This window comes from Argiope bruennichi, chromosome 8, assembly GCF_947563725.1.
Source record: "Argiope bruennichi chromosome 8, qqArgBrue1.1, whole genome shotgun sequence".
NCBI lineage: Eukaryota > Metazoa > Arthropoda > Arachnida > Araneae > Araneidae > Argiope > Argiope bruennichi.
The window spans coordinates 103,751,917-104,040,274 of NC_079158.1; the positions used below are offsets into that span (position 1 = coordinate 103,751,917).

Below are 288,358 nucleotides of genomic sequence, written 5' to 3' on the forward strand. Positions count from 1 at the left end.
ACGTTTAGCGTGCACCAGAGCCGCTTACACAAAGGTTCTTCGGCGGAATCGGATCTCGAACCTGAAGTTCCGAAGCCGAGACCTTACCACCAGGCCACCGTGGCCCTAAAGTCTATCCCACATATATATTAATGTAAGTAAATACTTCTGTTAAACTAATCTGCAATACTCATTGCACTTACCTATACTTTCTCTATTGTTCGTCAGTTTCACTTATTCATTTTCACTATCATCAGAATATACTTCATAGAACCATTTCTATAACATGATTAGAGTTTCATTCACCTAACCTCACAGAAACCCATCCACGATTATATAAGATAAGTATTCCATTTATAAATCTAAGGTGGAAACCGCTTTAAATTTTAGATTCTGAAGGTTTGGTACTACGCTTCTCAAATCCATATAATAGTAAGACAAGTTTCCCTCTCTCTGATAAAATAGCGCATGAACCGCTAGGAATGGGGATTATAATGTCTTTATCAAGATGACCATTTTAAATTTTATTTTGTGACGATTTGGTTATCCAGATTAGTTTGGGTTCCTTGGCAGGGCGAGAGTAGAACCTTATGATTATCTTTTTTCGATAATTAGCATTCGTATTGAGTAACTATGACTCTGCTGTATATAAAAATTTATCTATGAAAACAAAAAGACTACGTATATTTTACTCCAAAAATTAAATGATCTATCAAGAATGTAATCAAGATTTAAAAAATCTTTTCAATCTTTGGCGTTAATTTAACATTTTTAATAAAGGTGGCATGTGACAATTCGCGAGTAATCGCTAGAATGTAGTTAATACATGAGTACCAAAAAAACTGAATATGAATGTTAGATGTCCTTTTCCCGACCGATTTAAACCAAATTTTGACACAGAATTATAACTGTAGTCACAACATAGCTACCAAATTCGATTCAGTTTAACCATTTCATTTTTAAGTTACAGCGTTTACACGCGTGCGAAAATACAGACTGACAGACAGTCATTCCTGTGGGAGAATTTTTTCAAAATGTGACACTGATCTATATTTTAGATGCTTAATCTGTGTACCAAATTTTATCCATCAAGCTCTTTACATTTCATAGTCAACAGATTTACTTGTACTCAGAGAGATTTTCTCAAAATGGATTTCGTTCAACATTTGATAAAAATCTACAAATATAGTGTAAAGTATATGTACCAAATTTCACCCTCCTATCTCAAATAGTTGTTGACTCGCATTCACAAATAGACTAATTCCAAAAATTTGTTTTTAGGATGCATTAAGGTTTGAAAGATGAAGATTTGTCAAAGTCTAGAGTTAAATTTTTTGACAATTACAATATTTTCTCTTTATATGCTTCGTATACGAAAAAGAAATTGTAATATTTGCAACACAGTTTTCTTTATCTGCAGAAAAACAGTATTTTAACATATTATTATACTTTCAGCTATCCCTTTATTTCACTGGAAGTTCCCTTTATTTCATTGGAAGTTTGTTGCTGTGTTGAATCTACTATTTCTTCCTCTCCTAACAAAAAAGCTCTTTTGTTCTGACACCGCGTCATAAGTTCTTCGAGATTTCTAGTAATTCTTCCACAAGCTCAACGTTTCCATTGCCATCCACTTCTAGCCCCATAACTTTGGTCAAAAACACAATTTAATCAATTAAGGCTCCATAGGCTCTTGCTAAAATCCTCAGAGTCGCGTTGGACAACGCTATCCAGTTGAAACTTCCATGTGGATATGGATTCTCTTTAAACAAGCGCTCAATACAGATTGATACAGGCCAATCCTGCATATTACGTCACGGTGATTTTTCACTTCTCCTTCTACGAAACACTGCTCATTAGCAAGTCACTTTTATGCATTATGTTTTATTCGCTACACGAAATTTGAATAGAGGGGCAGTATGCGCGTTCACGTCTAAAAGCGTCTTCATACGGAAACACGCCTTGCTGAGCCTTCGCCGCCCAGTAACATGACCACAATACAAAAGCAATTGCTTGTGTAGCATAGTTGTTAACAGGCTTATAAGCTTTCACCACAGACTCTCCCTCCAGTGAGTCGGAGGTGAGACGAAAGATATGGCTGTTGAGTCTAATGTGCCTGTGCCCATTTGAGTAGCGCCAAGCGTTATGGCGAGCGCGTGTGGGTGAGTGGCTGCTGTTGCGTCATGTGAGACTGACGGCTTTGTGTTGCTGCGGCCTTTTTTGTGTTGTTGCGTCAAGTGAGTCTGACGACTTCGGTTTGCTGTGGGTAGATGGCGCCCCAACAGCTGTACGAAGGTTGAATGTTCATCGTCCGGGGTCACCAATGTGGCGATTTGTATGAGCAAGGATAGAACCTAGGACCTTGTGATTCGCTGTCCAGTAACATAACTATGATACAAAAGCAATTGCTCGTGTAGCATAGCTGTTAACAGGCTTATAAGCTTTCACCACAAGTCACTACATTCAGAAAGTGTGTGGCTCTTGCGATCTTCACTTTGCCATGTTTCACCCTTTCTATACCCTCATAAGATATAGAAAAAGAAAAGAAAAGAAAGTGCCAGAGGGTCTACGGGTAAAAAAAAAAAGGCAAGAGAAGAGCATCCGTCTGGTTAGGAAGTATTTTGCCAATTAAATATAAAATGGTCGAGATGCATCATTCTCTGATGCATGTGCACAAGAAATCTACGGCCGAAATGAGAACGTATTTAAAATAAAATTGATACTATGATTATCTTATCATCTGTAGCTGAAATTTTTGATAATTTTATTTAATAGAAATGTATTCATCATTGGAGAAAAAGCGGAATTTTTTATTGTTGGCTCATATCAATCTGAAAGTCACATTTCGTGAATGAAAAAGATATATCTCTCATTTTTCTAAAAGATTAAGAAATTTTAAAGAAATTGTTTACTTATTTTAAAAAGAAATTTTAAAATAAGTAAACAGTTTTAAGAAATAATATTTTTCAGTTTAATTTTTGTTTGTTTGTTTGTTTCTATCTGGTTGTGAGAAATTTTTGGTTTATAGAATCTAAATATGAGAAATCGTAGTTTATTTGAAACAGTCAATGTACAGTAATATATTCTACAGTTATCAATCATCCTGGCTCAGAAGATATTAAATATATTTAAGTAGATAATGCAACATTTGTTGGCAGAAGCTTATTCATAACAAAAGGGTAAAATATATAATACTTAGTTGAATATATCAGGGGTGTTTGTGGGACCCCAAAAAATCCCCTGAAACTTTTACGGACTTACTACCGACATTTTGGAGTTTCGAGAAGGGGGGGGGGAGAAATGAAAAATTACAATTATGAAGTATTGAATGACCTAATTATAAAAGTTCAATGAATTACTTTTTTTGCAAAATTAAGACCTTTGAACCCAGGTCACGTGATCGCACATCTGGTCGAACGAAGTCTCTCCCTTTTTTTTCTGCCGCGCCTACTTGCCGAAAAGAATCCAGAAGAGAATGTCCGAGAACCGGGGGAATGAGTCATAACTCGCAATAAGGAAAGAACAAAAAAGAAGTTTCTTCCCCCTTTTCACGCATTATCACTGCCTTTGGAGAAAGAAAGGAAAAGTTTTCACCACACACACTGACCTTGCGTTTTCTGCTTTCAAAGCAAACAAAATTACCCAGATCAAAATAAATAATTCATTATTATTCCTACTTCCTTTTGAACGACGATCCCCGGAATTTCCGGGTATCGAAGTTCAAAATCCCCGAAATTCCGGGGTTTCCCCGGAGCACAAACACCCCTGATATATGCAAATTACAGAAGTTGACAAACAAAACTATTGCAACCTCCTAGCATTTAACTCAAATAAAATATTTTCAAAAAATCTTCTGAAAAGAATCGCTTATGAGAAAATATAGCTCATGCATAAGCACAGCTGAACTGAACTCCCCAACTTTTTCAATGTATAATTATAATCGCTAATTTAACTTCGTTCGCCCTCCAAATAGAAATATCAACAATTTAATAACATTCATTTTACAGCTTTCAATATTAAGGGGAAATGCAAAGCGAGGGAAGAAAAAATGTACAAACATAAGATTTCTAGAACAGAGCATGGGCAGTAACAAAATACCTTTATTTTACTCCACAGTACGCGAAGGCAAGAAGGTATTGTCATGTCAGTACTTTCCTTCTGGTCATAGGTGGAAGCGAGGTTTTAACTTTCTTCTGCCATAGAAAATATTTTTGTGAATGTGCAAGTAAAATAAGAAAATAATAATTTTAAAATGAAAGATAATTTTTAATAAATAAAGATTAAGTCAGAAGAAAATTAATACAATTGATTTTTTTTTTTTTGCGAATGCATAAGAAACATTTATACATGAGTATTTATTATAAATTTATAGTTTCATGAAATTTTTAACATTTAGTCACAGTTGAATAATATTAAGAAGAAATGCAAGAAAAATAATAAAAAGCATTTCAAAAATTAATGTTTAAATAAATTTTAATTCTTTAATTACAGATTATTTGTTAACATTTAGTTATATAAGTGAAATATATAAGAATCAAATTGAACTACAACAGACAAAATTTAAGTTATGCCGAACGACATTATTGTGTCATTAAGGCTATGTTACCCTACCTTACAACCAGGGCCAAAGGAAATATTGATGTCCAGGGCATTATCGGGACAAATTATGGGGGCTTTTATATCATTTTCGAAAATCAAATACCATGAAGGGGAGAAAAATTATTTTATGCTTCGAGCGCCTATTACTCTCCCTATGCCATTAGTTTATGAATTGCTTCTGATCGAAAATATCATTAGAGAGAAGTATCATTGTAAATAAAATCGAATATATCAATAGAAGGTAAAATATTTGTTATTATAATACACATAGATAAAATTTATTGTGTATTAGAATAAAAAATAAATTTAATGTATCATACCATAATAATAAATCATACTTATATATCATATATAATGGTTATACTCAATATTTAAGATAAGATTATAATTATGCTAATTATTACTTTTTAAAAGATTAAAAATATTACAATAATCAGAATGTTTTTGAATTCAAGAAAATCAAAAAACATGAGTCTTCAACACAGAATTAAAAACGAACATTTATTGAGCATGATGGTATTTCTCAATGATAATTAAAATAAAATAATAATCTAATGACAAAGCTCTTTGTTGTGCTGTTACACATAAAAAAAACTATCATGAAGGGGAAAAAAATTATTTTAAATATCATGAAGGGGAGAAAAATTATTTTATGCTTCAAGCACCTATTACTTTCGCTATGCCATTAATTTATGAATCGCTTCTGATCGAATATATCATTAGAGAGAAATATCATTATAAATAAAATCCAATATATCAGTAGAAGGTAAAATATTTGTTATTATAATACACAATAAATAAAATTTATTGTGTATTAGAATAAAAAACAAACTTAATGTATCATACCATAATGAAAAATCATACTTAATATATCATATATAATGGTTATACTCAATATTTAAGATAAAATTATAATTATGCCAATTATTACTTTTTAAAAGATTAAAAATATTACAATAATGAAAATGTTTTTGAATTCAAGAAAATCAAAAAACATGAGTCTTCAACATAGAATTAAAAGCGAACATTTATTGAGCATGATGGTATTTCTCAATGATAATTAAAATAAAATAATAATCTATTGACAAAGCTCTTTGTTGTGCTGTTACACATAAAAAAACTGCTAACTTTGTTGACTCTCTTCCTTTTCTGTTAATTCCCAATACAACTTTACACGAGCTAACCATTCCTTCCAATAGCGCATCAAAACATTTTCATCCATAAAATGGGCAGATGCTCTGCTTCCATCTTCATAAGCTACAACAATCAAGCCTTTGTTTGCCTGCAAGAAATAATATGTGTTACAAGATTATGTGACTGATATGTTTTACAAGATTATGTAAATATGAATTCTTCAATTATGCAAATTTTTCTTTGGATCTTGAATGTTTTATTAATATCATATTAAAATATCATTTATAATTCAAATTTATCTTAAGGAGTATGTACACACTTGAAACTTCGAAAATCGTTCAAAATATCGAATATTTTTTTATTACTTAATAATGTTCTCTGGTCCTTTAGCTTTCAAACGATACCAAGATGTTGTCAATATTCGAAATATTTCTCGAGTTATAATTATTTTTCTTGAGGTTCTTTTCATTAAAAACTCTAGTTTCGGTGTTTTTAAAACTCATTTTATGAAGAATGATATTTTTTTCACTATGTTGCTTCATTCAAACAATCATAACTCAACAAGAAATGAACCAAATACAGTTATTTATATATCAAAATAATCTGTATGAAATAGCGGATGTTTTGTGCCTCAATCAAAGTTTTATTTATAGAAATAAATTTTTAATAGCTATTTAAAAGTTAAAATTACAGAAAAAAATCTCGCTTTTTCTATTCATCGTTGATGAAAAAATTGTTTAAAAAAAACTATATATTTTTATAACTTGATTGAGGCAGACAACATGAAGCCTAATATTAGACATAATTTCCAAGTAAAATTGTGTGTCTTTACAAATTAGAATTTAAGATATCATGTTTCAAAAAATAGCTAATTAGCTCATTAAATATTAATTAATTAATAAATAATTAGTGTAATATGGTTTTTTTCACTGAAATGAGTTTAAACATATATTAATGACCTACTGTGAAAAAACTGGATTTTTTAAGTTAAAATTTTTTTTTAAAAATCTTCTAGTGTGTACGTACACCTTAAATTATTTGAAATCAAAATTAAAAATGTTAATAAAGTGGGTTTACTGTGAGTCCTTATTGATTACAAAAACATATTATTACCTCCTTTCTTCATTCCAAGACTTTAATGAAGTACAATGTCTTGAATAATTTTTTTTTATCATTACTTTTTTAAAAACACATTGCATAAGAATATAGTTATTGTTTTACGATTATTTTGTAGCTTTGAAATTTACCTTTATCTTGAAGTTTCAATGCAAACTACAGGGTGGCTCACAAGGTATGCAGCGTCTAATATTTCAGACAGAACACATCAAGACGAGAATTTTGATGTATAACATGTGGGATCCCTGAATATAGCTTCATAGTCTAATTACACGATGAACGTTAATTAAAAATCCGACAATTTGTTTTCCAAATTATGATGCACACGACGACTGTACAACATAGAAGCTTTCCTAGGTGATTATGCAAATTTGTGGCAACCAATGAGATTGAAAGTGCGACTGCAAGTGAATATGAAAATTTCCGCCATGGCATATAAAGCTAGAAAACAGTTCTGAAGAGAATGAGTCGTGCGTTAGTCGCTAAGAAATTACTGTGTACTGTATGTAGTCGTTGTGATTCTGAAATGAGCAAATATTTGATTGTGCATCGTCTTTTTATCCTATTCTTGCATGATATAGATACGATAAACGATTGTTGGTTTATGAAAAATGGTCCTAGACCTCGCTGTATTCAGTGAAACACTTTAATTAGACTATGACGTTACATTCGGGGACCCCTATGTTATGTATCAAAATACACGACTTGACGTGTTCTATCCAAATCTGTAATACCTTATGCATACCGCTACATACCTTATGGGACACCATTAGATACTTTGATACTTTACTTTAGATACTTTGTTGTTTATTAAGACGAATAATTTTTTCAGATCAAGACTGAATCAATTCAAATTTACCTTATCAAATTAATTTCAAATTAGGCAGAGGTCCATTACACAAAAATGAATAAAACTGCAATTATTTTTGAAAATTTATTTTTTGTATATTATGTGTTTCAAACTATATAATATACCAATACATATCACAAACATATATATAATATTGGCATATTATATAGTTTAGCACATCTTCAGATGCCTGCTGATTTTCCCTAAAATAATGAAATTAAAATGCAAGGTGATTAAAATTAAAACACCCCTACTTTGAGCTCTTTATACAGCGAATTACTCAGTGTAAAGGCTCCAAAATTGGTGAACATACTATTCAAGACAAAAAAAATTAGTTCCAGAAACACCGACAGATGGCGCTGTAGAACAATAAAAAGGCTGAAAAGACTCAAAATACGCATTTGTAATACATTTTATTCGAACGTATCAAACATTCAATCACAAAGACCTTATCGATGCTTCCCTGCTTGTTCAACTGCGGATTCTAATTTGTGACAAATTAGATGTATATCAAATCTGCCAAGGTTACCGGACGTCCTCGATAAACATGATTTTTTAAGTATCCCCAATGCCAAAAATCGCAGAGATTAAGATGTGTAGAACGAGATGGTTAGGTTGCCGACAACGCACGACTAATTATTCTATCGTTAGTAAAATGTTGTAGAAGAAACTGCTGTACAGAGAGTCCAATGTGTGGAGACGTTTCATCTTGCAGAAAGGCAATTGAATCAAGACATTGTTGCTGTTGTATTTGGGGTACAGTAAAATTTTTGAGCACGTTTCCGTACCTGCTGGTCATTTGCGCAAATTCTAAAGTTGACGAAACTCTCGTAGTACAGCAGCAGCATTTCCTTTGTTTTCATAAAACAACTTCACAGGCAAAGCGCGAAGCCATTGTTGATAAGAATGGCTTTTTCCCAGCTTTATCTCTTTTATGCCTACAACAATAGCAGCAAAACAAGGATTTATGCTGATTTTTGTGCTTACAATGCGAAATTGCAGTTACGCTGACAGTTTCAGTTACTTCACTTTTTATCTTCTTTTTTGTGTGTGATTATTTGTATCTTTTTAGCATGTTTTCTGTTGTACAATGCCATTTATCACTGTTTCTGGAACTTTGTGTGTGTGTGTGTGTGTGTGTGTGTGTGTGTGTGTGTGTGTGTGTGTGTGTGTGTGTGTGTGTGTGTGTGTGTGTGTGTGTGTGCAATCCATCACCCCATGTCTTGAATAGTATGTTCAACAATTTTGGAGTTTTTACACTAAATAATTTACTATATAGTGAGCTCAGTGTAGAGGTATTTTAATTTTGATCACCTTTTATCAGAATTTGATCAGTTTTGAATACAAAAGAGTGGAATTTTTATTTATTCAAAATGTTAGTGTATCAAAAACACCAGAAAATGAAATGATATCATTTTTCTAGAAATGTGGAAGTTTATTTACAATTTTATGGAAAATGTATTGTTGAATTCAATATGAGAAAGAGAAAAAAATTAAAATATTTATAATATATACATACACACATGAAAAAAAAACACAGGATATTTCGCTAAAATTTTGTGTTATAACAAGATAATTTACTGAATAGTGGCAACTTTCAGTAAACTGCCATTTATTTTTTAAAACATCATACATAAAAATCCTACCGAACCAAAAATTGTTTAAATTTACTGCAAAATCAGGAAGTTGTTGTTTCTAATAGCACTTGTCATAAACAAGCCCGCTGACGAAGTCGGCGCTTTTTAGCCAAGGAATTGGGCGTTTCTTGTTTTTTAGTAGCGTCATCTAGGGACAAGAGTACGACTTAGCATCACAATCCTTTTTTAAGGTACGGACTTCATTCATACATTTCATTCACTCATCACAAATCGTAATTTAGACCTGAATCAAAGAACGATCCCCTCTGATCCAGTATCCCCATAGTATTGTCTCAACTTGAAGGACTTTGTGGTCATGACAGATTTATATGTGCACTAACTACCACATACACAGGGTGTCTTCGGCCGGCGGGATTCGACCTCACAACCGAGGGATGCGAATCCAACGCCCTACCAACCAGACTATTCTGGTCTAAATCAGGAAGTAATATAAGATGGCCTGGAAAGTTTTGTATTTTGAATAAGTAATAATTTAATAGTATTCTGAGTTAACTTTAATTAAAATAATAATTTTCTTTACTGCATTATACATATATTTATTTTTTTGCTGATTTCATTATTAAAACGCTTTCAATATGATATATAAACATAAGAGCATTTTCTATGTGCTAAAGATTTACAGGTTGGAGACAAAAGGATAAAAAGAGTAGAAGAAAATGTAAGCAATGAGAGAATTCCAGCAGAGAATCTTCAGAATGAGCAGATAGAACTATAGTATTAATAACAACAGATTAATAATAACAACAGTATTAATAATAACAGATTAATCAGTATTATTTCATCTATACTCCATTTCATATTCTAAACCTGATCCAACTATTAACTTTAACTATTAGAAATAGATGTATGTTTCAAAATGTAAGAAGGTTTTAAATTATGTAAATACTTATATGTTACAAAAATCAATAAATGAAATGTAAAAAAAAAAAAAGTATGCCAGCTAAAGCTCTATTTCATTTTCTGTTCCTATTGGTTATACCTATTAAAATAATTTTAACACACTAACATTTTTAATAAATAAAAAATTCATTCTTTTGAAAAGATAACTGGTTGAGTTAAGATATTTAGAATTTTATTATTTTATTAAAATTCTATAGGCACCTGAGGATGTGCCATCCGCTCATTAGATGGTCTTCTTTGAGGTATCATTGAAATAATTTAAAATAGAATAAAATAATATTATTCAGATTTGTTGAGTTTTTCATTGCTTAAAATGTTAGAGCATTAAATATGAGTAATAGACTGAGAAATATTTACACTTTGCAGTTTTTCAAAAACACATATATTAACTCAAGTAATAATAGAATTCTTGTATTATTTAAAGCATTTTTCTAACTACTTGTTTATCTCTAACAGTTTAAAATTAGTTATTGGGACTTGATTAGAGTGTACACACTGAATATCAAAATATTAGAAGCAGAGCATTTCTGTGACAGTCACATAACATGTTAAAAGACATTATGGAACTATGCTATGCTTTTCCTCAACCTTTTTTTTTAAAGATAAATTAGAATTTCCTTGCATCTTTTATAGTACAAACAATTTAGGCAAAATTTAATCAGTCACAAATTTATAAACCAAAATGCAGAAATAAAATACAATAGTAGAAAAGTAAATGGAATTATCATTAATTGATGTAAGAGATAAAGAGAAAAAGATACATGTGGTTTTAACATAGAAAAATAACAAGTAAAGTTTTTGATCACTAATGTATAAATAAATCAGTAAAACTGTTAAAATATAGTTTTAATGAATTAAAACTGGAATTATCTCTGAATTGATATCACAAATATAAATTGAATACAACTGAAAACTATGGGGCACAAAATAAACTGAAGTTAGTCTGTAGAACTAGCTCAGAAATGATATTATCATTAAGGATAAAAATTAACAAATTATTTCAAAATATTACTTTGAAATTAAAAAAGAACAATCTTATACAAAATTAAAGGAATAATCTATATTTTATGTTTTTAAAATATGTCAACAATGAACACATCTATGAGAACTTATCATTTGGCAAGTCATATATTACATAAAAGTTCACTTAAAAAATCTTCATTGGATAAATCAGTATTACTTTTCAAATACTAAAAGTAAATATTTTTTAAATTTTCAATCATATCTTACCAAATATTGATATTTAGGATCAAAATTTAGAGCTCCAACATAGGCAGCAATTTGTAGAGGATTATCAAATGTGCTTGAAAGAGTAAGTTTCTTTTTCTTTGATGTTTTCCAATCTATCACAACTAAGTTGTTCCTGAAAGATTTGTACCCCAAATTAATTCAATGAATAAAATTCCTTACAGATTACTTTCATGAAATTAAAATAATTATCATTAATATTTCATCAACTGCTACAAAAGCTTGCATACCTTTGCAACATTCTAAATTCTTTTAATATAATAAATATAATGAAATTATTTTTGATCGCATACTCCATTAAGTGCTCTTACACTTTTTTTTTTTTCATTTATAATCTTATTTCAGTTAAGAAAATATTCCAAGTCTTTGTCTTTGAAGGAAAAATATTGTTAGAATCCCAAATGTACACTTAAACATCTAAGATAATTAAATAAACTAATAAAACTTCAGTAAAGATTTGACAAGAAAATGTTAAATGAAGTTAGATATGAAAATTTAATGAAATGTTTCAAGTTGAGATACTTTCATGTTTAGTATTTATACCTGATGTTGATAAATCTAAGAAAAGAACGTTAAATGTCTCCATGACTTCAAAATTCATGTACAAATGATCACATTTAAGGTTAGGACTTTAAGAAACTATTTTTTTCAGTAATGATGTTTTGCAATTAGCACTGGCAACTTATTACAGCATACAGGTTGTAATAAGCACTTATTATGTATTTAAATAATTTTAAAATTAAAAAATCAATCTTGTTCTCTAATCTAGAATATTAAATCAGTAATCTATCCTTTACAACAATAATATAAATCTTTACACTGTTATGCTAGCTATAAAACTAAGTGTCTGACAAAATAACTATGATGCAAAATTCAAAGTAATTTCTTTATTCTCACATTAAACTATTACATTAAAAATAATTTCTATGTATACTGATTCAGTACTGTAAAATTATATTTAAAAAATTATATTTGGCAGATTTCTGAAAAATTCATTAATATATAAATATACTGAATTCATATTTTTAAATATAAAGATACACATCATTATATTTATAAAAAAAGACAATTAACACCTTTTCAATACAAATTCAAAAATTAAATTGGAAGCTTACTTGTATCGAGCAAAGCAGTCTACAACTCCTTTGTATCGCAAAAATGGATGAGTGATTCTTTCTTCTAGAAGTTTGATATCATTAATAGATGGAAATATTCCTTTTAAACTTTCCCAGTGACCAGCGATGGCTTTTTCTATCTCTACTTCAGATCTAGGAACTGATGCTAAGTAATTATTTATACAAGTATGAAGAGTTTGGCCCTTTAACAGGATTTCTAACAAAAGAAGGAAACAGAGCCTGATAAACAACAACACTCAAATTATTATTGAATAGCAAATTCAATTTATTTTTCAGCATAACATTTTTAATTAATTGTAAATATCTTCCATTTTATACATGATTTTCTTATATTTCAGCATATTTAAAGTTCATAAAGTAATACTTATACAAAACTTAACAACATACAGATATTAACATCATTTAAAAAAATTGATCCATGGAAGAATCAATAAAAAATGTAGTGCAAATACATTAAATTGCTTAATAGACAGATTTAGGTATTTTGTAACCTTAAGCTATGCACAATATAACCACTTCCTTTAACAAAAATTTATTTCATATTTATATGGATTCCTTATAACGAAATTACTTATTTAAACTTAGTAAAGAAATTAATGGTTTATTTTAGGCTGTATTTTTATTTTAATAACCTTATGTATTTTATAACCTTTATTTTAATAACCCTTATTATTTATTTCATTTCATGACTGTATAGCATCCACATCCCTACATAAGATTAGCAGATGTTTGATGTTTATAAATACTATAAAGACAACATTAAAGCAATGAAACAGATAAGAACCTGATCATCTACATTTGATAAAGTGTTAATATTACTTTTAAACTTTATAATTCAAACAATTTGTATTTTTTGCAAACTTATTTTTTCCGCAATTAAGCTAATAAAATTTTATTATTTTACCATAATTATTATTGTCCTTGGTTTGGCTGTTTGGTACAAAATCTGTCATCTGCTCAGTCTAAAGAAAAAGTTTTATAAAAAGTAAAACAAAAATTAGGTGCTCAGTCTATGATAAGACAATTAAATTAACAGTAAATTTGCCATCTTTATTTTAGTTTAAACAATGATAAGCAATTGAACAAATTTCATCACATTCAATTACTTAATTAGACTGAAAATGTTATCTCAATCAAACGACATTTGAATTTGTGACTTTCTGGTAACTATAATTAAACCAAAATTTTTCTAAATTACCAGTTTAAATTAAAACATAATCAAAGAGCTAAAACCACACCTATTAGGTGTCACTTCAAGCTAAATACTTCTAATGAATCGATTTTATTTTGTTTATCTATATATATTAAGTATTCTATTCAGGGTATTTGAATGTAATTAGAAAATTTTAGAGAGATTATTAATTAGTTAGGTTATTGTCCTGTTTTGAAGTTAAACAAAATTATTTTGGGAAAGACATAATTCTGAATCACAGCCAATATACTACGATAATAGAAAGGATTTTGATTAAGCAAACACATAAATTTGATTTATATGAATTTGTTTCATATCAGTTATTAAATTATATAAGTAATTTCTGATTTTCTATCATCAAGTGAAGAGATTTTAATTATTAACATTTTCAGATAGTCTAACTTTTATTAAAATGTCAGTTTAGTGTTAACGAAGTATTAAAAATGTATAAATACCTCAGTGATGAGTGATATAATCAGGTTCCTTCCATATATACTAATAATATAATTATACAATACTCTTTCTTTAAAAAATATCAAAGCAGGGCTATATTAAGCATCCTTAGGGACACTTACATAGTACACATCTCTGGGCTTCTTTCTTGCCCACAAATTTCAAAATCAGATATCTTTAATTGATTTTCATTTTGATCCCTATATAAGAAACTTTAACTCTATGAGTCTGGCAAGTATGAGAATTCCAGTTTTGAGCTGTTTTTTGTGGATAAAAATAGAATGGAATTGTCTGATCTTTCAGAGAAATTATAGCCAGCGACACCCACTACGCTGTAATTGAAATGTTTAATTTGTGGTTGCTGAATTTATACTCATGCATGTTTTAATGATTTTAGATACATTTTTTTTTTTTTTTTTTTTTTTTTGTATTTTACTGTTGCAATACAATAAAGAGAAAATTTTAAAAATAAAATAAAGAAAAATTCATTAAAAATAAAAAAATACTACAATCAAATCACCTTTGGATATTTTCAAAAGTGTGTTTTCTTACTTATCAAGCATGAAAACGTTAGTAATAAAAATAAAGTTGGTATTTTAAGTTGTTTTTTTTTAGAATCAAAAATACCATTAATATGGTATTTTTTTTATTGTTATTTTTTAAACCTTTATATAAAGCATATAAAAATTATCATGAAGTCTTCAATGAAGTAGTAACAAAATCTTGAGAATGCTAGCTTGTTTTTAATTATTAAAGTAAAATCAGGTATGCTTTTATTTGAATTTAAAACTTACCAATAATATTTTTATGAACTGTGTAGATATAGAGGAATATTAAATAAGGTGTTAGTGGCTTGAAAAACTGAAAGGAACCCTGTGAAAAGGTTAAAAAAATGTACCATTAAAATTTATTATTTTGCCAACATGTCTCTAATTTCCAAATAACAGCAATAATATTTGTAAATAAAATTTGTAAGAAAATCCCTTCTTTTCTGTATTGCATATTGAATTCCTTAAAACACTAATTTAGTAAAGATGACTTTGTAGAGTATCTTAATACAATTCAATCTTATTTTGCTTTTTCTTCAAAAAAAATTCTTTATATTAGCAGTTAAAGTACACCATTAGAGAGAAAAAAATGCTCTGGCGATATTTAGCAATATATATATATATATATATATATATATATATATATATATATATATATATATATATATATATATATATATATATATATATATATATATATATATATATATATATATGTTACGGCCAAAGCCCGAAATCGGCCAATTCGCGAACTGGCTAACGTTGCTGTAAACTTACCGGCCAATGCCCGATCTTTTCTTCATTTCGGGCTTTGGCCGGCCAATTCGCGAAGTGGCGTGGGACGATCGGCCAAAGTAGAAAGAAAGGAATCAAGAGCACACTATTAAAAAATTTTATCATCAAGAGCACATTATTATTTTACACACTATTAAAAATGAAGTATTTAAACATACTTCTGTGTACTGCTTTTTTTTAAGTACAATTGTTTCAGAAACGAGTTCAAATATAAGTGGCACCTCCGAGTTAAAAATTAGCTTGTAATATAAAAAAATATGATCTTGTGTTATTCTGTTCTCATATTAAAGCCATAATAGAAATTATTCAGTGAACATATATGCTGTAACAACGTGATAGTGTGAAGATTAGATTTGCGCCCTTCAAAATGAACGAATTATATCTTTAGCAAAGGTGTTGTGCTTCGTGTATGAATACAAAGTCAAATTGAGTAACTCAATTTTCAACTATCTTTAAGGGTGATCCTTACTCTTTTTCTGCTCCATGGACCTAATGTTAAAGATCCCAGGTCACATTGTCTCCCGAAAATATTTTTGCAAAGGCAAATAGCAAATATAAGGGCTAATTGAAACAAATATAAGGAAAAATAGTTTTGTTGTTAATATCATTTAAAGACATTTCTTTGTTGGCACCATCTGCAGAATTTCACCTACATGTCCTTATTTATATTTTATACATAAATGTCATTATATTTATTTACCACTAGTCGCCTTTGGCGACCAGCCGGTTCGCAGTATTAATGATTGCTAAAATTTTCAATTAATGTAACTTGTTTTCTTAGTAGCTTTTTCTGCAAAAGATTTTTGAGCTTCATATTTTGGTACTTATATGATTTAGTCATACTTTTATGTAGGCCTTAAACAGTTCTGTTCATTATACTACTTATCACTTCCTCTAATGTTCTGTCAGCATCCATAAAATTTCTACTTTAAATTAAAGCGGAAATGTTAAACTGCTATTCAATATAAAAGCTTTTCATACTGAAGCTAACCATGTCTTTTTTTAAATATGAAAAAGGAAATCAGAGTCGTTCGGCAGTGAATTTATATGTGCAGTGCAGAATAATTTATATAATATCTAAAAGAATTATTCAGCAAAAATTTCTCTGATTCATCGTAAAATTGATTTTCAAAAATTACTTTAAAATTACTTTCAAAAGGCTTAAATGATGCAAATAAAAATACTTTATTTTATTTCAGTCAATAAATGAACTTGTGAAAAAATTACGAATTTTAAATTTTACACAGTCCCAAGGAATCCTATTCTGCGAAATACTCTTGATACTTCAACTTTTAAATAAATAAATAAACGTCCCTATCTTCTGCGATAAATCTGACCGCTTTATGAAGTTTTTATGTATTAGTTTTAGAACAATCAACATTTTTATAATCACAGGCCAATCACTGTCGAGAAACCCTGACAGAAGATTAGCGTATCTTCATTGAGGCAGTCGGTGAAGTAGTCTAAAATCGCCAGTTTTTATAGAAGGGCGATATTCAAATTTAATAAATTATTCAGTCTTAATGAATGATTTTATTGATTGGAGTTCAACAATTTTTATTTAAGATATTGGTGTCTCAAGAATATTTTGTTAATTATGATTCAAAGGAGAGAGGACCTATGAAAAAATTGCCCCAAATTAGCTGATGGTCGCTGATTAGAATGATTATCCTAAGTATATTAAACCATGTTTGACAAATGAAATTGTTTTATTGAATTAGTGATATAAGTATTGTCAAAGCTCATAGAAAACGTTTCCTCCTTTTACTTTTCAGAAAATATCTTATTTCATTTTTTTTTTTTTTTTTTTTCATTTTATACAGACACTTGCCGAAAATTACAATTTTATTTATTAAATTTGCAATAATAGGTGATTTATCTTTTAATTTAAACTTCTATCAATGTCATGGCTACACGTTGATAAAAGATATTTTTTTTTTATTTGACGTGCTCATGCAGATTAAATTTCATTTTTATTTTGAGCGAAATATATTATTGAAAAATATGGTTAAAATATTTCTTTAAAAATTCGTTAAAAATCTAAGCATAATTTATAAATTAAAACATTGGTATCATTGAAAAGATAATATTTTGAGCTTTAATTTGATGCAAAAATCGATTTTGTGCTGTAATATTTTCTGAAGTTATAACGACAAAACGTCGAAATTACCACTTAATTTTTAATTATTTAAAATTCTAATTAAAAATTTAAAAAAATAGCTTCAAGGTGCACATTTCCGATCTCCAAGATATATATATGCCAAACACACACAATATGTCCATACACACACAGATTGAGCTTTATTTATAAGTACAGATTATCACATCGGGCTTTGGCCAAGGATTCCTGGCCACTTCGCGAAATGGCCAGCCAAAGTAGAGTATACAGTATTAATTGGAAGTACTTCGGACTTTGGCCAAACTTCTTGATTGGCCAGCCAATTCGCGAACTGGCCGTAACATATATATATGTATAGCCATCAATTGCTGAAATGATCATTTCATTCATTCTCATAAAAAATTCTATTACATAATTTTGTAAAATTCTTACAGCAATTGAAATTGGAATCTGAATTAGTAGCTTTTAAATATTTTCTATTTAATATCATAATTAAGACATAATAAATTTTATCCCAAACAGCAAGATTTTTGAATTTTTATAAAATTGGGGTTTTTGACAAATTAGATAATAAACATGATAATATTGTCTGTATTTTTCTTGCACATGTAAACATTTCTCAATCAATTCACAATTTTCCAACTATTTTCACAGAAGTTTCTTCAAAATTGAAACTGACTGCATCAAATTTTACTTTAGTTCTAAATTTTATGCAACAATTACTTTTAATTGATAGTCATCATATTTTTCTAAAATGTACTAATTGTGAAAAGTAGAGGAAAGAATCGATAATTGTCAAAAACTTTTATTTAATATCTAATTGGGAGTTTTCAGTAAAGCAATAAATTTAAAGAAAATGATTTGTAATTATATAAACTATCAGAAAAGAAAACACGAGCAAAAAGATTTCAATAACATATTTGAATAATTAGTGTCAATAAAAATAAATAAATAAAGGGAAAGGAAATAATTTTTTTTTAAATTTATAAATATATTAAACATTTTAATATGATATGCATAAAAAAAACTGAAAAATTTATGGAAATCATAATAAAATGTTAATAAAAGCTAACCATTGAGTTTAAGTTTTCTTTACTTGATAAATAATATTTCATTTCCTCAGTTACTGTCTGATGTGTCCTTTTCCTTTGCATACATAATGAAAAACTTGCATATCATAAATTTAAAAAGCTGCTCCTAAATCATTGTTAAGGGTGGCAGAACCCCCAGAAGGAGCATGTGGTTTGTTCATCACAAAATACCTTTCACCCCTTAAATTCACTTAAATATTCAAAAGCACCTGAGTCAGCTCATGTTGAATGGAGAAATTTCAAGCTCATGGGATTAAATAACAAATTTAGAGAAATTGAAATAACAAATTATTTCATTTTGAATCACTTTAAGAATTAGTTTTAACATCTAACCTTTAAAAAAAAAGTAATATTTTTTAAAAATTATAAATTTTTTATCATAATCTAATTATAATATCTTTAAATATAAGATCAAGCACATTTTAAATTAGGAAACTATTTTATAACTTTATAATTATAAAACAAAATTAAAAAAGTGGAATTTAATCATTTTATTAGAACAAACTCAAATAATTGAATGAAAAACCCAAAATTAAAATGCTTTTAAAATACTACAAGACCTTGAAAGACAAGAATACTACTAGAATATTACTATACGAATACTGCTAGAATATTACTATAAGAATACTACTAGACTATGGTGACTCCCAACGACTGAGAGTCCCTAGTTGTTGCTTATTTTATAATCCAGTCCTGATAAAAAGACGAAAAAATTTCTTATGCAAGTTTGATAGTATTAACTAACAAATGATACTAATTGTATGTGCATGAAGTTTATTTTTGAACCCTTTTGAGCTTATATGAACTTCTGTGAAAGTGGAGGAATACACATATTTTTATTGATTTCATTATATCAAATCAAAAGTATTAATAAGGCAGAATTTTATATATGGCATGAACACTCCATGCTCTGTTAGTAAGGGACATGCAATAAAGAGACAACTTCAGTAGGAGGATGGGAAATCAAAGCATCAATAAACAAATTCCATTCTATATAACTACAATCTAATTAATGGGGTAATTACTTGTGGTGAAAAGCTTATAAGCCAGATAACAACTAGAAAACATGAGCAATTGCTTTTGTATTGTGGTCTTGTTACTCAACTTTGAACTACAAGGTCCCAAGTTCTATCCTCGCTCGTAACAATCCGTCACATTAGCAACCTCAGGCGATGAACCTTCAACCTTCGTACAGCTGTTGTGGTGCCATCTACCCACAGCAATCCAAAGTCGTCAGACTTACTTGACGCAGCAACACAAAGCTGTCAGACTCACTTGGTGTAACAGCAACCACTTATCCACACACGCTCGCCATAATGTTTGGTGCTTAAATGGGTACAGGCACATTTGACTCAACAGCTAATACACCTCCACTCAACAGTCATATTGTTCGTCTCACCTCCAACTCACTGGAGGGAGAATACTGTGGTGAAAAGCTTATAAGCCAGATAACAGCTATGAAACACGGACAATTGCTTTTGTATTGTGTTGTTACTCGGCTGCAAACCACAAGGTCCCAGGTTCTAACCTCGCTCATAACAATTCGCAACGTAGTACCCACAATTGAGTATTGTCTTAGTACCTACAATTGAGATAATGGGTAATTTCCTTTTGAATGGACTTCTTATATGAAGTATTATATAAAGGATCTATTTTATAACAGCAAATCTGGTTTTTTTTGCCAAATAATGACTGATTCTTTATGGCTAGTTATTTAAGAGATGGAGTACTAGATTTTTCAATTTATTTTCCCATTGCTGATTTTCTATAATCTTAAAATCTAAAAACAGAAATAATTTCCATATAAAATATTTCCCACTGCATAGATTATTAAAAAGTACAAAAAAATTTAAACAACAAATTATAAACAAAAGTTTCATTCCATTATGTAAATTATATAATAAGTAAAAAGAAAAAAAAAAAAAAAACATTTTTTTAGAAGACAACACTTTTTCAAGTAGTTCCATTTTAAAAAGGATAAAAGACATTGCTTCTTTAACATTTTTTAATATTTTGACCTTTAATATTTTTGGAATAAATCAAAAAGCTGATATGATCTTATCAAGTGCAGATATCTCTAAATGAATTCTTCATCTTATAACATTAAAATCAAAGTTCGGCCATAGATTTATTATTTGCATTTCATTACACACATTTAGAAAAATATAAAATAAATTTATACCTTCCTGATATTTTTGAAATCCTTCTTCACCTAGTTGCTTAATCATATTTTCTTTCCAACGTCTTAAAATTTCTGCCTGTTCTTGCGGCATAGTTTTTTCAAGAATTCTAGAAACACTAGGTACATAAGTTTTGCTTTTTTCTTCTAATATTTTTCTCAGTAAATTGATTTCACTTATTTCTATATCAGAGCTTAGAGCACGAGACTGTTCATTCAAAAGGGGGAACTTTAATAAGGTTTGATGAAAGTCAAATTCATTACTATCTTTGTTGGCATCTATATCTACAGTCTGGGCTGACTTAGAGTCACCTTTAGGATCCAAAATTGGAAAAACTGTTTGATTTTGAATTATAGTGCTATTATTTTCAAGAATCTTTTTAATGGTGTTACTGCTTTTTGGTGATTGAAGAGGCCCATATAGCATTTTAAATTCTAAGTTTAAGTTTTTAACTACAGTGGATGCCTCTTTGGCTTCTACAATTATTGGTGAATCTCTTGAATCTTTAGGAAAATATTTTTTTGTAACACTCAATTTTCGTTTTTTTTTATTTTCTTCTTTTACAATCTTATCATCACCATAACCATTAGCATCAAACCTACAAGTTCGACGAAACAGCTTTAAAAAATTAAGAGAATTTTGAAAGTTAATTAATTTTCTTGGTAGTTCCATCTTGTAAATGAAAAAAAAAAAAAAAAAAACACGAGAGTAAAATTAAATTGAGCAATTACTATAATTTCATTTCGGACATTTGCAAAAACTAAAAAATATAATTATACACTTCAGGCGAACACTATTCAAAACTGGACAATAAAATAACATCTATTATAGACGAACGCGAACTGTCACTTTCATTTGATGGGGAGAAAAAAAAAATCCTTTGAAGGGCTATATCAGTCTATCAATGTTTATTAATTTTTCTTCTTTGTTTTACGTTATATTGTATTTAACAGCTAATATTGAAAAACAAATAGAAGCAGTTTTTGTGAAATTTAAGCTTCTTTTAAATTCATATTTAATAGTCACATATAAATTGTTTAATTATAGAGACAGAAAAAACAGTCATCTCATGAGCATACCTTATTTCACATTATTTACATTCACTACATCATGAATAGCGGATATTGCCACCATTAGAAAAAAATCTTGGTTGTCAAAAAAAAAGAAAAGAAAATTAGCACTACTTAAAAAAAAATTAAAGATTAGCTGTAGTTCGAAAAATTTGGAAATAAATAGGATACTTGATTAGAAATAATTCGTCTGTTAGTGATTTCTGTGCTTGAAAATATCCATTTTGTTCAAAAGTCTATTTATGTTTTAACAATAGTGGCAAAACCAACTCTTTAGCTCTTCACGTTCCGTTCGTCGAATTCAAAGCAAGGAATTTATTCCATGTGTTGTATACCTATTTTACCCATTTATCAAAAACATTGAATATCTTTATTTGAATTTAAACTTTTAATCTAATATGTCGATTCAAAACGAAGTAAATATGCATGCTGTAGAATTTAAGAATTTGTCACGAAGCGATGGGTCTGCTATTGTTTCCACAGGTAAAAACCATATTTTTCGAAATTGCTTGTTCCATTATTTTCTTTCAGTAAACACCAAATTTGGCTAGAATATTTTTCATCGTGACAAAAACCTAGTACCCGATTTTCCTGTCGTATTTGATTTGTTTTTGTCAGAAAAATATGAAATTACTATAAATTACCTGCAAAAAATGTACTTTTTTTTTTCAAACTCGGGCTTTATGAAAACAATTACTATCGAGAAAAATAATCTTTAAAAAAATTCTTAACATATATTTATTTACATATAGGAACTACATCTCAATTTCTTATTGTATTGTAACTCGAAAAGTAAAGGTACAAGAGTCAGTAGCAAAAAATAAATATAGTGCTATAGATAGCTTTCAATATATCTGCACTTCTGATTGTCCAAGTAATTACATGAAAAATACTTTAACATTTATAGATTTTAGTGAGTAAAAAATGCAAATATTTCTAACTTATAGTGGTTCCCAGTTTTCCCTCTGATTTTTCAGTTAAGACAACACAATGTTTTGGCAAGATTTCATAGTTATTATTTCTAAATTTTTCTTATGAGATTTATTACCAAGATAGTGCAAATCATAACAGTGAAATGTTTCTAAAGCACTGTATTTTTGGAGTAATCTTAAAATTAACACCAGAGCCACGAGATAAATCCTATAATTGGTCTTCATCTTAATTATAAAATTTGTGGCCTGTTATAATAAATTAAGGGATTTAGCTATTATTTATTCTTGATATGCCTCAGTCCCTGTCATACCAAACTTTTTGGAAATCATTTCAATAAAAGATTACTTCAGTGTGAAATAAGTGTAAAGATGATAATTTTTATAGGGAAAACATATTTTAATTTTTTTTTCGGTATCATTGTAAAAGTTAAATTAGGTTAATTATAATATGTAATAAATAATTATCTAATTAGCTTTGGAGGTCATAAATGTTTTCTATGAATGAGATTACCGAAGAATTCTTTTTAAAATGCACTTTAAAAAATCGTAAAATAATATTTTGATTCTGTATCATTTTCAATGTAAATTTGTGTTTAAAAATTAATTAGCCAGTTATCAATTTTTCTGGTAATTGACTTACTTCTTAATTATTTTGATTGTCTTTTATACTTGCAGCCATTCTCTTGTTTTGAATGCAGATAAAATGAAAATTTTAATCAGCCTAGCCTGTTATCTTAAATTATTGACTATTTCTAATTCTTCTTTATAAACCTTTAAATTTTCTCTTTCATGAACTGTAAAATCAAAGTTGACTAAGATTATAAAAGAAAATTATTAATTTATATTTATTTTATACTAATTACCTTTGATAACCAGCTGATTTGTTTTGAATATTGGATTAATTTAATTGAAATAAATTTCTTATGTGTAAATTGTTCCTCATAAAATCTCAACAAAGTGCTCACAATAAGATCATATACACATCACAAATATGAAACATATATTCATTTACACATACTCTTTTATTATCACTAGAAATTTAAGTTTACATCTGAAGTTACTTCTTATTTTATTGTATATCATTTAGTGATTATGTGGCTAATATCATGTACTATTTCAAATATCTAAGTATGCTATAATCAATAAGTAATGCTTTATTATTTATTTATTTCCTAGGAGAAACTGCTGTTCAGGCTTCTGTATATGGGCCTTTTGAAATCAAAGTTAGTAAGGAATTGTGTGATAAAGCAGTTGTGGAAGTCTCATTTATTAGTAAAGTTCATTCTATAGGTGAAATATTTTTATCTGTTTATGATTATTATTTTATAAAATTTGCTTCAAATTGTTTATTGAATATTAGATGGAATTAATAACATTTCTAATGTAAAAAAAAAAAAAAGTGAAGTATCCTGAATTTGTTAATATAATTTGTAAAACTCTACAATATGAATAATTTATAAAATTGATCTTATTAAACTTTTATTTATTTCATCATTTTCATTTTTGCAAAACATTTTGCCAAATCTTGTTAAATATTGATTATTAAACTTTCAATATATTTTTTTTAATTCGTTAAAAGGGAATACTAACGTATAGACTATTTTTTTTTTCAATAAAATAATATTGCAATTTTGTATTGTTTGCTTTCCAAAGAGATAAAATTAATGTGTTTATGATTAAATATAATTTTTATGAATAGCTTTTTTTTTATATAGTATGGTACCTTATTTTTTTAATACTGCATTATGTTTCAAATATTTTTATTTGTTGTAGTCATAATGATGTTTTTTTAGTTACTGACTTAATTTCTTCATATACTAATACATGATTAATTTGAGAGATTTCACCAATATTTTTATAAAATAAAATGTAATACGTAGATTTACTTAATAAATACTATTACGTCAGTTGCAGTGAAACAAACAGGAGGTGCATTTTGTTCTTTATTCCACCTAGAGCAGTTAGTAAGGATTCATACATAATCAGAGATAAATTTTCTGTTAATAGTAGAACCAGTAGTCTCCATCAGTTATGTTTGTTTATTAACTGCCTGCTTGGGCATAACAGTTAAATAATTGCCAAAGCTGTCATATTTATTAAAGTTTAGTGATTGCAATAGACATGACAGCTTTGTTTGATAGTCCACAGTTCATCAGTGCCATCATAAAGCTGATCAAATCTGCAGACTCCTTTGAAAATTTTTTAACTTATTTTGTTTGCCAAAATTCTGGTGGAAAAACATTCAATAAATTTGATTCAGTTCATAATGCTTATTTAATACTTAAAGGCAATCAGCACATCACTTGACAATTAATTTTCTTAATAAAACTTACTTGCACATAAATTGTAAAATGTAAGAAATATATAATTATTAATCAAGAAATGTCATGCGAGTATGATTTGTAATAAATCTTTATTTTAAAATTAAATTATAATTTTCAATATTATAGATATATTAGGTTTATAGTTAATTTCAAAGTTACTTTTAGATGAATTTGTATTAATAACATTACATTTCCACATTTAAAAGCTGTTTATTAAAATTTCAGTTATATTTCTTTTTATTATATATACATGTTTATATTAGTTCCTTGAAGAATATATAAAGGTTCTTTATTTTGTTATATACATATATGTACATATATATTGGTAAAGTTCTTTTAAACCCTTGAAATTCAAAATGGCATCTTCTACAGCCAGAAAATAACATGTACCTATAATAAAGAAACTATGTTGAATTTATTAAGGTAAGTTACAACACCTCTACCAGTGAAATAAGGAAATTATAAAAAAATAAAGTAAACATTCCAAAAGACCAATTAGAAAATTTTATACTATACCATAATAAAAAAAACAGGAAAAGGTTTCATGGAATTATGTGTAAAATTAGCAGATATATTTTGGATTAAAATTATGAATTTTCCATTCATTGAAAAGTGGTTCATTCTAAAATTGAACAATGTATTCTCCATTCATTATCATACAGCTATTCTGAGTTAAACAGCTGTGAAGTGAAACTTAAGTAGAAGAATAAATAAACAAAAGTAATAAAAAAAAATCTGAAACAATATATTTGATGGGGGTGTCTGTGATTATTGAGGGAATCTTTTTAGATAAACCCCCTTCTCAAGTAACAAAAGTTCATAATTTTAATCAGAAGTATTTCCGCTGATAACTTGCTTTCCTGCTTGATAACTCCATGAAACTTTTTCCTGAGTTTTTATTACAGAATGGCATTCCTTTTTCTAACTGAACTTTTTAGCAAATGCCCTTTGTTTCTTCAGTTTTTTTTTTTTTTTTTTTTTTGTAGCTTTTATATTTCTCCACTAGGGCCGCTATAACCTGTTTAAATAAGTATAAGTTCAGGATAGTCACTTTAATGCAAGTAAATGCCTCTTCCCTGACCATAAAAGATGCCGTATTGAATTTAAAGGGCTTAAAAAGACTATTGATCATCCTTTATGTATAAATGTCAAGAGTTATTATTTTCCTTTAAAGACAATGACATTTATTATTTAAGAAAACTTTAGCTTAGTCTTTACTTTATCTTTATAAAATTGAAAAAGTAAATTCTATACTTAAGGAAAAATAATTCTAGCTTGTAAATTCAAAATGTTTGAAAGTAACGTCATCTTGTTTATTTGATTATAAAAATTTAACTGCATGTATCAGGATTAAGGAATTATATTGAATTTTAATACTTAATTTCCTCTTCTATTAATCATTTTGTTTCATTTTAGACATCAATGAGAGATTTATTGAATATTTCATCCGAAATGCTGTGGAATCAGTTATCATTACATCAATGCATCCTCGTACATCAATAAGCATCACTATCCAGGAAATAACAAATTCAGGAAATGTATTGTATTAACCTTTGCTTTTTTAAATTATTTTGTAACAGGATACCCTGTATTTTTAATGAAAAATAGCACTTCTTTAATCACTTACATCAAATTAAACTTTGTTATTTTAAGACTAAATTGAATTCAATTTTACTTGATTTTTTTTATTTAAACCATTAAGAAATTATGCAGATTTAATACTACAATTTTGTTATACTATAATTATATTTTGTGACATTTGAAATTAGTTAACTTTTGGAAATCAGCATCATGTATAATAATAAAAAAATAACTAAATCATGAAGTTAACAATTTAATTTTGAATTTTAAACAGTTCTAAAATGTTGCCATTGAAATTTTTTGTAAAAGAATTTTAATCTCTTCCTCTCTCTGCTTTTTAATTGAATATTAAAATTATTTATTTGCATATTGTCCACATTTTAATAATATGTATAATTGTATAAAATTGGGCTTTTGCTTAGTTAATATCCAGCTTAATTTATTTCATCAAACTTATAGCTCTGTAATAAAAAAATATTAAGATAATTTAGATTCTTATTTCTTTTTCGAAAGGTGTTTAAAAAGTGCTTATCTTTATAGATAAAATTATTCTATGCACCCTGTAAAATGTAATTTAATTTTTTTTAATAAGTGCAATACTTATTTATATACCAATATAAATGTCCAAAACTATGCAATAGAGCAGGTTGTAATAATATCTTGGGACAAGTTGTGACACATGTTTTCCTCTTTTTTTTTATTTGTGTTGTTAGAATTCCTGCTTTAATTGGTACCATGCCAATTATTTTATTCTTGTTAAAATCATTCATAAACAATTGTTGATTGAAGGAAAGAAATATTAAATTATTATTTACAAAGACATGATAGAATAGAAAGGAAACACACACACACATATATATATACATATCAAGCAGATATTATCCAATCATATTAAAACATGGCAAAGAAAAGTACATAGATGCAGCAAACATTGGAGAAAATAGTAGAGGAAATAAAAAGGATTAGAGAACAAATTATAAATCTAAACAATTTTATCTACTTATTTTCTTAGTTTAGAATGGAAAATTATACAAGGAAATCAGATGTTATAACTTGCCCCAAAAGTGGGACAGGTTGTAACTACTGATTTGTTTTGAAAAAAAAATATTTATTGTGTTAAAATCATTAAAATTGCTGTTTTTTCTTCATGTGATGAATGAATAGTTGTACTATAAAAATAAAAGGTTATAAGTATGAAATCTTTAATATTTTTTTTTTTAAATAGAAACATTTTTCCAAATATTGTTACAACCAGCTCCCACTTTTCTAATGATAGTAATTTGTTGATTTAATATTTTGGGTGGAAGAAGCAGCCAATTAAATTTACATTGCAAAGGTAAGGAAGTTGAAATAGATTTATTTCAACACTGAACAGCATACAAGAAAAAGATTTAGCACTGATATGTATATAATTGATTAGCAGCTTAAATCTCTGTTTAATAAAATATAATACTGGTGGCAATTTGTTGGTTCAATATTTTAGCAAGATGGAGCAGAAAATTGAATTTAGATTGGCAAAGTTATGAAAGTTAAAATGGATGTACTTCAATATTGAAAAGCATTTAGGAAAAAGATTTAGCAATTATTTAAAGATAATTTACCCCATTAACAGTTTAAAAGGATCTTCCTATTAAAATTTGCTGTGCTTGAATTTATTTTAGAAAATGCCAGTTGCATTTTGTTTTAAATGTACTGCAGTCGAGAATATTTCAGTGCATAATGCCTCATTCTTTCAGTTTCTTATTGGAGTATCAGAAATATAAATCTGTTTATTTTGTACTTATATATTTTTTCTTTTAATTAAGTCATATTTTCATATAACTCTTTTTCTTGTATTTCATATCTTAAATTTTTAACACATTTAAATATTGCAAATATTAATGTAAATATCACTAATTTATTTTATTTAATTATAGTCACATTTCATTAATTTGTAACTAAATCAAATTATTTTATGTATATTTTTATTATTAAATATGATTTTATTATATTATGTATTGTAGCTTTGTATGATTTTCTTTTATGCAACAATTTTGCTGATTAAACAAAATTTCTACATTCTAGTTATTAGCCTGTTGTGTGAATGCAGCTTGTTTGGCTCTATTAGATGCTGGTATTCCTATGCGTGGTTTAGTAGCTGCAACTTCCATAGCCTTTGTAGATGATAAATTGGTTCAATTTCCCTCAGCAAAAGAAATAAAGGTAAAATAATTGTTTTCCTGTTTTCTCAAAAAAGTACATCACTAGAAGTGATTTTGTTTATTTTCCATTGTTAATTTTGTTCATTTCTCATAATGAGCAAAATGAAAATTATGAACAGAATGAAAAATAATAAACAAATGAATTCCATTAATATGTGATGTATATAGAATATGAAAGAATTTGTTCTATCTTGAAGCAATCGCCTTTTATAAGTGTGCAATTGTAACAGAAATTTATTTCATCAAACTGTTATTAACTATTATTATGAAATGTGAACTATTATTGGTTAATAAGATTTATTTACTATCCAATAAGACTTTGTTTGAAGACAATGCATCTCATTACATTGTTGGAATTAAACTGAGAAATGTTCAGTTAATTGATCATATCATTCTAAGTTAAAGGGGAGGAAAGCATATTTTTTTATTTGTTAACATTAACTTTTGCAAAATTGGCTTTTCTTAAACAATATTAAATACTAATCCTTATGTTTCTCAAAGTATACTAAGTCATTTTTCTAAAGGAAGTAGGTTTACATTTTGAAGTTACAAATTTTTATAATAATTTTTCTATAAATTGAAATATTTTATTTAAATAAATAATTTGACAAAACATTTCTTGCTGTAAGTATTTTAATTAATGCATTTACATGACTTTAATATTTTTGTAATCAACATTAAATACTAGAAAGATTTTTCAAAATACAAAAATAAATTTTTAAAAATTTAATTTAAAAAAAGTATGTAATATGACAGATAATAAAGAAACAAATGAACATTTAATTTTATTTAAGATTGATTCTGATACATAATAATTGTTTTTTCAAATAAAAAAAATCTTCTGTATTTACATAAAGTTGTTTGTTCTGTATTACATAAAGTTGCTTCTTACTTTTTTCCAAATATTTATATTTTATTTATATTGAAATAATGAGTAAATTTAGTTAATGTTTAGCATTATTAATATTTTAATAAAATGTATTAAAAAGTAAAAATGAACAAGATTACCCTGTCATTAAATACAATTTTTATGAATTAAAAATGTGTTAAATTCATTAATATTCTATAATTTTTTTTTAAAAAAATAATTGTTGTGGTGTTTGCTTTCTGAATAACTTAGTAGTCTTTTGTTGCATTTGTAAATAACTGTTTTCTATTTTCTAACTTTGTTTCTACATTCTTTTTTTTCAATTTCAGTCTGTTTTAATTCTTCCACAATTGCTTTTTTTTTTGTGTGTACATTGCTTTAATTACTGCTTTTTATTTTTATAATTCATTTAGTTATTTATTTATTGGTGAGAGAATAGGATATATAAAAAATTAATTCTCTTTATCATAATTAATCTTGTATCTATTTTGTAACTGAAAATTTATCATTTTTGCTATTGTGGAAGTGAATAAAAAATAATTCCAGTTTTCAATCATATGACTGACAAAGAGTATAATAATTCTCTTTGAAATATTCTCAAATTTATAAACATTAAAGCTTGTTATTGCATTTTATTATCTTAATTTTGTTAAACAATGTATCATTTTTTATTATCGAAATAGACGAAGTTCCTATATCAGAACCATTAACGATATCAAAAGCCATTAACAGTTTTTTTTCAGTTTTTACTAATTACATTTTAATTGGATCAAAGAGGGGCGATGTTTATTTTTGTGGTATTATTCTAATCAGATTATTTATTTAGTTTTCATGATTGCATATATATAATTTGGTGGTGGTACTTCCCCCCCCCCCCCTCTTTTAAGTCCTGAATCTATAGTTCTAATCACTTTTATTTAAATTGCATGATTTCCATAGCTAATCAATTGAAATAAATTAATTTTGCTTGTTTTAAATGATAAGTAATGATGCATTTGACTTTTCAATTGTATTATTGCAATATATAATTTCATTAATTCAGCTGTCTAATAATTTAACATTTGCCAGAAATTTGTGTTAAAATCCAAATTTTGCTTTTTAGGAGTAGGATTCTACTCCTAATAAAGAAGCACAATTGCAGTAGAAATATTTTTTTTTTCTTTAAACTTCAAAGAATAATAAATACAGTTTTATCCAAAATTGACAAATTTTTAAAACATTAAACAGATGAAGTGAAAAAAAAAAATGTTTGTAAAACATCCATGAAAATAAAGTTTTTAAACTAATATTTCGCAACATTTTTACATATAATAAATTTTGTATTTTATATTTTAGAATGCTCAGCGAATCAGCACTGTGTGTCTGGAAAGTTCTGGACAGAATATTGTTGGAATAAAGAACTCTTCTTTCATTTCCTCTGATGAGTTGAAGAAGACAATTGAAGTAGCACGAAAAAGTTGCGAAGATTTATTTCAATTTTACAGGAATGCTTGTTCCAAAAAGTATAAAAAAGTTGAAACAGAAACTTAAAACCAATAATAATTTTTATGTATATAATATATAAAAAAAGTTTTATCATATGTGAAATAAATAGTGTTTTTTTTTTTTCTTCGTGTAGAAAATTAAAGCTATGTATCTTTCAAATATCAAAGGGCTGTATTAATAACTTTGAGAATTGTTCTTTGTTCTCTACTTCATCAAAATCTGAAATTTAAATAATTTAAAATTCAAATTTTAGCTGTTAATTTTTTGTGTAATATATATATATATATATATAATTACAGTTTATTCAGAGATCCAACTTATCTCTTAAACAAACTCTTAATATTGAGTTGTATTCTTTTGCATGCCTCAGATAAGTTCCAAATATGCATATTTTTCACAATCATAGGAAAATGCCAGATTTTATTAAATACTGGCTGATATTTCCATTCTTGCTTGGAATAAAAGTATTTTAGTCTTTTACGGAAATGTTTCATATAAATGCAGATTTTTGTATCAGAATTAAATAGTTCTCACTAAAGCAATTAAAATGTTTTATATAATTTGTAACTATGTTTTATTAGAATGTAAACACCAGTTCTACCCTTCAATTTTAAAATTTTGTAGATTCTCAAAAAATTATATACTGCACCAAATTATTTTTAAAAGCTGCTAAAAATTTTTTAAAGTTATTAATATTTTGTAAAGAATAATACATAATTTAATTAAACATTGCATTTGGCAACTTACTGGAAAATATTCAATTTATTTAAAATATCATCTTTTCTTTCAGTAGGAATTGTAACATTAAAGATAGAAAAATATATATATATTTTTTTTTCCATATGCAAAATCATAATATTTAATTTGAAAAGTAGCTATTTAATTAATTGTCACGAAATCTTCAGATATTTTCTCTAAGAAATAAAAGTATATCTTGATAAATCCAATTTTTAAACATCACAACCTTGTGATGAAGTTAAATATTTTGCATTATGACTGTACATTATATTAATAATCTGTACTTTTGAAGATGATTATAAGTTGATGAATTGGTTTGACATCCTGCTATCAAACTTGGCATATAAATATTTTGGAGTATGGGAATGTGCACCTGGAGGTGTTTTCTTTTTTTAAAAAGTTTTTATAAGAATTTTTATTAATTAAAAATTAAGCAAAATTTTGGTATCTATCCATGATAACTTTCAAAAATATTACAGCACAAGAATGTTTTTTACATTATTTTAAAGTTTAAAAAAATTATCTATTCAATGATACTTATGTTTTTACCTATACATTAATTTTCTATTTTCATTTATATTTTTAAATATTTTAAACATACTTTCCAGCAATTTATTTTCCACAAAATAAAAATAAAACTCTACCATCACAACTATATTATGCATACATGGGGAAAAAATTAGTTTTTATCAACATGTATCTTGGCAAAATGGTTAGTCGCCAAAGGCTGCTAGTAAATAATAAAAGAATTGGAGCAGATAATTGCAAAATCAAATTAATGTCAATCATGTAATAGACATTACAAAGAAATAACTTTACTCTATTTTAGAATGAATTGCATGTATATATAGAAGAGAAAAAAAATCAAATTAATGGCATTTTAAAAAGTTTAATTACAATTTTGATTTTGGTATGACTTACTGGGGATCCTTATCAAAGAGTTGTTTTCTAGTGCACTACATTTGGCCCTAAATAGACATTACATTCGAGATAGAAATCAAATCGAGATAATGGTCAAAATATAACCCAATCTGCTCAAAAATATTAAAATGAATTAAATTACGAATGGGAGTTAAATTTTTTTAAAAAATGGAACGGGAGGAAAAATAGAACATTTTAAACATTGTCACTACATATAAACAAAACATGTTTTTTTCTTTAAATCTGTGCACCGTGTCTTCTTCCAAGTGCCTCTTTTCTTATCAAATCCCTATAGCTTTAATCTCATTTTCATTGCTTTCCTCTCTTCCATCTATAGAGAGTGGAAAAAGAAACCTTATTTAAAAATTGTCCCAACCAATAAAACTAAAATTAATGATATTGTTAAAACTATATGGGATAGTAATAAAACAACCAAAACACCATACTGCAGAAATAAATGTTGAAATTTATTTTCATGATACGCTCAAAAAACTAGTCTCAGGCAAATCATTTTGAAATTTTAACCAATGAAAGCGGAAAATGAACATTTACTGTTACTTGCAGTACTTGCATTCAGAATTTTAAAAAATGACAAATTTTTCAAGAATAAACTGTGAATCTTGTAGTCAATACATAGTCTGATTGAAAATGACTAGTTTGTTAACTGATATGAAGCAGTTAACAAGCTAGTCATTTTCAATACTAAATACAAAACTTTGAATTTTTTCTAATCACCAAAATATATAGCAAGTCATTTCTCTAATAAGTTTATAATAAGAAGGTAAGTCCATGATGCTGATTTAAAATTATAGAAAATTTTTGACGGCGAACTTCATTTTTTAATATAAAGAAAGAAAAGAAATTTTTCTCTCACATTCAGTCAAATACTGAAAAAAAAATTAGCATCTTATATCTTTATGTAAAAAGAGGAAAATACTGCTTTGTAGTGCTTGAAATGAATGACTTTGGGCCCAGTGCTACTAGATGGTATCAAAAGTCCCGATATCTAAAATGTTGTGGCTCTATCCCTATGAAAAAGGCTCTTTCTTTGAATGGATTGATATCTAATTTTCAGGTACTTTCTGATGAATCGCTTCTCGGCCTCTTGGACTCTGATCGAAAGTGTAGGTACTGGCTGCTACTGATACTCATTTACACCTGATACTCTTGTATCTGATACATCCGATAAATGTTACATTTGATATACTCTCCAGCCTATCCCTTTGTTGTCAATAAGTATTAAAACACTACCTGTTAAGAGATATCAATTTTAAATACTTCTACTCAAATCTCTCTTAATCTATAACATCAGCAATTAATTTTAATTTTGTACTTCGTTTAATTAAGTTAAAGGCCTGATAGTAGGATTAGGTTTTTATTTTTTAAGTATTTCGTCATACATTTATTTTTTAAAAAAATATTCAACTTGTAGCTTCTTAAATATAAATATTTTCTTTTTAAAATTATTTTTTTTTAATGCTTTATTCTGAAATTTTTATTCATATCCAAGGCTTAATTTTTGTCTTTCAATTAATCTATTAATAACATTTATGTTCTTTGAATTACCTGTTTGTTTCGAATAAAAAATTGTCTCAAGATAAATGTATTTATTTAGTCATCGAAAATCTTATATACTAACAAACATTGCAAGAAAAATAAACAAAAGCGTTAGAAATACTTTTATTCTAGATAATGGTATGAAATGATATATAGTTTTTTTTTTTTTTTTTTTTTGAAATGCATATAGTGCCGCCAAAGCAGAACGGTGGATTAAGGTTAGCCAATACTGTAACAATCTGAAATTTTGTGTCATATGTACTTTATCTAATCCTAGCCGAGACAGACAGCTAGTACTAATATAAATATGATTCCAAATTAGTATTTCAGTTCTTCGAAAGAGGCTCTTCGCTTGACGATGTGGTGTTTGCCTTTTTTTAACAGTGATTGACGGGTGGTGGGGAGGAAGAAAAATAAGATTGCTGATAATATGAAGATTCTTCAGTAATAGGTGCATCAGTACATAGAATAAAGGACAGGTATGGCTGGTGATGAAATATATATATAGTTACTAAAAAAATTCATCTTAGATGCTCATAGCATCGCCGAAGCAGAATGAGGAACTAGACTATATCGATCAGCAACTTTGTATCATAGTGAAGAAGCATCACTCGATTGAAAAAGAATGATATCGAAGAGATTATCAATCGAGTCCAAAAAATGATACTAAATACTTGATTATCATAGTTTGTATTAGATTTGCGTATCTGATATTGTTTTGTCCATTCTGAATTTGTTTAGTCCATTTCAGTAGCACATGTGAAAACTGTTCGTTCGAAAAATACTCATGAATGCAAAAGAGTCAGATATAAATAATATCCAGAATTTTATTTCTTTATTATATTTGCCGAAAAATAGCAATATTCTTTTTAGGAAAATATGAGTTAATATTTTAAAATCAGAATTTTGTATTTCCTTAACAGGAATCTAATATAAGTATCAATTTAATATCAATATTTTAGACTGAAATTTTGATATGTCTAATTTATTTGGGCTTACTGAATTGCACAGCAGTATTTGACATTTTAAATGGCCAAAAAATTTTGTTACTTCATAAAGATTTTCATCTTCTAATTCTAACAATTTTTTTTAAATATTATTTTTTGATTTCTGAACCAGATAAACATACAAGACGGAAATCAAATTATAAAATCCATTTCGAGTGCAAAATTCAAATTAGCGGAATTTCAGTTGAATTATCTTGAAAAGTACCAAAATATGGGAAAATGCTTAATATAGTTTTCTATCCAAAAAAAGGCATCTAAATTTGCACTCAGATATATAACTGGATAAGGGGGGGAGTAAAAATTGAAACATCATTGGGAGTTTAATTGGAAAGCTATTAATCTGACAGAAAAACTTTGAGCTAAATAAAATGTATTTATTGAAAAGATCTATAGAAACAGATGTCTGATGTTACGATTGTTTAATTATTTCATTAATAAATTTGGCAAAAACTTAAAAAAAAATATTTTCATTTAAAAAAAATTAGAGTGAAAATTTTCAAATTTCATTTAAGTACGGATTATATAGAAGGAAATAACTAATAAGATCTTTGTTTTTTTGAAAAAAATCGACTTTATTGAAAAAATTTAATAAATAAGTGCTTTTCTGTGAATCAGAATTCCTCATTCAGACCTATTCTAAAAGGATTATTCACGATTTCAAATATTACAATACTCAATTAAAAAAATAAAAGAGGGAAGGCAAAATAAAAATTAAATTTGAAGGAAAAGAAATGTCTTTGAGGCCACTGACTCTTGAAAAATGCTAAATCTTGATTGAACTAAACAGTCACCGGAAAAATTAATTCAAGTTGAATAATTGAGACTTGAATTGAACTGAATAATTGAGAATAAATATATATTTTCATTATATTTTAATGTAAATTGACTACTATCCCAGCATTCGAAAACGCAGAATAACATTTTTATAGTATGATTTCATTTTTTTTTTTTTTTCTGTTAGGAAATTAACTTTTGACTAATAGAAGAGTACTTCCATGTCTTTTTGGATTTTTTTTTTGTACAAAGAAATTGAATTTTTAAAAAATAATATAGCTATCGATCTGAAATTTTAACAAATTTTTCCTTTCTATATATATACTTTTATTATATACTTTCGTAACACGTAACACAATTTAAAACAAATAATTATCTAAATTTGAATTTTAATAAAATATATTTCTAATATAATTAAGCTATAAAAAGTTTCAACGGCTCATTTTATAAATCTTTTTACATTCTCTTATATGAAGTTTAGTAAAAATATTATAATCATCAACAATTCAAACTGAAGTTTTGACAAATTTCCATGTTTCAAAGCTTTCCACGTTTGAAAAACACATTTTTGGAATTATGTCTGTTTGTCTATGGACAAATTAACTCAAAAAATATTTTGAGCTACACCGGTGAAATTTGCCATAAGAACAAATTTCTGGATTCCTGTCAAATTTTGAACGAAATTCGTTAAGAAGAAATCTATCCGTTTGGTTGTTTTTATTGAAGCACACTTGACAACTACGGACTGTAAGGAGATAAATAAATAAAATTTATTATACAGGTTTTTGCATTTAAAATTTAGACTCGTATAAAATTTTGAACCATATCTGTCAAATGGTTGACCGTCTGTCAGTTTCTAAATTCTCATGGGTGTAAACGGAATGATTTAAACAAATGAAATTCAATATGTGATTTTGTAATTTTATTTTCAGTCGATCCGGGTAAATGCATCCAAAATATATATTTGTCTGATAGATTCAGTAAAAGTGTTATTCGCATCAAAGATCTATATTCTGTAACTATTGTTTGCTATTGTGAGGCAATGCATTTGCGACCTTACCCCCTCCCCACAGTTACAATTTTATGCGCTGGGGGATTGGTTACACCGTTATTTGAGATATGCGAGAAAGGTTTGGGAAGACCTCTACAGCAAGTTAATATTCTCATATTTTTTTAACTTAAAGATTTCCTCTCAAATTATTTGTTTTTCATTTAAACAAGACCTATTAGAGTGCAAATTTAGAGGCTTGTTTTGTGGAGCCGACGTAACATTTTAAAGCAACAAATTTGCAAATATGGACTTTTTTATATCAAAGTGCAATTTGAATGTATGAGTGGAATTGTTTTAATTTATAGTATAAATTCTTTTTCAGTTTAATTTCTAAAAGTGATAATTTCCTATTAGCACAAGATACTGTCTGAAATTTAAACGAAGTTTTTTGATATTCTTACTATTGTGAGGATATCACAAAAATGTTGTTAGGCATTTTGTGTCAATAGAGTTAATAATAATAATTAAAAAAATAATCTTTTAAGATTTAAATTAGAACAAGTGGGAATTATGAATTCTTATCTTAAGTTTGTGTAGAGTTAATAAAATACAATTATTGAATAAAGCGCGTATTTCACATATATATTCAGAGTTACAGAAGTAATATCAACTTATTATTTTTAAAATTACATGAAATCACAACAATTGAAAATTATATTACAATTTTCTGACCATCATTGCATAGATATTTGGAAAGTTGAAAGCTTCCTCTGATTAAACATTACTGGTAATCGAACTGGTTCATCAGAAATTTGATTTGTCATAAATTTCTAAAATAATTCAAGCATTAGCACGAAAGCTTATAAATTAAATCTGAAAAGAAAGAAAGACACAACAAACGTACTGTATAAAGATGTATCTAGTCAATCATCGCTATAAAAAAATAACCGGAACTCAAATGTAATCCAAACTAGATGTAATAATGTTGTCTTTTCTGACACATGAATGATTTTTCTTCCTTTATTTAAAATGGAGGATTTCAATGTCATTAAAACTTTCTATGTTTATTATGAATATGAATTCTTCTCTTTTTCAATAAGGTAGAAATTCATGATATCATTGAGCTACTAAAACTAAACTGTTCGAACAATATCCTTCTAAATGTCTGCTGTGCTGTCTTTCACGATACTGTACTGTAACTTCACTTTCTTATTTCTCCTGTAAATTGCACTAATAATAAACAAAACTTTTTTTTTCTCAGTTTCCAACATTGGAAGAAAATCACGCTGAAAGAATAAAAACAGCATGAATTTTATTGCAATAATGAAATGTATTGTTGGAAATTAGACAAACATGGAACAAACGAAAAAAAAAGTATTTAATAAATTTTCAAAATTTATGAAAAAAATTACACCGCAACTAAATTATTATCACCAAGAAGATAATTCATTTTAAAATATAAATATCATTTTATACAATTATAATTTCTGCCAACATTTCGCTAGATTTTTCATTAGTTAAAATTTTTGTTTGTTTTGAAATATATATTTCTGCCTTGTTATGTCCACTGATGCTAAATTTGTAACTTTAAGTGAAAAACCTAAAAGTATTCAGATTTTCTTTTATTATTACTAGAGAAAGAGCTAACATCGTGATTGCTCAGCAATCGTGGCGGCCAATATCGCAAGTATCGCGGTTGGAATTGTAACTTTCACTGTATACGTAACTGCAAAATTATTCGGTAAACTTCACCACCACGAGTGGGATTTAGGTTTGTGATATTTTGAATCCATTTCCATCATAAATTAATGAACATTTTATGAACTAAGATTACTCATTACGAATTTGTGTATTATTTTTATTTCAGAGGGTGCTGTTATATTCATTACAAAAAAGTTCAGGATGTCTGACATCGAAGTGTGAGTATTTGTGTTCCATTTTTATTAATTGTTTGCTCGAAATAGAACCATACTGATTTTATATAATAACTTTTAATAAAATATGTAGTGAATTAATGTATATTAGAAGATTTTTTACCGTTTATTGGTATACATCTCATATTTAGCGCTAATAATTATAATTTATTTATGACTAGCTAGTGTGTCAGTGATATCGTTTTGTATTATATGTATTGATTAAATTCTAATTTTATAATATTTTAGTGATGCTACTGGTGGTGGTGGTGATATGGATGTAAACACTGCTCTTCAAGAAGTTTTAAAAACTGCTCTAACACATGGCAAGTTGTCCCGTGGTCTTCACGAAGCTGCCAAATCTTTAGATAAACGACAAGCACTATTATGCGTTTTAGCTACAAATTGCGATGAAGCTATGTACGTCAGACTTGTTGAAGCACTCTGTGCTGAACATCAGATTAATCTTTTGAAGGTAAATGTAATGTTTTTGTATCATTGGGAATTGTAATATTAGTTTCATTTATTCAAGCTATTTTTATGTTTTAATTTATGAAAATCTGTATAGACTTTACAACATCTGTAGAGTATTTTTTTCTCTCCATCTCTGAACTCATCTGCATCTATCAGTAAGATGAAAAATTTCACACACATGCCATGATTCAGTTCAATACAAGAAGTGCTAAATTTTATTGGTTTTTGAATCAAACTAGAATATTTGAATTCTGTGTAATTTATATTCCATTCATATCAGTGTGTAAAAAATGTATTAAGAAAGCTATCTAGCTGTAATTAAAATTTTATGATTAAATAAGAGCATTGTCAGCATTATCAGAATGATCGTTGAAATTGCTCAATTTAAACCTATGGTATCTGATTCTTAATTTTCTTGAATTATATTTAGATTTGCTGTTTTAATTTATGTAATGACAGCATGCTTATTTCTAAATTAAATATTTCTTTTCCTGGTTAAATCCTAGTTAAGTGTGCCCATTACTTCTCCAAGAATGCTATTAGTGCAAGATGCCTGACCAGATTAACAATACTAAAAAACATTTATTGGAATTATGAGATTTATTGATCATGATTATTTTATATAAGAAGACTACTTTCTGAACTTTAATAGGCCAAAATTGCTAAATGCTCTTGAATTATTTTGTAAATTACTAATGCCAATACGATTTTTCTAACAATGTATCTTGTTCTGTAATTTATAAAATGACTGAGGCATAAAAAAGAACAAATTATTGAAAGACTTGAATTCCACAAAAATGTATTATAACATTATATGATTCTCAAGTATGAATTGTCAGGAGCTTGTTAAAAAAAATTCTGGATTACATAATGAATTTAGTAAAAAAATATTGTAGCAGAGAACAAGTAACTATGAAAAATAAATCATTCTGTGTTGTACTTTCATCTGAAAGGATTAAAGATGAAATAAAGGTCCTGTTCACATGGAGTTCATTGGTTTTGTACTCAAATCACATTTACTTGATTTCAGTCATTTTTATGTTAGGAAAATAAAATTGGAGAAGGTTTTTCAAATTCTTTAATTGAAGATCATAAATTAAAAATATAAATAGAATTTTGATAATTTTCATTATTTCTTGTGTACAAACATCTATCGAAAGGGAATTTATCATAGTTAGATATTAAAATGGGAAATTAAATGAAAAATAAGTTTCTCAACATGTAAGGATTCTAACAGAATTCACTCAGTAAATATTATTAAAAAGTTGAGAATGTTAGCAACATCAGTCCATTCAAGATATTGCCTTCTTTTGGGGAAGCAGATGGTTCAAGAAATAGTTGTCAATGGCATAAAAAAAGTCGGACTAATTTCTTGATTTCTTTAGGGAAAAAGAAATTTCTTAGAAAAGTACTGTAATTGAATATAAAGTTGTTCCTTTTGATTTTTACGATTCAACATATTTAAATCACTTTTGACTAATTTTAGTTCACCTGTTAACGTAAATTTTCTAGATGTCTGAAGTGTTATCATACTATCAGGGAAAGAGAGATTGTGAAAGATAAAATGATTCTAGTTATAAAAAAAATAAGTCATGTTTGTTTAATAAGGTTGATTTTTTCTCTGGTAAAATTTATTAAGATTTATGAAAACTTTTATCATAACTTCTTATATTATTTTATAACTTATGTGTAGGGAACATTATAAGTTTTTGCTTTATTCTATTTTCCATTTGTTTTAAGACTTGTGTGTTAAAAAATTATTACACTTCAAAATGATTATCGGAATTATAATGACTTCTTTCCTATTTCGACAGTTATTCCCAGTTTGAATTAAACAAAAGCTCCATTTTCTGAATGATTTTGATAATTACTTGAATATTTCGATGTTTAAAGGAATTATTGAAATAACTCAATACTTTTAGTCTCACAAAATTTGTTAAATGAATTGTTCCATTACAATAAACAAGGTTCTCTTCTGATAGAGTATGAAGATTGTGTTCAAATTATAAGTATTACAATTATATAAAATGTAAGTATTTCCAATTATTGATTATTCATTTCTGTTGACAGAAAAAATGCAAATACTAAATAAATGGTTGAATTCATAGTGCATTTGATTTCTCCATAACTTACCTAGTGAATTATTTTTGAAAGATAAAGGTTCTCACTTTTGAAAAGTGTGTGAAGAGTGGCTTTAATTTATGATTGTTTCATTTTACAATGATTGCATGTTTCTGCAATAAAAGAATTAATTCAAATATTTAATAGATGGTTGTTAGGATAGAATGAAATTAATTTTCTATCTGCTTGCTGTTATGCTCAATGATGAAAAACAAGGCTCCCTCTTCTGAATGGTGTGTGAGGAATGTCTTAATTTCTGAGTGCTTCGATTTTATAATATTCATTGCTGTTCTAAAAGAAACGATGCAAATATGGAATAGATGTTTGATGGAATAGTATAATTTTTTTTCACTTAATAATAATTATAAAAACTGATAAAAAACAAGGCTCCCTCTCTTGAATGGTTTGTGAGGAATGTCTTTAATTTCTGTTTTAATTTTATAATGTTTATTTTCCTGCTAAGAGAGAAAAAAAAATATAAGTGCAGAATAGATGGTTGATGGAATACTATACAATGTTTTGTGTCTGCTTGCTGTTATGTTCTATGATGAAAAACAAGGCTCCCTCTTCTGAATGGTGCGTGAGGAATGTCTTAAATTTCTGACTGTTTTGATTTTATAATGTTTATTTCAATGCTAAAAGAAATATATATATATATATAAGTACTGAATAGATGGTTGATGGAATACTATACAATGTTTTGTCTGCTTGCTGTTATGTTCTATGATGAAAAACAAGGCTCCCTCTTCTGAATGGTGCGTGAGGAATGTCTTAAATTTCTGACTGTTTTGATTTTATAATGTTTATTTCCCTGCTAAAAGAAAAAAATATATATAAGTACTGAATAGATAGTTGATGGAATACTATGCATTGTTTTGTGTCTGCTTGCTGTTATGTTCTATGATGAAAAACAAGGCTCCCTCTTCTGAATGGTGCGTGAGGAATGTCTTTTAAATTTCTGATTGTTTTGATTTTATAATGTTTATTTCCCTGCTAAAAGAAAAAAATATATATAAGTACTGAATAGATGGTTGATGGAATACTATGCATTGTTTTGTGTCTGCTTGCTGTTATGTTCTATGATGAAAAACAAGGCTCCCTCTTCTGAATGGTGCGTGAGGAATGTCTTTTTAATTTCTGACTGTTTTGGTTTTGTAATGTTTATTTCTCTGCTAAAAGAAAAGATGTTAAGTATGCAATAGATGGTTGATTGAATAGTATAAAATTTTTTTCTGTTAGAATTAGTAAAACTAGTGGTGAAAAACAAGCTTCCTTCTTCTGAATGATGCGTGAGAAATGTCAATTTCCAAGTGTTTTTTGCAGTGATTTAATATGTCTTTGCCAAATTTCTGAGTCTTTCTCTTCCTTTGTAATGATTTAATATTTGCCAAAGAAATCATTCAAAATTGTAGATTATTAAAATAATATATAATTTTTTTTTTTTGCAATGTGCAAAACTAGTGATGAAAAACGAGGCTCCCTCTTCTGAATGGTGCATGAGGAATGTCTTTTCTTTCTGAATAGTTTTGCTTTTGTTCAGGTTTTTAGAATATTTTGTCAATCACTGCTGAAATATTATTATACCGTTTACCTTGTCTGTGCTATGATTTGAACTTTTGTATTCTTTCTTGTCAGTAATGGAAGAATATTTCTGTAAATAATAAAGGAATAAAAACTTTTAATAGATGAATAGAAAAAATTAAAATTTACCTTTTGCATTTCATTTGTATCTAATCCATTCTAATTAACCTGCAAATAGTTAATTGAAAACAAATTTCAGTAGACTTCTTTAAAATTAGAAACTCGAAGATTAAGATAGCTGTGAAACAAAATCAAGTTCTGAAAAAGATTTTAAAAACTTAGCTGAAATTTTTAAATGAAATTAATCGAAAAATTATTTAAATTATAGTAATTTGAAAACAGATTACTTTAACATTTTTATGCTGCCTCAAAAGTGTTCGTTGAAAATTTTTTAGAAATATATGTGGAATTCAAAAAGAGAAATAATAGAATGCATTCAGATTAGCCCTAAATAAAATGCAGTTTTTATAATTAGGATACTATACATCAACTTATAATCAGTTTATAAAAATCACTATTTAGATGTGAGATTTTTAAACTATTTTGTACACTTTCCAAATGATCTATTTTTATATTGTGCCCTATAATATTTCAATGCTGTAATAATAAATGGGATAGTAAAAGTAAGATACAGAATTACAGGCTTTAATACTAAGTGGGTTGATAGATTTATATGCCATCATGTTATTCATGCAAATGCTATTTATGAATTTCTTGAACTTTAAGACTTATAAAATTATTTTCCTTTCAATTGTTATTTGAAATACTTCATTTAATGCCTCATATTGCAAAACTTTTCAAAATGTTGTAAATGATTCCATGTTTTAAGATTATAGTTATTATCTTAAGTAAATATTTAATTCCTATTTTGAATGCTGTTACTTAATTCCAATAAGAATTGATTTAAAGATTTTTTATTTTGCATGATGAACTGAAACTATTGTGCTGAAAACTAAATGCAGACATTTGACAGGCGCAATCAAATATATATTCCGATTAGATTAATTATTGTTCTTTTATGTAATAATTCTGCATTAAAAAAAATAATGCTCTTTCAAGAACTTATTGTGTAAATTTGGTTCTTCTATTGTTGAATTCTACTGGTTTTTGCTTCTTAATGTTTTTTTTTTTTTTTTTTTTTTTTTTTTGCATAATAATTTTTATAAGTTCAGCTTATTTGTTCTAAGCCTGTTATGTGTGTAAATATCAACTAATTTTTGAACATTTATATTTGAAAAAGCATTAAAAGATAATATGAAAATTAATACATATGTATACAAATGAAGAATACATGTTTGTTTTTTTTTACATTTGACAACTATCTTATTTGAAGTTTTTTATAGATATGTTTAAAATATTTTATTAAAATGTACTTTCTTACAATATACCATTAAACAAAGGAATGTTAAATTGGAAAACTAACATACTGCAGGTGCCTGAAATCTTGATTGTGCTTTTATCTAGCTAAACATATAATTAATATATTAAGATGGGCATGGTATAATAATGTATGAAATATTTCTAGAATTTTTGTTTCATATATTTTTAATCTTCAGACATTAGGTATAATTTCTTAAAAAGAAACAATCAAACAAAAAAAATTGTGGACCAAATGCAAATTTGGCGGAATTCTTCATTATTTGGTGATTTTTTTTTTGCTTGTTAACCAAACGCAAATTTGACAATTCCAAATTATTTGGCGATTTTAAGGATTAACGGAAAAGTACCAAAAAAACTTCAGGATGAAAAGAAAAAATCTTGATGTATTTTCATATTAGAAATATTAGTTTATAACCTTTGAAAATTATCCTTTTAGGTTGATAGCAATAAAAGATTAGGTGAGTGGGCTGGACTTTGTACAATTGACAAGGAAGGAAAAGCTAGAAAAGTTGTTGGCTGCAGCTGTGTTGTTGTGGTGGTAAGCATTTTGTACTTGCACATTTTCTCTGCACAGTTTCTTCAGTATACTTCATACATTTTGTATATAATTTTTCTTTTTCTTCATTTAGGATTATGGAAAAGAAACACAAGCCCATGATGTATTGAATGATTATTTCAAGTCTAAACGAGCGTGATGAAATTGTAATAAATTAGAAAAAAAGATTTTGTATTATGTAGTTTTTTTCTCATTTCTTTCCTTGCAAATTAGCATTCATTCCATCATAATCTCATAGACACCATTGATTTGTGTGTGTGTAAAGAATATTCCTTTATATCTTAGATATAACTTTTAATCATATATTTAAAAAGCCTAACATTTCTAAAAGAAGTTTACTTGTTATTTGTTATTCTGAATTTATTTTTAAAAGCACCAATTACTTTTTAGAAAAGTGAGCAATATTTCTTTTCCATTTAAACTTCTAAAAAAAATCACATACTTGTGGATATTTCGTTTTCTAACTACAATTCAAATATTTAAAGCTCAAAATAAAATTGTTATCCAAAATTTAATCAGGAACCTAAGAGGAAGAAAATCCTATAGTTCCTAAAATGTGTTCATGGTGCTTCATACGCTTGTGAAAGTTGACCTATTGAATAATGTGTTGGGTTGGGGGGAATGACTGAAAAAAAGTTTGTACAATTTGTTGTAAGAAACATGCTCTAAGACAGTGAGTTAGCTACTTTGGAGTTTTAACAGGTAAACATAAAGTGATATGAAACAGGGATATTTTAATTTTATGAGCATTTAATTTCAGCAATTCATGTTATTAATTTATGTAGTTAAAGAACAGAATTGGTGTTATTTCCAGAAGCATTTTTTATTTTATAAAATATATCTTGTCCATTATGCACTGAATGACTTATTCATTACTTAAGATTCTCAGGTATTTAACTTTTTCTATGATCAAGATTTGAAAAGGTTGAGAGACATGCAGATTTTCAGATCTTTTTAAATTTCATTTAAATGTGTATATATAAATCATTTTTCATGGAATTATATCTTGATGACTGTTTTGGCACTGAAATTTGTAATATAAAGAAGTACAATTTCATTAAAATTCATATATATTTTGAAAATTATTATTGACATTATTCATTTAAGATTTTTACTTTTGATGGAGTTTGATTTTTTGAATTATACTTTCTGTATATTGCTTGGAGAATTTTTTTAACTCGTGGGGTTGGGGAGAGAATTAGTGTAGATTAGTAAGCATTTAGCGTATAATTTGTCTAAATTATTTCCTAATTCATGCATGCTAATCTTGAAACATGACATAATACTAAAACAAATTTAACGTGCAAAAGAAGGGTGGGGGAAAGTGCAGACAAAATTGATTTTTGACTTTTTATATTCCTTTACTATTATTAATTTTCCCATCTAGGTGGAAATCATATTTGCTGTAGTTAAAATCAGCTTCTAGGGAATTATTGGCGTTGTACAGAAATGTTCAATTTATAACTGAAAATGTGTACTCGTGCTATTAATTGAATGACTTATCTTGATGCATGAGAATCTTGATGCATGAGTAAGTGCTGATTTCATATTTACAGAAAAAACAAATAAGTAGCTATTAAAGTAAAATTTGCCTTTAAGGCTCAAAATTTTTTCAATTCATTTTTTGAACAATATTTTTTCAATATTGGAAAGTGTATGAAATATCAGTCCAATTACACCAGCCTGCAAAAAAAAAATTTTTCTTGTTTGTAAAATTTTAATTCATTTATATCAGCAATGATGATGTCATTCCAAAATGCAAACTATTTTATGTAACACGTAAGGATTTTTTACAAATGACAAAAAAATTAACAAAATGCAGTATATTGCATACAGTTGCAACTGTAGTTACTATTAACTAAACAATAATGCTGTTCATTTACAATATTATGATAACTTTTGTGTTTTTCTTGAACACAAGAAGAAGCTTGTTTTTAGTTTATGGTCCACATCACTGTCTCTTTTTAAAGACCAACAGTAATTGGCCATCATGTTAACATCCCACCGTCCTTGATATCTGCGTTCCATCTCCTTTATATCCTGGTGGAATCTTTCACCTTGCTCGTCACTCATTTTTCCTAAATTGTCTGGGAAGTATTCCAAATGTGAGTGAAGGAAGTGAATTTTAATGCTCATATTGCACCCCAAAAGATGATAAGTACGTAATAACTCAGTTACAATTTCTTTGTAATTTTCTTTTCTCTCATTTCCCAAAAAACCTTCTACGACGTCTTTAAATGCAACCCAAGCCTGCTTCTCTCTATTTGTCATACATTGTTCAAAATTGGAATCTTTAACTATTTCTTTATTTGTGTTCCATCAAATACATCTTTAATTTTAGCGCTGGACAATTTTGGGAACTTCGATATAAGATACTCAAAACATTTTCCACCTTTATCCAAAGCTTTTACAAACTGCTTTATGAGCCCCAATTTTATGTGAAGTGAGGGCAATAAAATATTTGGTGGATCTATTAAATATTGATTTAAAATATTCTTACCAGGAATCCATTCTTGTCTCTTCGGCCATATCTTTTTTATCCAATGACTTTCTCTGTCCTTGCTATCCCATTCACAAATAAAGCACGGAAATTTAGTAAATCCACTTTGTTGACCGAGAAGCAGACGTATAACCTTTAAGTCGCCACATATTGCCCACTTGTGTTCAGTGTATTTTATTTCAGTGAGAAGCATCTCCATACTTTCATATGTTTCTTTCATGAAAATGGAATGTGCAACTGGAACTAATGCAAGTTTAGATTCGTTATGCAATAAAACTGCTTTTAGACTCCTCTTTGAGGAATCTATAAATAGTCGCCAATCATTCGGATTACAAGGAAATCTATAAAAATTATCTTCTAATTCATTTAACAAACCAGGTATGTCTGCACAATAAACCAAGAAATCAGATTTGAAATATGATAAAAATTGCTTATCTCGATTCCTGTACCAACTAAATGACGTATGTGTCGTTAATAAATTTTTCTCTTTTAACCGAGAGCCTAATAATTCTGCCTTTTCTTTAGTTAAACCTAAATCACAAATTAAGTCATTTAATTTGGCTTTATTAAAATTTTCAATTTCTTCATTTTTCACGGTGAAATCCAAATCTTTTTCATCACTTTCGCTTTCAGATATAAAAAATAAAAGGTTTTTTAAAATACAATTATAAGTATTTATTCAATATAAATGTATTAATTTCAGTGAAGTAAGAGGTTTTCAGAATTTATTTAAACAAATAAACATACAAACCTTATTAATTTATCCTATCCAAATCGCAAAAAAATTGTGTTATTTTTACTTATTTAAAAAATTTACTTTTCAAAAAAACTACGCGATACATAAAAACTGATATTATTTTTGAAATAAGCATGCGAAAGACAACTATTACTTTTAAAACTAAAAATTGTTGCAAGCTGGTGTTACTTATCTCAAATAACTTGAATGCCTTGAAAATTATGTATTATGTCAGCCATAAAAGTACAGCATGCAGTCCATATTAGTATTTTCATTGATAAGCTTTTGATGGAGAGTTATATGATTTCAATAATATATTCTTTGTTTAAAGTTGGATGTTTGTGTTTCAATTCACTTCAGAAAGCATTTGTGTTACTTTGTGATTGTAAAGATTATTACTATTAATTTTTCTTTTTGTAAACTTGTGTTAAATACTATAATGGGTTTAATCCATCCGAGAATATTGGACATTTAAAATATAATTTTTCTCCTACAGTAATGCCCTTTCCTTTCTGTTTCTTAAAGAAACTGGCTGTTGCTCTAGAAGATCAAATATGACAAAATGGCTTCTGTATTTTTCAAAATTCATTAGTACAGTTAACTATATCAGCATAATTTTTATATTTGCTTATGTATTGGTAAATAATTGCTAGCAGAGTTGATATTTTTAATCCAGATAGAATTTTGAGTCCCTCCTCCCTTGATTGATGCATTAATGTTCCATTTATGATATATGAATTATTCATTAAAACAGGACGTAAACATAATGTTCTTTAGCTGACATATTTTCTATCAATTATGCATACACTAAAAAGCTTAACATCCAAAATGTTGAATTTTACAGTGTATAATGCTGGATCTAGAGCTGCAAAATTTATATGTATATCATAGTTATTTCTTGGATAGCAAGTACTGAACAAGAAAGGGTTTTTCAAAATTTTAATTAAAAATTAGATGAAATTTCTATTTTTCTAACAGTCTTGGAACATATCGCTCAGTAAATGTTTTTACACAATCATAAGAATTCAAAAATGGTCTTTTGAAACACTAATTTTATTTCTTTTATTTTTTAAAATTTTAATAAATTTAAGATGAATTTTAAACAGTGTATAATGTTTTAATTGTTATAAAGAAATTGAATACCATTTCATTGCTCTATTAAATCTTTCACTTGCATACTTTTACCACTGTTAAATTACTATAGAAAAATGATTCTATTTGAATATTAATTACAAAGCAGAATTTTGGCTTTAAAAATAGTTTTAGGCTGCCATTCTTTTTGTTAATTGCTTAATGTAAAAATATTCACTATGAACAGAATGCTTTCAGCTTATAATTGTTATAATTTGATGGTTCTTGTTTTTTAGAATTCGATTTTCTGTTTTGTACCTAATTCTGATGAAGGATGAGAAATTAAATACTTTTGGCAATTCTAACTTGCGCATATGAGATTTCTCTTTTGATTATGATATATGTCTAGTTACATCAAAAAAAGTGATCTTAGGAACTGTTGTACATAAAAATACAACTGTTGTACAAAAAAAGTACATAAAAATGGTGTAAATGTTGCAAGCAATAACCAATCTGAGCAAAATATTTGACTCTAAAGTGTTCAGAATGAGCTGAACAGCTCAAAGGTAATATTCTTATTTGACATTGTTTGTTTACATGTTACAAGAATAATCACTGGTATCTACTAAACAGGAATTTTGCTGAAATGTATTGTCACCTCTGCTATATTCACCAAATATTGCTATTTATTTTGGCCCACATAGAGGATTATTGTAAAAAACATTTAGTTCTAATGCAGAATTGATTTAATGTGAATTCTATTCACATTAATTTGACAAGACTTGAAATCACAGAATTCATTCATTGCTTGACTGATTAATAAATATTGTAGTTTGCGGGGGTATTTTATAATTGAAATGAAATCGAATAGTTTATTCAAACAAGTGTACTGTCAATACTTGAAAAATGATGAACACAATCATCTAGTATTTTCAAAATATGGCAGGTTTATGAAGTTTTAGGCTTAAATGATAAATAATTTTTTTTAATTGTCAGATATCTTTTTTTATTGCTCTGACAAGAGTTGGAGAACTTAAATTGGAAAAAAGGAGCTTAAAAAATATAAACAATCGTAGGTTTTTCTTCTTTCTGGACCTTGCGCAATTGTTTAGAAGAAATTCAAAAAAAATTTTTCTTCCTCTTTCCCTATACTAGCAATGCAAATATCTATTTATATATATATAAATAAATAAAAGAATTCATCTTATTTTCTATGAGATCTAAAAATTGTATACTGTGGTGTAGTCCTTTAATAAAATGAAGCTAAATTTTTATTTTCCTATTCTAAATGTGATGTTCTACTCAGTTTCTAAAAAGAAAAAAGTTTTCTAAACTTCTCTTAGATCATTTCTTTCTTTCATATCTCACTGTCCCAATCTTCAAAATAAATATTATATTAATATAATAATTCTAGGTATTTAATTCTTAGTTTTTATAACATTACTGTTTAATAACGAAACTAATATCATAGGAATGTCGAATGAAATTTCAAAATTTTCTCATAATTTTAGTTTGCATCTAACCTTCGTATTATGCTATTCTGCAATTTACTTTTTTTGCTTAATTATTAAATTTTGCTAATTTTTGTTAATGAGGCAAACTTGAGTTTCAAATTTGTACATACAATTTTCAAAATTAACGCAAAGATTTTTTAAAACTTTTAATTGTATGCAATTGTTATCTAACAGTTGTAGACAAAATAAAAATATTTCTTCCCCCTCAGAAAAACTACAAATATAGAACTGACAAGTTTTGCAGAAATAAAGGATTTTGATTAAGAATTAGAGAGTGTATTAAATATTACTGTATGAAACATGTATGTGTTCTTCAATATTAGAAAAATACATTACCTTTATAAGTAATCTGCGTTTAAACATTTATTAGATATTGTTCCTAGTTTGAGGAAGCCCACAGTCTAATGTATACTACAACTTAAAAATTACTCACAGATTCTTCGTTTGTTTCTCTGATGTTTGCAGTTTTTTTTTTAGAAAAAAAAATCTGTTGACAAATATAAATTGGATTTGGAGATCTTTTGGATTAAAATATGTATATATTTCTGTGATCTTATATTTTTCTCTCAATTGTTTTTAGGTTCAGAAATATGCTTTATCAACATATCAGGAAGGGAATTTTAAATTATATTTTAATTTCAAACATATCATTTAGAAATTCAAACACTTATGATGATTATGCATAAAAGCCCTATGACTGGCCTATTTAAAAATTCATTCTTTTATTTAAAATGGAATTTTCTTAAGGTCACAAATTGAGCTTTAACCCCACTAAATTCTATGGTTGGATTCTTTACTAATAATAAGAAATTATATGGATTTCATCCTGATATGTTATTGAATCCTCAACCTCTTACTGTTTTGAAGCATCCAAAATATCTCGATCCTGAGATATTGAATAAAAACATACAGATCATCTTGCTAGAAGATGCCTCAACATACTAAAATATATCTCAGGACGTGACTGGGGAGCTAACATTACTACTGTCAGAAATACCTATATTTCTCTTATTCGGTCTGTTCTGGAATATGGATATCCAATTTGGTTCATAAAAGAGAACATCTGCTTTTCTCGGAGTTCGGAACAACAATCAAAGACTCAAAAGAAACGGTCCATTTAGTCAAGTACTCATTAGCAATATTGTCATAGTGCTGTGGAACAGCATCGCTTGACATAGCATTTCAATCTATCTGATGGTATTGATATATTTTGACCCATACCGACCTTCCTGTTCAAATGATCTACCAGTTTATCTAAGGCATTCCTGTCGATACTGCTTCATTCAGGGGTGGTCGGTTGTACACAAAAAGAAGTTTATCTAAGGCAAATGACATGTGAGGGAATTCATCATATTCCAAGGGAGGCAGTTCGGATGTATATGGATGGTAGCAAAGATGCTATTGTCTGTACTGCAGAGGAATCTACATCAAATCTCAAGATAATGAGTTAAAAATACAGATGAGAAATCCCATCTTCTGCTCTGCTTTTCATAGCGAGCTAGCTTATTGCTATCAATGAAGGATTGGAATTGCTCAAGGCACTCACTCATAAAAATGAAATCTGGATTCTGCCAGATATTAGAAAGTAAATTCAACACCTGGCCAACTGGCATATTATTAGGGGTAATATGGGAGATGAATATACTTAAAAACCTAAAACGTCTTTCCTTGTCTCATCAGATTAAGTTACAATGGATACCCTATCATGTTGGCATCAAGGATAATGAGAATGTGGACACTGGCTAAAACAGGAGTTTGTGATGCCTCTGTGTCTACTGAAATTCTTAACTACATGTAAATTTTTACAACAGCTGAAACCACTTGACGTGTCCCACCAGTACATCGGTGGTACGGTAGTCGTCGTCCAGGGGGCTGTCTGAATGTTGATTGTAGTAGGCAGAATCAGACTACTCTTACTCGCATTCTCAATGGACACCTTAGAACTATGAAATATTCTGAGGGTTCTAAGTGCTTTGAAGTCTGTACCAAGTATTTTATGAAAGAAACTTCATCTGATCACATTCTTATTTGTCTGGGTCTCTCCAGGCAGGATCTTATTGACAATCCATTGTTAGTATTGGAATTTTCAGGGTGAACAATTTCATAGACTTTATATAGTTCTGCTTTCTTGGGGATGTGCAATAACACAGGATTATTTCTACCAGTATTAAAAAAAAAAGCACAAAAAGCAGAATATCCACCAATGTATATCAATTTATGCCAAAAAAGTTCAAGATTTTGAAAGTACTTTAAAATATGGAAATGGATAGCTTTCAGGTACAGAGATAAATCGTTTTTACCGAACAATATGGAGTCACAAACAAAAAGGATATACAATGTAAAGCTTTAAAATGATACAAATATAAAAATAGCATTACAAGTCGTACTCAGGAGGACAGATATAAAGCAAGTACCAAAAATTAAACCTTTAGAATTTTTAAAGTATTCAAAGGAATATGCAATCTGAAATTATATGCTTTACCTATTGTTATTTAGCAATTGTGCCTGGGTAAATTTATATTCCTTAAAAACATATATTGCACCTTTTATATGTTGTATGATTTCTTTTTATTTACTTAAATCAATGATAAAAGTATATAGAGGTTACCTTTAGCTTTAGCAATTCCATGTTCTATTTAAAAAATGATTTGTTGGCCTGCATTTAAAATTTGCCAGTTTTTGGAACAGAACCTATACAGAATTTCAAAAGGTATAGATCACCAATTAGTTACAAATTAGGAAATGCATGAGCTGCAGATAAAATTAGTTAAAAACGTTTTATTTTAGAATGAATTTAGAAAAGTATCAGAATTTTCACTTAATTTCATTATATTAAGTTTCCTAGCAGTTTTAAATATATTATTTAAAATTCAAAATCACTAAAAAATGTTAATGTATTCAAAGTGGTCGATCTAAAATGTTTTCCATTACTATATAATTTTAAAAAACTTGCTTAATAAATCATTATTTCCTTTTATTCATCCTAAACAATCAGTTAGAAGGAAAAAAAAATGAATTATCAAGAACATAAAAAACACAGTCTTTGTAAAATAAAGTATTTAATGACTAAAATCGGATCAATGACTATGTACAAATAGCTGAATGCATTGATGTATCACTCAAATGTGTAGTCCAGCCTTGCAGGCTATCACTGTGACTGCTGCTGTTCTTCATCTGTGGATGAATGTTGATCTGCTGTAACTGCTTGAATTTGTACAGTAGCTGTACCACCTCCAGGTGTTTGGGTCAAAAATACTGGAGTACCAGATGTGGCTACCTGTCCAGATGCCTGTGCAACTTGCTGAATTTGATAGACAGCCTTCAAAAAGTAAAATTTATAATTTTATTAATGGATAACAAAGTGCAATGAGAATTAATATATAAAAGAGTTTTAACCTTCATTATCAAAGATATTCTAAGCAATTAGGACACAAAATTAGTTCAAGATAAAAGTTATATGTTTAATCACATGGTGTAAAAATGTTACATGTTATCAATAACAAGCATTTAGATGGGCAACACTTTCAGTGCAAATTAAGTTAAGACAACAGCTGGAGTTCAAGGTTGAAATAATTTCAACATGCAAAGACATTCATTAGAAATTTGCCATCACCAGCAAAACGAATAAAGATACCCCCATCGGTGCAAATTATAAACATGGGAAGAAATTTATAATGTATCTATGATATGGGTTTATACTTTGAAATATTTTGCACTAAATAAAATTATCCTTTGTGAGAATAATTTATCTTTATTGTAAGGGAAGTGAAAATGATTCATGAAAATATATTTTAAGTAATAACATTTTATAAAAAAAGTTAACCAATTTTCAAATGATTATATGATAATTTTAATCTCAAATATATTCAGAAAACACAATTATCACCGATCCCCCCCCCACCTTCAGCAAATACCTAGTAAAAAAAAAAAAAAAAAAAAGAAAATAAACAAGTCAACTATTCTTTTTTTTAAAAGTGCAACAAAAAAATATATAGAGAAGAAACTTTTTTTTTAAAAAAAAGCAAAATTAAATTTTTAAATAATATTTTAATATTGAAAATTCAAAAACTCATACAGTTAAAAAATGTAATTCAGCTATATATTCTTGCAAATACTGTCTGACTGACAATATCTTAACTAGCTTTTTTTTAATGAAATATTTAAAAAATTTCATATAGACAGTTTAACATGGATTAAAAAAACAAACAATAACAAGCACAACAGAAAAGGAACACACAAATACATTTAAAGCAACAATCAGAGCATTGAATCAAAATGAAAAAGGGGTGCTAAATATTAATTTCAAATGGGAAAAGCAATTTCAAATTCAGAAGCTATGGGGAATATTATTATATTAAGGGATAATGTGAAAACCAACCTGAGCCTGCTGTTGCTGAGTAAGCTGTTGGCTAGCTTGTTGAAACACAGTCCCCTGACAAAATAAAATACTATAAGCATGCACAACACAATGGGATTAAGCTGATAGAGGGTTAGACATAGCTCAAGACTACATTACAAAGCATAAACCAAATACAAATAGGAACATTGATTAAAACAAAGCAAATACATTGACATGCATACATAAAACAACACGTGTGATTTTTTTTTTGCAGATATAAACAAATATGTAATTATATATGAACTGAAAATTTCATTAAGTTCATATTCGTTAATATTTAGAACAGATATTATTATAAATATAATACTAATGTACTGTGTGTATCTAGTTACAAATATTTTAGTTGAAACTTAGAAGTACAACAACTCTACAAAAGAGATATCGTTCTTTATCAGTGCTCGCCACTAAAATTACACACCGAATGTGTTTTTCAAATATTGGAATTAAAACAATGGAAACAAAAAACATTTTGTGAATCTGATAAATTGAAATCATATTGCATTTGGACAGATAAAAACTTAGCTAATCAGATTTTTTAAAAAAATTATGAAGATTAGCATTTTATTTTTCTATATAAAATTTTATTCAGACAATAATAAATTGTTACAGCATATTATATATATGCTGAAAAATAAATTATTGATTATAGATATGGTTAGACTATGTATAATGTTCTACTTTAAGGGAGGACAAATTTATTTATTAACAAAATGATTAACTTTATTAACTACTGTCTAGAAATTTTTATATTATGACTATCTTTTTTTCTTTATTTAATCTACTTCCAATCATGAAATTAGTCTCCCAATAAAAATGTATGTTTTGAAGAAAATTTTGAAAATTACAGGTTCTGAAAAACAGATTCCTTTTACATTGAACTAATAATGAATTTTTGACAAGATCTCTGAAACTGTTGCATATTTCTCATTTTTTTTTTATACTAACAGTTTATTCACCAAATAATTGTTTTATCACTTTTTGCTAGTCTTGCGGATTAGAAAACACGCAAATTTTTTATATGACTGATCAGCACTGTAAGAAATGATATATGAGTGTTTAGGCTTAATGAAGGCCCCCCCCCCCAATTCAATTTGGATATTTCAATACATCAATTTATTATTTTTTTAAAGAAAGAAAGAAAGAAAGGGAAAATTATTTGTTATATGTGGTTTATCCTTTCAATAAAACTGCAATGTTTTAAATTCATGGTTGATTTCACATCAAGATATGCATTACACAAATTTTGAGACCCTCCAGCTTTTCCAAGTACCATGAGATTGCTTGTAGCACTATGTAAAAAATTGTTACTACATATCTCACTAAAAGTGATGGCACTTCAAAATTGACAATCAACATGAAAAACCAATCAGAATTTGCAAGATATAGACTGGAAGATTATATATCCAGCCTGTCCCAGTTCTCTCTAAATTCATTTCCACCATGCCATTTAGAATGGCTGTTTATTAAATGTAGGAATGTGGGAAAGATTTGGGAGCATGGAATGGGATGACTTGCTATGTACTTTAAAAATGCACTTTAGAATTCAGGATTTGATTTGATTTGCAAGGTTTTTTTGGCGCAAGAGCCACATTTGGCTAAGCTGCACCACTTTAGAATTCAGGAGTTGGGATGAAGTTGATCTAGGTATGATTATGGATTAGTGGCTTAAACATAAGATGGCAAACATGCAAAATCATTCAGTTCAAATGACAGTTCCAATTTCAAAATATTTTCAGCCGAATTATCAGTGATCTACTACAATATTATCGTTATATTGCATTTTTTGTAACTAAAAGTAATCTTGAAATAATTTTTTAACATAAATACTATACAGAAACCTTCTGTTGGTTAGTTAAGCCACAAAAAAGTTAAACCATTTCAAATATCATTTTCCAATACTGGATTATTCCATAATATTAATTCAAAAGAATCATAATTTAATATTGTCATAGTAAACAGATGATAAAAAAATTAACATATGGCTACAGCACAAACGACAACACTTAACATTCATGTGTTTGTGCATTAATTTAGTATGAGAAGGGAAGAAAAAAGAAAACATTTACAATACACATAGAGGTGGAATGAAACATTTTGGAAAGGACAAACAATTTATAGATATACACAAAACATGCTATTCAAAATTTTTATATATGCATATATAAAAATTTTGAAAACACAAAATAAGATGTTAAGTGAACTAAATACAGTCAAATCAAGTTAATATATAAAATTACAGAGTTGTTTTATTTATAGACAGAATTTTTGCATGCAATTGTGGAAGGGTGTTGGGCCACAACCTCAACCTAACTCACCTGAGGATATTGCTGGGTTTCATTTGAATTAACCCCATTCCAGAGGTTCTCTGCACTCACCTGAGTTGCAGTCTGCTGCACTTGGGAAGCATTCTGTTGAACAGGGGCTGCATGAATTATAATTGGCTGATTGGTATTCTGACCCTGCATTTGCATTCGTATTAGCTGCAATTGACTGGGGTTTAACTGAAACTAAAATAATAAGACAATAGAGCAATTTTTATAATATATATTGGAATCAGTAAAAGTAGCTGTATATGTTAAGAAGCAAAATTATCACAGAAATATTGTTAGTCAATTTCATCTTTAAAATACATTCTAATGTGATGTATTTAAAAATTTGGAGGAGGAAGGGGAGGGAAATGAAATTAATCCTTTAGAGGGCATAATTCCGAGCCATTGACAAATAAAATTTTTTAAGATTACATTATGATAAATTGACGATGTAAATATTAAAACATCAATAGTTCATTGATTTGTCATTTAATTTATGAAATAAGGGGTGGTAAATATGTATACCAGAGATCATTCAATGGAAATCGAAAGTGGTAAGCATACTTACCATTGAGTGTTAAGGGTAAAAAATATCATTGCATGTTCAATGGTAAATAGATATATTAAATTTTAATACAATTTTTTTAGTTATAAATCATGGGATTGTTTGGAATTCAAATTGAGAAATGTCTTACATTAAAATTTGAAGCTCATGTATTGCAATTGTTATTGAAGCTCATGTATCATTTCAATTGTTAGTCTGGCTGGGAGGATTGCTACATTTCATACAAATACAACTGCTCCAATCAGATGCAATTTTCAACAGTTTTTGTTCATTTTAAAAAAATTAATGTTGAATGTAAATAAATTCAATAACAAATAATGATGATTAAATATTAGAATATCTTAGCTATAAGGAACACAACACAGTGGTGGTGCATTTCTGAAAACTTTTACAGGAGTTAAAATTTAATGACAAATGTTAGAACTTAATGTCTCTATGAAAACCCTTACATCGTGAACTGGCAGCGGTAAGCATATTTTCCACTTTCGAAAATGATATTTCACTATAGATTTAATGTATTTCTGAGCTATTAAGGTAGCTCAATCGAATTTTAAATATCTGATTACCCTATTTATCAGTTTACAATACTTTTTTGAGTCCTCATAAAAAAAAAATCTTTTGCAGATGGTAAAAGCATATACCAGAGAACTATAAAGGGTTAAATAATACAGATATACTTTTAGTCAGAAAATGTAATCTCTTTTCCCAAAATGTGAGCATTCAAATTACATTAACAGATGTACTTAATATATTCTTTCTACTTCTTCAAATACAACTCTCAATATTTAAGAGTAAGGATGAAAAAGTGTCCATATATAAAACTTTATCAAAACTTACAGGTATTTGCTGAATTTCACCATTGCTGTTTAAAAACTGTTGAACAATTTGTATACCACCACCAGCTTGATTCACTTGGTTGGCTATTGGCTGCTGCAACTGTAATACCTGTTGAGCAGATGTCTAAAAGAGAAACAGATATTTAGATGTGTAATATAAACAGGAAACTATAACATAAAATCCAGAGAGGTTATAAAAGTAATTAACTGTAATATTTATTTACAGCAAAGTTAAATTAAAAAGAACAAGTTTATTTAGTAAAACTGATTCTATTAAAAGACTCAATAAAATCTTTTTATATTTGGTGATAAATTTATTCATAGTACAATTGACACATCATTTATTATAGCTTAATTTTTTTTAACCTAACATCTTGGAATTGGATTAAATATATTTCAATTTAACTCATATAATTTAACCATACATCAAAATGTATGATCTACCCATTTTTCCAAGTTGAAAGTTATCACATCAAAATAATTTATTGCACAAAAGGTTAAACAAGTTAACTATACAAAATCCATAGACGTTATAAAAGGAATCAGTTGCAAAATTTATTTGCGGCACAGTGAAATTAAAAAGAACAAGGCTTAGCATAAATTCCACCAAAGGCATTTTGCAAGTTATTATATATGATTAATAGAATTGAATTATGTCTAAATCAACAATTAAGTAATACATTTACTTACAACTTTAATTCTTCAAGCAACTTAGTTCCTAAACAGCAAATGCTTAAATATTTCAACATTCTCAAAATACAATGTAAGTGGATTAAATATATTTCATACAAAAATTCATCTACACATCAAAAAGTATGATATACCTATTTCCCCAAATTAAAAGTTATTACATCAAAACAATTTACAGCTGGGAAGGTTAAACATTCTAGCTGTCCATGTAAAATCATCAAAATTAAAGTTCAATAAAGAAATGTATAGAAAATTAAAGCATATATTATTATTGTTTCACACTCTCAAAAATTATCACAAAATCTAGAACAAATTTGGTACCTGTTGATTGTTCTGAACTTGGACTTGTTGAACTTGTACTTGAGCAGCTTGAGCTTGTTGTTGTGCAGCTTCAGTAGGAACCTATGGATAGCATTGTTATTATTGTTATTTTATACATACTTTGTTTATGATTAAAAATTTTATCAACCAATCAGACTTAATATTAAGCTTTATATAATATATAAATCTGTTTATTTTAAATAAGCTTAATATAAGTCTACTTTTATAATCAACATATTTATTGCATTAGGAACAAGTTATTTAACAAATTATTTATTTAGTAAAACTGATTCTATTAAAAGACTGTCTATAAAATATTTTTATATTTGGTGATACATTTATTCATAGTACAATTGACACATCATTTATTACAGCTTAATTTTTTTAACCTAATGTCCTGGAAACATTATGAGAGTATAGAAATAGTAGAAGTGATACAGATTTCGAAACAAACAAACAAACACTGAACTTCATAACATGATGAATTGCTTCATACATAAGCAGTAAGAATGTATGATTAACTGAACATTAAAATGAATAAATTTATATAAAAAGTGCTTGAGATATAAAAAAAATATTATGTAAGCAGAAAATTAATCAGTCCCAAGAATGATAAAAATTGTTTCTAAAAGTGTTGAAATAAGTATATTTGCAAAATTATCTCAGTAAGTATCTATATTTGATCTAATATTAAAATGATAACTAAGTTTTGATTTGGATAAAAAGTCTTTGGTATAAGTTGTTCTTTACTATAATGCTGGCATAAAAATGAAACTTACAGCTTGAACTTGTAAAACATTTGGCACAGAGAATGTAGGCGAGGCATTTTGGACTGATAAAGGCTGAGTAGTAGCAATCTGCTGTACTGCTGCAGATGCTGGAACTAACTGAATCTACAGAATTACAATGAATAAAATATGTGAAGAGATTCATTACATAATAAACAAATAGACAAATTCTAAGAATCTATTTCATATTTAACAAGAAAATTTCTCGAGTTATATATACAGGAATTATTTTATGTGTAAAATAATTCATAAATTCACAATAGAAAATGAAATAAAATCAACAGTTTTTAGAATGAAAGAAAGTGGCTAAATCTTTTTATAATTAATAGGCATAATTTACTTTGCATTTAAAACTAATTGTTAACTGCATCCCTTTATATGTTTAGTGCATAGTATCTTTAGCTACTAATTTAAATTAACTGATGAAATAACGTAAATTTAAATGTTAAGAAAATATCTTTTAAACTCATTTCTGCGAATATATGTATATTTCATTTAATATGATCTTCTGTAATTAAGTAGTAGATTAAATTAAAAAAAGGAAGAAACTGGGGCTTTCTTTCAGTCTGAAAAGAGCTATTTCATTCAGAAAAATTAAAACCATTTCTTTCATTACTTATGACCTCATTTTTTTAGTTCCAAAAAATTATTACATTATATATATAATATACAAGTTAAATCTTGGAATTTTTTCACAACAGACATATCAGCACCAATAGCGAATTTTGACATCATGGCACTTCTAAGAAATCTCTATCGATGATAAAATAAAGACATAATTTAAAATAAATTTATTCGTTTTTAAATTTTATATACATACAAAGTAGTCCTTCTATCCATATTAAATTAAGAATGGTGGCAATTACTGCCACAAACTTGGTATCCAAATATAGTAGAGTGGCAATGCACTACACGGCGAGATCGGTCATCGCCATCTCACGGCAAATACTGAATTTGGTATTATTATCATGAAAACGATATATATAAAAAAGTTACTTAAAAAATTGTAATCTTCAATTTAAAGCGAAAAGACATCTAGATCGCAATGCTAAGAACAAAATGCATAAAACACACATCTGTTTGTCACGATTTCTGATATTCTTAAGCTAGAATAGCTTTAGAAATAAAACAGAACAATTAATTGTCAGTAAATATTTTTACTTTTGGCCTATGCCTATGACACAGCCATCGATCTATTTATTTGTTCAAAAATATTATCTTATCTGTTGTCGCGAATTATTACATCACAGGCTTAGAGCTATATTACTATACCTAGACACTGTTGTATCTAAACAATTTGTGGCAATTATTGACATCGTTTTCAAATTAACGTGGAGTAAAAGGACTTCAGTGGATATCCTGCAAAAATTATCAGTTGAAAAATTGATTTGATGAAAAAATATAGATGAGCAGAAAAATTTGTTAAGAACATTTTTTCAATTTGGCTGTATATTGCCATATGCAACCTCTTTATATAGGCAAAAAGACCAAATTAAATCAAAGTAGCTTTGTTTTTTTATATTACCACCGCAAATATTGTTTTGAATAAAATAAAAAAAATTATATATTTGTTGCTTTTGATTATCAAATTGATATATACTTATTATATAATAAACATACCTCGTTGTCTTTCTATATTTAGCAATACAGGGGAAAAAGAAGAGCATTACCAAACTGTCCCCCCCACCAACAAAAAGTTTTAAAAACGACTAAAAATATTTATCTTATGTACAAAAGAAATCATTAATAACGTTTTTATTGTCTTTTTTTTCTCTTTTTTTTGAAAAAATGTTTTTTTTTAAAAAATGATTATATAAATCGTAAATTAAAATAGAGAGATTTAGTTTGAAATCTAAGACAACTAAACGAAACTGTACCTTAAATTATATTCATATTCTAAATTTAATTAATTTATTCAAGTTTCCTGGTAGAGAACGAAATACTAAATGAATATTCCCAAATCGCAATAAGAAAAATCAAAACACAAAATGATTATAAAAACACAAAAAAAATATTAAAGTTTGAAGGTAATATAAATAATGAGTGGTATTAAAATGTTATTTTTGAAATAATAACGAAAGAAATAACGGAAATAAATGATAATAACGCAAATCGGGAAATTTAATGCGGTAATGAAACACATCAATGCATTAAAATGCCACTTTTCTAGTAGAATTTATGTGTGTGCATTTCTTTTTATACGTAAACAGTTTTATTTTTGACATTTCTAACAATAAGAGCTAAAATGTGCTGGATCCTATCAATTCGGAAATAAAGCAAAATGAGTTTTCGAACCGAATCCGATCACTTTCCGCTCGGATTACTAATTGAAAATAAATAGAGCACACAGAGAAAATGTCGTTTGCAGATCCATTGCATCTGCAATCTATTTATGTACATCAGTGGGCGTTGCAGATTGAGTCCAGAAATAGCCGTTGCTAGGAGACGACACGGGCCGACTCGCCTCTACTTTGCTATCATTGTTTTCATAAAGAGCATATAAAATTTCCAAAACAACAATATTTGAATTGAAGCACCAAGTTGTTAAAATTTCTGCAATTGCATTGAAACTTTGGTTTAATATTTCGCGCATTTAATGTTTTTCCGCCAGTAACATTTTTCTTCATTGGTGCCACAGAATTTCCTATATTTGTGACGTTAAAAAGTCTGGAATTTAACTTTATCACTTTGAAAAATTTCTAGCATTTAAAGTTTTATAGGCGGAAAGAGTTATAGCACAATTTTCCTAAAATCGTCAGCAAATGTGACGGGAGGTGGGAAAAGAAGACGAAAAAAAAAAAAAAAAAAAAAAAAAAAAAAAAAGGGGAAAAAAAGATTTTCCTGCCATTTTTTTTTTTTTTTTTGCAGTATTCGGAATCCTCCGCATCCCCTTACTTTTGGTTAAATTATACCATCTTTTTTTTTTTAAACTTTTATATGATGACAAAGGACAGACTCTTAGAATCCTGACTGATCTATATCGCAATGTTTATTTACTGAAGTTACGTCCTTGAAAGCTCACATTCTTTCGAGCTTTTTGGTTAGTTCTGGGTGTTAAAATTATGGAGTCAAAAAAACCACCGATGTTTTTGTGGGTAAAATCAAAAAATAATTAAAAAAAAAAAAAAAAAAAAAAAAAAACCAAATTTGCAACGGCAGTAGAGTTGATTTTTCTAAATTAATTAGAATTCAATATTCACCTTTCCAAACGATTTTAAAGTAAGCAAATTAGAAAATAACGGAAAAATTGGTAAAAAACAACTTTGAAATTGTCACTGTTTGAGGAGTATGAAAATTTATTGTTTCAAAAACTCAATGTAGTTCATGCAACAAACAGAGGCGGCATTAATAGAGCAGGGGGGGATTGCTCGCCTATCGATAACTTCTTGCCCCCTCCCCGACGGAGAAAGATATTGAGAATTCCGTAAGCAAAAATCCTCACCCTTTAGTACGGTTATCGAGAACTGGGCATTAACATATATGATAATTTAATATGAAATAAACAATTGAAATATCCAAGTAACAATTGAAAATGATTATATTTGACAGAATAATCGTCAGGGCGACAAGTCAATAAGATGTCGTGTTTTGCCGATCGTTTTTTTTTTTTTTTTGGTTAATCGATTTTGAAATCAATGTGGTGGATGTCGACGATAGATTTTCAGACAGCTGATTTAAATGTCGTTCATTCAGTTTATAACTTGCTCTATATTTGTCAGAAAAACCGATAGGTTGGCAAATGAGTAAGATGTCGCATTTTTGTTGACTGTTCTTTGTCTTTCGGTTAAGATATTATTATGATGGATAAAATGTTTTTATATTCATCCATTATTTCGATCAACTGCCAGGGGAATTTACGAAAAATTAAAGCACTTATTTTATGCATAATTGGGAAATAAGGTTAATTTCCTTGTTGCGGTGTTTACTGAATAGTTCGGAAAAAAGTCGTCATTTTATTCTAATTCTTGCTGTCTCGACAATGAATTTTCACATTTTTAAAATTTATTACGCTTATTTCATTATGATAATTTTCTGATTAAAATCTGATCAAAGGTTAAAGTAAATTTAATAAAACATATGCAACTACTGTCGACATACTTTTTAATATGCATACCAATAAAAGTCGCTTTGATGTAGTCAAATTATGTAAATTCACTATAAATCACTAGAGTAAATAAACTGAGTATTTGTAAGTTAGGTTTATTTGACACAACCAAAAAGTTTCTTTTTTTTCCCCTAATCCAATTTATTAAGTTACAATTATTTCCCTCATAGAATGTTATCGATTGTAATTGTAAAAGATAAAATATATGTGATATGGTAGCTTTTCAGATACACTAAAATAGCTTATTTAAGTACTCACTAAATTTGATAAATAAACTAGAATCTAAATTTGTTAGATTCTACATTCAGTACTATAACTATACAATAAGAAAATGTAATTTTTTCCCCCTTCCAATTACTCTTTACGACAAAAATTACATAATTCCAAGCGCTTCTAAATTTTTAACAGATTTTGGACAAAAGTATCTTCATAAAATAAAGATCAAAATAGACGTTCATAGAATATTCACATAAATAATACTAAGACAAATTATCCATGCAATTAAAAAGAATTTTTTTCTCCAGAAAACAAATTTGCAATAACTCCTAGGGAAAAATTATTTAATTATAAGAAAACGTACGTAGAAATGAGGAAAGAAGAGTTCAAATTCAGGATCATATAAATTCTTATTAAATATTACATAATATTTATTCTTATTAAATCTATACTTATATAAAGTTCAATGTGTGTGTGTGTTGGCGCTCTACAGAAAAGACCATTTGACCTACAGCTACCAAATTTGGTACGTGTATTATTTTTATAAATTAGTTGTATGCTAGGTGTATTGTTTATAGGTTAGTTGTATGCTTTTGTAATTAAATTGTATTTCTGTTAGTTTAAGTTAATCGTTTTTTAAGTAATTTTTTTTACCTGTTTTCGACCGATTATTTTAAACGATTCTGTTTATTTTCTTAGCGTTTGATGCATTTAAAATCAAGCATTGTTAATTAATAGACCTGCTCATGATGAATCTGTAAAAATTTTGTTGACAAATTCTTGAGATATTACATAAATTATGAAAGATATTCTTTAGTGCCCATAAGGTTTAAACGCTCAGTGACTCTGTTTTCAGTAAACATATCACACACACACACACACACACACACACACACACACACACACACACACACACACACACACACACACACAAAAAAAAAAAAAAACTTTGTCTCAGTAAAAAATATTATTAGATTAATTGCAGATTAATCATTTCCACTTTAATTTAAAGCATAAATTCTACGGGAGCTAACAGAAAATTAGAGAGATACAGCTTACGTTATGACTGAAGGCCTATATAATATTATGAGTGAATTGAAATGTGAAGTTTTAAAATATTTTAATGAAGAAGCTATTAAAGCAGGAATTACTTTAATAATTAATTATTAAAATTTTAAGGAGCATTAAGATTGACGAACCGGCTGGTCGTCAAAGGCGGCTAGTATTACATAAGAGAATAAATTCGTTCATATATTTACAAAAAAAAAAAAAAAAAAAAAAAAAAAAACACCTCTAATCTTTTTATAAAAAAAACATCATCGTATATATGTATTTTTTTTTTTTTAAATAAGTGATTACGTCAAAGATCGATTTTTGGGGAAAATATTGATTTATTCGAAATAGATTTTCCACCATTTCTGGAAAATAAAAATAAATAAAATCAAGATGTTTTAAGAACTGAATTCCCCTCAAATAAAAATTCTCGGACGATAAAAACAATTTTTGAAAAATACCTTCGCTAATTGAACAGACAAATGCGCTCACAGAAACGTTAGATTCCTTTGGTTCTTAATCAATGCAGAGTCCATATTGTAGGTTTAAAGCTATAAAATATAAGATTAGAAATTTGATTTGCAGAATACGCTCGTTTTGCACTATCGAAGCCAAACTCTGGAAAATACTCTTCTACGTATAGAATATGGAGGCAAGAAAAGTCAGTAAATGTACAAGAAGTCCTTCAAATAATTTCTTCACACAGGAGAGAATCCGGAGTAAATGCATCTCAAGTTCCTTTGTGAAAGGCAATCAGAGGTGACAGATTTGAGAATAATAATTCTAATTCTGAGAGTTCTTTTTCATTTTTGGTGACTGATGATTCTGTACCAGAGATTTAATAAATAAAATTTAAAAAATTAAAAAATTAAAGATTTAAAATTTGCATCAGAGATTGATCTAATAAACGGAAATTCGAATAGTTCAGCTTTGATAATGAAGAACATAGAATTCCATCTGCGATAGAAGCCATTCAATCTTTGAAAATAATGACAGCGGTCGTTTCAAATGATGAGAAAAGTTCGCAGAAAATCGTATGTAGTAAGAATGCGATTTGCGATGTTTCGGATAAAATTAATAATAGAAATGCACGTGTTAAAATGGTCTAAACGAGTTAAATAATTACATCTTATGTAATCTGAGTCAATAAATGCTTTAATAAATTACGAATGTTTAGCTTTTATCTATACTCTGTTTCACTCTAACTTGGCAGTAGTGTATATTCTAGGCATGCCGAATCGCAGTCGTTATCAGGGGAACTGGGTTACTTTAAAGTACAAAGTTACTAGAAATGCAAATCACTGGCGAAACCTTATCTCGCAAATTTTTCGCCAAATAGTAAATATTTATTTACTTTATTATATTATCACTTTATCGGAGAATTAATTGTTTCCTTATTTTCATTATTTTTTTAATATTATTGATACATTATTTTAATAAATCATTAATGTTATTTCATTTCGTTTCATCGTTTCTGAAAAGAAAACCCTAAATCTTTCAATATTCGGTAAAGCGTAGTTCGGTTAATGTTTTTCGAAAAGATATCTGTATAATCATTCACATCTTTTAAAACTTTATCTAATGTTGGGATTTCATTTCTACGAAAATATGCATGGATTTTTCGTCAAATACAGAATAATGTAAAATCATCATATTTTACAAGACCTGAATGTTTGGCGGAGATGTAAAAGAAAAGTGCGCCAAATATTTGACCTTGAAGACCGGTTCTAGCCAAAGTGGAATTCATTATGTCAATCTTTTAGTTTTATTCGTTCGCTTTATTTACAAAATACTTAACATATAAGCACTTCTAACTTGAGAATAATTTTAAATACATATTGATAAAAAAAGGATTTCTGTAATTTATGATATTATTTGATAAATTTCTGCGCATTTTAAATATTTTAAAGTCGGAATTGATAGGGAACTCTTTCCCAACGCGGAGCGTCACATTTTCTACCTTTTACAATACTGCCAAGTTAGGGTGAAACAGAGTATAGAAATGCAGATCGCTGGCGAAATTTTATCTCTCAAATTTTTCGCCAAATAGTAAATATTTATTTACTTTATCATATTATCACTTTATCGAAGAATTAATTGTTTCCTTATTTTCATTATTTTTTCAATATTATTGACACATTATTTTAATAAATCATTAAAGTTATTTCATTTCGTTTCACCGTTTCTCAAAAGAAAACAATATATCTTTCAATATTCTGTAAAGCGTAGTTCGGCTAATGTTTTTCGAAAAGATATCTGTATCATCGCTCACAACTTTTAAAACTTTATCTAATGTTGGGATCTCATTTCTGCGAAAAAAATGCATAGATTTTTCGTCAAATGCAGAATAATGTAAAATCATCATATTTTACAAGACCTGAATATTTATCTACTGAGCCTGGTCGCTTCTTTCCAGGGGCAGTTAAAGGATGCCTTTATTTCTTTTTCCAAAAGGAAAACTGTTAATTGCGAAACATCTGTAAGATGCGAAACTTTATCAACGATTTGATTGATGGAATCTTAAGGGTTTTCTCGGAGTCGAGAATAAACATTTAATATGTTTTTACATGTTGCACTTTTTGTTGGTTTCACTCGTCTTGAAGGTGTGCACAGCGTAGTCGGTGAAAACACTGTCTCTTTTTCAAACGTTTTAGAAGTTAATAGAAATGACGAATCGAATAAATATTCACCAAACAAAACTAATAACTACTAATGCGATTAATAGTATCAAAAATATCAGCTGCTAAAAAAGCGAGAATAAAAAAGTAAGAAAGATGATAATGGTTGCGAACTGAATGAAGTTGAGTTGGCGGAGACGTAAAAGAAAAGCGCGCCAAATATTGACCTTGAAGACCGGTTCTAGCCAAAGTGGAATTCATTATGTCAATCTTTCAGTTTTATTCGTTCGCTTTATTTACAAAATACTTAACATATAAGCACTTCTAACTTGAGAATAATTTTAAATACGTATTGATAAAAAAAAAAGGATTTCTGTAATTTATGATATTATTTGATAAATTTCTGCGCATTTTAACTATTTTAAATTCGGATGGGGAACTCTTTCCCAACGCAGAGCGTCACATTTTCTACCTTTTACTATACTGCCAAGTTAGGGTGAAACAGAGTATAGATCCTATGCTTTCTGAATCACATTTAACAAAGTATTCTTGCGACACTAATATTTTAAATAAAAAGAGATACACTCCAATCAACTCAGTCAGTCATTGAAATTGACTGATTTAGGAAAATTAAAATAATATTATTTAATAAAAATGGGTCATTTTAGACCACTTCATCTACCATCTGATACCCCAATCAGCGTTCAGGGTTTCACAAGACTGATTGGCTGAAGATTATGAAAATGTTGATTGTTCTGAACTATTCTATTCAAAACTTCATAAATCGATCAAATTTGATATCAGAAGATCGAAACGTTCATTTATTTATTTAAAAGTTGAAAATTCAAGAATATGTTTCCTTAGAACCAAAGGACTTTATAAAATTTAGACTACATAATTCTTTTGATGTACAATTATGGACCAAAACAAAATAAATATTGATATTCCCGTCATTTAAATCCTTTTGGAAGTAAAATTAAAAACTGAATTTTATTATAAGTCAGAGAAATTTTTGTTGCATAATTCTTGAGATATTACGTAAATTATGAAAATTATTCTGTAGTGCATATATGTCTTAAATGCTAAATGATCTTGTTTTGAATAATCATATTAAAAAAAATATTACTTGGTTTCAGTTAATTGCAGTTCAATCATTTCCAATTTAATTTAAAGTTGAAATTTTACGGGCGTGGGGAGAAAATTAAAAAATACATAGTACATTATGGCTTAAGGAATATATAATATATCAGTCAAAACTTGAAGTTTAAAAATATTTTGATAAAGAAGCTGTTAAAAAAAATAACATAATTGAAAATTTTTATGAGCATTGAGATTGATGAACCGGCTGGTTGCCAAAGGCGGATAGTATAAAAATTCAATTAATTTCTAAAACAGAGTGCATTTTCAGAGGAGGCTCCGTTTACAAACACAGCGCTAACATTTCTAAGAAAGCAATTCAAAAACACGTATTAGATTTCTTCCACTATTGTTCTATGAAACGAATTACAACGAAAAAAACCCTCATTCCAGCCAAAAGAATCGACAAAAATATCGTTTTAAATAAATAAATTTAAAAAAAAGCGTTCTCAAATTGCACATTGCTTTTTCGCTGAATAACAGAAAAATCATTGATTGAATTTGCATTGAATAAAAATATGACCTTCTGAGTGAAATACCAAGTTCGATGTCACTTCGCATTTTTCCGTGCTATTCCCGCACTTTTTAAGTAATGAGAGCATCTGTTTTTATCAAATACTGCTCACATAATTTGTTTAATATGGCGAATATCTGTTTTCGCTCACTACTCAAGAATACTGATAAACGTTCAGGGCTCAATTTTCAAAGATTCGAGATTCAATTTGTGCATAGAGTAGAAATAGAATAGGGGATGCCAAGAGGCGATTATATTGTGATAATAAAATGAAAGAAGAACGAAATTCCTCATTTGGGTCTTGGAGGGCATTCAGTTTTTAATGCACCTCTTATTAGTATCTGTAACTGTAAAATATCTAAAAAAAAGTTTTAAAAAAATGCTTTGATGCATAAAGCACGATTTTTTTATATCCATTAAAATTTCATAATCTTGACATCGCGTTAATAAATTGTATACAAATTAATAGTTACAGATATTTTAACTTTTAAAATAAGAAGAATTAGCATTTTCTTACCTTCTGTCTTCTAAATAATATTGTTACAAATCTGTAATTTTGCTACCCGGCCCAAATAGTGTCATCGTAAGAAAGACAATTGTACGATCTGTCCTGTGCATGTTGAGTGGATGCCGCGTCAATAACCTCGGAGCTTGGCGACAAATTTGGCGAGCATTTGGCGGTTTGGCGATGAATTTGGCGACTACTGGAAAGTTCGAGAACTTTCACGATCCATCCACTAAGACCCAAGATACACTCAAATACGCCCTGATTGGTCAGAAGATTCTAGCCCCGCCTCCCGGAACTATAAAAGACGGGCACTCAGAAGCTACGAAGAAGTCACCAAGACAAGACCCAAAGCCCATTTCAACACCCAGGAATCAGAACACGGTGCCCACTTCAATGGCTAATGAAGAAATAACATCGTTCCAAGAAACCCTGCAAATCATAAGAGAACTCAAAGAAATACTCCAGGAATTCCCCAAACTAATGGAGGCAGTGAAACTTGCAAGAAAAACAAACGACAAAGAAGAGAAAAAGCTTATCATCCTTAACGCGCTGATCGGCTAAGTCCGCTCAGAATTCAAGAAATCCCACTACAATAACCCAGCTTTCTGATTGGTCCCCCAGGTACAATGGATTATCCGGCTCCGGCCCCACTTCAAGACCAAAAGTGCTCCTACTTCACCCTCTCCTACTCCCTTGACCGTCTGCTTTGCTATTGGCTGAGACATCTCACCCTCTCTCCCTCACCTGCCATGCGACTTTTCATCAGTCGATACTGCTCCATTTCTCCTTCAACCATCACTGGAGACGTCACAGTCTATGGAAATTTATGTCAAGCTAGGCCATCTCTATCTGCTATGTTGGAGGTAGCCCACATCGGGCGGGTACTCCACTAATCTTTGCTATTTCAGCTACGAAGAAGTCGTACGGCCACGGCAAAGTATAGACAGCAAAGCACTGTGAAGTCTCTCCTTACCGGGGATAAGCCCCTGCCGGGGCTAGGCGCCCCGTCAACCCAACCATCAAGCTACGAAGAAGTCGTGTGTATCGGCGGAAGTTGTGTGTGTGAGAGTGGTCGGAGTCGCCGACAGGTAAAGAAACTGGAGGATTAGACAGCAAGCAAGCTGCTAAACTTACAATTAAATGCGCTGAGTAATTACAATTGAGTGGCGGTATTTGTTGTAGAAGAAAAAATTTTGTAACAATATATATCTTTTTCTTTTAAACAAGGTTTATTTAAATCAAAAGATACGTCTTTATATGTAAAATCATACATAGAAGAGAAAGAAAATTTAATATTCGTAAGCTGTAAAGTTATTATCTTTTAGTAACTTATTTCATAGCTTACGAATAAAGTAAAATTCTTGTTGAAGAAAACTATTTAAAATATAATGATCTTTCATACTAAAAAAAACAAACAAATTATTTAAGGGTTTAATGAAAACATTGAAATATGATTTAAAATTCAAGTACGGAAATTATGAATTTTTCTACCCAGAAAATGTTTTACCCGTTTTTGAAACTTCACGAACGATTGAAATACATCAGAAATTTTTCTCACTAGAAAATGTTGCACCTTTTCTTAAATAATAGTCTATAATTGTAAAGTAATATTTATCTCCCCCCCCCCCACTCTGGCTTACGACTGATATTGAGTTACAAAAATCTATGTGAAGCAATTCCAACGGGTGTTTTGATCTAGCGAATCACGCCGATTCCAATGAAATTCTTTTTGTTTAGCTTGCTTAGAAAACAATTCGTTTCAACATCAATTAAATTTTTTATTCACACCAATATCTCTACTGGTTTTCATTACGCAATCCTTATTAACATGGCAAAAACGTTCGTATCATATTTCCATTGATCCGTTATTCGATTTGTTGGCTAATGTTGCTAACCGAGTTCATTAGTTTATTCCATTAGTAACCAGAGCAATATAAATCGTTGGTTTAAAGTAATATAGGTTTTTACGATATAAAGCAAAGAAGAGCTTCTTCAATGATTTTTACCTTCAGAACTTACAATGTGAGCACCTTTAATTTCCAGTTTGAACCCGTATAACAAATTCCTTCTTAACTTGAGATTATATTAAGATTCTGATAAAGCAATCTCATTGAAATAATCTTGATGTGTAGCTTAAAATTAGATATTTCCGATTCCTTCAACTAGACAGTCTTCATTCCCTATCGCTAACGGCATTTCTATGTCTGTAATAGATTAAGGTCTAAAAATATGCTTTTATCTTAACAGAAGTAAATTGCTGCAGCTGTATTTAAATAGCCAGATCCCTTTTTCAAAGCTGTCATCGGATGAGCTACAATTTTTCTGGATCAGCCTTTAATTCAATTAATCTACATTCTGTTTCATAAAACTTAAATTTGGTTGTGGGGGCTTTGATTACAGTTTTTAACCTTACAAGGAAGCTTTAAATAGTAGGATTCTGCTCCCTAAATTTCAAGATTCACGTTGTGATTCTTTTGTGATCATTACGTGCCCCAAATCGTTTCGTTCCCTTGCTATATAAATATTGCATTTCGATTAGTAATAGGAAATTATAAATACATCCATTACTAAAAGTAATGTTAAATTATTTAAATGCATGAGCTGCTAACATTAATTTTTTTTATCAATAATTAAAATTAAAATTTTTGTAGCAAGGAGGTATATGTAAATGTTAAAAACCAAAATTATATAATTTTAAGATGTTTAAAAAATCTTTGAATCTACCTCCTTTTCCTTTTTCTGATAGATATATTTCATCAAAATTGGTCATCATAATGTTAATAACATTGAGATAAACATCAAAGACGATAAGTATTAATAAAATTAATTTAATCATGTCAATCAGCTTTGATGAATATCGTATCACAAAAAGATGCCATATTATTTTAAATTACACTTAAACAATAATAATAGAGCATTCTGAGTATTTAACTATATTTCAAAGTGGCAAAATTTATTAATGATGTTCCTGTAATTTGGAAATTTCACTTCCTATGCAACAATGCTTTGCAATTCTATTTCGTTTCTTTTCATTTTCCATAATTTCTCGATTTATAATCGAAACTGTTTGACTTAAGCTATTACCCTATAACCAAAAATCATGTAAACAATCTGAACGTGCGAACTTTCAACACCATAAATACAACAATTAAGCACTACGGTATGTGTCAGTAGGGATTCTAAGAGTCCGCCCATTGTCATCATATAAAAGATTAAAAAAAAATTCCCATTTTAACACAAAGAAAGGGGTTGGGTAGGATTCTGGATACTGCATTGTGTCTATTGGCAAGAAAAGCTGTTTCTTTTTCCCACACACCTCATCAAATTTGCTGCAAATTTTTGATTTTCATCAATTGCTAACGATGTTTCATTCTACTTATGAAGAAATACCAGAGAATTATCATGGTCGGTAAAAATTACCGATTTATAAAAAAAATTCCAATTTTACAATAAATTTTACTGACCTTACCCTATTGCCCGGAATTCTCTGACGAATCCGGTTTTTCCGGTAGGCTGGTCACTCAGTATTATGAAAAACTATACAAAATTTAAAATCTTAAGATCTTTAACAACTATCTAGTATTAATGCTACTGAAAAATAAAAAAGGTTACCTGTTGAGGTTGAGCCTGTTGAATCTGAGTTTGTTGACCTTGCTGCGAGACTCCAGAAGTTTGTTGTTGTAGGGCAGCTTGGTGTTGTTGTGCAAGTTGGAAATAATACTGAACCTGATCAGGATGCATTGTAGCTGTACGAACATTCTCTTCAGTTCGCTTAGGTGGTTTTAATTCTTCGCGAGGAACAATGTCAATCAAAAAATCAAACTGGTCGTACTTTGTGATTGCCATGGCAATATCATTTCTCTGCCCAAGAAAATTAACCATCAGTAAATTTAAGAGAGGAAATTAAATTTCTTTAAAAAAATAATGCAGAGATAAAGTTATTTTTGAATATAAAATGCAATTAGAATGAAATAAATGCTCAACTATATAATTTACAAATGACTGTATTTCCATGAAGTAAGTGCAAAAAGGGAATTTTGACTTCCTGATTATAACAATTTTCTGAAACATTCTAACATAATATTCATAAATTTTTGTTAATAACATAAATTTCAAGATTCCTATTTACAAATAATTTATTAAGTTAGGAAAAAAAAACTATTCATCTTTATTCTGAAAATGCAGAATTGATGTTGAAATTATCTTTCATATTTTTAATTTATCATCAAACAACAACTTTTCAAAATCAAATAAAAAAAGATATATCAAAATTTGTCACATTCTTATGAAATACAATATACTAGGCTTTTTTTAAACTCTATTAAGATATGGTTTATTTAATTATTTCTTTGTCAGACCAAAGTCTGATATCCAAAATGATATGCTAGAAATTTCAAAATCTTATTATTTCATTATCATAAGCTGATATTTGTAATTCATAGAAAGATTTCCATTTCACATTCGTAGATGATAATCTATACTCATAAATGACTCTATGCATAAAGCTGAAAAGTTACTTAACTTATTTTTTTCTTTCTTTACTACAATAATTTCTTATTTTAAAAGGTAGTTGTGAAAATTGTGAAACCATAAAGTTTAACTGCTATGATAGGATGATTGTTTTAGGTAGGATCCAGAAATCCTCTTCCAGCATTATAGACTACTAAGCAGTTATACAAAATGATTTTAGATTATATGGAGACTCAGCATATTGCATTCAGTTTTTAAAAATATTATCTAATTTGATGATTAACATTAAATTGAATGCAATTTCATTCCTGCATCTGATGAGCTTTCATAAAAAGAAATTTATAAAGAAAATACACCATTACTGAATTTTAAATATTTAAATTTGAGAAATTCTGAGTTCAGAAGACAGGAAATATAAGGAAAAGTTTTTATGTAAAGCTCTCTTCTAAAATATCACAACAGTATACAATTCATGCTTAAATTTTAAAAAAGTAAACAATTTTCAAAGAAAAATGTTATTTCAAGTAATTAAAATGCACATATAAAAAATAAGCAGAGGAAGATATTATAAAATTTTGCTTCTGAAAAAACGTATCACGGACTTATTTTTTAACTGCCTAAGGATCAAATTCTTTTTTTATTGCTAGATGTATAAATACAAATGTAGAATAAACTAATTTAGAATATGTCCTTAAATTATTAAGGATTAAAACTTGGAATTTATGTTAATATGCAAAGTGAAACAGTCAATGATAAGCATACCTGCAATGTACGTCGTTTGTTATCTTCTGTGTGAACCCAGGCCCTTAGTGATAATTCAGTTATAAATAATTCTGCAGCTTTGGCAAATAAAACAGGAGCTTCAGCACTAATCATCTAGAAATTTTATTAAAAAAATATTTTCTAGTTTTTACAATACATACACCATACAAAGGAATAAATAATGAAGCTTTCTAACTTACATGCTAATTGATACATAAAATCAATTATTATAAGAATAAGTTCTGAATGAATAGGTTTTTAAAAGTAAATAAAATATCATATCTCATTATTCAGCCATTTAGAATTAATTGATAAAGTTCTCTATTGTAAGCAAATCATTGTTTCTGTTATATTTCTATTTATTACAAAAAAAAAAAAAAAGCAGTAGAGTTTATGAAAACATGCCATATAACTCAAAATGAATTTGATCGTTGAAGATTCCTCAAGCAAAAAGTTAAATTAATGATAAATTTAACAAGGGAATTTGGTGCTCTGCGAAATCAGACCTTCAAATTTAAACATATTGCAACATGGCTGATCTTTATTATTTTTTTGAATAGACATTACTATACTTTTATATGTCAATAAGTATTGTAAAAATTTCAATTAATCTAAATTACTTATATGCTTTTTCAAAAATTTTTAATTTAGCAATGAATGTTTCCAATCATAGCACCATGACTCAAAAAATTATATTACTCTTTATAAATGTATGATTAAATTCTATATCTTTAAATAAAAACCTATTCAAACTAAGATTCAAAAATCACAAAAGTTAAAAAAATAAAAAATAAATAGGATATTTACAAATTCACCTGAATTATGGGAAGAATCCATGTGAAAATATTAATTTTCCAATGCTTCTTTTAAGTAACAATGGATAAGTATTAAATATGATTTAATCTCAACCACTGATAATTTTTATATTTTTTTAGTGAATACAAATATAAAGCATTTAGAATGTCTCTTCAAAAATTAAATAACATTACTGAAATTTTTTTTCTTTCTTTCTTTGGTTGCTAAATATATTTTTATATTCTTACCTTAACATCTTCATCTAGTTTCATTATCTTTTTTATTCGAGCCAAGGGAAGTTCTTGACTTTTGAAATCATTCTGGAAAGAGGGAAAAAAATTATGAAACAAATTGAACAAATAAAAGTTAAATAAATTCATTTTTTACCTTATTTAACAATTCTGCATTTAAAAAAAATCTGTTACCTGTCCAAGATTTCGGATCTCATCCATTTCTCTTTCCCAGAAAACATCCAGAACTTGCTGGGCTTCATTGGTGGTACCATGAGAAGTATTGCTAGACTGACTAAAATTATCTTGTGACATTTCTTTGGATAAAGAAAGAATAAATTAAGGAGTGCCTACATGGTAATAAAAAAGAAATGAAACAACTCATTAAAAACAGAAAAATATCTGATCATAAGATAGATCATTAATAAATAAAAACATAACAAAACAAAATAAAAATTTAACCTTCCTTCCTGATTTACGAGTGAAGTTCACAGAACGAAGCGCAGTACTTTCAGATAATTCATATTGAAGGTATATTATTGTCAATACATCAAATATATATATTAATTGAAGAATTCAATACTTCTGCACTAATAATAAAAGAAAATGTGTGTGCGTGTTGGTTCTCTACAGAGTAGATCATTAGTATTTCCTAAAGCCTTCATAAATTTATTTCAAAAGGAAATTTATTAGTATCTACCAATGATCTAATAAGGGCAACTAAAATATTTTTTTAGAAATTTGAGGACAATCTAATTTTATGCTCAGTCCATCATGGTAAGGATTTTGTCATGTTTAAAAATTTGTTTTGCAGATTATTTCAATTCAATTTTTGTTCTTCAATTTCTTTTAACTGGCAAAGTAAATCACAAATTGACAGGTTTGACAAACTTTGTGCTTGAGTATTTAGAACGCATCAAAATTACATTGGTTTTTTTTTTTCTCTTTTATTTTTAGGAAATTTAATTCTTCATAAATAAGAGACAGCAACCAAACTTCTAGTAACAGAGCCACAACTAAATACTTATTCAATTTGTCATAATAGTAGTTTGTACTTAAAAATTGCTTTTTTAAGTATTAAATTAAAGTGAATTATAAAGTATCTGGTTTTAGATATTCAGAGAGCAGGCAAAAGGCACTCAAAAACTTCACAGCTTAAGAGCATTTACAAAGCTTAATTCAGTTCTGTAATTAAGTATTTGTATTAACATGTTTTACATCTTTTTTTTCTTAATAATTTTTTTTACAGAATCTGTTATAATTAATTACATTAATCAAATGTGTGTTTTTCAAATTATAATTCTGTTTCTTTTACCAATTTCATGTGCATACAGAAATTTTTAATTAATATTTAATTATATTGATTTGTAAGCAGATTGATTTCCATTTTGAATTTTGCAACAATATTAAGTTTGCATTTATCCAAGTTTGTTAAATTGAAATCATACAATTTAATGATTGAGATAATAGAGGATTAAGAATATTGAAGTTTTATTTAAATGTATAAATTCGTTTCGTTTCGAGGATTTTATTTAATAATACTAGAATCTTTTATAATATATAAATTAAGGCAGATAAATCAGGAAATCATTCGCTACATACACTTACTTCAGCTTCGAATTAAAATTTTTCTATTAAGTTTCTGAAATTAATTGACAACCAATCATAATATCTTAAACACTTCAAAGTATTTTTTTTCTTCTTTGTATCAGCATGATGTCAACTTTATTCAGAACTTTCCAAAATTTTGTGCTTTCCTCTCAATTCTATCTTCATAGAACATAGTTTCTGTAATCAAGCTATTCTGGTTCCTAAACAAAGTAGTTCTTTACACATACAAAATTGTCAAATGATTCCTTCCTTGCTGTGTTTTATATTGGAGGTAAGAATTAAAAATGTTCTAGAACACATCTCAACAAGATAAAAAAGTTTTTTCAAGCAAAAATGCATATAAAACAATCCAATGAAACTATAAAATTAACTATCATTAAACAAGATAAATTGATAATGATCTTGTTCAGAAATTTAAGTTATCAAATTTGGATTATTATATTTGCTTCAAATGCAATTAATAATGATATATATTCTATTCTCTTTAGATGATTACAAGGGTTTTTTCTTTTTATTGATGTTTTCATCATTCAGTACTGTATTCTAATGAATTTCTTAAAACATGGCTGCTTTTGGACAATTTCTGCATTAGTTATTTGCACCTTTAATTTGATAAAATACTGTGCAGACAGTTTGTAAATCTTTTACTGCAGTTTTATCCAAAATGCTTTAGTATCAAGATGATATGCTTATAGTTGCAATTTTATTATATTTGTGATATAGTAAAATTTATGCATTGCTGATCATTATTTAGAATAAAGTAAAACATTTTAATGAGTTCCATTTTATATTTATAAGCAACCCAGTCAGTAAAATGCTATGAATTATATTAATTTTCTTCTCAGCCCACATTTTGTTTTTATCTCTCAATATTCATATAAATTGGAAAATAAATGTAAAATAATTTAATAACAAAGTAACTGTGAAATAATTAAACAATCAAAATCATAATAACAAAATAAAACATATTTTTTCAATATCCAAGTAACATTTAAAGCTGATTATTTCTAACATTTGCAATCAGTATTATAGCATAATTTTTACATTATTTTAAAATGCTCATAATTTGAGAAGTTTGATTAAATAAACTTAGCTTGAAATTTAATTCATAAAATAAAAGGTTTATTAGGTTGTAAAATAATGACTATGATATGAAAATAATATATATAATTATGACATATATATTATTTGATTTATAAAATATAGCAACTAATCATCATTAAATCCACTGAATGATAGCCATCTCTTGCCAGGATTTCCAGTTTTTATCTGGAGTTCATATCATAATTTACTATGTGTAGAGGAAAAAAAGTTTACATCACGCAATTTTGTTTTCTTTTAATATTGTTTAATAAGCCATCATATGCATAAAAAAAAAAAAAGACTTATAAAACTGTGTGTTTCCAGAACACTATTGTATTTTCTTTGTTATACATAAACATTTCCATGACTTTCACAGTATTTCTTAATTTAAAAATTTTGACGTTAATCATTACTTATATTTGTATTTACTTTCAAGAACAATTGCGATTCCATTTTAAATATCAAAATGATGTTGCTAAACCAATGATTGTAAGTTATACATATATTACCTATCCTTTTACATTTAATATCTAATAAAAATAACTAAAAATTTATATTGATTGAACTTTTTCTTTCAGGGAAGAATTAAAGCTTGGAATCATATTTTATTAATTGTCAAAAGCTCAATCTGAATCAGAGAGAGATGTTGATATAGACAGTATCACTTTGTTCATTCTTGAAGCATTAGATATGATGTTCACTTACTGATACATAATTACAATGATTATTAGTGTAATTATAAAGATATTAGCTCATCTTTAGGTATTCATTGAATTTCCTAAAATATTTCTCAGTAATCTCTCAAGAAATATTTTTGATGGAAATAATTTGCATGCATTTTTATTTATGAGAACAATTAATCTTTAGCTCATTTTTTACGGATTGAATAAATTGTTTTTAAATGTTATGTTAATATTTTTTCGATCGCAATTGATTTTAAAAGTGAGCAATGATAAAAGCATTTAAAAAAAATTAATACATTACTTCAAAATTCTAGTCTTTTACTGTGTAATATAATTGGATATATAAAAATATATCACTATTTAAGCTTGCTTTATTATAATGTACTAAATTTTATGAATCAGTAAATAAAAATTCTCCAAAAGTTGTGAAGCGTATTTGTTATTACATTTCATAATGTTTTGATTCAACATGCAAGTTACTGGATTAGTTCAAATTTTATTATTTTCTCTTTTAGATTAAAGCTCAGATTTTAAAATAGAATTAGATAGAAGCAGATAATAATGAGGTGAATAGATGCAAGACTTTTATAATAGATGAAGTTACAATCTAACAAAAATGGAATTTTAAAGAGTAACTTCATTAAGGGAATTATTAAAATTATGCTATACATAAAGATTTTATTAAAATTTTTCACATGCAATAATCCTCTTGAACTAATTAGTGACCAAAGAAAGGAAGAAATATAATCCAGATAGAAAACGAATAAAGAATTTTATTATTCTTTCAAGTAAAACAATGCTCTACTATTTATTACAAGTCTGATACACTAATACATACAGTTATTTTCATTAACAAAAAAAAAAAAAAATCAACAATTTTTACAGTAAAGTATACAATATTGGTTTTATCTTTCACACGGACGGACCATATATTACATCTTTCCCATTATATATATATATATATTACTTTTCACTTTTATGGTTATGAATATTTTTTTTCTTCAAAAATGAAAGATTTATTAATAGTAAATATTAAGTGTTAGTAAATTTAGACTCCGAGGCTAATGAAAAACTTGGGAATTCCATTTCCATCCATAAAAGTGATAACTAAATACATGAGTTACAATAAAGCAATGAATTCATTTAATAAAATAAAATTAGGAAGTTAATGATCAGTAATGATGCTGACTAAATAATTTGCATACAAATATTTAATAAAATTATAATTTAATGTGCTAATTCAACATTAAGAAAAACGCAAGCAGAAATAATGTTATTAAAAGGACAATCCAATTTTGCATTTCTGTAAAACAAAAATTTTTTCTTACGTTCTACACAATCAGCAGAAAGCAATAAAACATAAAAAACTGTTTGTTAAGGAAATACAGAATAAGTATTACTTTAGAAAATTACGGACGGAGTGGTTTGTAAGAAAAGAACTAACCACTCTAATATGTATCCTAAATAAAATTATCTTTGCTGGATATTGCATTTTTTAGGTTACATTTCTACTGTACTTGCAAACTGATACTAAAAACTGTCTAAATCCATAGTAGTTATGAAAGATTTTCTTTCAGGATCCTGTTAAAATATTTTTAAAGAGATTTAAATAAAAAATTCCAGGTATTTTATAAAATCTTAAAAAGTATTTTTCTAAGATTAAAAAAAAAAAAAAAAAAATGCATTTTCTTTGTTTCAATGTTATATAAATAAATTCCTAAAATAATTTACAAAAACATCTGCACTAATATACATATTACTGAAACTTTGAGGCTAATTTAAACTATTAATAACAAGTATTTTATTAATCGGATAGTTATATTTTATTTTTTCAAAACTAAATCTCAATCTCCCAAATATTTTCCAACTGCCTTTATCATTAACTAGCCAATTTTGAAATCAAAGTATAATTTCATAGCTATTTTTACATAGATTTTTTTTTTGTATTTTCTTTTGTTTGGAGTTTTTACAGTAATGACAGAATTTTAAAGCAATTATTTAACATTTTAATGTTTTATATACCTATAAAGTTAAAAAAATATTTTTAAACCTATTTTTTGATAATTTTTCCATAAAAGGAATTTAAAATTTAATTATACTCCACAATTACCTTAATCCTGGTTTTCAAATATATATTTTGAAAAAATTTACTAAAATCTATGCTTTAAGTCAAATAATAGCAAGTTTAATTTCTCAAATATTTATCTGGTTATTATAAACCATTCCTCATTCTTGCCATTTCTAAAGCTAACATCAATCCTCATGTATATTAAAGATAATTAATGCCAAGGAATATTAATAAATAATATAAAACTAAATTTCCTCTGAGTATAGCTATTTTAAAAACTTAATATATTTCCCAAAAGAAGAAGGGGAAGGGACAACAACATTGTAACTTTAAGTAGACATATTATGGATACTACCAACTGTTGAATATTTAGAAAATCATATTTTAATTTAGAACAAGAAATTTAGCATGAGTCTTCTTAATCTAATATTAAAATTCAGAACCAAATCTTTTCAGAATTTATATATCTCATTTAATAAGTTTTCTAAATAAAGATAAATTTTATTCTTGATTTTAATATAAATAATTTTAAGATAAAAAGAACAAATTTAAAAAATATAAAAAGTAACATTTTCATTTTACAAATACTTTAATTTTCCACCTTTATTTTTCAAACTTAATATAACAGTTAATTATTAATTAATATAATAATTTCAAATACTACCAATTTTTTTCACTGATGGCAATTTTTTTTTCCCATATTATTGGTAGGAAACAAATTATTCATATATACAGAAGTTTATTTAAAGATCAACAGTGTTTATACAAATTTTTTCTTATTTATTTACCAGTAATATATATATATATATTATTTAAACTGCTGAAAGTAAATATATCATTTCCAATTCCCATTTTTCTGACCAAATTAACAGTATTTTGCAAAAATTTTCTATTCTATACCCTGAAAGCAACAATTTACTATTTCAAATAAAAAATATTATATTAGTACAGAATGTTTTGTTGGTCTTTCTCATTCAGAGAAAAGCTGTGTCTTTTATAAAAATGCGCCAATTTAAGAAAGAAAAGAAAATCTTTTAATATTTATGCTTATATACTTAAAATTTTTGTTTGTCTCTTGATGCAACTGACAGTCTAGAACAAACAATCTGTTATAAAAAAAAAAATGTTTTTAAACTATGAATTATAAGGAGAAGACACCTTAAAAAATCAGTTTAAGACAAAATATTGATATAATTTCTAACTACCATTATTCACCAAAATGAATAAATACTTTAAAAACAATCTGCAATATATTTTGCTTGCACATGCTATAATTCATTCAGATATAACATTATAGTTAAGTCACCAAAGATGATTTTTAATTGAAGTTTAGACAATACTATTCTACGACCAAGTACAATATTCTATGACCAAGTACAAATATTAATGTCAACAAATTGATGATTCTTGTTCAAGCTAACACAAATGCATGCATTCCTCATAGAGCTTGTTTTCAATCTCAAGAAACTTCAGAACAGTGGATTTATTACCAAAGTTATTATGCATATAATAATTTTGTACATAAATTATATTATGCACAAATTTCAAATTTTTTAAGTTTTCATTTCGGTTTTAAAAGTAGGTCAGACTAAATAAAAACATGTATGTGTAGCCACAGATATTAAAGATCACCAAGACACATCACATGTACAGTCAATTAAAATGTACTACTTTGTAATAACTGGCTTTTAAATAACTTAAGATACATTATATAACTAACATCCAGTATCATAATTTTTATATCAAAGGACAGATTGCCAAGATATAACAATAAGCTCGCAATACATACTCAGAATTTCTGAGCAATTAATATTCACAATTTTTTATATAACCAGAATACAGACAAAAATATCCGATTAACTTAAAGTATCAGTATAAAACTGAATACAAAATTTTGATTTGTTTAAGATTTCTGGTTTTTACACATCATGGCTAAAATTTAAAACATCCACACGTGGCTGATAATATAATAGAAGAGGTGGTTCTTTACATCTCCACCTTGTTACATAGATGAATTTCAATGTATGATCTTTTCCTAATATTTCATCATTGCACAAGATGTCCACAGTGCAATACTTTTCTAGGTCACAGAACAATTTCTTGGCGATTAGTTTTTTTACATGATTAACAGTTGTGCGCGAAGAGCAACATACAAATTTTTTTGCAAGAGGCTTCAGATCTTTTGTTTTTGATTCTAACTGTATACAAACTCGATCTTCACAAATCGCTCCAATAGTTTTACCTTGATATTTAGTATCGTCCATGCGGCTTTCTTTACTCGTCAGGGCATTGCTTTTTTCAAAAGGAATCTTTCTGTCCCGGCAAAATCGTTCTTCTCTTAGCATTTCATTATGCTGCAAGTTAGGAACCAATTTGTAAACAATGTCTTGCATTTTACGGTCCAATCTGATGCCTTGCAAAGGATTACTTCTGTGAATAACCACATCACATTTCGGGCAGGTATTGCCCTTTTTTGAATCCAGATGTTTAACTATGCAACTTTTGCAAAAAGTGTGCAAACACTCTGTAATTGCAGTAGCATCAATTAAATATCCATTGCAGATGAAGCAGGAAATATAAGGGTTCAGAGACCTCAGGGACACACGAGTATCCATTGGAAATTGTGTCACAGCTCCGGAAATCATGTAAATAAAAACAAATAATTCGATGAAACACAAGTATGCTCGCTTTGGAAATTTAAAACACACACAGATGATAGTAGATAGTACTGTCACATGTTGATCACCAACACATGCCCAAACTATCGAATACAATGCACTGACTGAAAGAATGTAAGTCTTTTTCAATCAAAACCATGACGCGAAGCAGAATCCTAACAAAAACAAAATATTTCGAAGCTACTGTAACTGATAATTAAACTATATAAACACAATATTATAGCCAATCTACAAAGCTTTCTGATAGAGTAAGGTACAATGACGACACAGACCAAAGTTTTCCAGCAATGGACGCCAATCGGATTGGATATTTCTGACCAACGAATGGCAAGGCACCCTCCGTATCCGACCAATGACGCTTAATCGTACAAACGCCGCTTAATCAGAACTCTACATATTAATGTAAAAACAATAAAAGAGTTTTCGTAATGAAAAAACGCATCAAAAACTTACTTGAATTACGGAATGCTTCAGGATTGGTTCCAATTTCAAGCTTTGAGACTTAAAACATTACGCAAATTCAGTATGGCGACGATAACAAATTTGTCGAGCATACTAAGCTACAGATACAGAATTGCTCGCTAGAAGAGGGAAAAATTTTATGCGTGTAGCGCCCTCTATGAAAACCTGAGCGTGAGCCACAAAGTATCTCCTTCTCTATGGTTCCCGACTTCTTTTGTTCATGATCGTCCATATGGACATCTTGTTTAGAAACACCATTTTTAATTAGATATTTATAAATTAATATATTTACATAATAATTTGTTTAGCAACGTAATTTTGCGGTATTATTCCGAAATTTCAGATTCTTTTACGATTTTGTAGCTATTTTTCTACATTTAAATGAGTAATTGTACACGGATTAAAATATTATATCATGATGTTGAAATTTTTATTCATATTTCCTGTTTGGTCTATTTCAATTCTTTTTCTGACACAGTATTATTAAGATATGACAAATTTAAATATTATTTATTCCAATAATTTTTAAGGTTATTTTATTTAAAAAAAATTATTTCCATTAATTTTAAAGTCTGTGTGGAAAAAAAAAGAAAGAAAAAAATCAGAAAACTTAACTTCAAATTATATTTTTTTTTATTGATCAAAGCAATAATTGAACAACAACATTTAATTACAATAAGACACATTTTGAAGAACACATATGATTAAGCATCATTGCACACTTATACAAATAAGAATTCTTTTATAAAAAAAATGAATTATTTACACAAAACTATTGACAGTATAGTGACAAATAAATCGAAAACAAAAAAATAATTTAATATTCAGTCATCCTTTGTTTGGCAAACAACAGTATATACACACATCTTTAAAAAAACTGAAATATTGATTGTACTAAGTTTTATTAAGAAAGTATTTTTACAAATATTTATATGTACATACCATATAATTGGAACAAGTTTAGAAACATTAAAATGTAGTTTACAAAGCATATATATTAAAAGGATTTAATATTCAATATTGGAATTAACTTAGCAAGATCAGAATTCTTTTATTATAAAAATGTAGGAAGAAAATATTTACAATCTTTCTTAAGTTCAGGAGAAATAGTTTTGTAATTGATATATATATATATTTATATGGCCTTTTTTAAGCCTGAGAATTTCACTAAAATTTGAACATTTCTAGACAGTTCATTAAAAAGATAGCTACATTTAGACATTAAAGCAAGTCTCTTACAATAAAACGTTTTTTTTTTAGGAGAAAGAGATGAAACAGTGTGATTTACAAATTATTTCCAAAATTAAACATGGATAGACTATACATGTTCTTCAGTAGAATGGCAAGATGGTTAAAAATAACAAGCAAACAGATGATTTCATGGAGAAATGCTACATCATAAACTGTTTCTTCTGTATAACTCATCATTTATATTATGATGCATTTAGAGATGAGGCTTTTATTAAAATAAAAATCTGCTTTTATAAGGGTATACTAATAATATATACATGGAAATCTTAAAGGAAATATACTTAGATATCAAAATCTGGCAACAGAAGTATTATAATTCTCAGTTTTCTCATGTATCATTTTTTAAAAATAATATTGAAATTTTAGTTATTGGATTTTTAAAGTATTTTTATGTAAAGACTGAATTGAAAAAAAAAAAAAGTTAAGAAACCAATATGAAGAATACTGGTCATTTTCTTATAAATATTTATTGCTAATAAATACTTTTAAGAAATAGCAATTTGAACAAATGTTTTTCTATTAATGGATAACTCAAGTACAATTTATTTTCCACCCACAATGCATATATATATAAAGAAAAAACATTTCGAAAATATCACTAAACCACCAATGAGAAGAATATTTATATAAAGTATTGTTTATAATCAAATGAGAAGAGGTATTAAAGTAACTTCAGTAATCCTGCATGACATTCGTTGCTATTATTTATGTTAATAAGTTAGCAAGTAGATTTTAGTAAACAGCCATACATCCTGAATTTTTTCTTAGTTAAAATAATTTTGGAATTAAAAAATTAATTAAAAATATCTTAATAGGCAAAATAAACAGATAATAATTCCTTCAAAATGTATTATTTATTTAACTCTTGAATGAATTGTTCATATTTTCATCATTGTTCAAGAGTTAATAATTATAAATGTTAAGTTGATAAAATTCTGCTAATTAAGGACTTGATTTATATAAACGTACATTTTAAAAATCAACAATGTGTGCAAGTATTAAAGTTATCAAAATCTAAAACTCAATTATAATTTGAAAAAGGAAATATTGTTTTCAATAAATTAGTTATAATGGCTCAAATAACCATTTTACAGATAAAAAAGAAAGTTTATATCAAATTGCAGTTATATAACAGATCACTACACTCTGATAAATATGTGTGTAGTATTGTATTCAAGAATTATAAAGTTTTCTTGGTAAATGCTAACATACAATGCAAAAATCAACAGTTTGAAATCTGAATCTGCATCTGAAATTGCCATATATTAATTTTTTTGGAAGAAAAGAAAATTACATTAATCTACTACTAGAAGTAGAGCCATAAAAATAGTTTTTTTTAAATAAATAATCTGAATTTATTAAATTCTTGTCCAAAAAATTTTTTTAAAAATAAATTTAAAAAAATTAACTTTGAAGTGAATTTGATATTTTATGCAAGAAATATGTCATCTATTACTATTTCTTTCATTTTTATTATTCATAAAGACTTTTTTTTATTTAAAAGATTATTATTCATTCAAATTGAATATTAATATATTTTAAAATTGAATACAACATTAAAATGAAATAAATAAAATTCATTTATTTATTTTCTGAGTGGTAATTTAAGAAATTTTGTACTAATTCTTAACATCTGAAATAAGTACTTTTTATAGGAATATTAAGAATTTTCCACATAGTACAAAAAGTTATCAGATACTAAAAATAGTGAAGAAATATCAGTAAATAAAAGTGTAAAACATATTAAAATAACAGGTTCTATTTCAGTATAGCTAAATTCAGACAACTGTTGGTTTCAACAAAGTGAGAAACTAAGTTATAATTTGAATTAGATGTATATTGAAATGCTCTTCAAATTCATTTCCAGTTTAAATAATCTTTGTATTATTAAAAAGGATAAGTTATATTTAGAATGTAAAGAAGTATGTTGATTTTTAAAAAAACACAATTTACTAAATTGACATTAAAGATCGATATTAATACAGTAGTTTAAATATATAGCCATTATTGCAACAGATTCAAACATTAATAGCTGTTTCTGCACAGAAAGAGTAATACATTGATCAAGAATGCATATATTTTTTATAATTATAACAATTTTTAAATTCATGATTAAATCAAATAATGCAATGAATAAAAATAATAAATTAACTTTCTTTGTTATAAATTGTTTAACCTTTTACTTATTTATTATCTTTGTTCATTTTACTAGATAACCATTAAACTTATTTTACATAAACATTTCATATTTTATAAAGGGGGAGGGGATTTTAGTTTAGAAATATTAACAGTCTGCAATACTTGCAAAAACATCATATTAAAAACATATTCTATCTAAAACCTAATAACTAAAATTTTACAATTTGAAACCGAAAATAGATTATTCCTGTAATTTGCCACAAATTCATTTTTTTTTTTTTTTTTTTTTAAATTTTGGGGTTTACATGCTAGTTCTTATTATAACAATGTTAAAAAAAATATTGCTGTTTTACATTCTTGGTGTTCAAAAGTAACAATTTGTTAAATGCTTAAAGGAACAAAGGATAAGAATTACTAACTGATTATGTATAACTGGACTATATTAGTGTCATAATTAAAGAAGAGTTAAATACAAAATGCAGAAGATTTTACTGATAAGTGAAATAAAAAGAGGATTATCTCAATATTAATAACATTAAAAGAGGATTATCTCAATATTAATAACATTTTTAAATGCCACACAATTCTAATTTTCCAAAAATATACAAACACAGAATTTACATTACAATAATAATCAAGGTAGAATAAAATAGCAAGTGATTTTTGCCATTCAATTTGTCAGTTAAAATTGATGTATTACTTATTCTATATTAGTTCTACTATTTATATGTATTCTTAAATTATATAAAAAGATTTTTTAAAGAGATAAAAGATTTCATTATTTTTAAAATTAAATGCAGAGACAAAAATATATTTTCAAAAATAAATCTATTGAATTATTTGAGTTTTTTGACAAATTTATTGCAATTTTTAAAAATACACAGAATCTGAGCTAACAATTAATATAAAAATATGTTTTAGTATTTTCAATGTTAATTTTTTTTTCTTAAATCAGATAGGAGATTAGAGTAAAAAAAATATAACGAGATTAATGCTTACATTTCAAAATTAAACTAAATTACGGTATGATTTCACCTTTTTCTGATGAAAATAAATGAATTAGTTAATAATAATGTAATTACTTAACTAAATATTATATAAATACATAAATTTTATCTTTTGTTGCTATTGCAACATCTTATTTATATTTGCATACATGAAAGTTATCCCCAAATACAAAAATTCATTTTTTGTTCAAATGAAAAAATTCATTCTTCAAATTAACATCGTAAATGCCACATACCAAATTTTTTTTAAATTTAGAAATCAATTTTATAGTTAGCATTCTGATATGGCAACAAATGCTAATGAACTCAAATTGAAAATAAAATTCAGATTCCTGAGAAATAAATTTATATTTTTTATATGCTAAGACTGCTAAAACTCAAATCAATTTATTTACAAATATGGAATAATAATATTGTACAATGATTAGGGCTAAATATAACATAGTTTTCATTCACAATAAGCTTTTACAAAGTTACAAGAAAAAGGATAAATAAATGATTCATGAAGCAAATGATGAATTGTGCAAAATTATAAGAAAAATTTGCATAAATGATTCATGCAGCAAGATGATGCACTGTGTAAAATGTTTGTTTAAACATACAAGCATTCAATTACAATTATGTAAAATAGTTTTAAATTAATAATTAGCAAAAATATAATTTTTTTCTCCATTGTAAAATCAATCTATTTAAGAATATGACTTAGAAAAAAAGTTTATTTAATAACTAGTACATTGTAAAACTGAAAAATTACAAAATGTAAATATGAAGTTAGTTGAATTGCTCTGAATTTTTTTGATTAAAATTAATTATATAAAATTATTTTTAAATGAAAAAAATTGAAAATGCATTAATTGCATTCAGTTTTAAAACTGAAAAAATATCTTATACAACAAAATAAGTTTGTCCTATGATTATAGAATATAAAACAAAAACAAATAAAGATCACAGAAATTGCCAATGGAACTCTCACTAATTCACGACAATAATAAGAATTTTTCACATAGATACTTTCTTTCACCAGAATGCTTGAAAATAAGCATTAAAACTTAAAATATTTGTATATACAATAGAAATTTTCTTTATTATTACAAAGGTAATTTGAAATTTTAAGAGGCCATATATAATGAGTTGCTATTAAATTTTGATAGTATGTATTCAACATGAAACAATCTATGTTAAAGACATATCATTGGATCTTGGAAGAAATTCCAAATGAAGGCATATTATTAAAAATATTTATATATTTCTTTAACAATTTAGTAGATGTATTCCCTCATCTCTGAAAATAAGAAATGTGATATTGCCACTAATGATAAGTTCATTAGTGATAATATCACATCACAATTCATTAGTGACATTCACAACATCACATCACAAAATGTGACAATTTTTTGAAAAATTTAATAATTTTACTTTTTATAATTTTTGTATTTCAAATGGATGATCAATAAAACAAGATCTTTAAAGCTTATGGATTACATTCATTACAATGGCATTTATAGAAATAATTCATGTGCAAATATTAAGAATTTTCAGTACTGAATCAGATAAGTATAATAATCAAAATATAGTTATAGAATGCTTTTTGATTTTGGAAACATTAAGAGAGAGATTTTTATACTGATGCTTTGATAAAAATTGCACTGAAGTATTTTTGAGATTATTTGCCAATCTTGATAAATAATTAAAGCAGATTTTAAAATGCTAACTTAAAATTTATGGTACAATTATACAGAAAAATAATTCAATGATTCTTCTTCTCCATAAAAATTAAACATTCAAAACAAATGAAAAATGAATAAGTATATACACTGAAACTTTTTTTTTTGTTACCCAACATTAAGATCCTTTTTTTTTTTTTTTTTTACAATAATCAGGTACTATTACATTTACAATTACTGGGACAGAAAATAAATTAAAATGCTCTTCATGAGTGCAATCAAATATATCAGCAAATTAGTACAATGCTATTAAACATATGACTGAGAAGAAACAACTTCTCTTAGTACATCAGTAAAAACAACACAAAGATTTTGTATACATTTCAATGAAACAAAGAACACATTTTGTACACTAGAGGGTCATCACATCTGGTTTTGACTAAAATGAGTAGAGCTGACTTATGGATCACAAAGGAAGCTAAATTGTAGCAATCAATAAATATATCACAAAATCCTTTTGCTTCGAAACTTTTCTTCAAGACCTCAGCCAACCATTTGTAGCATTTCTAGTAAAAGGAAAAAAAAAAAAAAAAAAAAAAACAATTAATATGATTAATTATTTAACTGTTCATTTTGCAATTTATCAACACGCTTACTGTAACAGTAATTTTACGAATAAGATACAGATATGTAATTTATATTAATTAAAAAATTTTTCTCAAAATCATAATGTCTTATCTTTTCCAATATTTAAATACATAAAACAAATTGAAAATAACATACAAATTTACTAAATTGCATATATTTTTTTATTAATAATAAAGATAAATGTATGCTTGTGTATATGTGTTAGAGCTCTACAGAGCAGAATGTTTGACCGATAACTACTAAATTCGGTACATATGTATTTTGCTGATTGAAAATGAGCATTGGATGATAATTTTTGAAATTTTAAATAATTAAAAATTAAGTTGAATTTTAAGATATTTCTATGATAATTTCAAAAAAATTATTATTAATCAAAAATTGGCTTTCACATCATTTCAAAATATAAAAAATTATCTTTTTAAAGATATTACTAAAGTCAGTAGTCATACTAATTCTTCCTGATCATTGAAGATTCCTTAAAAATATTTTACACCTTATATCCAAGATAATATAGTTATTTGATTTTCAAAACACTTTCGTTGTTAGATTATATATAATTAATAAAACATTTAATTGATGGATTTTCTTCTAGGAAGCTAAGAAAAAATGATTCTGTTTACTATCTGTGTTGTTTACAAAAACAAACAAACAAAAAACAGCTACAATCAACAAAAGTTAGATAATACATGAACCAAACATTTATATTTCTAATACTGCTATAATGTTATGAGACTGGTTTTCAATGTACACAATGGATATAGTCATTAATAGAGCCTACAACAGATTCTTAGCTTTAATGTCTGCCGATTTTAAGGAATCATGGACATCTAAATGATTTGAATAAAATTAAATATAAATAATATCCCCGGTGAAAAATGTGACTAGTCGGTTGTATGAGTAAATCAATTATGCAAAATATAGCAAATATTCAACAAATTAGGAATTTTGACCCTTTAATGAAAACTGCTGAATGATCTTCTGAGGAATACATCATATATAATAAGTTATTAAGGAGTAATATAACAGCTAATACAATTAAAATTAATATATAAAATTTTTTTAAAAACATTATTAATAGTAAATGTAAAAAAAAAAAAAAAAAAGTGTCTTTTGGCCCTTTATTAACAACCTAATTTAAAAAAATTGTTTCACTTGAGGCTTCATTGTTTAACTTACACCTGTCAAATTTATTTTGGAGGACAGAAATATGTAAACTCTAAGTGATTTTTAAAATTTCAATTAATTAAAAATTAAGTGAAATTACATCATTTTTCATTATTACTTTTGAAAATAATAGCAAACAAAATGACTTTTACTTAACTTTAAAATTCTAAACCCGTATTATTAATGATATCAATTTAGTTATCATGTACTTTTTTCAAGCATTTTAACAATTAAATTTTTTTTGGAAAATTACAATAATACTTTAAATGGTTAGAAAGATATTAATATTGTTTTGTCAAATATTCAACTGCATGATTTTCTTGTTATTAAAAGCCGAGGAAAAAAGAAAATTAGAACATTTAAATTTTTAATGACACAATGATGTCTTGGGATTAGACCTCATCAGGATTATTTCTTACACAATAAATAGAACCAATGTCAGATCATTAAAATAACATTTCTTTTATGTCTACTGCAGTTGGATTCTTAAAAGACATTGTCACGAGGATCAATCATGAGCTTCATGCATGGCAGATTTAATTGAAACTAAACACAACCAATATCTTAGTGAAAGAGCTCATTTTCATAGGCAACCAGTTCATAATAAGTATTAATAATGAATAAGTGAAAATTTTTTTTTCAAACTGAATTTTAGCTAATTATACTTTTTTTAGCTAATTATACTCAGCATTATATAGCTATTTTTCACATTTAAAAGCTCATTCCAAGTACTGAATGATAACAGAAATGAATATTCAACTATTTCGTTTTCAGAACAGATACAATAATTGGTGATTTTTAACATATATTTATTTTGAAGTTTTGTGAATTGATTAAATACCACAATTGAAAGAGTGTTTTTAGTAATTACGAACCAAACACTAATGTAGTAAAAATAATTTTTAAGACAAGATAAATTAACTTTAATTAATTTTCCATAATTAATAAAATGTTATTTACTAAGACTGCTGCCAGAATGATGTTAATAAAAAAGAAAAGTAGAAGATAACCTTGAAACTAGATAAAATATTTCATATACCATTGCAATAAACATAAAAAAGTATAATAAATAATATTAAAAAAATAAATCCACTAACATTTAGTATTAATGGAATTAATATTAATTAAATTAGTACACAAATTAAAAGTTTAGAGATGTAAATGTTTAGCACAAAAATTTGATATTAATAACTTTTATTCTTAATTATTATATGTTTTCAATTATTAATTAATTATAGTTATTCAATTTTTTTTGGAGTGGATGTAAGGTAAATAGGCATCTTAACTAATACAAATAAAACAAAATATATCTTCCTTAGTTTTACTTTTTGAATTTTATATAAAACTTTTAAAGAATGATGGATTGTATTCCATATGAGGAACTGAATTTCATCATCCAAACAGTTATTACGCATATTAAAGTTAATATGTTAAAATATTAACTTTAAACAAAAATATTGATTGAATATTTATTTTTCTTTAACACCCTTGAAAAGAAATTTTTTTTTAATTAAAAAACAAAAACAAAAAAACAAACAAACTAAGAAATTGTTAGTAAACATTTTCAGTTATTGTGAGAATTAATAGCAGAAAACTTTGAAAATTAGTATGGTTTGTAATGCATCTCAGAAAGATTCCCTAGAATTTGCAACTTTAATACAATAAAAATAATATGGACCTATCATTTTTTCTTCAAATAAATATTATAAAATAAAATTTAATGTTCTTTAAGAATACATAATTCAATATTCAAAACAACACTTACGTAGGAAAGTTGAAATCTCGTAAAGCTTGTTTGATAACAGTCAAAGCAGCTCTGTTTTCTACATGGAAACTTTCCTCACAAAGTGCTTCTATTTGTTTCAAACAGGCATCAAAGTTTTCTCGAGTAATTCTTTCATCAAAATTCGGAAGCTTCACATGATCCATCAAAGATATGAAATTATTTCGCACAGTTTCATAATGTTCAGTTAAATTATGATTCTTCTGCATCAGAGACTGATTGTCCTACAATATAAATATTAAAAAAAATATTATGATTATTATAAAAATACCAATTCAGCAGCATATAACTAATATAAAAATGATATACTTGATGCATTTTCCAAACTCATATGTTACAAATAATCATTACTAGAATATTAAGAAAAGCAACAGGAATTAAATTTTGTTGAATTTTTAACTGGGTTAATGCAAACAAGAATAATAATTTTGAGGAATTCTTTTCATTAAAAGATCAACAAATACCTTTATATTACTTTTTTATATATGAAGTAATCAAAAAATTATTGTTACTGTCAAAAAATTCAGACTAGAGATTTTCATGAATCTACATGTTTTAGACCACCAGGAGTTTAAAAAATGCATTTTTTGGCGAAAAAATAAATCAAAAACTATTTGAGACAGATGAATGAAATTTTGGTTCTAGTCTTTACATCAAATTTGCAGATTTCTAACAAATTTTGAACAAAATCCATTCAGAGGAAGCCTCTATGTCCGAATATAAGTCAACACAATAACTACAAAATGAAGAGAACTAAATGGATGAAATCTATTATACAGATTTAAGTTCTAAAGTACAGATACCCATTAAATTTTGAACAAAACCCGCCAAGGGGATTGACTGTCTGTCAGTAAGTGCTTCCATAAGCATGTAAATGCGATAACTCAAAAGTGTAATAACTTAAATACATGAAATTTGGTACATAATTTTGTGACAACAATTGTAGTTTAGTTCTGTGTCAAATTTTGGTTTTGATGAAGTGGGAAAAACACATCTACAACACAAATTCAATTTTTAGATATTATCAGTTATATGCCAAAGATGAAATACCAAGGATCACTTGAAAGATTCAGCAAAAATGCTAGATTCACAATAAAGATTAATATGTCATAACTATTGTTTGCCAATGTCACGTAAGGCATTGGTGGCCTTATCCATGGTTCATGATTTTAAGCAGGGTGGGGTGGGGCTAATACCTTTATTAGAGAGTGTGCAAGAGAGTTAATTAATGCAAGTGTGAGAGGAAATGAGTTTAGTAATAATATAACGAGTAATGTCTCACTAAATAACAGAATTTAGTGAGTTTAATTTAATTTAATAGTCAGTGAATATTTCCAATATAGCATAGTAATAATTGTGAAAAAATAGGTATATGTTACATATTTAAAAAAAAGCATGGGTTAAATATCAACTCTTTAATAATTAGACTGATAACCAATTTTGGAATGTTGTGCCTTTATTTGCCAAAATGTTTCTTAGACTATTTTCAATCATAAAATAAATAAATAAAATAAGCAGCTTCAATAAAAATGTAAGATAAAAAAAAATGCCACTAAAAAGTGGGAGGAAGGGGCTCCCTATGAAAATAACTAACCAAAATATTTTTATATATATTGTATAATTTATGCCACAAAATTAAGTAATTTATTTAAAATGTTTCAATATTCAAAATTGTTTCTCAATGTGTAGGAAGAAAAATACTTACATAGTATTCTATTAAAGAAATGGTAAACAATTTCCAAGGATATTGATACATACTCTAATAAGTGCTATTTATTTAGGTTGGTTGATGGATGATGATTATGTGGATGTTTAAAATTACAAAAGAATTTCACTCAGTATGCATAACTTTTAATAAAAATATTATATATTTATTAAATATTATTAGGAATGAAATCTGATAAAATAAACATACATAATTTTCATGTTATTAGATTGTAAATGAATCAGTAAATAAATGGAAAATTAATTTCCAATTCAAATGGAACTGTTTAGAATCCTACAAACAATGTTTTAAGTTTAAAATTACTAACTGCTGAGAAAAAAAAAAAGCAAAAAAATTCAAGGAGGAGGGAAACTGAAATACAATTTGTGCCATAGATATATATGTAAACAGGAATAGATACTTATTAAATATCTTTTAAAGGCAATCATAAATAAAATCTAATCTGAAACTATTCACGTGATATATAAAAAAAATTTGGAATACAAAGGTATATGTAATTAGTGACATCACCACCAACTTGAATATTTTTTTATTTATTATTTTAATAATGAATAGAAGTCTTATTTAGGAAGAAAATGGCTCTGACATTATTGAAGAATACTGATGCTGAATTACAGACTAAGATCTAAAATAGAAATATGTTTACTAATTTCAGTGATAAATAGTCAGATTTAAAGTTTGGAAAGAACTATTCTCATTTAGAAAAAATAGAGAAAATCAAAGGAATAGATCATAAATAAATGTTTTTGCTTCTGAAAAATTAACATTAAAAGTTATTTTAGAGAATTAAACACTTCTTTTGGAAAAAAAAAAGTGATAAACAATTGAAAATATGAATAGGATTTTAAGCTTCATGAAATGAATTATTGAAATGAATATCTACTTAAAGTTATTTATATGAATATGTGGAAAGCTAAAGTAGTGCTTATTTTTGTTTAGCATTAAAAAAGTTATATTTAACAGCTGAATTAAATTTGAGATTCATACCAATTAATAAATATTTCCCTTGTGATTGTTATTTATTTTGGAGAGGGGGAGATAAGCTACAAAAATGAAATAGAATATCTTAAAATGAAAGAAATCTTAATCTAAAAAGAGAATAACTTACTCTTTCAGTTATGCGGACTAACTGTTCCATTTGAGAAATATCAGTCCTCAATTTTATCATTTCTGATTCAACTTTAGCATTGTACTCTTGGAGCTCCAAGATCTCTTCTTCCAAGCCACGGATCTCTTCATCGTTATCTACATCTCCTAAAAACAAATTTTACATTCTATAAATTGATTTTTCTATCTTTTTGACCTTTAATAAATCCAATAATATAAGCAATAATTTTTTTTTTCATTCAAATAAACATTCTATATGTTTAGGATACCTAAAAATTATAAAATGAGTTACTGGGAAAGGATCACATAAATTTGAAACCTTAAATTTATTTATTACTTACAAGAGTAAGAGATGGTATTTAAGAACAATCCAATATCTTAGCTTTAAACCATTACTATTTTAGTTTTTAAATATAATAAAAATGAATTGGTAAAATTCTTACTTAACTAGAACACTGGATTTTTACTTAACAGTAGCTATATATTTATATTTGGGTAGCATTTCATTAATTCAGTATAAACAATTATTAAGTTGATATGTTGAAACCAATCTAGTTCCTCAACTCAGATATGGCATGTTATTGTCCGAAGCTTCATTAATATATTGTACTATATTTGTGGAAGCGAGCAAGATTTTTTAAAAAAATATTTAACAGACTTGGAAAAAAATTTAATCCAAAATTTAAAAACCATTTAGATGATATCATTTAAAATAAAAAAACCCATTAAACTAAAATAAAATTGATCAATTTATGCAATTTCACTTTCACATTTTGATATTCAAAAATAAAAACTTCAAACTAGTTAAAACAAGGAGAAAAGAATTTTTTAAATTGAATCTTTAGCTAATGACTAGTAATTCAAAACTTAGAAAATCAGAAAAACTCAATAATACAATATGTATCTTACTTAAAGCATTTCATTCAAATTCCAACCTCTTTGAATTATTATGAGTAAATAAATGATATTGCATTTCCTTATTTTTTAAAATAAAACATTTTTTTTTTTAAATTTTAACTCAATAGAGAACAGAAATATTATTTGATTTTAAATTGATAAAAAAAAATTAATAATGGAAACTTAAGTTAAAGATACAAAATTGTTTATCATTTTTTTTTTTGAATTATGGAAAATAAATAATACAAAATCAAAATTCACATTCTCAAATGAAAAACATAAACTTTTTCCATGACATTTTTTTTCCACCAATAAATGATTTGACATTTTTTTCATTTATTAAGTCTAATTTTCGTTTATTTCATTTTCTCTCTTTGTCATAATATAGAAACTTGAAATTATACACATGTGAACCTAGCTGCCTTTTAAGATGCAAAAATGTTTCTTTTCTTTCTTTTACTGAACTGCAAATATAGGAGTGTTTTGCAATCTTTCAGTTGTAACAGGATTACTTTAAATGTGGAAAGCCACTTCAACTATTATGCAGGCATCACATATTCATCCACCATAATGGAAGATTTAAACTTTCTAATTTTTCCTAAAATACTTTGATTTTTCAATACCTATCTTTTCCCCTGTAATGAACAAGAGGTGTCTCGAGTTGAATATTATCTAACTTCATTTAATGTTCAACATTTAATCTAACTTAACTTCCTAGCATTATTGGATTTGAAATCTCTACTTCAAGGGTGATATAGATTAATTCTAAATTCGTTAATTTCTCAAGATTATCTAATATCCTCAGTATTTTATAAAAACAATACCAGAAGCTGCTATAAGGCATTATATAAATTATTAAATTACTTACAGAGCAGATTAATTTGTGCATAAATTAAATATGTTATTGATTCCAAAGAGCTAACTATTTTTTTAACATGATAAAAATTATAGTTCAATTACAAATGCCACAGCTTTAAACTAGAAAAAGCAAATTATATTATTGATTCTAGAATATTTCATTAGCACCCTAACAACAATAATAAATCAATTAAATATTATTATTTTTATTTTCAATGTCTACATTTGTTTTAATCTATAATTTAAATCTAAGATAAAAATGAATGAACCATTCATCCCTCAATTTTTTTTTCAATATCTACTTTTGCGTTATTTATTAACGTCTAAAGACCTTTATATATATATATATATATATATATATATATATATATATATATATATATATATATATATATATACACACACACACACACAACATCAATACACACAGGACACTGACATCTGATTACGATTCATATTCTTAACAGCAGATAACATGCTAATTGAAAAGTTACCATTTTTTTCTGGCTCCTCAGTAGATAATCTTTGCCTTTTCACAGGTTGGAAAATCTTAGCAGCTTTTGATCCAGTTGGAAAACTAACATAATTCCCATTGTTCACAGGACTACCATCATTAGATGATGAAGAGCTGGGGGAAAAAAATACTAAATATTAATATTTGAAAAATTTATATTGCCTTTCAAATAATTAACACTTTAAAAATAATCAGTATTTTTGGATTATTTATTTATTTTGCATCAGTATTTAACCACAAGGCAAAAATTAATTAAAAAAATTGCCAAACATGTCATGTTTATTGTAATCAAATCCCCAAAACAGAGCAAAACATGTAATATTAATATATTGACTATTTTTGCATTAAATACATACAGAAATCAAGCCCAAAAAGAAAACCAGCAAAAATATCAAATTAGTCTATTGACTATGTTTATCAAATCAAGCCAAAATTTGTCACTCGCTTGCAATTAATGTACAAGAACCAAATACTGACTAATAAATGAACCAGTCATGATGATGATGCGTAAAAAAATGAGAAGAGCTAAAGGAACCTTAACTTTATATAAGTATAAAGTAAGAAGAAAAACTATAGATTTATTGTCACTTACGCATTAGGTTCAATTTTTATAGGTCGGCCATCAAATGCCATTACTTCATATCTCACTTTTCCTTTATTAGCTATAGGACATCCTGAAGCACTAAAATATAAATATAATTGTTTTGAAACAAAAGTAAATTTCTTTGGAGATATGAGGGGAAAAAAATTATAAGAAAAATATCTAGCAGTTTAACAATTAAGGGGGGGGGGGAGAAGCATGTATCTGTAAATGCCATATATTCCAAGAATATTTTAATTGAATACATCCAAGTGATTTTTTTAAAAAATTTCTTTATTCAAGTTTTCTAAATTTCTGGGGGAAAACAACAACATATTTTTAAAAAATATTGTGAGAGAATTAACATTTCCAAATTCTAAAAATTAAGATTTTAAAATAATACTGGTTTTATTGCCATGCGATTTTTGTCTAATCTTAAAAATTCTCATGTAATAATATTTTTTGTTATGTTAATAAGAACGAGCAACATTTATGATAATATAAATTTGATCGATAATATAGGTTTGGAAGTTTGTTTTGTTTTTGAATACTAGGCAATTTTAAACATGTTTATTTTTCATTCCAAATCAGAATTCAAAAGGAAAATATTCGTTCCTCCATTTTTGAATATAGAAATGTCATATAGTTTTGAATTATATAATTAAGTAGCATCGTTTTATAATTTTGGCTTTTATGTGGTGAATTATTTGATTAAGACGAAAATTTCAATTTTATCTTATTTCTGCTTTGCTCTTTCATATGAGTTTCTAAAATAATACATTGTGAAAACAGGTTATAAATGATGAATTTTTTTAATGTTTGCATATAATTTAGAAGTGAACATCTTAATATAAAAAGTTAAAATTTATTTAAATTTTAAAACCGTTTCAGATTTTTCATAAATTTACTGCTATAACATGAATTTTGACTAATATAAAAGAACCTTTTTAAAAATTCTTTTTTTATTGTGAAAATATAAATATTTATCCCCTTAAAAAATTATTTGTATTAATTTTGTTAAAAAAATATTTTAGAATTTTTCATTTTTCCTCTCCTCTACAAGTCATCCTAACATCGTAAGCACTGAAAACTGTTTCACATAGCATTTTGACCCTGAAACATTACATACAATAAATATACTTGCAAATTGAACAAATATCATATTTGAAAAAATAAATAGGTTAAATTTTAAGTAGTTTTAAATACTGATATATTCCAAGGAGAATAAAAGACAGTAAACCCACATTTTTATAGATTAAAGAAAATTGGTTCATGCTATAATTTTTATATACTGTCATAAATAAACAATTAGATATCTTTGCTTATATAACTGTTTATATTCTCATCTTCCCGCCTATTTTTAATAACTAATATGATGCTTAAGTTGTTCCTCTAATTTCCAGAGTGCTATTTCTCACTTATAAAGACACAAAATAAGATGTCAAAGATGTCAGCATTATATGTATAATGCTTTTCTAATGATTAAAAATAAACCTTTTATCCTAAATTAATTTAAATCAATAATTAAAAAAATCAATCCAAAATCAAAGAAATTGCAATTTAAATGCATTCCTATTAATTAAACCATTTTAAAATAATAAACATTATTGTATAGTAATGCAATAAAAATTAAAATTTAAGAATACATCAATGGGAAGAAGGAAAGAAAAATAATTAATAAAAGACATGCAGACATAATTGAATGTTTAAAATCACACAGTAACACATAAAACATAGATATGAAAAATGAGAAACACTTTAAACAACAATAGAGGGATTGCTGAAATTGGTCTTTTTTGAAATCTTAATTTTTCATGAAGGTGAAATAAATTTGAAAAAGAAAATATAACAATTTTTTTACAAGGAAACATCAAAAGGGGAGAGATTAATTATTCCATGAATCATCAAAGACACAGATAGCTACATTTAAAGCAAGCAAAATATAATTCCCATTGTTATACATAAAAAAGAGCATGCAAAAAAGTTTATAAAAAAAGGGAGGGGAATAAATTGATGGAAAGTGAAGAAGGTCATATTGTTTGTATTTACAAACAATTAGAAACATATTAAAAGGAATATATGTTTCATTAACAACCAAAATTGTAAAAAAAGAAAATTTTACCCAAACTAGCAAAGGAATTAATGCATTACTACAATAATGCATTGAATAAACATGAATGGAATGGAACAAATGTATACTGTAAGTGATTGCATTTTGTTTAGAGCATTTTTGCTGCTAAAATGGCAAAAATTCTAACTTCAATTAGAAACAAATATTTATTATAAATTAACATACTGAATAGATGAATAAGAAATGAAACAATTGAAAGTTTGATATCTGCCTTGAAATTCTGAGAAGGAATGTAAGAAAAAAATTTGTTTGTGCCTCAGTAATGAAGTAATAACTGTCTTATTAATTCAATATTTGAATAAATAATAGAATTTAAAAAGAAAGGAAGGATATTAAAGCACTATTTCAAATTAAGGTATTTCGTCAAAGAAAAATTTTCGACAGAAAAGACATTTTTATTTTAAACGAAGCATTGCTATTTCCTTCCAAGTATTTATATTCCTAAATAATACCTTTTTTTCCCCTTTTAAATCTAGCATAAGAATTGTCTCATCTAGAGGTTCAAAGGGATAACTAATATTTGATTTAACCCACAACAGAGAAAAATTTCATCTTTTTGATTTAATTTCATCTTATCTGAAAGCAATTTGAATCAAATAAAGCTAAACTTTCAAATAATAGCTTGGGTTGATATGCTTATGCTTAAGAAATGAAAATCATGAGAGATGAGATTCAAATATCAAAGCTATGATACTAAAAGTAAATTGGAATTGATAGTCTAAATATAAAATGAATATTTAAAAATAGTAAATGATTTGTATTGTGTTTTGTATATAACTTTTTTTTTGTTTTGCTTTAGGATTATAATATTTTAATAAATAGAATTTTACATTTTTTAAAATTCATTTGATATAGATTAATTTTTCTACAGTATATAATTTGCATAAAAAAATTTAACGACAGAGAATCAATTATGAAAAGTATTTATGCTGTTGCAATATTGAATATTCATTAATAATTATTTTTTAATATTTGGATTTCCTGAACATAAGAGTTTGTGCAGCAATTTCAAAATATTATCTTTTCCTTAAAAATAGATAAAAGTTCAATAAATTTAGCTGATTTCAGGAACTTAAGTGAATAATGCCATTTAATAAATTTTTAAAGCTGTTTATTCATAAAATAAAAAGATACAATTACGTATTGCAATATTTGTTTATAAAAGGACATATAAAAAGTGATTCCAAAAATATTTTAACATGTGTACGTGACATTATACAAGAAAAAAAGGGGTTGGAAAGCTTAAAAATTATTATTATTATTTTTTTCCCCCAAAATTTTTAGACATGAAAAAATAAAAAAAGGTGACAGATGTGAGGTATATTCATTGTGTAACTTAATTCCAGAACTAAACACACTTATAATAATGAAAGAATATGAAACAAAAATAAGTGTAAAAAATGTCTGGAATATTTAAAGGATCATCATGTAAGGAACACAAAGCATGCGAACAAAACATTAGAATAAAATTGAAAGTAAGATGCAAGATAAAAATGGAAAGATGGGAAACAACATGAGCCAATTCTTATTAGAAATACCTTCGATGAGATTGAAATTTTCTTGTAATATGTCCACTACCATCGCATCCAGGGACTGGGCAGCTATGTGGGGAATGGTAGCTATTAGCAGGTAATTACTGCAAGCAATTACAAAGGCAGCTTTACCTTAATTTTTACCCCTTTCTTAGTATTTTTTTGTGCATTTGTGCAAAAATTTAATAATTTCCAAGCAAAAGAAAAGAATCTTAACACTTCTCAAAATTATTAAAGGATGAAAAACAAAAACATACACTTACAATATTTTATTTTTTTATTCAGTAAAGAAAGTATCAAAATTTTTTCAAAAAATGTTAAAAACTTTTAATATACATAACATTTGCTGCATGTAATGCATCAAGTTGGTAAGAAATTTCAAATTCTTATGAAATTAATAGTCTTGTTGATTGGTGTGATTTAATACAAAATATGTCAGCCTGATTTTGATGGTAAATAATCAGAAATTTAAACTATATTTGCAATATAGATTTAAATTAATCAAATATTGTAATAATTTATATAACTTCATACAATAATGCAATATAGAAAAGATGAAATTTAAAAGATTTGATGCTACTTAGAATTTATTTCATTAAAAAACTTCGATACTTCATTTATTGAATTAAAAAAATGTGAATGCATATCTTTGTTATTTTTTAATGATTTTTTTAAAGTGCAAAGATACTTTTTGGAGACCCTATATCATAACATAAACTGCTTTGATAATGTATATTTGATAGAACCAAACATTTCTTGTCATACATCTACAAAGAGAAGTTAAATTTGTAGTACCTGGATTATATAATTATAAATTTCATGTTCGACAGGCTTACAAAATAATTTAAAAATTTCTAAATCAATACACAGATTATTAATAACAAAATAATAAATAAATATAAAAAACAACAAAGTTTTTTTCTATTACATTTAAATATATTTAAAATTTATTAAAAAGTTTCAGAGCAAAGAAAACAAATATTTTTTTTTTTTTTTTTTTTTTTATCAATAACCCAAATTTTGAGTTTTAACATTTAATAAAATAAACAACCTATCAATACAAAATCATATTTCATTCAACCAGTTTCTTTTTTCAACAAAAGGACATTAAATATTTAAGATCATATAAGACAAATGTAATAATTTGTACTTGCTTTCTTAGAAATATTTATCTGTAAGTAAGAAAGGAAGTTGATTCTGGCTGTAGAACTCATTAAATAATTGATTTAGAATAACCCATAAAATGCTTTCTGGCAAAAATGAATCCATTTTAAAAATAATAAATAATTGGCTTCTGAAAACTCCAGAAGCCATTTCAATAATTTGATGCTGACAGAATCAAAATAAAAAATTAAAATACACAAAACTGAAATCTGTTAACATTCTGGTAATAAGAAAATTCAAGGAACCATAGAAAAATACAAATTACTGAAGAATTCTAATTAATTATTAGGGGAATTTCACTGTATTTTTCATATTTTACATGATGGAGCTTTTTTCAAGTTGAAATATAATTAATCTTATTGAGGAAAGTATTTATTTTTCTATTAAAATTTTTTTAACTATTTTGTTCAATTTCTTTTTTATTTCTAGACATTTTTAAATATTATATAGTTTATTTTTTCTTGTACAACAAATCAATTTTATAAATTATTGTACTACTTTTTACTTTATGGAAGATAAACATTAAAATAGCACGTTTAATCTTAAAGTCAATATTTAGTTAGAAAGTTACAGAAAGAAGATATATATTTAAAAAAAAAATTAAAACTATCATAAAAATTAAACAAATAATTAGAGCTTTATAGATTACTTTGCATATAAGAGGAATGATTCTCAAATTCTAAGATACAGCAAATTTATTTTAAATGCTTCTTATTTGAGATTTTTTTTTTGTCAGAAAAAAGGAATAAAGAATCAGTTAAAATTAATTTTATTCATTAAAAAGTTTTAATGAAATGTTCGAAATCAAGATACGTATTTTAGATAAGGTATTTAAATTTAGTTATTATGTATTTTTAATAACTACTTTTTAATTATTATGTACTTAAATTTAGAATGTTTAGTATTTTTTTAAATGAAAATTCATGCCCATGATCCCTTTCCTGCACACAAATGCAGGATGAGAATCTGTTGTTTTAAAAATACCTGATTTAATATATTATTCTATAAATCAATTTATATATATAATACAATTACATCTAATCCATCTATTTAATAAATGTATCATTAGCAGCAATGTGCAAAATAAAAGTACAGAACATAACATAAAAGCACACTAAAGTAAATATATATGCAGGAAGTGGGGAATTTTTTTTTTTTTTTTTTTCATTTTAAGTTGAAATATTCATTACAAATTTTTACTTTATTCAAATACTTTATTATTTATTAACAATGGATAATGGAAAAGAGCATAATATAATGAATAATTTAAAAATAATGAATTCAAAATTTTGATTACTTTAAGATAAAATGAAGGGGAAAAAAATTAAGATTATTTATTTTCTAATCAATTATAATAGAATGCGATAAAGCAATAAGTATTTAAACTTCAAAGTTTCTATTCATAGAAGTAGATGCATGACAAGAATTTCTAACTTCCTTTCAAAAGTTTTTATACACTTCCAACATTCAAAAAAATACAAAGAACAATTAATGCAAATTCAAGCTTAACAATTCACAACTCTTATATATTTTAAGCACATTAATTATTCAGAATGAACTAAAGTAACTTAAATGTTGAGAGTACGTAAAATCAGCAGAAGTTGTGAATATTGATAAAACACCAAAAGAATCCTACGATCACTCTACTTTTTACACAGTCATCATACAAAACAATTATAACCATTTAGGGAAGGAAAACAGTTATGATATAAGTATTCATTTGACAGAAATGCAGTATTTGAAAACTATAAACATCTAACAGGAACATCAACAAAAACAAATGAACACAGAAAATCATATTCGAAACATACAAGCAAATGAAAGATTAATATATTTTATTCTCCCTTGCTATTATATAATGAGGTACTTTTGGCAACAAGTTTTAAGAATGAATAAAATAAAGATTTATAAAAAATATTTGCCAAGTTATATAATGTGAAGGAAAACAAAATGAATAATTACACGTTAGAACAAAATATTCATTTGAGATTACCCTTATGATTCATTTTTTAATATTCAATTCCACTGAATGGATAAGAGAGGAGAAAAAAAAAAAAAAAAACTGTTTCGCAAAAATGTTTTGCGAAAATTAATTAGGGCATTTCAATTCATACAGAGGAATGATTCAAATTATGAAAAAAAAATTATGCACTATATAAAATTAATTTTTTTAGTAACCATTTACTAAGTATAAAACGATCTGCCTTTATAACAGTATTTCAACAGAAAACAAAAACTTAAAAGTAAACAAACAAACGGCAAAACAAGAATGTAGCCAAAACAAAAATAGTTTTGTGGGAAAAAAAAAAAAAAAAAAAAAAAGACTGTTTTCAAATGTACTCTTTTTTTCTCTTTACATTTTATGAAATTTTGCCTAAATATTTTTCTGAAAAATATTTTAAAAGTTGTGCGAAATTCTGCTTCTATGAATTAGAATTTTATTTCTATGAATACATAAATGTTTCAGGAAATGTCTTCAAGGCTTTCTTCTGCGCTCGAAATATTTTGAAATTATTATGAAAATTCTGAAGGAAAGTTTCTGTATACTAGCACTCAATTAAAAGAAATTGGCATTAAAAGAAATTGAGCGTAAATGCTTTATTAGGAAAAAGATTGTCATACAATTATACTATATACGTCATACAGAGGTAATAAGTCAAATGGTAAAAGTAAAGAGAAAAAATCTTATTAAATGAAAAATAAAAGAAAAAATATTACTAAATTTTTCTAAAGGTAATTCAGCGAATAACATTATATTCTTTATTTGTATCTCCGTTAAGGACATCATGCGATATATATTTTTTGAAAGGGGGGGGGGGGTAAAATTAAACCATCGCCCTATTTTAAAAACCTATTTTTCACCACTATTTTTTAATGTCTTATTTGAAAACCTGCATTCTTATATTTTCAAAACTGTTTTTATTTCATCCCTACGATAATTAGAAATGAAATTAAAAGCTTTTTTAATAGAACTTAACAGCTGAAAATGAAACTGTAAACAATACTATAAAGAAGCGGGTTTTTTTTCCTTTTCTTTTTTTGTACCATTTATTAGACATTCTTTAAAAAAATTATATATTATATATTATTTTGTTAAGGGTATTGTTGAAAATCCAGTTAATCCTGAATCCCTGAAATATCATGGTATCCCTCTGATACAGTAATTTCTGACAATAAACGCATGGAAAAAATTAAATAGAACTGCAGGTAAATATGAATAGATAAAAATATCTCCATGTCAGTTAGTATGTATTTTCAAATGAAATGGCGGAAGAAATATAAAAAATTCCGGTATCATCTTCATAGCTGATCAAAAAAGTTACTCATTAGACACAAGACAATGACAAAGAAAAAATATTTTTAATTATGAATTTAAAAAAAGGAATTGCTCTAGAAAAACGAAGTTATAAACTATAAATTTAAGAAGTTTTAAAGAAAAATCATTTCTTCATCTCACTCAAAAATAAAAATATAAACTTTAAACTCGTTTTTCTCGAAATGTGGTTTTTTGATGAATTTTTTTATTTTTTAAACATGCTTATTAAAATACTATTTAAAATAGCAATCTGAAATTTCGAATACAGTTTGTTTATAGTATTGTCTGGGAATTAAATCAAAATATAAGTACAATGGTAATAGTTATATAGCTTTTAATTTTTTAAAAAAAATGCCAAAATTCCAAAATATTTGTGATTTTGCACTGAGATTATTCAAAATTGTAATTTACAACAATTTTGAATCATTACATTTCTTTAATCATTGGATCATTACTTTTCTTTAAATCTCTAGCCAACAAATCAATGAATATATATTATAAAGAATACACAATTCGGCCATTTGTTTTTGATCGAGAGTATTAAAAAAAAATCTTACATTAGCTAAAAAAAAAAAAAAAAAAAACACCCATGTTTTTTGAAATATTTGAAGAAAATGTTTTAATTATAAGTTTTTACTTACGACATATTTCGTTTTTACATAAAAGTCATAAAAAAAAAAAAAAAAAAGAAAAAAAAGAAGCTTCAAATCTCATAATTAAAAAAAAAAACAAAAAAAAAAACGTCATCTGAATGTAGTCGAATGCTTTAATAATACTTAAAACAAATTAATTGATTGTTACAATCAATTAAACGAAGCAATTTTAAATGCTGTATGTTGAAAATAAATTCATTGATTTCGACTACATATTTCTATATCCTAAAGCCTTTGTAATTAAAATAAAAATAATAAAAGATACTGGAATCTGTTTTCTTAAATTGTTAATTTTAATTTGAAATAATAGAAACATTGGGAAATATATTTAACTTTGTCAATGAGAAAGCCTTTTTTTTTTTTTTTTGCACTTTTGAATAAAAATAATAACAGAAAGTTGTAAAAACTAACGTGAAAGTCCATTTCCTCTCCTATGATTATTTCTTTTGTTATTATTAACAGGATTTTCACATGAAACTGTTTTAACTAGTACATTAAAATTTTTTAATAAAATGATTTCATTAATTTTTTACAGTAGAAAAACTTAATATTAATAATTTTTAAAATCAATAATTACATCTTACCACCTCAAAAAAACTTATAGAAAATATCAAATTGTTTAAAAAATGCTTCATTTTTGTTTAAAACACAACACATTAAATATAAAATAGGAATCTGAAATTTGACAGACTTAAAAAACAAGCAGTAAGATAATTTTTCTAAAAAATTATGCTAACATTTGAATAAAACATATCTTAAATAAATATGTTATAAAAATTTAAGCAAATTTTGATGAGTAGATTCCATTGATATCTTTTTAATTTTAATTTTTTATTTTTATTTTGACTGAATGAAATTTGACTTAGGTACTTAATACATGCACATATTATTTTTATTCAGTTTTTTCCCAATTTTTTGTGTGAGATTAAAATGTTTGATTGCCTAATTTGAAAGACTGTGTAGTTTTTATAATATAAAGAACTTAAAGAGGGAGGGAGAATGTATAGTTTTCTTTGCTTTAAACATGTTCAAGTCAGAATAGGGGAGAAAACTGCTCACATTTCTTCTTAAATCATAAGATTACTCAAAACTTTCAGTGGAAAATTTTACTTTATTGATGGAAATATTTTGTATGCAAACTAGAATTTAAATCATATTTAAAAAATTGCTGCTTTTAATATATCCATTCGCTTTATACGGGATATGTAAATGCAAATTACATTACACGTTTCCATGAAATAATTTGTAATTTATGCAATGCTTGGAAACATTTTTAATAGTTTGTCATTAAATGAAAGTATAAAAGGAATTTATACATTAGCTGTATAATAAAACAAACTTTCATGCTTTATGTGAATGAAATGCATCTAAGCTTTTGCATAGTGATTAAAGTCAACAGAAACTTAACTGAAAAATTTCGCAATACATTAAAAGCATCTTTTACCAGAAAAAATAATCTGTTTCGACATTTTTCTTATCTATGTTTGATAGCGATAAATAAATGAAATCAATCACCATCAAATTGTAATTAATGCATTTTTTCTATAAAAATATACACGGAATTTTATATTTCAGACAGCTTTTAAGTATGAATAAATTTATATTATAAAAAAAATTAAATTCAATTGCACACTCACGAATTTGCAGTCATAACTCAGAGTTCCTATTTCTACTGTTCATATAACTTGCAAGTCGTATATTCTATGAGTATAAGATATTTCTACATTCCCACCACGATGTTCGATACTTTGAAGGCCTCACAAAACCGTGAGGCATTCAAAGAAATAAATATCATATCATATAAATATTCTAGAGTATCAATACATACATGTATACAATATCATAAAAAATATTGTAGAGTAACTTTTACTAATAGGGGGATTAAAGAAAACATTAAAAAAACTGGCCAAATTAAAATTTTTATAGCAAGTTAGTTCACTTATAAGCTGTCTGAGTTGATGCTTGATAAGTTAAAAAAAAAGTCCTGAAACTTACCGTAATGGTTCACTTTCCATCTTTTCTGAAGGCATAGATTTCTTTGTTTTATTTGCACGTGGACATCCAGATCGACTTCTGTGCGATGAATAATTTCCTGTGATATGTCCAGAACCGTCACATCCTGGAGTTGGACACCTATTAAAAAAACAATACAAGGAAAAAAAATTATGAAATATTCATGTTTTTCCTTTAATAGGATGATCTTATCAATATTATTAAATAGAAATTTCTTTAAAGTCTTAAAATCTTGAAAGAATAAAGAATGCAATAAATTTATTAAGAAATTAATTTAATTTCAGAAATTAATACTGATTCATTGATAGCATTTACAAAATTTTAAAGATAATGCATTTGCTTTGCTATAATTTCTTTCAAATAATTAAAGCAAATTTTTATTTCTTCAACAGTTTTTTTTTTAGATATCAACATAAAAATTTGTATCATTACATGTATATCTTTTATTTCATGATACTTAATTTTATACAAAAAATGCTACTAGAATTAAAAAAAAAATCCTACAAAAATATGGTTCTCTTTCAACAAATTTGTGAAAGTTTTCACTGAATTGTAAATCAGCAGTTCTTGATTTATGAAGCACGTATCGTTGATTCTTTTATATTATGATAAAACAAAAACTAATCAATAAATACTTCATATTTTTGTCAGTTAAATAAAACTGTTACTTTGAGCACTTAAGAAAGGTTCTACTTTATTAATAAAAATTAAATGTTAAACTGAGGGATGCTTAATTCTGTAATTTACGAAATACTCTCAAACAAAGCACAATTCCAATTTTAAATGAATTTGATATAATTACGAAATTTGTATCTTATTATATATAAAAATCAATACATACAAGAATTTCTTATTGCAAGTTTTTAAATGATCACAACCATGCAAAAATGATAAAGCGATGATAAAATTACATGATAAACAAACATTTTGGAAAATTTAAATTTCTTATATAATGCATATTATTAGCGGACTCTTATTATAGTTTTTTCACTTTTTTTTTTAATAATAAAAAGAAAAAATATATAAATTTCGATAGAAAAGAATTAACATAATTGTAAAGATAAAAAATACTCAAAAATAGTAGGATGATCAAAATAAGAATAAAAATATATCAAGAACACTAACGATATAATATTACAAAAATACATTAATCGTAAATAAAATCTGCAATATTTAAAATATAAATGACATACTTGCGTTGGGATCTTCTTAAACTAAGCATGGTAATTAATATAAAATAATAAATTATGCTGAATAATATAGATTTCTTCACGAGGTTAAATATCTAACGGTTTTCAAACAACGTGTTCTGACATGCACGAAAAAAATGGTAATGTGCAGTTCCTGCTGATCACCTTCAATTGGCAACTAAACCAGTTCAAGCAACCCCCCCCCCCGATTCCCCTCTTACCGCATCTGTTGAAATAGTGATGAATTGGCTTTTTTTATTAGAAAAATGCCATAAATAATTTGGGAATAAGTATAAAAGTAATAATAAATCATTGGATCTAATGTAATGGATATATATAACTATTATTGCTACATTTTGACACCAAATTTTTACCGGCTGCTCCAGTTTTCGTATTTTATATAACAACTACCATTACCGATTTCTTTATTAAAATGTTTTGTAAACAACTTATAACTTTTGTAAACAACTTTCTTATAAAATTATTTACGTTTATAAATATAATTGAATGAACTGATTTCGTATATCAAGTTAGCTGATAAGTCGCCAAATATATCGCAGTTTCTATTGGCGCTTGTTTATCGCTCTTCGCCTCTCACAGAATAAGTATTGAGATTACAGCGCCATCTGTTGGAGATATTATTATGTACAAAATAAAAATAAATAAATAAAAATATTTTGAGGAAAACACATCTTTTCAAAGATGCTTTCAAATATATTTTGATTTAACTTTCATTAAATAAGAAACCAGATAAAATAAAATAAGGGACCATTTATAAGTCTTAATTTATGAGTATTCATATAATTCAGGAGCTATAAAATAAACCACCACGTCTGTAATGTTGAGTTGTGTACAAGAAGTCTGATTCTAATGAATTTGCAAATATCCATCGAACATACTATATTTAAATTTACTTCTTAAATATTCACATAGAACAACACTTCTAAGTACAAGAACTTACGTGAATGGCAAAAATGGCAACGGCAACAAATGCATTTTTCGGAGTTCCGCAATGTCTGAATTTTTTACTAACACTTCCACCTTTTAATTTGGAAGAGGATAATTTGATTCACAATCAAAATAATGTAATTTGATCAATTTAATTGAAGAGATTAATACGTTCTTAAAAATTTTCATGGAGAATAATTACTAATATTTTAAATTATTAATAATAATTTTTTTTGGGGGGGTGAATAAAGAAGTTTAATTAGAACTAACAGAGATCCTGTAATAAAAATTGACGGAATTTTTGGAAAACAATGCATTTAGTTCATCAGTCATTAAGGCCTAACAGGGAACAATTTAAAAATTGTTGCTGTACAGGTGGATTGCTTCTCCTTTCATTTCAAGAAAGGAAAGCTTTACAAGCATAACATAACTTTCAATTTCTTCGAACTGAGAATAACAAGATCGTATATTAGTTAAGGCAGAAGTTTCTTGCGAATCTAGCTTAGTAATCGAAGAACTTTTCTGAGGTTCTTCGAGAAATAAATGAATTCTGAAATAAATTCCATCTTGAGGTAATTGGACAAGATTTTTTACTTATCATATTAGGAAGCCTCAGCTATACGCATCTATTGTTTATTTTGAAAAGCTTGTAACTTATTCATATAACGGTTGATGTAGAGCCCCAGAATTGGGACCCATACACTATTACTAATCTTGTTATGGAATGTGTAGAGCAGAAAATTGAATCTATTCTGTAGCTTATTTCACGAGAAATTACGATGTTGAGTATGAACAAGAATGCTTTTAAATTACTTTGAAGTTTGTTTTGAATTTTTACAAATTTTTATTGATAAATCTGAAAGAAATGAAACTAAAAATGTTTAATTAGTGAATGCAAGTGATTTGACTAAAATAATTGAAATCATATTCATTGTTATTTTAAATATTAAATCGTGTGATTTCCTTCGATTATTGAAAATTAAAATTACTGATTGATTAATTAAAAAATATTAAAGATTCTATTCATTTTCTGCTTAGTTCAAGAGAAGAGTTTGAAAGTGAAGTTCCAGTACTTAAAAAAAAACAAAAAAAACTACTGATTACCAGTTTTTTAAAATTATCGGGACATAAATGGCATTGTGATGTCATGGACCTGGATTTCATCAGGAAGGTTTGTTTAGAAAACGAGCAAGGTAGATGTAAAGCTATTAAAATAACATCTCTTTAATGCATATCAAGAAACTGAAAGAAACAAATAATTTGTGGGGAGAATTATGAACATCAAGTTATATATAAGAGAATTAAAGGAAATAAAAACAACTAACCCTGCCAGCGAATTTGCATTATAAGAATATTACACACGAAAATAATAATAATAATAAAAAAAAAACTTGTGACATTGATTTGTTTTTATCTCTAAATGAAAATAGTTTAAACTTTTGAATGAAATCACGCTAACATCAGAAAAAATTGTACAACTGGCACACTATCTGTAAATCATGGCATGCACGTTTCGAAAAACATTCAATCAAATTTAACTCTAGTTATTTTTGAATCGCAAGTAGTCACTAAGAAAAAATTAAATTAATTTTTAGTTAAAAACCAATTGAACCTCTTTTACACTTTTAACATACGGAGTATTTTATTATACAAAAACCGTTTTTACTCTATTTAATTAAAAAAATGCTTTTGAATGATATCAATATTATTACCCTAATTTTAATAAATTATAAAAATATTTTTGTTTATACTTTACAACTATATTTTTCATTGTTTTAAAATCACCATTTTCCACAAAATTCGAAGATTAAAAATGTATCAAAGCCAGTTCCAAAAAATTATTGTCATTCCTCACTACAAGTTTAATCAAGTTTATTACATTTACTTTTTAAATGCTGCCATTTTTTAAAAAGAAATTCTCGCATATAACTATTGTGGGCGGAGTATGAATTTAGTTTCATTTTCTCATAGCTTTAGCTTCATTTTGCACTCTTTTAATTGTAAATATAATATATTATCAAAAGTACTCAGTAATTTATATTTTACATCTAATAATTTAATTTTCAAAAACAAGCTATGAAAAATGAAGAATGCAATTAAAATGCCGACCATCAATCATTTTGCTGGGCGCTTTTATAAAGAAATATCTTTTCCTTAAAATTTTACAGTCATACAAATTGGAACTTCTAATTATTTTTCCTTTTCTACCTTTGGTAAATGTTTTAAATTGGATGAATTTTCAAAACGTTTGGTCATGCGATCGATTAAATAAAAGAAAAGGAGTCTGCAACTGGCAGTTACTTATCTATATTTATAAAAGGAAATGTTTATGTGTGTGCATGTGTTTTTTGCGGGAACAAGATAAATTTGCCGCATTTAAATCATAAAATTTGGCACACAAGAAATTGTAATACTGATTCAATGCGTATCGAAAGTTGCATTTTAAAATTCAATGTAAAAATTTTATTTAATCTTTTGCTTTGTTTTAGATGATTTCTCACATATTGCTGGTAACAACATTTCTAATAATTGCGAAAATGAAAACATTGATGAGAACAAATAACTGTCATTCTAAAAAATTATCCCCTGTTTTGCTTAATTTACTAAATTTTGAGATTTTTTTTTAAAAGAAGAAAGTCACTTTTTCAGAAAAATCTTAAGAATAAATATTAAAATTCTTACATTGACATTTAATTCCGTGACTTCTTTTTTAATCTTTTGTTATGTTATAAATGATTTTCTCAAATATTGCCCGTAGTAACGTTTCTAATGATTATAAAAAAATGCTAAAGAGAATAAATAACTGTCATTCTAAAATTTTTATCGTACTTTTAGCTTAATTTAGTGAATTTTGAATTTTTTTTAAAGAAAAAAAACTTTTTTTCTGAAAAATATTTAAGAATTAATCTTGAAATTCTTATATTGAGATTTTGATTTCGTGGTTTCTTTAAAATATTTTGAGGTCATTATTCGAACATTTCTTTCTGTTTAGAAGTCGAAGCAATCAAATTGCTTGTTTTCATTGATTTTTAATTAATTTTTTTTCTGAGGAATTCAAAGATATCGTTCTCTGATCTGTGAGTAGAAGCTTTACTTCTTTTTTGATTTGGCAGGAAACCAAATTAGAAAATCTAGAACTACGAAGATAATATATAATTTAGATTCTATTAAAATTTTTGTAGAAAATTTTAGGCTTTCATTTTCTTTCTTTCTTTCTCTCTCGTTTTTTAGAGCGTCTTCATTTTCAGTTATTTCTTTTTATCGTCTGCTCATTTGGAGATATCAGTGGCATAAAAAAATAAATAAATTACCGTTCCTAATCAAAATTATTATTTTTTTCTTTTTTCTGGCTTTATTTCATATTTTTGTGGTTCTGATTTCATTGGCATTTATCATATTCAAATTATATATTTTAATAATAATTTAAGATGTTTATTTTTTTTTCTGTTTCAGTATATGTATTGAGGCAACTAGATACTAACAGCTTCAAATTAAATATGTCCACATGGTCAAAAATTTATGTTCTGGACTGATATTGAGTATGAAGATAAAACCCAATTTAAATTTATTGCAAGTGTAATTAAATCATTTATTGCCGTTCAATCATGACAGAGGAAATGACTTATGAGCAAAGAGTAGCGATATTTGATGATAAACGTAATGAATTCTTTGCCGATATGTTGCAAGGGAAGATATTTTGCATTGCTTCAAGAATTAAATAGTTAAATTTTTAATTTCCTCAAAGTAAGTGGTCGACAATTGTCAAAATATATAGTCTGATTATCAAGACACAGAAATGGTCAAAGTTATTCAACCTAATAAATTAAATAATACGAATTTATTTATTTACCTAAATATTCTATGAAGGTAAATAGTAACAAGTCTTTGCATGCATAAAAAATTTCATCTTTCTGTAATTAGACTATTGGAATGGTTTGATAAACATAGCAATAATAAACTATATAAAATATCTACAAGCAAAAACAGGCATACGAAAAAACATTCATTTTTGTTTGTTAATGAAAGATAATATTTTATATACAAGGTGATCAAAATTAAAACGCCCTTACTATGAGTTCTCTTTACAGCGAACTACTTAGTGTAAAGGCTCCAAAATTGGTGAACATACTTTTCAAGACACAGGGAGACGGATTGAGCGAAAAAAAAAAAAATTAGCTCCAGAAACACTGATAGATGGTGCTGTACAACAGAAAACATGCTAAAAAAAATACAAATAATCACAAAAAAAAAAAAAAATGCGGTATGGAATTTTTTTTTCTAGTTTCTAGTGCTAAAATGGGTGGAAAAAAGTGAAGAAACTGAAACTGTCATTGTAACTGCAATTTCGCACTGTAAGCACAAAAATGTGCATAAATCCCTGGTTTTCTGTTACTGTTCTAGGCATAAAAAAGATTAAATTGGGAAAATGTCATTCTTATCAGTGATGGTTTCACGCTTTGCTTGTGAAGTTGTTTTATGAAAACAAAGGAAATACTGCAGCTGCACTTTGAGAATTTCGTCGACTTAGAATTTACGCAAAGAACCAGTCGATACCAAAGAATGTTCGAAACTTTTGCTGTACTCCAAATGCAACAGCACCAATGTTTTGATTCAATTACCTTTCTGCAAGATGAAGCGCTTCCATACATTGCACTCTCTGTACAGCAGTTTCTTCGGCAACATTTTACTAACGATAGAATAATGAGTCCTGCGTTGCCGACAACCTAACCATCTCGTTCTACACATCTTAGTCTCTACGATTTTTGGCTTTGGGGATGCTTAAAAAATCTTGTTTATCCAGGACGTCTGGTAACCGTGGCAGATTTGAAAGACAGTATCACTCTGCATGTAAGAAGCATCTCAATCAACCAATTACAATCGGCAGCTGAACAAGCTATCTACAGAATGCAGATTTTACATCTGGAAGAAGGGAACCATATTAAGCAGTTTCCCTTGCATCGATAAAGTCCTTGTGATTGAATGTTTGATAAGTTCGAATAAAATGTGTTACAAATGTGGAATTTGGGCCTTTTTAGCATATTTACTGCTGTATAGTGCCCTATATCGGTGTTTCTGGAGCTATTTTTTTTCCCGTTTAATCCATCTTGTGTCTTGAATAGTATATTCATCGCGTCTTGAATAGTATGTTCTCCAATTTTGGAGCCTTTACACTGAGTAGTTCGCTGCAGAGAGAGCTCAGAGTAGGGGTATTTTAATTTTGATTACCTTTTAAATGCTTGCAACTTACTTAAGATCTTGATGCTGAGCTTGCATATTGCACCGGTCCGCATGGGGACATCCCGATAAGCTGAAAAGCAAGTACTCTCTTAATATCTTTGAAAATTAAAAGCAAATAATATAGAATAAAGAGCAAAAAATTTTCGTAATCTTAAAATGCAAATTTGTTTTATAACGTGATATATAAAATTGATAATATATCATAGTAGTCTATTTTGATCTGCCAGACATAGCTGAACTAATGTGAAAATTACCGAATGAGTAATAACAGGGGATGTACGTTAAATGATATTTGTCCAACACATATGGCTATCCGCATTATTACAAGCTATTAAAGGATATCTAAAATACTTCAATTTTAGTTCCTCGATTAAAGTTCAATTTTTTTCACTCATTGCCAAATTTATATCTAATTTTCAATTTTTAATTTTTACTATACTTAACGTTTCATTTACCGTTTGATTATTTATTAAGATTATATCTGAAAATAGAAATAAATTTCTTTACAGATCTTTTCCAAATCCTATTTATAAATTTTTAAGGACTTTTAGATATGAAACTAACAAAATTGAAATTGAATATTACGTTAGAAATGAAGAATGCTTCTTTCTGTTTTATACTAGTGATTTTTCAAATAATTTATATTATAAATAAGATAAAAGAAGACATTAAAAAGAGAAAATAATATAAACTATCCATTTGGAATCAAGGAAATAACTTTCGTAGTTTTTCCAAGATGGATAGCTTATGATTAAAAACTTGCTTTTTCAAACAGAATAGTATACAAATAAGAAGATAGGCCAATTTTCATTCCGAAGATTGTTGAGAGTAGTAGATAACATCTCTATTAGCACAAAATGTCGAAGAACATTGTGACGGTATCTACATGATGCTGACCGGCATTTAGAATGTGGAACAACATCGTAGAGATATCGTACAATTACCTTTTGTCAATAGGGATTGAAGATTGAAAGTAAAATTACTTATTTATATAAATAAACTATTTAGTTAATAACTTTTCATGAATTTTTTTAACAGCATCCATGTTATCATAAAATGTTCAACAACATTCATCGTTACCCGATGTTGGCCGATATTCAGAATGTCGGGAAATATCGAGAAGATATACTATATCTTTTGCCTATAGGGACTGAAGATTGTAAGTATAATTACCTATTTATATAAAGTACATGAGAAACCAAGCTTCACTCGTTTTTTTTTTCTTTTCTTTTTTTTTTTTGTAAAATTATAAATAAAATCCTATCCTATGAGCTCGTTTAAAGTTAAAGTTATAAAGTTATCTAATTGAATTGCAAATACGGGATCGAACATGAAAAAAAATGCGTGGCAGTGCGAAGCCCTAACCACAATTCCATCTCTAACAAGCGTATGCAGGTCACGTGTAACCACATGTCAATATTTAGTTATAAAAAAATATGTTTCTTGGCATAAAATCATGTTTTTTCAGGAAAGGCACTTATATAGATAAACTTAAGAAGCAACCTTATCTAAATATAAAATTTGATCCATATCGTTAGAGCCGTTTCAGTGATAAGCGAAATAAATTGATATATATATATATATACAAGAATTGCTCGTTATAAGATAAACTATTGAGCAAATAACTTATCAGGAATTTTTTAACAGCACATCTGTATTCCATTTCACCATAAATTCTAGGCCTATAATCTAACAAAACTGCATACGTATTAACGCATTCATTTTCATTCTCGGTATTTTCTTATTATCCTGCTGTATGATTGCTTATAATTTGTTTTCTGTAAGGTTAGTTTCTATATTTCAGCTCAAGGAAATAATTTCTGCTCTAAATATATTTGCAAATTCCGTTACCGGACAAAGCATCTACTGCCACGCATTTTAGACCTAATTTGTAAAAGAACAGCAGAGATTCTTGGTATTCCAGAATCTTACCTTGCAGTGATGAACATCGATAAGTAGCACTTTGAGTATAATTTGATTACTGCGCTCCTAGTTGGTCATTGGTGGCTAAAAAAATTCAGATAATACTCGGGATATGGTATTACATATTCGATCCCTGCTATTGTTTGGTTTTAAATGGTAACAAAGCAAGTTTTTTTCCCTGTGTCAGGCTCTAAAACTGGAGACCACACCCTTAGATACCCGTCAGTAGATGTTAAAAATTGTCATTTTTTTTCAATTGTTTGAAAGTGTCTGGATTTCTGTTGTTGTAAAATGAGAATTTGGAGGAATATTGTGAATTTCGAGGAGATTTTCTTTAAGTGATGGCCTGTTCCTTGTTAATAAGAAGATAGATGAACGGGAAGATGAGGAGGAAGGTCAGTGATGACCACTTTGTGTCTAGGGACCAATTGCCTAGAAGAAAATGTCAGTTTGGTGAATCAGTCAGTGTTATGGACGGACTATTCTGAAGATAGCAGTCGGCCACAGCAAATACTGTCAACACTGCTACGTTCAGTGGAGGTGTGGTGGTCGGCTGTAATCAAGAAGAAGATTACACCACTGTTTCCTTGGCCTAAAATTTTTTACCACAAAGAAACAGACCATGACATATTGAATGCCTTCACACTTTTTCATGTGGCTAGTCTACTTACACCTTAATAATTACTATTCCTGACATGAAGTAGATTATTCCTGACGATTCTTCATGATCTAATAAAACATTACCTTCTGTGCGTGGCGTAGTTTCCTGACACATGACCCATTCCATCACATCCGGGGGTGGGGCAGTGGACGGGTTCTCTGCTTTCCCGGATTTTAGCAGCAGTCAAAGCATTTTTCAGTAGCTTTGGGGAGGGTGCTCTGCAATAATAAACAAGTATATATATATATATATATATATATATATATATATATATATATATATATATATATATATATATATATATATATATATATATATATGAAAAGAAAATCCACATATTCACTCACTGACTTACTGATTAAGATATCTTCCAAATTACTGGTACTAGACTATTAAAATTCTGCAGGTGGTTATTTCTTGAGTAGAAAGTGCTCGTTAAGAAAGGATTTTTCAAAATTTTAGATTAAATTAAAAAAACACACGCGCTAATTTTAAAATTTTCTCAGAATAACTTCGAAGCACTGACTGAATCAACAGTTTTGAACAATCTACTTCTTCTTTTATACCAATGGAAAGAAAAAGAGAATGAAAACTGAAGAAAAGATTTACAGGGGGAAAACCATGGAAAGCTAATTCTAAATATTCAAAAAAAATCTCTAAATCAATAAAAATACTATTAAAATATATTCCCGAAGTTATTAGATTGGCAGTGAATAAGTGCGAGATGTTTTTTTAAACATTACCTAAACAAAAATATAGATATGTGTCTTTGTAAAATAGAAAACTCTCAGATACTTGTTCATTCGGAATAGGTAATGAAAATTTTCAGTTCTATTCCGAAATTACCTAAAATTTTAAATATATATTTAGGGTCATGAACTTTAACTAGATGTGCTAAATTCATTAGTCATTTTTTTTTGTTTCAGTTGAATCATGTAGCAGGTACATTTAAAAATATTTTTTATATTTATATAACTTTTCATCATAATATTTAGAGTTAGGCAGGATACTTTTTGTTTATCAGTTTCTAAAATTGTAGGTAGACAGTTTATATACTATTCACGCTGAAGTTTCTTTTACTATTAAAGCATTGTTGAAATTGCCATCATTAGCCATTTGGTTTCATGTTTGAACGGTATTAAAAGAAATAGAATAAGGAATCCATTACCTATCCTTATCGCTGGTGTAATCATGAGAAGGTGTGACTAAAGTCAGTTGCCGAGTGTTGCCGCATGTCGTGATGCACTGGTTTGACCCCGTTGTCGTGGGTGTGAGAACAGCCGTCACAGAAAGTGTCAGACAGGCAGCTGCAGTCATGCTGGTAGGAGTTGTTGTGGTCGAAGGAGCTCTGTGGAAATAGTATATTACATCATTTAATGCCGTTTAAGAAAAATGAGAAGTTTATGTTTTCTGAAATGATGGAATTCGATGTTCAAGCACGTATTTATTGAGATCCAAATGATATACCCAAAAAGTCTCGACAATACGAATTTATTGGGACTAAAATCTATTTTTATAAGTTATTTTCTGGATTTTGCTTTTGATATACGGCATTAATTGACAAATATGAAGGAATTCATGCATTGTGATGACAGTAAATGCGTAAATCGTGTTAGAAGTTAGTTAAGGCACAATAGAAGAATTAATATTAATAGTTACAATTCTTCTGGGGCTGAAAGGTAGCATCACTTAAGGTATCCGTCAATTGAATGGGTCTCTTTCGGAAAAACTATTGAATCGGAGTTGAACTCCAGTATAACAATAATTTGCTTCAGAGTTTTTTTTTGGGTGCAACATAAATTTTCTTTTATTGAATCAATTTTGATTTCAGTTATTTTATTGTTTCAGTTTTTTTCAGAGTTGTTCGCCTGTGAAGTTATTAGGAAATCATTTTCTTCCATTAATATACTAGAAACAATTATATATTTAAGTGCTCTTCACAATCGCATGTGTTTAACTGCTCTTTCATAATCGCCATTGTCTACATTCGTATCGCAAAAAGAATTTAATTGCATTAAAAACAGGCAATTTGAAAAAAAAAAAAAAAATGCTTGCGCATTTCTTTTAAAAATGATACATGGCATCAATTTAGACAAGAGCATAACAGTGAAGCACACATCACTTCTATAAGTGATGTGAAAAGTGAAATTATCATCTGAAATTCTTGTCATAACAAGGATATTCTAATTCCATGAGCAATCTATAAGAAAGCTAATGTACGCGAAGGCATTGGAAGGTGAGACAAAAGGAGACTAGCGATTTGTATTGACATCTTAGTGTGAAGGATGGCAAAAAATACAAAGTTCAATAGAGAAATTACTTCGACAGAAACACCAAATAAATCCTTTCGTTTATTTTATGCAAAAAATACACCAACATTTTCCCTTTCAATTATTACATGTTTTCCGATGTATTCATCACAATACTTTTTCAGTATTATTATACACAAAAAACCCCCTGAAATCTGCTATCTCAAATATCAAGTTATCATATTAGAACATTATATATATATATATATATATATATATATATATATATATATATATATATATATATATATATATATATATATATATATATATTCTGAATAGGTAGTATTTTTGATAAACCTGAATAGAAAGTAATATATATATATATATATATATATATATATATATATATATATATATATATATATATATATATATATATATATATATATATTGTTACGAATCTGTAATGCTGCTTCCCAGCATAGTGGGTTCCATAAGAGGTCCCTGAGCTTGGCGACAAACTTGGTGACTATTTGGCGACTTTGGTGCCAAAATAGATTATACCCGAAACATCGAGAATTTTCCCGATCCGTCCAGTAGGAACGGAGATACGCCTCGAACGTTCCTGATTGGTTGAGAGGCTTCTAGTCCCGCCTCCTAAGACCTATAAAAGGAGCTGCAGCTACCGGGGAGTGGTGGTGAATTGAGGAGTAGTCGGAAGCGACAGAGCAGAGCAGTCGTGGACCAGTGGAGTCGAAGAGTCGTCGTAGTCGGAACCGACGGTAAAGAACTGGCCTTCCAGAGATAAGCGGAGCAGCGACGGAGTGAAGCTAGTGCTGAACTAAGCTGTGTGCTACTGTCTGCAGTAGAGTCTGTTGTATGCTGCTGTTATTGTTGTTTTGTATGCTGCTGTGTATGCTGTTGTATGCTACACGTCTCGGCTGAAGATAATCGTCTTCTGTGTTGTATATAGTTGTCGTCTTTGTGCTGTCCTGTGTGTTTTCGTGTAAATAAACGTCGTTTTTTTATTTTCTACTGCCGCCTGGTGATTGAGCGTTCTTCACACCATATAACCCCCACTATGCAAACGAATCCGGAAATTTCGTAACAATATATATATTACTTTCGATTTCGATACATCTTCTTGCTGTTTCGCGCTCATTCCTATTTTATTCTCTGTGCTTCTTCGGGCGATAACTTCTTATAATCCTGCCCCTTATTGGCCAGACAGGAGAATCGGGTACATGGCTTACATTCACGCTATGTTGTAACTTCTTGTGACATCTTTATCATTTTCTAATAACGCTGAAAGCGAAAAATTGATGCTTCAAAAGAGATAAATTGCCAATTTTCTGCTCTTACATTGGCTTCAAAAACCTCAAATCAAAACAACATCAAGTTCTCACATGATAGTAAGCAATTTCTATTCGCACATATTTTTTTTCCAATAAATTAATTTCCGGATCGTTTTGAAATTGTAATATAAGACAATGATTTATTGTATTTTTTGACGGAAATACAATTGAATTTTAATTTGACTGCTCGGCTTGCTTAAAAATAAGTAACATACCTGATGAGTGGTAGGGAAGGCGGCTGTGGATGCGCCGTGACCACCAGAGTCTGAGCCAAGGACGCCAGGATGGAAGGGACATGCGAAGTGGACAGAGAAGCGATTGTGAAAGAAGACGGAGATGTAGAGGGCAAGCTCACGGAGGACAAGGGTAGACTGACGGTCGGAGTGGAAGACAACACCTAAAAAGGAAATAGAAATTAATTGAAAATGAAGATACAAAACTTGTTTATATTACAGAAGTTACATTAAAAAGATAAATTAGCTACCATATGATTTCTATGTTTTTTGTACATAGTACAATTTTTTCAACACTTAAGGGTTCAAATATGGAATTAATTTATTTTTAAATTATTGATAATCCTAAGACTTTTTCTTCACAGTCTATTTCCATGTTAAGGCGCTTATCGAATATAACGATTGTTTTTTTTTTAAAAATTGGCAATTTTCAGAAATACGTTAGTCACTCAGTCTAGTTTTTGCTAAATTTGAAATGCATAATTTTTATAGAAATTTTGTGTTCAGGTTTAATAAGCATTATTTTCTATGATTTTTATGCAAGCTCGAAGGATTCTTTCTGCCTCTGTAAAATTAGAGAACCTAAAATGTTCTTATTACTACTTTAAATTACATTTTAGAATAAGGAAAAAAAATCATGCGTTTAAAGATTAATTATTTTCAGAGGAAACTACAGAAATTTTCTAATGGGAAGAAGACAAGTACAATTTGTATAATTTAGCTTCAAAATAACACCTAATAATTGATTTTATTGAAGGCAATTTTAATTAAGGACAATTACGTATTAATTAAGTAAAAAGTGTTTTTGATTAGTTAATTTTCTTAAAAGGGAAGGAAAATTCCACAAATAAATACCTAAGATATTATCGACGCAAGAGAAAATATGAAAAAATAAATAAATAAAGTTTATGTTAATATTTATAAAACCCTTCCTATTCAGAAATAGAAATAGAAACTCATTTACTTTTGCAATGGTACTTAGAAGAATATTAAAGCGTTCATGACACCGAGGAAATTTCGATGAAATAATTTACGATGAATTCCGACGATTTTCTTCACTTCCATTTCTAAGACCGAAGCTACTTCGTTTTGCGGTTATAATTTAGGACGTGTGTATCTTTTAGCTTTATCGTTGCCAAATCATTCTTCATATAAAAAGCATTCAAACCAATATGGATTGTTTCTGGATGTCATATCACGTTAAAGGAATGATACATAATGAAAGCTATATAAAATTAAAGTAGAAATTAAATTTTAACGGTTTTATAAAAGAAATTTATAGAAATTCAAAATATTTAATAAAACAACATTTAATAACTTCGGCAAAAATTGATTTTCAACGTAGTCATCTACATAAAAGAATTTTTAAATAAAGATTGCAACCGGGGGGGGGGGGGGTTAGAATTCGAATGTATTCCGAGTCTAATGTGAATGAATTATTGCGTACGAACAAAAATATACTATTTCTTAGGCACGAACAATACAAAATAAGAACGATAAAATACGATGTTATTGGGATTTTTACGATGGTTGGAGAAAATATTTTGTAAATATATATGTGTTCTAAACATTTTCTTCTATGAATAGCTAAGTGAAATATGAAAAATGAACTACTTAATAATTAAACTCCCCATGTACGTATTTGTTTGTATATATTTAGACTCAAAATCGAATTTATTTTATTCAGAAACAATTAGTTCTTAAGCTTGAACTCCCTATCTTCATTTTTAGATATGTGTTTTTACATTAAATACATTAAGTTACCATATTTTTTTCCTCTCGGAGTTATAGCATTTACTTCATTGATTTATATTGAATTCACATCATTTGGTTACAGTAAAGCATCTCTTCTTAGCCTTCTTATATTGCGAAAGAGTGTCGACAACAGTTTCCTATGTTATTACTAAATTTGATTTAACCATTAACCAGATTTTGATCAGAGAATAACCATTATAAAATAAAGTATAATAAATTAGAAAATCTTGGAGAAATATTGTCAAGGAAGTAACAATTGCATTATTAAAATGTCGCTTCTTGTCTGGACAATTACATAAATTTTGAATCAGAAAACACAAACCTATCGTCGCATAACATAGAATTTTTGTAATAACTCTACCGATAGGTGATGGAAATAATAAATGAAAGTAAAATCATGATGACCTTAATCATGATGATATTTTAGTAAAATGACAATAACAGCTGGCAGATCTGTTACAGTTTATTGACTAATCACCTTGTCAATTATTCTGCTAAATGTAGTGCAAACTATAGGTTAAATGACCGAACAATGTAATCAGGCCTCTGACAATGTCGAGTTACGTCATCGACATCCGTTGCATTGATTTCTTATTTGACAGATCAAATAAATATTGTATATAATTAAAAAATAAAGATCTTATTCATTTGCCGACCCTTGTCAATTACTTTGCCAAATATAATCATCATGCCTACTTAAACCGTTATTTGGATATTTGGATCATTTAAAATATATTAACTTTAAAACGGGGTTTAAATAATCAAATTCAATGATTCCAATCCTGCCGCATCATTGTTCCGAAACGGTAAAGATTTGTGTCGAAATTTTTTTAATTTCTCTCTGAAAGGGAAGGGCAAATGCAATCTCCTCTTTATACTACTGTTACGCCCCTGATTGCTATTAGTAGTCTAGTATCCACATTTGCTTCATATGTGCTATATTTGAAAAAAGCGCGATAAGTAAATACATTGCAATAAAATAGAAAGACTATTATTTGTTACTAAGATAGGCGATTAAATTTGGTCATTGACTTAACACAGTTGGATATTTAAGGTACATTCATTTCTTCAAGCATACACAAATTGCATTTCTTTTTCGGTATACGATATGATTTTGAAATTTTAAAGCATTATTATAAACAATATATTTTGAAGTCATCATTTAAAATTTTTATTTTATAAGGCTTGTGAATATTCTGAAGAATTTAAAGAATTTGGCTTTTTTAATTATGTGGTTGAAAAAGTTAATATTATTCATTTACTGGAACTAATACTACATAATACAGTGAAAAAAATTAAGAGTTCTAGCTGAAAATGTGATGAACACAAGAACAATTCTGACAAAGCCTTTTTTTCAAAACATTTTTCGAAGAGTTTCGCAATTTTTCTGTGCTTGCGTCAGTTTGTAGCGTGGACAAATTGGCATGTGAATTAGCAGTTTGAAGAAGGGAACGAATTCGAAATCTGTTTTCTTAGAGAAGGAAAAATGTTTTCGTATATTTCTTATCTAGCATTTTTTCAAATAAAAGATTATAAGTGATTCTTTACTTCTATATATGAGCTTTCTGGTTTTCAAAAACTGTCCAGATTTTCCGCCAAGAGAAATACAAATATTGAAAAGTTCTCCCTGAAACCAGTTCTCCCAGGAAAGTAATATATTTCTATTTTTATAAAATTTAAATCAGAATTTTACTTTATGCATTACATAGGTTTCCCAGGTCACTTGAATTAGCAAAAGCTATCTTATTTTTCTTTTATCATGAATAGCTAATTTCTTCATTTATTGGCTTCCTTGGCTATTTAAGATATACCTAAGGAATTTACTCAAAAACAACAACAGCAGCATCGAATTACTATCTTTTTCTTCTTTTATATTCAACTCTGTCTGTTTCTATTCAAGTACCATAAACACAATATCATTAAGATATAAATAAAATACTGATGTAACTTTATAGAACAATGTCTCACCTGTATAGTCGATGGTGCATTTTGTACTTGGTTCGTACTGGATACCATCATCCTTCCTGGACAGATCTGTTGCGGTTGGGCTGGTATTGCCAGGGTGTGATGTCCGCCAGCTAAGGACACTGTGACTGGATGTCCCGAAGTGGGGGGTAGAGATGCTGAAAGTGTAGATGGAAGGGAGGCCGAGAGTGAGGAGGGATGCTGAGAAGGTAGAGATGCTTGCAAAGTAATTGGGCTCTGGATCTGGGAGAAGGGTGATCTGATGGGTGAGGGATGGGGCACGATCGCTGGAGGTGGTGACATTGGCAGAGGATCTGCAGGGATGGGCTGTACTGTCAGAGGGGTTAGGGATCCGGCAATGACCCCCACTCGAGGTGGTCCCGTTGCTGCAGTTCCAGTGGAGAAGTCGACAGGTTCGGTCTGTTCAATGGGTGTAGCTGCTCCAAAGATGGGTTTGGGTGTGACGAGAACTGTCGGACGTTGTGGCGTTGGGTGAAGAATAGTAGTGCTTCCTGAAAGAGGACTACAAAAGAAAAGATGAAGATTAATAACATAATAAATATTAGAGGCATATATATACACACATATATATTCATACAATGAGGTGACAAAAGTCATGAGATATATTCTAACAACATGTCAGACCTTCTTTTTCCCGGCGAAGTGCAGCAACTCGACATGTCATTGGAAATTTCCTGCAGAAATATTGAGCCATGGAACCTCTAGAGATATCTATAATTTCTAGAGTGTTGTCTGGGAAGGATTTTGTACCCGAACTGACTTCTCGATTGTGTCTCATGAATGGGATTCACGCCAGGAGATGTAGATGGCCAAATGATTTGCTAGAATTACCTATAATGTTCTTCAAATCAATCGCGAACAGTTGTGGCCTTATGACCTGGCGCATTATCATCCATAAAGACTCCATTGTTGTTTGAGTAAATGAAGTGCTTGAATGGCTCCAAGTGGACTCCAAGTAGTTAAATGTAACCATATCCAGTCAATGTTCAGTTCAGTTGGTCTAGGGGAGAAGTCAATTCCAATTAGAAACAGCCCACACTGTTTCGAGTCACCACCAACTTGCACAGTGCCTTATTGGCAACTTGGGTCCATGGCTTTGTTCATTCTACTATCAGCTTTCATCAAATGACTTATCTGATCAAGTCACAGCCTTCCAATGTCTGGGGTCCAACGATATGGTCACGTGTTCGTGATGTGTGCTGTAGATAATGTCGTGCTGTTAGTAAAGGTTATCGAGTCGGTTTCTTGCTGCCACAACCCAATAAAACCAAATTTTGCCGCATTGTTCTAATAGACATGTTCGTCATACGTCTCACATTGATTCCTGCAATTACTTCACGCAGTAATTGCATGCCTATTGATATTGGCAATTCTATGCACACTTAGCTGGCCTCGGTCATTAAGTGAAGGTGGTTGGTCACTGCGTTGGTTGGAGTTTTGGCCTGAAATTAGGTAATCAAAGCACATTCTTGGTATTGTGGATCTCGGAATGTTAAATTTCCTAACGATTTAGTTAGGAAACTTATTAGCTAGACTTATAGTTATTGTACTATTTATATTTCTTGTTTGTCGTCCGAAAGCACAAGTTTTAAATGAAAGTGGGGCAAAAATCTTGAATAGAGATGCTTTTTTTGTGTTCCAGATTAGTGGTAAGAGTGCTTTTTATTTGAGTAATGATTATCATATGGTTATATATATCAGAGAAAAAAGGTCTGTTAAATGTTTATGAGCTATTAAATCCCTTATCATTCCAATATTTATTGTTAAAAACTTGCAAATTAACTTATTATATGAAAACTGCTCATCTTAAATAAGCGTTATCACTTGTGCATGCTAGCGAAATAACCCCGAAAATAAAGATAATTCTTCTAGTTTCCCACTTTGTCAAGCAAATAAATTTTTCTGCAGGCAGAGAATAACATAAAATAATAGTTAAGAAACAGAAAGGAGGATTTTTAAAATCTATAAAATAATTTTTTAAAAATGAACTAAACATTTTCCCGGTTTCTCTCTCAATTATAATAATTTTTTAATAATAAATCCCTTAAAATATTTATAATCTTATCAGGATTTTTAAAATCTGCAAAAAGTAAAAACAATAGATTAACTGCTTTCCCAGTTTTCCAACCAAATATGATTATTTTTTCAAAATAAGTCATAATAAGATTTCACAATAAGATTATTTTTCTCGAATACTTTTAGATTGGAGCTAAATAATCATTTTCACCTGGCGCATATGCCTGTAGGGCATCGTGTGTTGGCACTCAAATCAAGAGTATGGAGGGTTCGAGAACTAGATGAGGACAGGTCCATTACGTTGTCGCCATTGCTCTTGGTGGAGAGGTTGATGGCTGAAGCTGGCTCCAGGGAGAACTGCCTGCAAAATATTGAGATCAAATCCACCGATTCTGCAGAATATCGAATTCAAACAAATATTTATTTGTTTATAGTACTAAGAAATGGCATCGGGAATTGAAAAAATCAGCCAATGCATTGTTGTAACGCTTCTGTGCTCAGATTTCACGTTGGAACTTTCTTGCATATTCCCTGATAAAAATGTTATCTTCCCTACCTCTCTCCCAAAAATTGTGGACCTTCGGTAAGGCGTCACGAATGTCCAAATTTTTATTTTCAGAGCTCATACGTGAGAGTTTTGTGTTTCGTAGCAAAAGGAAGAAATCCGAATATGTCTTTTTGTTGACGAATTGAAACTGAAATTTGCCATCGAAAATATTTTTAAAAATTGGATCACATACCAAATTTTAATTTTTCTTTTTTCCTTTTTGAGCTATCGCATTTGCATATATATGAATGTACGGATCGACAGATGGTCAATTCAGATTTGATTCAAAAATTGATACGAATTTACACTTTAAATGTTAAAACTTTGTAACTAATTTTATTTAATTTGCTTTTTGTATTCTGTAGTTATTGTATTCACTTGTTAATCTCGGACAGCAGACAAATTGAATGTGAGTGGATTTCGCTCATAATTTGACAAAGATTTGGACCATATATCAAACTTTCTCCATTTAAGTTTAAAGAATTTGTGAGTTCTGGTATTTAAGATTGATTGACAGACGGAATTTCAAAAATGTGGTACAAGTTTAGAGATGTCTGCAATATGTAGATTCGTCAAGATCTGGAGCTTGTTTTATTTTGATGATTACAGTACCTTTTCTTTGAATATTTTATACTCGCTATTTAATCTTGCTAAAATCTTCATTTCAGCATCTTAAATAGCTTGGTATCTTAATAACGTTTTCAGCAAAATAGTTTTTACAATCCTATTTTATAGTCATACCTGAATAACTGAATATCACAGAAATCGTTTTGTTGCATTGATTGTTTAGAAAATATCATATTTCATGTTTGTTTCATTACAGATATGTGCCGCAAATTACCATTTTTAACTAAGTTCAGTTTGCATTAATCTTTCTAATTTGAGTTTTTGTCAATATGATGGCAACAAACTGATAATAGCTAATTTTTCTCCTTCACGTGTAACGTGCTCGTGCAGATTAAATTTTATTTTTATTTCTTATAAATAAATTACTAAAAAACATGCTTAAAATATTTTTTTAAAATTTATTAGAAATAAAAAAAATTATATGTTAAAAATTAATATCATTAAAAAGATAACTTTTTAAATTTTAAGATGATGTACAAAGTTATTTTTGCATTGTAATATTTTGGTAATTATAATGATTTATTAAAATTCTAACCAAGATTTCCTGATATGCCTAGGTCTGCCTTTTAAAAAGTTAACACCCACCCACCCACACATGATTTTTCACTGATTCATACACTCTCGAGTATCCGGCTTAATATGGTGGAAGGACAGGCTGGATAATAAAAAAGGCGGATTGGCAGGAGTTCTATGAACTCGTTTCTTTGCCCACCAATACCAGAAGACCAAGTTTTTATATTAAAACTCATTGTTATGATATGTATTTTCTCATTTCTTATTGAGTATTAAACCCTCCATTTATCTCAAGCCACGTATAATGTGAACGCGGCCGCGGCCCGGTGAAACATAGAAGCAATTGTCCCTAACGTGTCGAGTTAAAATAGAAGGTTCTATACTGGTAGTTTATGTATGTTTATATTATGCAGTGCAAGAATTTATTAGAGAAAAAGTAAGTAAAAGGATATAAACTGTTCTCATTTCAACTTGAATTCTGTACACTTCACTGTAGTTACTTGAAAAAACGTCAAGCATACCTCAAGAATAATTTACGAATCCTGCATGTACTGTACAATTATAATCAGGAACAGTTACATATTTCCTTTCGCCACAGAATATCCCCGAACTTGGAATCTCTGGGATTCCCTGTCGGTTGAAAGGATATACGTGGGAGTATTTATTAAGATAAAAGAAATACACATAAAAAGACATAAAAATCAATATACGCAAAAAAAGACATAAAAAAAACAATATACACATAAAAAGACAAAAAATATCATCAATACACATAAAAAGTAACTATATACAATATTATAATGATGAGGGAGGTGTTCGGTGGGGAGTATGAGTAGATGAAATCTATTGAAGGTTATATATTCTGGAGAAGAGCTGGTTGAGAAATGAAACGAAAATGTATACTGGGCTTGGGTCTGGAGAAATCAATTCCTCGTTCTCTTGTAGGAACCGCACAAGATTTCTAATTTTAACCTTGGACATCTTGTTTCTCATAACGTTTGTCCACCAGATATTTTCTAGGTCGTGGGTGGGTTTTTTGAGATGAAAAGATGTGGTGAGAGGGCAACTAGTGGCATAATGAAGGGGATCGCCTACTTCGCTGCAGCCACACTGATCAGATCCTTTAATATGGAATCTCTTGAAATATGAAGGGAAAGGGCCATGGCCAGTTGCAAAGATAATGTGAAGCCTATTACAAGATGATGGGTTAAAGGACACTTTCGAGATAAACAGTTACACACTGACGAAACAATGAACAACGAGCAGAACGCTGCTCTTTTCCTGTCATAATTTGTATTTTGCAAATGACGTAGGAGGATCGTAGCAGACACCGCTTCCAATGCCTTAGCAATGTTAACAATGCAATGCCTTGCCTTCCTCAATTAATTATCATAAAATATACTAGCACCGTTAATCGCAAACCAAACCGGATACTCGGGTGTGTACTGTACAATAATCTAGTTATAGTTTTCACAAGAATATTAAAGAGAGTTTTGTATTCTAACGGTCATGATCAGAGAAAATTTCCCTAAATCGATTTGCCGATGTGTCACGCTGTGCATGAATTCGAAGTTCTAAAGTTTCAGACATAACACATGATAGGAGTATTAACGGAGAAATGAAATTACTTAGTAAATATTCCGAAGTCATGAGTATTATTTATGCTTATAGAGAATCTGCCTCAACTATTTCAAGCAGAACCATAAGTTTAAATCCAAATTTTGTTCGGATTCAAGCTATAAATATTGAGAAATCTTACTTGAAGGCAGTTCCTGGCTGGGGCTTGGGTTTGACAACAATGGGCGTGGGCCTCTGGGGTTGATCTACTTCCTGCTCCGTCTTTGGGGTGATTTTGGGCTTAGGTGCAATAGGGCGGTATACATCGAAGGAAAATTCTGCTTGCGGCTTACTGTATTTCTCCAACTCTTTCGTCAAATTTGTGCGGGGTGTTTGAGTATTGACGAAACTTGGGAACTTGTAGTCTTGCAATTCCAGTTGTTTTACGTAGCACATAGGTCTCAGAACACGTTCGGTGGACACAGAAGCTGAAAAAAAAAATTAAAAAAAAATTATTTTTGATATTTTAATTTAAAAATTTATTTTTAAGAAAAGTATCCTGGAAAAATGTCTTAAGTTTTTATTGTATTTGAAAAATCTGAAAGATTGCAGTAAAAAAAATTCTGAATAATTATTTACATTATATTCGGGTGCATGCTATTTATGTGCATATCTCGTATATCATTATGTGGTGTTATTTCTCTGAGATTCAAATACTTTAAAGAAAAGTTATAACAGAAGAAGAGTTTGAATGATTTAGCTACTGTTGCTGTATTTTATTTTTAACAATTTTTAACATAGCTAATAATGTTTATTATTTCTTTTAGAAGTTTCAGAACGATTATCAGTGAACAAATATCTTTCATTTACTTTTTCGTTTATATTTTAGCATTTTTTTAAGTCCAAAAGTAAAATTAAAGAGTTAAACAAAAAGTTATTTAAAAGTTAATTCTATTCTTAAAACGCCAAATAATTAAATTCAAATTTGGATAGAAACAAGATAGTGTTAGAAATATGATAAATTCGTTTTTATACGTGCTATTAGTATTCTAGACTCACAGCGTTTGTAAATCAGTTAGAGAATATTTATTTTTCCCAAGAGGTTTTATGTACAGAAATCCTCTTTTTTCAGATAATTGCTGATTCAATGGAGACACTTCTCCTGTTACCTATCGAATAATAATTCGATAATTTCTTATTAAAATCGCCATCTAAAGAATATTCTCGTCTCACAGCGACACAAATTAGTTAGAGAATATTTATTTTTCAAAAGGTTTTTTTTTTTTTTTTTTGCAAAAAAATTTAACTGTTCATTTATTGGAGACATTTCTGCTGTTACCTATCAACTAATAAACTGATAATTCTATAATTTCTTATTAAAATCACCATCTGACGAATATTCTCGACTGACAGTATGTGCAAATCAGTTAGAGAATATTTATTTTCCAAGTGGGTTTATCCAAAGAGAGTTAATTGCTCATTTATTGGAGACATTTCTGCTGTTACCTATCAACTAAAAAAACTAATTCCATAAATTGTTTTTAAATTCACAATCTGTTGAATATTCTCGACTGACAGCATGCGCATAGTTATTCATTTATTGGAGACATTTCTGCTGTTACCTATCAACTAATAAACTGATAATTCTATAATTTCTTATTAAAATCCCCATCTGACGAATATTCTCGACTGACAGTATGTGCAAATCAGTTAGAGAATATTTATTTTCCAAGTGGGTTTATTCACAGAGAGTTAATTACTCATTTATTGGAGACATTTCTGCTGTTACCTATCAACTAAAAAAACTAATTCCATAAATTGTTTTTAAATTCACAATCTGTTGAATATTCTCGACTGACAGCATGCGCATAGTTATTCATTTATTGGAGACATTTCTGCTGTTGCCTATCAACTAATAAACTGATAATTCTATAATTTCTTATTAAAATCACCATCTGACGAATATTCTCGACTGACAGTATGTGCAAATCAGTTAGAGAATATTTATTTTCCAAGTGGGTTCATCCAAAGAGAGTTAATTGCTCATTTATTGGAGACATTTCTGCTGTTACCTATCAACTAAAAAAACTAATTCCATAAATTGTTTTTAAATTCACAATCTGTTGAATATTCTCGACTGACAGCATGCGCATAGTTATTCATTTATTGGAGACATTTTTGCTGTTACCTATCAACTAATAAGCTGACATTCTATAATTTCTTATTAAAATCCCCATCTGACGAATATTCTCGACTGACAGCATTTGCAAATCAGAGAATATTTATTTTCCAAGAGGTTTTATGCAGTGACAGTTAATTGCTCATTTATTGGAGTCACTTCTGCTGCTACATATCAACTAATCAACAGATAATATTATAATTTCTTATTAAAATCACAATCTAAAGAATTCGAAGAAATTATCTATGCACAATAATTTTTTCTAGTTTCCTAACCAGACTAAATAATTGGGTTGGTAAATTTTCGATTTCATGATAAGTATCTTTATTAAACCTATCGCCAACAATCTCGATATGCTGAATAAATGAGACGAGTTCTTCAAAATATTCACATAAAACCTATTCTACACATTGAGCTGTTTTTGTCAAAAGAATAATAATAATTCTATATGACAATTAATGGAAAAAACATAAAAATAGCAGAATAATTCTTCTTACACTGGCATTGTGTGGTAGTTGTTGTTGATGCCGATTTATGTGACAGCTTGTGTTCTTTGTTCACCATTTTTTCCATAGCTGCGATGGGACATCCTGAGAGACTAAAAATCAATCGAAGTATTATAAAGAGGCATAATAATGAATGAAGAAGATATTCCGAACAAAGAAAGAAGCATATTTCCAAACTGTGTGAATTTATTTACCTTCTGTGAGAATTTCTGCTGCTATTTACATGGCCTTTTCCTGTGCAACCTGGAGTTGGGCACCTGCAAAAGACAAAGAAACAAAACTTTTAGTGATAATTTTAATACTATTTGTGAAAAATAGATACTAGAGCGTAATAAAAATATCTAATGTTTCATATTTATAATACACTTTAATTAGAAATTTAAATGTATAATTAAAATAAACAAACTTACTTTAATATTGTCTCGTGCATAGCAAGAACTGAAATGAAAGAATACGGTATCTTATATGGATGATATTAAAAGCACAATAAATTAAATAAAAAGAGATCAATATAAAATCAAACTGATAAAAGCATTGATAAGATTAAATTGGGATTATAATCATCCGCATATAATAAATATGTTTTAAATTGTGCTTTGCAATGTAAAACTACTATATCTGTTTGAAAAATGGAACTTCTTTGAATTTTTGCCAAATTTAATTTGGTTTCATTCACCTATTCAATTTTGGTTGCATTATAGTAGAAGTGAAATGAAACTTTTTACTCAGAATTTATTTAGAAATCTTTTATTTTAATTCATTAATTTTCAATAAATTAGGATTAAAATATTATAAATTTTTCTATATGTATAAACATTTGTATTTGGGTATTCCGGAAGCACTAATTTTTTATTCACTGACTTTCATCCTTATCTTCTTTCAAATCATCCAAAAATGATAGGCGTGTCATCCTCAAATCCACGGCAGCATTCAATATCTTAGTACCATCACTTTTTTTTCACTGAGCTTCGCAAAACTCTCTAAAATTCCAAAGGAACAATTTCTTACCAATTTCATTCCAAATATAGGTTTCCACAATTGGATATTATTAAAAAATCGCGTCTTTATTACCAAAATGGGCATAGATTGGAAAAAACAGAATTTTCATTCAAAAAGTTTTATAAAATATTTTTTATTTTTAAAAATCATGCAAAATTCAAAATTAACTTTCATGATATTGATCAGAAACAATATTTCTCTTTAAAAAATCGTCAACTCCAAGAACATTACATATATGCATGCAATAAAACATTTTCTTCTCTGTGATTTTCGCTTCAGGTTCCTTCTTTGTTTTGACACATTAAGATCTTTCATTTAGCTGGTTTATTTTTGTAAATTTCTTTAAAATGTATAACCAGTAAAAGAAATTCAATAATGTATTCCATATAAGTCGGGTTTCTATTTTTTCACTTTGCTTTTATTGGTACACATTATGCGTTATTTTCGAGAAATAATATAATGATTCGTAAATCACGAACTTGGTATACATGAAATAAATTGCAAATTCCAATTTATTATCTTGAATTCACTACAAAAACATTAAAATTAATTTTATATTATGTTATTCAGTGAAACATATCATATTATCCTCAAATATTTGAAGTATTCCATGTTTGAAATAAGGCTATCCGTTTTAAACTGTATATTAAAACCTGCAACTGAAATAATTGCTTGAATCCCTATTTCGGATGATACTCTTACTCGTGTAGGGGTATCATTTATTACTAAAGAAAGTCATATAACCTCTTAGGGAAGGGCAAGGTTCTATTTTGCTTATTTACAAAGGGTATTCAAGTGAAAAGGTACGAAACGACACTGTGGGTATAAATGAAGACTGTATTCAAAGTATACACCATAGGCCCGAGCACAACAATCCCATTGATTAACGAGCGGAAGGGTTCCTTGTTCCCAGAATTCATGACGAGACACAGTCCTTCATAGTGTTCTTGAGTTCACCGCCCAAGGTTCGCTACTTGTTGAATTCCTCTAGCACAGAAGAACCATTAACTCCGATGTGTACTGTGAGACACTCCGAAGACTAAAGAGGTCAATCAAGAACAAAAAACCGGGGCTAATCATGGAGGGTGTGGTTCTGCTCCTTGATAACGCGCGTCTACACGTTTCCAGGATCACACACGCGTAACTGGCCAAGTTCAAGAGGGAGCAGATGGACAATCCGCCCTACAGCCCGGACATATCGCCCTGCTATTATTTTCCTGTATTTAGTCCCCTGAAAAAACATCTGAAAGGGCCGGCGTCCTGGCATAGGGGTAGCGTGTCTTCCCCGTGGTCTGGGCGTCCCGGTTTGGGCATGGTTATTCTTCCGTTGTTCTATCTGTGAGATGTGTGAATGTGCCCTCCTGTAAAAAAGGGTTGTGAAAGCGAATGAGTGATGCGTGAGTAGCAAAGTCGCACTCTTGGCCCTAGTTGGCGCTACTATAAAAACAAGAGACGCTCCCCCTCTGCCTTAAATCGCTGTCTTCACAACAGCGGGCTTGTCCGTGGCAAGTGCCATAAGAAACAACAACAACAACATCATCTGAAAGGGAAGCGTTTCATCTCGGACGGAGAACTGAAGAACGCTGCGAAGGACTGGGTCTCGTCACGGCCACTGGAATTCTGGGAACAAGAGATCTTTCGGTTCGTTAATCAATGAGATCATTGTGCTCACGCCTATGGTATATACTTTGAATAAAGTCTTCATTTATATTCACAGTGCCGTTTCGTAACTTTTCATTTGAACACACCTTGCATTACAATCTAGAATCTAACATTACAGACATTTTTTCATTAGTTTTATTTAAAGTATTCAATACCATTTATTCGTCGAACGTAGCATTAAAACAAAACTTGAATGAAACCATGAGATTAGACATCGATTTGTCGAAATTAAGACTTATTGAAATCATGACCAAGACCAACGAATTATAGTGAATTTAAAATCTGAATTTAGTAATCAAGTATGCGGGACTTCCACGGCATCTGAAGTTAAATCTAATTAGGTTAAAAATTATTTGCAATTCCACCTAAATTTTAGACTGTATTTGCCTTAAATGCTCTATTTATAAATCTAGTCTTCAAAGACCTCCATTGTTCTTCTGATAAATGAAGTTCTATAATTTTTTAAAATTCAATTTTTATGAAATAATGAATAAGAATATATACAACACTGAAATTTGAAAAGAACATCTGAAAATTTCAATAGAAGCCCATAGTTTCGGCCACCAATATGATATCAAGATTAACTTTTTTTCAGAAAAAAAATAACTAGAAATTGTGCAATAATTAACAACAAGAATGAATTAAAAAGAAAAGGACATTAGCTCTGTTATGTGCAGTAATTAATACTAAGAATGAATAAACAGGAAAAGAGAATATTAGCTCAGTTATTAAGCAGAAAATCTCTGCAGATGGGAAAACATGCTTTATTCGATAGTGCGAGATGAAGAAAGAACAAGATAAACTTACTTTCTGGAGTAATTTTATCTTTCCTTGGACAGCCAGATAAGCTAAGATCGAGGAAAAAAGAGAGAAGAATGAAGTTAGCCGGTAGTTAATTGCAGTTAGTAGAAAAAAGAGGAAGTAGGGGGCTCTTATTCATCTCTTACCTCCTATGATGCGAGTAGAGGCCAGTTGAATGACCAATTCCATTGCAACCAGGAGTTGGACATTTGCTATCTGTAACAAGACAAAAAGTCATTCCTTTACCACAGGCAGCAAAACCAATATTTATCTAACGAAACTAATTTCGCATGTAAAATGGATAATTATCCTTTTTCAGCAGTGGATTCGATGCAATTTCAGAGGACAAACAGAAAGTCCGAATTGTTGATTAGATCCATGGATCACAGAGCATCTTTTTGAAAGAAAAAAATTCAAAGTAAAATGATGGCAGATGATACCGATGACTCAGATGCACTGTTGCATCTATTATAGGAGACTGTATTGTGGATGAATTCCAATCTCTGCGAATAATTTAACACATTGTAAAAGGTAACAGATGGAGCAAAAAATTTTCTTCAGAAGGAAAAAAAAGAAAGCTATTTTGGAGAGATAATAATAATTACAACTTCTAATTCGCCGAAATGCAGATGAGTGATTAATTTAAAAGCAAGAGCACCGTAGTTCCTTGTGCACCAAAATAAAAATTGTCGAGGCAGTCATCAGCATACAAAGTGACATGACACTCACAAACATTTAAACAAATATTTTGGAGAAAAAAAATTCGATGTAAAATGATGTCAGATGCTAGATGGTATACTCTTACACTTATCATGGGAGATTGTAAAGTTACATGAATGAACTCTGTTCTCCATGAGTAGTCTAACTCATTGTAAAGATATGATGAAGCAGAAAATTGTTTCGGAAGAAAGAACAAAAGAATGCTATCTTAGAAAGATATTAACAATCACAGATCCTAATTTGTCGAAATGTGATTAATTTAAAAGCCAGAGCATCGTAGTTCCTTGTGTACCAAAATTAAAATTGTCGAGTGCGTCATCAACAAACAAAGCGACACGATACTCATATGAGTTTAAATAAATATTAAGATGCACTTTATATTTTGTTATATTAAATCATTTAACTCATTAACTTACACCTAGTCTGATAAAAATTCAGAAGCCGTTGAAAATGATTTTTAAAAATTTTTTATGTTACGAAATAAATATACGATTTTTTAAATACTTCAAATAAAAAAAAATGCTTGGAAATTTTAATAATATACATTTATTTTATTGTTCCATGTTGATACAAAAAGTAAAATGAAACAGCGATATGCCAATTTTTTCAGGCTGTTATTAAAATTCACTATATATTTGTAAAGAGACATTTTTTTTTTTTAAAATTTTTACTTGCTACTTCTCTTCAGTTATTTGGTTATTGGCATACTAAGTCACTTAAATTTCGTTTGTGTCATTATACGTTTTCATGTATGTCTGTATTTCATGCCAACTTGTATTATTGGATTTTTTTAATAAAGAAATAATCTTTTGACATTTTATAACTTAATAATTAGTTATTGATTGATTTTTATTAAATTCTTATTGAACCTCAGTTACGTCATTCGGTAGTAAATTTGAAAAAAAAAATCGGTTTTAAGATTCGCTAATATTTATAGCAAAAATTATGATACGAATCAAAGAGCACGAAGAAAAAAATAATAAAAATAAAAAAAAGTTTTTAAAAACATGCTTTTATAAAAATGCTAAAAGCAGAAAATAAACTATATTAGTAAAGATGTAGGATACAAAACAAAACTATTAAAGATTAAGTGTTATTATCTTTATTGTTGTGAAATTAAACTACACTGAATAACATAAAAAGGAAAATTCTTATATATTCTTTAAAATTTAGAAAATATTAAAAATCTGATTTAAATTCCAAATTACTTAAGTATTTCTGTATGCGATTTTCGCTTTTAACGTTTTGTTTTGTCAGCCATATTAAAAACAAATTTGTCTATTTTTTGATACACTAACAAAAGTACGTTACATTTTTTTTGCTTAATATTAAAATTTTAAATTTTTTACAATACAAACTCAATTTTGCATTTTTTACAAGCTTTTATTGCACATTTTTAAATTATACTCATTCAAATGATTGCTAAATTGTTCGTAGGTAATTTTATAATTTATGTTTGAATTTATTTCAAACCCAAATTATAAAATTGCCTCCGTTTTGGAGAGTTAATCGTTAAAAATTATTCTAAGCTTGTCTAAATGTTCACTGAATCTCATTGAAGTGGGGTCATCATACCTTTTAAGGAGCCATCTGAATGGCTGCCCATGGAAATGTCGTCGCCCATTGCTTCTATGCAACCCGCATTCATCATCAAAGAGGAGCAGGTGTTGTCTTCTTGAGAACTCGTGGGCCTGAAACGAAAAAAAAAAAAAAAAAAAAAAAAGAATGCAGGTGGAATGGGAAATGATAAAAAGTCAATATACTTGGACCTTATTTATCTCTAGTAGCACATAGGTATTGTACAAGATTGTACGATGTTCTGTATGATATTGTTGAATATTAAATGAATAATATAATATTGTGCAACAGGATGTGCTACCTGGGCTTCACAACTTAGTAGACATTATAGTTTATTTAACCAGTTTTTAACTTTTACCTCTTATTGAATGATTGATTTCAATGTATTTATGATAAACTAATTTCCTTTATGAAATAAAATTTCTTTCGAGTTTAAATTTCAATATTATTTACAATATTACACCTGGAAAATATACTGGTAAAATGAGAAATGCTGAATTGTTGAATTTTATATCTGATTTGTTTATAGAACAGTCGACGCCCGCATTTAATAATTTATTAAATTTAGCTCATGCAAATTATCTTTTCCAATTCATTTCGATCCATTAATTTCTGAAAGAAACAGTAACTTCTTGGAGTTTTAAATTTCAGCGCTGCGTTCAGTTTTATATATATTTTTTGATAGTTATAGTTGTAAACAGTTTCTAATATGCTGCAAGTTGAATACAATAAATACCATTTTTATGAAGATAATTATTTTATTTCTTGATTCACCATATTCTAAAAGAAATTCCATTAAGTTTTCAGATTTAAATTTGATATAAATTATTTCCCAAACCAATATTATTTCCATTAGTAATAAACTGAACTTTTATACAATTAAATATTAATTACGCCTGTGCGAATTCTGTTTGCATTCAAATATATTCAACACGCAATAAAAATTATATTAATTAATATATTTGGCAAATAAAAGTTTTTCGTTGCAATTCCTAATTATTTCCGTAATTATAGCCGGAGGAAATAATACTGATTAGGAGATAATTTAGATCAAATTTAAGTCTGCAAACTTACTGAGTTTCTTTTGATTAATCGCATTAGCTTTAATTAGGATATTTTGGTAAATGAGTAAATTAATATCTTCTGAATAAATTGCAAACATAAGCTTAGAAGAATAATCACGATGCCATTTACCTTTAAGATACTTATTTAGTAAAGAATTGATTAATCATAAATTTAGAGCCATAGAAATCTGAGTCTTCGTATGCGATATTTTATTTTTACGGGAAGTTTCTTTTGATACGAAGATTAATTAAAATGTATCTCTACTAGAATCAATTGATGAATTTAATAAAGAAATTATTCGATAGTTTAATGCCTTATAATTCATTGATTTATCTCTATTATTTGGCAACCGAGAATATTAGATTAGGATTTTGATATTGATTTTGACTTGGGGTTTCTTTAATCGTTCTTTGGATTTCTTTCAATGAAGGCGGAGGATTGTCTGGCAAAAGCATGTTGGAGACAGCTGCGTGAAAATATAAAAAGAATGTAAGAAGATTACACGAATAATAGACAGATTATTATTTCTGTCTATTATTCGTGGGCATGGGTATATATGTAAAAAAAAAAGGTATGGGTATATATGTATTATTTCTCTGAAAGAAAAGCAGTTGGATTTAGGGCAACTAAATTCGGTACAGATTTTCTTTGGATGATGGTAAAGCGCTCAATGCCATGATTGCTTCGAAATTTTAGTTAATTAAAAATTAAATGGAACTACGTTGTTTCTTGGAGAGGACTTATTATTCGTGTAATAACTTATGTTATTGCGCGAAAACAATTTTAATGCTATCGGAAACTTATGAAAATTATCTTTTCAATGATTTCAGCTTAGTTGTGGTGTGTCATTTTTTCATTAATATGGAGAATTTTCAAAAACACTTTAAAGTAAAATTCGTAATAATTTTTTTAAAATTTAGTGCTTAAATTAAAATGAAATTTTCTAAGTATTCTATATTAACTTTTAAAAACTAAAACACAGACTTACTGTTCGTTATTTGAATATTTTCTGACGATTTTGTAATTAGAAACAAGGTTAAGGTAAATCCCAATATAGTCTTTTTTTGGTAAATATCTTTGTACATATTTGCAACATAATATATCTTATCTATGAAATATTTAATAAATTATAAACACGATTCATCATACAGCTGCAATGTCGATCGTTGTTACTTAAATTTCTTTATTTTTATTAGCATTTTTCAGTCTCGACAATGTGCTGAGGAATCAGTTACAATCCATTATTTTCATTTTAACTTCAAAGTTCATAGTTTAGGCAAGAAAGCTGTCATATCGATTTCATTGAGACCAAGAAAATTCTGTTTATTATTTCTGATGAATCAAGTGGCATTGGATTGCTTTTTTGTGATCTTCTTTCACCTTCGATTGCAACAAGTGCTCTGCTTAGTAATGATACAAACAGAACATGAAGCTCCTGATTATTGCTGTGCTCTTTTTAGGGAATGTTATGTGTTTTTAGTATTTTCTCACATTTTATCTCCTTTATTTGTAAAGCTAGCGCATCTTCACAATGAGCTGAATAAAGGCAATACATTATAATTGTTTGGTTTATCCATATGGTAAAATACGGCTTATACACAGGATGTGCTCTAACAGTCTTCCCCTTTTTGTATAGTTCTTAAGTCTTGCAACCGGCTAAAAAATAGATATAAAAGCTGTCGTTATTTTTGTGTCCATTCATACTGTTGTTGAAAATTTCGGAGTTTTCTTTGATATGTTTTTTTTCCTTCATTCAAAATGGGAGAATTTCCGATGAATTAGACAAAAGCAACATAAATCCCGTCATTATTGTTGCGTTCTGCCATTTGCATATTATGTTTTCTAAAAATCTCTCCTTTACTGTCACCGAACCTGCTTCTTTAAAACCAGTAGAATATAATTTGAAGGCCGCGATTATTTTTTGGTTCATCCAGTAAAAATTAAGAACTAAGATTATTTTTCTGAAATTTTTTTCTCCTTCCGTCGCACTGAGGTGCTTCAGAAGAACCAGAAAGAAGAAATGTAAATCCCATCTTTATTGTAGAGTTCTTTTATCCACATATTATGAGCTCGAGGGACGTTTTACTTTTTCTGACACTGTTTTCTTCATTCGTAACGGTATGGTGTATTTACAACGAATAATTAAAACTTGAAACTCACCAATATTTTTTAGTGAATCTATCTAATTAATAGTAAATTTCCACATTAAAATATCATGGATCAAGGCACATGTAGGCTGTGACAGGATTGAAGCGGCGGACAAACTAGCCAAAACAGCGGCTAGTGCTAATCAAGATCGAAATATAAAGAAGCTTTCAAGATGTCATCTGAAGAACATCCTCCAAACCAAGATGATGACAAAAGGAATGGGAAGAAGGCGAAACAGACCGGTACCCATTCAGCATAATACCAAAAAATTTTCTCCACGCGGCCAACTGCGGATGTCCTATTCTTCACTGAGCACGGCCCATTCCCGACATACCTACACAGATTTCATCTGGCCAACTCTCCTTGCTGTAGCTGTGGGGAGATAGGATCCCCAATTCACGATGCCACTGACTGCTTACTGACTCTCTTATGGCACATGTGAAAGCCAGAAGCAAGTTTCGAGGAAGAATGGTATAGGAGAGTTGCACCGAATACCTTTTCATGCCGCAAGATTCACGCTATAGAAAATCATAAATACCAAGACCTTTTCAAGACAACACAATATCTAAGACCAAAATGTCACCATTCAAAATCAGTCTCAATTATTCCGTCATAACTGTAATACCCTACAGAACCAATGAATCACGTTATCACAATAGAAATTAAAACCACATTACCCAGACGGATGCTACAGATTGTTGATTTTACAATGTTTGTTTATATATTAATACAAGTTATATAGATGTTTACAATGCTATTTATCAATTTTTAATTTTTTTCCCTTTTCAGTTAGTAATTTCATTTCTGTGTAAGTTCAACCCATTGTCATCATTTGTCTTTGGGTATTCTTGCTCCCTTCAGTTAGTTATTACTTCCCCAACACATTAAATACAGCCGTGTAGGATTTCACCCCGATGAGATTCTCTCTGGAGATTCCTGGATGGTTTGTCGTTTCTTTCTTTCTTTTCTCCTCTTTTTTAAATTTCACCCTGTGCTGCTGGAACACCAACTGGTTAGATAATTCAGTGTTATAGGTATCGGGGGCACAGGAAAGCGCTATGTTACGTTATCTAGCTAATAAAATCTTTTAAACACGATGCTTTCTAAAAAAAATCGAAATTCGGAGTACAATGAGTAGAATATAGTTCGTAAGAAGTCTGCCTTATAATTCCAAACGATGTCGATCCCCAAAACAATACTTGCTTTCCAAAGGTATATTGTCAGTACACATCTAAGAGAGTATATATATATATATATATTGTATACAAGCGATTTAATGAAATTCATAATTTTTTTCTCGTTACAAAAAATTGCATTTTAAATTAGAAGAATTCCTTAGCTAGTTTTCCCTTCTCCTTTGACTTAGTCATTTTTAGCTGCTTTATAACGATTAAAAGTATCATATCATAAAATATTCTTCCTTTATACAATTTAAAAAATTATGCCTCCTTTTTTTTATTATAATCTTTGCTTCTCTATACTATTATATCTTTCATGTTACCTTATTTAGCTAAAACTGCATGCAGTAAGTACACTCCCGAGTATCCGGCCGAAGGATATCCTGGCCGAAGAGCAGGGTGGATAATAAAAATGAGGATGAGCCGGAATTCTATGAACTCATTTCTTTGCCCACCAATACCAGAAAACAAAGTTTTTATACCAAAACTCACTGTTATAAACCAGATACTCGGGATTGTTCTGTATTCGATCAAATAAATTCTAATCATATCATATGCCTTCATATCTTCTTCATTTATGCTGTTGTAGTTAATATTTTTGAAATTTCCCTCTCAAAATACCTTATACATCAGACGATTGTGCTGAATTATTAAGAAGATATTCGAGAAAATTTTCGAATGTCTATATATCAAATAAGGTACAGAAGAGAAACCTTTAAATTTTTCGGATATAAATTAGAATTAGGATAACTCACTGTTATAAACCAGATACTCGGGATTGTTCTGTATTCGATCAAATAAATTCTAATCATATCATATGTCTTCATATCTTCTTCATTTATGCTGTTGTAGTTAATACTTTTGAAATTTCCCTCTCAAAATACCTTATACATCAGACGATTGTGCTGAATTATTAAGAAGATATTCGAGAAAATTTTCGAATGTCTATATATCAAATAAGGTACAGAAGAGAAACCTTTAAATTTTTCGGATATAAATTAGAATTAGGATAACTCACTGTTATAAACCAGATACTCGGGATTGTTCTGTATTCGATCAAATAAATTCTAATCATATCATATGCCTTCATATCTTCTTCATTTATGCTGTTGTAGTTAATACTTTTGAAATTTCCCTCTCAAAATACCTTATACATCAGGCGATTGTGCTGAATTATTAAGAAGATATTCGAGAAAATTTTCGAATGTCTATATATCAAATAAGCTACAGAAGAAAAACCTTTAAATTTTTCGGATATATATTAGAATTAGGATAGAATTTTATCTGTTTCATTTCCTTTCAGATTAACATTAGTAATACTTGACAAATTTATTCTTTGCATTAATATTTTGAAATTTAAAATTATACTATGCAAACTTACCCTAGGTGAGATTCTGAATCTTTAGTGGCTTCATCACCTCCTTCGTCTATCACCAAAGGGTTGTCATCGTCCGGTAGAGGCAGTAGGTGGTCTTCATACGTCAGGGGTCGATCCTCCAACATACTGAAACGACGAGGCGTGCTACTGGTGGCTGCAAAGCAAAAGAACCGAAACCACTTTTTATTTATTTCCCGTTTTAAGCGAATTGAAAAAAGTTCTTCCTTATGCGAAAAATAGGTATTAATCATATTGTGAGCAAATGCTCTAACTAAGTAAATATAAATATATTGTTTTACAAAGATAGAAATGAATGTTGTTTTTATGATAATACCATCAGTTGAATAAAAGGATAGAGTCCTGAAAAATTGCCTATTACAAATTTTAAAGGAAGATCAGACATACAAAAACAAGTCATTTTTACTATCGAAAATGCGATCACAAACGCAAAAGGCGACCGCTTCTGGGATTTTTTTTCAGTGAGTTAAGTAAAAGAAGAGGACAACACAACACAGGTTCAATGGAATACAAATTACTTTTAGAATGGCAATACAATGACATATAACTGCATAACATTAGAATAACAATATTAGAAGTGTGTATAGCTTCAAAAGGCAAGTCCCTTGAACGATTTCTTTATATACTCCAGAAGTTTATTTAGCCGATATTACATCTTTCTTGTACATTATGCCATGCAATATTCGATAATAATACAATGCAATTTCATAATAATATTAAAAGACATTATGCAGCCTGATATATGTAATGGCAAGAAAGGAGAAATATCATCAACGGCACATAGGAATTTATATTCCACGGTATCTATACTGTGCATTCTTTTTACTCTCTCGTATACATATTATGGAGAAAGTATGGCAATCGTCAAAAAATTCGAACTCGAGACTGACGAACCTGCACGTTTTAGACCACTCAAAAGGTTCAAAAAGCACATTTTTGGAAAATGTCCCATCTCCCTGTCTATGATAAAAATAATTTGGATTTTACACCAAATTATAAAAATAAATTGGATTTTACACCAAATTTTCAGATTTTTATCGAATTTTGAGTAAACTCTATTCCAAGGAAGTCCATCTGTCCGATTGTTTGGATATAAGTTAACACGGTAAGTACAAACCGAAGAGAGCTAGATAAATAAAATTCGGTACACAAATTTAACATGTATAGTGTAGATAGATACCTGTCAAATTTTCAGTTAAATCCAACAATGGCTTGACTACCTGTTGAACAGTACTTTCAGAAACAAGTAAACGCTATCATTCGCTATCAAATATATCAAATTTAGTATGGAATTTTATGACTACAAATGCAGTTTTGTATCAAATATTTGTTTCAATCGGTTGAAAATAACGCATCTAAACACAAATTCGGTTTTCCTATTCTACTAATCGTATATCAGGGCTTAATCGCCGAGGATGACACGATAGATTCAATAAAATTGCTAAAGTCATGCTAAAGTTAATATTTCGTAACTAGTGTCGCCAATGCCATGTGAGTCGTTTTCTGGCACGCATAATTTATTAGACTGTATAAGAAAGTTTCGAGGAACACTCCCGCTGGTCTTTACTAAATTCACTGGCAAATGTATCTTCGTAAGCAGAAACGTTTTATGTTTGCAATACCAACTCAGTAGTAGAATCGGCTTGTTTTTATATGCCTCTTATAAATTTGTAAATTTGAAAACCTTGAATAAGCTTTGCAGTTGCTCCTTGGGACTACCTACAACAGTTATCCTCTGATGTCAAGAACTAGCCAAATGACTTTCATATGCTAACTTCCAGTTACCCAGTTATAATGTTTCTCCGATGATATATATTTTTTGTATGAAACTATAGTAATACTTTATGTCACCTGCTATTACTTATTTTCTACGTAATATATGTCAGGTGTGCTGAATTAATTTAATTTAGGAATCCAATAGGCATTCCGTTGGAGGAAAAGAAGACATTATATCATAGTTTAGTGAAAAACAGTCTGAGGTTTCTCATATGTATCTGAAATCATGTGAACCTACTCTATAACATGATAATACTTCAATAAAATGTTTTCTTACAGGTTCATCTAAAAAGATCTAACTTTATAGAATAACAGTGGAAACAAATACAATTGCATTAATGGTTTAAACATATGAGTTGACATTTTTGAAAAGCAAATTTTAAGAATAGCCACCAATTACTACTTTTCATGGAAAGCGAACAAAGTAGTTTGGACTTGAGGACTTTAGATGACGAGGTATAGAACTGAAAATTGTATAAAAGAGCATCTTTTAAACGTAAAACTGACTGAGTTCCTGAGGTAGAAAAATTCTGAAAGCTGAAAAACGTATCGATTTGAGTAGACAATATAATAGATATTTGTTTAGATTTGAGTAGACAATATAATTTAATAGACATTTGAAATTTAATTAAATAGCTCTAAAATAAATAGAAACACGCCGTTCAATAAATTAAAAAAATTAAATAAATAAATATATATATATTGCAAAAATAGAATTTATATTAGTTATTCGTTACATTTTTTTCTTCATACATTTTTTTACATTAATAAATCATTTCACTTTGACAAAAAGTTCATGCCTGAATATAAATAGCACGGGTAGTTTGCAAGAAAGACTTCCTATATAAAGATCGCAACAGAAAGATAAATGCTGTTTATGAGCCTTATGAATCTTCTTTTACTGAAATTAAAAATAAATGAGACAATTCTGAAAAAATGAGCGCAGTATGATTCCAATATCTGTATCGCTCTTAATTCCAATTATCTATATCATATTTAGGAAAAAATAAATAAATAAACAAGCAAAATAATCCCCCTAGTACAGTCTGCGAAATAACACTATTTGAAAAATATATTTAAGCAATGGCAATTTAATTCATGTAATAAATGTAAAATATGTATACGGCATCGTTTTTATTATCATTAAATTAATATGATATAAATATCCTTTTTTCCTCCGTGAATCGTCTATGAAGTAACCTTCTTTTATTTGTATCGCATTTATCTGGATAGTTAGAGTTCTACTGCATTCGCAAATTCCGAATTTCTGAAATAGTTTTATGAAGAGTTAATGCAAATCGATGTTTCATTAGTAGGAAATTTATTATTAAAACTGATTCATGTGCGAGGGAATTTTTTTAATTTTCTTTAACATTTGAATAGATAAACAAGAGAAAAAAAAATCTAGAATTCCAAAATAAAAATTGGCTTTATAGAACAGATTGAAAATTTAAAATCATTTCCCTGACTACATTTAAAATTTAGGAAAGCTCATATGAAGTAGAAAATATCGACCGTTCTGTGAGTTAGAAATTTAAAATGAATTTAAAAGAAAAAGAATAGAAAATAATCTTAGTTGAATTTATAAGAAGATGCAAATTAGTAAAAAAGGAATTCTGAGATTAAATGCAATAAATTATGCATGTAATTTGTGAGTAAAGAAAACCAAGAATTACCTTTGAGCCGAGGGGGAAAAATCCCTCACAAAATGTGATCAATACTTTGCAAGGAAATAAATGATAAAATAAATATTTGATTGCTCCGAAAAACCAATTTGTAATTAAAAAATGAATAATTAAAAGGCGACGAAAGGATAAATTAATGTGTAATGAAATGCCATGAAATTAATAAGGTGAGCAAACAAAGTTTGGTTTACATTCTTGGGGAAAAAAGAACGTAAGAGATATTTTATGATAAACGTGATTGGCTTTTTCAATCATACATGATATAATAAAGTGGAATCTTAAAAAAACAAATCTGATTTTAAATTGGGATATTAATAAAAAAACAAAACAAAATTATATAAAGGTAATATAATATAAAAGTATTACGTATTTATTTTGCAATGATTATAAGATAGTTAAGGGTTTACTATTTATTTTATAGTAATGTAAAGTTAGATCAAGCTAAAAGAAAAAAAAATCATTAAAAGCATGATTGATTGATAAGAAAATAGAATGAACAGACTTAATTAATAAGAAAGAAAAAACAATTTGGAAAATAAAGTGGGAAAATATCCATTTAAGTTAATTTGAATGTAACAATAATTTAGTAATTATAGTGTGCCTGGAAAGGGAGTGAAAAATTTAAAAGTAGATAAAAACTAGTGAGAGTGGTTTCCGCAAAATTTTCTCGCATTTTCTTTAATAAATATGTCATTCCAGAGAACGTCTTGCATGGTACTGGTGTACGATAATTACGAAATGACAACTTTTGGCGTAAATTTAGCATTTTTACTGAATCTATTGTGTAATTTTTGGTAGATTTTATTTTGGTGATTAATCCGAAAATTGAATTTGTGCTTTAGACACGTGTTTCTCAACCGATTGAAATAAAGATTTGACAGAAAACTGCACTTGTAGTCACAAAATCCCATATCAGATTGGATATATTCAAATGATTGCTTTTTGAATTATTACGCCTACATGTTTTTGAAAGTATAGATAGACAGACAATCAACCCTTTGCTTAATTTTATTCAAAATTTGATAGATGTATGCATGAATCTATCTTTCCTGTATATAAAATGCTTCAAGTTTTTCCGCGTGGGTAATTTTTCTAATTAAAAGGGTAATTCTTTGCTTCACAAATTTTTTTTAGAAAGGAAATGAAAGATAAATATCTCGATCCAGTTTTGATACATTCGTTGATAAATAATTTATAGATACTTGCCTTGCAACTTAAAAAAAATAAACTTTATAAATTTTTGTATTGGAAGAATTTTAAAGAACTGAATTCAAAGCATCCTATATCAATCAAGTAATGCAGGTAATAGACAAGTAACTCATAAGACATACATAAATGCAAGTAACAAAAAATTTAGAACAAGAAAGTAAGAGAGAAATCCTTTAATGAGCACCCATATAAGCACAAAAAGTTAGTAAAAAAAGAAAACCAAAGAACATGTATTTAAATATTTTGTTTATAAATATTTATCTTTCAAGAATAGAAAGATAAGAAAAAAAATTATGCACGGTGATTTCAATGTTTAAAATGCGCTGATATAAAAGCAAATTAAGATATAGAGAGAAAATATAAAAGCGAGAAGAAACGATTTAATAGAGAGTAAATTATGAAGAAAAGGAAATCAAAATAGTAACCTCTAAAAGGAAATGAGATAAATGATTTAAAAAAGGGAAACCGTGGGAAAAAAACCGAGCACAGAAGATATAAAAAGAGAGAATTATTAGTGAAGTAAAGGAAAAAAAATGTTTGGGAATATAAAAATATAAATTTGATTTGAAAGTATGGAAATTTCATAATATAAACCTTATAATGAAATTAAAGACAAAAGAAAAAAAAGAAAAGAGCATTCTCAATTAAAACGAAAGAAAAGGACATGAAAAGATAAAAGAAATATGAAAGATTCAGAGGAAAAGAAAGAATTATAAAAGAAAACTCTAAAAATTAGACCACTTCATAATTGAAAGCAGGCGACGGGAGTGTAGAATATAAATATAACATTAAAAGCACTGAAAAAAAGCTGGAGATAAAATGAAAGTAATAAATGAGGAAACAAATAATAAAGATAAAGACGGCAAAAGAGAAGAGATAAATGTTGAGATGAGAAAGAAACATTAAACATTATTTCATTGCAGTAGAAAAGAAGAAATTGAAGATACAGAGAAAAGATAGAGTTGAAGCAGAAAGACAGAAAAAAGAGAAAGGAAAGAACATGATTGTGAGAGTTAGCTAAACAGAGTGCGAAAACGAAAGCACAGCACAAGCATTTACAGAGAAAAAAACTAGATAGAGCTAGAGTTACAAAGAGAAAGGTAGAGAAAACAATTGCAGAGAAAATGGATAAAATAGAAATTGAGTAAATAAGGAAGGAAAAATGAACGAAAACAGCAAGGGAGAAAACAAAAAAAAATAGACAAAGATAACAGCAAGAAACAAGTTGTAGAGAGTATAGATAAAATAGAAAGAGAAAAATTGACGAGGATAAATATAGAAAAAAAAAGGGGGAAACAACTAAAGATAATTAATGAAAATAACTGCAGAGAATATAAATTAAACAGAAAATGTGTAAAAGAAAGAAAAATAAAGGAGTTGAGAAAAGAAAGTGAAGAAAGTTAGAGTTATGGAAAAAAGAGTAAAAAAAACCAAAGAACAAGTTTTAATGCAATAATTAGCAAATAAAGAGAGGGAAATGAACGAAGATAGCAAGTAAGAAAACAAAAGCTAGTAAAAATAACTGTAGAGAGTATAGATAAAATAGAAACTGAGTAAATTGAGTAAAGAAAAAAATGACAAAGGTGGGAAAAAAGGAGCAAACAACTAAAAAAATTAACGCAAAGAATATAGATTAAACAGAAATTGAGTAGGTAAAAGAAAGAAAAAAATAACGAAGTTGAGATAAGGAATGAAGAAAGTTAGAGTTCTAGAGAAAAAGATTTACATTTTGGAAATAAACAGCAACAGTAAAAAAATGCAGATAAAGAAGAAAACGTTAAGAAAATATAAGGATGACAGAAGTAGGTTAAAAAAACAAATTACGGAAAAAAAGAAGAAAAAATGGAACAAAAAGAATAAAACATTGAGAGAGAAAATGGAGAAAAACTGAGTATTAAGAGTCAGAGAAAATTGTTAAAGGACCATAAAGAGATAAAGAAGGGGAAACATTAAGTAAACCGAAGTGCATAAAGCATTTGCGGAGAATTTAAAATTAGATAGAGATAGAACTAGAACTCAAAGAGAAAGCAAAGATGACAGCTAGAAAAAATAATTCTAGATAGTATAGATAAAACAGAAATTGAGTAAATAAGGAGAGAAAAATGAACGAAAACAGCAAGGGGGAGAATAAAAGATAGAGAAAAATGACAGCTAGAAAAATATAGCCGTAGAGAGTATAGATGAAATCGAAATTGAGTAAATAGAAAAAGAAAAATTGACAAGGATAAAGAGAAAGAGAAAAAGAGGAGAAAACAACTTAAGATAACTAAGAAAATAACCGCAAAGAATATAGATTAAACAGAAAATGAATAAGCAAAAGAAAGAACAAAATAACGAATGTGAGAAAAGAAACGGAAGAAAGTTAGAGTTCTAGGAGAAAAACGAGAAATAAATAAAATGGCGAATAAAATTCTCAAAGAGAGAAACGGATGAATCAGAGAACATTTTTGATATAAACAACAACAACAACAAAAAGCAGATAAAGGAGACAGCATTAAGAAAATATAAAGATGACAGAAGTAAGTTAAAAAACAAAAACAAATTATGAAAAAAAAAAAAAAGAACATTGAAAGAAACGGTGAAAAACTGAGCATTAAGCATCAGAGAAAACTACTAAAAGACCATAAAGAGATAAAGGAGGGAAAACATTAAGAAAGCCGAAGATGAATAAAAGAGTGCAAGAGAAACAGGGAGAGAAAACAGAGAAAAGATGCGAAAGAGGAAGCTTTCCTTACCGTGCGTCGCGGAGGGTGACATGGCCGACACCTGCGTGCTTTCGGACGAGGTGAAGTCAGTGTTGGTGGAAGTTGTGGAAACTTCTCTCACTCCCTCGACCAATAGCAGCTCTTCCTCCTCCTCCTCTTGCTGGGGGGGAAAGGAGTCCCCCACTGCTACGTCCACGGCCGTCGGCTTCCCCCCTTGACTACCGCTGGGGGGAGGGGAGGATGCAGGAGAGGAAAGAGGAGAGGGGGAGCGGGAAGCTGAGGATCTGGAAGGGGAGGAAGCCGGCGAGGGTGAGGAATCTGCGGAATTGTACTTGTCCTCTTCCTCCGGCGAGCACTGCGGAGACAAATGGAGAATTAATAGGTGTTTGGCGGGAAATCAGCAGGCGTATCATCTGTTGTAAATCATACTTTGTGGATGTGAAAATCGGGGAGGATACATTATGATTAAGCTACAAAAATTCGTGATTAGACCGCCGCTTTGTTGCGAACATCAAGGTTTTGCGAAAGAAAGTGAATTTTCATTATTAACTGTTACTGAAAATTAATATTTTTTAAAGCAAATACAAATAATATGATGTATAATAACTTGTTTAAAAAAAATAAATTCCTGCAACGAGTGAATATGAAAATAAAATTACTACCAGAAATTTTGTTATTTGCATTTTTTTCTTTCTTAATAAAAGTGCTTAAAATGATATCAAATATTGCCTATTGTAGACATTTCAAAAGCTAGGTAAACATCATAAACGGCGTTAAATATTTCTTTTTTGAAAATTAATGAAAAATTAATAAAATATTGGATTCAAACCACTTTATAATTAGAACTTTTGCACATATTTTCAATCATGGAAAGAAAACATCTAACCCTATAGATTTATTGTAATCGTCATCATCAACAACTTTTTTCAGATTAGAATTTTTAGATTAGAATTCTTTAGGTTGCAGTTGTTTAGAAATATTCATCCTTTAATACCAATTCTTATTTGAAAATTTATATCATTGTTTTATTCTATTAAATATCCACACTGAAACATGCTGAAATATTCACCAGACGATTATGAGCATAAGCAAAAATATTAGATGAAAGTTTTCGATATTTTTCTTCCTGTATTACAAAATTGACATTTTTTTAAATACAAGAATTTTTTATCATCCCAAAATCTCACAAATACTATAACGTTTGTCCCAAAGTTTTTAACTCGACCTGAGTTTTTTTTTAATAAAAGCCGGTACATCGGACCAAACGTTTGACAAAGAACTTTTTTATTCTGGAGAAATCATTAAAAGAGAAAATATCTTTTCAATAGATAAAGGCAACTTCAATAACAACACAAAATTTTTATTTATTTTCATAGCATTCATTTTCATGATTGCTTTCAAATGTCTTAAACATCGCTCCGAAAAAATAATAATGAATTTTAAATCTTAAACTTACTCTAACAGCATAGCTTAGAAGCTTAGTGCATTTAGTACTTATGTTTTAGATGTTGGGACAAACTACATAAAGATATTTTTAAATTCTTTAATTCCTAATATAGAAAATTAATAATTAAATTATTTAGTTTTTGTAATTAATAATTATTAATACGAAACATAATAGCATTAGTTAATTCTTTGTTGTTGATTTTATCTTTAAAAGCAAAAGTTGTATCAAACTATGTGCAAACAAAGGTGAAAGAGATCCAAGTTGTTAAATTTTGTAAAATTCAGGGAAATCAGGAAAAATGTGAAGTTCCTGAATTTTAAAAATATTTCACAGTCTGGTTTGAAAATGTTTGAAAATGGGCATATAAATTTTTCGCAAGTTTGAAGAAAAACTTACTGGTGCGATTAATAACTTTCAATTATAAAAAGTATTATCACTTGCCAAATCAGGGATTATTAATTCACTTTGGGTTAATTTGGGAAGTAGAAAATGTTAAGAAAATAATTTTCGAAGAAGGAAAAATGGTAGTATAGAAAAGATGCCAAATGTTAAAAGAACATCAACTCTACGGGTGTCTTTGCTTTTTTTTTTATATATGATATTGCCAAAATAAAGCTAAGTCTCTAAGAAAAATTGAAAATTTTGCTTTTTTGAGATCTAGTTAACTTAGAGTTATTTATATTTGACTATGCTATCATTTATGTTTGATACTTTTGATGAAAGTAGAATGGTGATATAAAGAACTTACCATTACAATATACTGTCGAAGAATTTACAGACTCAAATAAACTTAGACATGAAATTTTTTTTGGTAACTATAATTTTTTTTAAAACGTTAAATGTGATTTAAATCATATTTAATTATTTCCGAAACTCAAACATTAACAGGGACCAAAAAATGAATGTTTTATGGAAAAAAATCTATTTTTGCATGATTGTGGTTCATTGAATTCGTTAATGCAATGGCTGTTTTGGCATGAATTTTGCGATAATTCTTGTTTTTAATGAAGATTTTCGACAAATTTTATGCAAATACTTACCGGTCTTCGATAGCAGATCACTTCCTGCGTCAGAGGTTGAGTTCCGAAAGAGGCGGCTAGAATATTGGCGCATTCAGCTTCAATCTTCAAAAGGTTCTCCATATCATATTCTTTCGTAGGTTTCGATTCTTCCTTGGAAGGACCTGTAGTGCAAAGAATATACTGATGATTCTCTTAGTCAAAGGCGTCAAAGACTAGCATGGGCCAGAAAAAAACTTTTTTTGAAAATTGATCTTAATAAATCAAAAATTATCCATTCAGCTTTCTCTTATATTATTTTTGACATATTGTAACAAAGAAAATACAGTAATATTACGACTTCTGCTAGCCCAGTATGGCACAAACATAGAAATGTGGCTTCATTTCCTGTTTCGTATCAAATATTTGCTATTTTACACAATGATATAAATGCCAATTCTTTCAACTCAAAAATTAACTGTTTTTATTTTATTTTATTTGAGAGCACCACTTTTACTGATAGTTGGTTATAATTTATTTCTGTGGTTGGTAACCTTTATTTAGTTGAGTTGCTTTGAATCGCGCTACTTGTTGAAGTTTTAAATATAACTGAAATTTTGATAAATTGCATACTTTTCATTTACATGTTGTGAATTTTATTCTAAGTGATGCAATTTTTTATTAGATTTATTGTTTTTTATTAGGCTTACTATTAGATTCCTAAATTGATAATGAAACCAAGCTTTATCTTTATTTTATATTTGTTTGGTGATTTGTGTAATCGCCGCCTTGATTTTTTTTTGTTTTAGGCATTTTGTGTATTGTTTTTATATCGTATTCTGCATTGTTTCCAGTATATAAAAAATATTTAATATGCAACAATTGAAAGTTTAAATGCTCTTCAAGTTGTGACCGAGGATATTTCATTGGCCTTTCTTATTCTTAGAGTCTACTTGAAGAGACATATGTGTCAAACTCTTCATATTGAGTTGGTTGTCACTTGGCATTAAAGAAAATGCAAATCTTAGAGAAAAACAAATAACGGAAATAAAAAAGTAGCATTTCTTTGCCAAAATGAGCCCAAACGAACGCCAGAAACTGAAGAAATTGCTAATGTAATCGAGGAAATGGACAATTTTGAGGTACAAATACAAATGACAGCTGATAATGATGATGTTAGAGAATTATTAGCTAATAATAGCAAATCTGACAAATGACTTTATGTCGATGCATGAATAAACCGTTACTATAAAAATCGGCAACTCGAAGCTAGATAGATTCGAAAGACAAACGACAATCATAAGGTTGATAGAGTATCTTGGCTCAACTGAAGACGAAATATAAATTTTGCAGACGATAGGTTTTAATGAGAAATGTATTCTAGCTATAAGTCAAAGGATTAAAAAAAAAGCATAATTAATTTGCAATGAAGGAATTTTATGGGAAATGAAAAAGTGAATTGTCTAACCAATTTATTGCATTTTTGTGAAGAGAATGGAAACAAAATAATTTCACCTAGCATAAGACATATTTTAATATGTCCTATTTTATACCAATATACAAGGAAAACTTTTTTTGTGGTATTTATGCCACACAGCAATGTTCTTAACCAATAACACTAAAATAAGTACAGTTTGCATCTAATTATACATAAAGTTATACCCTACTTACGCTTCTGAGATTTGCGTAGTTTTCATTTGTATCACCTAGCATGAAATTTCAGGAAATTTCATTATGCGTTTTAGACATTTGGTTTGGATTAGTACTGTTGACAGACTTTACTCAAAAAATTTTACAATTTTATGCTAATAATGCATCAGATTTAATTTGTTTAGATATTTGCAATTTTGAGTTATTAGTTAATTGAGCAAATGAATAGATATATAATATATTCTTTAAAAAAGTACGAAATTTGGTATAGATGAGCAATTTTGATTGTTACAAATTACATGCGAATATTGAATGCTAAATCCTTATTTTTCAAATTTTTTGCATTTTTCAGCTGCCTTATCCATACGAACGAGTATAAAAAGGCCGAAGCTGAAAATAAGAATGACAGAAAATTATTTTATTTTAAGGCAGAGAAGTTACTTTTTTATTTTTATTGCATTGCAAATTATTTCCTTAAAAATTCTGGAACTAATCTAGAAAAAAGAACTAAAGATTGGAAGTAAAATTTAATTATTTCTGAATTGCTTAGGTACACAAAGGGAATTATTTGTTCTGTCATAAAATTAAAAAGATGATTATATTATATATCTGACAATATGCACAAGGAATAAAAGTGCCTACATCAACAATTGATAGAAAACCACAAAAATTACATTATGCATATGAAAAAAGAATAATTTTCCAACTTTTTAATTGTGATATCGCAGAATTAAATAAATATTTTAAGTTCCTTGATATAAATTCCCATTTATATGTCTTTTAAGTTTAATGATAACAATAACACCTAAAACATATGTCAATAAATTATACATTTACCATTATCTTTGTTTTCTGTTATATACTTGACGTTGTTAAAGTTAGTTGTTTGTTGCTGAGACGTGTTGTAGTTCAAGTTGAAAGGTTTGGCATCGCTTTTAGTTTCAAACTTGATAGGCTGAGGTTGAAATGGTCTAGTGTATAAATTTCCTTGATCTTTTGGCAAACAGTGCGGCGCTTTACTTTCAGGAGTAGTATTTTCGCATCGACTAACAACTACGGACTTCTCTGTAGAATTTTCTATGACGGAATGATCTTTGGGGAAACCTGACGCCAAATTTCTTAAAGCTTCTTGCGCATCTTGAACGCGTTTGGCATCGTCATTGAAATTGAAATCTATATTATTAAACTGTCCTGTCTTAACTTTATGTACTGTAAACTGGCTGCAGATAGGTTTGTACTCTGAAGTTGGAGTATTTATTTGGCTCAGACGATATGCACTAAACTTAGTACTGTCATAATTTTGGATACTGAAGTTGTTGACCTGAAAGCTTTCATCGCGATTGCATATTTGATTGTTTGGAAAATTGACTTGTTTCGACATTGAGAAATATCTTGGAATTGGTTGCTTTTTATTTGTTTGTTTCAGGTTACCTGTTCGATTCAGCAACAGACTGTTGTTTGGTTGAATATTTGCTGGAACGAATACTTTCTGCTCTGGTAATTTAGTGGCCAACACTTCAGTGGTATGGAAAATAGTCGGATTACCAGGCGGTAGTTTGCTGTGAATGAATGTTTGATTGCTATTTAATCTTGCTTCAGTAAAGTTCGTCACATTCTGATTATTTCTAACATTGTTTTGCTGCGTACATAAATCATTTCCTAGCTGCTTAAATTGGAAGTTTTCTCTTTGCGAGACAGTAGTATAGCATGTTGTACTGCTTACAGATATCCCAGAAAATGTACTTTGGGGTATGATTTGAATTGGTTCGGAATGAATTACTGTTGTATTTTCTTTTTTATATTCTATCCTTGATAATGCTGGTTCTTGTGGAATATTATTCACAATCTGTTTCTCTTTTTCACAATTTTGAGAATCTTGACATACGCTCTTACACGATTCTCCACTATTCAGTATGCTTGTTTTATTATCAAAAGATGGTTTCTTTTCGCATTCTTTCGGCGAAGTGTCACTTTTAAATGAGATTTCTTTCTTTTTTGTTACATTTTGTGGCAACGATTCGGTTTTGGGTTCTTTTGGTTGTTTGGCGTCACTTGGCGGACTAGAAGTGGCTGTGGGTGGTCGTTTTTCATCCTCATTCGCGATTGTCTCTTCTTTTATGTTCTTAGAAACTGGTTCTCCTTCACTTTCCGACTTTGTTTTATTTTTCTTTTGTGCGCTTAAGTTATCGTCACTTTTAGGTTTGGAAGGAGAAGAATCTGATCTGACTTTATTTTCACCATTTTTCGGCATTACGTCCGATTTAGATTCAAGATTCTCGCTCGAATCACTCTCGGCATCTTCCATTTCATACTTGATACCCTTAGGAATAGAGAGAGCTGAGCTACTGCTGTTAGCACCACATTTTTGCCGCTTCTCATTTTGCACAACGTTCGACTTCTTTTGGAAGTTCTTTGTATCGTTCTCTTTCGATTTCCCTAGTGGTGAGCTTGCATTTTTACGGTTTGAGTTATTCGGACTGCTGTCTTTGAGTTTTGGCGAGCACCTGCTGTCTTCATCTGTCTTGGCGATGGAATTCTGCGTTTTTCTGGAGTTCACCACCGGGGAACCCATGGATCGTGAAGCGGGCACCGTCTCTTGGCCTTTTCGGGAGCGTTTCTCCGAATTTTCCTTTGGAGTATTGTTTCCAGAACCTGAAAAATGTAAAATTAGCTAGAACATCTTGGAGACAAAAACTTTTGTGAGGTACTACACAAAGATAGTATTAAAGTAAAGTTAAATGGTGGAGAATTTCCAAGATTTATTGCAATAAGCTTTGAAAAAGAATTAAATAATTGCGAAATGATATAATATTTTCAGATTTAAGTGATACTTTTGTACTGTTTTTCGTATTAAGTACATATTTTAAGAGTACATATTAAAAAAAAAAAATTGATGTTTTAAACCTAAACATTATCATGCTATATGTTGTACGAATATTAGAACAACTTTTAAAAATGACAATTTATTTTGCTCTGCTATGGTACCTTTCTGCCTCTTGAATCTTTAGCTTTGTTTATCATAATCCAATAACTTCAGTTACAGACCCATTACTTATATATAATATCCGATGGTTAGTAATTACTTCTAAAAATCATGGATGATTGTTGCACGACATAAAATATTTAATTAAGTATTTATTTGGTAGGATTGGCTAGATTTGGTATGACGAACGTTATTTGCTTACACCTCTACAAATTCAGTGTTTCATTCTGGTGATGAAAGGATGGTTTTATTTTTAAAAGTGACAATTACTTTTATTGTCCGCCGCTTTCCTGTGATTCCTTTCTGCTTTTGGCGTGTCCGAAGGGCTATCTTTGGCCTTGTTTATCAATCCCCCGTTGAGGACGGATGCCTTGGCGGTGGACTCTTGGCTTCCCTTCCGTGTTCCTGCGGTCACTTTGGATCCTGACTGGTTGTGGCCGTTTGATGTCCTTTTCTCTGTTTCTTGATTGATTTTGGAAGGTTCGGCGGGGGTTGTTCTTTTTTGCTCCGACCTCCTGGTCTTCGCCACCGAATATTCGGGGCCCGAGGTGTCCAGCAACTTCCTTTTTTTGGCCGCCACGGGACACCCGGCCACCCTGTTTAGATATTAAATCTTCGTAATTTTTAAAAAGATAAGAAGGTATTACATCTCTTTAAAAAGTTATTTAGCTTTAAATTTAAATTTGTCGATGATTACTTTTTCCAAATTTGTTTAAATCGAATAAATAAGAACAATTAAAAATAAATTTATTTAAAGAATTGTTCTGACTCATTAGATAATTAACATTATTTTATGATTTAAACAGTTTTCAGATACTTTTAATTAACTTGACTAGTTTCATGCTTGTAAAGGAAGAATGTTTCAATTGATTATATTCAAATACTAATTTCTTAAGGTTTCGAAATGTTGGTAACAATATGCTATTTTAATATTTGAAGAATATAATTATCGGTTTAGCAATTAATTAGTTAAATAAAATTTTCCATGCAAGTAGCAGCGCTACCTGATAGTGACTTTTAAAAATTAAAATTATTTATAGTGATTAAAAGAAATTAAAGATTAAAAAAAGTAGAAAGTAATTTAAAAATGCCTTTTATTGCACAAAAAAAAAGGAAAATGCATTTTAAAGTTTTTTTTTTATTAAGTTTTATTTTATTACAAAATTTTACTTTTGCAAAAAAGAAGCCACAATTAAGAAATAATCCAATACTCGCACGATGAGATAATTATGCTTGTGAAATATTGAGGAGTAATTTAAAGGCTACAATGTTCACAAATTAGTCACTGCGTCATATTTCTTCGGTTACATTCCCGTGAAATTAGTTCAATTTTATATAAATTAGTTATATTTTATATAACTCCTGTTATATCAAATTATGTTATTATATCAAGTTATTAAAATTTCTGAGTTAATTGATAAATTTCTTAACTACAGTTTAAAGTTGTAAATAAAAACTGCACAAAATGGTAACAGTTGCTAAACAACTATACCAATTACTTTTTTTAAAATATCGTTTGCTTTTCAGACCAAAGAACAAACTTTTGTAAAGAGATGCGTTCTACTGTAGTAAATATGCCAATTTTCGAGACGTATTTTAAAGTTGTAGAAAATTATTTATATAAATTTTTCACATTATTTAATGTTTTATTCAAATTTATTAATAATTATTCAGAAAATTTAATAATAATAAAAAAATAGTAGTAGTTATAAAAACAATACTTTTATTAGTGAACTAAAAAGGAGTTTCTTTTTATTTTAATCATTTTTCTATTTTGATTTATATTTCATAATTATAACTATTATGATTTATTGAAATAAATTTCTTTTCTAATTTACTAGGAGATGGCGACACTTTTATGGAATCAAACTTTACTTAAAATTAGTTAGCATAATTTAACGTAACAGGAAATGAGTATAAGCATGAAACAAGTCAAATACAACAAAAGTGTTTAAAAATATCAAATAATTAAATAAAAATCATTCCATGACATAATTATAATAATTTATAAATTTACATACGTTCTGTGTTTGGTAAACTTCCCATTGATGTGACCAGACCCATCACAACCTCTAGTAGGGCAGCTGTAATGTAAAAATGACACCTGCTTAAAATATGTATGTTTTTCCCTTTTAATAATAGCATCAGGGTATAATTGAATATATATGCATACAATTTACTTTGGATGTAATTATTTGAAATATGCAAATATACAAATAAATAAAGATTCAAGATGAATAAAGAATCATTCATATTTCATCGCTCGGACAGAAACAAATATTTTTAATCTTCGTTCCGGGTCTTACTCAGTAACATACATCTTAATTAATTAAAAGCATATGGAGAAATATCCATAGAAAAAAAAAGAGAATAATCCAATTTCTATTTAGAGATCAATGACTAAAATATTACATGGACGAATGTTTACGTCAGTGATATAAATATTAAAAGAAAGGGTACATTTTTGAATGATTTTTTAATAAATATTGGACTCCTTGTATTCCCGAGACAGCGGAAGTTGAATTAAACTTTTTTGTTTGTTATTACATTTGATGGAACAATTTTCATGGCCCTCATTTTATGACAACACTGGATCACACAATTAAATATCAACATTCAACCTTGTTCTTCAAATTTAGTTGAATGAAATCAATTCATATGATATTTTAGTCACATGACAAATATAACTATGCCCGCTTCTAAATATTAATAGCTCATTTAAAATGCCTACTCTTCGTAAGCAGCTCGTTCACTATATTAAATCGCCATATTCCTTTTGTATTTATAGGAGTCCATTCTATCTTATGAATGGGTGCTAAGTTTTCCAAAATTAAATTGATATTTTCAAAAAATATCTTTCGATCGATCAACCACTTCAATTCGTTTGATGTACATCAAATGAACTTGAATTATTGTCTTTTGTACTGAAATATCTTAGCTTGGTTTTATTTATTTCAGATACTTATAATTCATTTCTGTCTAGTGACATCTAATAATTCTATTAATGATACTTGTTGCAACGTATAACTCAGGATTAATAAAATTATTATAGAAAACGAGTATGCATAGCTTTAATGAGTTGATTTACATATCATGTATCCAAGTACAAGATCAGTTCAAATGATGTGATAATTGCTAAGATATCAGACTCTTTCTGTAAAATCCCAATATATTTTAAAATCAAGATCTGTCACTTGATGATTGGTATTCATTTACACTCGCCAAACTGTAATTTTTTAAAGGCAACTATTTTTTTTTTATTTTTAATATTTGGTGATTGTTAATTAATTTTTGGCGACTGTTTCTTAATATTTGGCGATTTTTTTTTCTACTGTATGGCAGATTTGAAAAAGATGGTTATATGAAAAGTATCGTAGAAAAATATGTACCGTGTTCTTTCGTTTCACTCTGATCGCATTTTTATTGATTCAGCCAAGTTAAGAATTATTTCAGAGTCAAATGAAAGAAGAAAAAGTAAATAATTGTTGAAGGAGAAAACAATTGTATTGGGATAATATTTAAGTAAAATATGGTCAATTTTAGAAGAGATTTCTTTATCTTTGTGGAATTTCTAATAAAGTAAATTCTCAACATAAATCGGCGTGTTTTTGCGTAGTAGCATATTTCCTCTTTGAGTTCCACAAATGATCTGCTTAAAAACCAACAATATTCATCATCGCATACTTAATCATTCAGCTAAGTCGTCAAATGCAATTGAAGTGTTTACATGTTTATCGAAAACATCATTAATGAAAACGAAATAAATTAAGGTCACAGAACAAATAATTAAAAAAGTGCTTAATTCAATAAATCTAAAAGACTTGTATGTTTTCATTGAATTACTAAAAATAAAAGAGGTCAAGAGATGGAAAAAAAAATGATCGAATAATTTTACTTGTTTGTAAGAAATGATAATAAGTATTGATATTTTAAGAACGGCAAATTGATAAGAATTGTAAATTAATATTTTATGCATCAATTAAACGAAATGAAAATTTTTTCCATCTTATTTTATCAGCAAAACTTTTTAGTTTTTCTTGAGATTTACAGAAGTTATTCTTTCTTCACCGAATTACGGCTTATGATTTATTTGTTTTAGACATCACGTTAAAAAAAAAGAACAAATAATAGATCATGGAACTTTTCCAATCATTACCTTTCAGAAGGAAAACATTCGGATTCTTATAAAAAAGCATCAATCAATAGCGCATTTTTTTAACGCTCTTTCAGAGTAAACTTTTTTCGGAAGAAGTGGAATTCTGAGTGATAAATAAGTACAACAATATGCAATATATTAGAATCCAACGATTATTTTTTATTTCATCCTTTTATAATTGCAGAAAAACAATGTTTGTCAAGTTGCCATAACGTTAAATGAAAAATCTGCTACAATGTTATACGAAATTAAAATTGTGACAAACTATAAAAATTAAAAAAGAAAAAGAAATCTACCAAACGTTTTAAATTATTTTTTTTGATAGAAATATCATTTCTTTCAAAACTATTGATTAATTTTCTATGTTTTTATTATCTCTGAAATCTATTTTTTCCAGCATTTATTACATTAAATGAAAAAAATTATCGTCTGCTGTTTAAAGATTTCATGTCTTGTTCATTTGGAAACGCAAGAAATTCTCATCTGTAAATAAATAGTTGACAAAAATATAGTATAAAACAATTTTTGAAAGAATATATATTATTTTATATTATATACAAGAGAATGAATTAATTAATCTGAAAATAGGAGAAGAATAGTTAATTATTTTCGTGCACTATTTTTAAGTACGTGACTTATAAATTGATGACTTTATATCATTTTAAGATTTCGGCAATATTTAATAATTTCAAATATTTTAAACAAACTATTCAAAACAATATTCTTTCAATATCTATCTAAAAAGAAAATTTTTATTTAATCCTTTTTTGTTTTTTCATGACAAATAGAAATTATAATTTGAAATTATATTTCATAATTAATTTTTTATAACATTTGAAAAACAATGAAATTTTCTGCAGTTCTATTTAAATAGTATGTGCAAAGAAAATCACTTATTCATACAATCGTATAAGCATTTTTTGATCTAACTGATGGCAAATTAAATTGATAAAACGAATATAAAATATAGATTCAACTATTATATCAAATTTAATAATATTTGAAATTGAAAGGATACATTTTAAGAACATTATTTGTAATTAAGTAACACTAATTCAAAAAGATTTTTTTAGGAGTGTTAGTATGTAAAATTATAATTAATTTTTTTGACTATCAAAGGTGACAATACACTTTATTAAACTGTAACATCACATTTTATTTAATTTGTATTTTACCAAAATGTGTACACCTTTTACGGCTAGTTGTTTTTTAAATGTTTTTTTTTGATAATAAAAGTGATTATTATCGTTTTGTCGCATTATTTTCTTATTTTATAACTTTTTACACTCAAACTCTCACACTGAGTTTCTTGCCATTAGATTTAGATATTCTTCGGGATTACCAATTAGGCTTAATTTTTACTCCACATTGCACTGTCATGTTTAATATTTTTTTATGTAAGAACTATTTTTCTAAGAAATATTATAATGCACAAAATTCTTTTGCGGTTTGAAACACTTTTTTTTTAAAAATTAAAATAAAAGTTTCAATTGAACCAGACGATTTTTGAAAACAGCCGATAACAAATTTTCTATATGAACGATTAATATTCATAAAATAAACATTTCAAATAGTGTTTATAAAATATTGAAGAATAAGAAAGATTTTAAGGAACGTTTGGAGACAAATAATTCTTTCATTAATGAAAAACGTGAAAAATAAATCAAATCCATAGTTATTCCAGCTATAAATTATTTGTCGTTTGTTCTTAAACTTTCCTTTTAATATTCTTCCAAAATTTTGCTAATGACGTTGGCAACAGTTCTTTGCGTACTTTCTTGTTCTTCAACAATAAAAGATGAAGTTACAATTATGTAATTAAATAAACTTAGAATAGTATTAAAACTAATAAGAAATGTTTCCAAAATTATTTTAAAAATAAAACGTAACTATAAATAAAAACGAATTCAAAATCTCACATTTGCTTGCAACGGAGTATTTAATTACTAACATTTGAGAAAGTGATAGAATTGGAAGACAAATTGCATAAAAATTAAATTCACATCATTGGAAAGGCAAAATTTTGAATTTCTTGATGATATAAAATATTTCTTGTGGAGTAATTTGCTCAAAAGTTGCTGAGGAAAAAAATGGGATCACTTCGATGAACTTCTAATTAATTGAATATTTAATTAACTTTTTGCACTTTGAAAATTGACTGTACTCTTTCGCTTGTTTTATATAATAAGTTTACAATATTTGGTTGAATTCAGATCTATTATTAGAAGGCGATGTGGGTCATATATACGTTTGTTTATGACGTTTTTTTATATTAAAATAACTACAATGACGTTTATTTATATTAAATTTGTTATTAGATTGACCTAATATTTTTCTTATGATAATAAAATGTTTGAAAATGGTTAAAAATTAAATGTTTTAACTGACAATACAGGCAAATATTATTTATAGATCTCGAAGTCTGAATTTCGGCATGGTTCAGTGTTGACCAATTCAGTGAGCGAGTTCTCATGAGATTACATGATGTGTACGACGATTCGCTTTGAACTATTCATTGTGAAAAGTTAGTTTTTACATGTTTTAGAAACATAACAATAATTAAAGAGGTAAAAAGTTTTGATGTGAAGAATGTTTTTTTATATATTTATTTATATCAACCTAATAGTAATATTGTTTAGCAGCACTTGAATCTACCTAGCTACGTTACTAGCTAAATATAAACATCACTTAGAGATTTTATCTGTTGAGTGAAGATGATGCTTTTTGCCCATAGATTTGATATAGAAGCTTTGAACAGACTAAATATAGCTCCCCACAAAATGTCTGAAAGGCAAATTTTTGGATTTTTCGGCTGTGATGAGATTCCAAAAGGATATAAAGATACCAAAAACATCCATTAATGCTGTCTCAGATTAGTTAAAAAAGAATATATGAATTTTTTTATATTAAATGTATTATTATACAGCAGATATATCCTATATGTTTGCTTTCACCTAAAAATGTCACCAATTAGCTTTTAAAAAATGCTGCTATCTGAATTCAATCCATTAGTTTATAATTGGGAATACAATGTATAGCTGCAAACAAAACTTGTATCCAAAATGTTCAAAAATCGGTTTCGAAGTTAATATCGTGTTTTTACTTATCTGGAATTAATTATTAAACTTTTTTTCTACAGTTGATTCCATCATTTATTTGTTCAATATAGATGCTTTCTAAATTTATCTTCCATTTTTTTTGTTGCAGTTAAACGGCAGAAGCAGAGCTGTAAAAATTTTCAATAATTTTACCAAATAATCCATGAATTAGATTTTAATTCCTAAGAAGTTAATAAAACTCGCATTCATTTAATTGGAACTATGAAAGCCGCCCCCAAGTGCAACAAAACTGTCAGTGTCTTCCGAGAAAAGCGCTGCTGCTGCTTTCTGAATCAATAGAAGTTTAGTGTTTAATGGATTTTACCATCTAATTAAATTTATTTTCAGTACTTGAGAAAACCCTTCTCTCTCTCCCTCTCTCTAAAAATCGATTTTAAGTATTGCTCGAGACAGGACAGGACAGGGCAAGATATTCAGAGAAGGGGGCGAGGGAGAGCTATGATTAGATCTCTCCTGAATAAATAGGTTGAGCAGAGAGAAGCGCAAATTATTTTCATTTCAGCGAGTAATTTGAATTGATATGTTGATTGAAACCTGGACTCGATTATCCTAGGAGCTGAAATTACCTTTTAGCGACTTTTGATTGAGATTTTATCTAGATAAAATTAAATGTTGAATTTGAAATAGATATTGCATTTCAAAGCCTTTGATGACTGTAAAATGGAACTTTAAAAAATCGCGTCGAGTCATTTCTTTTTCCCAGTCTGAAATTCGAAGAAAAGATTAATGATAGTTGATTCAGACATAGAATGTAGAAAAAAAAATGTAATTAAGTTTTCTACTTTAATAATAAGAATTTAATTTTACATTCTATTATTTATTTATTCTGTTATTTTTTTACTCAATTTACCAAACATAAATTAAAATGGAAATAAGCCTTATAGGTAAGTAAGTATGAAAGAGTAAATTTCTATTAGGGGTCAGTTCTTATTTCTATTTAGTGAAATATAGTTTATGAAGCTTTTGGAAATCCATATTCGGAGAGTTTTATTAAAATCTTATTTAAGGAAGTTTGAGTAGAAGCAAGATGTCTAATTCGTGCATCGATGTCTAATTTGTGCTAATGCAAAATTTCAGTATTGTTGACTTTATATTAGAAAAAAAATGGTTTATTCTGGTTATAATTAGATTTTAAAAGAAGTATTGTTCTCTTCAGAATATTTTATAGGTTAAGGAAGGAAGGAGAAGGTTAAAAAATAATGTAATAAAAATTAGATACTGATTTTGTAAAGGGTGTCCCAAAAGGAACGCAAGATTTGAATTTGTCACTATTTTTGTAGTAAAGTGTTGGCAACCCTATTAAAAAGCCATTTAACAGCTTATAGTTTAGGGTTAGTAAAAATAGAGTGTTACACGATAGAACAACGAGTTTTGATTGTTGAACAATATTTAAAAAATAATGAAAGTCTGGCGGCCACAGTTAAAAAATTTGAGAATTGTGTGATTTAACACCATTGAATTTCTTTTTATGGGATTATTTGAAGTCAAAGGTCTATGCCAATAAGTCCATAAATAACTGAAGAAGAAAATCCAATGCTGCTTCAGCGAAATTCAGCCACATTTATGCAAAATGATCGTAGAAAATTTCGACAAAAGAGTGCGTATGTGCCAGCAAAGCCGTGGAGGGCCATTTACCCTCAGCGTTATTCCATACATAACCCTATACTGTGTACCTTATGATTCAATAAAAATATAAAATTTTAAAGAAAAAAAACTGTTTTTTGTTTAGTTCAAATCTTGCGTTAACCTGTTGTTCTATTGTGTAATATTTCATTTTTAATAACCCTAAACTATCAGCTATCAAATGCAATTTTTAATAGGGTTGCCAATGCTTTAATGCACGAAGGGTGGCAAATTCAAATCTTGCGTTGATTTTGGGACATCCTTTATTTTGATAACGGTTATTATTCATAAATTGCATTTCACAGCTAAGAGATAAAAAGACGATGAATAAATCTAAATAACAAAAAATAAATTAACTTTTATAACGAATATAAGCTTCTATTACAGAAAAATTTCGAATAATGAATTCTTCTGTTTTGATTTCTTTACAAAATCAGATTCAAATATTAATTTTTTTGGTAATGTTTGATAAGAATTTTTCTCTCTCCTCAATGGTTAAAAGGGTATAGCGTCAATTTTTAAGACATGCAACAGTTTCTCGAATTCATTTATTGTGTCTTTTTGTTTTCGATTTCACATTAAATTAGAATCTCACATTAATGCTGTCACATTAAAAAAATGCTCATAATTATTTTCAAAATTGAAGAAAAATTATCATAAATAATACAGGATTTTCATTTTCGCTTAACTGAGCATATTACAGATACGAAGTTAAATAAAACGATCGGGTTCATAAAAAAGTTTTTGATTTAAGTTTATATCTATACTTATATAAAGTTCAATGTGTGTGTGCGTTGGCGCTCTACAGGCCAAATCGTTCGACCTACGGCTACCAAATTTGGATCATGCATAACTTAGATGTCGGGAATGTGCACCTGGGGTCCCTTTTTTATTTTTAATTAGAATTTTAATTATTAAATAAAAACTAACTTTCTCGCCAAAAAATCTTTTCATTTCCCCATTGCCAAAGGAGTAAGGCTTCAGTTTTTTTTCCCACTCTAACGAGGATAGGCTTAACATATTTTCGGCCGATTATTTTCTTAGTGTTTGACACATTTAAAATTAAATATCGTTAATTAATCGATCTTTCAGATTCATTCTGAAGTACTTTTGAATTTAAATAAAATAGAATAAAGGAAATTAAAAATTTCTAATCAGCGTAGCGTTACCCCAACTGGCGTAGAAAATTCACTCATTTGCGTTACCATAATTGGCGTTGAAAATTACCCAGGCGCATTGTGTTCTGATTGTTGACAAATCTATTTTCAACGGATACGGACTTGCTTTTGAAGGCTTAACCTGTTTCAGATCGATTATTTCAAACGATTATGTTTATTTTCTTAGAGTTTCATGCATTTAAAACTAAATATTGTTAATTAATTGATCTTTTCATGAGGAATCTGAGAAAATTTTGTAGAAAACGTCTTGAGATATTACATAAATTAAAAAAGATATTCTTTAGTGCCCATAAGATTTAAATACTCAGCGATTTTTTCAGCTTTCATATTTAAAAAAATGCTTCGTTTCAGTAAAAAAATGTTCTTATATTAATTGCAATTTAACCATTTCCATTTTAATTTAAAGTATAAATTCTACGGGAGCTAACAGAAAATTAGAGCAATGCATATTACGTTATGACTGAATTCCTTTATAATATTATGAATGAATTTTATAACTATCAAAATTTGAAGCTGTAAAATATTTTGATGAAGAAGCTATTAAAATAGGAGTTATATAAAATAATTAATTATTAAAATTTTAACGAGCATTAAGATTGGCGAAACGGCTGGTCGCCAAAAGAGGCTAGTTCCTAATAAAAATAAAAGTGATTATTTGTCTGTTGTTGCTTTGAACGCCAAACCGTTGGACCTAAGCGGCCAATTTTAGTTTGGATTTACTTTGAAAGATGAGAACATGCATCGCGGAGCCAATTTTTATAAATTTTAATTAATTAAAAACTAAACAAGATCTTGTAGTATTTTGTCGATATCATTCAGGAATATTATCATCAAAAAGTTAATTTTATATCAACTTGAAATTTGGAAAATTATATTTTTAATAATGTCAATAAACTGACTTGAAACTTTTTTGAATTTTGATAATTTTTACTTGTACCCAAAGTATGCAATAAGAAATAATTGTCCGAAAATTCGAATTGTAATTTTGGCAAATCTCTGTATCTCAGACCTTCCTTAATCTAATAAACAGATTTCTGGAATATGGTTGCCCGTCTGTCTGTCTCTATGTGAATTCGATAGCTCAAAAGCGCTTTCAGATACTACGGGAATGTAATTTAGTATATGATTTTTAACAAATTTTTATATTTCTAGCGAATTTTGGAAGATAACCATTCAGAGGGAGTAGCTTGTCTGTCTGTCTGAATGTAAGTCAATATGATGACTAAAAAGGAAAGAAAGTTGTCAGAATAAAATTTGGTATACATATATGAAGTGTAGATATCTATCAAATTTTGAACCACATGCATGAAAGGCTTCACCGAGAGTCTATACTTTCATAAGCATATGAGCGCAATATTTCTAAAACACAGTGATTTAAATATATGAAATTTGGTATGTGATCTTGTGACTACAGTTATAATTCTATGTCAAATTTTGTTTCAATTGATTGGAAAAAAGGATATCCAAAATATAAATTCAATTTTTCGATTCTTGTGTAATAGCCAAATCCTAGCGATTAATTGCCAAAATATTGCCACATATATGAAAGGTTTCACCAACAGTCTATACTTTCATAAGCATATGAGCGCAATATTTCTAAAACACAGTGATTTAAATATATGAAATTTGGTATGTGATCTTGTGACTACAGTTATAATTCTATGTCAAATTTTGTTTCAATTGATTGGAAAAAAGGATATCCAAAATATAAATTCAATTTTTCGATTCTTGTGTAATAGCCAAATCCTAGCGATTAATTGCCAAAATATTGCCACATATATGAAAGGTTTCACCAACAGTCTATACTTTCATAAGCATATGAGCGCAATATTTCTAAAACACAGTGATTTAAATATATGAAATTTGGTATGTGATCTTGTGACTACAGTTATAATTCTATGTCAAATTTTGTTTCAATTGATTGGAAAAAAGGATATCCAAAATATAAATTCAATTTTTCGATTCTTGTGTAATAGCCAAATCCTAGCGATTAATTGCCAAAATATTGCCACATATATGAAAGGTTTCACCAACAGTCTATACTTTCATAAGCATATGAGCGCAATATTTCTAAAACACAGTGATTTAAATATATGAAATTTGGTATGTGACCTTGTGACTACAGCTGTAGTTCTATGTCAAATTTTGTTTCAATTTATTGGAAAAAATGATATCCAAAATACAAATTCAATTTTCCGGTACTTATGCAATAGCCAAAGGATAGCGATTTATTGCCAAAAATTCGCTAAAGATCGAGCGCTATAAAGCTCGTTCGTAACTTTTGTTTGGCAATTGCATGCAGGTAATAATGCGCAACATTTTTTAGAGAGTGTGCGTGAATGTTTTGGAAAGATCGTTGCCACTGCTTTCAAAATTTTAGTGTAATATTTGCAATAATAATTCAAACCATTTTTATTATTTTTCAAACATTTAATCACTTATATTATTGAAATTTAAAAAATAAAGATTCATTATTTTTCGTTTTTTTTCATGCGTTTTTCATACTGCGAGAAGTTTAATTTTTATTATTTTTGTGTAATTTATAAGAAAAATTCTCTAAAATATTAAATATAACATTCATAAAGCAAAAATAAATAAATAAATAAAATGCTCGTTAATAATTTTTGAAATATTCTTTCAACTAGCTATTCACCATACCATTTAACGTGCGGCTATATTTCGAACAAAATGAAAGCAAAGTTTTAATAGTGGGATCTACTGCTTTAGTATCAGGAAAAGAGTACGAGAAGCTAAAATATCGCATAAGATAACATGGACGTATATATTAAAATACATAAATAGTAATTCTTTTCATGTGATTTTATTTGGGAAGTTCATTTACAGAACTGGTGTAAGGTTACGAAAATAAGACGACTTAAATGTTTAACTTAAAGTTTAAATCAGTTTGATGAGGAAAGAGTGAATACGAATTTATGCATTAAAGAGTTGATTTAAAATAAAACATAATAAAAATTTTCTGAGAAGAGACTAGTCGCCAAAGATGGCTAGTTTTTAATTTATGCATATTTAAATATTGCTTATAAATGTTCTATTATGGAATAATATTTCCTATTAAAAATAAAATTTTGAAACATATATCTTTAATACATTTTAAATTACGAAGTATTCTTTTAACATGAAAATAGAAAAATTTCAAACCGAATGTTTTTGCAAAAATTCGAAAAGAAATTAAACTTTTAGAACAGCCATTCAAATGCAAAATAGGCAAGACAGTCACAAAATATGCTTTAATAGCTGGAAAGAAATTCATATCGAAACAAATTTCATTATAGAAAGCATTTAAAATACAATCTTTATAAAACGTTAGTGAAAAGGAAATTCTTAAAAATGTGAAATGATTATATTTTCCTTTTGAAGTTACATTTACTTTTAATACATTATTTACTAAAATAGGAATATTACAGAATTTTAAAATAATAGTTTTCATATCTTTAAGAATTTAATTCTGCCATTTTTTCTCTTTTACGAATATGTCATACGAATGGAACAAGAATCATACAAAAAAAAAATGGCCGGAATAAATTGAAAATTATATGAAGAACGAACCAAGTCAAGTATTGATTTCTTTAAGTTTTTTTAATACTTCAAATAAACTAAATTTAGAAATAAACTGCGCATCGAAAGCAATCAAATATTTACAAGGCTCATCTTTAAAACCTTCCTACATGTTCGAAATTTTCGCATAATGCTTTCAAGGTAATGGGTTTCTGGAAGACATTAAATTCCGATAACATAAAGGAATAAATTTAGGTGATAAGAAATAAAAAGAGATTATATGCAAACATCTCCAGGATACGTACCAAATGGTTTCTTGAGAAGAGCCTGTGGAAAGAAAAAGTCATGATTAGAAAAGTTGACACAAACAATCATTAAAAGAGAAAGTTTTAATGGATTAAATCATCGAGGAAAGTTTTTAAAGAGCGCTTTTCATACCTGCAGGACCTCTTGACCGTGTATTTGGACGAGAGTCGTCAACCTGTAAGTAAACATTTGATTGAAAAAGATGCTTTATCAGTTTATTTATAGCTATGCTAATTTTATTTAGATACGAAGAGTTTTTTGTAACATGATAATGTTTATATGTCGGCATACTATCGATAAATGATTAAATATTAAATCTACAAATGATATCTATGCATGATTAAAAATCGTGAAAAAAAAAGGAACAGCAGGTGGATCATTGCATATTCCTTGGAGAATATGATATCAATGAATAAAATTTCGAAATTCTCAATTTTCAACATTTATCCCCACCCCCCACCCATCACAAAAACGCTAGCCTGTAGAAAATTCAATGTAGAAAATCTAAATTGAGTTGAAACAGTATTTTTAAATCTTAAAATGGCGCTGGTTTTTCTTTACTGTAAAAAATCACATTTCCACAAAAATAATTAAATATTGCCATTTAAAAATTTTGTTCTGTCATCGTAACTGCAACTGTGAAAAGCTGGATTATTTTTCCCCCATAATCCCTGAGTATTTACTGAACAGTAAAAGCATTCAGTATTTTATTTCGCTCCATCTGCTCTTTAAAGGATCACATATGGAATTTTTTTTAACAAACGTCTGTCTTGTATTATCTCATTTATATTAAAATGAATTGTGTTATTTTTAATAAAACATAAAGATATTTTACAAAATATTTTGAGAAATAGAATGAATAAATTTACTTACCTTGCTCATTTATGTAAAATTGAACCTGAAATAAAAAATATATTCCGTTAGACCATCGTGAGCATATAATGCATAGGAGAAGGACAATCTCATAATGGGCATGAAACAAAATTATCACTTAAATAATTTTTTTCTCTATTTATAACTTAAAGGTACAAAGATCTTAACATGTTTATACCAACGTGTACCATTATTGTGTAGCATATAGACTATAATTTTCAGTGATTTTCTATTGAATATGGAATTTAACCATTTTTAAATAGTCAAGGAATACATATACTGTTATTAACTTTGTTCGTATGGTAAAAAAATTCCGATCCTATCATTTTAAAATTGCAGAATTTTATTTGAAATGATATCAACAAAAATAATTATATAATTGCGAATTAACTCCTGTCCATGATTATGAAATATTGAAAATAAAAACTCTTCAAATTAAGCATCATCAATTCAGAGAGGTATAGAAGGTGTTCATTTGATTAAAATGATGTGAAATTAGAACAACAAATATTTCCGATGGTGGGCTTGCAAATTATTAAATGAGGGAAAGATTCTTGGGGAAAATGAAAAGAGAGAGAGAGAGAGAGAAATAATGCAAGTGTATAATTTAAAGCTTTAAATGACTTGAGATATATAAAAGGACGGGAAGTTCTGTAAAAGTTTAAAAAAAGTAAGGAGTTATTTATTATTTTTTTTAATGGTGTGTTCTGTACGAATTCAACCATGCTTCTTTACTAACCTTATTGCTAACGATTTTGTTACAACAGAATTTCACCAGCTTCGAAGCATTCAAAATGCAATATTGATGCAAAATGGGGCATCTTTCTTTGTAATTCGACCTGTTGGACATGTCTTCATAGACGAATCGGTGATCTCTGTTATTTCGCAACAACTAGGCCTATTTATTCTTGAAGCTGATTTAATGATTTAATGAAAGCAATAAATCATAGATTTAATGAAAGTAATAAATCATAGATTTAATGAAAAGACCACGTTTATCATGAAAATTCTGTTTCCCTCCCTTTAAAAAAATTCTTTTGTTTTTTACATGTTTTATTTTTTTTCTTCTATTTTTTTTATTCATTGTTTTATGAATAACTGAATAGTATATAGTCTGAAATGTTTGTTGATGAAATTTCATGTCATTAGGTAAGATTTAATTTGAAGAGCCTCGAAGTAACTTAATGAAAAACATATTGGATTTTTCAAATATGTTTTTAATGCTCCGTCCATATCTTTATACAAAAATTATTTTTATTGCTTTTAATAAGACTTTTGTAGTCTACGTTACGATAATTGCTGGTCTATTCAAACTTAATTGTATAGATGAAATACAATCTCACGCAAATTTTTACGTACTTAAAAATGTCTACTTATGCATCAGTATGTATCCTTCCGATAAGGAATGAAGAAATTAATATGATTATAAATCATCACGAAATAACTTATTAATAAATATACAGAAAAATTAAACAACAATCAATACATCAAAAATGTGTGGAGAACAAAATTAGTAGTTTAAAATCTTATAACATTTGTCAAAAAGCTAATATCTTTCATTTTGATTTATTTATAAGAAATACTATTTATGCTTTTTTTCTCCCAAATACATTTTTATATTTTTCTAATTTCATATCGTTTTTAATTTTTTTTTTTGCAAACAGTTACACAAAATTTATCAAAATAAAAACTAAAGTAATAAATTTACAATTTTATCAAAAGAAACAAAAAATATTATAAAAAAACAACAACATTCCGAATTATTTTCTATGAAACCTTAAATCTCTCTTCATTAAAATCATCTTGCAGTAAATTTCTTAAATAAAAATTTATCTTCGCAATTATATTATATAATTTAAAATAAGAATAAAAATATCGAGAAAAATAAATCTATTTTTAGAGAATAGCAATCATACCACACATATCTCCTGAATCAACTGAAGAAAAGCCGGTAATTAATAAATCCAATTTCTTTTATATTTTTCCTGACATTTTTTTTTTTTTGAAATTCAAAAAAACAGATTATAAGGTAATTGGATGCAATTTCAAAAGAAAGCATTACGTTCGTGCAAACTAATTTAAAATTTACATTCAAGAAATAAGTTTTAATTCGTGCTTTAATTTAAATTAATTAAAGGCTCCTATTTATAAATTTTGTCTCCTCGCATTCAATATGCTAAAAATATCTTATTTAATGAAGGAAATTAACTTTTTTTAGAAAGTGTTTTTTGCCCACTTTTAAATGCGATTAGATACAATTGCCCTATTGTTGTATAAAGTATGAATTATATCTAAAACTGAAAATCAAGGTTTTTTTCTTGCTAAATAGAAAAATGCTAACTAGTTTTGCAAAATAATAGATTTTGATAAAAAAATATCTGTTATATACAAATTCAAATTTAAATAAATAAACTACGAATAACTTAAACGATAAACTGAAAGCTCAGTTCTACAAATCAAAATCATGATCTCTGAACTGATAATGGAGCATTTCGAATAATTCTTTTTTTTTATTAATTTAAAATTAAAAAGCTATGCCTCACATTTGAATAAAAATAAATTTGAAATGTACATTTTATTTTTAGACAGATTGTGGAAGGCTAAGAGAAAAAAAAATTAATCGAAAAGTTATAATTCAAATTTTTAGAGTTAAGTTAGTTATTAAAAGGATTTTTTTAATATTTATGGTAATTGCAAACGATTTATTTCTTAAGGATGAAAAGTCTTCTGATACTTGAGCTAATGAATTTTTACTGAGAATTACAGAATTCGTGTAGCTATTCCAATTTCTATCTTGAAAATGTATCCATTCATAAGGATAAAAATTAATTTGAGAAGTGTTATATGATTTCAGTAGAATGAATTAATCGAATAGAGTTAACAGAAAAAGAGTTTTAAACAAAATTTTTATCTTTTTAGAATAACCTCATTTGATTTATTAAGTTGTTACATTTGTTATATAGAATATTTCATATTTTTGATAACTACAAACGATTTATTATTTAAAAAGATGGTAAAAGAAACTTCCAGAATTTTGAAGTAAAGTAGTTTAAACGAGGAAAACAACTACATAATTCGTCAATCATTTTCATTGGATAATTCCAAATTAAGATCCTAGTGAATTAATTCTTATAGAATGTAAGAAAGTAGATTGATAAATGGAAGGTCAACTAAAATGTTTTTAAGTTCAAAAATGTTCTAATATATTCTTATAGAAAATGCTGTTGAGAAAATGTTATACAATATATTTTTACAATACTTTCGTTTATAAATGAGTAAATAATTTTAAGAAAATTTATTTATCAATTTATTATAAAAATTTACTAAAATTATTTATTAAAAGCTATTATTAAAATTTTTACTAGAATAATATATTAAAATTTATTATTAAAATTTTTACTAAAATCCTTTAATAAAATTTATTAATAAAATTTTTACTAAAATCCTTTATTAAAATTTATAATTGAAATTTCTTCTAAAATACTTTATAAAAATTTATTATTAAAATTTCTACTAAAATGATTTATTAAAATTTATTATTAAAATTTTAAAATTATTTATTAAAATTTATTATTAACATTTTTACTAAAATTATCTGTTTAAATTTATTATTAAAAATTTTACCTGACTTGTATGTTGCTTTCACGCTCAGCACTCAGTTCTATATCCCAGACACCATTTGCTGAGCCTAAAATGAAGAATATATATTTTATTTTCTTTTTTTAAAGTAGAACATAAAATACTCTTAGCTAAATTAATACAAGTAAAATTCAGAAGCAATTAATTTTTAAATGATTAGTCACAAAGATGATCTTTTAAAAGAATATTTTGTTAGAAAAAATTTAGTGTAAATAAACTTTAATGATAAGATTCCAATACTTTTCAACTTATTATAAAATGAAAAAAAAATTATTAATTTAGCATTGAAGAGTAATAGGATAATAATTCTAGCCAAATATTTCTTTAAAGAATTATGCATCGCAAATAAAAAGTATAATCGGTTAGATTTAGCCTCAGTCAGTTATTTAATATGAGCATATTTGAATAATTATCAAAGGATTTAGGATTCGTATCTTTTCAGAAGGTAAAATTTGAGCTTTAAAATATTATGTATAAATTTATTTTACTAAATTTTCTATCAGTTTATAATATATCAAGGCTACGTAATTGTATTTAGAAACGGTATAAGGAATTTATAAAAAATAAAATGATGTTGAAGTCTACATGTAAATTACTCCCTCAACTCACACAATAATGTCAACAAGAATGACAAAGACATTAAATGCTATTGGTTATTTTTACCCTTGGCATTTTAATTTCCTTTGGGTATGTTGGATTATAGTAAGGTTTCAACTTCGGAACCATAAGGGGCCATGTTCGAAACCCGATGCCACCGTAGAACTTCCGCGGGGTCGGCCAAACGTTTTCCCATTTGTGTGGTGCAGAAGTTTGGAGGGAGATTGCCAGGTTAGGTATCGTCCTCATCATCTGAAGGGGGTTCAAAATTAAGTTCTTTCCAAGACTGTTCTAGGGTTGCTTTAAAATGGGTTGTTAAGGTATCTAAATTTAACTAAACTCTTTGAATTCCCCATTCCCATAGTTGAAGACGCCGAAAAATAAAAGGTATGGATTGAGGTACTGCCGTATTATTGAGATTATACTATATGTACGAAAAACTAATGTAAAAAAATAAATTCCTATGCAGAAAACCATGTCACTATCTGTATGCAAAATCATAATACTATCGCCCTCAAATTTGTGTAGAAGAGGCGAGAGATGTTTTTATATTTAACATCGTTATATTTAATATCACTTCACAGACTATAAAAAAGCATCGTTATTAATGCCATCAGAATTACTATCAAATTCGTAAGAAAATATGAAAATTCATAAATTAAAAGTTAATAAAAACTTAATATCCCTGCATTTCACTTCACAAGAAAGCAATTTCCAGCAACAACAAAATATCTTCTTTAAATATTATTCATCTCTTAAATAGAAACACGCTTTTCTGAAAATTTGCTCGAAATAACGAATTTGGAAATTAAAATATTTCATTTATTTTTATTTATTTTTTTTCAGATCGAAGAAAAACACCAAAAGTTTTAATATTAATGAGCAAATCTTTCAATTTAAAGTAATGAGTATTCTGCGAAGGGGATGATATCGAATGCGAAATTCTCCTTAATGATCGACCAAAAAGAAGCAATTATGCCAGTTGAAATCATTTCTTCAATCAATCCAGGATTTTTCTCTTCATTTTCATGTCTAAATTTATACATTTCTCCCCTTTTAATTGAAATGGAGCAGATGGGATCATTTAAGTTTCCTCATTAGTTTAAGAAATTCGTAGAACTTCTCTCGTTAATAATTTTTTAAAAAATATCCTTTTTATGGAATTAAAATATCAAAGAAACTATTTCAAGGACATATTTATGATTAATTCTTGTAAAAATGGAAATAATAACTAGCTGCGTGGGTTTAAAAGATTATAAACAATTATATTTTTACTTCAATATGAATAACATGTACATGAAAGCTTTAAAAACTTGCTCTATGCAGTTGAGTTTGTAAACAATTTTGGAAATAAAAGCGATATTTAATGTACTAATTTATATTTAAAGAAATTATTATTATTATTTTATTTTTTAATTACATGATATTTATAACTTTTAATAACTATAAATGTCATATATTTTAATGATAACAAACCCCAAGTGATTTTCAATACAATTTACTTTTTTTTACCCTTGGAAGGCAAAGATTTATTTTTCGACTTAAAAAATCGTTTGTTACTACGAGAAAAGAATAATCAAATTATTTTGAAAAAGTTATTTTTAAAGTAACGATTAATCAAAAGTAATAAAGTTTTTAAATATAAATTTATCTATATATATTTAAAAAAAATCAATCATGTTTAGAAAACAATAAACTGCTTTTGTTTAAAATATGCAATATATATATATATATATATATATATATATATATATATATATATATATATATATATATATATATATATATATATATATATATATATATATATATATATATATATATTATAGAGTCGAAAACAATTCCAAAATAACAATAATAATTTATTGTCAGCAATTTTAATCTAAACTTTTTGAAAATTTAATGAGATGCAGGATGAAAATTTAAATATTATTTTCCGCTTATCTATCGAGTTCTACAAATCATACAAATATCTTTGTTAATAGATGACTCATTAAAAAATGAATAAAAATAAGTCGTTAGTTAAAGGGATATGAAATATACTTTGTATTTTATTTTGCGATTCTTCTAAAATAGATCTCATACTATTTTCAAAGAGTGATTAAATAAATATTTAATGAAATTTCAACAAACCATGTTAGCACGGTAGATTCTTTTTTGTCTAAATAAAGTATAGATATATTACTTGCATGCCATGGATTCCCCACAAAATCCTTCGGTCACCATACTTTCTACTATAATGACATTATTAACATTTAGCAACGAAATATAAATCTTTTAAGTACATTACATTTTTTTAATTCTATAAATAGAATTCTGGAATTTTTAAAAGATAGCGGATATAAAAAAACTTTTACTGCAAAAGTTGCAAGCAATATTCGCCTAATTTTTAAAACATTTCCATTTTTCAATATTTAAGAAGTAAAACGAAAGTGAAAATTCCACACACCACTTTTTCCTACCCCTTTGAGTTGGATAACATATCTACGAACTCGTCTGAGATTTTCAATAAATATTACTCTAATTATAATATATATATATATATATATATATATATATATATATATATATATATATATATATATATATATATATATATATATATATATATATATATATATATATATATATATATATATATAATATAATATAAATTGCATTTTTAGGGTTTTAAAAAGTATACTGCTAAACAATGTTTTATTTTTATCCTTAAGAAACAACAGAGATGTACAAATAAGGATTCTGATACATTTCTTATTAAAAAACGCATCCTTCCTTCATTTGTAGGATTTTTTTCGTAATTGCCTTTCAATATAAGAGTGAAATGAGAAAATTACTTAACGTTTTAAACTATTGAATTTTTACCAAGCAATACTGCAATTATCTGCATTCACCATTTTAGACTGACAGTATCAAAAGAGAATATATTATATCCCTTGTTCTTTTTTTTGGCCTACTTGCTTGACAGGACCGATTTTAGCTAAAAATGATTCAAATCTACACTCGAACTCTCTTGTGCGAACCAAACTTGTTAAAAATGCTGCAATATTAATCAAATATTCACTGCCAATTCTGCTGAATATCTCTTTTGTAAGTCAACATTTATCGCAATTTATTTTTTTGTTTTAAATTGTTTTAAATTAGGGCGCGTCTTTTAAGTAAAGACTGAGAATAAAAAAGTGCGAGTTTTGTTCTTTTATTTGATATTGTATCCATTAATAATATCAGAGGCATGCTTGAAAATGATATACATTTTTTTTTGTATCCTAATCTATTAATCCTTCATTCTTATATAATTGTAAAGACTCCATTAAGGTTTCTTCTTCTTTTGTTTTACAAAACAAAACAAAACAAAACTATTATTTAATATTTAAATACGAATCTTAGCAAACATGTTTCAGAGAATTCCTTTTAGTGAATTACTTTATCATATTAGAATTAGTGAATTACTTTATCATATTAAAATTAGTGAAGTACTTTATCACATTAGAATTAGTGAATTACTTTATCATATTAGAATTAGTGAAGTACTTTATCACATTAGAATTAGTGAATTACTTTATCATATTAGAATTAGTGAAGTACTTTATCACATTAGAATTAGTGAACTACTTTATCATATTAGAATTAGTGAAGTACTTTATCACATTAGAATTAGTGAATTACTTTATCATATTAGAATTAGTGAAGTACTTTATCACATTAGAATTAGTGAATTACTTTATCATATTAGAATTAGTGAAGTACTTTATCACATTAGAATTAGTGAATTACTTTATCATATTAGAATTAGGCTGTTACTTTATCATATTAAAATCTGTCTACTACAAATCTTTTATTAAAAACAATTATAATACAAGTGAATAAATCACAAAATATAAAGCGAGCAATGTGTGATATATATCACCATAACTATTACGTAACTGCTGGTTATACATAAGAAACTGTGATAATTATATATTTCTTGTTTTCAATAAATTACAAAAAAAAAAAAAAAAACATTTCAGAAAAAAAATATACTTAAAGATTTCACTCAATGCTAATTATCCAAATTTCTATGTTATCAAGTTGTTTTCGTTTGAAAAATACAATTATTTTTTAAAAGCGGAAAACAGAAAAAAATTTAGAGGAAAAAAAAATAAATAGATATTTCTAATTCCAAAATCAAACAATTTTTTTCGAGATATAAAATGAAAATAATCTTAAGAATTCTCTTTTTCCACAAATTCTTTCATCTTGTTGGCAACAAATAAGCAGATTTGAAAACTTATTATCGAAACTCTCTTCAGACTTGTTATTATTGACGAAGTATTATTGAAATTAATATCTATTTATAGATTCAGAAAAGAAAACATGTTGACGTTTTTACAGAGAAAGACAGAGTAGGGAATTTTTAATAAAATTTGATCTATACATTCTTAAAAGATTTTACGCATTTCTGAGTTCAGCCGCACAATTTTTTCCTGTGATTTTTTTGAACATGATAATGTTTTTAAATATCTTACTGTTTGCAATTTGCGGAATGTAAGATGTAAACATCTTTTACAATTTTCGAAAAGGCCGTTATTGATTTTTCGATGATAGTATTATCAATTTTGGGATTTTTTTCTTTTTTTTGGGTTTAATGATGGAAAAAGATTTCAATACTTTAATAAGATTTTAGATTAAAAGTTTAACGTATTTTCATAATGAAACATAAAGATACGAACAAATCTTTTTACATAACATTTGAATTAAAGAAAAAAACTTTTCAACCAATAAATATTACTAGTTATACATATCTTCTCTATGGCGAGATTAAATATATTTTTTGTATAGACGTAGCCGGAGTTAACAATAAATTTCAAAAAATGAAAAAAAAAAAGGACTTATCAAGCTTAAAACCTCCACCTGGGGGGATCTTAGATTTGAGGATGAGAAAACTCCGGCATGGTGGTTGGTTCTCGCCATATTAAAGGATACAGAAATGGTGTGGGGTCGGCTACCCTTTATCGATGACGAGACGTACTTCTCATGGCGGAGTTGCACTGCGGCTAGTGAGAACTTTTAGGGCTCAACCTCAGTTCCTGCCAATGCTATCGAGGCGGTTCGGTGATTAAAATTTATCCGTGTGCCACAGTGTAGTCAACTTGTGACTACTCCGACTTTAAGCTTTATAATCAAAATTACATTTTATTATAAAGCTTAAAGAGTAATAATGCTACAATGCTTTCAACTAAGGTTCGAATCGTCCTTAAATTTCTTTTTTTAATATGCTAATGCTTTTAAATTATCATGCTTTCTGTAAACTGGATAATGCAAAAAATCATTCAAGGTACTTTGTAAAGACCATTGGATCTAAAGCTACTAGATTGTTCATTTAATTCTTTCTTGTATAGTCGATGCTCATTAAGACAGGATTTCTTTAAATTGTTATTAGAGTCTTAATTATTTGAAAATAAATTGGATCTTTTACTATTTTTCTCTTATTGACTTTGAAGCATTATATCGCACATTTTTTGTATGATTTTAAGATAAAAGAAACTTTTCAATTATATCAATTTTAATTCCATGTATTTTTATTAATAATATTTTTTAATTACATTTTAAAACAATTTGTAACAATGCTTCTTATTGTCGTAATTAAATTTCAAATCATATTTATTATTGCAACAAATTTCCCCTCGCATGCTTTTGCCAATGTTAATTTAATAATAAAAGAAATCGTTTTTTTGGACATCAAATTAGAATTTCCACTTACACTTTAATCAATATAATAATGTTTTTATGCCAATTTTTTTTCTGTAAGTTGCGTAAAGTAAAAATCGTTACTTACAATTGATAACTGCAAGTAATGGCAGATATTTTCAATTCAAAACAAACAAACATAAGACAGACAAATGAGACTTACAAATTAATATCTCTGTATACTTAACGGGTCACAATGCATTTTGATAATTATAAATTAACATAACACGACGCTTCGGATTAGAGGCTACAAACTTCGTTAATTTTTTACACACTATGTGCACTGTTATAAGCGAATCTTAATCTATATAAGTAATGATGAGATAATGAGTATTTGTAATGATGAGAAGCTTCCAATACAGTCCTTAGTTAAAAATTGTTTTTACAGTGGATGGAAGCTTCCAATACAGTCTACTGGTGGGGAGGGGGGAAGTAAGGCTGTTGAGTCAAAATGCTTTCACTCTTAAGAAGGGAAATACCACCCTACGGAATGAATTGCATCATGGCCGCTGATGTTCATTAGGATTCAACTTTAGTTCCTTTATATTGACACGATGTCGGTTTTCCCTTCTCTTAGGATGTCTAGGTCAAGCTGAATTAATTACGATATAGGTGCAGATCTTTAATTCCTGTAATTAAATCATAATACTTGTGAAACAAAACTTCGCTTGGCAGTTTTATCTTATAAAATCGCAAATAAAATCCCATCCTAACCTATGGCTTGTTTAAAGTTATAAGCGAAATCTAATTGAATTGTAAAAGTGGGATCGAATGCGAAGAAAAATGTATGGGAGTCAGAAACCCAATCACTATTTTATTTTTAACACGCTTATGCAGGTCATGCATAGCCACATGTCAAAATTTGGTTACTAAAAAATGTGTCTGTGTAAAATCGCATCTTTTCAGGAAACACATCTATATAGACAAACTTAAAAAACAAAACCTTATCTAAATATAAAGTTTTATCCAAACTGTTAGAGCCGTTTCCAATATACGTGAAGGAAATTTATATATATAAAAGAATTGCTCATTCAAAGTTATAAGGTACAAAAATATCATTTATTTGTTTGTTTGCATTTTGGAGTTATGTTTACATGTACACGGATTAATGAAGATAGACAGACTTTTATTAAAATTTTTTTGTCTGACGTTTGAAAGAAATGTATATTTTTGTGTAAGGTCGCACTTCAAATTTTCTCTTGAAAGATTTCAGATTTCCTCTAGTTTGTAATGTTTTTGAGTTATTAAGATCAAAGATAGAGAAACAGTCCTAATTCCTTAAATGAATTTTTTTTAAAGTGTAGATGCGTTTCTGTAATTAAAATTTCACGACCGAATTTTTTAAGATTACTGAACTGAATACTGAATACTATATACAAAATATTGAAAAGAAAATGCAATATCTTTCGTCAAGAATTAATGTTTTGAATTTCCAACTGGTAAACAATCTAATAATCAGATAAAATAATAGATTTTTACTAAATGAATGAATTCGATCTAGTACTTCAAGAATTTTCATATTGCATCATTATCAATCATTATTCTTATTTAGAAAATGCGCCAAATTAAAGAAGCTACCGTTTCGTGTTTGAACTGAAACTGTTTTAAGTGAGACTTTTTTTTTTTGCTTTAAAGTTTTTGACATTCCTTTATAAATGATAAATGTCTCTCTTTCAACAAATGCCCCCACACACTGGATCCATGAGTTCAGGACAATGTAACGCTTTTCTAAGGCGTAATGAGCATTTATTTACGGAAGAAACGAGCGGAACTACGTCGAACATCAGGAAATTTAACTGAAGCCCCGTGATTGGTCTTCCGGAGAGGGAATTGCATGATAGGATCGCTGCTTTGAAGACTGACATGTTTTTGGGAATCTGCAAATAAGTAATTAGTTCGCTTGTAGCAACAGTCATGTATCTCCGACATGCAAAACATTTCAAACAGGTTCTGAAAAACATTTCGAACTTTGACTGTTTGGCAGTCGGTTTAAATAATTCAACAGGTTTAGAAAATAATGTTTTAGAATGTTTCAATAATTAAGAACTGAAAGGAAAAATAATTTCTTTAAACATTTTGGAATTTTTGTTGCTGAACTTACATTTCATGTTTTGTAAATTGTCTGAAGCAAATAAAAAACAACTGCAAAAATACAATAAAAAATTTAATTTTAAAAATAGTATAGAAAATAAGAAGCAGTGCATGATTTTTAAAGAACTGAAAGTAACATTACTAATTGCGCATTCTGTAGAGAAATAAATGAAACACTATGATATTTCCTATTTCATTGTATTCCAATAGACATTAAATCAAGCAAAAGATTTGGAAGAAAACAAAGGATACAATCCTTACAAACTCCAAAGCATTAAACTGCATCGTGAAACTATTGGGACATTCAAGGGAAAAAAAGAAAGGAAAAGAAAAGAATTTCGTTAACATTATTTAAAATTTTTGTGTATTAACAATATTCATTAAACTATTGGGACATCCAAGAAAAAAAAAGAAAAGAATTTTGTTAAAATTATTTAAAATTTTGGTGTATTAACAGTGCTCATTAAACATTTTATCAGATATATTGGCATTCCAGATTTTGATATTAGAATTAGATTGTGAATTTTTTTGACAAAATGTCTACAAAAATTTGATAGATGCCAAAAATACTGAATAGTTCACTCGAAATTGAATTTTGTAAATTTTTTTTGGGATTTTGAATGGAATAAAAAAAATGGTATATAAAATAAAAACTGAATTGTTTTCTGACATCGAGTTAATTGATAAGGATCGAGAGCTTAGCTTAGTTAGATCAACATCCCGTTTATTAAAGTGACACTAAGTCTATTTTGGGATGGGCCTTGTAATTTTAAGCTATGAACAGATGATAAGGATGATACCTGGGCTTGCACCCGCACCCCTTCTTCAAACTTCCACACCGCACTAGAACCACTTGCACTGCGGTTCTTTAGTGGAATCGGGTCTCGAAACTGGAATCCTCAAGTCCCGAAGATAAAGATAAAGAGAAAACAACAATAATAATCAAAACCGGCTAAAAAAATTGTGCTGTTTTAAAACTTTTTTCTTACTTCCCATATTTTAAGTAAACAAAAATTAATCATCAAAAATTTTGACCTTTTAAGAAATCTGGATCTTTCCGAATCTATATTTTTTAAAATTATATGTATTTGTATGATATTTTTGAGTATGCGGCATGGTAAATTAGAAACTCGACAAACTATGCAGAAGAACGCGTCACGTGATTCGTACTCCAAAATCGTACATCTCTTACAAATTTTGAAACAAATCCTGCAAAAAGAATAGCAAATTTTCAAGAGAAACATTTAAGTTTTTTCAAATTTCTGTACAATTATACAGTAAAGCAAAAGACTGCCAAACATTCTTTCGCATTGTACAACGAGAAACCAACGGAAGCGGTAACCTTAAAATTTACTAGCATACTTTTTAATAATTGTGTTATCTCTCCCCCCTCTCCCCTTCATAAAATTGTGAGCCTTGAGCAACACTGTAAAAGCCACGAGCGCTCACATCTTTATTTTCAGTGCTCAATACATGAGAATTCTTTGCTTCGCAATACAGTGAGCGAAATAAATATTAATGTATAAATCATATGCCATTGGCTAATAATAGTTAGCTTAAGACAGCGGTTCTTAACCTATGGGTCGCGACCCAAAATTGGGTCGCGAGGCATATTTCTTGGGTAGCGCTGAGTCAAACCAAAAAAGTTAGTAATACACCAAATTTCAGACATTTTAGAAATGACGACTTGAATAAATATCAACAATCGGAAATGAATGTGATTAACTAGATCAAAAAATATCAGCTGATTAAAAAAGGGAGAGCAAAAAAAGTACGTGTGATGATAATAGCGGTGAGAACTAAATGGAACAAAGCTGGCGAGGGCGTACAAGAGAAGCGCTCCAAATATTTGAATGCCATTTAATTTTGATGTAAGTGATTTGCATGAGGAATTTGTTAATATTAATCAATTTCAAGAACAATTAATAGAAATACAAAGTGCTTCCTGGTTAAAATTAAAAACCGAAAAGCCAATAATTGTTAAAGAAGCCCTAAAAGTATTATTGCCCTTTGCAACAACATATATGTGTGAGGCTGGTTTTTCGGCTCTGTGTGTAATCAAAAACAATTACTGGAACAAGTTAAATCCTGAAATAGATATAAGGTGCTCCTTGACAAGCATTCAACCAAGGTTTGAAGATCTTTGAAAATGTATTCAAGTACAAGGTTCTCATTAAAACTGTACGACTTGCATTTAAAATTTAAAAGACTTAACATATGCATTGATATTTCTTTTTTTTTAGGAATAAGTTAAAATGTCAATTATTTTCAAAAATTTATAAATATATTTTAATTTGGTCAATAAAAATTATTAAAAACACTTGATTATTAATTAAATTTTCCTTGGATCGAAAAGTACTTTTGTTTATCTTTATTATTAAAAAAATAAATAAAAAATTTGTAAGTTAAAAAAAAATCATCATCGTAGGATTGAAGATTTTTTAAAAATACGATCTAAAATAAAGCAACGAAAAAATTTTGACTTTTTTTGGGTCGCGACATGAACATATTTCTCAAATTTGGGTAGCGGCTTAAAAAGGTTAAGAACCACTGGCTTAAGAATAAGAGCCTATTAAAATTCGATCTTTAGCGACCTTTTCAGTGATTAATCGTTGATATTGCAGTTTGTACACGAAAAACTGATGATCTATTTTTGAAGCATTTTTTTTTCAACCGACTGAAACTCGAATTCGACATAGAACTATAATTGTAGTTACAAGAACACATACCAAATTTCATTTACTCAAGTCATTGAGTTCTTAAGTTGTCACTTTTAGTTGCATACGAAATTACAGATGGATAGGCTATCAATTCTTTCCCAGATTCTTTTCAAAACTTGACACGAATGTATATTTTAGATGGTATTATTGTCGCACTGGGACAATCAGAAATACAGTCTTCCTATAAACAGATTTCTCTCTACATTTGGTATAAATACCACATACCAAAGTTCATCCGTCTAGCTTAAAGCATTTTTGATTTATCCGGTTCACAGACAGACCCGGCATAATTTATAAAATATGTTTTTCAAGCTCGGAAAAGTTTGAAACATAAAAGTTCGTCAAACTCTTGAGTTCGAATTGTTTTAACATTTACATTACTTTTTTTATGTACTTTATATACGAGAAAATAATAATAATAATAATAAAAAACACAGCTGGAATTTAAAACACAGAAACACAATGTTTATGACTGAAAATATCTGAACTTTCTACTTTTGAAAACATGGTATTATATAAGCAATATATATTTGTATGTTAATGTTTTTGATGCTAAAAAAATTAATTTTATGCTTATGAAATCGAATAAGATGATGCTTTTTAGTTGATTTTCAAACAACTGTTAGCAAAGTTCAGTAGTTACAAAACAAACAACGGAGGTTAATTCGTTATTATTCTCGTTCTACAACGCAACAGATTTTCGCGCCATGACGTTCCCGCTCGAAGAACTTTCTTAAACACATGGGTCCCACTGAAGATTCGAATAATCATTCAAATTCAAAGTTCAACAAAGACGATCAATATCTGTCATCTAAACGGCTAGAAAAGCGCTTCTTCTTCGTACAAATGCGAATAACTGTTGACTTGTACATCGTTAGTAGAAAATGGAGAAAATAAACTCTCTGGTGGCGCGAATTCGAAGCGTATTGTTCGAGACGGCTGCAGTGTAAATGTTTGGTGCGATTACAGAGAAGTGATTCAATAAAAGCTTTTGTCGCCTCATCTCGTTAATCTGAGAAGGTGGTTGTCATGGAAACCATCGTCCTCCGCGCTGTCGGGAGATTTTCGCTTTCGATCTCGACATCTTGACATCTGCTTCGCTCGCGTTGCCAAATGGAGTGAAAAATTTTCGAGCTCGAAATTGTTTGTTAAAAATCTATTGGATTTCGGTACTTTTGAATTAAGTTGTGATGCTCGGAGGATCGACATTTGCTCAATTTGTATCGTCTTTCAAATGTTGAATACAAATTTAGAATAAAAGAGATCACAAATTGTTATGCAATATTTTTTTCTCATGCAGTTTTTTTGGTGAGATGTTGAAAGTCGTCCCATATTTTTCAGCCTATTAGCTATTAATAAAATCATACTTTTAACATTTTTTCAATAGTTTGTTCAAATCAATAATTCTCAAAATAGAAAAAAAAACATTCTTGTTGCAATGATAAGGATAACTTTTTTGCCTTGAGTAACAAAGAAATAGTGTTCCAATTACTCCATTCAGTTTGATGGAGTAATTATAACACTCCGCATATTTATAATTAGCTTCTTTGGAAAAAAAATATTTAGATTTATTTGCAGGCGTTGCATATAGTTAAAGATTAAAAAAAAACTCTTATTTTTTTCAGAAAATAAGAAAAAGTAAGAAAACTTCAGAGGCTGGTGGACTGAATGCAAGTTTTACACTATTTTAAAACGAATTATATCATGAACTTTACTTCCAAACTTTTTGTGTATCTTATTTCAGTTATATAGAGATCCGTTTGTTTTCCAATATTTAAATGAGTTGTTTCAGTTTTATAAAAAACGTATTAGGCCATTATTATAATAAAACCTTTCAGCCTATCTTATTATTAAAGATGTAGAAACTGTTTCAAAACATCAAAATGGAAATTAACTCAGATTACATCTTGTGAATTATTTAAGCCTCTTTACAGAAAAATGGTCTTGTAAATTTCTTACACCAATATTATTTTAATGTTAGGAAATTAATGAAAGGCCATACTGGTTTAGTGGTGGAATAATTTATTTGGTATCGATAAATAACAGATTCACGACCCGATGCCAATAGAGATTGAATATTCAGATTTGATGGATATTACAGCTGGGCATCATAGATAAAATAACTTAACTTCCAGGACTGAAACTCTGTCGAGGACTAAAGGCAAGACGAATTTGCATCTCGTCTTGAAATTAACCCTATGAGTAGACTACCTCCAAATCATTCCTTTCAACAAAGTCTTGATTTGCGCGTTTTCGAATGCATAACCCAAATCTAGGAGTGAAAAACATATATAAGTTTAAGAATTGTTAAAACTCTCTTTATACATCATTGTAAATTTATTCTCTACAACTATATGCCTTGCTACGAAATTGAGAATGCTTCACATTGTATTGTTTAGTGAAACATGTAGCTCCCCTCAATATCACAAACAGTGCTTAAAAATTATTATCTTATATTCCTGAAAATATTTCAAGGAACAGATAGATAAAAAATACTCATTCTTACTCAGAGTACGTACACTTGTTGGATTTAAAAATAAAAATATATCAGCAACCGCTAACAAATTCGTTGAATCAGAGTTAAAAGAAAAGCTCTACTTTTTATCATCTAAGGCGAAAATAAAAAACACCTCACACCACTTACTGTTTACTTTTTCATCAATCTCTCCATTCCCATATCAGAAATGCTTTTATGAATAACTAACACTTATAAACTTTTATTCCTTTCCGCCATTTTTTTCCTCCATTCCCCCTCCCCCTCAGCCTTAAACTCATCCTCAAATCCAATAAAACGAAAGAGAAGTTTTCCCACAAACGCGATTCTTAGTGGAGAAGTTTTCTATTCCCCCAGCTAACATCTAAGGGAAAGACCCGACTCTGCAGGAGCCGGTTGTGATTACACAAAAATATCGATTCGAAAAGTCAGCATTTACTTCTTCTTCCACCCTCGAACTCTCATTCGATTTTTATCCACCACATCAGATTTCTTTCCTCACCATCCCTCTCCTTCCTCTTAGAAGGAGATAGAGATAGATCTATCCATCTCTTCTCCCTCTTTATGCTTTTATTATTCGATTTGGATCACGCATTCGAAAGCAAATATTAGAAAGAGCGGTTTTGTTGGCGTGTTTCTTTTGGAGCTAAGCCTTTTATCTAAGGCATTTACGGTTAAGTTCCTACATTGTTTAGGCTCTCTTCAACCAGTTGCTGAAGTTCTCGAAAAGATTTTTGGATTTTTTCTTCTTCTTCTTGAAAAAGGGAAGCACAACGGAAAAGTTATTCTTATCAGCAACTTCTTGAAAGGTTTGGAAAAGATGAGTGCTTAAGATATTTGGAATGAATGGTATGAAGTTTTGATATTTTTTCCTTTTTTTTTATCGTGATGGTTTTGAATATTTTTGATATTTGCGGGATTTTATCTAATACAAATATAAAAGTGAAACCAAGCCATGTGTTGTTAGCTGAGTCTAAGACCAGCTGGTCTCAGAGTATTTATCATTACATTTGTAAAGTTAACAAAATATTATTTTTAAAAAGCTCTGTAAATTTTTTTTCACAATAAAAATTGCGAAGCAATTTTACCTCACATTAATTTGAAAAGCTAAAAAATATTAACTGAATTGTTTTAAATTTTTGTAATTTTTATGTGCTTGTTCTGAGTTAAAAATATCTATATAATCTGTCCCCTCAGTAGTTAATTTCTAAACTTAGCGAGAGATAAATATTTACAATTGGAAAGATGCTTTATATGATATGAAGAACTGTATTTAATGCTTCTGGAGTCAATAAAAATACCACCAAAATATATGAAGAATTCTCCAGCACACTCTATTTTTTTATTAATTATATTTATTCAAATATTTTGGACACACTTGATTATAATATAAACAAAAAAACCTTTACTCTTCTGCGACGAAACCTTATAGAGTTATATTAAGCGCTGAATCTCACTTTTTTTACTTACTTTTATTCACTTCACTCACTAACTTTTAAGCCAATCAACAGACTACACCAAAATGCGATGTCTGTTGATTAACAGATCTTCCATAAGGCAGCCAATGAAATGACTTAAAATAGTGATATCAAAGCTTCAAAACTAGGTTAGTTATAGTCGCAGAGCAATGGATTATTTTTATTTAAAATATTAATACATATTAAAAATATTTTATTAAATTATAGCCGACTTTGGTGACTAGAAGTTTCGTCGGGGCTTATGGTCAATGAAACTTTCAATGTAATATTTCTTGTAATTTACTCTTAATGGCTTTCTCTGTAAAGTATCTTTCAGTATAAAACTTAATAAATGTGACTCATATTTTTGCAAAAGGTTTACCTCATTCCGTTCATAATGAGCTTCATTGTATGGATTGAAGTTTTATCACTTTCGCATCAATTCCATATCCAAATTTTACAGCAGCTGACAGGAAATTTTTACAGCAGCTGATAGGAAATTAGAAAGATGCATAATACAACGAACAGAATATCATAAGGCTTCTATAATAGCATGAGTTATATGACTATCAAAGTTTGAAGTTTGAAAACATTTTGCTAAAGATGCTATTAAGAGATCAGGTGAGCTAAACTATTTAATTTTTAAATTAAATAGTTAGTTAATAGTTTAAATTAAATAGTTAGTTAAGAATTAATAGTTAATTAATAATTAATAGTTAGTTAATAGTTTAAATTAAATGTTAGCGAGCATTAATTCCGGCGAACCAGCTGGCCACTAAAGATGATTAGTATTTTAAATGAAACAACTAATAAGATCAGTGGACGGAATAAGAATGTAAACTTTAATTTTTTCAACATTACACTTGTTGATCTAAACAACATAAAATATAACTTTTTACATTATTTAAAGCATAGAATCACATATTTATCTCTTGAAATTAGTTACTGATTTAAGCACTCCTCCCTTATTTGCTACTAGGTTCTTATTCCCGCTGGTGTGGCATGGTGTGGAGAGGAGGGGGGGGGTGCCAGCTCGTCATCTGACTGCGGTTCAATATAACGAGGTCCGTCCCAAAATAGCCCTAGTGTTGCTTAAAAACGGGACGTTAATATTACTGAACCAAACTAAACTAAACTAGGTTCTTATTTTTAAAACTTCAAATATGAACAATAAATCCAAGGATTATTTAGATTTTTGCAATCCAGATATTTTAGTTGACCACAGAATAATAAAACTTTTGATACTTGTCATAAAATTATAGATAATCTTTTGATGATAACGATTTTGTAATATACATCGACGAGCCTGAAAAAAAGTGACAAACTTTTTTCAATGTACATCATTAGTAAAGGTGTTCTCATTCCATTGTTTTGTTTACAAATTCATATTTAAATATAAATTGTTTGTAACTAAATTTATTGCTATGTAGTCCTTAAAGGACGGGTAAAATTCTTTTCTGCCAGTTTTTTTCTCCTTTAGTCACTTTTCCTTCTTTTTCAGTAAAATTTCTGTTTAATTTTGGTCAATAAAGGAAATATTTTCAAATGTAAACATTTGATATGTCTAATCTAATTGAAGACATATGCTGAGATTTCATCAAATGAGATAGATGCTCAATTTGTCAAAATTGTTCCAGACAACGATGGAATTTTAATTTTAGTTGTTCTTTGTTCGTTATATAACAAACATTTCAGAATAGATGTTATAGGAGACTTCACCCACTGTGGGACACCTTATAATTGAGGATGAGGTACTTCCGGAATGGTGGTTGTTTCTGGCCACCCTGATGGGTACACAAAAAGGTAGGGGTCTAGCCCTTTCCATCGAAAACGGGACATACTTCCCAAGAGAGGAGTTGTACTGTGGTGGTGATGGCCCTTAGTACTCAATCACCCCTCAGACTGGAATACTGCTGAAGGAATTATTGTTCAATATTTATATTAAATTATTAATTTACTAATCAATATTTATTAAATTTTGTGATAAAACACTGCTTATACCTATCATACATTTTTATATTTAACATTTTTAACAATTCGAATTCCTTTTTGAGGTGGATTTGGATCAGCAAATATACTTTTTATTAGTAAAATTCTATTAAGTTTTGGACATTAAATTAATTATTTTCATTCAGTTTTCCCATTTTCCGTTGTCTCAAAACAAATTTCTACTTGACTATTCGATCAGGAATACATAACATTGGCAAGAGCACGTGAGTAAAGTGATAAAATGTTTTCACAACAATAAAAAACATTGCTATAAATTGAGTTTAAAACTGATTTTAAAATATTTTTTTAAAATCAGAGAAAAAAATTCCAAAACAATAAAATTTTTATCACTGAAAGTCAATTTTTAAATTTTAAAATGATGTAAAATTAATTTTTGTGCTATTATATGCCTCAACGCTATTGAAGAAAAAAGTCAGAATTTTAATTAATTAAAAATTAAATAATTAGTGTTTTTAATTAATTAAAATTTTATCTAATTTAATCCTAAATTTTAACTAAATCCTTTTTTTACTGAGCACCTACTATCCAAGAATATACTACAAACCTTAGCTCCAAGTCAACAATTTTGTAAGTAGCAATTTTCACATTACACAATTTATAGATAGTAAACAAGCCTACACGCATTATCACGTTAATGGAAAAATCTTTTGCAATGATAGATCGCTCAATCGTTGCACAGCAGTTTTCTCTAAAGAGCATATTCTCTTAAATATTTAAAATATCTTAGAGTTAATAATTGTTGGCTCGTAGATATGAAAGATAATGTATTTTCAAACATAAACGTCAACTTCATCTAATTAATTAGGTAAGAGAAAGAATCTCTATGCCGAGGGATTTATAATAACAACAATACTAGAGATTCTTATATAAATGCAAAAGAAAACCCAATCCTAAACAGCTTTAAATTACGCCAAGAAATGCATTTATTTAAATTAAATAAAATGTTAGAAATTTAATTTCGATGCATAATTTTCCTAGACTCATATTTTCACGATCAAAATGAGTTTTGAAATATTCATACGTATATATAAAGTTCAAATTAAAAATTTAAAAACTTTAATGTTCTTTTTCTGAAAGAAATGAAACCTTACTTTTTAGGTAATGCGTCAATTATTAATAACTATTTGCGAGATCTTTCAAACCATATTCGGAATTAATTTTTATAAATCAGAAACTTTTCTTGAAAATTACGCAACAGTTATACCCTTTGGATTCAAACGAAATAATTTTTTGGATGCTTTTAAATACATTGAATAAATGGAAGAGAGACTTTTAAGGACTTTTAACTTCTTTGGCATTTAAGTGTAGAAAAGGGAAGCATTTTAAAAAAAAAGGATATTTTTGAAAGATTCTTACTTTTTAAGCAAACGATGATTCTCCTATGCCTAAGTTAAATAGTAATAAAGAAATAAAACGTGGAACATTTCCTCCTTTTAATGTTTATTTATTTTAACTTGAAAATTCGCTGAGTCATTTAAAAGATACATTTCTTAAATAAGACGTAAAAATAAATCCAATTTCAACAGAAATAAATATTTTGGAAGTATTTATAGATTCACACAAACTATACGAATAATACACGAATAATTCAAGTTTATTTTTGCTTCACTACTTCAATCCGCAAAAGCTCACTTTTGATTTTAGAAAGTGTATTTATATGTAAGTTGTAGATTTTATCTTTTGGCCCTGCAGCTGAAAAGTTTCCATGAAATCATTGTATATTTTCGAATTTTTATACCTTGAGTATTCTTATTCAGAAAACTCCTTAAAATTGATTTTTAAAAAATGATAGGAAATATGAACCTCTATCAAGAACATCGTTGCTCGGCATTGTTTTATACTTTACTTGTCAATCTTCCTTTTATTCTTAATATTTACTCCTCATTATGTAACAAATAAATAAATATAAAAAGTAAATTAATTATTAAAATAAGATAAAATTTAAATAATTTGCATTTAACTTTGTATTGGAAGAACATAAATCCAGTAATAAAACTGATGTAATTGAAGAACTTATTTTTTCGAATTTTAAAGTAGTGTTCAAATATTTTTATACAATTATATATTCCAAATCTTTCAAAGAAAAATTAGAAAATATTGATAAATCTTTAATAAAAATCTAATTAAAATTAAAAAAAGAAAGTTCTATTTTTTACAAGAATTAACTTCGAACCAAATTTAATAAATCTATATCTGACAATCTGCAATCTTGAGCGTTTTAAAAGATATTTTCATTTTTCATGTCCCAATTTACAGATTTGCCAACCTAAAAACATTATCATTAAAAAAACGAATTTTATATTACAGAAGCGACTGTTAAAACCATTTTCATTTCTGTACTTCCTAGATGGATAAAAAGTTTTTGAAATGATTTACAACAACAACATTTTCAATATAATTTTCTTCTTTTTTTACTTACAATGATTTTGAACAGATTAATAAATTAAGAAATAAAATACCGGAAATTCAAGTTACTTTAATTATATATCAATTTTATTTACCTAATTGCTATATTGGGGAATCATATGAACCTATTATTAAAAAAAGATAAATTAAAATGCTTTCTGTTAAAAATTTTAAATTAAATTTTAGAAATGCGTGTCTCCCCCCCCCAAAAAAAAATTAATTTCATTGTTAAAAAAGAAAATATAGAACTATTCGCTAGTTTTCTTTGTTTAAATTACTTTTTTTATCCGTGTTTCATAAAGTCTTTTAATTAAAATAAATTCTTCAAATTAAGTGAACATGTTACACTTTACTAGTTTGGAATTATGAAATCCTGGAATAAAGCCCAAAATGTGAATCAATATGAAGATTAACAAATCAAAATATTATGCTCTTTATTTAGCTAAGATTTATTTTGCTAATCAAACACATTTTGAGAATCATTGAAATGGCAGAACTCAGTTTTATTTTTGAGAATTTCACTAATTCCTCATCACGCTTAATGGAATTTCTAAATACAAAATGGAATCAGTTTACTTGAAGTCATGTAATGAATGTTTTGTGTCTATAATCTAACTATCTCGTCTTACACTGTGATTAGATGGTAGACCTTTATCACCTACTTAAAAAAAGCACTAGAGAGTGAATTTTATGTAGCAACTTTTATATGACACAAATGAAATGCAATTCATTGATTTCAGAATTTATATTACACATATTCAGGTTATTTTTTTCGGATTTTTTATTTTTTATTTTTCTTGAAGAAATCATAAAATAAGGTATTTGAAAAATAATATAGAATATTTCAGAGTAGAATGAATGATTCGTTTCTCACTCATTTTTCATACTTTCATTAATACATTCATTTCGATTTAATTTCGCTCCAAGAAGTGGTGGAATTTTTTTTCTGTCGATCTTATTCAAAGCTGACTATATTTTTAGATATTTAATAGCAATCAAAGTGAAAGAAAACTTTATTAATGTTTTTTTGGTTATTAATTAAAAAAAACTGCTTTTAAAGTTTCTAAATTTATCTTTTCATTGAAAAACTGGTGGAAGTGGTCTCCCTAAAACTTTCTCGCATAATTAACTTGTCATGCCAGAGAGATTATTTCGTGACATATTTTTTGGCGAAAATTTAGCATTTTTACTGAATCTATCACGTTATCCTTCGTGATTTATTTGGCGATTAATTCATGGCATACGTTAACAATAGCCGAAAATAGAATTTGTGTTTTAGATACACTTTTCTCAACCGATTGAAACAAAAAATTGACACTGTACTTGTAGCTACAAAATCTCATACTTAATTTGATATATTTAAGTCATTCCGTTTACAATTTTCTGAATGGGTAGACCGACAGACAATCAACCCATAGTTGTATTTGGCTCAAAATTTGTCAGATATCTACACTATAGATGTTAAATCTGTGTAGCAAATTTTAACAATCTAGCTCTCTTCGTTTTGTAATTATAGTGCTAACTTATATTCGAACAGCTGTACAGACGGACTTTTTTGAACAGATTCTATTTACATTTTTATAGAAATCCGCAAATTTAGAGTAGAGACCATAAATTAAATTTCAATCATCTAGAACAAGGCGTTTTTGAGTTCTTTTTGTCACAGACAGACAAACGGACATTTTCCAAAAATGTGTTTTTCGGTCTAAGGGAAGTCTAACACGTCGAGAATCATCAGAATCAGGAGTTCGACTTTTTTGACACTATACTTTCTCCATACCACGTATACGAGAAAGTAAAAAAGTAAGAAACACTGAGACTTTATGAAACTGACAAAATCAAACATATTTGAATTTGAACATATTTTGTATTTTTGCATATAAGACATATTTTTCATTTTCATATTGCATAAAGTTTTTGGGAATTCCATACAGTAAACATAACGTCAAATTCATCTCACATGACATCTCATTGTAAACTCTACATGCATGCTACCTTACCACTTAGTCTTTCACTATGCCACTTTTGGGCACCACTATGATGCCACTTTTGGGACACACATATGAAATAACAATAATTAATTGTTATTTCATATTAATTGTTTTATTCCATCTTACATTGCATTACGATCTCTTTATAAAATATTTGCATCGATATTAAAAGTAAACACAATGTTATGCTAAATATTTTGTGTTTTTACTTCCATTAAGAGTAGCGTAAAACACAATATTTGTAAAGTAATATTATAGAACAATACAGTGCCTAGTTAACGATTCAATTATTCATTTTGTCTTTGCTCCATAAAATAATGAAGATTCTTTGCTTTTTTGTCGATGCTCTGAAAGATGAGTTTATCTCTTGTTATTTAATATTAATCAAAATGTAGCAAAATTGTGAGCATTTTTTTTAAATACAGTAATTAAGAAAAACTGCTTTTATGTTTCTAGAATTTATTATGTAATCTTAAAAACAAAAAAAAATATATATATATACTTGTAATATGAGAATAAAGCTTTGGCTTTAGTACCACAGCATTATTAATAAAGTATTCGAGTTAACACTCTACATTTTTTAATGCTTTCTTTTTAAACAAATAATCACTAAAAAATAGTGTACTTAGCACTTCAAAAATTGAGAAAAAAATCTCAAAAAGAAATTATTCATAGAAAGAAAAAAATAGGGGCCAAAATAAACGACATTTTTTTTTCCTTTTAGAGAAAAAAACGAATGCTGAATAACAAAATGTCAGACGCAAAGAAGTGGGATCAGAAGGGAAATAAAAGATTTATTTACCAGGAAATAATAAAAAAAATCTTGAGAAATTTCGAAAAAAAAAGGAAAAGGTTGAAAGACTTAAGACAGCAACATAATTAGTGAGTTTTTTTTCCTTAATCGAAATTTCCCAAAAATGAAATCTGTTTTAACGGAAGATTCTTTTATTCTCTTCTTAAACTTCAAAGTTTTTAATATAAAAATCCAACTAAAGACGATCAAGAGAGAACAAAGATTGCATTAAGTGCTCAAGTTGCAGCGGAAGATATTATTTTACTTTAAATAAAGCATTGTGTGGGAATAAGAAGAGCAGCCTGATCTTAGTTGAATTACAACTAATCCAGAAATCCAAGGAAGAGAAAATAAACTGATTAACATGCAGCAACAATTTTTAAAGCAAAGTAGCTTCCAAGAATGAAAATTTTTGTTACAGGCTGCGGTAAAATGTGAAATTCAAAAAAGAAATTATTTTTAAGTTTATGAATACTTTCTGATATAAAAAATAAAGGAAATTCGAATCTTTTGTTTGAAACAATGTAACATGATACTTTCTTAGTGTTTTAGGCCTACTTTTTCCATTTTTTATTATAAAAATTTACTTTTAATTGTATAGAAGCAATAATCTGCATACCAAGAAAAACATTTAATATCATCGTCACTCCAGGCAATTTAAATCCAGTAAGTGATTAAAATGGAAACTTTTGTTTTAAAATATAATGAAAAGTATTTAGAAAAATTTGTGAAAATTAAAGAAGATATCATAGGTAAATGAAATTAATATCATTAAAAAGTTAACTTTTTTTTTGAATTTTTAAACGGTGTTAGTTAGTTTCTATTTAATAAGAAAATTATTGAGAAAAAGCAAATAAATAAATAAATAAATTAGAAATTTAACATGAAGTTGAAAAAATTTCTTTCTTATAGAGAAAAAATAAAAATTCTTTAAAAATTTTTAAATTTTTTTCCCAAGAAGTAACTATCAATTTATTAGTTTTAGGTCCGTCGGTATACCCTATAGAACGTTTCAAACGTCTTTCTGCTTTGTGCATGGCACGCTCTGCATGTCATAAGTACGCAATTTACTGATAACATGATAGCCTATAAACATTATCAAGTCAAACTATATTCAGTGGCCTTTTAGATTTTAAAGCAACACTAATAAGGATATTTAGGGATAAGTCTTATTTAATTGAACCTTATCTGACAGCGAGCGGGAAAATGGACATCTGAAATGGTATTTCTCTTAAATTTTCTCACCACAGACCTCCGGAAGGAAGTTTTGCTGAAGGGTTTTACGTGCATCAGGTTGTACATGATTGATCTTTGATGTAATCAGATCACAACTCTATGACAGCCCCTTATGCAGCAACACAGAAATACCGGGATGGTCCATTTTAACCAGCATATTTAATGAAAACTTTATAAAGCAAAACTTGATTGTTAAAGCTGTATTGTTTTTAATCTGTATAATTTCAAGAAATAAAGAAGCTTCAGAACATTATGGATAAACTTGCAAAATTATTTTTCCCCCAGATCCCGATTTAAAAATATATAGAACTTGCATTCAAAATGGAATGATCATTAAATTGATATTGAGGTTTCTAATAAAATAATTTGAAGGTCGAAAAAAATTCTTTCAAAAAAAATTGAACTCGTATTATCTAAGTCGCTATTTGGTTGTCGGAACAAGTATAAAAATGAGATGCTAATTTCAAAATGCAAAATTTTAGTTTAAAATAGATGATATTGCACTCAGCAACATACTTTAGGAGATAAGGTAGTCATGAAATTTCAGTCTGCACCACGAAGCCAATTACAGAGTTAACGGCACAATTTTAACAGCTGGTACATTTGAGACAAAATAGTTTTCGCGCTTTTGTTTCTCTTTAAAATATCGTTTGCCATATATATTTGAAAAAGGTAATCGCATTTAAAAGAAATAATATCATTTATTGATGAAATAGTTTAGTTTTCTAATTATGTACTTATTCATAAAGTTGTACAAATAACTTAGAACTTTTTATTCATAGTCCACGTTAAACTATTATTCGATATATATACTTTATTAGCTTTTAGTTCATTTCAGGCATATCGAAACTTGATTTAAAATATTTTTGTATCTTTTTATATTAGTATTTGGTAAAGATAAAGAATTTCCGAACATATCTTTAGCGATTTCTCAAACAATTATAAAATACATATACTAAAATTGTAATAATATGGTCTTTTAATTAGTATATATTATTAACCATGATAATTATCAAATTATTATATATTTACATAATGTATAGATTGTTATAATCTAATAACATACAGATATTAAACTTTGCATAATATTATTATACCGAATTTAAATATGGTGGTTTTATGAATTATATATTTATATTTATTAAAATATTTGATATTTAATTATAAAAACACAACCCATGATAGCATGATAATATTTCTAGCTCTGGCATACTGTTTGTCAGTTAGGTTATATGACATGCATCATGAAAAAATTATTCAAAACACACAACACAGCAATGTTCTTACACTAAAAATACTAAATTTTGAACGTGGTTACTTCAAGAGTAACGGCTGCTTACTAAGAAAGATTTTTCAAATTTTTGATTAAAATTCAACAACAATTTTAATGCTTTTATTTCAAAGCGTAATATTGCACAAAAAAACCGTATTTTTCTAAACATTAAAAAACAAAAACAAAACTTTTCAGCGATTTCACTTTTGCACTTTTGCAATTTTTCTCTAATTTTAATAAATTAAAAAAAAATTAAGTATTTTTTAAAAACAATATTATCAATTGTTAAAGAAATTATGTTTAAATACATAAGCATTGCAAATAAAATACATTTTTTAATGTGTAAAATACTGATGCTTTATAATTAAATGAATATTTAAAAAATAAACTGAAAATAAATGGATAACGTCTAAAATATAACAATACTATGATGTTTTTTATTTGAGATTTGAATGTTTTTTTAAATTGTATTTAACATGCATAATAGTATTGTAGGTAAAAATTCCTGTCTGCCATATAGATTTATCGGTTAATTATTTCCTACCGATGAAATTTAGCATACATTTATGTCATATACGAAAGTATTAAGTAAAACTTTTTTCTAAACTGTAAAATTTAGTATATTTTTATGTGGTATACGAAAGTACAAGTTTAATTTTTTCCAAACGATAAAATTTAGTATTCTTTTTATGTCATATACAAAAGTACAAGTTTAATTTAATACAAACTATACAATTTAGTATTCTTTTTATGTCGTTTTTATTCGCTTCTTTTTATGTCGTTTAATATTTAAAAATTTAAAATCTCTACTATTAACAAATCACAGCAAATTACAAGTTTACTCGAAATAATCACTAAAGAACATACATGTTTCCAGTATTAATCCATACATTTTTATTGTATTTTATTGTATTTATTGTATTTTCGATTATCAAAAGAAATCCAAAAACTTCATATAAATGGATTAATTATTTTAAGAACAAAACTTAAAAGATTGATGTAGAGAAATATTGATAATGTTCTAGTTAGAGTGTGCAAATAATCAAATTCTTTACATGAGGAAAGAAATAAAATGTAAATTTCCAGAAGCTTTTGACAGCAGCACCTGCGAAAGAAGGTTGCAACAAGTGTCAAACGGAGACAGAAAAGTTTCCAGATCTGTCAATCAGATTATTTACAGGGTTATTTATTAATGTTATTATTATCTAATAGCCTTGCGAAGATTGTTTTGTGGAAATTTCTCATCTTCTTAATGAAGCTGAACATATGCGAGTTGATATCTAAGAGGAGTTTGCTAATGAATAACATTGTTGTGGAAATTATAAGAAAATATTAATTAAAACAAAAGCCATTGTAATCTTCGCATCTTTTCCTTAACAACTGAGTCGAATTAAATCACAGTTTGCAATTTATGTTTTAAGATAAAAGGAAAAAAATACTATACATTTTTTAAAGTTAAAAAAATTATTTAACTATTCAATTAATTAGAAATTAACAATGAAATTGCCTTTTTTTCCATGGTAACATCAGGGGAAATTATTCTAATAAAATGCTTTCTCTATTTTAAAATTCAAAATTTTACCATTACAGTGATATCTATTTTATATTCGCACAATACAATATTTCATACAATTGTTACTAATTTTTAATAAATTTTAATGCAATTAAAATTAATGTTAGCATTGAGCTAATCAACTATTATTTTAAAAAAATTGTTTTTAGATAAATATTTAGTTTTTAGTTGTGTTCATTTGCATCAAAGAAGAGATGTTATAGTGCCTAAAAACAAGCATAAGTTCAATCGCTCATTCGGATGCAAGAAAAGTAAAGCTCTTAAGAAAAAATGAAGCAAATGTTTGAAGACATCAACAGCTTCAAGCTATGAGAAATGAAACTAATGTTCAACCATTTCCCCCCACAAAAATGTCCAAAGAAATTATTCTAAAACCATTTCCCTATCCTAACATTAAACGTTTAACTTTTGAACGATGCCAGTTTCATTTTTGTGCCATCTTTCTTTCAACTCTTAGTACATCTTTAGAAAACTAACGCATATGATTTTGAAATAAGAAAATTTATATGTACTCCTCAGTTTGGCATTGCACAACTCTATCATTATTTTTAAAAATTTCTGTTTCATTTCAAAATATATGTCTTGAAAAGGGTTTTGTATATTCTTTTACACAAAAGTCGTTTCTAAGTTAAAAATATTACATGTAAATGGAATTAAATCCCGGACACAGCAGTTACTATACCAACCATTAATCAACTAAATCCCTCTTATTATCTTGCAAAATATCCTGCAGAATTTTTCCGATTTTCTTCATGAAAGTGTTGTTTTTTTTCAATTTTACATTAATACAATGCAAAACGTATAAATTTCTGCTGAGAAAGTTTGTTACCTCTTAAAATTCCATTTTAAATCTTTGGTAGCAATATAAATCTGCTTCTAATGAATTAATCTTTGAACTTAAAAATTATTCAATGAATGAAAATGCTTAATTTTTTCCTGTTTAAAAAATTAAACAGGAAAAAAAAATCTTTAGGAGAATTCAAGCACAGAAAAAAGATACAATGCATGATGACCAACTTTACAACAAAATAAAAAGAATTTCAGTGAATTTTTCAATAAATGCAAAAGCCGTGTTAATTAAAACATAACAAAAGAAACTGAAAATTCCCATATCCATCCATTTTCCTATAGAACAAATTATACGATAATGTATATTATACAATGTTCATAATGCCACATAATATTTTATAATACAAGTAAAGTTAACCTCCATCTTGTGTAGGCATCTTGTCTAATGCTGGAATTGAAGCTGAAGTTCTAAAATTATCCCGAACCACGGTGAAACTCTTCTTGTCGGGGTTTGTAACGTCACAAGAATGGAGGTATCTAGACCCACACCATTGCTATACTCCCGCAGGAAAAGTAAGAACCCACTTTCTTTACCCAAGACTTCTCATCTACGTAATCTTGGAGTTTTGTCCTTCCCTTCCATTTTATAATAAAGGAGACTCTAAAACCACGGGTCAAATTTTAAGGGTAGGTTCGATATACAGATTTAAATCATTTTTACAGTAGAGTATGGGATCGCATGTCAAACTATAGGACTCAAAAGAAAGGGATACACTAAAAGTGAACAATACATTTAAATGAAATGGAAAACATTTAGCAGCAAAACAGCTAAGACGGCGAATAAGAAGCATTATAAACAATAAACCTATGGCGTACTTTAAATGATAATTCACGTAATGCACACTTTGATGATGTATCCATTACTTTTACTTAGTTTACTTCAAATAGCTTCCACCCACGATGCTTTTCCTTTTTGTGTTTACAACCTCTATTTTCTACCACAAAAATGACTTGTTTCTGTATACTTTAGCTTCCCTTAAAATTTATAGCATGATTTTAGAATCACCCTGTGTAGTGCAACAAAGTGCATTACTTTTACGAAATGTCTACCTTCAAATAGTCTAAACAGAATAAATAATTTAAATGGAAACTTTAATTTTTTGCTTTCCCTGAGATGGCAATTAAAATAAAAAAATGATTTTTTTAATTGTTGATATGTAAATAGAATAAACAATGATATCTTTATTTATATATGTATAATTCTGTACTTTAAAATTTTGTTAACAAATGTTGAGCTGTACATCCATAGATTTACCCATAGTACCCATATACATCCATAGATTTCGTATTCAAGTTTACATCCTTCAGGCCTTTTGAAGTTCAAAGTTGCTTTTAGAAATGAAGTATATATATTATTTTGAAAGGCATAAATTGCGCATATTCAGTCTGAAGTTGTTGCTGTTTTTCGCTGTCATCCTTAAAACAGGTCAAATTTATGATTTTTACCACCATTCCTTTTGTGGAACAAAAATGTTTGCAATCCTGTTTTCCTTCAAAAAGTTTGTTCTGACTACAAACGAAACCATTCGAAGCCTTAATTAATTAAAAATAAAAAGTAATTAAATTAAAATTAGTTTTTAAGTAAATTTCTAAAGCACTGTTCAAGTCTGGACGATTTTCTTAGTTACTTTTGAATACAAATAGTGAAGAAACGTAAAGAAGAAAATGGCATGAAAGTTTCGACGACAGTGAAGTTCTATATCTTATAACTTTAAACAAGCAATTCTTGTATATATATAAATTTACTTATTTATTATATAAATTTACGTGTATTTCGGAAACGTCTCTAATGATTTAAATCAAATTTTGTATTTGGATAAGATCTTTTTTTTAAAAGTTTATCTATATTGGTGTCTTTCCTGAAAAAACGTGATTTTACTAAAAAAAATCATTTTTTATTACTAATTATTGCAGTCTTTTTCTATCTGGTCTCATGCTAACAATGTCATACAGCGCCATCCCAGACCCGATTTCACTATGATAAAAATGAATGTAAGTTCAAAAATATAAATAATGAATAGATAAACTGTCAAATGAATACTATAATATAATAAATTGTTTCGAATAACATGTTGAACTAAGTGCATTCAAGAATTTTTTTATTTAAAAGACCAATTCATAAGTAGGTAAGATGGAGAAATATTCATATGTAAACAGTATGTGATTCGTATCTAAATATTTTCTTACAAAAAAAAACAACCCAATTTTACAAAATAATAATAATAATAATAATTGCCGAGTGAAGCTTGGTTTACTAGATATTGTTTATAATTAAACTGATAGTCTCATTTGAAGTCATAATTCATAGTCAGAAAAATATTGATTTAATTTAAATATTTTTTTTGAGTTGTTGCCATTTTTTAACTAAGTCAATGAAATTCAATGAACTAAACTAAAAAAAAATATTTGAATTTTTATTACTTAAATATTCTTATTTAAACTTATTTACTTCTATTTCAACATAAATGTTTCGCCATAAAATCGTTTGCCACTAAGGAAAACACATTATTTCGCAGGTTATGCTGTTTTAACGCTAATTATTTCTCTTCGCTAAAAAGTAGTAATGCAGCAACATAAAGAATAAAAATCCTCACAAATTGCAAGTTATTTGGAATGTTTATGTGTGCTGCTAAATAGGTAAAACAACAACAACAACAGCAGTTAAATGTTTGTTATTTGGCGTTTGTGTGTGATACACAGAGGTTGAAAGTAAGCAAGATAATTAAAATTTCGCTTAAAAGTGGAGTATTAGTGTTAAATAAGTTGACGTTTTGCCATTAAATAAAATAAAAGTGCAAAGTATGAGAAATGAACTTTATGAAGAAGGTATTATATTTCCATTAGCTATTAGCTCTTTGTAAAATTTGTTTTACCGTGAAGTGGATTAAATAATAATACCTAGTAAATTATCAATTGCATGTCAAAAATAAGCTAAAATATTGAATTTTGAGTGACTTATAGTTACTTTAGCGGTTTACCAATTTAGCTGTCCATCATGAAAAATTTATCAATATCGAAAATCTTTTTGTCCATTTATTTTAAAAGTAGTTTTTATTAATAATAGTTAGTTATATCTGAGGTATTTGTAATAAACTAATTGTTTATTAGAAATACCTCATAACGATTCTCATAGGATCCCAAAATAGAATCTATGGCATTTAATAATTAACTTTATTGTTACTGATTAGATAGATCAAAATATATTTAAATAAAATTACTATGCCTAAATTCAAATATTTATCATATTTTCTCTATACTTTTTGCTATGCTTTTTTAAAAACTTTAAATATAAATTAGTTTTTCTGTTAATTTATATATATTTTATTCTCCCTTTTTTTAATGTTCTATTGCTTACAAATCCATGCAAATTCTTACAATATTTTTTCTGACCTAGAGAATCAGCTCTAGATATAAACCTGTATCGTAATCTGTCTTTTAATTTTCATTTTTACTTCCTTTTATCTATTTCTTCCAATTATGGTTTATTTTATTTTTACTTGAATTTCTTATATTTTACAAAACTATTTTCTTATCTATTTTTGAAAAGGAATTATTTGTATATCTTTTAATTAACTGTAACTATAATTGTAAAACTTGTATTGCATGATGAAAAGAAGGAACTTAAATTCATTAATAAATAATAAATAAATATGGACATTTACTGTTTAATTTTTGAAATACACTCAGCTTGATTTGTTAATCTATAAATTATTTCATTTATTTTAAGGCTGCTAACATGATGATATTATCTAATATTTATAGACATAATCTTCATTTCTTGACCGTTCTTTCATATTTAAGTGATATTAGGCTATTTACAGTAATTTTTGCATATAAAAAAATGCAATTCTGTCATAAAGATTTACATTTCTACCTTGATGACTTCATTTCTGAAATTAATTATGTAAACCTAACTCCAGTTTGCAGCACTTATTCCCAAATATTCTGAAATAGCTCCTAAAAGACACATAAAACTAAGCTATTGGTCAACATTTAAAAAAAATGTTATATCTATTGCTCATTTTTATAATCATTAAACGGTTATTTAACTTTTTAAATGTGAAAATTTATAAAGTAATTAGGTAATTTTAAAGGATTGGATAAAATAAATGACTGCAAATACAAATTACTTTGCTTATTCCAAATTAGTTTTTGAATTATTTCAAAATGATATTTTAATCTAAATTATCGTTTGGTCTTTTTTATTAAAGTCTAAAATATATTGTTTATTTTTATATCTATAAACCTTTTTTGGACATTTAAATATAAATATTCCAAACATTTCTAAATACTTTGATATATTATAAGACAATTAATTACTCATATATTAATCATAAAAAATATAGGTAATTATTTCAGAAAATTGTTTCTGTACTGTTTTCTGTTTTCTTAATTTAAAAAAAAATTAGTTACTATTATTTCTCTTGCTGAAATCCCAATCTTGCTAGATTCGAAATCTTTTTTTTTAGTTAATAATTTTTTTTGAAAGACTATTATTTATGTACATAACTTTTGGGCTCAGAATTTCCTGAAGAAGAACTTGGGTTCAGTCCAAAATTCAAAAAAGCATTTTTTTTTTAAAAAAGAAGCTTCTGCATACAAAAACATTGAATATGAAACTTTTTATCATATAAAATTAATTAAAGAAACAGTTTTAGAATAAATATGAACACTTTCATGAAAAATTAGAGTATCAAAAATATAATTATGACGATTACGATCTTCAAAATATCAACTCAAAAACTGAGAACAAAGTGAAACTTTTATTATGTTATTATTATTAAAGAAGTATTTTTTTTTTGATTTAATAGTTATAATCCAAGTCAGCCATATCTTTCACAAGGGAAACGAATTTCAACTGAAACAGTTAAATCAGTTATTTTTCTCCGTGATAAGTGTGATTAGATGCATTTTACATTAAACATGAGTTTCACTTCTGCAGATTAGTATTTGCGCGGTGAATATATGTAGATGGATTAATTTCATAAGGAGTGAAATATTTTACGCGGAATGAATATTTCATTCAAAACCTGCTTTATTTGGAAGCACATTAGAACTTCTTTTAATAAAATTAAAAGCATTAGAATGCCACTTTCAAAAGCTAATACAGCCTTCAAAGCAAACAAATTTTGGAAACTGAGTTTACATTATTTGTTTAAATGATCTTTATTCGTCATTTTTAATTGAATTAAGAGTCGACACGACGCTTTTTGAAATTATAATATCAAAGAATTAGTGGAGCGAGCAGAATTTGTGGAGGCAATAATGATTTTCTTTATAGAATAAATAAATGTTCGCTGAAGGTATTATCAAAACTACTTTTCTATGATAAATTGGTAAATGAAAATTTCATGCCCAGTGGGAGTATGAAAGCTATGTTGTTATGTAGTTTAGACTTTATTAATATGCAGTTTTGAAAATTTTGCTAAGTAAAGTGTTTTGTATTTGAGTGCTTTTTCCAGGATTAGTTGCAATTACTAAGTTTTACGTATTGCTATCAATATTATAAAATAAGGGCATGAAAACTCTTAATCCTCATATTATAACATCAAAAGGAATGCATGATTGCTTGCTTACTTCTAATTCATATATACAACGTTTCTCAATATGAACTCATTTTTATCTCTTACTAATGCAAAATTAATTATTTAATTAATTGCAATGAAGCGTTTATTAAAATCTCTTTTATGTTTCTATATTTTTAGAAAAGTTTAAAGTCATGCTTACAGCATAAAAAATACTTATAACACGCCTGTTTAATGAAATCAGTTATTGTTAACAGCATGATGGAAAAACTATACTCCCGGAAATAAAAGTTTATTTAAATAGAAATCAAAGAAATTCAAAAAGCATTCAAATAAACATATTTTTTAAAAAATATATGTAACTTTTTAATGCAAAAAAATGTTTTTACATAAAATAATAAGATAAATTTTTTCATAAAATGTTAATTTTATTACACTAATTCTTCTTATCGTTGTTTGTGTTTTTATGCAAAAAAAATATTTTCATATAAAATAATTTCTTATAAAATGTTAATTTTGTTACTTTAATTCTTCTTATCGTTTTTTGAATTTTTATGAAAAAAAATGTTTTCGCATAAAATAATAAGATAATTTCTTATAAAATGTTAATTTTATTACACTAATTCTTTTTATGTTTTTTTTTTTGAGTTTTTACGAAATGGTTTTCACATAAAATAATAAGAACATATTTTATAAATTGTTAATTTTATTACATCATTTCTTCTTATCGTTTGCAAAGTTTCTAGTTAAAATGAGAATATCGCTTCTACCAAACGATTTCGAAATCTTATATCTTGTCGAAACAACACAGATTATACCAATAGAATTTTAAAGAAATACCAAAAACATTTTTTTCATAAGTTATTAGCATTTAATTAATAATAAATAACCTGAAATTGAGATAAACCTCTATAAATGGTTAAAAAAAACATTTTTCGAATTATATCTCAATATCTGCTGTTAGGCCTATTCATCTCCGTGCATAATGATTGATATCGTGATTAGAGTTTTTTTTGTCAAAATTGTAAGTTTGGACGAAATTTGTCTTTGAGAAGTTTATCCATCTAACCGTACGTATGGGTTTGAGCTAAAGAATTGGAAAAACAATTATGAAATATGACATATTGTTTCATATTTATAAATTTTGGACCGATTCTGTCAAAGAGATGATTATCTGGTAGTGTTTCTATTCCTGGATTTGTGAATGCAATAGTTTATAAGCACGAAAAGCTAGATAAATGGTATTTGGTATGTGATTTTGGCATTACAGTTGTAAGTATATGATACATTTTTTATTTAATTTGTCAAAATAAATAGATCGAAATACATTTCCAATGGATTTCAGTATGCTATGAAGTTTAACCGAAAATGTGTCATATTGTTTATATATAAGAGACATATATTAAAAAACTTTCCGCTTGTTTTATAATAAAATCAAATATTTTATCTAAGGATGGAACATTTAAAAAAATAAAAACGGTTGAATAAAAGGTGATTTTAATGTAAAGGTAATAAGATATTTTGCTAATCTTGCATTTTAATATTATGAGTGACTAGATCTAAGCAAGAATTAAAAATAGACAACTGATTAGTCAAAAACAATAGGAAATGGACAACTGAATCACTAAAGCAATTATTAATTGCATAAAAAGGATTGCATGATTTCAGACTTCAAAGATTTCTATTATTTTTAACACGAAAGCTCCTATTATACGTGCCTAAATTTTTTTTAAACATCAAAAAAATTTAACATTTATTTGTATGTATGTTTGTATTTATTTGCATCAACAATATTCGACAAAATATTATTTCCGTATTTCATTTAGCCCTATTTTTTATTGTAATCTTTTCGAATATCTCTGCCACGTATTCAAAATAGGTTATCGGTAAAAGATTAAAATACAGGGAGATTCAACAACGAATAAAAACGAGAAAGAAAGCAACAAGAGATTTGCTTTTGAATGGAATTATCGTCGGAAGATATACACGATGCAGAAGAATCGATTCAGGTAAACAAACAATCGATTCTATATCCATCGAAATTTAAATGCGATAGATATATATCGCATCCATATTTGAGTCCCCTAGGAAAAAGAATTCAAAACTAATATTTCAGCTGCAGAGAAAGAGAACGATTTCTCATTTGTTGTAAGCTGAGAATAAAATATCTTCTTTGTTCGATTTCTTGGATCTGTCGCCCTTAATATATCTTAAAACAACAAAGAATAAGAAGGAAAGGAGAAAAAAAATCGATATTTGTTTCGAAGCCTGCTATTTTTCGAAGAAAAAGGAATAAAAAGATATACATAACATATATATTTATATATCATCTCTGTATAAGCGAGCGTGGAAGAAAAAAACGGAGGATTTAAAGCCCGATTCTTTTTTACTCCTTTTCTTTATTACTTTTTTTCCACTTCTTTTTCGGATGCGAAATGAAAAATTCGAAAATGCGTAAGTGCATCTGACAGGCTTCCTAACAGAAGAAAATGTTTTAATAAACAAATAAATGAAATAAAACACAGACTCGTCTCCTCTCTTTGATTCGTGTCACAGGATCTGTAACTCATGAAATTATAGGAAACAAACAAGCCGGGGATAGAAAGAGCGAAGCAAGATCTTATCAAGGCAATGTGGAGCGAATCAAAATTGCAATTCGCTTTTTTCCCTTTTCGCCCACTTCAGTTGGGGAGATGTTGGAACTTTTATTAGAATGTTTCGAGTTACAGGTGAATTCCAAAAGATGGTGAAACTAAAAGAAAGTTAAATTTTAAATCTTATTTCAGAAGGCGTATTCTTTTTTTTTTTTTTTACGATTCATATATGACTTTTGTACATCATTTTGAAACTGAAATTCAATGGATTTTTTCTGGTATTTTTAATAATAATAAAAGTACACATTTCAGAAAAAAAAGCATTCAGATCAATATTAAACGTTTAAATATGATTTTGCCCTTTTACTTTCACGTATATCATGTTGACAGAGAAAGGCTTTTGACTGTCAAAAATTCGAAATTTTGATGTATTTTCTTATTTTTCTATATTTTGATGTATCTACCTTAAGTCCGGAAATCACATTTTTTTTTTAGTTCTGCTTGCAAACAAGATCATTAAAAATTAAAAAAAAAATGCATAAAATATTAATAAAAATATACATTTCTGTACAAAGTATTCAGATCGATATTAAATGTTTAAAATATGATTTTGCCCTTCTACTTGTCACTTATATTACGTAGAAAGAAAAAGGATTTTGATTGTAGAAAATTCGAAATTTTGATGTATTTTCCTGTTTTTCTATATTTTGATGTATCTGCCGAAATATCCGAAAATCACATTTTTTTTTAGTTCTGCTTGCAAACAAGATCATTAAAAATTCAAAAACAATGCATAAAATATTAATAAAAATATACATTTCTGTACAAATCGATACTATTCAGATCGATATTGAATGTTTAAAATATGATTTTGCCCTTTTACTTGTCACTTACATTCCGTAGAAAGAAAAAGGATTTTGATTGTTGAAAATTCGAAATTTTGATGTATTTTCTTGTTTTTCTATATTTTGATGTATCTGCCGAAATATCCGAAAATCACATTTTTTTTAGTTCTGCTTGCAAACAAGATCATTAAAAATTCAAAAAAATGCATAAAATATTAATAAAAATATACATTTCTCTACAAAGTATTCAGATCTATATTGAATGTTTAAAATAGGATTTTGCCCTTTTACTTTTCACTTACATTACGTAGAAAAAAAAAGGATTTTGATTGTTGAAAATTCGAAATTTTGATGTATTTTCCTGTTTTTCTATATTTTGATGTATCTGCCGAAATATCCGAAAATCACATTTTTTGATTTATGTTTGCGATGAAGATCATTAAAAATTTCTATCACGACGCCACAATATTGTTTCATTGTAAAAGCAATTGCTATAGAAGGAAATTGAGGAATAATATATGGTCAATATCCCTAGATCCCCATCTTTCCCTTTCCCAGTAAAGATTTGGCCCTATTAGAAAACATTTTGATTTGTAGTGATAAATAAAATCGGACCAAAAAATCAACTCAGAAAATTCCACGGTAATTTACAATTTTTGAGATTTGTAATTTTTTTAAATCCATAAATAAATTAGAAAAAAAAAACTGACACAAAACAATATATGTTAATAAGTTTCTTTTCACTTATTATATTTTAACGAATGCTAAAAAAGCTGCAAAGTCTCCTAACAGACATCTATCCTATCCATTGAATGTTAGGTGATGGGAATTTACATTCCAAAACGCTTTATCAAATATTTAAAAAAACTGCTTTCATAACATGATGAAGAGAACGAAAAATCATGAAAAAGCTAAGCTGAAAGATCAGAAGCATAACTATATGAAGATTAATTTAAAACATAATGAAAGATGCGTTGAATGGTAATCGATTATAAAATAGCAACTTTTTGCTCGACAAGACAATGCTCGATTAAGTATTGAAAGAGTTAACGAAAGAAACTTCGGAAAAGCTTTCTTGGGATATGTTATTTCAACTACGCCATAGCTGTCTACGACTCTTGCTATACATCATTATCTCCATATTTCATCTAAAAAACAATCAAATGCTTGCTTTTTATTGCACGGAAAAGTCGGAAGTTAAGAAATGTATCGGTATTTTAAAAACATTTATTAATTGTTTTTTTTGTTCACTGCTTATTATAATGCAGAAAACGGTAATAGATATTATGAACACTCTTCTAATATAAAATATTCCACAGTAATATTTTGTAAACAAATATGAAATTTATAACTGTTGTCCAAGGAAGAGATTGATGAGTATTCATCAGTGATAGTTATTTTTGTCAAATTATTTGAATCCGAAAAAAATCATGCATTTACTTTGACTTAAGTGAGCGTAAATTTACTTGGAAAAAATTTTCGACTGAATTTAGATTTTTACATATGTGAAATCCATTTACTTTTCAGGCATAAAGCGATATTTAATTTCTTTATTAGAAGTGAACTCTTACTCTCATTCTGATGCATGTCTAAATTATTACAGATTTATCATAGAATATCAATACAATTTCTTGAGTATTCTCCTCTCCACTCAGAAAAAAATGAACACTCGAAAAGTATGATACTATCTAAAATTATTTGCTGCAAACCTAATAATTCAGTTATGAAATGAAACAAATCTTCGTTATGAAAGCAACAAAGGCCCTTAAATAATTTCTACCAAAATTTAGAGGACCGTAATACAGACTTTACAACAAGCTCATGATTTTGTATTAAATCCTCGGTAACAAAGTGCAGGAATGGCTTTATCAGCCCAAGTAAGGAAAGAATCGATAACAAGTGAATTCTCTGCATAGCCACATAAACCACATTTTCGTTTCCCAAAGTCACTTTTTCACCGAAACGTCTTTTCTTTGTATTTCAGGAAAAGCCGGAGACATATTGTTAAACAAGAGAAAATGAAATTACTGTTTATTTTGTTCGCAAAATGTCTTTTATTTAGGTAGGGTTAAACAGCGCTTTTATTATTGCTGTGGTACCTTAAATTGTGGAAATTGTAGAAATTTCTTTGATTTTTTTTCCTTGTAAACTTATTGTTTTACTGCAAATAAAATCATTTATATTTTATTGGAAACAAAATTTAATGATTTAAAAGAATTTAGCACATAACTTGAAATACGTAACTAAAGTTAAAATTTGTAGTTAATGGATGTAAATATTCAATTATGTTTATTTTAAGAAAAGTTTGATTTGATTTTCTTAAAGAACTTCTAATTGAAGGAACAAGTGTTTGTTATATTTGATAAGAAAAAAAAAGGTTCAGCATTTTTATATAATTTAATTTCAAAAATGACTTACTAACGATATACCCAACACAAAAGCAGCATTTTTTAAACTGCTGATATTTTAAAACTCACAGCTAAGTATATTTAGGAGTATACATAGAAGCAATATACAATAGCTTAGTATATTTACTATGTTTAAATTATTGAATAATTGTTTACCTTACATAAAAATATAATTGTACATAAGCCAGCAATTTTGTACCTAGGCAAGCTGAAGCATCAGAAACTAAAGATATTTTTATAACTTATCGCACAAAAAGTAAAGTGCAGCTGAGAAAGAAAAGAAAGACCTAGAAACTGAGTAAGAATACTTATGTGGAAATACAGTCTCACTATAAGCTGATACTTAATAACATCAATTGTACTTCATACAGAATTGAGTTTTATTAAGATTCTAAGATTATTAAGAAAGATAAAAATAAAACTATTCGAAAATATTAGTTTTAGTATTTAGAATAAATCAAAATCAGTTTTCCTAAGCTTGTAATAATGTAAATGCATACAATATTGCTATAAATTGAATGATAAAATATATTAAATTTCTTTAAAAACTTAAAAATGAATAAAATAAGATTGCGAATTAGATTTATTTAAAATTTTTTTATCGGATTAAAAGTTTTTATAAATAATTTTGTATGTGCGCAAAGATTCTAAATGAATATATTTATGCAGCAGTTGTGTTTACAAAAGTAATTTTTAAAACTAAGTGTAAGCAGTTCTTTGCGCACGTGTTTGATTAATTTCGAAACATGGAAGTGAAATACCACGATTCCAAGTTAGCTCCAATCAAATCTCAGTGAGAATGTATGTAAAAAAAATAGCTTTTTGTTTATTTTCGAATTCATAGCATCCAAAAACATTTCCTCACCATTTATTCAATTTTATGGGAGTTGTCATGTGTGAAAAAAGCAATTTGTATACTAAAAATAACAATTTGTATACTAAAAATTTGTATGCTAAAAACAGCAATTTGTATATTAAAAATTTGTATACCAAAAATATCGATTTGTATCCTAAAAATTTGTTTACTAAAAATAACAACTTGTATACTAAAAATAGCAATTTGTTTACTAAAAACAGCAATTTGTATAGTAAAAAATTGTTTACTAAAAAATCAATTTCTATACTAAAAATTTGTCTACTAGAAATAGCAATTTGAATAAATTTATTTAATTAATAATAATTAAAAAATAAATTATAAATTAATTTTAATTAATTAATTAATTAAAATAAATTATAATTTTATTAATAATTTATTTTTAATTAGGATTTTGTAATCATAGGCTTGCGACTTATTCGTTTTCTTGGTTCTGTGTCATCATCGAATTAATACTGTTCATAGTCTTCTATGATATTGTTTTAATTTAAAATTTTTAGGAATGGGAACTATGACGTCTATTTCTTCTTGTTTAGTTGTTACGAGAAGTGGTCTGGGATGCTGAATTGTGTGCTATTTGTATCTTGCAGGAAAGTGAACATAATAATTAGGAATCGACTCTTTTTTTGACTTTTTCGTATACTTTTTTTCTTTTTTTTTTCTGGGGTGGGGTGGGGGAGGCTATGATGTTCATGTCAAATCGGATAAACAGACAGGTATAATTCCAATTTTTTTTTTTCTAATTCGAGAAGTTATTTGGATTCCTCACGTATCTTATATACAGTGCTTATAATTAAAGCCCCAATTAAAAAACAGCATAAAAGGAAAAATTATTGGACAAATGTAAGCAAATCTCAAAACAATTTACAGGAGAACATGGAATTTTATTTTCCGCTAAAAAAAAGTTCACAAATTTACCAATAGTGGGCAAAGCATTGTACGCAATATTATCAAAGAAAACTGGACACGGGGCATTTTGTGGGCGAATAAGGTTCCTTTCACCGAAATGGGAATGTTAACATCTATAACTACAGGAATTTGGTCAAACAAATTTCTTATTATCTACCTAGTTCCATCACAATGTTCTAAAGTTATTTGTTTGATGTGGTAAGATATTGTCTTCATTGGACCATTTTTTTAAAGATCAATTGACAATTAGGGCAGTGATTAGCATTGTGGCAACTGTTCGTTATGAATCGATGTTCGTGATACCTGAACTTCGTCAATATGACATTTTAGATATCACTATTTTTATGAAGAATAAAGCTTTCTCTCACATTGGTACATCTGTAAAAACAAACAAACAATTCACTGATAATAGGATTATAAATCGTCATTTTCCTAGTTTTGGCCACCTCGGTTACCAGATCTTAACCTCTATGATTTTTTGCTATGAAGTTACTGTTTATAATGATAAAGTAAACCTTTTGACGAAATTGAAAATGCGATACACTAATTATACTAAAAATTACTTTTGAGAATTCAGTAATGCATCTAAATTGCTTTCAGAAAATAGTGGACGCCACATTGAACTTGATTTATAGCATGTTTCAAAAAGATTAAAAGATTTTAAAACCAATGTCTCCAAATTTTATTTCTTTTAGTAATACAGAGCTATTGCCCTTTTGAGTAATGATTTTTTTTTTTTTTTTTTTTTTTTGCAAAAAATAAAATTACATGATTATTTCAAAGTTTGTTAATATTCTGTCTAATAGTTTATATTTTATGGCATTTTTAAAGTGGAACTTTAATGATAAGGGCCATGCATTTTAATTTAATCGATCTTTAATTGAAGATCTTTGCATGCCAACTTCTTAAAAAATGTTTACTGTAAAGTTTCATCACGTTATCAATGCTTCAAGATTATTTGAATGATCCTGTAAATAAATATCAAAGAGCGATGCGGAGTGTTTGCTTTTCCTATAACTTCCTTTAAGTAAATATTTTTAATCAAGTTAAATACTCTCATGTGTAGCTATAAAATAGGTTTCCTATTTACGTGTAGAAAAACATAGTTGAAAAATATTAAAATTTTTTTAAAATAAATTCAGAAATAACTTTTAAAGGAAATGGATGCAATTTTTTTATTCAGAGTTTTTAAATTTCAGAAGCCATTTCAAATGTAACGGAAATTTTGGAGAATGAAAAGCTTTTGTTTACATTTAGATTTTTAGCTTTCAAATAAATCTTTTTACTTACTCCCCCCCCCCCCTAAGAATTGAAAAAAAATGTTATGCAGTGAAAAAAGTTTTCACAGAGTGTATTACTAAAACATCTTGTTGAAAGAAATAAGAATTATGGCGACTCTCAAAATATTTGTCTAGTCTAGTCCTGGATGAATGATATACTGAGCAAAATACAACTCAGAGTTTCTTCATCGGTAATTTTATGAAGATGTTTTCACTTGATGTATAAAAGTGAAAAGGAAGTGGAGAATTCGTCTATATATTTCTTAAAGAAAGATGTTTAATAAATACTTCGCCTGAGTGAGCGACGTATTGTAGAAATCAAATGTAAATAGCCTGAATTAAATTAGTTTTGCAATATGAAGGGTTATGCTCTTTGGTTTAAAACTGCAGTATTTTCTACATTATATATTTCGAGAAACAAAAAAAATCTGAAAAGTTAAATATTATGTTTCTATCTCTAATAGTTCTTTAAGGTGTGTTATATTTAATGATTTATGTTATTTTCTTAAGCAAAAACTGAGATATTATACAAACAAGGCAAAGAATTTTAGACTACTAGTCACACATTAGATTTGAATCGTCGTTTTAAATTTTGTTTTTAAAATTTATTATTTATTTTATAGCATTCATAACGTTTACTAAAAATGTATTTAAATTGTCACAACATTTGTAAGCATAAATTCACGGGATAAAAACAATGAAAATTATTATTGTTAAATATGATTAAAATATATTTATAAATTATTAAAAACAGAGAAAAAATGTAAGAGTTTTCAAAAAAGCGTAATTAAAGCTGGTACAGGTGAAAAGCTGAGTTAATGTTGAAATTTAAAAAAAGCTTTTCATTTATTTTAACATTTATTATCCTCTCTTAATGTTATTTATTTTTTGAATTTTAGAGCAGTGTAAAAATAGTGTTTGTACAATAATATGTTCCGAAGTTAGTGGGCAAATATGTAAAAATTTTATAAAGATGTTTTGATTAAAAGTCCATTTAAAATTTTGAAAAATCTTTTCTTTAGCAAATGTTTGCTAACCAAGAAATAATTATATTATCTAATTTTTCATTTTTAAAATTTAAATCTAATTGTCCACTATTTTAAATTCAGATCTAATTATCTACTCTATAGAGAATTTTGAGTTATTCATATATTATATATGTTGCGATTTACTGATAGTATTTCAGCCTATAAAGATATCTTTTTAAAACTTCCCAAATTTTCACGGGATTTTAGAACGTAGATTCTGCACTGAACTACTGATTTTAATTCTTTGTGTTCATGTGTTCAAAAAAAAAAAAAAAAAAAAAAAAAAAAACTTAACTTGTACAATTTTTACCAAAATGAAAAATATATATATATATATATATATATATATATATATATATATATATATATATATATATATATATATATATATATATATATATATATATATATATATATTAAAACGCCGTTGGGAGCATATTAAAAAAATTAATATTAATTTATTTTTTACAAAGCGTTCCAATTTTTTTTCTAATTCATCAACTAATTGCTTCTCTCTGTTAATCAGAAAAATGTTCCTAATTTTTTAAAAAATATATGTTTCCCCGATGAAACTCCATGGATTAAATTTCAAAAAAATTTTTTTTTTTGCTCTACTAAAATCTTTAATCATAATATTTTCATTTTATCTTCAGGCACCAAAAAAAACATATTTAAAAATTTTGAACACTAACTCATATTTTTTGTGTTTTCCAGTTTTTTTTTACATCTTGTTCTACTACGAATTTCTGTTCTTTGCTTATTATCAGATAGTTCTTTTTTTTGGACATCTATGACAAGTAATTTTTCCTAGATAAAATTCCATGTCTTAAATTCTGAAAGGAAACTGTTATGCCATTCTAGAATATTCTGTATAATATATTTATTTTTGGTTTTCAACGACATGCCATGAATGTCTGTTTTGAATTCAGATTTATTCGCCGTTTTATATTCCAAGGAAAAAAAAGTTGTTGCTTTTATGACGTTTCCGAGCGATTGCAAATATTAAAGAATCCTTTTTTGAAATTCTACGTCGATTCACTTAAAGGACGCGGAATTCTACACAATAGCTTCATAGACTCTTTATGCAAAATAGACTCTGGCGGAAAGATCATCATCAACAAAGCATCATCATCATCATCCGACACCATCGGAAAGATTTAAACAAGGAAAATAAAACGTTACTTTCTTTACTCCAGGCAAAAGTTGAATGAAAAAAAAAAGAATAAAGATGCCATCCAGAATTCTTTAGCCCGCCTCAAGATCTCATTGAGCAACTTTCATGAATATTTGGCAAGATTCCAAATCGCCATCGCTTTGACAATAGTAAATTTTGGTCAGTGGGTCACATGGCGGATTGGTTTGTTTGTCCTGTTAGCACTTCGCCATTGAAATGTACAGTAATTGCAGACAACGAATCTAAACTTATCTAAGCTGAAAAAAGATGAGCGATGTTCGTAATGAGGATTAAATTGATAAGAGTATGCCCATGCTGTGTTGTGGACTGCTTTAAGGATAAAAATGCAGCATTGAATAATTTAATTATTTTTAAAAGAAAGATTGCTGAACTCTTTTGCATAACTTGAAAGATTCGACTGCAATAAAAATTTTTTAAAGAAGATTCGAACATCTAATTTAAAACATTGAATCATCATAATGTTTTATGATTTATCTGTTTATCCTTATATAAAAAAGTAGTAATCGATGGTTAAGTTGTGATGTTTATCATATTAAGGCCTCTTATATCTTATGCATATACCATCAGATAACTTCTGTTAAAACTCATACCAAGGAATTAAAAACCCATCAAAATAAAACTGAAAGACAGATAAGTAATATATCATGATTATTCCGAATATTGGTACCCAAAAAATTTATAAATTCTTACTGTAAGCGACTTTCACAAGAAGATTTGAATAATATTCTTTGAGAAATCATACAGTAAAAATATTAGTGCTATTATAGAAATCGAAATTTCAATTGCAAAATATTCAGAAAAAAGTCAGAAAGCCAAGGTGTAGTAGGCAAGTTGTACAAAATACAACTCAGAGGTAATATAGAGTATTTGTCTGAAAATCTTGATTTTAACCTGATTAAATTATCGTATTCAAATCACAAATGGGCAGTTCGTGGTGATATGAAAATGATTTCTACGTTACCTGGTTAGTAGAAAAATTACATAATTTTTTTGTTTAGTATAGTTGAGATAAAAAACAACATTACATAAAAAAAGAAAAAAAAAAGTCAATCAGGAAGATATTAGATCCTGGTTTCAAAAACATTCAAAGTGAAAATCTAGTTAATTCAAAATAAAAAAAAGTGCCTTTTCAAACTTTTTCATATAAAATTAGGTCTTATGAAACAATTTGGTAAGGTTTTCCCAAAACATGCAGAATACTTCAAATACTTTGTAACTAGTTCTGGGTTTATCCGAAGCAAAATTGATGAACCAGACACCAGGAAAATGATGAAAGATGAAAATTTTGTGACTAAAAGGGAAATAAACAAAAGAAAAACCTAGAAATCTGTAAAACTAGTTATTACTAGCTTTCTTGGAAAGAAAAACGACCCTTAATTTCAAATCTGTTATACAAGAGGTGATAAAAAATGTTAAGAATTTAGGCTGTAGTATGAACTTAAAATTTCTCTTTATTAGTTAACAAGAGAGCTATTGTCTTGAAAATTTTGGGATAATTAAAGAAAAACAAGGTGAAAGATTTCACCAAGATATAAATGAAATAGAAGAAGGATGCTAGGGAAAATGAAGGAATTTTGAAAGAAAATGAAGCGATTTGTCAAGTCTTTACCAAAACAAAGAGAATGTTTCAAATTCCATGTGACCAATTCCCGGATTTATCTGAAGCAAAATTGAAGGAAGGTATTCTTGTACGACTAGAATCAGGAAAATGAAGAAAATTGAAAATTTTGAGACTAAAATGGAAATTAATAAAAGGAAAAACATGAAAATCTGCAAAAATTAGTCATTACTAGCTTTCTTGGAAACAAAAAAACAGACCCCCCCCCCTTAACTACGAATTTGTTGTAAAGGTTATGATAAGATTTTTGATTGTAATATGAGCTTTTCCTTTTCTCGTTCAAAAACCACCCATTTGCTTGAAGATTTAGATGCAAGTAGAGAGAAACAAGGTGAGATATTTTATAAAGATATGAATGAAATGGAGAGAGGATATCCAGGAAAGGGGGATATCAGCATGTGAACCGACTACTGAATGCTACAAAGAGACAAACTCTTCAAAGTTTACAAAGACGAAAAGTGTCAAAATAATGTTTTAAGTAAAGAAAAAAACGTTTGCGATAAGGATTTGTAACTTCCTACATGAACTAGCACATAAATATAATTTAAATGGATTTGTGAAACATTGAAGTTTAAATGAAATGCTGAAATTTCACGATTTCAACTTTCAAATATGCAATTCATTTGCAAAAGATCTTTACATAATAGATATAAATGGATTTAATTTTAGAATCAGCAATATATATAACATAAATTCGATCATCAAAATTAAAACAATATCCAGAAAGTAATTTTTATCAGACTTGTGTTATCAGAATAATTTCTTAAGATCTCAAGGTTGAAAGTTTAGTTAATCAGTTTGTAAATTTTTAAAGATCTTAAATGAAATGAATACATTTTTTTTAATGATAAATACCGTAAAGTTATTTTTCTGTTTTACGTAAAGCATTCTTGGACGATATTCTATTATTAAATTAAATATTTTATTTTATTTATTTTAAATAATAAAATATTTTTATTAGGAAATTGCTCAAAATATATTTTTAGGATTTAGATTGAAATAGATACTTAAAAGTCTTGAAATTAAGAAATTGAACAATTTAGATGAGCATAAGAAAAGTTTTATAAAAAAATTAATACGAATGTTTCGATTTCAAAAGTTTGAATATACTTTACATTTTGAAGCTCTTGTAAATCCAACTTTATAAACTATGAATTAAAATAGGGAGAAATATAATAATAATAATATTAATAATTTTAATAGGGAGAAATATAATAGGGAGAAATGATAAAAAAATATTTTAACTTTTCTTTAGAGTCCTTATTTTCATGCTTGGTTCTTTTACGCGTAATATAAACATATGTTTTTTAAAGCCTTTCAATTAATTTTTATATTATTGAATTTTGTGAAATTTTCTTTAATAAATTTATTTATTATTTTCCTTATTACAATTAATTAAGTTTTTCTTATTTATTAATATTAAAATTTTTCTTTTATAGACAATGTGATTTTTTAAATTTTATTTATACCCTCTACTCTGAAAATTTCTTTTCAATGCATAAACAAATAGACAAATTACTTGTTACTTTGATTGTATTAGACGCAGGATCTGATTATCAGAGAAGCAAAGTAGGTGATTACCTAGGGACCCTGGAGGCCTGACGCCTAAAAGTTTTTTTGTTTTGCATTGTTATCAGGGTAGTTTCATTTTATGTTCTCGATTGCTTTACAAGAACTGTGTACTTGAAAACATCTTCATTTCCTCATTCTTAAGATTTTTTATGTTTTCAAATTCATTCGCGCTTAATTAATTTTGTAATTGACAGAACGATTAACGATTTCCCGAAGACTTTGTAACAGATAATTTAGATTTTGTTAAAAAGCGTTGCAGTTTTTTTTAACCATTTTATTTAATATTACTTTTAAATATAAAACGATTCAAAAGAATGCAATGAACGAAATTTTTTTGAAGATGATCCACAAGAGTTTTCAATTTTGTCCTAATACTTGTTATTTGAACATAGTTTATGTAAAGTTTAAATAAAATTCAATAAAAATTCTTCGAAACTTGGCGTAATAGTTCTCTAAGACTCGCATTGCATACACATCCCAAACAAACTTAACTTGGTTATGTCCAGAAAAAATTTCTGAAAAGGTGAAAGTTTAATGAACCTACTGTATTTGCAATTTCAATAAAAAAGAAAAAAGAAAAAAAAAACAATGAAATAATTGGCTTTAATTAATGTTCTAATAAACACAATATTTATTATTTTAAATATATTTTATCTTTTAGTCTTTAATTCATAATGTAATATTATAAAAATTAGAGGATTTTGCAACCATTATTTTTTCAAATTCACACAATATGCACTATTTATATAGAAACAAAATTTGATTTTATTTAATCAAATTCTGGAAATATTAAAACATTGAATAGTTATCAAAACGCACATACGTACAAAATTTTACATAATAGATATTGATCAAAAAATCCCATCTTTACGAACATGAAACAAATTAAGTTAAATAAAAGTGAGTAAAAGTAGTTAAATGCAATGCTCACATAAATGAAGGATATTTCAAAAGGAGCATAAAGAGATGAAGAAAAGGAGCATTTGATTTTTCTTTTTACTAAACAAATACATCAGAAAAGCAGAGAGACAAGAAGTAATCTTTATGTTTTTGTTGAAATGAAAAGATCAAATGCTTCCTTTTTTGCCACTTCATGCTTTGCCGATGTGTTTGTTGTTATGTAATTATTATGTGTTTCTTTCCTTTGATGTAACACATAATAGTCATAGCTTACACGTCCCGATTACATGCCATAGCTTACACGTCCCGATTCAGCGCACCGATATAATTCGATCTGCATCTATCACAAAGTTTACTTTTCCCTACATGTGCAGACAACCCCCTGAAACTCCGCAAAGCCATCGATTTTTTTCTCCCCGTTCTTCTCCTCCCCCTTTTCCTCTTCGCTCAACTTCTTTCTCTCTTCATGCATCTTCCGTGCTCTCTCTCCCTCTCTTTCCTCCCTTTCCTGTTTTTTCCCCATCCCCCGAACCTTTTCCCCGATCCCGAGAAAAAGGATTCGAAGTCTGAGGGAGCGGAGCAGGGCAGAAGGGGGGAAAGAGCGCGCAGATGAAAACATTGTATAACAGTTGGCAATCGGCGATTGGTTCGCTGGAATTACGGGGTGGAAAGGAGAGGGGGGGGGTGTCTGTTGCCTCGGGGTTAGGCTTTAAAAAAAGAGGTGTGTGTGTGTGTGTTTGGCTTTCGTAATGTGAAAGGGAGGGAGGGGGGATTGCAAGTGGTGACCTCCCCCCCCCAAATGGAAGCGGAGTTTGTTCAGGAAAAGTTTTGCTACTCCCCTGGACTGGTATTCTTCGTTCCGTGCGAGGAATTCCGATCCGGTTTGTAGCCATTTCCGACAGGATGGTGTAGTGCTGCAAAAATTGTGTCAGGTGTAATTTTTGGGGAAATGCACAATTTTGCAACGCTTTCTACACTTCAAAAAGTTACGTTACTCTCAATTTTGATATATAAAACGTTTTTTTGGTACTTAAACAATATAAAAGTAAATGTGTTTATAAGCAAAAAAATAAATAAAAAATAAATAAATATGATTTCTTTTTTATTGAGATTTATTGGGTACCTTTTTATGTTGATATTGCTATGCTTGAAGAACTACATTTAGGAAAGTTTAGTAAAAGGTCACTGGCACATTTGTTGCTTTCATCTGTGGATTTCATTGGAAACTATTGCATTATATAGATTGATTGACTGGTTAAGAAATATGGTTAGCTCTGATACTAATCTTGTACTTTTTTTTGCATGTTTTTCAAGTATAAATTCTTGAACAGTTTATTTAAGTTACTGTGGAACGGGAGTTCAGAAAATAAGGTCTCACTTTTTATTCTCGAAAATTTCGTTTGGTTTGAAAAAATTGGTTTCGAAAATAGATATTTTTTTCAAAAACTTCTAGTGATTTACAGAAAAGTTTTATAGGTGATGATTTCTTACATTCTGTCTCCATCGATTTGGTTTCAATTCTGCAGTTGTAATTGGTTTACAAGAAAAATGTCAAGCCCATTCCCTTTTTAACTTAACAAGAAAATAAATCTCTCAATATCTTTTGTAGCATCAATTTTTCTACTGGAAGTTAGATTGGTACATTCAGAAATATTAATGTATTTCTGTTTTCTGTGATTGAATTTCATTTCTTAAATTTGTAAATATTAAGACAAACCTTGTTGATTCATTAACAGAAAAGATTTTTTTTGTTTCATGTTGCTTATATTTGCAAGTTTCTTGAACTAAACTGCAATCTAGAATATTTATTAGTATTGTTTTTCCTTTTGTTTAAAACTAATATAATCCTCTTAGAACAAGATATGTAGTGAAATTTGAAAATTAATTGATCTGTCTATGAATAAATCTAAAACCAAATTTTTCCTCCCCTACCCAGAAATATATCCCACCCCAAATACAATCCTCCCTTAAAATATCTCAAAAGATGGACATGCAATGATAAATAACCTATATGAAAATTAACTTTGATGGTGTTAAACAGACTGCATTTTTCTCTCATTGAAAAGTATCATTTGAGGAAAGTTACTATAATTTCAATGCTTCAAATGAATTTTTATCTAAAACGTTTACATTCAAATTTTACAGATGATATTCTTGCAAAGCAGAACATTATTTATGTTACTATATGTAATTTAGAAACCTTATTAATTATTTAAAGAAAATCTTAAGTTATTAATTATTGATTAATCAAACCTTATTAACTATTAATTATTTATAAAACTTATCAATTAAACTTTATTAATTATTAATTATGTAGAAACCTTATTAATTATTCTCGATTTTGATAGATTTGTTATAATAAATCTACTAAGTTTATATTGTATTTGGTCAATTAACATTATTACACTAAACAATACTATTCAAGCTTTCTAAAAAACTTTAAAATAAAAATTCTCTAACTAGAAATGTGAGATGATATTCACTTAATGAAGAATTCAAAGCAATATGACAGTTTATTTTCTCAAGCGGATTTGATATCAGGGTTCAAGGTCGATGACTCTATCAGGAGGGTTCAGAGACAGGTTCATTTGGAATCGCACGGATGGATTAGAGACATACTATCAAATATGAATTGAGTGGTTTTAATAGTTAATAGCACAAATTCATCATGATACATAGAATATATATACTATGTAGTAAAGCTAGTGCATTTCAAATGTCTGTTTTAATAATTAATATCATGTACACATCTATACAAAAAAAGTTTAAAAAAATCCAGAAAATATAAATTTGGCGGTCAATGGCTTTTTTTCTTTTTAAAAAAGGATTTTTTAAGGAAACTTATTTATATAAAAAGGAAAGAATGAATAAAAAAGATTAAATAATTATTGAAATAAGAAAAGAAAGAAAAAAAAGTTGGATTCTTCAAATAGCTTTTTCAATAGCAACCTGTTGGACAGCAGGTGCATATATCTAAAATGTGAATTTTAAAGCACATGATTATGGAAAAGCTTTGGTAAAATTTATTTATTTATTTTATGTTTTTATTTCACAAAATACTGAAAAGATTTTTTTTCGTTTTGGAATAATTATACAAATTATGATGAGATAAACTTAAATACTTCAAAGTTAATTAGGAAATTAACAATAAATCAATAGTTATGAGTTTTCGAATATATCTTTAAAAATATTTTAATGCAAAATAATTTAAAATGCAGTTTTGATTTGTAACGTTTGTACAATTTCAATTTCAAATCGTTTTCCAGGCAATAGTTTCTATAAGAATAATTCTAGCCAGTAGACTTATTCTCACGAAAATAAGTGAAAAGTTTAGTGCATATTTCAGTTTACAAAAACATAACACATGGTTTTAAGTTATTTACTAAAAGTTTTAAGGTCAAAGCTTTATTCTTTTAGGATATTAAATTAAATTGTAAAAGATATTTTAATTTTGGGGACATTTCAAGAATAGAAAGAACTGAACTTTTTAAAGAAAAAAAAACTATTAAAAGAAATTTCTGATAAATTTTACTACCGAAACTCATTTCTAATGCATTAGAAGTTTTTTTTTTATATATAATACTGTAGATATCTTAATATGCAAATTAGTAATGATGATTAAATTAAAAAATCATTGAATTGTTGTGGCCAATTTCTAATAGTTTCGAATTCTGGAAGATTCTAAATGGGAAATTAGCCTGTTAACCTAGGAGTGATTAAAAATTTAAGTCAGGTTCTTTTATATTTAATCTAAATATAAATTCGAAAGTATTATTTTTGATCATTAAAATTAAACATTTTGAGGACATTAAAATGTAGGAGAGGGGATTCAGTAATTACTCTATATATTTTGTTTTTAACTGCGCAGCTTAACACTAACCGTAAGAAAACAAAATTCTATAAACAGCAATTTTTACGAATATATTTATAAAACCTTATAAGATTTATCTTATTGTCTAATATGTTTCAAATTTAATAATAACAAAAGCACAAAAAAATATCAATTAGTTTTTTTTTGCATAAATTTTAAAATAGGTAATAAAGTTTAAAATGCTCTAATTTAAACTTTGAAATCGAAAGAAATTTTATATATTGACTATTGTAGTTTTAATTTGTTTTCTGTACAGTTTATTACACAAAGACAGTAACAAGTTATTGAAAAATGTTTTGAAAATAGTTATTTTATATTGGTGACATTTAATTAATTTTTTCAATGTATCTAAAACACACACGTATTTATTGGTTGAAATAATTTAATAATATTGAAAATTAAAGGCATGTTTATTGTGACATTTCTTGGTATTTTAAAATTTTTTTAAAAAAAATGTAATGCCTTTTTTACTATTTAAAAGTTTAATCATATAATTTAATAAAGTTTTTATCATAAAATTTAATAAACTTAATCATATAATTTAATAAACTTACTTATCTAAACCATTTAAAACTTAAAAGATTTTTAATTTAAGACTTATTTCATGTATAAACAAGCAATATTTGGAAAGCCTCAAAATAGTAATTCTCTCTTATTACATATAACTAATATATAGTACTATATACAATAATATTATACTATATATAACTAATATGAGGTATGAAATATTTTATCATCTTGCATCATGTACTAAAAAACCACACTTTGGGGAAACGATCAATTTAAATATACAAATCCCTATTTAAATCAGTGAATTAATTTATAAATATACATAAAAAAATGCAAGAAATATAAGATGTTAAAGTTATTTTTTCTATATTTTGTTCATAAAATTTAGTTTTTTTAATTAATTTTTGAAGTGATTAAAAAGTTTGCCAGTTTTTAAAACTTCACTTTTTTTCTTCTTTTTTTTGCCAAATTATAAAAAATTATTTTCAAAAATTATAAAATTATCTTTAAAAAATCTGTCTCATTTTTTAAATTTTTTTCTTTACTTCTTTTAAAATGCATGTTTTTTTTTTTTTTAAATAAATGCTTGATTTTTGATATAATGTTAATTTTATGCTATTATTTATAAATCTGGAATTTTTATTGCTGTACACATTTTTCTAAGAAAGTATAAGTAACATGTTAAGAAATGAAAAATTATCTTTCAAAATAAAATAATAAATGTACTGAAAATTATTTCAATATAATTAAGATATTAAGACACATTTTAGTTTCCCATTTAGTCTAAGATTATAATGCTGCGGCATTTCACAGAAGTTGACCTACTTACATAACTCAACAAAACACATGAAGTTTACATCGAAACTTTTTGCACTACTTTAAAGACCCTTTGCCAATCAATTTACATTGATCAGTATCCGCATAATTAACCGAGACACAACTTCGTGCCGATATTTGTTGAGAAACAAACTTTTCCCTGAGGTAATTACCCACTTCCAGAGACTTTCTAACAACAAAGTAAATACTGCTTCGCCTACCTGTGAACAATGGGAGAAAGAGAGCCGATGGAGTTTCGCAACGAAGAAGTGGCAACGACTCACGAAGAACATCCGAGTTTGTCAAAGAAACAGACGACTATGTATCTCTCCACTTCCATAATTTGGGGTCCCTCGGCAAATGGAACTTGTTTTTCCCACTTAGTAAGTCTTTGAGCAGGGAAACTAGTTGTACAGATGTGTCTTCTGTCTTCTGCTGGAGGGGGGGGGATATAGTATTAAGAGAATAGTTCCGCTTGAAGGAAGTACAGAATACGGCAGATGTGTGTTTCCGTGAACTTTGAAGAGACTGGGGAGGACCTGAGAGTGCTGTTCGAACTATTCCAGCAGCGGCGCATGCGCAAAGGACCCGCACGCGCTTTAATGACGGCGTAAGTTATCGATCCGTGAGGGTCGCACAGGGATAGGAAGAGTCAACTGTATCGCGGGTATGAATCGCAGTAGTATAGCGCTTTTGTGGAAAGTAAACTTTTGGAGCAGCATTTTCATCGTAGCGTGGGTTCTTTCAGGGGGAGGAAAGGGCGAGGGGGGCACATCCAATCCCCATGTTTTGTGCTCGAGCGCGAGAAGTTGGTGGGTGGAAGTTGCGATTGGGAGATATGATTCTGCTACTCAGGTGATGAAATTGGTAAGGTGGAAATTATCGTTTGTCCAGTAACTTGTGATGACGTTGCGCCGTAATTTCCCCGCGAGTCCATGTGGGAATAATCTGTTGCGTTGAAATTACTCATTCGAAGTTCTTAGGGAGGGGTTTTCGAAGAGGTTTCTGTTACTCGCGTGATATTTATATAGATTAAAATTGAGAAGTAGTTTGAATAAAGTTTATCAGATTTTATACCAAAATAAAAGTCATTGTGACGCTATATGTCGACATCAGTAATTCCCCAAAAGACTTTTTACTGAGAAACAAGGCATAATATTTTTTTTAAATTTTAAGTTGCATTTTAACGCAGATATATTTAATAATTATCTTACTAATTATTTTTTTTATCTTGCTATGAAAGTAATTTATGTTGTTACGAAAGCAATTATTAGTTTACATTTCTATTAATTCTGTAAAATAAATTACCCAAATGAATTAAATGTTGTAAATTACCCAATAGACGAAATAACTAGAATGATTTTTCTAAATGTTTCTTTTTTTAGCCTAGTGTAAAAGATTTTATATTATCTTTTAATATCTACTTCCCCCATTGTATAATAAAAACAATGGAGATATGTATAATAATAATATAAATAATAAAAATGTATAATACTGTATAATAATAATGTATAATGTAATATATAATAAAAACAATACAACAATCATAATACATTCCTGAAAATGTTTTTAATTTTTAACTTTTTTTTAAATTTCAGAATTTTGGCATCCTTAGGTAGGTAATTTTTAATCTTTCTGCTTTGAAACTATACTTTAAATTTCAAGCTTAAAAAATTATTTTCCGAATTTTAGAATGACTTATTTCTTTAAGTTGATTAATTTCCAACAATCATTTCATCATTCATTTAAAGTGAAACATCAGCAGGAAACACTTCTAATTTATAGTTAGAAAAATCGACTAACCCTTAGGTGTTTTTTTTAAATATAAAACTTTCTAAATCCTCTTAATTAAAAAATTTTTTTTGATTAGTTTATTTTATGAAAGGAAAAACTATATATATAAAAAAACTTCAGAATGGTACCATGATATATAAAAATATATGAAATGTCTACCTGTTGCGCCTTCAGCAAATGCAATGTATAAAACATACATTTTAAACATTCTTATTTAATCTTAAAATTTTTATGTCGAGTATCGTGTTTGAAAACCCTTAAATTTCATTTCCATAGATAAGTGAAACATATCGCATTATTTAATTTTTGCATATACCACTGTTCAAACAATGTTCTACTGTTATATTCTTCCTCTAACTTAATGCAAGATTCTGAAGTAAAAAATTATCATTTCTGAAGTTTTTGCATATTTGCTTTGATTTTTATTTTATATAATGCACCGAATTAGAAAGCAGTCATTAATTTTTTGATACTTTATTTTACTTTAAAGCTCTTTCAATATACCTCCATGAAAACTTTTAAAATAAATTAGAAAGAGTCATTAAATTTTTGATATTTTATTTTAATTTAAAACTCTTTCAATATACCTCACCTCCATGAAAACTTTTAAAATGACGTAGAAAGAGTCATTAATTTTTAGATATTTTATTTTACTTTAAAGCTCTTTCAATATACCTCCATGAAAACTTTTAAAATGACGTAGAAACAGTAATTAATTTTTAGATATTTTATTTTACTTTAAAGCTCTTTTAATATGCCTCCATGAAAACTTTTAAAATGACGTAGAAAGAGTCATTAATTTTTAGATATTTTATTTTACTTTAAAGCTCTTTCAATATACCTCCATGAAAACTTTTAAAATGACGTAGAAAGAGTCATTAATTTTTAGATATTTTATTTTACTTTAAAGCTCTTTCAATATACCTCCATGAAAACTTTTAAAATGACGTAGAAAGAGTAATTAATTTTTAGATATTTTATTTTACTTTAAAGCTCTTTTAATATGCCCCAGTAAAAACTTTTAAAATGACTAAATACCTATTTTTTCAATAATTAAAAAAAACTTTTTTAGAAATTTAATTTTTTTCTCACAGTTTTCTAAATTTTGTTTGTTTTAATATAATTTATAAGAAATTTACTAAAATATTTGATTGAAACGAACTCGGGAGTTGTTAAAATCGTTTATCTATTCCAGATTTCAAACACTTAATTTTTTAAATTCATACTTTTTTCTCTAATTTTATTGAAAGGCTCCGAGAAAGTAAGTTTGTAATGAAATAATTGATTGGAATTCCTAAAAACTGGATTTTCAATTTAAGGATTTTTAAATCAAATGTACAATTTATTAGGAGCAAATCCTCAAAATGTTATTACGAAGATTTGAAATTTCTTATTAAAAACTATCGAAAAAGTGCTAAGCCAGGTTTAAGAAAAAGAGACCTAGTTCAAAATACAGCTGATTTTTTTTCTTTTGAAGACTTTCTATTAATTTTCCACTTTATTGATTATACTGAATTATTGATTGAAATAAACTCAAAACTTAAATTAGTTCTTGAATACTAATTCAAATTTCCTTTAGATCTTTTTAATTTTTACATTTATAATAATTGTAATACGTTTTTTGAAAAAATTGAAACTAAGAACTTTTTATTATAATACGACGATGATTTCTTCAATTAAATATATTTGTTTAGAATTTATTTTAATGCAAAATGATTACATTTAGTTGTATATTTGTATATTTTACTTATTTAGAAACAATAGATTTGAAGTCCTGCTTATTGTTTATAGTTGTAAAAATAATTAAACAACGGACAACTTAAATCAATGTAATTTTAAGGGAAAAAATGTGTAACACATTTTTTTTGAACCCTATTTCAAATTTCCTTCCATTCTTTCTTTTTCAACTAATTATTAATTGTAATAAACTTTTTGAAAAATCTGACGCTAAGAACTTTTTATTCTCAGACGCCTATGATTTCTTCTTTAAAAAGCATTTGTTTAACATTTCTTATAATGTAAAATGATTACCTTTAGACTTCTGTTTAGATATTTTACTTGCCTACAAATAATAATCTTGAAGACTTACTTATTTTTTATAATTGCACAAATAATTAAACAATGGATAACTTATATAAATGTAATTTTAAGGAAAAAATATGTAACTCTCTCTCTTTCTATCTCTCTCTCTCTCTGTATATATATATATATATATATATATATATATATATATATATATATATATATATATATATATATATATATATATATATATATAATGTATACTTTTGCCATGAGATGGCAAATATATACATTATTATAAATAAATAATTTAAAGATCAAATTTTTAATGCAAAAATTATTACAAAACTTTTAAAATTTTCTTCAACAAACGTGAAACTGCACTGCATTCATAGAGTACTTTGTTTGAAAGTACTTTTACAGATAAAGCAAAGAAACGTAGAGTTTATATATATGTATATGTAACATTATTTTGTTTGAAGCAGAATGCAGGTTCGAAAACGTTGAAGGGATATGTTATACTTTTAAATTAATTTTAATATCCATTTCCTGAAAGCGTAATTATTTACAAGCAGACGCGGCACAAAAGCAGAAGAAGTAAGAAAGAAGGCAAAAGGTACGAAACAAATTATCACTAGTCTTATATAAGATGGGATTTCCGGCCACGCGCCAATTCAATACACTTGGTGACCTTTGACACCTTTTCAAGGGCACCGAAGTTATCACTTTCTGTTGATACGTAGTACTGATGGTGCTTTATTTTTTCAGAGGAATTAATTAAACCGAAAGTGGAATTGATCACGAAATAAGAGAATAATTTTAGAAGGAAGTTACTATGGGCTAAATTAAGATAAAATCTTGAAAATTAATTAAATTGAAATAAGAATTAAAATATCATTATATATATATATTAATCAGAACTTTAACTTAAATTTTAATGAACTTTTAATGAAATGTTTACAGAAAATTCAGGTACTTGAATGTAAATAGTACATCAAAGAGCATAATCTTCCGTATTACTCAAATAATTCATTTCAGCTATTTACCTTTTATTTGCACAATGTGTTATTCAGTTAGACTAATTTTGTTTAGAGCTCTGTTCTCAAAAATGAAAAACAGACGCGCTTTCAAATCATTTCCTCTTTTACCATTAGGATCTGCATCTGAAGAAAAATACCATCTTGAAATGAATGGTTACACCACACTGAGCTCTAGTTTATTCAAAGTATCTTTCATTCAAGATAGATTAAAATTCTTTACATAGTAATTAATTCAAGCACATTACAGAATTCTGTTTACGAATCTGGTTACTACTCCGTTTCAGTGTCCCTCTGGAAAGAGAGATTTACAGTGATTCTTAATGGACACTAAGTCAATGACTTCTGTCCTTGGCGACAATCTTCTCGACTATTTGCATACTTGGCGACTAATTTGACTTAAAAATTGAAGGTTCTGGATAATGAAAAAATATGGGATCTTTTATTTATTAGAAATCGATGACTGGGCATTCTGTTGGTTAGTTCCACCTAGTAGGGAGATTATATGAAACTAAGAAGTTCGCAGGAAACAGAAAATAATCTCTAAGTTCGCAGAGTGTTATGAAAGCAATGTTCTGTGATTTAATTAGCTATTTGCTGTTTGTTTGTTTGTTGATTATCACAAGCTATGTTCTTTGAGTACATAATGACTTTGTTTTTATCTGTATTTTGTGCTTTCTGGAATAGTTATGTTATGGAATAAAGAATGATTATGGAATAATGAATGTTATGGAATAAAGAATGATTTATCCATTATCATATTGTTTAATTATTTTCACTGGACGGTTTCTGTAACAAAACTCGTTGAATACCCTAGATTCTTGGGAAAAATTTCTTTTTTTTTTCAATTTTCCTCAATGCATTAGAAGTTCATAAAAAATTGAATTTGAAACAATTTTTAAATTGATACAATGTACTGCTTACTAGATATTAGTTTCCCTATACGTGAGACTGATGTCAAAATGACTTGCCTCCTTATAGGACACGGTCATTATATTCACAGTTATCTCTCTTTGGGTAAGAAGGCATTAATGTATTCCATATGTCATGTTGATCTTAGTGTTAAACATATTTTGGCTCAATGTCCTCATTTTATTGTCCATTGTCGTCACTTTTTCCATTCGCTTTCTCTTAACTTGCAAGACTTGGTGGGTGAAACCTACCACCCAAATATTTTTAAATTTTTGAAAGCTATTCATTTTTTTTTAATTGTATCTAACACTACTTACCATTATTTTCTGTTTGTTCCTCAGTTTTTAAAACAGCATTATTTCATTCTTCTCACATTTTTATTCTCTCTTTTTGAGTAATTAAGTTGCTTATTGTAAATTCTTTTTACATTTGAATTTCATACATTCATTTTTAACTTTTAAAAATTGTGCATACATATTTTATAGTCTGGGATGAAATTAAATCACAAGCTTGATGCAGTATGACCAAGAAGGATTCTTGCGTCAATAAACAACCACAACTAAATGTTAGTTTATGTACTCTCACAAAATCGTTAGGCTTCATAAATGACCGTTTCTCAAAGCAATTTTTCTGAAAGCGTAATAACACGAATTGTGTTTCTTTAATTGTCAAGAATGTTATAAAATATGATATTTAATTAAAAAAACAGAAGTAGTCCTTTCTACAAAAAAAAAAAAAAAAAACCATCATGCGAATTTTATTCAATAAATACTTTCTCTATTCAAAATTACGTATTTTAAAAGGTATTAAATTCTAGTGGATAAAATAAAAATCTTAAAATTAAATAGCCTTCTTTGTATTTGACAGTAAACATTAAATATACATGATAAAAAAATATTTGAATTTGATTGCGTCAAAGCAATTTAAATAAGAACAAAAATTTTATTTATATAAAACAGATTGATAACCGCTGCATTCCCGAAATATTCGATTTTGATGAAAATATTATTATGCTGTAAAGAAAAAACCATTAATCATAGACGTTAACTAAAATGCCGGTAGTTATGTATATACAACAGGCCGCAGATCAGGATTTCAAATTTTAGTTCTGACATAACTGATTAGCTGGCGGTCTTTGGCAATGTTTTTGGCGATTAATTGCTTGCATGCGGTTAATACGAAAGTACCAAAATTCCTTTGATATTTTTTTATATCAACGAGAAAACAATTTGGCATTAGAAAACTGTTGCAAATCCTTTTAAAATCCCCAGGAAATTCTAAATTTTTCTACAAGTGAAATGGCTTTATATTTTTATTTATGAAAAGTTAATTTAGTACTGATAACTAAGTGTACTATAAGAACTTGTACTATAATTTTAGAATGTATACCATAAATAGCCTCTGTTCTTAACTAATATGGAAATATATATTTATATGTACATTATAAATTCAGATTCCTTATTGGAATTAAGAGAAAAAAATTGAGCCAGACATGATATGGGAAAGTTTAAAAATTCACATAACTTAATTTTATCAAGAAATGTAATTCCTTGCATAAAATTCTTAGACTAAACTAATAAATGGAGATAAATATAATATTATTAAAAAATTATGTTCTTACCATCAGCCAGAGAAGCAAAAAGACATTTAAAAATGCATTTTATTCTTTTACGACTTTTGTACAATAAATTGAATTAGCAGGGTTGCGAAGCATTTTCATTTAAAAAGTCTTGATGTTTAAATTAAATGAAAAGAATGTAGGTTCTGTAAGGAAAAGTCCACTGGATGTGATAAAGAAATATTTAATTTTTTTTTCATTCATGCTAGAAGAATAAACTCAATTTTTAAGTTTTTACTTTCGAATATACAAAGTATAGGAAGAGAAAATGTTGTTAAACAATTTCAAATTTAGCTTAGAATATATATATATATATATATATATTTGAGCATGAATTTAAAAAGCACCAGAGAAGCTCACCGAAACAAAACTGTATATGGGTATTTGTTTTGATGTGAAACTAAACAATGATGTCTTAAAAAAGGCAAAAGTGTTTGCAGTTTTTGCTGTTTAAGGAAAAATAATTGTTGTAGTCAAACAATAGCGTTAATTTAATCAAAAAAATTGTGTAATTTTTTCAAAAAAATTATTTTATTTATATATTTAGTCAATAATAATTTTGACTAAACAATTATTCTATTAAACAATTTTGAATAATGTTTGAAAATATTCGATTCATTTAATTAAATTTCTTTGGAAATACCTAGTTTTTAATAATTTGACGATATTACATTATTATGTGATATATTAATAAGAAGTACTACTGATGACTGGGTTATCAATGTTGGAGGCAATGGTTATGTATATTTATAGTTAGCGACTATATTGAATTTATTGAAACAGGTTGCAGCGCCACAGTAGCGAAATAATAAATTACAGGAATTAACTAAAAAAAAAAAGAAAGAAATTCGACCAAAAAATTTGAGTAAGAAAATGTATGCTATACCCTAATAAAAAGTTTATTGGAGTTACCTGTAAAATTAGGCGGAGATACATGTAATTAAAATTATAAACTTTCCATTCCTTTAAAAGGTTTGCCTAAAATTCAATAATATATTCTTCAGTGTTATCATACAATTTTTCTGAGGCAAATAATGATGAAGTAAAATTTAAGCAATGAAAAAAATAAACAAAATAATTAAAAAAAGTTGGAAACATACTGAGGGGGGGGGAATGATAGGGGTTTGAAAATTTCATTTCCCCACATCTTTGAATCTGTTCCCAGTAATATTTTCAAAATTCGACGTTAATTATTCGAATTAAAAATTCTGAATGTCTGCTTTTCTTTATATATCTAGATACAGCAGCATATATAAACAATTCAGAAAGCTAAATCAACGAAAAGAAATTGAAAACAACTAATATTTTGAACGTGAAAAATATTCTGAAAACCCTGGATCATCCAAATAATAGATTGGCATTTTTATGAGGATACCATTCAACTGAAAGGAAATTACTCTTCACAACTGGTTCTGTTATTTCTTAGCAGTTTTATTCTAATATAAATAAGATCATACTTGATTTTATATATTGATTTAAAAATAATTTAACAATTTTTTGTTTTACCATATGCATGGCGTGGTATGGTTAGAAACGGTCCATATACCAAAAAAAAATAATAATCAACCATAGACGGTTCTAAAAGTAATGACGCAGTTTATTGTGCTTTTGTTAATTATTTCAACGAAAAAAAATTTCACTCGAATATCTTTCATCTGGGAAATAATTCCACGGTTTTATGTCTGAAATAGTTGTAATAAAAGAAGCAGTTTATTTTGTTCAGTGAAAGCACTCTTATAATTGCCAAATTATCACAGATTCTAGATCTCTAACGACAAAAGCATCTATACGAGAATGAATCATATTCATTCATCTATACTTATAATAAAGCTCAATGTGTGTGTGTGTGTGTTGGCGCTCTACAGGCCAGGTCATTTGACATACAGCTATCAAATTTGGTACATGTATACCTTAGAGGTCGAGAATGTGCACCTGGGGTCCCTTTTTTTGAAATTTTAATTAGAATTTTAATTATTAATTAAAAACTAACTTTCCCGCCAAAAAAAATCTTCCATTTTCCCCAGCGCCAAATGAGAAAGGCTTCAATTTTTTTTTCTCCCAACAGTAATGAGGCTAGGGTTAATATTTTTCGGCGGATTATTTCAAACGATTCTGTTTATTTTCTTAATGTTTTATGCATTTAAAATTAAACATTGTTAATTAATCCATGTTTGAGATTCATTCTGAAGTACTTTTGATTTAAAAAACACAGAATAAAGGAAATTAAAAATGTATAATCTGCATAGCGTTACCCCAACTGGCGTAGAAAAATTCACGCATTTGCGTTACCGTAAGTGGAGAAGAAAATTCACGCATGCGCTTTGTGTTCTGATTGTTGCCATGACAACCATTATCAACGGACGATTTAAATTATTTTTAGGTTAGTTGCATGCTTTTGTAAGTAAATTGTATTTATGTTAGTTATATATATTTTTGTATATGCTTATAGTTTTAAGTACATCGTTTTTTAAGTAGATTTTTTTAACCTGTTTTCAATTATTTAAATTATTTTTAGGTTAGTTGCATGCTTTTGCAATTAAATTGTATTTATGTTAGTTATATATTTTTTGTATATGCTTATAGTTTTAAGTACATCGTTTTTTAAGTAGTTTTTTTTTAACCTGTTTTCAATGATTCAAATTATTTTTAGGTTAGTTGCATGCTTTTGTAAGTAAATTGTATTTATGTTAGTTATATATTTTTTTTGTATATGCTTATAGTTTTAAGTACATCGTTTTTTAAGTAGTTTTTTTAAACCTGTTTTCGACCGATTATTTTAAACGATTCATTTTATTTTCTTAGTGTTTGATGCATTTAAAATTAAACATTGTTAATTAATAGATCTGTTCATGATGAATCTGAGAAATTTTTGTTGACAAATTCTTGAGATATTACATAAATTAAGAAAGATATTCTTTAGTGCCCATAAAGTTTAAACGCTCAGCGACTCTATTATCAGCAATCATATTATTAAAAAAATGCTTTGTTTTAGTAAAAAATATTATTATATTAATTGCAGATGAATCATTTTCACTTTAATTTAAAGCATAAATTCTACGAGGGGTAACAGAAAATTAGAGAGATACATATCACGTTATGACTGAAGGCCTTTATAATATTATGAGTGAATTATATGACGATCAAAATTTGAAGTTTTAAAATATTTTGCTGAAGAATCTATTAAAGTTGGAATTGCGTAAAATATGTAATGGTACGACCGGAGTTTAACCCCCTGCTTTTAAAAATCGCCAACAACGGCCTTGCGAAATGTTCAAAAGCAATGGAGCAGATGTTTAATCATAGTGCATAATGAAGATTGCCAGCTTTGGCGCGTTATCGCAACTTGGTGAAGAAGGGGGTTAAACTCCGCTTCAAGCTATTTAATTATTAAAATTTAAACGAACATTAAGATTGGCGAACCGGCTGGTCGCCAAAGGCGGCTAGTTAACGAATAAAATAATCGCCTGTTACTATAACACTGCGTATTAAAGAACGTTGTGGATATAAAGGAAACGAAAGACCGAATAACTCACCAAAATAGCATAAAAAAAGAAAAAAGTGATCTCTATTTTTCTCACACAAACAACCAATTAAAAATAATAATAATAAAACAATAATAACAGAATGGCATAACTGCAATAAAAGGCTGCTGCCTGAAAATAATTTTTAACAAAAAACAACCAGATTGCAAGATGAATTTTATAACAATCCATCCGACAACAGCCGTGGAATTTTTGGAAAACATCCGGCACGATTCTTCAATGAAACAACATGTACCAGCAGGTACATTGAAATATCAACTAAATATATATATTTTTTTGAATCTGTAGAAAGTAAAAGAACCTTGTGGTCTTTTTTCAAGATGGGAAAAATACGAGAAACTGATAAGATTTTTAGACATCAGAAACCTTATGCTCATTCCGCTCTTTCGTTAATATACGGTAATCCTTAGTTAATCCTTGGCTAATCTTAATCATGACAACTAAATTCAAGTGGACCAACCTCATTAATTCCTGCTCTGACTTATTTATTTGTATTATTGGCTTGTATTTACTTATTTAATAGTTTTTATTTATTTTTAGACTTTTGTTTATCGAAATTTGTTTATTTATTTGATTTAAAAATATTTACTTCCAGTAGCTTTATTATATTTCAGAATTATTTATTAACTTTTGCTGCAGATGTATTGCCATTTCTTATTTTGTTTGTATTTTCTTTTTACTTTATTTACATCTTATTATTTTTGAATATTTATTATCTTTTGCTGCATATGCATTGGTATTTTTTATTTTGTTTATGAATCTATTTTTTTTATTTGCATTTCCGTTTTACTCAATTTATATCTTATTTTTAATTTTATTTTTACTTTCTTTACTTCCTATTTTTTTTTGTCTTTTATTCTGACTATATTTATGTATGTCATTTCTTATTTTATTTTATGTTTTCTGCGTTGCATAATTTTTCTGTATTTATTGCGTTATGTTGAAAGATGTACATGTGTGCTTTCATTCTTTGTGCCTTCATGCTGTGGTATTTGTATTGAAGCAGCCTTTTCTCCTCTTCGAAAGGCTTATTCAATGAATATTTTTCATAACTTCTTTGCGACTGAAAAAATCAAATTAGGTGAATTAGCTTCTAATTAAAACGAATAATTTTTATAATAAAAGTTTCTTCATGGCTGCAGTGATAAGAAGTAAAGAGTAAAAAATAATTTTCGATTCCTAACTTCGAGCTATTTTTTTAACATGATCTGTATTGCCATATTTAAATAAACAAAAACCTCTTCTATGCTTGCTTTTTTTTTCTTAATTCGAAATTATTTAACGGGCTACAGGACATTTAACAGATATAACTTCGATAGCTGCCAAATGCCACTCACCCTAACTTAAGAAAATATTGATGATGATTTGGATGTCGTGTCCGCTTTACCAAAAGGGGGTGCAGTAGCTTCAGAGGGTAAAGACACCTGAGCACCCGAGGGCAGAAGTCTGACTTAGCTCATATGAAGATGAAACTCACACATTCGCTTGCATAACTCCTTTTTACAGGGGGGGGGACATTCACACTCCCCATAAATAGAACACAGATGAAGAACAACCTTGCCATCACCGGGATCCAACTCCGGGACGCCCAGATCACAGGGGAAGATGCGCTACCCCTATGCAAGGACGCCGGCTAAGAACATATTCTTAATTTAAATAAAATTTTTGCCATTGTTTTATAAGACAGTTAACCTTATAATTATGAATTTTTAAATCAGTGAAAATTTTTTCATCAATTAAAGTATGAGTGAAAAAAAGTTGTTCTGCATAAATTGTCGAAGACAAAATTTTTGCCCTAAGTTTTTCGGAAAATAAACCACTTTTATTAACGAATGTTGCACCAATTTACTTTCAAATCACGAATATTCATGCAAAATGATAAATATTTTAATAAATTTATTGGAGTTATTTTACTTTTTATGTTGTTAAAACATGATAACGTTAAAAAAAATATTTTTAGCATATTAGAAAGAAATGTAAAAAATATTCATAATAATGCTTTTATTTTTCGAGATTTTTCTTTATTATGTGTGTTTAAGCACACCTGGAAAATTTCATATTGATACGATGAAGCATTTTTGTTTAACCATGCGTGCAAGTTCTGAAAATGCAGTATTGGAAAAAAATTACTTTAAACTAAAGTTTCTGAATGAAAAATAGATAGTGAGCTTCACGTTTCCGACAATATTTTTAAAACTGATACCGCATGGAACGAAAAAGCAGATGTTCTTACAAAAGCAGTCAAGGAATATACGCCATTTACACAGAGAATCTCCCAAGAGGATACGATCTCCAATCTGAGTACTCTAACGAAATCGCCTCAAATAATTATCAGAAAAGAAAATATCTAGCTTTGATCAGTGATTTCCTAGACATCAGCACAATCACTAATTCGATTAGAAATAGAGTTCAAGGAAAAATTATTACACGGGTGATTGTAAAATGATCATTACTCCAAGTCTTCTTCACAAGTTCCATCTCTCAGACAACCCCTTGTGCATCAAATGCAATGAAGACAACGACATTTTCCCAATCTTGTTAAAATGTTTAAAATATACAGTGTACAGAGAAGCTCTCTGGAAAATACTCAACATCAAACAGTCGAACATTTTTTTTAAACTTTTTTTTTGTCTCAAACTTTCGCAAGCAAACATCATCTAAGCATCTTTATTCAATCCCTGAAGTATTTTGATATCCATTAACTGCAACTTTTTCGCTCCAATGGAATAACAGCCTTTGTCTCTATATCTCTCTCTGTTTATATTCAAGTTTAAATTCAAGAAGTACAGGGAAAATATTTTTATCGCCAAAAAATTCGAATTCGAGATTTCGACACATCTCCGCGTTTGAAATCTCTTTGAATTTGGAAAACACATTTTTGGAAAATGTCTGTCTGTCTGTCTATCCGTCTATCTGTCACCAAAGATAAACTCAAGAGCGATTTAAGTTAGAAGGAAAATATTTGATATACGATTTTGACACAAAATGTATAGATTTCCATCAAATTCCGAGAAAATTGATTCAAGGGAAGTCTGTCTGTCCGGCTGTCCGAATATACATGATAACTACAAAACGAAGAAACTAAACATATATAATTCGATACAGAGATTTAATATCTGTATTTATAGACATTTATGAAATTTTGAGCCAAATACAACAAATTGTTATCCGTCTGTCGGTTTGTACTTCCAGAAATGTGTAAATTTGATAACTCAAAAATGCAAAGATTTAAATATATCAAAATGGGTATGAGATTTTGTGACTATAGTTTTGCATCAAAGTTTTGTTTCTATGGATTTTAAAAAATCGCGTCTAAAATACAAATTTGATTTTTGGATATTATTAGCTACTTATCGGGGATTAATCGCCAAAATACTCGCCAAGGATCTCAGAACAGATTCATCAAAATGCTAAATTCACGCCAAAGTTTAACATTTCGTAATTATGGTACACAAGGCCATGCAGAAGCGTTCTGTGGGATGACATCTTTATTACAAATTATGCGAGAAATATTTGGAGAGACATCTCCCTTTGGTTTGCAATATATACTGAACTATGTGATATCAATAAAGTCATTATCTATGGTCGTTTCAATATACAACATTTAATTGTTTTTTCGTAAGGATTGAAGGGAATATATTAAATAAATGATAAGGAATCTGCCTTTGCCATATTGATTGCCAAGAGGAATCCTTTTTTTTATAGTTGTATAGGGTAGTTATTGAAGTGATAAATTGTGTATTAAATATAACTTTTACAGTATCAGTCCGATTTCGAAAATATTTGTTATTTGAAAACTTATGCATTTTCTTTAATATTATTTGTTAAATGCATATGTTTTAAAACTATAAAAATATTGTAAAATTAAGCTTTCAAAATAAATAATATTAAAAAAAGTTAAAATATTTGATGAAAATGGATTAAAAGTTTGTAATTGCGTTAACAACCTTAGACAAAATTGTATTCTAAATATGCATAAACCCTTGCAGGAGTACATTTCTATGACAATTACCTTTGCTATACTAAAATATTTCTCGTAATTCAAAATAATTTTGAGATATGGCTGAACAAAGTTACTAAACGTAATTTTTCATGAAAAATGTTTTTTATTTACTCTTGAAGCTTAAAAATGCTATTTATATTCAGTATTGGCCTAAGCTTTTAGAGGAAACATTAAACATGTTGCAGAGAAAATCTCAAAAAATTTCTTATCAATATTTAAAAAACTTTTTGAGAAACTGTTGCCACGATCGACAGTTTTCTTCAAAAATATCGTTTCTCATGAAATGCATTTAAAATTTTAATGCAACAGAAAATAATGCTTGTGACTTGATAATAAAATAGCTATAGCCTCATTTATAATTGATATACAGTAAAAAGTTTTAGAAAGCATGCAAAACAGCATACAAAATTAAATCATAAGAAATTCGACATTTCATCCATTTTAAACCAAGTGGATATATATTTTTTTTTATTTTCACGTGTTTTTTTTATAAAAACTTTTACGGTTTTTTATTTTTTTATTTTCTTGTTTACGAAGTATAGATAAAGTACAATAGTCTTCAAAAAAAGATTCGATCTCGAGAATTTGATAAATACTTCTCTTTTTAGACTTCTTTGAGTACGAAAAACACATTTTTGAAAATGTCCGCTATCTGTGACAAAGATAACTCAAAAACGCTTTGAGCTAGACGGATGAAATTTGGTATACTTTCTTAAAACTGAAGTTGCAAATTTCTTTCAAATTTTGAGTAAAATCAATTCAGAGGAAGTCTGTCTATTCGGCTGTTCGAATATAACTTAGTATTATAACTTAAAAACGAAGACAGTTAGATGGAAAATTCAGTAAACTGATTTAAAATCTTTAGTATAGACATCTATCAAAATTTGAGCCAACTCACACAGATTCTTATCTATATGTGTACTCTTAGAAATGTGCAAACGCGATAACTAAAAATCGCAATGACAAATAAATCAAATTAGGTATTTAATTATGTGTCTACAAATGCAGTTTTGTGTCAAATTTTTATTTCAATACGTTGAAGGAAAAAAAAAAAAAAACGTTTTTAAAGCACAAATTCGATTTTCGTTGTTATTGTGTTGTGACGTATGACGTTTTACAAGATCGCGGATAGTTATCTGTCAGGGATTTAAACCGAGTGAGCGTCTTTTTTTTACAGTAGCGCTAACTAGGGCCAAGAGAATGATTTAGCTACTCACGCGTCACAATTTATTTTACGGGGCGGATTTCATTCACTCATCCACAGATCGTAATTTAGACCTAAATCAGAGAACGATCACCTGTAAACCAGTACCCCAGCAGTATTACTCTCGATATTGTGGACTTTGTGACCAGGAGAGATTTATACGTGCGCCAGCCACCACACACACGGAGAGTCCTAGACCGGCGGAATTCGAAGTCACAAACTAAGGGACGCAAGTCCAATGCCCTACCAACCAGGCGATCCCAGCCCATTCGAGTTGTGCATACCATTAACCGTATATCAGGAATTAATCTCCAAAATATTCTTCGAGATTACAGGATTGATTCAGTAAAAATGCTAAATTCACTCCAAAGTTAATATTTTGTAAATACTGCACGCCAGGCAAGGCGTTCACTGGGATAACCGCTTTTAGAAAGTATGCGAGAAAATATTGAGGCAAACACTCCCTTTTGTTTTTCAACGAAACTTTCTGGATAAACCCATTCAACTGACAGATAATCCTGGAGGATATATTGTAGTGAAAGGAAGGAATAAATCTATTTAGTACTACTATCAATACTAAATTAAACGAAATTACCTCTTACTGGCATTAGGCCTTCAGGTATATCTAAATGATCATCATCGCGAATTTTCGATATAGATTTTAAGCCAGTTTAAAAATCGATAACTACCCTTACCTGAAGATGCATGACCTGATCACACCAAAACTGCTGTACCCACTAAGAAGCGAGAATCTCTTACTTATTTGGTGACTCCCAATCTTTATGCTTGCATCTTATAGGAAGTTTTTGAAACGGAAAATATTGAATATTTTCGAAAATCTCAAATAGTACTTTTTAAAGTTTAGTTTAGTTTAATTTGGTATTAATTAATGGCCCACTTGAGAGAAACATTTGGACTATTTTGAAATGGACCTTTTAAATTTGAAACTGGTCAGATAAAAAAAATAGATCTAATAGATTCTATTATATCATGGATATTATCTCATTGAAAAAAATCCCTTTGTTTCATTATGTGGTTTTGTCACCACTGTAAAGTTCTGCTTTATTTTTTTAATCAGCTTCATCTTCTCGAATAACTAATTAACTTAAAAATCCGTTTCAATTTCAATGTTTCAGAAAGAGTAGCAACTTCGAAAATTTAAGTATGGAGCATTTTACTTTTATTTACTTAATTCTTTAAAATCTTTTAAAATTTGTAGTAACTTTTTAGATACTTAATTTAATTGCAAATAGATATACTACAATGCAATTTTTATTATAAATCATATCTAAGGTTAATAATTACTCGAAAAGTAATTTGGCCGAAATTTCGACAGGCTTTACGGACGGGCTATTTTTGTAATAATAATTTATATTATTATATATTTGGTAATATTTGAAACTTTAAAAGCAATTTAAAAAATAAAAAAATTAAATAATAATTTTATCAAATAATTCTATGCATAATATAGAATAATATAAAATAGAGGAACAAAGAAAAAAAAATGTTATTTACTAAAATGAAAAACAAAGTAATTGCAAATGTAATTTAGCAAATATAAAGAAACTAAAAAAGCGAAACAAGTATTTTATATATACAAACACATGGACGATTTTCGATTTTTTAGGCATTTATCTTGGCCTTACATCATATTATGCATTTATCTCTAGCAAACATCTCAATAGAAATAATCTTGTGTGTCCCACCAAAAATGGTGGAGCTAACTTCAATATCCTAATGAGTCCCAAAACGCTTAAATTAATACAATACCATGCGAAAGAAAGTAGCGTCAGTAAATAAAATGCTAAATAAACTTACATAGGCCATTTAGAATACACAGAGTAATTCAAAAAGAAGGACAAGATTTAAAATATTTATGGTTGAAGATTGGCAACAGATAGAGACGTATACAATACAGCACTAGATAGAAGAAGACCCAAAGTTTTATTTTAGACATTTTGATGACTCCCTTACTGGCTATACTGTTGCTCGTTTACAAAAAAAAAATGGCTATGCCTTAGGAAAAATTGTTTTGCTTGTTCCAGTATGTAAAGAATGAATCCATCGTTGCTTTACAGAGTATATTAAGTTTTAGTTCAAACCAGAGCCATCTCTGAATAAATATATTTTCAGTTGGTATAAGAAATTCTTAGAAGATGACTGCATATAGAAAGGGAAATCTCGCAGGTCGGATGTCATTTTGAAACGATCCGAACTGCTTTCCAGAGTAATCCTTTGAGTGGCATACATAGTGTTAGTATTCCACTAATGTATGAGTATAGGTGGAAACTGCAATTGGTAACCTGTAGCTATATCACTTATCATAGATAGTAACCTATGTTTGATATTATTCAAAATCAAATTTTTGTCACATTGAATTCAATAACCATTTATTTCAATTAAGACAAGAAATGGACAGCCTCGATATTTATTGCAAAACCAGAGGGAGTAGTCTCTCTAAACTTTCTCGCATAATCTACTGTAAACTTGTTATGTCAGAGAACGCCTTGCAGGGTCTTGGCGTACAATAGTTACGAAATATTAACTTTTGGCGTGAATTTAGTATTTTTACTGAGTTTATCACGTGATCTTTGTGGGTTTTTTTGGCGATTATTCCATGGCATGCGGTTAATAGTATCAGAAAATCGAATTTCTGTTTTAGATGCATTTTCCCAGCCAATTAAAGCAAGAACTTGACACAAAGCTACACTTGTAATCACAAAATTCCATGTCATATTTGATGTATTCAAGTTGTTACGTTATTGAGTTAACACGCTTACATTTTTCTGAAATTACAGACCGGCAAATGGTTAACCTCTTGTTGGATTTGGTTCAAAATTTGATAGATGTCTAGTAATGATCTCTTAGTCTCTTAGTAATGATTGTCTTAATTTCTTTCACAGATTTTGTGTAAAGACCGTTTACCAAATTTCAATCGTCTAGCTCAGCGGTTCTTAACCTATGGGTCGCGACCCAAAATTGGGTCGCGAGGCATATTTCTTGGGTCGCGCTGAGTCAAACCAAAAAAGTTAGTAATACACCAAATTTCAGACATTTTAGAAATGACGACTTGAATAAATATCAACAATCGAAAATGAATGTGATTAACAAGATCAAAAAATATCAGCTGATTAAAAAAGCGAGAGCAAAAAAAGTACTTGTGATGATAATAACGGTGAGAACTAAATGGAACAAAGCTGGCGAGGGCGTACAAGAGAAGCGCTCCAAATATTTGAATGCCATTTAATTTTGATGTAAGTGATTTGCATAAGGAATTTGTTAATATTAATCAATTTCAAGAACAATTAATAGAAATACAAAGTGCTTTCTGGTTAAAATTAAAAACCGAAAAGCCAATAATTGTTAAAGAAGCCCTAAAAGTATTATTGCCCTTTGCAACAACATATATGTGTGAGTCTGGTTTTTCGGCTCTGTGTGTAATCAAAAACAGTTACTGGAACAAGTTAAATCCTGAAATAGATATAAGGTGCTCCTTGACAAGCATTCAACCGAGGTTTGAAGATCTTTGAAAATGTATTCAAGTACAAGGTTCTCATTAAAACTGTATGACTTGCATTAAAAATTAAGACTTAACATATGCATTGATATTTCTTTTTTTTTAGGAATAAGTTAAAATGTCAATTATTTTCAAAAAGTTATAAATATATTTTAATTTGGTCAATAAAAATTATTAAAAACACTTGATTATTAATTAAATTTTCCTTGGATCGAAAAGTACTTTTGTTTATCTTTATTATTAAAAAAATAAATAAAAAATTTGTAAGTTAAAAAAAATCATCATCGTAGGATTGAAGATTTTTTAAAAATACGATATAAAATAAAGCAACGAAAAAATTTTGACTTTTTTTGGGTCGCGACATGAACATATTTCTCAAATTTGGGTAGCGGCTTAAAAAGGTTAAGAACCACTGGTCTAGCTCAAAGCAATTTTTATTTATTTTTGTTATAAGCAAACAGACGGACATTTTCCAAAATGGGTTTTTCGAACACAGAGAGATCTAAAACATGGAGATTTGTCAAAATATCGAGTTCGAGTTACTTGACGATCATTATTCTTTCTCTGGTGATGATGATGTGTCCGCGTTACCACGGAAAGGGGGTGCAGTAGCTTCTGAGGGTAAAGACTCCTGAGCACCCGAGGGCAGAAGTCTGACTTCTAGCTCATATGAAGATGAAACTCACATATTCACTTGCACAACCCCTTTTTATAGGGGGGCACATTCACACACAACACAGATAGAACACAGATGAAGAACAACCATGCCCGAAACGAGAATCGAACACGGGACGCCCAGATCACGGGGAAGATGCACTACTCCTATGAAAGGACGCCGGCTATTCTTTCTCTACACTACATATAAGAAAAAGTAAAAATAGAGCTCATGATAAATGCATATGAACTTGAAAGAAGTAAGAGGTAGTGATTTATAGCAACAATGGCTGTTATCCCCTGATTCCAAATGCAGAGAGCAAGTTACTTGATCTTCAAACACAAAAGAGCGCGTGCACTCACACAAAGAAAAAGAAACCCTGGCAAACTGAGGCTTCATTCAGTTAAAAGTTACAGAGTAGTTTCTAAAGTCCAAATGAAATGCACAATAAAGAGCAGGGTTCACTTAACACGAAGTGATGAAAAGTTAAAAAAAAAGCCAATAGAGGTCACAACAGAATGTGATCAATGAAGACAGTAGATATGAAAGTGCTTCATTTCTTCAAGAGAAACTTGGAAGGTTGATTTTGTTTGCAGTTATTTCCCCCCAAAGTTTTGAAAGAAAAATTATCTTCCTATCATTGCAAGTGCATATATGATGGCTATTCTTCAAAATCTGTAAGATCAAAGTATTGCCACAATGAGTTCAATAACAGAGGACTATTTATTTCATGTGTGGCGAGAAATGGTTACTTTTATATTCACCATGAGCTTTTACTTTTATATTTATCGCATAAAAAAGTAAAAGCTCATGGTGAATGCATAAAATTAAAGTTTGAATTTTACTTGATTTAAAGACATATTGCATGTGAGCCTATCTATCGTCGTTCATTAGAAATAAATATTTTAAGCTTGTTCTTTCTTTTTGATAACTCTGCAGTTTCGGAGTGAGTTGGAAAAGGCTCGAGAAGTTTTGAATCATCAGTAAAAGGAATTCGAACAAAAGAAATTTTCTCATATGAGGATAGTTTAAGCGCAGGGAACCATTTGTAGTCACTTAATAGTATACTTTCTTTCATTGAGGCGAAAAATATTTGACAGCTGGCGATTGAGTTAGATAAAATCATGGCATGTTAATTAAATTTCTTGACAGATTCTGGATGTTATATTCAGTTTTCATTTAATCATGTATGTTATTATTTTACTTGATCTATGGTACATTCGTCATTTAAAGATGAATTTTTTTTTATTCTGTAGAATTTTAATTTCTTTTCATTGCATTCTTACTCCAAGCCCCTAAATTTGGGTCCTTCATACTTCAGAGTAGGACGAAGTACGTGCTTGTGTAGCAGGACATTGTTTCTTAATGAGAGAAGGGAGTGTCTGCCAATGACGGGAAAGATTAAATGGACTTTGTTCCAAAGTTTATCAGCACTGCTATCGTATATCTTAGAAGACAAATAATATCTTGTAAAATAGGAAGAAAAGAAAATGTGTGGTAAAAAGAAACAAAAATTTGTAAAAAGTTCTGCGTAGTGTCTTGCAAAAAACAAATGGAAATTTCATGTAAATGGTATTTTTTATAATTTGGCAATGGGCCAAACTCACAGGAAAATTATGATTTGCTAAATTGGCACAATAGCCAGGTATTGATTTCTTCTCTTCAAGAATACCATAGACTATTTTGCTGTTCTTCGTTTCCTTAGAAGTTTATTTATATGCCTGTATGTGATATTTCTATGAAACCATTTGTGAAATAAACTTAGAACAGAATTTAGTTACATAATTGTTTAATTTTCAAATGTTTTTAAAATTTCATTTTGCTTTAAATAGCAATTTTATTTTTTGTCTTTGAAATTTTTTAGCGAATGGACACTTACCTTGTAAATTTTCAAGCATTTGTTTTTCTATTTTTATGTAAAGGTTGGTTTATAATGATTATTTGACGAGAAGAATTTTAGCTACCAAACTTAAAGCAATTTTATGCAGATTTCAGCTGAAGAATCATATTGTATAAAAAAACTAGAAAGTTAAAATATCCTTTTGATTATTTATTTTTAATGTTCTTTATCTAGAGGTTAATTACAAGTTTTTTTTTCTTTTTAAACGCTTTTACTTAACTTCGCTTGTTCCGAAGTTTTAAGGATGCAATTCTGAAATTGATTTTTCACTTATTTCCTGATGTACTGGAGTTCAGAATTTTTGTTTAGTTATCGGTTACCGATGACAATATTTTAATAACTCCAATGCTCTTAATTATCAATTAATGTATTTATTTGGTTAAAAATGGTTTCCAGAAAATGGGACACTTAGAAATTAACTTAAAAAATAGCAATTTTTAAAACTTTCATAATATTTAAAATCACGAATTAAGAAATGCACTGAAAACTAAAAAGTAGAAAATAATAAAACATACTTTTTACTGCATTAAAAAAATATTTTAAACATCGTTTTCTGTAATGTAATCGTTAATGTCCCCTACTTTTACTACATCGTTAATGTAGTAAAAGTAGGCAATAATATTTTTTAAATCTGAAATCGAGTTATGTTATTAAGAGATTCTAGCGCAGAATGTAAATCATAAGAAATCATATTTCTGAATTATTAATTGAGAATTAAATATAATATTCATTGATTAAACTTCCAATTTACGTAAAGTATTTCTATTAGAAATTCATGCTTTTGCAGTTTTATTTTGACATCCATATTTTTGATAAAAAGTTGTTTAAAGTAGTAATATAACAGCATTACAAGAAGATACGAGTACATATACTTATTCTTAGAATAGTAATATTAGTAATACGAACAAGAATATTTACTATTTTAATAGAAAATTAAATATACAGGTTATATACAAATTATAATATTTATTTGTGGAAATCTAGGCAATTAATAAATGACACACTTTTAGCAACTGTGGACTATTATATGATTGTTTAAAATTAGAATATAAAATTGAAGAAAATGGGCCGATTTGATACAGAGATATCTTTTGTGTACACCATTGCAGCGCTAATAGTGAGCATTTGATTTCCGAAGAGGATTAAGTGTTTCATGTCTTTTTTAAAAGTCCCGATTAATATAATCAGCAATGAAGATTCAAGATTAGAAAAGATTCTATCTATCCATCCATAAGTTTATAATTTTTTTGTTAGTGCCATTATAAAGGAAAAATAACTTTTTAATAATAAAGAAAATTTAGACCTCAAAACCAAAATCGCAAAAGCATGAACCAAGCAGAAGAAGGCTATAAATCCCTTAATAAGTATCATAGCAAAAAAAATTCCAAGTATTTATTATCTATACATAAAAATACGTTATAAATGCAATTATGATTTCAATTTACTTAAAGCTTATTTATTTGCCCTCGCACTTTTACGGTGCCTTTTTAAACATTCAGATACATAACAGGATTTTTCAGCCTTATTAAACCATTTTCTTTAAAAAAAGTTCTTTTCAATATTTATTATTTCTTAAGCTTAACAGAATGACTAAAAAATTTTAAATAAGGATAGATACCCTGGTGAAGAAATTATGTGGGAAAATTTAATATAGCCGAGATTAGTACAGCTTCTAAATTTAAAGACTCGATTATTTTGATTATGGACATTCTTAATATTATAATGTATCAATTTTCAACCTAATATTTTTAACATGATTACATTTTAAAAAGTAAAATATATAAATTAATTTTGTATATAATTTTTTTTGGATATTTTTAATTCTTCTCTGAAACTACAGATGACATTTCCTCTTTATTATTAAACTTTCCTAAAAAAAATATGATATTTATTTTAGTAAACAGAAATATTATGTTCTTTCCTTTTTTATTGAAAAAGAATTCGGAGTTTTAAAACTGATTTAAACTTGGTAAAGAACCACAATTGACTAATATTGTTACGGATTTGTAATGTTGCTTCCCTTCCCTGTAATTCTAATGGTAAAGAAGATAGTTTTACACATACCTCTGGCAGATGCTGAATGGATGCTGTGTCAATAATCCCATCTTCCATCTTTTGTGAAAACTTTTCGACACAATCGAGGATTCCAGGCAAGAATCTTTTCGATAATTCCATTGGGATTCCAGTTATGTTATTTGTTTTAGAAATTTCCTTACCGTGTCATGGAAACTATAAAATTCTGAGAGATTAAGCTTAGAGTGAGCCAATGTTAAGTGACAGACGAATCGAAAGGCATAATTAGTTAACCGAAGTCTCTCTCTTTGCGAGTTCTTTCTGTGCACCTTGTGTTGATACGGTTATTTATTACCGATTTGCTGAATGTGTGCTGCTGTTTTCTGCTGATGCTATTCTTGTGTACGTTTTGGCTGCGTTTTGCTTCTGTGTTTCTTGTAGTATGAAGTATCATTATTTGACATTGAACTTGTTAGATTCTTTTCACCAGACAAATTTTGTTTTTTTCTCGTTGCAATATTTATCATATTTATTGGCAAATATTACGTCCCTTAGTTAATGTTTTCACAAAACTTATAACACTTTTTATATGTCCTTTAAGCGTACTCAATGTTTACAATCAAATAAAATTCTCTCTCCAGTTTAATGCCCTCTGCCCTTTATATTATGCCAAGCTATTCTAGCAGTAGAAACTGAAGTAAAAAGGCATTACCATCTTCGAGTGTATACCAACAAACTAAATACCTCTAATAATCCTCTGTAGAAAAGTGTAAAAATAATTTCTATAATATCCTTGAAACTGAGACAGATATAAGAAACAAAAAATGCAAGCAGAAAACCATGGATTAAATCATTTAGCAGATTATTTCTGTAGAACGCAGTAATTAGATTTTTCTTTCGGGATAAATGTTTGCTCATATAGCAATTATAATAATAACTTTGGATATTTAAATGTATCAAGTTGATAAAGAACATTTATTGCACCTTAGATAATTCCATGCCTATATTATGAAATATAATTAAATTAAAAAGAGATTACATAGTATTTTAGATAGCTTCTATTATTGTTCTATCTATAACAAAGTGTCTTGGTGTTATCATCTAAATCTAATTATAACGCCCCTAAAGTCGAATACTTTTTCTTTACAGAAAATTAAATTATAATTTTCTATATACATCTGTTATGATATTCGGTAACATAACCGCATTGCAAAAACGAATTAAGCATTATACGCTTTAAGATGAATGCCAATTACGTAACATGTACGTACTTAAAACTAGTCAGAAGTATGAGCATCAAGATTTTTAAAAAAATAAAAAATATAGAATATTTTTGAATTATTTCATATTAGTAATTACATTAATATGTATTTGTCTTCAGGCGAGTTTAGTTCTGTTAAAATTTTGTTTTAAAATAGCAAGAGGTTATTTTGGAATGAAACTAGAAATTTTGCATCGTAGTAAGAGAACGAGGATGACATCACAACCGGCAGCCCCTTACAAATTTATAAATGGATGAAATTTAGTCGTCCATTTTCAGATGCTAGTATTCACATGGCCGATGTGCATGAAAGATCTTAACACAAGCGGGTATTCAATGTATTGGTCACAAACTATCCAAATTTGTACTTGGATTGGTCAATACTGTCAGCAGTTTCAGGATTTCTCATTTATTTATCAATGTTTGTAGAGACCGACATTTTTTAACGATTTTTAATTGATTTTATTAATATCTGAAATGATTTACTGTTTAAAATCTGTAACTTCTAAGGATCGCTTCTCGACCTTCTGAACTTCTAAGGAGCTGTGATCCGTGTCAGAAAACAGCGTTTGCTTAAATTTTCTATAAGATAGAATTATTTCAATATGCTAATTTCTTTTGATAGAAAAAATGCAGCTAAAACTTAAATGAAATCAACTCTCAATGAAGATGAAATAAAATGATTTGCATTTATCTCATTCGCTCTACTTATAATAAAAGCAAATGTGTATTTGTCTTAAATATGTGTGTGAATCTGTTGATGTTAAAGATTGCTGGATTGATTTTGAGAGACCAAATCAAACACATACATACTTTGTCGAACATGAATATACAGCCTGGATTGAATAATTAAAAAAATTACGAAAATTTTTGATGTATTTCATCATATATTGTTGCACACTCTTTACACCAACTAAAACTTCATTTAGGAATTATCTTTTTATTGATACCAATTTAATTGGCATGCATTTTTTTAGATAATTTCTAACCCTGCTTCCGATTATTATAATAAAATTTAACAGATATTTAATCGTGTGGTTTTCTTCAATAGTTGAAATGTAGTGAAGGGGGATTTTTTTATCGTCTGCAAAAAAATCTTTTTATCATCTACAATTTACATCTTTATTAATAACTAGCCGCCTTTGGCGACCAGCCGGTTCGCCAATCTCAATGTTCGTTTAAATTTTAATAATTAAATAGGTTTAACCGGAGTTTAACCCCCTTCTTCGCCAAGTTGCGATAACGCACAAAAGCTGGCAATCTTTATTATGCACTATAATTGAACATCTGCTTCTTTGCTTTTGAACATTTCGCAAGGCCGTTGTTTGCGATTTTTAAAAATTTCGCCAAGCAGGGGATAAAACTCCGGTCGTACCATTAAACATTTTACGCAATTCCAACTTTAATAGATTCTTCAGCAAAATATTTTAAAACTTCAAATTTTGATAGTCATATAATTCACTCATAATATTATAAAGGCCTTCAGTTATAGCGTGATATATATCTCTCTTATTTTCTGTTACCCCTCGTAGAAATTATGCTTTAAATTACAGTGTAAATGATTAATCTGCAATTAATATAATAATATTTTTTACTGAAACAAAGCATTTTTTTTAATAATATGATTACTGATAATAGAGTCACTGAGCGTTTAAACTTTATGGTCACTAAAGAATATCTTTCTTAATTTATGTAATATCTCAAGAATTTGTCAACAAAAATTTCTCAGATTCATCATGAACAGATCGATTCATTAACAATGTTTAATTTTAAATGCATCAAACACTAAGAAAATAAAATGAATCGTTTAAAATAATCGGTCGAAAACAGGTTTAAAAAAATCTACTTAAAAAACGATGTACTTAAAACTATAAGCATATACAAAAAATATATAACTAACATAAATACATTTTACTTACAAAAGCATGCAACTAACCTAAAAATAATTTAAATCGTCCGTTGGTTGTCATGCCAAAAATCAGAACAATGCGCATGCGTGGATTTTCTTCGCCAGTTACGTCAACGCAAATGCGTAAATTTTTCTACGCCAGTTGGGGTAACGCTATGCAGATTAGACATTTTTAATTTCCTTTATTCTGTGTTATTTTAATTCAAAAGTACTTCAGAATGAATCTGAAACATGGATTAATTAACAATGTTTAATTTTAAATGCATAAAACATTAAGAAAATAAACAGAATCGTTTGAAATAATCCGTCGAAAAATGTTAACCCTAGCCTAATTACTGTTGGGAGAAAAAAACAACTGATGCCTTACTTATTTGGCGATGGGGAAAATGGAAGATTTTTTTGGCGGAAAAGTTGGCGTTAGGAAAAATGGAAGATTTTTTTGGCGGGAAAGTTAGTTTTTAATTAATAATGGACTACCCCTAACATTTAGGGGGATTAAAAATAGATGTTGGCCGATTCTCATAGATACCGGATAAGCACAAAAAATTTCATCAAAATCGGTCTAGCCGTTTCGGAGGAGTATGGCAACGAAAACTGTGACACGAGAATTTTATATATTAGATGAAGATGAATGTGAGTACATGTTGGCACTCTACAGAACAAAGCCAATATTTAATATTCGGCACGTATATACTTTAAAAGGTGGAATTGTGAAACTTAGAGGGATTCTTTTGAAATTTTAATTTAAATTAGTTTATAAATAAATGAAATGTTGAAGTTTGTATTATAATTTTGGCTATTATTATAGCATAAAAATAAATTTTAAATCATTTTATAATTCAAAATATTATCTTTTCATTGATACTAATTTAATTACAGAACAATTATTTTTATTAATTTTCATGAACTTTAAAACATTTTAAATATTTTAAGCATATTTTACGATAATAAAGAGAGAGAATAAATAGGGGTATTTTATTTGGATTTTAACTGACTTGGAATATGTTGTGAGAAATCTAAAACATCGGATGAGTTCGTAAATGGGCTATCTAACTCAAAGAGAGTGGAATTGTAATTCTTATTTTCCTATTACTTTTTTAATATCGAAGATAGAAAAATAAATTATGTTAGCGGGTTCAGTGTGTTATTAAGACGAACAACTTTTTTATTTGAAGTTTTTAGAAAACTGCAATTTGTTAGAAATTAGGGGTTAAATAGTGATTTTCAATCTCTAATTTTGCATCTTTCTAGAAACCACAATTTTGAAAAGAAATAAAGTAAAACTTCTACCGTTACATCCTTTGAAATTGTTTAAATGCTTCTGGGCTATTTATAGAAAGTTTGAATAAAATTTATTGAATAAAAATAAAAGAGAAGAAAGATTTAATGGCAACATTATTTTAAAATGATCAGCTTAAAACTTTCCAGAAGCTGGGTATTTTTTTAACATCAACAGTTTATGTTGCAAGTATTGAGAAAAGAAATGAAATAAAACTACTACCTTTACTTCCTTTTCTTACTTTGAAATTGTTTAAATGTACGTGATCTAAAGTTTCAAAGCTTGAATAATAAAAATAAAAGAAGAGAAAGATTTAATGGCAACATTATGTAAAATGAGGACCTTAAAAAATTCCGGAAGCTGCTCGTGTTTGAATTCTCTAAATGTATTCTATTATAATTTTTATATGGGAAACTAGAAAATTTCTCTTTTTGAAGTAGGTCGAAATATCATTCGTTAGTCACGAAATGTCCTTAACCATTAAGAAAGATTTTGCAATTTGTCAGGTGTTAATTTCTTGAGTAGTAGAATTTTTCAAAAATATGATTAATAACTTTCGGAAAGATTTAATTAATATTTTTATTATTCAAAGAAAATCCTTATCATGAAATTTACCTGGATAGTGATGAACCAGGTTACCAACAGGATATCAGTTTTCTTACCGAAACGTAAAATCGGTTCATGCTCAAATTTTGAATTATATTTTGCAATATTCACTACACGAAGAATAATTTTCTGTATATTTCTGCATATTTTGTTATTTAAATGCATTTTTGAAAGGAAACATTGTTTTGGAGATTAATTAATTTGGCTATTTGATACCTGCTGCATTACAAAGAGTATACTGTATTAAATCAGTAGGAATGGTCTCTCCCAAACTTTCTTGCATATTCTAATAAACCTGTCAAGCCAGAGAGCATGGCGTTGGCGTCTAATAGTTACGAAATAGTAACTTTTGGCGTGAATTTAGCATTTTTACTGAATCTATCGTGTCATCCTTGGCGAGTTTTTTTGGCTATTAATTCCTGGCATGCGGTTAATAGTACCCTAAAATGAAATTTATGTTTTAGACGCATCTTTCCCAACTGATTGAAAGCAAAATTTTAAACAAAACTACACTTGTAGTCACAAAAACACATGCCGAATTTGATATATTTGAGTCATTTCGTTTTTGAATTTACACTTTTACATGTTTCTGAAAGTATAGACTAATAGGCAATCACCCTTAATTGGTTTTGACTTATGGAATGTGTCCACACTATAAATGTTAAATATGTTTACCAAATTTTATCTATCTAGCTCTTTTCATTTTGTAATGGTCGTGTTAACTTACATTCAAATAGCCAGAACAGACGGATTTACTCTGAACAGATTTTACTCAAAATTTGATAGAAATCTGCAAATTTGGTGTAAATACCGTATACCAAAGCGTTTTTGCGTTACCTTTGTCACAGACAGACAGATGGACATTTCTCTAAAGTGTGAATTTCTAAGGAGGAGGTTTAAAACATCGAGATTCGTCAAAATCTCGGGTCTGAATTTTTTTGACGATTACTATACTTCTCCATACTACGTATACGAGAAAGTAATAAAGAAGACAACCGTTATACTTTTAACACAAATATGGATATTTGTATTAATATCATAACAGCGATAATCAACAAAAGATGTTATTAAGTGTACAGACTTCGCTTTGCCAGTGACATGCGGTTAAGTTTAAACCTCGCAAATTGTATATAATTAATGGAAAATCACAAAAATGTATTTTCTAGAAAATTGCTGATATATACCATTTCATTTCATTTAATAGTTATAACCGAAATATTCAAAAGCACAACCGATAAAATCGTAATTCGAGCATTTATTAAGCAGATGATTTTTCCTCCAATATACTGAAGAATAAAAAAAATAATAATAATAATTTCTAGCAGGAAGCTTTATTCCCCACATTTAATTAAAAGAAGAATAATTGTAAACAATAATTAATTTCCTCAAATATGTTTAAAATGCAGACGATAAACTTTCAATTCTTGCTGGTTAATGCAACCTTTTAGCATTTTCTTAAAAACTGCTTTTTTATACCAAAGTTTATATTATTATAAGCTTTTCAATAATAAAATCCCCGCAAGAAGCCTATATTAATGCAAATTATTTTAGCAATATTTATATACTATATACCTTATATACTTTAATATTATTTATTTTACAATAACTGTTGAACTAATGAATAGCAGTAAAATTATAAGCTATGAATGCTTCTATAGTATTTCATCGTTTTTGTCAAAAGAAAATTGAAATAAAATGGAAAACAATTCCTTAGATAGTAAGAAATCTACTTTTGTCTTCCAACCTGACCAGAAAAGTCTCTTTTCTTTACGTAGTTTTAATACAAATATTTATTTCATTCTGGGTTATTTTATATTGTTCATGATGATATAATGAGTTTACGGCTTATTTTTTTTACAATGTGCAGATTTCTATTGAAAACATGTTTTAAATAACATTTTGGTGCTTATTGCACTTACAATAAATTTTAACTTCCCAGGTAAGTAATGAGGAAAATTTTTTAAACTTTTACACATCATTTTTAAGCACTGCTGCTCGTTAATGTAATATAATTGATTGTGTAAATACATATTATCTTTCTTATCACTTAAAAATCGTTTCCTGATTGCAGTGCACTTAAGTTTTTGCTGAATTAGAGAAATTTTTATTAAATAATAATCTGAGTTAATGCATTTACTCTCTGTTCTTATATTTTAAATTAGCCATCTGTGGCGACGGCCTGGTTCGCCAGGAATAATGCTCTATAAAATTTTCAATTAAATATTTATGTACTTTGGTCTCTTAATAGCTTCTTCAACAAAATATTTTTAAGGTTCAATGGTGATATAATTCATATTACTATAGGAACCTTTCGATATTTTGTTCATTGTACTATGTATCTTTCTAATTTGCTGTTAGCTACCCTAAGATTTAAATTTAAATTTGAAACGGCAGATATACAACTTTATTAAATAGAACCACATTTTTGCTGAAACCAACATATTTTTTTAAAAATATGGCCTCAGAAAATCGAATCTTTCAACATTCTTCTTATGAATACCACATAATTTTAAAAAAAATAATTTATGCAGTATTTCAAAGAATTATTCAATAAAAATTTCTCTGATTCATCATAAAATTTAGTTTTGCCTTCGAAGAGATTTAAATGCTATCAATAATATCTTATTTTATTTTAATCGATAAAAGTATTTCTGAAAACAATTATGAAGTCTAAATTTTACGCAGTCCGTCACTCCTGTAAATCTTATTCAGTAAATTTATCTTGACAATCTAACGTTTCAATATCCTGCAATTAAAGTCTGACAGAATTATAAAGCTTTGAATATCATTATTTTAGGATAACCAACAATTTCATTATTTTAGACAATTTGTCTTGGAGAAAGTCCAAGTTATATTTACTGTATTTTCATCAAGACGGTCGATGAAGAGGTCTAAAAAAATTTTTTACAGAGCAGAGACATTCAATTCAATCAGTTTTTATAACAAAAGAGTGGAAGTTTTTTTTATTTAAAATTGTAGTGCCTGAAGAATATTTTATGTGTGTGATATCTGTGTTAAGAACTTAGGATCTGTATAAAAATTCAAAACTCATAATTCATAAGAACATTTACTGATTCAAACTAGACGAATTATAATTATTTGTTTCATTTCGACCCTTTTTAGATTTATATGCAAATTAATAAGGTTTTAGAATTTTAGTGATTAATAAGGTTTTAAAATTGTTGAACCCTCATTATAGTAGATATCCTTTATATATTAAGCTATGCATGCCTTAAATGAAACTTATTGATTGAAATTATATTAGATTTTGTTAAATATCATAGAAAACTTTTTACAACATTTATGTTTAAGAAAATATCATATTAAAATATTTATTCAATTCTTGAAAATTTATTAATCCGCATATGCAATATCTAGAGGAAGTATGTTCACCTAGCAGGCTGTTTCTCAAAACTGATTATTATAAAAATTACTCATAAAATATGTAATACAAAATCACATGCACAACGGTGGTTGAGGTTACATTTTTATGGCACAAGAGTCAGAATTGGCTATGCTGCGCCAAAACACATGGTATAAATATATTACCATATGATTAAAAATTTTGTTTCCTCCAGGCTAAAACTCGATAAAAACATTTTGTTAAAAGCATTTATAAAAAGGTACGAAACTTTAAATAAGAAAAATCTATGGCTAAAACAAATGTTTTTTTAAATAAACAATCATATTTATATAAAATGAATAAAGTTAGTAGCTCTTGAAAAGTCAAAAATATTACTGTGAGGCTGTTCTCTAACCAGTTCACGCAAATCCAATGATGATGAATTAAAGAAATGAGTACGATAATAATTAAATTTGGGGCATTCAATTAAAATTTGTAAAACTGTAAGATTAACGTTACAATCCGAACACATTGGTATCCTCTCGCCAAACAAAAGATGTTTGCGAGTTAGGCGGGTGTGACCAATTCGAAATCTAGTTAATTTTACATCAGTCATCGAACCGAAGCAGCAGGCCACACTCCAATTGTCGGCTTGATAAAATGCAGTAGGTTTTCAGTTTCATGATTCTTGCCAAATTGAAAGAATATAACCACTATACATGTTAATAAGGTCAATATGTGGGCAAGAGCGCTGTAGAATATGTTTAGCCTCCTTAGCAGCAGATGGCGGAATGAATAAGGAAGAAATAATCTGTTTCCTTTTCACAGAGATCTTTCCTATTTAAATCCAAATCATGAATGAACAATAATTCTACTAATAAAAGAAAATTCATTTACGGGCATAACCAGAGTTAGTTTAGTTTAGTTTAGTTATATTAACGTCCCGTTTGAAGCAACACAAGGGCTATTTTGGGACGGACCTCGTCATTTTGAACCGCGATCAGATGACTAGGACGACACCTGAGCTGGCACGCCCCTCTCCACACCACACCAGTGGGAGGACGTTTGGTCATGACGGATTTAACGTGCAACAGACCCCCTTACACGACGGTTCTTCGGTGGAATAGGGTCTCGAACCTGAAACCCTCCGGCTCCGAGCCGAGACCTTACCGCCAGGCCACCGCGGCCCGGGCGTAACCAGAAAAACAGACGAAAGATAATTTTGGCAATAACATTATGCACTTTAGCTAAAAGGAGGAAGTATTGTATCAAAATAAAAGAAATTATTCAGTGATAACAAAATTATATTAACTTTTAGCCCTCCAACCAATGTAAAAAGTCATCTCCACATGCATAGAATCTTAACCCACTTATATTAAAATTTAGTGATAAGTAATTTCGTTATTATTACTACCTTTACTTTATTGGATAAAAAATTATTTGCATTAAAATTTTTAAAAAGATCGAATGAATAAATTATATAAGCTTTTATCAGTTTCATATATTTTGTATTCTCACAAGGAGTGGCCACGCATTGGAAAATTGAGTTCTGGACGGGATTTAGGATAACGGTAGTATGCCTTTAGAAGCATAATAGCCAGTTAATTTCGGGAAAATGACCCTCAAACTTTGAGCATAGCTTATATATAATTAATGTGCCGCGGTTGTTGAGCGTTTGAACGGTATAATGGATAAGGCAATAACTTAGAAATCAAGAGATCCAAGTTCGGCTCTGAGATAGTGTTTTTTACTTTTTTTTAATTTGTATTCCTTAAAAATTATTTCGAATTGATTGAACAATTTGCAAACAGTTTTGATTAATAATTTTTCATCTTTTATTCAAAAATAGATATTTATTCTCTTAATTCTTGCATTGTACTTTAATTTTTAGGTGGAAAATAATTAAAAATATGAATGCGTTTCTGTAAATATTCTAAATTACTTAAATTAAATTAACAATTTAAAGATAGTCTCAATTAATTTTGTATGAAAAAATAAATAAAGTACTCATTTCTGTATGGAAAAATGAAAGTATTTTCACTTAATACCTGAATTATAATTTAATTTTTTTAAATTAAAGATATAAACGAGTTTTTTTAAAAAAATTATTTAAATAGCAGTCAGTTTTAATTAATAGGTAACACTTTTTAAAATCAAAAACAACAGTTCTTAAAATAAATCTCCCTCAAAAATGAATGTTCATTCACCTAATACTTGAACCATAATTTTATATTTAAGCTAGAAAAATAATTTCAAACATAACTTAAATAATGATAAATATTAATTATAATTACTGACAGCATAAACATATTTCCTTAATTTTATACTACATACAAGAACCAGAATGGTAATTATAGTCAAAACATTGAAAACAAGATAGATATATTTTGACTTCTTGCACAATGAATAATTAACTCACAATTAATAAATTCCACAAGAGAAACCTTAAAGGAATGGATTGGGAAACAAATTTCATTCACCTTAAAAAAATATTTGAATTTCTTCAGAAAATCGAGTAACTACGAAATATACTGTATCATGTTATTAAAAATATTGAACCATCTGCCTATGCATTCCATAACTTAACACTTGCTTTCTGCCTTTTGGTTTCCATTATTAATATTGAGAATGTTTACTGGTATAATTTTATTAACTTCAACTGTTCCTTTCTATTATACAAATGATATAAATACAGTTTCTTCAAGTCATATCAAATAATTGGTCATTATTAAAATACAAAAATTTAAACATTTAATCATTTTAAGATAAAAATAAATATTTAAATTATTTTTTATTGTCAAAATTATATTTATAATTATTTTAAAGCTTAAAAATTAAATTATAATTATAATTAAAAAACCGTTTGAATAAACACATTTTTTTTTAAAGTAATAAGTTATAACTTACGTATTAAGAGAAAATGCATTTATTTTTCCATACAAAAATGAGTATCATATTAATTGAAATTGATAATTTAAGTAATTTTGAATATTTAAAAAAACGCATTCATATTTTTAATTATTTTTCTTCTAAAAATTAAATTATAATCCAAGAAATAAGAGAATAAGTATTTATTTTTGCATAAAAATTGAAAACATATTTAAAAAGAATATTAATAAAAAAAGGTAAAAAACACTACCTCAGGACGAATCAAATCTCGTGAATGTTATGCCAGCTCCTTACCGATTGCATTATTGTGGCTCTCGGCAACGGTGACACATTATTAGTATATAAACTATGCCGGAAGTTTGAGAGGTATTTTTTCGAAATTGGCTGGCTATTGCACTTTGATATTTTAATGAAAAAAAATCCTAAAGTCATTCTGTCATTATACTAAATTACATCCCGAACTCAATTTTCCAGCCCATGGCCTGCTCTTGTCAAATAGAGAAACGTTGCACGCGATTGTACAAATCTTGAATCGAGACTTTTTCGACGATTATAATACTTTTTTTTGTATACTTCGCGTACAAGAAAGTACGTCAATTAAGTAATGTCAATTTAAGTAATTTTGAATATTTAAATATATATATATATATATAAGGATCAATTTTTTTTTTGTCTTTTGAATTTTTGAGGTCCATGCTGAAAATCATAATGGCAATGCCTTAGTGGGTTTTAGTGTTATTGCGTTTTTCATAAAAGTCTAAGAAAAACTATTTCAGCTAATTCTGCATATGTATCATAATATATTTCGCAACATAATGTTTTTAAAATAGAGGGGAAAATATTACATATACAATAAATTAATTGTATTAATTCTATATGGTGATTAATTTTTTTTCTTTATTGCAATTCCGAATTTCACATTTAATATTTCTAATTTGCTTTGGCTAAGAATGTTAAATCAAAGTGATCGAAAAAATAATTGTAACGTGATTCGTGGGGTGGTGAGCAGAGCGTACAGGAAGTGTTATCTTCAAATATATAATATTTTTAGCTCAAGGCTGAAATACAGAAGTAATGAAAACTGCGTATTATCCTAGAGATTTTCAAATTCCAATTTATGTTAAAGAATTATTATTATTATTGTTTTGAAAATCTTAAAATTGTATGAAGAAGCTATTGATATGCAATGAGTTAGATTAAAAAAACCATAAATATTTATTGAATTAAAATTTTAGTTCCAGGAAATAACTGAATTATTCAAGAGCAAAAAAAACCTTTAATATTTAGGTTTTATGTCATAAATATTCCATCATTATTTCAAATGAAATGCACAGATTCTTATATTTTACAAAAAGAGTTTTTTAACTTTTTCCATTACCAACCCATTTTATAACGAAAAAAATTTGTTTTTTCCACCGAAATTTTTTTATTACCAGATTAGATAATATTAAAAATAAAGCAAAATATAATATCATTAATAATATAAACCAGAGAAAATAATCTCGTTTAATAATTATCTTTGAAACTTGATTGAAAATAATAAAATTAAAATGATTTATTTGAATAATCTGCTTTATTAATTTTTAAGAGATGCTATCATTAAGCATATTCTTAAAGAGTGTTTTTTTTTTAAATAAAAAAGTGTCAGTGATTTCGTCACTTTAAATGATATTTTCCCTTCAACTTTTAATGCGCGATTCCCTTCAACTTCTTCGAAAAATTACTTACCTTCATCTGTTGCTTGCTTAAACCAGGAATATTTTTTTTCCAATTTTTTTAAATATATTTTATTAATATGAAGCGTTTTGGACAGACTTTATTTTAACAAATTGAAACTGTTTTTAACCGTACAGGTACAAGTACACAATTTTGGTATAAAGACCACATGCAATTGCCCTTTTGAGTTATCTTAAGAATACATAACTTAAATGGTATTTGGCTTAATTTCCTGAACTTATTTGAAAAATTACTTACCTTCAACTATTCTTTGTATAAACCGGAAGAAGTTTTTTCAAATTTTTTACATATTTTATAAATATGTAGTGTTTTAGAGTGCCTTTTTTTGTTAATAAACAGGGTCCATCTTTAACCTTAACCGTACAAAATTTTGCTTTCTAAATTGTATGCAATTTCTAACTTGCTGCACTTTTATGATATCTCATTCACACACGTTAAATACAGACAGATCATCAAGTCAAGCCAGATTAACATAGGTGTGCACATATGAAAATCATATTCTCTTTCCTACATCTAGTTTGATTTTTTTCACATGGCTGACCCCGCTAGTATGGTGTGGCTCCTTAGGAGAGGGATGCCAGATCAAGTGTCGTCGTCGTCATCTGACCGTGGTTCAAAATGACGAGGTCCGTTCTAAAATACCCCTAGTGTTGCTTTAAAACTGGACGTTAGTATAACTAAACTAAACTTCACATGACAGGTGATCAACTCTTGTTCTTGTATTTTATGATTCTTAATATGCATTTTGAATGACTAAGAAGTGAACACATATGAACCCCTAACACTCCACACCAAACTACCATCAACTAATTACATTCAAAACATAAAAATGTTAACAACATTGTTCTTGGAAGTATAACAACAAATATGGTTTGCAAACCTTAACTGGCAAAAGTTCAAAAAGGAGAAAGCAGTAAATTTTCTAAAGTTGGAAAAAAAGGACAAGAAGTAAGACGAATCAGTTTAAAATTAAAAACAGTCAAAGTTCAGAAATAAATGAAAACAATGCTTATAAATATATATATATCATGATAAATGTAATAAATTGGTGATTATAATAACCGGTATATTCACAACCGTCAATAAGTTTAGCGATGATTTTGAATAATCACAACATGTATGAATAATACATGATCACCGGATCAATCACCATTACTGTAGAACTCTTCAAGACATTTAGCATAACAAAGTTTCGAATTATATTTCGTATAATCTTTGATGTTCATGTTTATATAGACATAGACAGGCGAATAGGCTGGTTTATCCTTTCTCTTATACAAAACATAGAAAGAGTATCGTAATCGTTAAAAAATTCGAACTCGAGACTTTAATGAATCACCACGTTTCAGAAATTCCTGAGTTCGAAAAACACAGTTTTGGAAAATGCGTGTCTGTCTGTGATAAAGATAACTCAAAAACACTTTGAGCAAGTCGGATAAAATTTAGTATAAGGTCTTTAACCATATTTTGCGCAAAATCTATTTAGAGGAAGTCTCTCGTTCCGGGTATTCGAATATGCTAACATGATAGCGAAAAAATGAAAAGCTCTAGATAAATAAAACGCGATACACATATTTATTTTACGTAATATAGATACTAGGGATTGCAATACCAGTATACCGGGATACGGAATACCGGTATTTTGAGTCATTTGTACAATTTTGTAATACCGGTATCCACAAATTTAAATACCGGTTTTACGGTATTTACTAGAAATTTTTAAAATTGCTTCCACTATATGTACAGGTATCCTGAACATAGCAAAATAGTATACGTTTTTGTTTTTATGTCTCCATAACGGGCGAAGTTAATTAGATAATGAATGGCTTAATTAATTGTTTAAATCTAAATTAGCGAAACATGGATTATCCCTGAAAGAAAATATTGTATCCATAACGACTGATAGAGCAACAATTATGAAAAAATTTGGAAAGTTGATTGGTGCAAATCAGCAGTTGTGCTATGCACATGGAATTCTATTAGGAGTAATACATGTATTATACCAAAAAAAATAAAGATCAGAAGAATCCAAATACTGTGGATATAGAAATTTCGGATTCCAACTTTGAAAAGAGTAAGAGTGAGAGCGATATTGACAATGAAGATATTGCTAATGAGGATGAAATATTAACCTATCAAGAATTGCTTCCTATAATTTAGAAAGTTCGAAAAATTGTTAAGATATTTAAACGTTCCCCTATAAAAAGGATATATTACTAAAATATATACTAACTGAAAATAAAACAGAATATATGTTAATATTAGATTCTAAAACACGTTGGAACTGTTTACTCCTAATGATGGAACGATTTTTGAAACTGGGAAATCCAATCCAAAAAGCAATAATCGACTTAAACCTGTAAATTAATTTTTCAGAAAGTGAATTCGACTTAATATCCAGAACTGTATCAGCTCTACTTCCAATGAAACTGACTATTGAGGCATTATGTCGGAGAGATTCTAATTTATTAACAGCTAATGCAACAATAAATTTCATATTGCAGTCAATGAAAGAACAGCACACATCACTATTTGAAGAATTATATATTACATTGAAAAATCGCACAGAAGAAAGGCATACCGAAATAGAAAATGTCTTGTGGTATTTACATAATTATAATGCTTTTAAAAATGAAAATGAAAAAGAAGAAAAGAAAATAACCAATTCAAATCTGATTAAGTTTAGAGTAAATTTTCTTAAAATTTTTTACCCACAAACCTATCCACATTCAGAAGAATTCGGTTCAATTATCGAAGATTATGATGTCACTACTGTCGATAGTGAAAAGGAATTGTCTCTTGAACAAAAATTAGAATTAGCGATAAATAAAAAAATTTCAACGAACCAAAATACGATACAGAAATCAGCTATATCCAAAACCATCCGACGAAAAATCGATTTATTTGAAGATAAGGGATTTAGAGGTAAGTACTCTGAAAAAGTATATCGCGCATTGCTAACAGTACCACCAACTAACGTAGATGCCGAAAGAGCCTTTTCGACAGCTGGTAATTTTTACACAAAATTACTTTTCAGGCTTAATGAAAGTACAATTGATGCGTTTTTTAAGACCACATTTCAAAAATTTGTAATACTACCACAGACTGGATAGTGATGTTTATACTTTTTTTGTGATTTAAATAAATAAGATATTTCTTTACTTCTTTGTGATTATATAATGTTATAATTTATAAGTTACAAATTATTTTTTGTGATATTTACACTCTCTAATAAAACTGGGAAATAAAACAAAGAAACACCTGTGTTTTCTTTCTTTTTCTAAAATTTCTAATACCGGTAATAAAACCGGTATCCCGGTATTAAGATTTAAAAAATACCGAATACCGGTATTGAAATTTTGGTCCGGTATTGCAATCCCTAATAGATACCTATCAAATTATGAGATAAATCCAAAAAGAGGTGATTGTCTGTCAGTTTCTACTTTAAGAAACATAAAAGCGCAATAAATTAAAAAAGCAAAGAATTAAATATATCAAATTTGGAATGATATTTTGTAACTATAAGTGTAGTTTTGCATCAAATGTTTGCTTTAGTAGGTTGGGAAAAACGCTATTAAAATACAATTTCAATAGTTTTTATCGCTAAATAACTCGCCAAGGATTACTCGTTAGATTCAGAAAATGTTGATGACACGCTAAAGGTTTATATTTCGTAACCTTTGTACACTAATGCCATGCAAGGCGTTCGCTGGGATGACACATATATTAGAGAGTACGCTGGAAGGTTTTGGGAAGACCATTACCGCTGATTTTTCGATTGATTTTCTCTAAAATTTGATACATATCTATGGTTACAGTACAAAGACCAAATAATACATTTCATTCATTAATTCATTGTGTATCTGAATTTTCACGTATACCGGCGGATAGACAGAATGGATTTCGGTTGGTTAAAAAAAACGAATTGCAATCGATGTCGAATTTTTTTGATGGTTACAATATTTTCTTTTCCGATATTTAATAAACAAATAAAAGTTTTAAAAAAACTATTGGTTATAGGATTTTACCAATTAAAAAAATAATATAAGATTGGTGTATTTTATTTTATCTGAATCTTGCCACAATAACTATAAATTATGATTTTATCCATTAAAATAGAGATTGTGATTCTAAAGATAGAACCGTGAGATTTTTCTGATAGATATCTGAGTATATCAGAAGAAATCTGGTGTAAACCGTTGTTGAGAGTATGAAGTTCAGTGAAACGGAAGCAACAAAATAAGTTAACGTCGTGTCGCGGATTTCACTGAGCTGGCATAGCGGCAATAATTCAATTTTAGTCACCAAATGATGTTAGCGGAATCGACATTTACAGCCGGATGAGTTATATATATGTGGGATGGAGTGTTTGTCACGCAATGCACTTTTACTACGACACAGTGATTTTAATCGTGGAGATATGAGAACCTGAGGCAGCATAGTTGGATAGGATCTATCATTTATAGCCAGTCATTAGTGTAAAAGTTTTTGCATCAATGCAAACTTGTAATTTTTGTTATTCACTTAATCCTAATGTCAATGTTTTTTCTTTCCACAATGAAATTCGACTCTTCGAAATCTAATTTTAACAGTATCATTTTTTAAAATGTATTATGAACTAAAAGATAACAAATGTTTGGAGCAGTATAGCCAAATTGGACCCTTGTGCCATTAAATCAGATCAAATCAAGCCAAACATTAATTTAGTTTGTAACTTTTGTTACCTTCAGTTGACATTCACTTAATACAACCAAAATTCAATTGTAGATGTCAGGTCGTATTACATCACATTATCTTCCGATAACATCTGCATTGAGCGCATTGTATTCTGTGTAAAATTTGTATTGTGTGCATTCAAGGCTTTTCTTTACTTGTCTTTTATTTCGTTTCCCACGTACCCCCATACCAATTAAAATATAACAGATTTCTGCTGACATAAGCAGATATCTACCACAGAAATCCTAAATCGCAATGTCATGGAATAAAATCGTTAGAGCAACAGCCTTCTTTTCATTTTGGTACACGATTGATCAGGTGCCTCGAAAGCTCATTTACAAGTCTTAAGATAAGAAGATAACTAAAAAAAACTTTGAGCTAGACTGATGAAATTTGGTATAAAGTCTTAAAACTAAATTTATAGATTTCTGTCAAATTTGAATAAAATCTGTTCATAAGAAGTCTGTCTGTCCGACTATTCAAATTTATGCTAACACTATAAGTACAACACGAAGAGAGCTAAATAGATAAGAGTCGATACACGGATTTAACATCTATAGTGTAGAAGCCAGTCAAAGTTTGTGCCAAAACCAACGGAATGATCGTCTGTCTGTCTGTATTTTCAAGCATGGGAACGCGATAACTCAAATACGCAATAACAAATATTTCGAATTAGGTATGGGATTTCATGACTTCAATGACTTATGCCAAATATTTATTTCAATCGATTGAAAAAAACGAATTTGTCAAAAGAATACATTTAATTTAGGGATACAACTAACTGCATTCCAGAAATAATCTTCAAAAAAATTCGCCAGTATGACACCATAGATTGAGCAAAAATGCTGAATTCAAGCCATGACTTAATATTTCGTAACTATTATATGTCATTAGCTGGAATAGCCTGGTTAGTAGGGCATTGAACTCGCATCCCTTAGGTTGTAAGTTCAAACCCCGCTGGCCGAAGACTCTCCGTGTGTGTGATGGTTGGTGCACGTATAAATCTGTCGTGGTCACAGAGTCCTCCATGTCGAGAGTAATACCACTGGGGGTACTGGTTCAGAGGTGATCGTTCTCTGATTCAGGTCTAAATTACGATCTGTGGATGAGCGAATGAAATGTATGAATGAAGTCAACCCCGTAAAAAGGGTTATGACGCGTAAGTAGCTAAGTCTTATTGTTGACCCCAGTTGGCACTACTATAAAAACAAGAGAAGCTGTCTCGGCTTAAATCTCTGACAGATAACTGTCAGCGGGCTTGTAAAGTGCTACAATTCATGCAAGGCGTTCTCTGGTATGAAAAATTTATTAGAGAGTATGCGAGGAAGTTTTAGGGAGACCTCTACTGCTGATTCATAATTCTTTACAATAAGCCCTCTGTCGCAAATACCCAAGCTTCATTGAACAAATTAATTTCGCTTGTATGTTGAATTAGCATTAAAATTTGCAAATTATCTGTCGGAATTCCATATATATTAAATGTTTCATCTTCAAGATTTTACAGCTACTGAATTTGTTCACTTTTTATTTCTTGATATTTCAGCGTCAGATTACCCAATAATCAGATAAACATATATAATCACTGAATACGCAACTAAGCCGAGTTTGTAAATGATGCTAGTATCTTTCTATAACCTTCTATTAGATTATGAAACTATTAGTAATATGTTTCGAAACAGATTTCCTAATAAATTCGTTCCCTGTTTCTTGACTCCAGATGTAATCTCTTGCTTTAAAATGATTAAGGCGGAATTTTGCAATCTGAACTATTTCTGCACCCGTGTGATTTGAATATATAGAGAACAGTCTGTTACGTTAATTAAAATTCTCAGAGAGTGTAATGAAAAGTTTCTGAATTCGATAACAGTATGAACGATTCTGAAGCAAGTTTCCTAAACGATCTCTGGTTCTGAATAATTTACTTGCAGTTTGTAGAAAATGAGTTAGATTAGAAATCGTATAGTTTACGTTTCAATTAAAATGAGGAAATTGATGGTTGCCTAATTAATTATTTCGAGATAGGTTTAATTTATTAGCATATTCTATTGGAGATTTGGGAAAATATTAAATTGACTCAAATTTGCATTTCTCAGTCTTTCTTGTTAGAAAACAGTAAGCGTGAGGGGAAAGAGAATATGAAAATCTCGTATTTCCATGAAATGCGGCGTTTTAATTGAAAAAAATTCATTCGTTGTTATTTATTTCTGTTTTGTTTGGAAAATGAAATATTCTTCAGTGAAAGTTTTTAATGCTATATTTGAATATTATTAATGATTAGGAAATTTATAATTCAGATGAAATCCTTAGGTTTCTATCTTTAAAATGCAGAATTTTCAGTTTGAAACGTTAAATTTATTCTTCTTAAGGTATTGATATCATTTAGAGTTCGGAGGATTTTCAAACAGTTATAAATGTTATAAAAAATATTTTAATATAATAATGCTTATAGGTTGATATAATATTTGTAATTTTTTGTATGTGTATTGGGGTTGGTGTGATGGAAAAAAATAATTTAAAAAGTATGTGAATAGTTCGAAATGGAATTTTTGAAAACGGTCATTTAATTTTGAATATTGGCATTGAAAAATTGAAAAAAACATCTATGAAATCAAAATACATCAGATAAGTGGCAAAAGTATTTTAAAAGCTGCATAAAATGGTCTTTTTTGATAAAAATTTTGGAGATGCCTTAAGAAACATAGTAACTAGTTCCAGAAACTTTTATTATTCTTTAAATATTGAGGTTCAACTGATAAATAACACGAAATTTTTAATATTTTTTAATATTGTGAAGTACTAAAATAACTATAAAATAATTCAATAAGTATGAATTACTTATTTTCTAGTGCAGGAACTGCAGAATTTATTGAGAAATTATTATATAAAATTTGAAAAAAAAGTATCCATTATATTATTTTTATTTATGAGGTTTTTCGTGAGGAAATTCTACTAAAATTTAGAATTTGAGAAAATAGCATCTAAAGATGTAAAATAAAAATACAACGTATACAAATTCAAATATAAAAACAAGTGCAACTCCCTCCAAATAGATTTGAAAATAAAATTGTAATTTTTTAAAAAAAACTTGTCCAAACATTAAGAATATTAAATTTTAAAAAAATCATAATTTCGCAAAAGAAAAAAAAAATGTTTTTTCTACGCAGTCATCTGCCTTAAAATCGCTCTACAACGTATAACTTTGGACTCTGAAAAGCTACTTTGAAAGCATATATACATCCTGGAAATGTGAAGCTCACTAAAAAAAGGTGTATCAAAATTTCAATTAGAATTTTATTTCAAAATGAACTAAACTTTTATAATTTTTCATTAATAATTTTAGGGTATGTTAGGGCTGTTATGTCACAGTAAATTTTTGGACCACTTTAAAATTAAAAGGAATCTTTTCCTCTATCCATTTTATTTCTCTACAATTTTTCTTTGATTTTAATATATAAAACATATCATTAAGTATGTTTGATAGCATTTCATTCCTTCCATTATTGAATTCATGTTCATTTGAATTGCGGAAATGTATTGACTCTTATACTCATACTAGTCAATGTACTTTTGTGTGGAAATTACCCGTGCTAAAGAATTAAATTTTAAAAATGATATAAATTTAGGCGATTAAAATATTGTCTATCTATGATGTATTAGATGGATGGATAGAGTGTGTATAGCTTTGAATCTTCTTTAAATTTTGAAATGCCTCAACGCTTGCTAACTTTTGTTATTTGCTTACTGATATTACTTTCTCGCATGTTGTTGCGGCAAGCAAGCAAACAATTCTGTATAATTACTTTTAGCTTGAGTGGCATCACCTTGTTTTGTTGTTATTCTAAAACTACTTATATGTTTGCACGTCTACTTATTGTGAAGAATAAATATATGTTATGCTAACGCCGTCGTCTCTAATACATATCATGTAATGTAATCAAGAAAAAAATTCTACCAGGAGATTTTAACAAACTCCCCACGTTTCAAATCTCCGAGGAACACACATTTGAACTGTGTCGGTGAATGCGATAACGCAAAAATTACTTTTAACTAGACGGATGAAATTTTGTATGTAGCCCTAACCACAAATGTGTAGATATCTATTAAATTTTGAAAAAAATTCATTCGCAGGAAATTTGTCAGTTCGTCGGAATGCAAGTGAGCAAACGTAACAGATTTTTATACAACATAAAGAGCCAAATGTATTAAAATATGGTACAGAAATTTAGCACCCAAAGAATAAATCTATATCAAATTTAGATATCAGATTTATCTGGGTATGGACTTCCTTTCAGTCTGTACTTTCGCATGTATATCTATATATCCTAAATTTAAAAAATAACAACTTATGGAAACGAAATTTGATGTACTCATTAAGCAGCTAAAAGACGATTCTTTATCAAATTTCGAATTAAATTGGTGTATTTGTTGATACTCTATTAATCTGTGTGTATTCGCGTGCGTGTAAACTCGGCAACGCAAAGAGGAAAGTTCAAATAACTGAATTTTGGTATATCATCTTTATGAAATTGAAATATAAAAAAAGAAAAGAAGAAATGGAAGTATGAAAACTGAAATCAAATTCTCTATATAAAATGTAGGCATTTTTCGTTTGAAGAAATGAAGTCCAAAATGCATATTTGGGTTTTTTTTATTATGCTACGAAGCATAGCTTTCTCATATGCGAAAACATAATGAGCACTCGTACAGTTCACGACCTTGTCGAACATTCAAAATTTTATAAGGATAGAAGACAGAAGAGGATAATAATGCTATTAGATATATTACTAAATAGTTTAGGATAGAGTACAACCACTAGTATTTAACTATTATTACTCATCACATTTTTGTGACAAAAATGTTTTTATAATCCGAATGTAATTTCGAGGGCTAAAAGTCCTAAACATTTCCAAACGCGAAAATATTGAGAAATATCAAAAATAAAAATATTATTTCTTTTTCATGCTAGTCGCAAAAATGATCCATTTTTATACGTTCTTTTGAGTTAATTTTTATGTTTATTACATTACTAGCCGCCTTTGGCGACCAGCCGGTTCGCCAATCTTAATGTTCATTAAAATTTTAATAATTAAATATTTTATGCAATTCCAACTTTAATAGATTCTTCAGCAAAATATTTTAAAACTTCAGATTTTGATAGTCATATAATTCACTCATAATATTATAAAGGCCTTCAGTCATAACGTGATATGTATCTCTCTAATTTTCTGTTAGCTCCCGTAGAATTTATGCTTTAAATTAAAGTGTAAATGATGAATCTGCAATTAATATAATAATATTTTTTACTGAAACTAAGCATTTTTTTTAATAATATGATTACTGATAATAGAGTCACTGAACTTTTAAACTTTATGGGCACTAAAGAATATCTTTCTTAATTTATGTAATATCTCAAGAATTTGTCAACAAAATTTTCTCAGATTCATCATGAGCAGATCGATTCATTAACAATGTTTAATTTTAAATGCATCAAACACTAAGAAAATAAAATGAATCGTTTAAAATAATCGGTCTAAAACAGGTTTAAAAAAACGACTTAAAAAACGATGTACTTTAAACTATAAGCATATACAAAAAATATATGTAACTAACATAAATACAATTTACTTACAAAAGCATGCAACTAACCTAAAAATAATTTAAATCATCCGTTGATAGTGGTTGTCATGACAACAATCAGAACAATGCGCATGCTTGAATTTTCTTCGCCAGTTAGGTAACGCAAATGCGTGAATTTTTCTACGCCAGTTGGGGTAACGCTATGCAGATTAGACATTTTTACTTTCTTTTATTCTGTGTTATTTTAATTCAAAAGTACTTCAGAATGAATCTGAAACATGGATTAATTAACAATGCTTAATTTTAAATGCATAAAACATTAAGAAAATAAACAGAATCGTTTGAAATAATCCGCCGAAAAATGTTAACCCTAGCCTCATTACTGTTGGGAGAAAACAAATTGAAGCCTTACTCATTTGGCGATGGGGAAAATGGAAGATTTTTTTGGCGGGAAAGTTAGTTTTTAATTAATAATTAAAATTCTAATTAAAATTTCAAAAAAAGGGACCCCAGGTGCACATTCCCGACCTCTAAGGTATATATGTACCAAATTTGAAAGCTGTATGTCAAATGACCTGGCCTGTAGAGCGCCAACACACACACATTGAGCTTTATTATAAGTATATAGATATAGATGAAGTATTTAGAATTTTAACATGAGAAAGGGATTTGATTTTTATTTAATTCTTGCGTTATTTGTACTTTTCAGATAATTTTTTATTGATAAATTCGTATTGACAGTGTTCGAGATATTCATTGATCACTTAAATTCTAAATTTAAAATGGTTTAAAAGGATATTTCTTTTGGATTTATTTTTTTAAGTTAATGCGAACGTTTAAAATATTGCTGACGAATTTTAAACAATTTGAGGAAAATTTTATTTTTTATAAAAATTATGTTGAAGAAAATGAAGACAAACCTTCTGTATAATTTGTCCAGAATACAATTTGTTTGCAATCAAATGAAATTTGAACGACGATCAGTTTGAGCTCAATGCTAGGACTGTTCAATAAAAACTAATCATAATAGTTTAAAATTTGATTTAAATTATTATATAAACAGAGATATAAGTGAAGAAAAGACATCTCAAGTTTCAAGAGTTATAACGTTAATGCTGTAGTCTTGGCAACCTGCCATTTACTTGTCGTGTAACTTTCGTCCACTCCAAAAATTAATGTGGCACTTTTACCATAAAAAAATTCCTTCAATTTAAACTAATATGATGATGCTACAAAAGCATATGGGAAATTCATCCTCTTCTGCATTACAGTTAGAAGTTGGTTTAAAATGTTTTAAAAAAGAAAACAACTGATTTAAAAAGAAGTTGGACCTGGAGCTCCAGTGACTAATGTAACGGAAGTAAATATCAACATCACTGCTGTGATAGTTAGGGAAGATCGTAGAATCACGTTATGAAATTTATCAAAAAGTCTTTCAAAGACGGAACATTTCATTGGGTCCATTTCCACATTTTTCGCAGAGAAACTGGATATGATAAGTGTTTGCACATTTTGGTTCCGTGAATACTCAGGCGAAGGTTTGTGTAGAATTGAAATCAAAGCTACAAAATGCTGCCATGATTCTTTCAAAAATTATTACTAATAATCGAAAATTATTTTCATCGATATGATCCTGAGTTGAAGCAACTGAGTTCTTCATTACCAACATCCAAGAAAAATAGAATTGTTGCTTCTGTTTGTAAAGTAACGGTCATATCATTTTTCGATATTCAAGAAATTTTTAAAATACCACACATACAATTGTCATTAAAGAATACTACAGAAATATCCTGAAAGCTCTCCAAGGCCACATCCATTGCAAAAGATTGCATTTGAAAACATGAGTGATGTTACACCATGATAATACCAAGGCTCATATTATTAATGTTCTTGAGTGTCTTCCAAAAATCGACGTCTTATGTGTTCCTTCTCTTTTGTTATAGTCTTGGTTCAAATTCGTAGATTTATTTTTATTTTAGAACTTCAGAGAAAGTTTTACCATTAGAGGCAGCATTAAAGTTTCTTAAGTGATTTGAAAATAATATCTGTCAAAAAATAACTTTCATTGCATATTTGAAGTATATAAAAAACAAAGATAAATGCCTTGCGTATAATGAAAAATATTCTGAGAATGATAAATACAATGTGATGGATTAATGCCGAAATTTTTTTTATTAATTTATGATTTCTTTATTAATTTATGATTTTCTTTTTGAATAATTTAAAATAATATGAGTATTCATTTTTAAGAATCTGATCATTTTAACGAACATAAAAAAAGAATTATATTAATATCACGAAAAAAAAATGATCTAATTTATTTTAAAATATTTGAAATTATATATATGGGTTTGTCACATTATTTTTATGAAATAATGGCATTTCTATGCATTTTCTGAATAAGCAAATAGTAATTCTTTAACCTTAATATTAAAAGTGTTTTGCTTATGCCCTATCTTAAACTCTTGAAATCAACCAAAATATACCATTTAGATCCATATATCGTTTGTGAGTATATAATGTCCAGTTTGCAAAGTATCTGTGTATATAAAACACTAACGTTCGTGAGACAAATACAGTTCTCATTATTTATTATCAAGTGGCAACAGTCAAATGTAAACAAACCCTTTTAAAAACGTTTCATTCACCTTCATTGGCTGTGTCTACAGCTACACTTAACTCAAATTTTCGCCTTTAACTATTTCTAATTAATGAAACTGCAAAATATTATTAGAAATTCTCAGAAGAGGGCTCCCCATTTTACGAAAACCGCATTCAGTTAGAGGAAAGAAGCTGTAAAAGAAATCAAGAAAATAGAAATAGTCGTCAGACAGGTTTCATCGTTCTCAAAAATAGGCCAGTTTAGCATTCGCTATAACTTGTCAATGGAAATCAATGCTCATACCTTCTTAAATCATTATGTCATAAAAATAAAGGCAATATCTTATAACTCAAAAAAGTTATTTTTTTAATGGCATCATTTTCATTTTCATATATATTTTCTTTATTAAAATTTTTATTTAATTTGATGCACAATTTGTAACAACGCTTTTAATACTTTAAGAAAATTCAAACTCATCCATCAAAGTATTCAATTGAGTGTCCTTGCCAATATTACAATTTAAATTTAAAAATATCCTTTCTTTGCGTACTAAATCCGAAGTAAGATTTTCACTCTCGTTTTTATTTTATAGTATATAAAATTTTTTAGTTGCACATGCTGTAATATTTGGTAGACAGCATGCTTTAAAAAAATTTTATCTAAAAAAACAAGAAAATTTTTTTAAGTGCATCCCATATTAATAGCATAAAAGAGTTAAAGCTGGTCGAACAAGTTGGTCACCATAATCTTTTTGACCAGTATCATTTTGATGTTGTTTATTGTTGCTGATCATTTCATATTTATCATTTATCTGAATATTAAATATGTTAGCAGTCTAGTTCAGCATTTTCTTTAGTTTTGGTTCAGCTTGAGAAGAATGTTTGAACATCACTTATTTCTGACCAAGCTATAAAATGTGTAATGATCACTTTTTTTTTTTTTTGCATTACAGTGATTGTAGGCATAATATAGTATCAGCATACTGTTAAAGTGAGCAGTTCAAAATGGAACGACTAGTTCAAAAAAAACCCGACTTAATGTGTTTTTGTGGTTATTAAAATATTATCTCAGAAATGGGGAAAAATTACGTATATCAATACACACAGTCCGTCAAAAATGTATCCGAACATTGTTCCTTATTTCGAAATTAATTAGCTCATAATGCCCGTAAAGTAGCTTAATGCTATAAAAATATGTTCTCTGTAAGTGAATAAAATATTTCTTCATGTAAGGGTTGGTCTCAAATTCAATTTTTTTTCCAAATAGCAACATCCGATTTAGAATACCTTTCTGAATTCTTCATATTAAAATAGTTCAAAAATATATATCATTTTGTAATTTTGATTGAAAGGGTATTGACTTTATAAGCGATGGAAAATTCGAATTCCTAATGTTAGATGAGAGTTTTCGTTTATTCAAGATATAATGATTTTTTGAAAATGATCCTTATTATGCATTTTAATTCTCAATAATATAGATTGTATTTATGTATTTTTAAAAACATGAAAGTGTATTATATATTTACTAATTTTTGAATTCACAAGTTAAAAATTTTTAAATAGAGCCCATAAAACCCCAACTAAAGAAGCAATATCCAAAAGATCCCTATTGTAAATTTTTTTCCATTTCTGTCAAACAATTTTTCAGAAATTAGTAATAAATAAAAGCTTTCAGAATAGCATGATTTTCTCATTTTTTTTTCGGGGTACATCTCAACTTCGCAATAGGATTATTTGGCAAAAATGAAAACCATTAAAATGGAAGAGGAAACACAATATGTCTCTTAACGTTACTTTGTATTTAAATAGTTTTTTTTTTCTTTTCAAAATAAATACAAAGATGAGGGGAAAAAACATTCATTTGGAAGAAATAGGAGTCAATTACAACTTAAAAAATTATTTGTGAGGTCTTTAATTGATGCAGAAAGCACAAAAATAAAAATCTGGACTAATTATAAAATTTGTATAGAGAAAATATATGAATAAATAAAATATTATTGAATCAAATAAAAAGCAACTTCTTGTGTGTGTGTATAACGCAGTATCACTAGACTTTCACAAAATACCAGTTCTTTAATGAAGTAAAAACTTACAAACATTTAGATTTTATTTTATTTAGAAAACGTTAGAAACATTATTTAATACACTTTATGATAAAAAAAGAAAATGACCACAAAAAATTGTTTAAATTATCGTTTGGTGGAAACTTGAACACGCAACGCAACAGCATATTTCTTTTGTGCTTCAGAAATATTTCAGAAAATAAGCCTCTGACTTTTATTTTTTTAGCGGCTCCGGAAGCTTGTAATTTAATATTATTTTATTAATACTAATTGTGTTAACTTATTCAAAATTTTTGATTAATTTAAATAATATGCTTCGAAAATACTATTTATATAATATTTAATGCAATTCTTATTTTATCGCACAAATAAAAATTTGAATTTCGAATTCTTATTTAGTATTGCTTTATTGCTGATAAAGGTATAAATAAATTTAATCATTTAATTTTCTCAGAACAAAGTTAATGTATTAGTGACTGAAATGAAATCTTGAATAAAGGAAAATATTAATAGAGTGACCTATTTGCCATGTTTGCTTATATTGAAACATCCCCCAAATGTTTTTTCATACATCGTCTCTTATTTTGAGCCTATTTATATACAGTTTTATATTTGGAATTTCTTGTTATGGAAAGTATGTTATAGTTGGAAAATTTAAAGACCATGTAAAAATAAATTTGTAGATGGTTCTTTATATGGGAGCATTTTAATGAAGAGGACATTCTACCAAATCTAAGGACTCTTTTACCTTGAATTAAATTACC

The 288,358-nt window shown here is 27.9% G+C and overlaps 6 protein-coding genes across 13 annotated transcripts; 2 read left to right on the forward strand and 4 right to left on the reverse strand.

Moving 5' to 3' along the window:
- Positions 1 to 5,575: 5,575 nt before the first annotated feature.
- LOC129980493 (mitochondrial genome maintenance exonuclease 1-like) lies at positions 5,576 to 22,106 on the reverse strand. The gene is made up of 4 exons (XM_056090816.1): positions 20,998 to 22,106; positions 12,597 to 12,813; positions 11,464 to 11,596; positions 5,576 to 5,857 (listed from the first exon to the last, which is right to left on the reverse strand). The coding sequence occupies exons 1-4, from the start codon at positions 21,665 to 21,667 to the stop codon at positions 5,699 to 5,701; spliced, it is 1,179 nt and encodes a 392-aa protein (XP_055946791.1). The 5' UTR covers positions 21,668 to 22,106; the 3' UTR covers positions 5,576 to 5,698.
- Positions 22,107 to 22,338: 232 nt separating this feature from the next.
- LOC129981266 (exosome complex component RRP46-like) lies at positions 22,339 to 31,577 on the forward strand. The gene is made up of 5 exons (XM_056092038.1): positions 22,339 to 22,548; positions 24,174 to 24,287; positions 26,738 to 26,859; positions 28,967 to 29,104; positions 31,307 to 31,577. The coding sequence occupies exons 1-5, from the start codon at positions 22,464 to 22,466 to the stop codon at positions 31,499 to 31,501; spliced, it is 654 nt and encodes a 217-aa protein (XP_055948013.1). The 5' UTR covers positions 22,339 to 22,463; the 3' UTR covers positions 31,502 to 31,577.
- A 7,531-nt stretch (positions 31,578 to 39,108) lies between these two features.
- Positions 39,109 to 45,646, forward strand: LOC129981463 (40S ribosomal protein S12-like). 2 transcript variants are annotated; one of them, XM_056092309.1, is made up of 5 exons: positions 39,109 to 39,215; positions 39,312 to 39,363; positions 39,607 to 39,832; positions 45,350 to 45,451; positions 45,543 to 45,646. In XM_056092309.1, exons 2-5 carry the CDS (start codon positions 39,347 to 39,349, stop codon positions 45,606 to 45,608), a joined length of 411 nt encoding a protein of 136 aa, XP_055948284.1. In that variant the 5' UTR covers positions 39,109 to 39,215; positions 39,312 to 39,346; the 3' UTR covers positions 45,609 to 45,646. The 2 variants fall into 2 exon arrangements, with proteins under 2 accessions (XP_055948284.1, XP_055948285.1); XM_056092310.1 differs by having other exon boundaries at positions 39,117 to 39,219.
- An 8,686-nt stretch (positions 45,647 to 54,332) lies between these two features.
- LOC129981066 (nuclear transcription factor Y subunit gamma-like) lies at positions 54,333 to 86,331 on the reverse strand. 5 transcript variants are annotated; one of them, XM_056091707.1, is made up of 11 exons: positions 86,183 to 86,331; positions 77,802 to 77,956; positions 77,625 to 77,696; positions 76,582 to 76,695; positions 74,962 to 75,210; positions 61,190 to 61,303; positions 60,411 to 60,491; positions 59,401 to 59,523; positions 58,065 to 58,196; positions 55,669 to 55,722; positions 54,333 to 54,609 (listed from the first exon to the last, which is right to left on the reverse strand). In XM_056091707.1, the coding sequence occupies exons 2-11, from the start codon at positions 77,919 to 77,921 to the stop codon at positions 54,439 to 54,441; spliced, it is 1,230 nt and encodes a 409-aa protein (XP_055947682.1). In that variant the 5' UTR covers positions 77,922 to 77,956; positions 86,183 to 86,331; the 3' UTR covers positions 54,333 to 54,438. The 5 variants fall into 5 exon arrangements, with proteins under 5 accessions (XP_055947682.1, XP_055947678.1, XP_055947679.1 ...); XM_056091703.1 differs by having other exon boundaries at positions 58,005 to 58,196; XM_056091704.1 differs by having other exon boundaries at positions 58,005 to 58,196; positions 77,802 to 77,923; positions 86,183 to 86,328.
- LOC129981067 (polycomb group RING finger protein 3-like) lies at positions 83,655 to 86,176 on the reverse strand. The gene has a single exon (XM_056091709.1). It carries the CDS (start codon positions 85,694 to 85,696, stop codon positions 84,971 to 84,973), a length of 726 nt encoding a protein of 241 aa, XP_055947684.1. The 5' UTR covers positions 85,697 to 86,176; the 3' UTR covers positions 83,655 to 84,970.
- Positions 86,332 to 90,607: 4,276 nt separating the features above from the next.
- On the reverse strand, positions 90,608 to 235,915 carry LOC129981726 (myelin transcription factor 1-like protein). 3 transcript variants are annotated; one of them, XM_056092682.1, is made up of 31 exons: positions 235,618 to 235,915; positions 182,220 to 182,283; positions 178,596 to 178,620; positions 177,855 to 177,897; positions 177,722 to 177,743; positions 165,846 to 165,908; positions 164,095 to 164,420; positions 161,679 to 163,493; positions 159,234 to 159,376; positions 156,777 to 157,101; positions 149,357 to 149,507; positions 143,582 to 143,697; positions 141,433 to 141,502; positions 141,293 to 141,333; positions 138,235 to 138,262; positions 138,019 to 138,081; positions 137,816 to 137,916; positions 135,342 to 135,627; positions 132,107 to 132,256; positions 129,862 to 130,381; positions 126,121 to 126,302; positions 123,467 to 123,646; positions 122,382 to 122,516; positions 119,725 to 119,784; positions 112,321 to 112,458; positions 105,199 to 105,261; positions 101,542 to 101,631; positions 100,930 to 101,063; positions 98,682 to 98,827; positions 95,830 to 96,071; positions 90,608 to 92,818 (listed from the first exon to the last, which is right to left on the reverse strand). In XM_056092682.1, the coding sequence occupies exons 3-31, from the start codon at positions 178,602 to 178,604 to the stop codon at positions 92,788 to 92,790; spliced, it is 5,673 nt and encodes a 1,890-aa protein (XP_055948657.1). In that variant the 5' UTR covers positions 178,605 to 178,620; positions 182,220 to 182,283; positions 235,618 to 235,915; the 3' UTR covers positions 90,608 to 92,787. The 3 variants fall into 3 exon arrangements, with proteins under 3 accessions (XP_055948657.1, XP_055948658.1, XP_055948659.1); XM_056092683.1 differs by lacking the exon at positions 105,199 to 105,261; XM_056092684.1 differs by lacking the exons at positions 141,293 to 141,333; positions 141,433 to 141,502.
- Positions 235,916 to 288,358: the final 52,443 nt, after the last annotated feature.

Excerpts from the sequence above, each read along its gene's own strand:
- LOC129981726 (XM_056092682.1), bottom strand. Across the intron at positions 141,503-143,581 it reads TTCAGATGGCTCCTTAAAAG|ATAGCAAATGTCCAACTCCT; the intron begins GTATGATGACCC and ends GTCTTGTTACAG. Across the intron at positions 126,303-129,861 it reads ATGCACCATCGACTATACAG|GTGTTGTCTTCCACTCCGAC; the intron begins GTGAGACATTGT and ends TTTCCTTTTTAG.
- LOC129981067 (XM_056091709.1), bottom strand. The coding sequence starts at position 85,696 with ATGATTTCCGGAGCTGTGACACAATTTCCAATGGATACTCGTGTGTCC.
- LOC129981266 (XM_056092038.1), top strand. The coding sequence starts at position 22,464 with ATGTCGATTCAAAACGAAGTAAATATGCATGCTGTAGAATTTAAGAAT. Across the intron at positions 22,549-24,173 it reads GTCTGCTATTGTTTCCACAG|GAGAAACTGCTGTTCAGGCT; the intron begins GTAAAAACCATA and ends TTTATTTCCTAG. Across the intron at positions 24,288-26,737 it reads TAGTAAAGTTCATTCTATAG|ACATCAATGAGAGATTTATT; the intron begins GTGAAATATTTT and ends GTTTCATTTTAG.
- LOC129981066 (XM_056091703.1), bottom strand. The coding sequence starts at position 77,921 with ATGTCACAAGATAATTTTAGTCAGTCTAGCAATACTTCTCATGGTACC. Across the intron at positions 58,197-59,400 it reads GTGAAATTCAGCAAATACCT|TTTCAGTTAAACCCCAGTCA; the intron begins GTAAGTTTTGAT and ends TTATTATTTTAG. Across the intron at positions 54,610-55,668 it reads CTCAGCAACAGCAGGCTCAG|GCTGTCTATCAAATTCAGCA; the intron begins GTTGGTTTTCAC and ends TACTTTTTGAAG.
- LOC129981463 (XM_056092309.1), top strand. Across the intron at positions 39,833-45,349 it reads ATCAGATTAATCTTTTGAAG|GTTGATAGCAATAAAAGATT; the intron begins GTAAATGTAATG and ends TTATCCTTTTAG. Across the intron at positions 45,452-45,542 it reads GCAGCTGTGTTGTTGTGGTG|GATTATGGAAAAGAAACACA; the intron begins GTAAGCATTTTG and ends TTCTTCATTTAG.
- LOC129980493 (XM_056090816.1), bottom strand. The coding sequence starts at position 21,667 with ATGGAACTACCAAGAAAATTAATTAACTTTCAAAATTCTCTTAATTTT. Across the intron at positions 12,814-20,997 it reads ATTTCAAAAATATCAGGAAG|AAATCCTGTTAAAGGGCCAA; the intron begins GTATAAATTTAT and ends TTCTTTTGTTAG. Across the intron at positions 11,597-12,596 it reads GACTGCTTTGCTCGATACAA|GAACAACTTAGTTGTGATAG; the intron begins GTAAGCTTCCAA and ends CAAATCTTTCAG.